Source organism: Stegostoma tigrinum, chromosome 1 (genome assembly GCF_030684315.1).
Source record: "Stegostoma tigrinum isolate sSteTig4 chromosome 1, sSteTig4.hap1, whole genome shotgun sequence".
In the NCBI taxonomy this organism is placed as follows: Eukaryota; Metazoa; Chordata; class Chondrichthyes; order Orectolobiformes; family Stegostomatidae; genus Stegostoma; species Stegostoma tigrinum.
Window position 1 is genome coordinate 158137691 of NC_081354.1, and position 213726 is coordinate 158351416.

At 42.9% G+C, this 213726-nt stretch overlaps 2 protein-coding genes across 5 annotated transcripts in view; both read right to left on the reverse strand.

The window, feature by feature from the left end:
* Positions 1-16618: 16618 nt before the first annotated feature.
* Positions 16619-150542, reverse strand: LOC125457474 (mitogen-activated protein kinase 4-like). Of its 3 annotated transcripts, none has more exons than XM_048541730.2 (6): positions 150270-150542; positions 92910-93816; positions 53112-53256; positions 50357-50518; positions 34764-34965; positions 16619-22682 (listed from the first exon to the last, which is right to left on the reverse strand). In XM_048541730.2, the coding sequence occupies exons 2-6, from the start codon at positions 93453-93455 to the stop codon at positions 22001-22003; spliced, it is 1737 nt and encodes a 578-aa protein (XP_048397687.1). In that variant the 5' UTR covers positions 93456-93816; positions 150270-150542; the 3' UTR covers positions 16619-22000. The 3 variants fall into 3 exon arrangements, with proteins under 3 accessions (XP_048397687.1, XP_059505660.1, XP_048397774.1); XM_059649677.1 differs by having other exon boundaries at positions 149911-150542; XM_048541817.2 differs by having other exon boundaries at positions 149463-150542.
* A 25035-nt stretch (positions 150543-175577) lies between these two features.
* Positions 175578-213726, reverse strand: part of ska1 (spindle and kinetochore associated complex subunit 1) — a 59639-nt gene continuing 21490 nt past the window's right edge. The window contains exons 2-7 of one of the 2 annotated variants that reach the window (XM_059649693.1): positions 204128-204217; positions 200951-201075; positions 198530-198624; positions 189544-189678; positions 180824-180993; positions 175578-179434 (exon numbers count right to left, since the gene is read on the reverse strand). In XM_059649693.1, the coding sequence (XP_059505676.1) occupies positions 179286-179434; positions 180824-180993; positions 189544-189678; positions 198530-198624; positions 200951-201075; positions 204128-204215 (762 nt within the window). In that variant the 5' untranslated portion in view covers positions 204216-204217 and the 3' untranslated portion in view covers positions 175578-179285. The remainder of the gene's footprint in view (positions 179435-180823; positions 180994-189543; positions 189679-198529; positions 198625-200950; positions 201076-204127; positions 204218-213726) is intronic. The other variant, XM_048533954.2, reaches the window with a different exon arrangement.

Consider the following 213726-nt stretch of genomic DNA (forward strand, 5'->3'; position numbering starts at 1 on the left):
GGCTGGGGAGAGGGAACTGGAATAAATAGGGAGAGAGGGGGAGGCGGACCGAAGATGGAGAGTAAAGAAGATAGGTGGGGAGATAGGGAGGAGATAGGTCAGTCCGGGGAAGACGGACAGGTCAAGGAGGCGGGATGAGGTGGTAGGTAGGAAATGGAGGTGCGGCTTGAGATGGAAGGGATGGGTGAGAGGAAGAACAGGTTAGGGAAGCAGAGACAGGCTGGGCTGGTCTTGGGATGCAGTGGGGGGAGGGGACGAGCTGGGCTGGCTTTGGGATGCGGTGGGGAAGGGGAGATTTTGAAGCTGGTGAAGTCCACATTGATACCATATGGCTGCAGGGTTCCCAGCAGAATATGAGTTGCTGTTCCTGCAACCTTCGGGTGGCATCATTGTGGCACTGCAGGATGGACATGTCATCTGAGGAACGGTTGGGGGGAGTTGAAATGGTTCATGACTGGGAGGTGCAGTTGTTCAGTGCTAACTGAGCAGAGGTGTTCTGCAAAGTGGTCCCCAAGCCTCCACTTGGTTTCTCCAACGTAGAGGAGGCCACAACGGTAACAGTGGATACATTATACCACATTAGCAGATGTGCAGGTGAATATGTGCTTGATGTGGAAAGTCTTCTTGGGGCCTGGGATGGGGATAAAGGGAGAGGTGGAGTGGCAGAGGTAGCACTTGCTGCAGTTGCAGGGAAAAGTGCCGAGTGTTGTGGGGCTGGAGGGGAGTATAGAGCAGACAAGAGAGTCCCAGAGGAAGTGGTTCACCTGGACCATCTCTGATACCTTGCTCTCCTTCCTGGATCTCTCTGTATCCATCTCTGGCAAACCAATATCCATTTCAAACCACCGAATCCCACAGCTACCTAGAATACACCTCTTCCCCCCCACCTTCCTGCAAAAATGCCATCCCCTATTGCCAATTCCTTCACCTCCACCGCATTTGCTCCCAGGATGAGGCATTCCACTCCCGTACAGCTCAGATGTCCTCCTTTTTCACGGACCGCAACTTCCCCCTGCCTCAGTGGTCGAGAACGCCCTCGACCGTGCCTCCAGCATTTCCTGCACCTCATCCCTCACACCCCTTCCCTACAAAAACAACCAAAACAGAATCCCCCTCTTCCTCACGTACCACCCCACCAACCTCCGGATCCAACGCATCATCCTCTGACACTTACACCATATGCAATCTGACCCCACCACCAAAGACATTTTTCCCTCCGTACCCTTATCTGCTTTCCGGAGGGACCACTCTCCGTGACTCCCTTGTCCGCTCCACACTCTCCTCCAGCCCCACCACAATCAGCACTTTTCCCTGCAACCGCAGGAAATGCTACACCTCCACCATCACCGCCATCCCAGGTCCCAAGAAGACTTTCTACATCAAGCAGATGTTCACCTGCACATCTGCTAATGTGGTATACTGCATCCGCTGGTGCCCGTCTGGTGCCATTTGTCTTCTGGGCAAAAGTAGAGGCAGAAATCAGGAGGCTGGACTGTGAAGAAATCATCAAACCAGTGCAGTTTGTAGAATGGACAGCACCAGTCGTACCAATTGTGAAGACTGATGGCTCAGTTTGCTTTTGTAAGGATCTTAAGCAAATGATAAACTGTTTCTCGCAGCTGGATAAATACCCAATCCCTCGCAAAGATGACTTGTATGGAGGGTTGTCCTTTTATGAAGCTGACATGAGCCATGCCCACCTGCAATAGCAACTAGATGAGGAGTCCCAGAAGTACGGTACAATTAATGCCCATAAGGGTTTATATTAATATACAAGACTGCCATTTGGTGTATTGTCAGCATGCGCCATTTTCCAGCGGACCATGTGAACATTTTACGAGGGCTACCCCAGGTTACCATTTATTTGGATGACGTACTACTAACAGGGAAGACCAATGAAGAGGATGTAGAGAACTTGAACATAGTGCTTAATCATTTCTCCCAGAAGACATATGTCTTAGAAGGGAAAAAATGTATGTTCCGTGCATCCCAAGAGACCTACTTGTGTTACAATGTCAACAAAACTGGTTACACCCCGTTGGAAGAGACAGTGAGGGCCAGATCCCATGTCGGTACTGTACTGGAGCTTAGGTCATTTCCTGGGGTAGTGAAAATTAATACCTAACCTGGCCTCCATATTGGCACCCTTACACCTGCTATTGAAAAAGGGTCAGCCTTGGAAATGGTTGCATGGCCAAGAAGTAGCCTTTAGGGAATTGAAAAAGCAGCTATCATCATCTAAGGCGTTGGCCCACTACGACCAGAAGCGAGAGGTAGTGCTGATATGCGATGCCTCTCTATACAGTATCAGGGTAGTGTTGGCTCACCAGTGGCCCAATGGAGAGGAACACCCAATAGTGTATGTTTCCCGGTCATCTTTGGTGTGAGGAATTTCTACCAGCACCTTTACAAATAGGAATTATCTTAGTAACAGATCACAAACCCTTGATAGGACGACTGAAGGAAGACAATGCAATGCTGCCCATGGCTTCCAGTGGAATTAAGCGTTGGGCCCTTATTCTCAGCTGTTAGAATATCGTCCAGGAAGCCAAGTAGTGCCTCTCCTGGAAGAGTCCATTTTTTTTTTGACCTTCGTGCACACCCTTCTAATCACCACTGATAATATCCGACTGTGAACACAAAAACATCCTGTCCTAACAAAAGTGAAACAGCTGGTGGTAATGGGTGAGGAAGAAGGGCCATCACAACCAGGATTGAAACCTTTCTGGACCCAGTGAGACCAGATTACCAAAGAGGATGGTAACACTATGGGGAACAAGTGCGATTGTCCCAAGTGAAGGTCACTGCCAGATACTTGCTGAATTTCACCAGGGTCATCCAGAGGTTTCCAAGATGAAGATGCTATGTCTGGTGTCTGGGATTGGATGCCAACTTAGCTGTGGTGGTGGGGCAGTGCCCAGCTAACAAGCATAAATATTGCCACCATTGGCACACCCACATTTGTGGGAGTAGCCAGGTAAACTCTGGACTCAGTTGGTCATGGGCTCAATGTTTCTGGCCATTGTGGACACCCATTCAAAGTGTTTGGACTTGCATAAAGTTTGTTTGGCAAATTCAGGGATGATGATTGAGGAAATGCGAGCATTGTTCGCAGTACTTGATTTCCTGGAAGTATTGGTCACGGACAATGGGACATCATTTACCAGCAGGGAATTCGAATATTTCCTAAAGTCAATGGCATTCGGCACAAAAGGACAGCTCCATACCATCCACTGTTCAATGTTCTAGCGGAAAGAGTGGTCCAAGCATTGGAGGCAGGCTTAAAGAAGAAGCCAGCAGCATCATTTAATGCCAAACTGTCACAGTTCCTGTTCAATCCTTGGACCACGCTGCATGTAACAACAGAGATAGTTCCAGCAAAGTTGGTGATGGGGAGAAGACTTCGCACCAGGTTAAACCTGATATTTCCTGACCGAACGCGAGGGGTGAAACAGCAGCAGAAACTCCAATGCCAGCCACATGCCTCCTCTAAGCGAGGGAGATAACTTAACTTAATTCAGGGGACAAAGTTCGGTGCCAGAACCATGGAAATGGCTTTGTATGGCTACGAGGCGAGGTTGATACGAGGTCACGTCCCATAACTTAGAAAGTTCAGGTAGGTGATGTGAATCATCTGAATGCTGTTAGCTCTCAAACAGGGCAGAATCAAAACATACCTGTCCCCTCAGAACAGCCAGAAGGCCTGTCAAAAACCATAGGTTCTCCCCCTCCATCTCATGTTGAGGAAACATCAGACTCCAAGATGATGCAGCCTCGATACTGTTACTGCCAGAAGAAGAAGAAGAAGCTCTTCTGTGACATTTAGGACGCAAGAGACAGGCTACCCTCTGGTGCACACCGATTGTATCAGAATCTGAGTGCGAGGAACCAGACTAGGGCAAAACGTTGCAGGAAAAGCTACAAGAGAAAGACCAGGCCTACTTACCTGGACTTGGTGATGGTGGGGGGAGGAATGCAGTGATTGGAACCAGCTGGAACCCTGCAGCCCAATGGTATCAATGCGGACTTCACCAGCTTCAAAATCTCCCCTTCCCCCACCGCATCCCAAAACCAGCCCAGCTCTTCCCCTCCACCCACTGCATCCCAAAACCAGTCCAACCTGTCTCTGCCTCCCTAACCTGTTCTTCCTCTCACCCATCCCTTCCTCCCACCCCAAGCCACACGCCCATCTACCTACCAACCTCATCCCACCTCCTTGACCTGTCCGTCTTCCCTGGACTGACCTATCCCCTCCCTACCTCCCCACCTATACTCTGCTCTCCACCTATCTTCTGTTCATCCAGCCTCACATTTCATTATAATGAGATGCTATGTTGGATTTTAGGAAAGAGTAGCACTTGCTTTGACAGGGTTCTGAAATGTTATGGTGCTCAGGACAAGTAGCATGTGTAGCTTGATCCTTATAGGTGCAGTGAAAATCTATCACAAAGATGGTGATCTAAAATAGCAATACATTTATGAATGAGAGCTTGCATTTGCAATGGACTGCCATCAAAAACTTTTGGTTTGACTTATTTATTGTCATGTGTACCCAAGTACAGTGAAAAGCTTTGTTTAGGAGTATTACAGGCAGATCATAGTAAGCAAGGTCATACAGATCATAGGGTGTAGAGAAAACTTAGAGGCATACAGGTTATGTCGTACACGGCATGTGCTAGACAAGATCAATATTGGCAAGATCAGTATTATTTGAAGTTAGAGAGTTCATTCATCAGTCTAATAACAGCTGGGAAGAAGCTGTTCCTGAACCTGCTGGTGCATATGTTCAAGCATCTGCATCTTCTACCAAACAGAAGAGGTTGCAGGAGAGCATTACTGGGATGTGGTAGGTCGTTGGTGATGTTGGCAGACTTGCTGTGGCAATGAGCCATGTAAATGGACTCCACAAGTGGAAGGTTGGCTTCCGTGATGGTCTGGGCTATGCACACAACCTTCTGTAGTTTCTTACAGTCCTGGGCAAAGTTTCCATACCAGACTGTTATGTACACAGACAATATGCTTTCTGTGGTGCATCTGCAAAAGTTGCTGAGGGTCCTTTTATGGATGTGCCAAATTTCTTAAGCTGCCTGAGGACAAAGAGATGTTGTGCCTTCTTGACCGTCACATCTATAAACTTGTCCAGTTTATTTCGGTGGGAGCTGACACTTTCAGATCACCGCTACTTCTGGAGGTTGCAGTCTGCAAATCAAAGGCAACCATAATGTTTGCAACAGTGAACATGGAACATGCTTTAATATTCTAATATTCACTATAATCAGTCTCTGAAATTTAAGGATGAGACATTGCAGTAGAGAATATTCACTATTCTATTATTAAATCATATTTTGTACACATCAAAATCCTCAGTTTCATTTCCAAAAAAAATTAAGTTGCATAAAAATTCTAATGGGTAGTTGGAATACAATGTGGGGAAAATGTGAATTTGTCCGCTTTAGCAGACAGAAGAGGAAAACAGCTTATTATATAAATGAAGCAATATCACAGCTGTAGAAGAATCTCTATATCCTGGTACATGAATCACAAAATCTTAGTATGCTGATACTGCATGAAATTACAATGTTAAGTAGAATGTTCTCATCTGCTGCCAGGGAAATGGCTTATAAATGTTGGGATAGCTTACTACAGGACAACAGTGATTAACACTGTTGCCTCAGTGTCAGGGATCCGGCTTCAATTCCACCTTTAGATGACTATCTGTGTGGAGTTTGTATGTTCTCCCAGTGTCTGTGTGGGTTTCTGCTCCAGTTTCCTCCCACATCTTTAGACTGTGGATGGTAAATGCACAGTTATGAGGATAGAGTAGGAATGTGGATCTGGGTAGGATGTTCTTCAGAGGATCGGTGCAGTTTTGATGGGCTGAATGGCCTCTTTCTGCACTGTAGGGATTCAGAATTGTACTGGGTTTTGATGAGCTCACATCTAGAATAATGTGGAAAGTTTTGATCTCCTTATTTCAGAAAGTATAGATAAGCACTACTTGCCATTCAGAGAATGTTCACTTCCTGGTATGGAAAGGTTGGATAGATGGGCCTGCATTTATTTGAATGTTGAAGAAATGTTTGCTTTTGTGCAAAAAGACTAGAAAGAAGGAACACAGTTTAAAAATACAGGGTCATCTACTTGAGACAGCTGAGGAGAATTTCTTTTCTGACAGAGGATTGAATCAATAGAATTGTCTTTCAAAGACAGCAGTGTACACAGACTCACTTAATATTTTTAATGCAGAGGTAGATTCTTGACCAACAGGGGAGTCAAACTGTAGAAGTTGGCAAGAATGTGGAGTTGAGGCCACAATGATCCCAAAAATGGTAGTGTAGGCTGAGAAGGTCAAATGGCCTACTCCTTTTCCTAATTTGCAGGATTATATGATGCATATCATTATAGGGTACAGGATGAGTAATCTTGGATGCTCTAAAAATGCATATTCCGTTGTGCTTCAAGCTTCTGCGTTTTCATGGATCTTCATTTTGTAAAAGGTGGCTGCACACACAAGGATTTTGACCAGTGTTGTTAGCTACAGTTGGAAATCATTATTATACCTGAACATGTAATTAAATGCAAAAAAAAAAGTGGGAATAGCTGGGAATGGTAGGTTTGGCAAGATTAACTAAGAGGATCACCCCTTTAAGTTTCAAATATAATTATAAAACATACAGAAGCCAAAAAGACGAGAGTCCTAAACAAAACGTGCTATGACTCTGACAATTAGTGTCCCTTTTGCTTTGCTATGTTACATTTCATAATGGCATTCAGGTTGTTCTTTTCAATTGTCTCAAATCTAAAACAGAAATCAATTTTCAACACAATTCACCTTTACTGCAAGATTGTTTTGTATTTGGATACATATATTTTATAGTAATGTTCTGTGTTAATTAACCAACTAAGAAACCGTTCTAGTGTATAATTCTATGTCATCTGAAGAAGTCATATCAGACTTGGAAATTAGCTGTTTCTCTCTCCAGAGAAGTCGCCTGACCTGTTGAGTTCCTCCAGCACTTTATTAATTTTTGGGAGAAACAGTTGACTTTTCATTGGTACAAAAACAAAGTGCACAAAAAGTACGATTATATCGAAAAAATGACCTTTATTCATTTTTGGAGCTATTTACACTTAGAGTCTTGAACATCCCAATAACTCAGGAATAATTTAGGAACATGAATGCTTTTAAAAAATAAACACCAAAACTTTACTTCCATTTCACACATTTTGAATTACATATATGTATTTGATTTATAAAAATGCACATTGAAATTCTGTATTATGCATGAGTTACAGTATTGTGCAAGACATTCGTTTCCGTCACTATTTTTAAATATAAGATTTGTTAGTACAGTGCATTATCAAGATTTAATTCCAAAGCAATTGTACCCCTTTTGTAGGCCTTCATTTGTTACAAAATATAGTTAAAACATGAGGCCACTCTTAGGTAGATCTCCTGAGCTGGCAACCACTTTCTTATCTCGTCAAATTTAATTTTGAAAGGGCCACCATCTTCATGAAAAGAGAAACCGCATCCCCTGTTACTCGCAAAACAGAATTTTGATATGGTGATATCAATTGCTCTGAGATTTGCTTGTTTCAAAAAATGCTGCACAACTTTTCCAGTTATTCTGCCTGCAATAATAATGCCCCTTTAAAGCTAAAGAAGGAGGAAAAATATATTCATCAAGAGGCCTAACATTATTGACAGTAAGGCACAACTACAGTCACCAATTCCTGATTTCCAAATGATTGGATACTTGATGGATTCACAATGTACCTTACAAGTCTGCAGGACATCTGAGATTCCATTATCACCTACCCCAGTTCCAAGGTTGCAGGAAAGCTTGTCACATTGCAATATCATGCTTAATTGCAACTTCTGGAGCCAGCAAAGTTGATCTGCACTCTTCACAGATAAAGAAGAAACATAAGGTATATTGGTTGAAGTTGTCAAAAGAAAACTGTTAGGGCCATTGACCAGTCAATTGGATCAAGCATACAGGAGGTTTGTATTGGAGCCAAAAAATCCATAATGGCTTTTGATATCCCTGGATGCCTTCAACGCAAAACTATATTCAGTAGATTCCACAACTTTTATTCACTATATAACTGCATGATATTACTGTATTAATAATAGGAAAAATTCTTGAACTCTAGAGGAGTTCTTTGAGCTGTGCATTTAGTGCTCACTTTGTTTCATTTGAGTTCACTTATTAAAATTGAATTCCCCAGACGATGATGACAGGTCAAGAAAAATTCCTTATTTCCTAAAAGTTATCTTGTGACAGAAAAGACAGGATAATGATTAAAACGCCTGTTGAATTCCAAAGAAGAATTTCACCGTGTATGTATATTTTGAACTTCTTTCATTTCTTTTACCTCACATTTTCTCTCCCATTTTCTGTCTTCCTCTTCTTTTGAAGTTTCAAAGTGATTCAGTGGTTTAGGGGTACAAATCATAAAAGTTCACATACCATGAGTGAATTTTTAAAAATCTAAAGTATGAAGATAAATGAGAAGTAGATATTGGTCACCATAAGTTTAAAAAATTAATTCTTAATAAGGGTGCTAGACCATACATTAGACTGCAGACTAGCTCGCCAAGCCAATATCTTTGGTTGCAGATGTTTTGTCATCTGCTAGGTAACATTGTCAGTGCACCTCCAGTGAAGTGTTGGTGCTCTGTCCCACTTGTTGTTTATAGGCCTCGGTTTGCTAGGGTGGTTGGCATCACTTCCATTTCTGTTTTTCAGTGGTTTGTATGTTAGGTCCAGTCCACTAATGGAGTTCTGGTTGGAATGGCAGGCCTCCAGGATTTCCCTGGCATGTCTCTGTTTGGCTTGTGCTATTATGGATGTGTTGTCCCAGTTGAATTCATGTCCTTTGTCTGTACGTATTGAGGCCAGTGAGAATTGATTGTGACTCTTGGTGGCTAGTTGGTGTTCATGTATCCTTTATTGTCAGTTTTCTTCCAGTTTGGCCTATATAATGTTTCTCACAGTCCTTGTGTGGTATTTTGTATATTACATTAGTTTTATTGGTTGTGGGTATGGGATCCTTTACGTTCGTCAGTAGCTGTCACAGGGTGGTTGTTGGTTTGTGAGCTACCTTGATACCTAGGGGTCTGAGTAGTCTTGTGCTCATTTCTGATGTGTCCCTGATATATGGTAGGGTGACCAGTGTGTCTGGTTGTGTTGTGTCTTGTTGTAGTCTGTCGTAGAGGTAGTGGTGGATTGTGTTTTTTGTGTATGCATTCCTTCCTTTTAAAAACAAGAACAGGAACACGTATAAGGTGTAGAGCTGGATGAATACAGCAGGCCAAGCAGCATCGGAGGAGCAGGAAAGCTGACATTTCTCGCCGAGACCATGATTTTTCATCCAGCTCATGGCTATCTCAGATTCTCCAGCATCTGCAGTTCCTACTATTTCAGGAACACATATAAGGAGTTTTTAAAGGCAGCAGATAGCCAAAAAGCACAAGCCACTGTTACCTTCGCGACAGACCACAACAAGAAGACACAACACAGCTTGACACACTAGTCACCCTACCGTACATCAAGGACTTTCAGAGGTGACCATAAGACTACACAGACCCCTACGTATCAGGGCAGCCCACAAATCAACAACCACCCTGCGACAGCTGTTGACAAAGATAAAGGATCCCATATCCACAACCAATGAAACTAATGTAATATTCAAAATACCACACAAGTACTGTGAGAAACATTACATAGGCTAAGCTGGAACAAAACTGACAATAAAGACATAAGAACACCAACCAGCCACCAAGAGACACAACCAATTCTCACTGGTCTCAATACACACAGAAGCAAAGAAGGGCATGAGTTCAACTGGGACAACACCTCCATAATAGCACAAGCTAAACAGACATGCCAGGGAATTCCTGGAGGCCTGGCATTCCAACTGGAACTCTATCAAACACTCTGAACTGGAGCCGATATACAAACCACTGATAAACAGAACCGGTACTGATGCCAACCACCCCAGCTGACCAAGGCATATAAATAACAAGTGGGACAGAGTATCAGCACTTCACTGAAGGTGCACTGATGATGTTACCTAGCAGGGTGACAAAACATCTGCAATTAAACGCACCAGCACGGCAAGCAAGTCTACAACCTCATCCACAACCTCAGCTACAAATCTTCTCAAATACTCTAGACCGTACATTTACTTTGAGATATCTCCTCATCAACCTGTTCAGAAATGTTATTACACAACTCTGAAGCAGGTAGGACTTGAATCACAGTCTCCTGACTCAGAGATAGGGACATTACCACTGTGCCACATGAGCCCCTTACGTTGTTTTGATTTTGAGATGGAACTAAATCCCATTAATGGCAGAAATGCAATTGTTACTATGTAAACAATGTTTTATATCAATCGGATTCTAATGACTTCAAACATGAGCTTTTGGAGTGAGGCCATTCAGAGTTTAATTGTCTATCATATTACAAGTCAAGGAGGTCTGGCTTTATTTCCCTAGTTTAGATATTAAATTAGTTAATGGTCCTTACACATTCTTACTCTTTATACAAGAAAGTAGATTCAGCTCTTGGGCGCTAGAGGTTGGGTACGCTATACAGTATGTTCCAAAGGCCCAGCTTTCTCTTTTTTCCAGAGCTTGCTTATGAAAAGTTCTTCCAACGATCAGCAGTAACAAATGTGCATAGAATAAATGTAGCCATAGCAATGTGTAACAGAGCAATATAACACAGGACGTGACATGGTGATACATACCATTCTAATCATAATTTTAAAAATATGTATTAGGTAATAATGCTCAATGAAGAGCTGATGCAGGCACAATGGACTAGATGGCCTCCTGCATTACAGCATGCACTGGATACACAATATGTTCTATGTTAGAATACTTATAGTTACATAAACAGCTCTGTGTTGCTGCTGATGAAAGAATAATGATTGTGACAATTACTGTCATTCTCTCTTTGACCTCTTCATCCCAGACCATGGAAAAACAGGTGGATTATCAACTAATTTGCATATGTGACATGATAGACTTACTAGACATATTTTGAGCTACACAATTTCTTTCCCAGCTTTTAGAAATATATAGAAATAAAGACATTTTCTTACTTACAAAAAATTAGAAACTGATATTTACCATCAAATATAGTTTTGGGGGGGGGAGGGAACATTTTCAAAATTTTGTAACAGTTAGCAAAATTAAGCAAACACATGCCAAGGGAAACCCTCTGGATCTATGCCACTGCAGCATATTTGTTGCAATTTAGTAGTTCAGAGATTATGCAGAGTTCCACATAAATAGGGTGAATTTATCAACTGCCACCCCCTCAACAAAAATCATTTCACGAATGACTCATCCAAACATGCACACTTACAATGTTTAGTAATTACACTGAACAACATTTCTGCTGTTTCAAATTCATTAAGGTAGGCTGGCAAGACATACAATATATCTGAACAGCAACATTGTCATGCCATCTTACTGACCCAAGGCATAGAACATTGCACTGCATAAAACCTGTAAACTACCGTAGACAGATAAATGAACCAGTCTTGACGTTTAGATATTCCAGGAGCATTGTAACCCTAATATCTAATTGTGTAGTCAATAAAAATGTAAATTTGACATAGACTATTTCAGCAATATGTTGTGGTGAGATAGTTTGTGCATCCATTCTTGAATTCACAAAGTAAATTTTCTTCCTTCGACGAGATACTGAATAGAGACCAAACACCCACTTCCTTTGAGAGCAAAGAAGGTAGGGTAAAGCAAAGAGATTCCATGCCATTTGCAGTAGCCAAGTTAAAATAATCTCTGAAAGCAAATGTTTCACCTCTCCTCTTGGTGGTTAATAAAAGGTCGAAGAGCAAATTGTTATTGTCAATAGAATGTGGGCATCGCTGACTAGGCCAGCATTTATTGTCCATCCCTAGCTCACCTTGAGAAGGTGATGATGAGCCACCTTCTTGACCCACTGCAGTACAGGGTGGAGAAGGAGGGGAAGTGTAGATACATCTACAGTTCTATTAGAAAAGGTTACTTTAAATTGGTGGCAAAACCCTGAAAGTTAACCTGATGCAGCACAAGACAGGCTTTTCTGAATGGAGCTTGACTTTGTGAGCAAGAGGTCATGACTGATAAATCTCTTGGTGTCTTTGAGGAGGTAACATGAACTAAGTGGCTGTTATTTGTTTAGGTTTAAAGAAGGCTTTAGATAAAATATACAAGATTGGTCCACATGGTAGGAACGTACTTTATAAAAGAATGCTCTGGTTGAAAACTACCCGAAGCAGGAGCAAACATAAGGTAAATGTACATCATGGAAAATATGTGAAGTCTCAGGATTAATGGTGAGACTGTGGCTGTTTACATTGTACAAACAAGATTTGCAAGTGGGGACCAAAATTTTCAAAGTTGCAGGTAACATAAAATTAGCAGAGACTGAAAAAAGCAAGGAACGGGTTGATCAAATATTGAAGGTCTCGATTTGCCAAAAGGTGGCATAGGGAAATATTGATAGATATGTTGATGAGACTTTGAGTATAGCCTTCAGAACAGGAGAGAAAGCAAATGGATACTGGTTTTAACCAGGGGAATGGAACATAAATCTTAGAAAATGATTCAAAGTTTATGTAGAATGCTGGATGAACCTTACCTGGAGTCTAATTTTAGTCACCAAGAGGAACATATCAGATGGTGGAAAAGATGCAGCAAAGGACTACTGAAATTGTTCATTTAGATAAGATAACCCAAGTACAAGAATGAGGGGGTGATGCTGAATTTGCGCAAGATACTTGTTAGACTTCAGCTAGAGTATTGTGTACAGTTCTGGTACTGCATTATAGGAAGATGTGAATGCATTGAAGGGAGTGCAGAAATGATTTAAAAGAACCATTCCAGGGTGAGATTAGATGGGAGCTGACGGCCTAGTGATATTATCGCTGGACTGTCATCTAGCTACCCTTATAATATTCTTGGGATGTGGGTTTGAATCCTGGCAGATGGTGGAATGTGAATGCAACAAAAATTGAAACAAGAGTCCAATGACTACCATGAACTTGTTGCTGATTGTCAGGAAACACCTATCTGGTTTTTTTCAAAGTCCTTTATGGAAGGAAACTGCCATTCCTATCTGGTTTGGCCTGCATTGACTGCAGAGCCACAGCAATATGGTTGACTCCTAACTGGGCAATTAAGGAAGGGCAATAAATGCTAGCCTAGCCAGCAATTCCCTCATCTCACGCATTAAAAAAAAGACTGAAAAAGATGTCACTGTTCTCCTTGGAGAGAAGAAGTTTAAGTGGAGATCTGATAGAAGATTTAAAAATCATGAACCAGATGAGACAGTAGATAGAGAGAAACTTCCTGTTTGTAAAAGGAACAAAAACAGCATGGCATAGATTTAAAGCAATCTGAAAAGGAAAGAAGAGTTGTAAAAGAAAAACATTTTCATGCAGCGAATTGTTAGGATAAAGAACACACTTTCTGGACGTGTTGCGGAGCCAAGTTCAAGTGAGGTATTATGAGGCCAATGGATGACTATTGGATAAAAATAATCTGCAGTACATGAGGAAAAAGCAGGAGATTGACACTAGGTAATGATGCTCATTTATCAAGGTGGTGCAGGCATGATGGACCAAATGGCCTCCTTTGGCACCATAACACTTCTGTGATCTGAGTTATGCACAGAAGCTAGGATTGTTTACAGGGGAGAAAGAATTCTACCTGTAATCTCCCAGGAGATTTCAAGACAAGATAAATGTCAATATGACTTAATTTTAGATTCTACAACAAGAATGCACAGCCTTAAAGTTAGAGTGAAACTGGAGAGACAGTTAAACTGAACTACACAGAGAGTGGTGAATGTATGAACTGGACTCCATTCATCAGGAAATGCGAGAGCACCATGAAACTCGAAAGAGGACTTGATAAGTACCTCAAAAGAAACTTCATATCGGGCTACGCATGGTATTATGGGATGTACATATTCCCAGAGTCCCAAGAGTTAGCAAATGAGCTGTGCATGATCGAGGGGCTGAATATTATATGCTCCCTCAGGTGAGGTAGCACACAAACTGGGCTAGGTGCCCAGCCTACCACTTCACCATCCATCCTTAAGCTTGAAACCATCATACCAAACCCCAAATCTGCAGCGTGGCTACCATATGTAAACAAACAATTAAGGGTCAAATTGAGTTCATTAAAATCTCAAATAACTGCAATATTACCCTGCCCACACCATAATAATAGTGAATGGTATGAATAGACAGGCAGGAGTAAGCAGTCTCCTTTATTTTAAAGGTAATTTTCAAATGCCTGAAGATTAGGCATACAATCTTCAAGGATGCCCTTTAAGCATCAGGGGCACACCCCTGAAGATTATCCCTGCTTCCTTCTTTCTCATATGGTATGTAAAAACTCAACCCTTCATCATTCCGAAGGTGGCAATACCATTCCCATCTACCATTCCCTCCACTGCAATTCACTTGGATCTGGGTTTCGACTTGCACTCCTAATAGCATCTACTACATAACTGGCACTATTGGGAATAACAGACTGCACTTATTTAGCTCAGCTGTAGTATTTTATGGTATAAATCTCTACTCGGTTATTACTATGACATGCTACGTCACTCATCATGTGAGTTAATTACCAGATTTACTGTATTCAATTTAATAAAATCCAATTTAATGGAATCCAACCTGAACCCATTAAACTCAAAATATCAACAATAAAATTCAGTCGAGCTCCACTTATTTTACTTTTACTAAATGAGCTGTGGCGATTTTGTTTTGGAACACAGGAAATCTAAACCAAAAAACAGCAGACTCGGCATTGTTCTGACCACATTTTACGGTTTAAACCAGACAAGATGTTCATGTCAGACGGCCTAGATTAATGCTTATCTCAATTTAACTTTTTAAATAAGTAAAAGTTTTATCATCCCAGACTCTCCAATAGAGAAAAAAATTTTCACAATCTGTTCTTGTCATGCAGAGGAACAATCTGAACCTAACTGTGGTCAATCTTCAATTGGGAATTTCAACCCATTTGAAACTGAACTCTGAGACATTTAACTGACATTTTTTACACATCTAAAGAGAGAGATGGGGCTTTTATTGTCAGTATTCAATCTAGGCCTTCAACTTGAAGTAACTGCAGTGCTCTTTTGCAGCACTATGTCTAGCACCTGTGCCCTGCATCCTATGCAAGCAATTTAGACTCACAGTTACTGAATAACAATCAGGAATGGCAACCAGGTCTGAGACTAATTTTAGTACTCTATCGGTGCTTGCTTGGAAAAAACTAGGATTAGAAGCTAGCAAGTCCCTGGTCAGAATGGCAGCGTACACTGTGCACTTGATGTTCTTGAACAGTATATTTATGTTCTCCATATTAATTTGCTCCATGGTTTCTTAAGTGAATTGATTGCTTGCTGAAATACAGTTCCTTCAGCTCCAGTCACCCCATGGGGTGTCACTCAAGAGAACACGTAGGAGCCTAGAACATTATTTTTAACAATTTCATATTTTATGTTTACTGATGGCATTCTTCTCATGGTGTCTAATGATTCAAGTAATGTGTTGTTACCCTACAACATACATCTGCTGCTATGGCTAATGTGGTATTATGGATTTATACTGCAGGCAATAATGTTACTTCTCAGTGGTTTGTATTCACCTGCACAGGTATTAAAATTATATTGACCTGCAAGTACTTATAATCAGCAAACACCACAGGCTGGATTCATGATTTCCCACCAGGTGAGTTTTCAGTGAGGGGAGGCCATATAAAATACAAAAGTCAGCAAAGATTCCTGTCCACACTGAGCTGACTCCATTACACAGCAAATGGCTAAAGTGGCAGCCCACACACCATTTTAAAGTAAATAATTAATGATCAATCAAATTTGTTATAGGACGGCAGGATTTTTCAGAAATCAAAGCTGTGATACAAACAAAAAGCTTGGGACGGTGGGAATTTGTGACGTGTAACATTTTGGGCTGCCAATGGCAGGAGTCTGGGAAGCACATTTGAAAGTAGGCCGTTGCATTATGACACCGCCTGGAATAGGGAGAGGCTGAGTTGGCAACTATACAAAAAACGCTTTCTTATCGGCTTGCCACAGTGCCTTAGTAAAATGATTCACTCTTTAAAAGCATATAACAAAGCTTTTAAAGAGTCATTTTACTAAGATACAAAAATGACATAGGTTGATCATCTAATTTAACAAATGCAATAGTTAGTGCACACTGCCAATTGATTGACTTCCGATACTATTTTAAAAACTGACAAATGACTGTACTCCCTTTCATTCACCCATCACTTCATCTTTTTAAAAAAATGACTTTTATTCACCAGTAATTTTAGGCTGTGGCTCTGGAACTTCCAAAATGTGTTCCATACCTACAGCAGGAGAGATTTAAAACTGAGCTCAGTAACCAAAATAAATTGGTAGACAAACAGGAGGCTCTAAGAACACACCAGGCCAGGCAGCATCTGGAAGAAAGGAGCAGTCAACATTTCGGATATTAGCCCTAATACCCACAATGTTGACTGCTTCTTTCCTCCAGATGCTGCCTGGCCTGGTGTGTTCTTCCAGCCTCATGTTTATCTACCTTGGATTCCAGCATCTGCAGTTTTTTTGTCTCTAACCAAAGTAAATTAACTGTTTTGGAGAAAAGAAGTTTGGGGCAATTTAAAAACCAAATCCAGTCTCAATTTTCCTGCAAAATGAGTAATTTCTCTTGTACATTGTAAAAGAGGATTGAAGGTTTTGTCTATAAATGACCCACATTACAAGGTCAGTTGCCTTCTTGAACTACTGCTGTCTACCTGCAATGGGTTGAATCATAATGCCATTTAGAAGCAAATTCCAGGATTTTGACCCAGAAACAGTGAAGATGCAGTGATGTTTCCAAGTCAGGATGGTAAGTGGCTTGGAGATGAAATTGCAGGTTGTGGTTTGCCGATGTATTGGCTGCCCTTGTTCTTCCAGATGAAAGTAGTTGTGGGTTTGGAAGGTGCTGTCTGAGAATGTTTAGTAAATTTCTGTATTGCATCTTGTGGATAGTACATGCTGCTGTTGCTGAACATTGGTGGTGGAGGGAGTGAAAAAGGGTGGACAAACAGGTAAAATAAAATGGGTGGTTGGCACACCACCTTCCCACTCACCCCACAGCTTGTCCCCTGTATTACAGCTGGCAGATAAGATATCAGCGACCCAACCTGATCTTTGATGTTAAAATTAAAGACCACATAAAGGCCTCATTCTGCCTCTATCACCATACCACTGGGTGGTTGATAATGGAAGAAAAGTAGCCAATCTTTCCTCCCCAGGGCAAAAGTGGGGAAGGAAATGGAGGTGGTCCTCTTTGGCAAACTTTTGGGAATACAGGAGCAGGGATGTGTTGTTGCACTTGCACAGAGCCTTGGTGAGACCACACCTGGAGTACTGTGTGCAGTTTTGGTCTCCTTTTCTAAGGAAGGATACTGTTGCTCTCAAGAGCATGCAGCAAAGGCTTACCAGGCTGATTCTGGGGATGGCACGTCTGACATATGAGGAGAGATTGACTTGGGTGGGAATGTTACTAGAGCTCAGACATATGAGGCGGCGGGGGGGAGGGGGAATCTCATTGAGACTTATAAAATTCTAACAGGACTGGACATGGTAGATGCAGGGAAGATATTTCTGATGGTGGGTGTGCCCAGAACTGGGGTCACAGTTTGAGGATTTCGGGGTAGGCTATTTAGAATGGAGATGAGGAGACATTTCTTCATCCAAAGAGTGGTGAGCCTGTGGAATTCATTACCACAGGAAGCAGCTGATATCAAAACACTGAATGTATTCAAGAGGTGACTACACATAGCACTTGGGTGAACGGGATCAAAGGTTATGGGGAGAAAGCAGGATTAGGCTATTGGAGTTGGACGATGAATCATAATCATGAAGAATGGTGGAGCAGGCTCAAAGGGCCACATGGCCTTCTCCTGCTCCTATCTTCTATGTTTCTGTTTCCCCTGCTCCCCATATGGAACTCACCTCTTCTGCCTTCTTCCCATCCCACTCCTAAACCATGCATAGCCACAAACAAAAACAGAAACAGCTGGATAAACTTAGCAGGTCTGGATAAGATCTGTGGACAGAAATCAGTTAGAAATCAGGTCCAGTGACTTCTCTTCAGAACTGATGGTACCTAGGGAAAAGTTGTTAAATATGCAGAAGATAGGGTGGGGGGAGGGGGAGGAGTAAACAAATTGGTCGAGATAGAGCCCAAAGTGAAAGAAAAACAGTTGGACAGAGGTCAGCCTGTGAGAATTAATAGCTGCTAATGAGGACTGTGTGTGTTTAGGTAGTTTAGATTCCCTATAGTGTGGAAACAGGCCCTTTGGCTCAACAAGTCCACACTGCCCCTTGAAACATCCCACCCAGACCCATTCCCCTATAACCCACACACCCCTGAACTCTATGGACAATTTAGCATGGCCAATCCACCTAGTCGGTACATCGTTGGACTATGGGAGGAAACCGGAGCACCCGGAGAAAACCCACGCAGACACGGGGAGAATGTCCAAATTCCATACAGACAGTTGCCCGAGGCTGGAATTGAACCTGGGTCCCTGGCGCTGTGAGGCTGGAGTGCTAAGCACTGAGCCGCTGTGCCACCCCCATGTGGTAGCACGACAAGGGCTGTGTGTTGGAAGTTAGGATAAGAACAATGGGAGAACGTACCCAAGCCCTAAAATTGTTGAACTTGACTTGGAGTCCCAAAGGCTGCAGAGTTTATAGACAAAAAATGAGATGCTGCTCTTCCAGCTTGTGCTGAGGTATGCAGTGCTCCAGCAGCAAGCAGCTGACAGATGTTGACCAGGGAACACAGTCATGTGTTGAAGTGGCGGGCAACTGAAGGCTGACTTTTGCAGACAAAAATCACCCTCTTCTGTCCTGAACCAGAAACTCCAGACTTGTCTTTCAGTCTGTATCCAGGATTTTCTTTTCACAATGTCCCTGTAGTCCCATCAATAACTACAACTGCATCCTGCTGCTGCTGGGACTAGTCAGCTTTCAAAGGGTGGAACTCCCTGTCTTTGAAGGGCACTTTTGTAAGACTGCCCCTGACATATTATTGTATGGCAATCTTTCATAAATTTGTGAACTGCCAATCAACCTTCTATCTAGGGATCAGCAATACATCCACTTGTAAAATTCACCCCAACATAAAATGAATGGTACAATTCTAAAAGGGATTCTGTCCAAGAAAAGTTCCCATTAGTCAGTGAAGGTGGCAGGACAGGGCTAGAACCTGGTTAATGAAGTATAGATCATCCTGGGCTTCAGCGATAGGGGCATAAAGTACCAAAAACAAGGAAGTTATATTAAACCTGTATGAAGCACTGGTTCAGCCTCAACTGGACTGTTTGTTCAGTTCTGAGCCCCGCACTTTAAGAAGAAAGTGAAGATTTCAGACAGTGCAGAAAATATCGACAAGAATTGTTTCAGGGATGAAGAACTTCAGTTACATAGAATGTTTGGAAAAGTTGGGATGGTTTTCCTTGAAGAGGAAATTGACAGGTGATTTAATTGTTATTCAAAATCACGAAGGCTCTGGGGACAGAGTCATACAGCATTTAAACAGACCATTCAGTTCAACTAGTCCAATCTAACCATTTTCCAAGCTAAACCAGGCCCACCTGCCTGCATTTAGCCCATATCCCTCCAATGATTTCCTATTCATGGATGCATGCGAAAGTCTTTTAAACACTGTAACTCTACCTGCTTCCACACGTTCTCTGCCAGCTCATTCCACACATGAACCACTCTGTGTAAATAAAACCTGCCCTTCATGTCCTTTTAAAACTTTCTCAGCCTACTAGTTTTATATGCCCACTAGTTTTGAACTTACCCACCTGAAGCGAAAGACTCTTGTCATTCGCCTTATCTATGGCCCTCATGATTTTATAAACCTCAATAAAGTCAGCCTTCAGCCGCCTCCACTCCAATGAAAAAAAAAGTCCCAATCTTTCCAATCCATTTTTATATCTCAAATTCTCCATTCTCAACAACATCTCGGTAATACTTGTCTGAACCTTCTCCCATTTATTAATATCCATCCTATTGTATAAGTCCTGCCTTTGTTTGTATTGCCAAAATGCACATTTATCCAAATTAAACTCTATCTACCAAACTTCAGCCCATTGACCCAAATGATTAAGATCTCTGTGTAATCTTAGATAACCTTCTTCACTGTCCACTATACCACCAATTTTGGAGTCATCTGCAAACTTAATAACCACGCCTCCTATATTCTCATTGAAAACATTTATATAAATGACGAATGAAAGTGGACCCAGTACCCATCTCTGTGAAACACCGCTGATGAAGGGAAACATTAGAAGAGGAGTTGAAAACCAGAAGTCACAGCTTGAAGGTAATTGGTAAAAAAAACATGGAGACAAGAGGAGAAATGTTCAGACAGCGAGAGTTTAAAATCTGAAATACATCAGAGAGTGTGGTGGAGTAAGGTTCAATTCAGGCATTCAAGAAGGATTGGTTATCTGAAAAGGATAATTTGCAGAACTAAAGGGAAAAGACAGTAGAGCGACAAGAGGCGAGTTGGTCCTGCAGAGGGCCATCAACCCATGTTGTACACGTCCCGAGAATACTTGATAGAGACAGTGTTGAGGGACATTTACTTTCTGTTTAAAAAGTAGAAAGAGCTTTACTCTGTATCTAACTCCGTAATGTCCCTGTCATGGTAGTGTTTGACAGGGGAAGCGCTAGAGAGTTTTAATTTCAGTTTGAAAGAATAAACGGAGATTTACTCTTTTTAACCAGTGAGATACTATCCTGGGAGTATCCAATGGGGACAGCATGGAGGGAGATTTACTTTACATCTTACCTGTTGTTTACCTGTCCTGAGTGTTTTTGATAGGGACAGTGTTGATGGAGCTTTACTTTTAGTTTTGAAGAATAGGGGGATATTTACTCTATTTTTAAGTCATGTTGTACCTGTCCTGGAAGTGGTTGATGGGGGCAGGTGGGAGGGAGATTTAACTTCAGTTTACAAGAGTAAACATGAGAGGCCAACTGTTCTGTGGGCTGATTTTGTTTGAATCCAATACTTCAATGGTCAAGGGATGCATCAGGCAGGCTGTTCACTCCTGCTGAGATCCTCAAGTAACCATTCACCCCAATGCTAAAATTCCCAAACAGGAGGAGCCTACAGCAACCCAGAAACTTTTACTGTACTGCAGGGGTCTGGCCTGACAGCAGAGGGCCTCCTGTGAAATTCTGTTATGCCTACTTGAAGCATCTCCGATATCCATTCAACACTCCTCTCCAATCCATAACCATCCCACCATGCGCACCCCCGCCCTAGTTCTCCATAGGTCTGCTACCCAGGTCTTGCTGATACCCCACAAACTCACTTTGAAATCCTGCTCCATAACTTCATTTTGTTCAGGGTTTGCTGCAAGACTACAGACCTGCTGGCCAATCAGATTAGTTTTCATCATTTAAGCAGGACTTCCGAATTAGATGTGAGCAAATTTTCTATCCATCAATTAATGCTGTTTTCCAGCATTAAATTGCTGTGAGCTTTTGGTGGGAGAGATCCCTGATAACTTTTTGGTTAGGATCAGTGAAAACAATAAAATCCAAGTCTGCGTCACTTCCGGAGTCATTGATCTTTGAGGCAAGTCAGTTAAAACTTGTTACATGTCGTGGCAGGTCAATTGTCTGAGAATATAAAAAAAAGTAAGCTTTCAATTGGTGATTGAAATACAATTATAATCTTCAAAAGGTTACCAGGCCATCAGTGTTTTCTGTAGCCACCGTCCAAACTGATGAAGCACTAATTCTAGGCTGTAAACCTCCCCTGAGGCTTAACTTTTCAGTTGAGCAAACCCTAAATGTGTTACATTGCTGAAACACCATCTTTACAAAATAAAGCTCCTACTCAGCTGTTTATAACAAATGCCTATTTTCTACCACCTCTCCTTTTCATTGACTTCTGCCTGAACAATTTCATTGGTGTGTTCTGGCATGCAGGTGCCATTCAAATCATTCAATTTACTATCAGCTATTTCCTCTTGTTTTCCACAAAGCTTTAAGGCTCTAGATATGAAGACATCAAAGTCAAACTGGGAGCTCCCTCCATTTGATATTTCTGAAGATGCCAAGGTGCGAGGGGATGATGGCTGACTCCTTTCCTGAATGTTTGGCAGTGAGCTGGAGCAATCAATTTTGAAAGGGCTCCCATTCTTACAGTCTGAGACCTTCAAAAGGAGGTCAGATTTCCCTTCGTCCAGTGAGACGGCCACACACGAGGCAGTCGCAGTTCTTTTCCTATGAGATAAATCCAGAATGAGCTTAGGCTCAGAGTAATGATGTGGTTTGTTGTCCCTCCACAGTAGTCTATCCAGATAGGAGGGTGATCCAATTTTATAGTCGCAAGATCGTCCATAGTCAACATCACACATCCGATCCATGGAGGAGTGGGACTGCTCCAGGAGTCGCTCAGAGCTGCTCTGCGAATATTTCCGAGGGTCAACTTGCACATCCTCTGCAATGGCTTTTGATGTAGCACGAGGATCGCGCTGGGCTTCATCCATGTCACTGTATTTATCTCGGAGCAGCTCAAAGTCAGAAGAGAAGCTGTCATGATATCTGCAACAAAATTATTGGTTGTAAAATTGTCAAAGAAAAACAGCAGGTAGTAACATCTAGCTTCTGGTTCAGATCGTGTTTTAAATCAGCAAATCAATGTCAAGAGCAAATGCACTTATGTTATAGCTTTTGTTTCATTTTTGGTACATTCTACATTGCACATTTAGATGTGCCCAGTTGATGGGAGATTCACAGGGGATGGTTTCTAAACTTCCATTAAAGCTGCTCTAAGACTAGGAGTAATTGCACAGTAGCAGCCCAAGCATCAACCCCATTCTTATTGTTTTGTAATTCCATCAGGACGTGTAATACCCATCCTTTACATCAAAGTTAAATTCAGTTCTGTTAACAATACAGCACAAACTTTGGCATTGTGCATCGATGAGTCTTCCACTATTGTGATTAAATTGCCAGTCTTGTACAAGGAGAGATTGAGAGAATTTATTTAATTGTGGAGGGTATGACAGCCTGAGCCTATTTCTGTTCTCATCTATTGTCCAACATGCACACTTGACAGGGATCAATGCACTTCAATCAGGAGCAAATCTTGATCTTCCTCCAAATCCCAAGGGCATGAATACCAGCTGTATCTTGCTGCTATCTGCTAAGCTCAGCTAAATTGATATGGATTGTGCAATATGCTCGAGGACTTCCTGTCAAAATAGCTCAGGTGCATAAAGGCAGTGCATTTATTTAATAGTTAATACCCGTTCACTCAATCATTTTTTTTGTTTCCCTGAAGTTTAAATTGTGCAATTGCTTGAATTAAAAGCAAACAGGTCATAGGTTTTATTTTTTTTTTAGGTGATTTCAGTTTAAATTTACTGTTTATTGGCAATGAGTAAGAAAACAAACAGCAAAATCTTCTAGAAGCTAGGGTTGGGATTGAAAAAGAAAAGTGGCTAAAGTTGGTGACTAATTATTTGACAAACTGATGGGACTGATGGGACATGTTATTAGGACCTGATGGCCTGCATCCAAGGATTTGCAAGATGTGCAGAGATAAGGGAGGCATTGGTCAAAATATTTCAGAACTCATTAGATTCTGGGAGGTTCCAGCAGATTGGAAAATCATTAATATGACACACATGTTCAAGGAAAGAAAGACAGAAAGCAGGAAACTATAGACTGATTAGCTTAACATACATCATTGGGAATGTGCTGGAGTCCATTAAGGAAGAAAAAGCAGTATGTTTAGGAAAGCTTAATGCAATCAAATATATTCAACATTTATGAAAGCGAAATCATGTTCGACAAATTTGTTAAAGTTCTTTGAGGGTATAAAAAGCAGGAGATAAAGGGGAACCACAAGATGTAGTCTATTTGGATTTCTGGAAATATTTTGATACAGTGTCACATAAAAGGGTATTGAGCTCTTATTTTTGGGAATTATGTATTAGCATGAATTAAAAATTAGTCAACACACAAAAGTCAGCCAAGATTAATGTGCTTTTTGATGGTAGAAGGATGTACTAGTGAAGCGCCACAAGGATCAGTCCTGGGGCCTCAATTATTTACTATCTGTATTGACTTGGAAGAGGGAATAGAGTATGTTGAATCCAAATTTGGTGATGGTACAGGAGTACGTGGGAGAGCATGTTTTGATCAGGACAGAAGGAATCTGCAAAGGGATAGATAGGTGGAGTGAGTAGGCAAAAGTTTAGCACTTGGAGAAATTGTCAAAAATGAGGAGTCATGCCTTTTGATACGAATGATTCAAAAGGCAGATTATTACGTAATTAGAAACTCCACAAATTATAGCATAGCAAGATTTGGGTGTTCTTATACATGAAAAAAAATGTTGGTTTGATCTGCAGCAAGCAATTAAGGTGGCAAATGGAATTTTGCCCTTTTTGCTTGGAGGGGGTCGGAATTTAAAGAAGGATAATCCTCCTGTTACAACTATACAGGGGTTGGTAAGATGCATCTAGGGTAGTGTATACAGCTATGACTCCTGTATTTAAAGACACAGTACACTAGTCGTGGAGGCTGTTCAAAAGTCCTTCACTAAGTTGACCCCCAAGATGAAATGGTTACTTTCTCAAGACTGGCTAAATAGATTAGACCTTTATTCAGCACAGTAAAGAAGATTGAAAGGTGATCTTATTGAAACATACAAGATTCTCAGGGGTCTTGAGTGCATATATGTTGGGAAGGTATTTTCATGGTGGGGGGGGGATCTTGAATTAGGGGATATAGTTACAGAATAAGGGGACCACATTTAAAACTGAGAGGATTTTCTTCTCCCAGAGGGTAGTGAATATCTGGAATTCTCTATGCAGAGAGATGTGGAGGCTAGATCTCTGAAGTATTTAAACAGCAAGTGGATAGATTTTATCAAGAATTTGAGGTCGATGAGGAGCTGAATTCTGGTGCAAATGTGTGGCAAGGTTTTCAGCTGAAGACAATGTATGACACAATGGTACAACTTTGGAAAGTAGTAAAGATGTATTTCAAAATTAATATCAAAATATCATATTAAAATATAAAAACAGTCTTTACAAAAATATCAATAGAACAAATAAATGACCTAATTTGGTGTAAAAATTATTCGTGGAATGATTAAAAACATTCTGTTCTTTAAAACTGTGACCTGATGCCAGCATGTGAACTTCTCAGGAAAATGTGCACTGTTGCTGATCTCCATTTCAACTCTGCTTAGAAGTTTACAACTGGTCATATTGCTCTCATTATTTTTTTCATATACAAGCAGTGAGTCTGCGAACAGGGCTTTGCAATCCCTCGTATCAAGTTGTATTTAAATTATCCTGAAAAGAAGCCAGTTATGTTGAGGTTTTGGAGGATTTTTCACTGCGAGGGCTAGCGAGTTCTCACTTTATCTTACTGAACTTTGCATTAATTATCTACCATGTCCCTAATGCGTCTCTCACGTCTGATTCCAGGCCCACCTCACTGTACAGAATCTTCAGGAGAACTTGTCACTCACTGGATATCATAGAAATCACTGGCATCCCTTGTGCTGCTCCATCTTTAAAAGCTTGTTGTGCATGTGGACAAGAATTGTCAGCCCAGAGATGCACTACATGGTCCCTGACATTAGTCCTTGACATGGCACACAGGGGAAAATTGGCATCCCATTTTTCAGGCAGGGTCCTGGAAGTCCTGCTGGATGGGGTGGTGCAGAGATGGAACGTCTACTTCCCACGGGACCAGCTGTGGAGGACACGACACCAGATCATTCCAGCCTAGTCTAAGGTTACCACACAGGTTAGAGCAGTCTCAGCTGTCTGGAGGAATGCCCAGCACAGGAAAAGGCAAATGACCTTCTCCTCTTTTCCCAGTATAAGTGCCACCATCTTCTCTCAAGTACCTTACTCTCTCTCTGCTACTGTATTCACATCCCGTCAAGGCTCATTTTCTACCATTCTCACTATTGCCTGTAAGACCGTCCCTCACTCACTCTTGCCCGCCCCAATCTCCGATGTCTATTACTCACACACTCGATACACTAAATACACCAACAGTAATAGCTGTGCCATCCACTTCCATCACCCATAATATCTGCCTGTCTCTTATTCCAGAGGAAAAAAATCACTTCTAAAGAGGTCAGAACAACTCAAGATAATTGATGGGCTGCCTGACAATCAGCTCCTCACCTCTTATTGGGATGGGACCCCGACTCGGACCATCCAGTTCAGGCTCTGGACTCGTATCAGAGGCTGCCTGTGCAAGGAACCCTTGCAGGAAAGCTAGCACCCTTGACCTGACTTCGGCATGATGACAAACAAGACAAGCTTCCTTCCTTTCTGTGATCATAAATGACAAAACAAAAGTAACATGTATGCACCAACCAACCAAAACTTCCAGTTACAATCCATTTTAATTCCCCCTCCAACTTCCCCAGCGACACATCCATCCTTGGCCTCTTCCACTGTTGGAGTGAGGCCAAACGTAAATTGGAGGAACAACACGTGATATTTTGCTTTGGGAGCTTACAACACAATGGCCTCAATATTGACTTCACCAGCTTCAAAATCCCTCCACCTCCAGCCTTATCCCAGGTCTAGCCCTTCCCCTCTTCCTCACCTCCTTAACCTGATCTAACCTGTCCATTTTCCTACTCACCTATCCACTCCATCCTTCCCACTGATCAATTACACTACCCTCCTACCTGCATCCACCTATCATCATCCCACCCGCCATTCACCCAGCCCCACCCCTTTCCCTCCATTCACTTATGAGCTCCCCTCTGCTTCTTCAGTCTTGACAAAGGGTTTTGGCCCAAAATGTTTACTTTCCTGCCCCTCAGATGCTGTCTGACCTGCTGTGCTTTTCCAGCTTCACAGCTATTGACACACAGTAATAATGAGCATAGAATTATAGTTGAGGGTACAAAGTGCATAAAAAAAAAGGCAAAGATGAAGTCAGCATCCAGGAAAGCTCAGAGTTAGTGAGCATTATGACACCAAGCAAACAGCTCAGAGATACAGAGATAACAAGGTGTGGAGCTGGATGAACAGCCAAGCAGCATCTTAGGAGCAGGAAAGCTGACATTTCAGGCCTGGGCCCTTCCTCAGAAATGGGGGAGGGGAGGTGCGTTCTGAAATAAATAGGGAGAGAGGGGGAGGCAGATCAAAGATGGATAGAGACGATAGGTGGAGAAGAGACTGACAAGTTAAAGAGGCTGGGATGGAGCCAGTACAGGTGAGTGTAGGTGGGGAGGTAGGGAGGACAGACAGGTCAAGGGGGTGGGATGAGGTTACGAGTTAAAAAAATGGGGGTGCGGCTTGAGGTGGGAGGAGGGAATAGGTGAGAGGAAGAACATGTTAGGGAGGCTGGAACGAGCTGGGCTGGTTTTGGGATGCAGTGGGGGGGTGGAGGGTGGGGCAGGGAGATTTTGAAGCTTGTGAAATCCACATTGATACCATTGGGCTGCAGGGTTCCCAAGCAGAATATGAGGTGCCGTTCCTGAAACCTTCTGGTGGCATCATTGTGGCACTGCAGGAGGCCCATGATGGATATGTCGTCTAAAGAATGGGAGGGGGGAGTTGAAATGGTTCGTGACTGGGAGGTGCAGTTGTTTGTGAACTGAGCGTAGGTGGTCTGCAAAGCGGTCCCTAAGCCTCTGATTGGTTTCCCCGATGTAGAGGAGGCCACAACAGGTACAATGGATACAGTATACCGCGTTCGCAGATGTGCAGGTGAACCTCTGCTTAATATGGAAAGTCTTCTTGGTGCCTGGGATGGGAGTGAGGGAGGAGGTGTGGGGGCAAGTGTAGCACGTCCTGCGGTTGCAGGGGACAGTGCCGGGTGTGGTGGGGTTGGAGGGGAGTGTGGAGTGGACAAGGGTGTCACGGAGAGAGTGGTCCCTCCGGAAAGCAGACAAGGGAGGGGATGGAAAAATGTCTTTAGTGGTGGGGTCGGATTGCAGACAGAAGTGTTGGAGGGTGATGCGTTGGATCCGGAGCTTGGTGGGGTGTTATGTGAGGATGAGGGGGATTCTCTTTTGCTTGTTATTGCGGGGACAGGGTGTGAGGGAATGCGGGAGACACGATTGAGGGCGTTCTCGACCACTGCAGGGTTGGGGGGGGGGGTGCGGATGTTGCAGTCCTTGAAAAACAAGTGCATCTGAGATGTCCAGGAGTGGTATGCCTCATCCTGGGAGCAGATGTGGCAGAGGCCAAGGAATTGGGAATAGGGGATGGCATTTTTGCAGAAAGGTGGGTGGGAGGAGGTGTATTCTAGGTAGCTATGGGAGTCAGTGGGCTTGAAATGGATATCGGTTTCTAGGTGGTTGCCTGAGATGGAGACAGAGAGGTCCAGGAATGTCAGGAAGGTGTTAGAGATGGTCCAGGTGAACTTAAGTTTGGGGTGATGGTGAAGATGTTGGTGAAGTGGATGAACTGTTCGAGCTCCTCGTGGGAGCACGAGGCGGCGCCGATACAGTCATCAATGTAATGGAGGAAGAGATGGGGTTTAGGGCCAGTGTAGGTGCGGAAGAGGGATTGTTCCACATAATCTACAAAGAGGTAGGCACAGCTTGGGCCCACATGGGTGCCCATGGCCACCCCCTTTATCTGTAGAAAGTGGGAGGAATTGCAAGAGAAGTTGAGGGTGAGGACAGATTCGGCTAAGTGGATGAGGGTGTCAGTGAAGGGGGACTGGTCGGGACTGCGGGACAGGAAGAAGCGGAGGGCCTTTAGGCCATCTGCATGGGGAATACAGGTATAGGGACTGGACGTCCATAGTAACAATGAGGTGTTGGGGTCCATGGAATTGGAAGTTCTGGAGGAGGTGGAGGGCGTGGGTAGTGTCACAAATGTAGGCAGGGAGTTCCTGGACCAAGGGGGAGAAAATGGAGTCCAGATTGTTGGAGATGAGTTCGGTGGGGCAGGAGCAGGCAGAGACAATGGTCAACGAGGGCAGGCAGGTTTGTGGATTTTGGGAAGGAGATAGAAGCGGATGGTGTGAGGTTGGGGAACAATGAGGTTGGGGAAAGTTCACCTGGACGATCTCTAACACCTCTCTCACTTTCCTGTACCTCTCGGTCTCCATCTCAGGCAACCACCTAGAAACCAATATCCATTTCAACCCCACCGACTCCCACAGCTATCTAGAATACACCTCCTCCCACCCACCTTCTTGTAAAAATGCCATCCCCTATTCCCAATTCCTTCTCCTCTGCCACGTCTGATCCCAGGAGGAGGCATTCCACTCCCGTACAACTCAGATATCCTCGTTTTTCAAGGACAGCTTCCCCCGTGCAGTGATCGAGAACACCCTCAGCCATGTCTCCTGCGTTTCCTGCAACTCATCCCTCACACCCCGTCCCCGCAATAACAAGCAAAAGAGAATCCCCCACATCCTCATATACAACCCCACCCAAGCTCCGGATCCAACACATCATCCTCCGAAATTTCTGCCATCTACAATCTGACCCCAACAACAAAGACATTTTTCCCTCCCCACCGTTGTCTGCTTTCCGGAGGGACCACTGTCTCAGTGACTCGCTTGTCCGCTCCACACTCCCCTCCAGCCCCACCACACCCGGGCACTTTTCCCTGCAACCGCAGGAAGTGCTACACTTGCCCCCACATCTCCTCCCTCACCCCCATCCCAGGCCCCAAGAAAACTTTCCACATCAAGCAAGGTTCACTTGCACATCTGCTAATGTGGTATACTGCATCCGCTGTTCCCGTTGTGGCCTCCTCTACCATCGGGGAAACCAAGCGGAGGCTTGGGGACTGCTTTGCAGAACACCAGCGCGCGGTTCACAATAAACAGCTGCACCTCCCAGTCGCGAACCATTTCAACTCCCCCTCCCATTCCTTGGACGACATGCAATGCCACAATGATGCCATCCAAAGGTTGCAGGAACAGTATCTCATATTCCGCTTGGGAACCCTGCAGCCCAATGGTATCAATGTGGATTTCACCAGCTTCAAAATATCCTCTCCTCCAACCACATCCCAAAACCAGCCCAGCTTGTCCCCACCTCCCTAACCTGTTCTTCCTCTCACCTATCCCCTCCTCCCACCTCAAGCCGCACCCGCATTTTCTACCGCGTAACCTCATCCTGCCCCCTTGACCTGTCCGTCCTCCCCGGACTGACCTATCCCCTCCCTACCTCCCCACCTACACTCACCTCTACTGGATCCATCCCTGCCTCTTTGACTTGTCTTTCTCCTGTCCTCCTATTTTCTCCTCTATCCATCTTCGATCTGCCTCTCCCTCCTCTCCCTATTTATTTCAGAAGCCTCTTCCCCTCCCCCATTTCTGAGGAAGGGTCCAGGCCCGAAACGTCAGCTTTTCTGCTCCGAAGATGCTGCTTGGCTTGCTGTGTTCATCCAGCTCTACACTTTGTTATCTCGGATTCCCCAGCATCTGCAATACCTATTAGCTTCGAGATACAACCCAGTCCAGTCCATAAACTGAGTGTGTCCTGGAGTGCACAGTGTCCTTGCTGCAGCTTTGCAAAGACATGTTGTTAGTATAGCCTGATGTGCAGAAGCATCCGGTAAGCAGATATGACATGGAGGTACTTTGATGCTGGCACATACTGGATGCCACTGTCCCTGGATTGCCCACAGAAATTGGGCTGAGATGTTGTTTTGTGTCTAATGTGGAGGTCATTCAGAGTAAGGTTTGAGCGGAATCTACCAAGTGCACACTTTAGTTTCCATGTCAGGCTTCCTCAATGTCTTGTTTGTTTGGTGAGTTTAGTAACCTAGCATGCAGATCATTAAGTAGGTGAGTCAGATGTCACTAAGGTATTTAACAAACATCAAGTCCCCTTCATTGACAACACATCGTTGCCCAGTGAGAAACGTACATCTTTCAACGTGTGAAAAGCATAAAAGATATGATCAGGGTAAACCCGAAGGCTTTCTATAGGTATTTAAGGAATAAAAGAATGACAAAATTAAGAGTAGGGCCAATCAAGGATAGTAGTGGGAAGTTGTGTGTGGAGTCAAAGGAGATAGGGGAAGCACTAAATGAATATTTTTCGACAGTATTCACTCTAGAAAACGACAATGTTGTCGAGGAGAATACTGAGATACAGGCTACTAGATGAGGTGGGATTGAGGTTCACAAGGAAGAGCTATTAGAAATCATACAGAGTGTGAAGATAGATAAGTCCCCTGGGCCGGATGGGATTTATCCTAGGATCCTCTGGGAAGTCAGCGAGGAGATTGCCGAGCCTTTGGCATTGATCTTTAACTCGTCATTGTCTACGGAATAGTGTCAGATGACTGGAGGATTGCAAATGTGGTTCCACTGTTCAAGAAGGAGAGTAGAGACAACCCTGGTAATCATCGACCAGTGAGCCTTGCTTCAGTTGTTGGTAAAGTGTTGGAAAAGGTTATAAGGGATAGGATTTGTAATAATCTAGAAAAGAATAAATTGATTAGGGATAGTCAGCACAGTTTTGTGAAGGGAAGGTCATGCCTCACAAACCTTATTGAGTTCTTTGAGAAGGTGACCAAACAGGTAGATGAGAGTAAACCAGTTGATGTGGTGTGTATGGATTTCAGCAAGGTGTTCGAAAAAATTCCCCACAGTAGGCTATTGTACAAAATGCGGAGGAATGGGATTGTGGGAGATATAGCAGTTTGGATCGGAAATTGGCTTGCTGAAAGTAGACAGAGGGTGGTAGTTGATGGGAAATGTTCATCCTGGAGACCAGTAACCAGTGGTGTACCGCAAGGGTTGGTGTTGGGTCCACTGCTGTTTGTCATTTTTATAAATGACCTGGATGAGGGCGTAGAAGGATGGGTTAGTAAATATGCAGACGACATTAAGTTCGGTGGAGTTGTGGATAGTGACGAAGGATGCTGTAGGTTGCAGAGAGACATAGATAAGCTGCAGAGCTGGGCTGAGAGGTGGCAAATGGAGTTTAATGCCGACAAGTGTGAGGTGATGCACTTTAGTAGGAGTAACCAGAATGCAAAGTACTGGTCTAACGATAAGATTCTTGGTAGTAGAGATGAGCAGAGAGATGTTGGTGTCCATGTACACAGATCCTTGAAAGTTGCCACCCAGGTTGACAGGGCTGTTAATAAAAGCTAAAACACTGTATGCCTTCTTAATAGAGGGATCGAATTCCGGAACCAAGAGGTTATGCTGCAGCTACACAAAACTCTGGTGCGGCTGTACTTGGAGTATTGCGTACAGTTGTGGTCACCACATTATAAGAAGGTTGTGGAAGGTTTGGAAAGGGTGCAGAGGAGATTTACTAGGATGTTGCCTGGTATGGAGGGAAGGTCTTACGAGGAAAAGCTGAGGGACTTGAGGCTGTTTTCATTAGCGAGAAGAAGGTTGAGAGGTGACTTAATTGAAACATACAAAATAATCAGAGGGTTAGATAGGGTGGATAGGGAGAGCCTTTTTCCTAGGATGGTGATGGCGAGCACGAGGCGGCATAGCTTTAAATTGAGGGGTGAAAGATATAGGACAGATGTCAGAGGTAGTTTCTTTACTCAGAGAGCAGTAAGGGAATGGAATGCTTTGCCTGCAACGGTAGTAGATTCACCAACTTTAAGTACATTTAAGTCATCATTGGACAAGCATATGGACGTACATGGAATAGTGTAGGTTAGATGGGCTTCAGATCAGTGTGACAGGTCAGCACAACATCGAGGGCTGAAGGGCCTGTACTGTGCTGTAATATTCTATGTTCTATGTTCTAAGATGATGCACGATTCTTCTGATGTAGGGAGTGGCCTTGCTGGACTTCTCATCCAATCCTGCTGCAGTATATTTTGCCACAGCTCATATTGGTCAGACCGTAGTAAAATTCCATCAACGTATCTTATGAGAGGAGATTTTGCAATATTGTCCCTTCAAGTCCTACTTTGATCAACAATCCTTATTTCAAAGCTTATATTAACTTTCACTGTCAGCTGGACACAAATAACATTACTACAACTGGGGTTGCTGCCTTAGATTTCTGCATTTTGTCTTCTATTTCTTTATGTTGGTTTCCCCAAACCTTCAACCATGGCAGGGAATCTGTTTCAATTTCAATAAGAATTTCTCCTGTCCTGAATACAGAACACGGAATGACAGAGAAAAGACAGCAGGCCCATCAAGCCTGCCCCATAATTATGACAGTCAGAGCATTAACGTTCAACACTTCCTTTCTCCCATCCCTTCTGCCCTCACTCTCTCACCCCTTCTGCCCCTCCCCATAGCTGACTTTAGTTGTGGTCCAGGTCTACAGGTACACCTAGCTGTCCACATCCTTGCTCATGCACTCATTTATTTAGCAGTTGTTTGTGTCTGTGAAGGACATGGCAGCTGGACCTGATTTCACTCCATCTATTTGGGATTTTCCACAGGAATTATCCAAGTTAGAAGTTCAAAGACAAACTGATAAATTTATAGCTTTCTTCGCGTAAAAGAGGAGAACGCTGGAGCTAAGACAGTGTGGAGCTGGAAGAACAGCAGGCTAGTCAGCATCAGAGGAGCAAGAAAGTTGACTTTTTGGAATCGGGACCCCTCTTTAGAAATAGGGAAGGGAGCTCTGAAATAAACAGAGAGAAGAAGGATGGGGCTGGGGAAAGTAGGTGCGACGGTGATAGGGGAGTGCTGGCAGGCAGTGATGGGGATTGGTCAGTGAGGTGGGAGGAGTGGATAGGCAGGAGAGAAGACGGCCAGGTTGTGTCAGGTCAAGGAGGCAGGGATAAGAGGGAAAGTTGGTCATGGGATAAAGCCAGGGGTGGGGAGATTTTGCAACTGGTAAAGTCCACTGAGACCATTGGGTTGCAGGCTCCCAAGGCAGAAAATGAGGTGAGACAAAGCAGAAACTTGGAGATGGCTTTGTAAAGCACCTGTGCTCTGTTCACAATAAACAACAACAACTTGGACGTACATGGAATAGTGTAGGTTAGATGGGCTTCAGATCGGTATGACAGGTTGGCACAACATCGAGGGCCAAAGGGCCTGTACTGTGCTGTAATGTTCTATGTAACGTCCAGTCATGAACCATTTCAACTTCCCCTCCCACTCCCTGGGCGACATGTCCATCCTGGGCCTCCTCCAGTGTCACAATGACACCATCTGGAAACTGGAAGTGCAGCACCTTATATTCTACCTTGGGAGCCTTCAGGCCAATGGTCTCAATGTGAACTTTGCCAGCTCCACACTGTGTTATCTCTGACTCCAGCATTGACAGTTCTTACTATCTCCCAAGAATATTGGAGCTACCAAGTTGCAGCACAGATGTTGTGGGGGACAAGATTGGAGGGAAGCATTTAATCTGACAGATTTTATGATTTGTAAAATTAGGCATTATACTCAAATGTAGCCCAAAATGTATTTTGGATAACTTTGTTCAGTACCACTATTGATTATGGTCAGCAGAAGAGAAATAAATGGGGGATTTCCCATCCTCTGGATTCCCTTCTTACAAGGGCAGATTATCACCAGTTACCAAATCCTACAGGGCTCAGGATTGTTTGCGCAGAGAGTTTCAGATTCAAATGCAACATATAATTGAGTTAAAGTATGTTCTGATGTGAAGAGTGGTAAATTCCATGAAAGAATTGTTTCTAAAGTATCAGATTAATTTCTTAGTACATCTTGCAGAACATAATTTATACTAATCAACATTAGTACCTCTCCCAGTTTGACATCTGGTTCTGACTTGCTTCCATCAACAGTATGTCATCTATCTCATCTTCAATCCTGAAAGGATGCTGGGAAATTGGTTCATCTTGAGGGCAGGAATAAGGGCTCATAAAGAGATGTGCGAGGCCTTCCTCAGCGGTTAATCGATCCATAGAGTTAAATGTTAAGATCTTTTCCAGGAAATCAATGGCTGTAGCAAGCAGATAATATTGGTTACTTTTACAAGCAAACATTATTGGCTGTCTCAACACAATTTCTCTCACTTAGCTTCTATACTGTTAAGTGAAAAGCAGGACCTAACTTCAAGTCATGTTTACTCAGTATTTGAGTGTACATTGGTTAAATAAAAGTGCTCCAGTTATGTTCTTTCTGCTCAGTAGGGAATGTTCTGTGGTGGATTTTCTATATAGAACATAGAACACTGCAGCATAGTAGAGACGCTTCGGCCCTCGATGTTGCACTGACCTGCGAAACTAAACTGAAGCCCATCTTACCTACACTATTCCATTATCATCCATATGTTTATCCAATGACCATTTAAATACCCTTAAACTCGGCAAGTCTACTACTGTTGCAGGCAGGGCATTCCACACCCTTACAATTCTCTGAGTAAAGACCCTACCTCTGACATCTGTCCTATATCTGTCACCCCTCAATTTAAAGCTATGTCCCCTCGTGGTAGCCATCTCCATCCAAGGAAAATGGCTCTTACTGCCCATCCTATCTAACCCTCTGATCATCTTGTATGTCTCTATTAGGTCACCTCTTACCCTTCTTCTCTCTAACAAAAACAGCCTCAAGTCCCTCAGTCTTTCCTCACAAGACCTTCCCTCCATGCCAGGCAACATTCTGGTAAATCTCCTCTGCACCCTTTCCAATGCTTCCACATCCTTCCTATAATGCGGCGACCAGAACTGTACGCAATACGATTATGCAAAATATGATTTTTTTAAATCTGTGTGGACCTCTGCATTGCGCATATACTTATTGGAAAAATAATGAATAAAGGGAATTGTACACTTCCAGAAACAGTTTGCCTTCATAACACAGTTCTCATGTTTTTAGGATTCCCAATGAATTACATCTGAAGGATATCCAATGTTGGTATGCATGAAAGATTTTGCATTCCACAGGTACCAACAGCAATGAAATATTGATCAGGTAATCGGTAAAATCCCGTGTCTGCGTGGATTTCCTCCAGTGCTCCGGTTTCTTCCCACAGTCCAAAGATGTGCAGGGTAGGTGGATTGGCCATGCTAAATTGCCCATAGTGTTCAGGGGTGTGTGGGTTATACTGGGATGGGTCTGGGTGGGATGCCTCAAGGGGTGGTGTGGACTTGTTGGGATGTTTCCACACTGTAGGGAATCTAATCTAAATCTGTTTTAACTCAGGCCAGGATATCAGGAATCCCTAATTCTCAGTCTAAGTGGATCACTTAACCAAATAAGAGGAAGGGGCTCAGTTCAGTGTGTCTAACCGGTAGTGCAGTACCGCCGCATTGAAGCATCACCCACTGAAACAGTGAAGAATGACTTAAACAAATATGGTCAGAGGTGAGAATGGTTGCTAACGATTTGCCAATTTACATTCTACTCGCAAAATGACCCTGAACTACCTGTTGCCTGCCACTTCAATGCACCACCCTGCCCCCTGGCCAACATCTGTCTCTGGCTTGCTACAGTGTTCCAGTGAAGCGGAACACCAGCTGGAGGAACAGCACCTCATTTTCCGCTTGAGGACCCTGCAACCGTCCAGTCTCAATACTGTGTTCAATAATTTTAGGGCCTAAACTCTCCCCTGTCCTAGACCCCACCCCACACACCAGGCTTTGTTACCACACAGCCCGCCACTACACACCCCCTGTTGTTAGTCACTAACAGCCCCCATTAACAACTATTCACCCTCCCAGCCTGATCGTTAGCAACTCCTTTGTCTGTCCAACTGTCTTTCTCTCTCTTTGGGCTCTATCCTATTGTTTACTCCCTAACCCACCCACCTCCCTATTTTCTGCATGGAAACTGACGTTTCCCAGCCACTATCAATTCTGAGGAAGGGTCACCAGACCTGAAACATTAACTCTGTTTTCTCCTCCACAGATGCTGCCAGACCTACTGAGCTTTTCCAGCAACTTTGTTTTTGTTCCTGATTTACAGCATCCGCAGTTCTTTTGGTTCTTATTTAATGTATTTACAATGTTCGGCACCATTCATGACTCTTCAGATACTGAAGCACTCCACATTCATATGCAGCTGGACAATTCTCAACAAGTGGTACGTAACAATTCTGTTGAATGCAAATGACCTTATCCATCAAGAGAGAAACTAACAATGTTCCCTTAACATTGAATTATATTGCCATTGCAAAACAGTCCCATTATCAACTTCCTCGGAATTATCTACAGCTGGTCAAAGGCAAGGAATTCTGAAGTGAGTAATTCAGTTCCTAACTCCTCAAAACCTGTCCACCATCTACAAGGTACAAATTGGGAGTGTGATGGCACAATCCCCACTCATCTGGATGGATGCAGCTCCAACAATTTTCAAAAAAACTTCACATCATTCAGGACAAAGTAACTCATTTGACTGGTACTACCTTTAATATTTACTCCCTCTTCCACAGTGGCAACTCTATAGTAACACAAAAGTCCTTTGATAGCATCTTTCAAACCCATGGCCTCTACCATATAGAAAAAAAGGGCAGTGTATACTGCAAGTTCCTCCCAAGTTGCACAGCATCCTGATAAGGAACTATATCACAATTTCTACACTGTTGTAGAGTCAAAAAACCTGGAACTACCTCCATAGTGGCACTGTAGGTGTATCTACATAGCATGGACTGCAGTACGTCAAGAACACAGCTTATCTCAAGCATCTGAAGGGCTATAATGGATGGACAATCTGAGATTTCCATCAGAACTGATAGTAGCTAGGAAAATGTCAGTGGGGATAGAGCCCAAAGAGAGCGAAGAGCAGTCAGACAGAAAAGGAATAAATAACAACCTGGTTAGGAGGTGGATAGCCTAATAGTGACAAATAGTGACTAACTACCTATTGTTAGCCACTAACAGTCCCCATAAACCGCTATTCAACCTCCTAGCTGGATCATTGACTCCTTTTCTGTCCAACTGCTCTTAGATCTTTTTGGAGTCTATCCACAACTATCATTTACTCCCTACCCCTAACCCCACCCAATCTTTTGCATATCAATGGACATTTTCCCAACTACCATCATTTCTGAGGAAGGAGACCTGAAACATTAGTTCTGATTCCGCTTCACAGATGCTGCCAGACCTGCTGAGCTTTTCCAGCAATTTCTATTTTTGTTTGATTTACAGCATCCACAGCTCTTTTGGTTTTTATCAAATCTTCCGAGATTAAGCCAGTCTGTCATAGCTTGGTGACACATTTGAGCTGGTGATTAGTTTTCAATGTCTTACTCATACCATCACCATTTCCACCCTGGTGACATCATTGTAATGTCAGTTCCAGCTCATCTTCTGCTGATACCCTCATCCATGTCAATGTTAAATTTTGATTTGATTATTCCAATGCACTCCTGGGTGGCCTTGTGCATTCTACCTTCCATAAATTTGAAATCATCCAATACTCTGTTGGCTATATCCTAACACCGCACACAAATCTCATTTCCCTATCAATCCTGTGCTTGCTGACCTACATTGGCCCCTGGTAAGCAAAGATTTGATTTAAAAATTCTCAAATGCTTTTGAATCACTCCATAGCCTTGCCCCTCCTTATCCACACAATCTCCTCTAAGCCCACAACCCTGTGAGATATCAGTACTCCTCTTACTCTGGCTTCTTGTTCATTATCAATTATAATTGGTCCACATCACAACTCCAATTGCCTGGGCCAAGCTCTGGAACACTTTCCCTACATCTATCTGCCTGTACCTCAGTTTTCAAGGAAGAAAGTATCTCTTGCACCAAATGTTTCATCATGTTATTCAATATTCCCTTAAGTCACTTTGGGAGATTTCATCATGTTAAATCCACTATAAGTTATTGGCATAGAATCATAGAACGTTGGACCACAGCATACGTTAATCAGGCTATCAATCTGGCACAGGTCACTTGATCTAATACCATTGTTTATCGCTTACCACATACCTCTGAAACTTCCTTGCTCGAGTACTTCACAACTCTTTGGAGCAGTAGACATTATACATACCTCCTGTGTAAAGAAAGATTTTCTAATGTCCCCTATCTGTCCTTCCTTCACTTAAAGTTTGTGCCTCCAGATGTAATCTTAACAATTTATAGAAATTATGTTCTGCAGTATCATTTATTTTAAAATGATACTTCTTCATCTTGAAAACCACTATAAAATCACATTCTTCTCAGGTGCAATTTATAAAGAGACTAACTTTAGCATCCTTCTTAATAACTAATCTTTCAGTCTATAGTGCACCATTTGCTTTTAATGTTCTTCTGATAAATAATTGATGTTAAAGACTGAAACCAATAGATTTTTGGGTATTAAAGGAATCAGGGCAAGAATATGGATGTCATATCAAGAGTCCTAGCAAAACTTGAATCACCAGAAATGAGGGGAAATTTTTTCCCCCGGAGCCATTCTAGCACAAAGGAAGATGACTATGCTTGATGGACGTCTGTCATCTTAGCTCCAGGACATCTCTGCCAGAGTTCCTCAGGGTAATGTCTTATACCTGACCATCTTCAGCTGCTTCATCAATGACCTTTCCTTCATCATCAGGTCCGAAGTGGGATGTTCACTGATGACTGCACAATGTTTAGCACCGTTGACAACAACTCCTCTGGTGGTGAAGCTGTCCAAGTCTAACCACAATGAGATCTAGACAACATCCAGGCTTGGGTTGGCAAGTGAAAAGTAACATTCATGATACAGAAGTGCCACGTAATGACCATCTCCAACAAGAAATAATCTAACCTTGGTCCTTACGATTTAATGATAGGATTTGACAGTTTAGCAATGCACTGAGGGTTACTACTGATGAGAAATTGAACTCAACTACCCATATAAATACAGTGTCTACAAGAGCTGGGCAGAGCATGGAAATCCTGTGGCGAGCACCTCACCTCCTGACTCTCCAAAGCCTGTCTACCAACTACAAGGCACAAGTCAGGAGTGTGATGGAAAACACTTAATTGCCTGGAAGACTACTCCTCCAACAACACCCAAAAAGCTTGACACCACATCCTGAAACATTCATTCCCTCTATGATCCATGTCCATTGACAGTCACGTGTACCATTGACAAGATGCACTGTAACAACGCAGCAAGACTCTTTAGACTGCACCTTCCAAACTCCTGATCAGCACCCTCCAGAAGGGCAAGGGTAGTACTTACATGGGAACACCACCACCTGCAATCATAGAACATAGAACAATACAGTGCAGAACAGGCCCTTCGGCCCTCGATGTTGCACCGACCTGTGAACTAATCTAAGCCCATCCCCCCACACTATCCCATCATCATCTATATGCTTATCCAAGGACTGTTTAAATGCCCCTATCCAAGACACTTGATTTCCTGGCTTTGAATAATACTGCTATTTCTTCAGTATCACTTGTTCAAATTCCCGGAACCATCTCCCTAACTACACTGTAGATCTACCTACATCAAATAGATTGGAGGATTCAGCTACACTGCAGTGCTTTGTAGGCAGGCTCCAGGAGGGGGTCAGAAAGTGAGTCATGCATTGCAGTATTCCCAGCCTCTTACCTGCTCTTGTAGCCACAGTATTTCCATGGGGGATCAAGTTGAGTTGTTGGCCAATGGTAACCCCAGGATGTTGATAGTGGGGAATCCAGTGATGGTAATGCCATTGAACATCAAGGGGTGGTTTTTAAGTTTGTCTCTTATTGGAGATGGTCATTGCTTAGTATCTAAGAAGTCATGAATGGCGCTGAACATCGTGCAATCTTAACTCACATTGTTACAAGTTGAAAAATCACCAGGTCCAGGTGGATTGTATCCCAGCCTGCTAAAGGAAGCCAGGTAGGAAATAACAGATGCATTAAGAATCATTTCTAATCCTCACTGGATATTTGGGAGGTACCAAATAACTGGAAGTATGTGAACATTGTACCACAGTACTCTAAAAAGAGTGCAAAGGATAGTCTAATTAATTACAGGACAGTCAGTCTGACCTTGGTAGTGGACAGATTATAGGAATCAAATCTGAGAAACGGGATACATTGTAATTTAGAAAGGTAGGGATTAATCAGGAATAGGCAGTTTCTTTTGGGAATATCAAGCCTTACTAACTAACTAAGAGGTTTTGAGGAAGTAACAAGGGAGACTGTTGAGGGCACTGATGTGAATGTTGCCTATGTGGGCTTTAGTAAGGCATTTGATGTAAGTAAGGCATTTAACAATAAGTTCCACAAGATGAGTGTCGTGATTAAAATGAGGGCCAGGTGGATCTCATCTGAAATCTCCTGGGATACTTGAGAATGTGTTGAATTGGATCCAAAATTAGTTCAGCAACAGGAAATGAAGGATAATGGATGACTGATGTTTGTGCAAATGGAAAGTGGTTTCCAGTGATGTTCCACAGGCTCAGTGTCACAGCCTTACTTTTTGAGCTATACATCAATAATTTGGGAGATATGATAGGAAATTTGCAGATGACATAAAAATTAGCCGTGTAGTTGATAAAGTCATTTCCAAAAGAATATCAATGGTACAGTTGAATGGGCAGAAAAATGTTACATGAAATTTAAACTGTACTGGCATGAGTTTATGCATTTGGGAAGGCAAACCAAGCTAGGGAATACCCAATAAATGAGAGGATATTGAGAAACGTTGGGCACGTTAGAGGCCTTGGAGTGCACGCCCACAGTTCTGTGAAAGTGTGAGGACAGATAGATAAGGTGGTGAAGAAAACACAAAAGGATGCCTTTTGTTTTTACCAGCTGAGGTATAGAACACAGAACTAGTGTTATAATATAGGAATAATATAAAACTCTGGATCAGCCACAGTTTTATTTACAGTTCTGATCACCATATAACTAGAAAGACATAATTGCTTTGGAGACAGTACGGAGGTGATCTACAAGAATGTTGTCAGGGCTTGAAAACAGCAGCAGTGAGGGAAGTTTGGATAATTTCGGATTGTTTTCTTTAGAATGGGAAAGCTCAGGAGTGACTTCATTGAGATGTACAAAGTTTGGGGGACCTCAACAGGGTACACAGGAAAGATCTGATTCTCAATGAAGAGATCAATTACTGTGGGTATGGGGGAACCTGAGGAATAAGCTTTTCACCCAGAGGCTGGTAGATGTATGGACTCATTGCCTGGTTTGGTTGTATAGGCAGGAACCCTCCACTCTTTTAAAAGGTACCTGGATCTGCACCTAAAGTGCTCTAATATACATGACTACAGATCAGGTTTGGAAAGTGGGTTTAAAATGAGTGGTACATTTCTTTTTTCATCTTCTTTTGGTCACGGCAGACACAATGGGTTGGATGGCCTCTTTCAGTGCAGAAACAAACCCTTGATTGGATAGCACATCTTGGAGGCAGAATCTCCCCTGAGATGGCAGTGATTGTCCTGCCCTCTTTAAACTAACAACCTGTTAAACTGCTGCAGAACATCATGGCCTGACAGAGACAGCATCTACCCTGTTGTTTCACCTGAAGTGACAGTTCCAGGGTTTCTGCATAAATTTCTGGTCATTATTAATGCAAATGGTACATCATTAAGACCTCCAGTTGCCAGCATAAAATGATAGATTTATATCAACCAATGGTGATACTCGTTAAGACAGCAAACTTCCTGAAGTTAGTCTTGGTGTCTCACTTCCATATTAACACTACTAATAAATGCAGGGCTAAAACATTCAGACCGACTAGATTTTACTGAAAGCAGTAGGAAGTGATATACAACCTACCATGCTGACAAGTTACTGCTACTGGTCTTACTACTGCTAGGTAAACGAAGTGTGTTCAGGAGGATTTTGTTGATTAGTATGTTTCCAGTTCCACGAGTAAGGAGCATTCACTGATCTGCTTCTATGGAACAAGGTGGCCCTATATCTGTCCCTCAGTCCATGTCAAAAGAGATGAAGTGGTAATTTATCTCACTGTGGTTTATAAGATCTTGCTGGACACTTACTAACTTACTGTATGCTACCTGATGAGGAAAGGTTAGAGAAATGCTTGCTAATACAGAGCTTCGACTTCTAGTCTCCTTTGAACAATATTAAAGATTGGGTAGGCTGTACCAGAATCCGTTGGTGTTGAGAAAAATCAGAGGTGACCTTATCGAAGCATACAAGATCCTGAGGGGACTTGACAGATGCTGAAAGAATGTTTCTTCTTGTCGGCAAGACTTGAACTAGAGGACAGTTTAAAAGTAAGGGTTCTCCCTATTAAGACAGAGATACGAAGGAACTATTTTCTCTCGAAGCATTGTAAAGTTGTGGAACTCTTTCCCCTGAAAGCAGGGGAGGCAGAACCGTTCAATTTGTTTTTAAGACAGACATTTTCTTGACCAACTAGGGATTCAATGGTTAATTGGGGGGGGATGTAAAATTCAGGGCACAACCAAATCAGCCATGATCTCATGGAAAATGAATATAAGCTCGAGAGGCCACAGCTCCCAATTTGTATATTCGTATGTACTTTTATATAACTTATAAGTGAATAAACTATAATGACCTAACAGTGTGGTATACACCTTCTTTCAGAATAAATGGAAATATTTAGGAGAAAACAATGGGCATCAAATATAACAAGGTGTAGAGAGCATAGAACGTAGAACACTACAGCGCAGTACAGGCCCTTCAGCCCTCGATGTTGCACCGACCTGTGAAACCAAACTAAAGCTCATATAAGCTACACTATTCCATTATTATCCATATGTTTATCCAATGACCATTTAAATGCCCTTAAACGTGGCGTGTCTACTACTGTTATAGGCAGGGAATTCCATGCCCTTTCTACTCTCTGAGTAAAGAGCCTACCTCTGACATCTGTCCTGTATCTATCACCCCTCAATTTAAAGCTTTGTCTCCTCATGCTAGCCATCTCCATCCGGGGGAAAAGGCTCTCACTGTCCACCCTATCTAATCCTCCGATCATCTTGTATGTCTCTATTAGGTCACCTCTTAACCTTCTTCTCTAACAAAAACAGCCTCAAGTACCCTCAGCCTTTCCTCACAAGACTTTCCCTCCACACCAGGCAACATCCTGGTAAGTCTCCTCTGCACCCTTTCCAATGCTTCCACATCCTTCCTACAAATGCAGCGACCAGAACTGTACGCAATACTCCAAGTGCGGCTGCACCAGAGTTTTGTACAGCTGCAACATGACCTCATGGGTCCGAAACTCAATCCCTCTACCAATAAAACCTAACACACCGTACGCCTTCTTAACAACCCTATCAACCTGGGTGGCAACTTTCAGTGACCTATGTACATGGACACCGAGATCTCTCTGTTCATCCACACTACCAAGAATCTTAGCATTAGCCCAGTACTCTGTATTCTTGTTACTCCTTCCAAAGTGAATCACCTCACATTTTTCTGCATTAAACTCCATTTGCCATCTCTCAGCCCAGCTTTGCAGTTTATTTATGTCCCTCTATAACCCGTAACATTCTTCCGCACTATCAACAATTCCACCGAATTTAGTGTCATCTGCAAATTTACTAACCCATTCTTCCTCATCCAGGTCATTTATAAAAATGGCAAACAGTATTGGCCCCAAAACAGATCCGTGCGATACACCACTAGTAACTGCACTCCAGGATGAACATTTCCTGTCAACCACAACCCTCTGTCTTCTTCCAACTAGCCAATTTTTGATCCAAACTGTTAAAATCACCCTCAATCCCATGCCTCCGTATTTTCTGCAATAGCCTACCATGGGGAACCTTATCAAATGCTTTACTGAAATCCATATACACCATATCAACCACTTTACCCTCATCCACCTGTTTAGTCACCTTCTCAAAGAACTCAATAAGGTTTGAGAGGCACGACCTACCCTTCACAAAACAAAACAGTGTTGACTATGAGCTGGATGAACACTGCAGGCCAGGCAGCATCAGAGCAGCAGGAGAGCTGACATTTCGGGTCTGGACCCTTCTTCACACAACATCTTAACTGGAAATACATTCCTGTTTTTTCATCAATACTGGGTCAAAATTGTGGTACTCTGTATAGGCAGTACTTTGGTAGTATCCTTTCTACCTGTATCAGAGCAGTAGACTAAGGTTGTTCATCATTCCTTGTTCATTTTTGAAGAAGGGTACAGACCTGAAACGTCAGGTTTCCTGCTCCTCTGATGCTGCCTGGCCTGCCATGCTCCTCAGCTCCACACCTTGTTATCTCAGACTCCAGCATTGGCAGTTCCGACTATCCCTGAGCATCTAGTAAAGTTCCTTGTGTATATTATAATTAGTCTCCTGTCTAGGTCACACAACATCTTGATTGGAAATACATTCCTGCTTTTTCATCAATGCTGGGTTAAAACTGTGGTACTCTGTTTTGATAGCACTTTGATAGTATCTTCTCCACCTCGATCAGAACAGTAGATGAAGGGTCGTTCATCATTCCTTGTTCATCAAGGAAATTTTAAAAATGGACAATAAATGCTGGTCTTCCCTGAGAAACCTATATCTACAGATGAATACATTTTTCATAAAAAAGTTGTCTGTTAGTCCTGTTACACAATATCACGCACACAGCAATCATGAGACTACACATTTCTTAAGGATCTTTGTCTGCTTTTAAAAATGGCCATCTTACCAACAAGTGTTGAAGAAAATGCCCAAGTGTAACAATACTTACTGATTCCATTTAATGGAAGACGCTACCTGTTTCCTTGCTTTCATCATCCATCAAAAGTGAACGCCTCATGTATACAAAGTTAACAGTAACAAGATAAACCTGATATGAATCATCAATGTGAAACTAAGGATAAGTAGCCCCATTATATGATGGACAGGAATTTTTCGCTGCTCGTTAACCATTTTGAAATTGAAAACAGTCAGAGGAAAATATTTTTTCATTATAATTGCTCCATCTTTAGTACCCTTTCATTTATTTCCCTTCTTGGTGCCCTGACTCCACCCTCTGGAGTTTTATTTTTATTCATTCACAGAGTGAGGGCATCGCTGATCAGGCAGCATTTATTGCCCATTCCTAATTGCCCAGCATTGATGAAAAAGCAGGAATGTATTTCCAATCATACGTTAAACCTCCCATTCCGGGGATCATCCGTGTGAATGGCTACTATGTCCTTCCTGAGGTGTGGGGCCCAAAATTGATGCACAGGGCAGTCTGGGTGTTCAGGTCTGTTGTACCCTGAAGGTGGCAATGCAGGTGGATAGAGTGGTCAAGAAGGCATACAGCATGCTTTCATTCCTCAGACGGGGTATTGAGTACAAGAGTTGGCAGGTCATGTTACAGTTGTATAAGACTTTGGTTCGACCAAATTTGGAATGCTGTGTACCGTCCTGGTGGCCACATTACCAAAAGGATGTGAATGCTTTGGAGACGGTGCAGAGGAGGTGCACCAGGATGTTGCCTGGTATGGAGGGCGATAGCTATGAAGAGAGGGTGAGTAGATTAGGATTATTAGAAAGACGGAGATTGCGGGGGGACCTGATTGAGGTCTACAAAATCATGAGAGGTTTGGACAGGGTGGATAGCAAGAAGCATTTTCCCAGAGTGGGGGACTCCATTACTAGGGGTCACGATTTCAAGGTGTGAGGGGAAAAGTTTGAGAGATTAGATTAGATTAGATTCCCTACTATGTGGAAACAGGCCCTTTGGCCCAACAAGTCCACACCGCCCCTTGGAGCATCCCACCCAGACCCATCCCCCTATAACCCACACATCCCTGAACACTACAGGCAATTTAGCATGGCCAATCCACCTAGCCTGCACATCTCTGGACTGTGGGAGGAAACCCATGCAGACACAGGGAGAATGTGCAAACTCCACACAGACAGTTACCCGAGGCTGAAATCGAACCCGGGTCCCTGTGCTGTAATTTTCTTTGTTCTTTGATCTTTACAAATAGTCAAGAGCTCTGCTTCTGCCATATTTTCAGGAACAAAGTTTTAAACATTCTTGAAAAGAAAGAAAATCTCTGTTTAAAAGTGACTCCCAATTCTAGGATGTCCTACTAAAAAGAAACATCTTCACAACTCCCCTGTCAAGGCAACACAGCATCTGATATTTTTCAGTCGTCACCTCTTACTCTTCCAAATTCCTTCAGATACAAGCCCAACCTAGTCAGCCTTTCCTCATTAGACAAACCTTCTCATTCCGGGTAATATTTTGTAAACCTTCTCTGAACTGTCTCTAGCATTTACATCCTTCCTGAAATAAGGTGAGTAATGCAGTACACAGTACTTAGATGTAGTCTCACCAATGCTCACTATATAACTGAAGTATCATCTCCCTATTTTTATCCTTACAATAAATGATAATACTCTATTAGCTCTAATTGCTTGCTGGACCTGCACACACTAACCTTCATGCAGGAGGACATCCAAATCCCTTTGCATCTCAGGGCTCTGCAATCTCTCACCACTTAGACGAAATGCTTCTTTTCTATTTTTCCTGTCAAAATGGGCAATTCCACATTTTATTCCCAATTCGCATCTCTGCCCATTCACTTCACAACCTCCTTACATCCTCACCTAAATATCTTTGTGGAGTCAGCAAGTTTTGCAACCAAGCCTTCTGACCTTTAATATTAATCATGTGCATAAACTGAAAAAAGGTGAAGTCTCAGCTTTGATCCTCGAAGCACACCCATTTATGCCTACTCTTGACTTCCTGTTAGTCAGGAAAGCTTCTATCCATGCCAATATTCTACCCCTACATCCTGATCTTTTACTTTCTACAATAACCTTTGATGTGGCTCTTCATAAAATGCCTTCTGGAAATCTAACTACTGTACATCTTTCAGCTCGCCTTTACCCACAGCAAGTGTCACCTCTTCAAAGAAATCCAATAGATTGCCAAACTTAAAAAGTTTCCCTTTGCAAAACTATGTTAACTCTGCCCGGTTACCTTGAACTTATCCAAATGCCCTGCTTTAACATCTTTAATAACAGCTTCTAACATTTTCTCTATGACAGAGGTTAAGCTAACTACTTGCAGTTAACAAGGTGTAGGACTGGATGAACACAGCAGGCGAAGCAGCATCAGAGGAGCAACAAAGCTGATGTTTAAAGTCTGGAGCCTTCTTCGTCCTCTAATGCTGCCAGGCCTGCTGTGTTCATCCAGCTCTACACCTTGTTATTTCAGACTCCAGCATCAGCAGTTCCTAGTATCACTGGCTTGTAGTTTCTTGCTTTTTGTCTTGTTCACTTTTTGAAGAGAGGAATTATTCACTATCTACCAATCTAATAGGACAGACCACAAAATAAGGCAGTTTTGTGAAACTGAAACAAACACATTAACAACCTCCCAACCAGGACAATTTGAGACACGAGCTTGAAGTCCATCGGAGTCCTGGCAGTTGCCAGCTGCAGCTCAAACAATTTACTCAGTATCACTGCCCTGCTGAATGAGTTTCCAGAGTTTCTCTCTCCCTTCCATTTCCCAATTTATTGCTGCTTCTGGGGTGTTACTTGCTTTCTCTGTCGAGAAGACCACAGAGAAGTATCTTTTGTATTCAACCATCATTGTATTATTTTTCAATATTCATTCTCCAGTCTCACTTTCTGTACACCAAAACTCTTGCTTAACTCTTTTGTTCTTTAAAGATTTATAGAAACTCTTACTAAGCTGTGTTAACATTTTGCTGCTTGCTCTCATATTAAAACCTTTCCCTCATTAATTTTTTGGTCTTTTTTGATATTTTGTTTATTCCATCTAATCTTTTGGATTGCCACATGTTATTTCACAGTCATAAGCTTTTTCTTTTCGTATGATATAGTTTAACATTCCAAGTTAAGCATAGGGCATGGGTCCCTTGGAACTTTTCTTAATAGCAGTCAGATGGCAGCACTATTAATCATTTAATGTGGCCCCAGGCACGCAAGGTGATCTCAGCAGTGGATAAAGTCCATGGTCAGAAAATGCAGACATGATGGGCTGTACGGCCTTTCTGTGCTGTTAAAAGCTGTAAAATGTATAAGAAATAATGGGAACTGCAGATGCTGGAGAATCCAAGATAACAAAATGTGAAGCTGGATGAACACAGCAGGCCAAGCAGCATCTCAGGAGCACAAAAGCTGACGTTTCGGGCCTAGACCCTACATCAGAGAGGGGGATGGGGAGAGGGTTCTGGAATAAATAGGGAGAGAGGGGGAGGCGGACCGAAGATGGAGAGAAAAGAAGACAGGTGGAGAGGAGAGTATAGGTGGGGAGGTAGGGAGAGGATAGATCAGTCCAGGGAAGATGGACAGGTCAAGGGGGTGGGATGAGGTTAGTAGGTAGGAAATGGAGGTGCAGCATGAGGTGGGCGGAAGGGATAGGAGAGAGGAAGAACAGGTTAGGGAGGCGGGGACAGGATGGGCTGGTTTTGGGATGCAGTGGGGGAAGGGGAGATTTTGAAGCAAGTGAAGTCCACATGGGAACCCTGCAGCCCAATGGTATCAAAGTGGAATATGAGTGCTGTTCCTGCAACCTTCGGGTGGCATCATTGTGGCACTGCAGGAGGCCTATGATGGACATGTCGTCTGAGGAATGGGAGGGGGAGTTAAAATGGTTCGTGACTGGGAGGTGCAGTTGTTTATTGCGAACCAAATTTATTGCTTTGCAGAACACCTCCACTTGGTTTGCAATAAACAACTGCACCTCCCAGTCATGAACCATTTTAACTCCCCCTCCCATTCCTCAGACGACATGTCCATCATAGGCCTCCTGCAGTGCCACAATGATGCCACCCAAAGGTTGCAGGAACAGCGACTGATATTCCACTTGGGAACCCTGCAGCCCAATGGTATCAATGTGGACTTCACAAGCTTCAAAATCTCCCCTTCCTCCACTGCATCCCAAAACCAGCGCAGCTCGTCCCCTCCCCCCACTGCATCCCAAAATCAGCCCAGCCTGTCCCCGCCTCCCTAACCTGTTCTTCCTCTCACCTATCCCCTTCTCCCACCTCAAGCCGCACCTCCATTTCCTACCTACTAACCTCATCCTGCCCCCTTGACCTGTCCGTCTTCCCTGGACTGACCGATCCCCTCCCCACGTATACTGTCCTCTCTACCTATCTTCTTTTCTGTCCATCTTCGGTCCGCCTCCCCCTCTCTCCCTATTTATTCCAGAACCCTCTCCCCATCCCCTTCTCTGATGAAGGGTCTTGGCCCGAAACGTCAGCTTTTGTGCTCCTGAGATGCTGCTTGGCCTGCTGTGTTCATCCAGCTTCACACTTTGTTATATTACAATGTATAAGCTTGCAGAGAATCCATTGTTCTTTTGCAGTTCTTCTCATTATGTAAATAGGAAAGATTCCAAAGCAGCAAGAAATCCCACTGCAGAATTGTTTTATGTACAAAGGAGGGAAAAGTGCACATTACTGTTTCCCCTTGTGAAAAGGCACTTGTCTTCTGAAGACATATCACAGATATCAAATATCGCACTCCTTTTCGAATGATGATTTACCTTCTGCATTTCCTTCAGGAAGTAGTGTGCTCAGTGGTTTAGTTACCTCCCATTTTGGGTTGATGTATGCTGGCATAACCCGGAGCAGCTCCTGCTTGTCCTCCTCTCGGAGAACAGGAATTGTTTTCAGAATCAGCTGCATTTGTTCCAGCTCATGAGCACCTGGCAAGAAAAAAAAAGATGGAGAGACGACATCACACCATTTTAAAATTAATTCACGTATTCTTTGTCACAGTACAAGTGTCGTTCAAAATTTAAAACCTACATAACCGGATCCATTAACTGTTAGGATATGTTAGAGTATATATTAGGGAAATATTGGACTGCGGCCTGGAATCCTCAAATGTGAGTTTCACCTTGACAATGAGGGGTAGAGAAAAGAGGCCATGTTGGTTTACCTCAGGTTTTCTGGCAATGCAGCCAGGCACCCCTACTTGTTTTGACCTACATGTAGCTCTCCTCCCACAACATGAATTTAACTGCTCATGTCGTCTGAAGTGATCTAGAAAGTCAGTCAGTCAGTTATAAACAATAACTGCAGAACTGAAGCAAAACACAAAGAGCTGACAGACCCATTAACAATGCCAAAGGCATCACAGCAACATAAGATTTAGACATCCCAAGCTCAGTTGTCCCATATGGTCCTATTTTTCTAGCAAACGGTCACCAAACTGGAACTCTGATGAAGGGTGTAGGCCCGAAACGTCAGCTTTTGTGCTCCTGAGATGCTGCTTGGCCTGCTGTGTTCATCCAGCTCCACACTTTGTTATCTTGAATTCTCCAGCATCTGCAGTTCCCATTATCTCTCACCAAACTGGAACAGCCTTAGTGCACACAATTATACACTAAGAATAACATTTATCAACCAATCTTCTGGGTTATTTTATCATAAACCCTGGTGTGTCCAGCAGAATAGCTGAGAATGACGTTGGGAATCCTTGCAGACCCTATGGAATCTCATGGCTCCAAGTGTAAGAAGGTCAGGAAATTCTTCTGCTGATTGAGGGCTAGTTGGTAGCAATCAACTGGCAAATTAGTCATATCGTCATTTTGAGCACCTTTTCGTCAAACAACTGCAAACACAGAATACACAGAAGAGGTGGGAATCTTCAACATTCACCATTTGCTGAATAAGCAGAGTCTCAAAGCTCATAGCACCAGGCTGGACTGAGCCAGTGTCAGCTGAGGAAGGAACCAACACAAGGCCATTCTTCCTGGTTTCAATCTGAGCAATATATTTCTGACAGTCTCAGTGGTCCACAATAACATCTGTGGTTGGGATAACTACCCTGTACTTGTGAAGTGTTATTTTTAAGGCAATAGTGCATCATTACCATCATGTTAAATGATATGTATAAGCAGATCCAGCAGTCCAAAGGTGGGCATTCATGAGACATTATGGAACATCAATAGTAGAAGTGTATGCCAGTTTGTGGCCTAACAGATCTTCTCTCCTATCACCAAGGCAAAAAATTAATTATATCTGAGATAATGGGAACGCAGATGCTGGAGAATCAGAAATAACAAAGCAGGCCAATTCCATGCTGCTAAGAAGCTGCTTAGCCTGTTGTGTTCATCCAGCTTCACACTTTGTTATCTCTAAAAGAATAATTACTTTCTATTAACCCTTTTCATATGTATCATAGTTGCACTTGCATATTTCATAATTGAGTCTCAAGGTAATTTTGCTTAATGGTTATAGGAGTGAGGATCTGTCAAGCCATGAGCTGGAATACAGTTCTGCTGCTGTTCATGTTCCATAATGCCTCATAGATGCCCATCTTTGGGCTGTTAGATCTGCTTATACATATCATTTAACATGATGGTAATAATGCACTATATAAATGGAGAGTTTTCTCACCTTAAAAATAAGGCTTCATAAATGCAGGGTAGTTATCCCATCCACAGATGCTGTTGTGGACCACTGAGACTGTGAGAAATATCTTGCTAAGATTGAGACCAGGCAGAATGGCCTTGTGTTGGTTTCTTTGTCAGCTGACAATGGATCAGCCCAGCCTGGTGCTATTGAGATGTTAATGGGTTATGCTCCTTCTCTCCTCATACAGCAGTATGTGAACACTGTCTCAACTTCCTGCTCGAATAGGATTGTGTGTGAAACATCTGTAGGGCTGTGAAACATTTGTAAAAACAAATGGCATTAAGCTCTGTAATCTTTATGGCTCTAGCCGCACTGCTTCCTACCCCTGTTCCTGCTGAGATGGCCAGGTCAGTGACCTTTGATCAAGCCAGGCAGTTGTCACCACTCGAAATCGCATCTTGTCATCATACACTTTGTGGTGACGATCAAAGCTGTATCCTGTTCTCACATGTAGTCGTTGTTTTCTGTGTCTGCCAATTCCAAGGGTATAAAAGCGGGGATTGTCCCCTGTTCAGAGAGAATCGCACACGATACTCAGCACTCTGTGCCAGGTTGTGTACAGCGATCCTCCGCAGCTTGTACTTGCTTAATAATAAAGGAATGTGTTTTTGTAACCAGGTCAGTGTCATGCTCTTGCATCAAGTCCATGAAGGTCTGTGAAAAACGAACTTAACACTATGAAGTTCAGGACTCTGCTTATTCAGCAAAGAGGTGGGCTTACCAATTTCGGTGCATTTTGAAGATTTCCATCTTCTGTGTATTCATTTCGTCTTTTTTTCACTTTATTTTAATTGTTGCTAATGAAATAGTAATTCTATCCAGCATTGCAAGACAACATTTTGTAAATGGTAAATACATGAATAGGAACTTTCTTACCAGCAAACAACATCTTTCCAGTCAGCATTTCTGTAAATATACAGCCTGCAGCCCACATGTCAATAGCTTTGGTGTAGTTGTTCGGAGACAGAAGGAGGCGAGGAGATCGATACCATTTGGTTACTAAACCTTCAGAAAGATGACCCTGGACAATGAGAAGTGTGAAAACACAATATTGACCAACACAAACAATTTCCACATTGGTTTGGCTTTAAAGAAAAAGTTCTGTGAAACAATTTTGTTGCTTAAGGTACTAAGGGTATCATTATCACAAACCTATAGCATGAAATTGGCAAATATTCAGATCTTTCTTCAAAGTGAGGGCCAGGCATAACGCACAGGATGCCTTGACCATCATCCTCTAAAAAAGGATCTTCTGCCGATCAGGGAGCTGAGTGGTTACCCACCATAGTTTTTGGCGAATTGCTTTCTGCGACAGTGATTTCCTGTCCTGCCTGAAACTGTCTGACACTGAGTAGCAATGCCACCTTTTCAGATGCTGAGGCTGCTGTTTGCATTATACTGTTGAAGCCCTCGAGCAGTAGGCAAGGTGGTGACTTTTCAGAGGCAGGGTGGTTGCAGAACATGAAGGCATGTTGAAGATGTTTGGTAGCAAGGTGACTCTCAGGTGCTCTAATGTGGCTCCAGTGCATCAAGCAATTACTGCTTTTCGGCTTTCGACATCCGTGCTCAATTGTATGGCACTACAATTTATGTACAGGCCTCATTTCAGCCCTATCACTAACATCTTCCTCCTTATTAACTCCGAGAACTTCCCCCTGAGTTATTGACTCAGACATTTACAGGACAGAAGGAGGCCATTCCCCTATCATTTCTATGCTGGCCAACAAAGCTCTGACTAAACTAATCCCATTTTACAGCTTTTGGTCCATCGTTCTGAAGGTAATGACAATACAAGTGTATATCCAAATTTGGTTCAAAATATTTCAAGAGTTTCTGTCTCAACCAGTCTTTCAGGCTCCCACTACCCTTTTGATGATAATGTTTCTTCTCCACTTTAGCTTTCTACCTCTTACCTTAAATCTATGGTCCCTGGTTATTGATCGCTCCATTAACGGAAAAAGAACCTTCCTATCCAGTCTACCTATGCCTCTCAATCTTACACACCTCTAACAGGGCTCCCTCTTAAGTTTTGCTACTCCAAAGAAAATAACCCTAGCTTATCCAATCTTTCCTCATAGCTCAGACACTCCACTACAGGCAACATTCTGATAAATCTCATGTGCATCCTCTCGAGTAGCATAATGTGGTGACCAGGGTTGCCCTCAGTACTCCAGTTGTGACATGATCATAGTTTTATGCAGTTCCTACATAACCACCTTGCTCTTGTATCCTATGCATCAACTAATAAAGGCAAGCCCATATGCCCGTTTGATCACCTGGTTATTTTCCCTGCTTCTTTCAGGGACCAGTCCATATGCACACCAAGGTCCCAGTATTTCTAGTGTCGTACCATTGATAGTGTAATCCCTTGTTAGAATTACATCATACTTTCCAAGTTGAATTCTATTTGCTACTGGCCTGTTTGTCTGCCCAGTCCATTGATATCCTCCTGCTAACTCCCTCATCATTTACCAGATCTGTTTGAGGCTAGGGTCTTGTGGCACAGGGGTACTGTCCCTGACTCTAGTATCAGAAGGTGCAGGCTCAAGTCCCATCTAGGCTGGATATGCATCATAGCTGTGAACACTGATCCAAAGCCCAGATGTTCATTCCCCTTCTACTTCTGCCTGCTTGAAAAGATTACCCTTCCTCATTCCTAACAACTCCTCTAGCTTTGTTTAACTTGGTCACTGTTACAGTTACAAACTCACAAGCTGCTTTCCCTCTAAGTTGTGCAGCCACTCTGAGGATTCGATTCTATGCACCAAAACATTCGAGGGTGTGCTACTTGCATGCAACAGTCTTGTCTGTACTATGTAATTATTGAGCTGCAACAGATGGATGACTGCAGTTAATTCCCCATTGTAAAGGTCACATAATTAAGAAAAAAAATTCTATGGGATAGGGGCATCGCTGGCTGGGCAAGCATTTTTTGGCCATTCCTACATGTCCCTCCACAGGTAGTGGTAAGCTGCCTTCTTGAACCACTGCAGCCCATTTGGTGTAAATAGACCAACAATGCCATTACAGAGAAAGTTCCTGAATTTGACTCAGTGATAGCGAAGAAAACACGATATATTTCCAAGTCAGAATGGTGAGTGGCTTGTAGAGGAACCTGCAGGTGGTGGTGTTCCCATATATCTGCTGCCCTTGTCCTTCTGGTGGTAGTGGTCAGGAGTTTGGAAAGTGCTGTCTAAACAGTCGTGGAGAATTTCTGCAGTGCATCTTGTAGATAATACACTGCTGCTACCGCATGTTGGAAGAAGTGGATGTTTGTGGATGTGGAACCAAACAAGCGGCTGCTTCATTAAGGATGGTGTCAAGCTTCTTGAGTGTTCTTGGACCTCCACCCGTCCAGGCAAAAGGACAGTATTCTATCACAATCCTGTTTTGTGTCTTGTAGATGGTAAGAGGCTTTTCTGGGGACTCAGGAGATGAGTTACTTGCTGCAGGATTCCTAACTCTGACCTGCTGTGGTAGCCACTGTATTTATATAGCTAGTCCAATTCATTTTCTGGTCAATGATAACCCACTGGATGTTATCTGGGGCACACAGTAACAGTAACATAATTGAATATGAAGAAACGAGGATTAGACTATCCCTTATAATAAAGTGTGAAGCTGGATGAACACAGCAGGCCAAGCAGCATCTCAGGAGCACAAAAGCTGACGTTTCGGGCCTAGACCCTTCATCAGATGAAGGGTCTAGGCCCAAAACGTCAGCTTTTGTGCTCCTGAGATGCTGCTTGGCCTGCTGTGTTCATCCAGCTTCACACTTTATTATCTTGGATTCTCCAGCATCTGCAGTTCCCATTATCTCTTAGACTGTCCCTTGTTCGAGATGGTCATTACCTGGGACCTTGTGTAGGGTAAAAGTTATTTTCCACTTGTCAGCCCAGACCAACATATTGTCCAGGTCTTGCTAGAATTAGGTATGGACTGCTTCGGTATCTGAAAAGTCACAAGTGGTGCTGAACAGTGTTTTTCTTACTGGCTGTATGGCCTCCAAAATCTAATTGTGCTGTAACAATTTTGTGATCCTGCTGTATATCTACCACTTGATAAAATAACATTGCTGGTTCCTGACCAAAAACCTTCCTTCTATTATATAGTTATTTTCATAAAGTATTACATATATTTTATGTTCCCAGCTGCTTCTCATGGTGCCCTCCTATTTCTTGCAGAAATTGTGATTTGTGTAGCACTTATTGGCTGATGTGTCAAATCCCCAGTGATGAGCTGTCGCACAGATACTCACTCATCATGCTTTCAGAGGCTGAGTTAACTGGATCAGGCTGGCCACAATGCACAATCAACATGAAAGCATTTCATGAAAATCCACCTCTGTAACCCTCCAGAAACCTCAATCCCCTTTAGTAATACCGAAATCATGCAATGCAACATTAACAGCCTCATTTTTATCTTCTCAATTAAATTTATACAATTAAGGAGGCTTTCAGTGAAGCCAACAGAAATTATTATGGAAGACAGCCCCAGTCCCTTTCCAGCTCCAGCTCCACATTTATTGACTCTAGCTTCCAGCATCTGTAGTTCTTACCTTCCCACGCCCCAGTTTCAGAAAATAAAACTCAAAAACCTATTTTCTCTTTTTGAAAGGTCAGCTAGGCCAGGCCAGGCCAGGCCCTAGGTCTCATTTGAACATAGAACATAGAACATTACAGCACAGTACAGGCCCTTCGGCCCTCGATGTTGTGCCGACCTGTTATACCGCTCTCAAGCCCATCTAACCTACACTATTCCATGTACGTCCATATGCTTGTCCAATGACGACTTAAATGTACCTAAAGTTGGCGAATCTACTACCATTGCAGGCAAAGCGTTCCATTCCCTTACTACTCTCTCAGTAAAGAAACTACCTCTGATATCTGTCCTATATCTTTCGCCCCTCAATTTAAAGCTATGCCCCCTCGTGCTCGCCGTCACCATCCTAGGAAAAAGGCTCTCCCTATCCACCCTATCTAACCCTCTGATTATTTTATATGTTTCAATTAAGTCACCTCTCAACCTTCTTCTCTCTCATGAAAACAGCCTCAAATCCCTCAGCCTTTCCTCGTAAGACCTTCCCTCCATACCAGGCAACATCCTAGTAAATCTCCTCTGCACCCTTTCCAAAGCTTCCACATCCTTCTTATAATGCGGTGACCAGAACAATACACAATACTCCAAGTGCGGCCGCACCAGAGTTTTGTACAGCTTCACCATAACCTCTTGGTTCCAGAACTCGATCCCTCTATTAATAAAAGCTAAAACACTGTATGCCTTCTTAACAGCCCTGTCAACCTGGGTGGCAACTTTCAAGGATCTGTGTACATGGACACCGAGATCGCTCTGCTCATCTATACTGCTAAGAATCTTACCATTAGCCCAGTACTTTGCCTTCCGGTTACTCCTACCAAAGTGCATCACTTCACACTTGTCTGCATTAAACTCCATTTGCCACCTCTCAGCCCAACTCTGCTGCTTATCTATGTCTCTCTGCACCAGGATTAGGAAGATGCATGCCAACAGCCTTGCTGAATCGAGATTCAGTGTAGGTTTTGACATTGAATAAAGGCTGTAGTGGCCAGTAACATACTTTAAATCTGTTGCTTGCTGTCAGATCAGCTGTTGGAAAATTGGAACCCCATGGATCACTACTGCAACCAAATGTAAATGATTTTCTGAATCTACCCTATCAAAACATATTCAGCCAGGTGTTGAGAAACAGGATATGTTGCTGAGTCTTTCATCCCTACAAACTTTTATTTAGAGGTACCAATGCACTTCCAAGTTATTAAAATCCTTTTTCACATAGTGTATATTAGAAACAATTTATAATCAAATAGTTTGGATATGTAACTACATATGACTTGAACCCAGACCTTCTGGCCAAGAGGTAAAGTCATTACCCACTGCATGTCAAGACCCTCTGCTCCTATATATGCACAATATACTTTCCAACAGAATTGGTGAGTCTCCCATTAATATCCATCACCTTACTCAACATTTAATTGATGTATAATTTCTAACCCCACTGCTTATAATGGTATGATTTCCAGAAAATCTTGTGTGAACTGAAGTCAAACTTGCTCTATTGTCAACCTACTTGATAAGAGTCATATATTAGCACACCATTGAATTTGGCTGTGGAGCACCTCACGTCAATACATTGTGTCAAGGCTAACACCTCACTCATGTGACTTGTATTCCTGCCTACCTTGCCCTCTGATATAATATCACGATATCAAGAAGGAACAGTAGATACACAGCCCAGTTCAAACTTAAAATAGTTGAGTTTGCACAGCAGGCAAAGTAATGGTACAGTAGCTAGAGAATTCAAGTTATACAAAAAGAATGTTAGTGATGGGAGAAAGCACTCCTCACAGCTTAGGTAGGATCCTAAGAATAAATACGTAAACAGAAGGAAGTGGCCGTAGCTGGAGGATGAAGTTACACAGTGCACCAATGAGAATCACTATGATTTTCAGTTTCCTAAGGATCTATCTGAATCTTCTTTCTGAAACAAGCAAGAAAATTACACATTGCAATTTCAATTCTGGCCTGCACAGTGTACGAGGTTTACAGATACTTGATGGAGAAAGACATTCACCAAGGATGGCATCATATAATCATCCATCTGCATGGATTGCAGAAGCCAGGGGTGAAACCAGAACAAGACTGTCACGAATTCATTCAAGAAGTGTGTGGGATATCAATGCACTTGATGGCAGAGAGTATGGTTATTTGGGGAATCAGGATGCTGTGACTGCCGATGAAAGTAACAGGATAATCCACACAATGATAACATTCAATAAGATTGTGACATATTATTTAGCTTTGAAGATGAGGACAAAGGTGATTTTAAAGGATTTTAACATGTGTTCACTGCAGTCTATGCTAAACTGTATTGTGGGAAAAAAAAGTGAAAATATCTGGCTAAATCTATACGGTATTTGATGGATTTGATAAGTTTAATGTTCAGAAATTAATGTCTATCACCATGGATGTTATTATTTACTACTAAGTAGAAAATGAATGTTAAAAATACCTTTGGCTGTGTTGCACCACATTGACAGGAACAGTTATAACTTGGCAACTCTACGACAGCAGTACAACTGGAATGGACAGATTTCAGCATTCCCCCTGTAAATATCGACCACCTAACTTTCAACTAAAAAATTTCATCCTAGAAATTCGACTTTTACATGAATATACACAATGATTCTCATTTCAATACTTTGTTGCTAATTTTGTGAGCAGCTTCAACATTCAAAAGAAATACTTCCAGGTCCTTAATAGGGCTCAAATTTCCTGAGCAATTTAGCAGCAAACATTCACAGTCTGCAAGCACTCTTATAACTAATAGATGTGGAAACAGAATCTTTGAATATTTTTAAGGCACAGGCAGATAGATTCTTGATAAATAAGAGGTGCACTGTTCTTGGGGGTAGGCAGGAATGTGAAGTAATCAAATCTACCAAGATCTGATTAAATGGTGGAACAGGCTCAAGGGGTCAAATCCTGCTTCTAATTTGTACGTTCATATCTTTATAAAAGATGTTTCATGAAAGGTCAACTTCTCCACTTGTAAGATAACTGTAGTTTTTTTTTATTAATTATTGGAAGTTGATGGCAAAGAATTGGAAACATAATAAATATCATTTGTTATGGATTGAAAAGATATAATAAGGATGATTCCCACTTTACCCACCTCTAAATTGACTGAAGGCAAACGAGTGTTAAAAGAAAAGGCATTTTAACACCATCAGTGCTGGAATGTTTGAACAGAAGACTGTTTTCCTGAAATATTACAGGTACCTCCAATTGCTTTTTTGTTCACTAAGGAAGGAAATGAAGTTTAGCAAGATGAGTTCACAGTGGCTTATTGTGTGCAGTAGCCAACTTCTTTTATTCCACTCCAGTCGAGGTACAATTGAAGCACTGTAGTGAAATCTGGTTAAGTTCCTCAAGCATAAAATTCAAATGTATTGTGATTGCTGCTACCCAAGAGCTCCTTTATTTTGAGATAAATCACTATTCCTACGTCATTACACAGTAGCAGGTCTAGTTTGGGAGCAATTTAACTGCAGACGCTGGGACTTGCATTGAAAACAACAAATGCTAGAAATTGCAGTGAATCAGGCAGCATCCACAGAGAGACAGCAAGCTAACGTTTCAAGTCTGGAATACTGATGAACAGTCATCTGGACTCAACCTATTAGTTCGTTCTTTCTCCACGAATGCTGCCTGACCCACTGTGATTTCCAGCACTTGATGTTTACACCAGGTCTAGCATAGCCTGCGATAAGACAATGTGGAGCTGGAGGAACACAGCAGGCCAGGCAGCATCGGAGCAGCAGGAAAGCTGACATTTTGAATTGGGACCCTTCTTCAGCAATGGGTCCCAACCCAAAATGTCACCTTTCCTGTTCTTCTGATGCTGCCTGACCTACGGCGTCTCTCCAAGCTCCACACTGTTGTATCTGACTACAGCATCAGCAGTTCTTACTACCTCCTAGTATAGCCTGCTTTCTCAGTGACTGAAGAATACAGTGTTTCAAGAAATCATCCCAAAAACATTCTATATAATCTCCTCATTGAGGCTACGTTTGCCCATCCAAATTGTCCAGTTGGTATGTAGATTGAAACTCCCCATGATTGCTGACATACCTCTATAAAAAGTTCCTATTAGTACTTCCTTGACACCTGAACTTACTATACTGCTACTGTCCAGAGGCCTGTATACCTCTCCCACAAATGACTTTTTGCCTTTACCATTTCTTAACCCTACTAAAACCGCTTCTGCATCTTGTATGTAGAACTTGGTTCATCCCTTTCTATGATACTAATGCTGCAATTAATTACAGCAGCACATTTTCCGAGCTGCCTGTCCTTCCTAAATGTCATTTACCCCTATCTCTGTGATCCAGCTGCCATGTCTCTGTAACGGCATTCAGATACTTCTTTTCTAACTTCAATTTGCACTAATCAGTTTACAGAGGGGGAAGGTGGTGGCCTAGTGGTTTGGACTGTTACTCCAGAGACCTAGGCAGTGTTCTGGGGACCTGGGTTTGAACCCTGCCATGGCAGATGGTGGAATTTGAATTCAATAAAAATCTGGAATTGAGATAAGCATGAATCCATTGCCAACCATCAGAAAAAAAAACACCATCTGATTCACAAACGTCCTTTAAGGAAGGAAACTGCCATTCTTACTTGGTCTGACCTACATGTGACTCTAGACCCACTACAAAAATGGTTGAGTCTTAACTGCCTTCAGGGCACTGAGGGATGGGCAATAAATGTTGGCAAGCCAGTGACACCCACATCCCGTGACTGAATTACACAAAAATCTGTTGTGAATGCTACATGCATTCAGATACAAGCTTTATGTCGTCCATTTATTGGTTTTGTAATCTCTAGCATTATCAGTTAATGGCTCTTCACTTTGTACTTTCCCATAGAAATGCCTTTCTCTATTTTCATGACTAACTCTTTGATATGCTACATCTTCTCAAATTTGACCTCTTGCCTCTGCTCTCAGTGTAAACCCTTTATACTACACTAATTATACACTTCACTGGAATACTGTCCCAGCACAGTTGAGTTGTAAACCATCCCAAAGGTTCAGTGATAATAAAATGTGAGGCTGGATGAACACAGCAGGCCAAGCAGCATCTCAGGAGCACAAAAGCTCAGTTTCCACTTTCCCCATCACTGGTACCAGTGCCCCTTTCTTCCACATCAGTCAAAACAGAAAGACATAACAAACATATATAAAGATAATGACTTGGATTGCAAAACATTCCTACAAACCTCTCCCTTCAGCATTCTCATTTCTTAAGTGTTTGCAATTGCCGATGAGATCTGAGATCAGGTCACTGCACTTGAACTATACTGGAGCCAAATAGCTCCTACCTGCTCAAACCAGTTTTCTCTAACAGCACAGCCTTAACTGTGTCACAACTTTTGTGAAATGCAATAAAAATCAGTTACTGATAAAGTCAGATCTCCCTTGTCATACTCAGAATAAGAATCAAAAGCACTATTAGTGTTTTAAAAGCAGTACTGAAAAGCCAAAGTGATAATAGTAATTGTGTTGAAGAAACAAGAAATTAATAATACCTATCCCTCCCAAGGCTAAATGTAATGTAGAAAATTATATCTTTGAAACTCAGCAATGTTCTCATGAGAGACAGGTCTTGGCAAAGCGAACAACAACATGACAGCTGGTCCACACTGCATCATTTTCTGTTATATTTTTCATCCACTGTTGGCTTTTATACAGCTTATCAATGTCAGCTCAAATACTATCATCATCATACATGCCCTGTCTCATTTTCTTCTCTTCCCTCACTTACCTGACAAAATCTCCTTTAAACAAAGTTAATTGGATCCCTGCTGCATATTGTGATTTGAACTGTTTAAAAACGATTGCCAATCTTCTCAATCACCTAATGACCTTGAGATCAGAGCACACATTTGCAGTGGGCAAGTGCACTGGAAGGGTCGATAGCTAACTGAACTGGCTTTGGCAAGAATAGCTTATTAACATAATTATAGTGCCTACATGTTTACCAAATGAGCAGAGCTACACAACAGCAGATGGGGAGAAAGAATGCACTTGGCCGAAAAGAGTTGTTGCTCTTTTTTTTAATGATTTTGTTCTATGCTGAGTCATTGTACCTGAATTATTCAGTCAGTGGAATGCATTGTTGCTCAGAGACCAGGGAAAACAGTGAGACAAGATTCTCACTAGTGAGTGGCGAGAGGCATTTATTAACATCCTCATTATTACACCCTGTGTCATTTCATTTCTATATAGTTTCCCATTCTCCCACCCTCTGAATAGAAACCAGACAGCGACAATTCCCCACATGAAGGTCAGAGCAGATACCAGGTGACTCCAGCTCACTGCTTACTTCTCTGGCCCTCCATTTTGGATACCAGGCACCAACATCTCAGGATATACGCTATGGGCAGCTGCTCCACATACCTCTCATCCAACAGGGCCTAACAGTCCCCAATTTCCCTCGGTCTGACATGTCTGAGGCAATTCATAGGAGCCAAGCACTTGACCAAGTGCACAGCTGGGTTTCAAAAATGCTGCCAGTGCCTGGAATCCTGCAAGATCCTGGCAGTGGGCAGTAGTTCTGTCTGTGATGAGTGGGAGAATATGGTGAGCAGAGTTCCCGAGGGGTGTGGTGTGTAAATAATGGGATGAGTTTGGAAGATAGTGCGAGTAAACCCACCAAGGCCTGTGGAGAGAAACCTTGCATGAAACTTGCCAAAATTGACACTTGATTTCCGGTAAAATTCAGCTTATTTATACAGCTTTAAGTGCTGAGATAGACCTGTACCAGCCTTGCGGGCCAGCATGAGAATTCTGACTGATATTGGCTGTTTATTCTTCTCAGGTCAGCAATGTGGAAAGCATTGGTCCTCGAAGCTCAAAGCTTAAAAGAAAGAAGGAACATTAAATGAGGCTGAGAGAACCTGTAAATGTTGTGTACTTGGAATTTCAAAAAGCATTTGATAAGGTGCCACAGCAAAGTTTGCCATTCATGACGTAAGGGTAAAAATTATCATGGATAAAGGATTGGTTGGCTAACAGGAAGCAGAATGTACAGGTAACTGGGTCATTTCTAGGTTGGCAAGTTGTAATTAGTGGATCATCGTGGGATCAGGGGACTTAACCACTTGTAATCTTTATTTAGATGGAAGAATTGAGTGTATGTCAGCTAAATTTGGGGACGGCACAAAGATGGGCTAGAAAGTAGTGAGGCGGACAAAAAAATGTTTACAAAGATAAGTGAAGTGAAAGGGAAGAAGAATTGGTAATTTGGAAAATTGTGAACTGCAATTTAAATGGAGAAAGACTACAAAACTCAGTAGTACAGAGGGATCTGGGGTCCTGGTATATTAATCACAAGAATTTAGGCTGCAGGTGTAATTAAGAAAAAAGTGGAATGTTGTTTATTGCAAGGGGAGTAGAGACATTTTGCATACTATTTGTACAGGATATTGGAGAGACCACATCCACAGTAATGTGTACAGTTTTAGTTGTTTTACTTAAGAAAGGATGTGACAGTATCGGATGCAGTTCAGAGAACGTTGAGTTGACGGTTTCCTGGGATGAGAGATGTTATCCTATGACAAAAACATTGGACTTATTATGCCTGTAACTGTTGGAAAAATGAGAGGTGATCTCAGCTAAACAAGTAAGATCCTGAATGGGCATTGACAAGATGGATGTGAGAGGAAGTTTCCCCTTGTGGGAAAGACTAGAATTAGAGATCACAGGTTACAAATAAAGGATTTCCCATTTAGGAGTGGAGATAAGGAGATTTTTTTTCTCATAAGGTTGTTAGAAAATTAATTTTCTTCTCCAGAAAGCAGCTGAAACAGGGTCATTGAATATTTTTCTGGCTGAGTTAGATTGCTAATTGATGGGAGAATCAAAGGATGGGTTAGACAGGAAAGTAGAGTTGAAGACATAATTTCTTTTATTTATTCATTCCTGGGATAAGGGCATTATTAGTACAGTCAACATTTATTGCCCATCCCTAACTGCCCAGAGGTCAAACACTTTGCTGTGGGTCTGGAGTCACATGTAGGCCAGAACATGTAAGGATGGTAGTTTTCTTCCCTAAAGGACATTAGTGAACCAGATGGGTTTTCCTGACAATTGACAATGGATTTGTGGATTAGACTTTTAATTCCTATTTACTTCCTTATTGAATTCAAATTCTATCATCTGCTATTGTCATCCTTAGACACTAAATTACAGATTTTTTTATTGAATTCATATTCCACCATCTACCATGGCAGGATTTGAACCCGGGTCCCCATTATCTGGGTCTCTGGATTAACAGCCCAGCAATAATATCATTAGGCCATCACTTTCCCCTTATATATTTTCACATTGGTCTCATTGCTTTTCTTTATTGAACATACCAAAGTCCATTCTGGTCTTCAGAGCAGATTGAAAGATTCCTGCCTTATTGCCATACTGCAACAAGGAAATGTTCCTTGTACAATCCTATTGCATGGAGTGCAAACCTTAAAATTCAGGAAAGATGGAAGAGAGGATGCAATCCTCCAATTACCAATCCTCATTTCAAGGGGTATATTTGGAAGCGTTCCTTGAAATCTTCCCGAGCACACCATACAGAAGTTTCAATGGGATTTCTCTAGCTCATAGTAGTGTAGAGTTTATGGAAAACTTTACAGACAAAGGTACTGATTAAGCTAAAAAAAATCCCCAGTAACTTCATTAGGAGCAGAAGAAAACAATGACAGTCTCTCCTTTAGATATTCCCAGGCCTCTTTTCCAAACTCAGAATGCAGTGTGCTGCTCTGATTTTCAGAACTGCAGCTAGGGTTATATAGTTAAGATGATGGTGCAGTGGTAATGTCACTGGATTAGTGATCCAGAGCTCAAGGAAACATAGGTTTCTGTCATGTTATGGCAGATGGCAATATTTGAATTCAATAAAATCCAGAATTTTAAAAAACACAATCTAATTTTTTATCTGCATTCACAAAAAGTGAATGCAACTGGTTAGGTCAGCATTTATTGCCCATCCCTATTTGCCCAGAGGGCTGTTAAGAATCAACCACATTGTTATGGGTCTGGAATCACATGTAGATTACTATCTCAATGGAGTCAAGTTAGGTAAAGGGGAAGCACAACGAGATCTAGGTATTCTTGTACATCAGTCAATGAAAGCAAACATGCAGGTACAGCAGGTAGTGAAGAAAGCTAATGGCATGCTGGCCTTCATCACAAGAGGAATTGAGTATAGGAGCAAAGAGGTCCTTCCGCAGCTGTACAGGGCCCTGGTAAGACCGCACCTGGAGTACTGTGTGCAGTTTTGGCCTCCCAATTTGAGGAAGGACATTCTTGCTATTGAGGGAGTGCAGCGTAGGTTCACAAGGTCAATTCCCGGAATGGCGGGACTATCATATGTTGAAAGATTGGAGCGACTGGGCTTGTATACTCTTGAGTTTAGAAGGATGAGAGGGGATCTGATTGAGACGTATAAGATTATTAAGGGATTGGACACTGTGGAGGCAGGAAGCATGTTTCCGCTGATGGGTGAGTCCAGGACCAGAGGACACAGTTTAAAAATAAGGGGTAGGCCATTTAGAACAGAGTTGAGGAAAAACTTCTTCACCCAGAGAGTGGGGGACATATGGAATGCTCTGCCCCAGAAGGCAGTGGAGGCCAACTCTCTGGATGCTTTCAAGAAAGAGATAGACAGAGCTCTTAAAGATAGTGGAATCAAGGCTTATGGGGATAAGGCAGGAACAGGATATTGATTGTGGATGATCAGCCATGATCATAATGAATGGTGGTGCTGGCTCGAAGGGCCGAAAGGCCTACTCCAGCACCTATTGTCTATTGTAGGCCAGGTAAATTGGCAGTTTCCTTCCCTAAAGGACATTAGTGTAACAGATGGGTTTTTACAATAGCCATTAAGCATTATATGATTGCCATTAGATAAGATTTTTATTCCAGATTTTATTGGATCCAAAATTCACCATCTATTATGGTGGCATTCAAACCCACAACCCCAGAGTATTGCCTGGACGCTGGATTGCTGGTTTAGTGACATTATCACCACTCCACAGCCATCTCCTTAATGGAGACACTTGTAAAAAGAAAGAAAATTTTGACTTCCCTACCAATGCCGCAGAATTTGAAAAACACATTAAAATGCACTGACCTGGCTATAAAGTCACATTCACTTGAGATTATGGACTTTGCCGCTTGCTTTATCAAACTAGTGTAGGCTGATAAATGTTGGACTTGACCTTCAGTCTCTTCCTTCAGTAGTTGCGGCTATTTTCATTTTAGCAATAAGGCACACACCCAAGCATATTATTGCCAGGCAGGTATTGCATCAATCCTACACTTCTAAAATAAAAACACAATTTGCACAAAGTGGAAACTTTCTAACACTCGCATGGGTACAACAGTGCTGCAGAAAACTTCTACATCAATGTGCAGTAGTAGGATGAGTTTAAAGATAAAGCTTTAAGTTTCCCACAACACTGATTCTACAATCCCTACTACTCCATCACTGTGGGAAATAAATTGTGAAGGAACATTTTCTTTGCCTTCTTTGGGAGAAGCCCATTACCAAATGTCTGGTTAGAGAGATAGGTGCAAATCACCAGGTGGAGTGAACTTCAGAGTGAAGGCCCTTATTCTTTAGATATGGAATAATAGGTATACCTCCAGCCCTCAGAGTCATGGGACTGGCTTGAACAAAGGTTGCTGTTACAAAATTATATCTGCTATAAATACCTCCCCATTGTCATTGACATTGTCACTCCCGTAAATGGAAAGTGTATCTGATTTTTATAGGCATTGACTCATACTGCTGTCTATCTACTCAATGCAATATGAAGTGGGAATATGATAATACCGTGCCCTTGTGATTATATTACCATGCCCTTGTAATTACACTTTGATTTTACACAAACGCTTTGATAGAATGGGTCCTGACTGGAATCAATAAGACGCTTTATTTCATGATGAACATATAGAATGCTTTCATGACCATCCTGTTTAATTGAAATTGTACAACAAATTTGCATGATAAAAAATAAAGAGCATGCCACTTTTTTTATTCATTCATGGGATGACAGCGAGGCTGGCTAGGCCAGTATTTATTGCCCATCCCTAACTGCCAGAGGGCAGTTATGAGTCAACCGCATTGCTGTGGGTCTGCAGTCACATGTAGATCAGATCAGGTAAGGACAGCAGTTTCCTTTTCTAAAGGGCATTAGTGAACCAGGTGGGTTTTTCCCTGACAATCAATTCATGGTCATCATTAGACTCTTAATTCCAGAACCCAGGTCGGAGTCTCTGCATTAACAGCCTAGCGACAATATTACTTGACGTTCATCTCCCCTAACATACTATACAGCAAATGGATATTTAGCATCATATTTGATAAATTATTTGGACAATCTCTAGCACAATTAATTATAACTTGATACCTCCAACACTTTTTTTGAGATATTGGAGACTCAGAATTCAGTCACGACAAGCTCAGACAGAAGTTGCTGGAAAAGCTCAGCAGGTCTGGCAACCTCTGTGAAGAGAAAATCAGAGTTAACGTTTTGGGTCAGGTGACCCTTCCTCAGAACAGTAAGGGTCACTGGACCTGAAACGTTAACTCTGGTTTTCTCTTCACAGATGCTGCCAGACCTGCTGAGCTTTACCAACAACTTCTGTTTTTGTTCCTGATTTACAGCATCTGCATTTCTTCTGGTTTATATGACAAACTCAGGCATTACAGTCTTTATATCCATGTGTAAATACCTTGCAACTTCTCAGCAAAACTATACAACCCTTCCCTTATCTGTAACAATAAAACCGTTCAGGCTTACTGTCAACCTTACTGCAGAATCACAGTCTCATGTTTGTAACAGTACAGGTTGCTGCAAGTCCTGTTTGTATTACAACTGACCCCTATCCAACTAAAGTTGTCCTTCACTATACAGACAGAGGACATCAATCACAAATTGATGTATCTCAGGGCACAGATGTGGCACAGCTGACACTTCATTTCACGTACGTGTGCATATTCCTACATCTGTGGGCATGACTACTAAGCTATACAGCTTAGCGGTCCTTAGCTCCATCCCTAACACTTTTTCCCAATGCCCAGTGTAGCTCAGTGTATTATCATCATTCAATGTGGCACCATCACATAATGAAAAGCTTTTGAATGCTTCAAAGCATTTTACTCATCAACATCAAAAGTGAACAAGAACCAAACAAACAGAAACTGCATTTGGCTTTTAGAACAGAAATGGATTGCTTGCCTTTCAAGCATCAATGAATTTACAGTCAATAAATAATCACTACATCCAGCTCTCACCTATTGGAACCGGATGACAATTAGGTCATACATAGAAATAAAACTAGGAACTGCAGTAGGTCCTTTGACCCCTCAAGCTTATTCCACAATTCATTCTGATATCCAAATCAATAAATAGTGTGTTCCCATGTTTCCCCCGTATCCTTGATGCCTTGACCTTCAAGTACTATATCTAACTCCTTCTCGAAATCATACAATGTTTTGGCTCGAAGGCTTTCCGTAGTATTGAATTCCACAGGTTCACCACTCACTCTTAGCGAGGAAATTTCTCCTCATCTCAGTTCTAAATGGCCCACTCTGTATCTTAAGACTGTGACCCTGGTTCTGGACATCCCTGCCATTGTGAACATCCTTCCTGCATCTACCCTGTCTAGTCTTGTTAAGTCCTGTCTGTCATGTAGTGCTCAACACTGCACTAATTTACCAGGTTGAAGGTGATGTCCCTCCTGTTTAATATCCTCATCTTCCTTGTCAGAAGACGACTCGTGTCTCCCAGCTTGTCAGCCTCTCCCTCAATAAAAATTGAAAGAAGTGTGGATGCTGTAAATCAGGAACAAAAACAGGAGTTTCTGGAAAAGCTCAGCAGTCTGGCAGCATCTGTGAAGAAAAAATCAGAGTTAAAGTTTTGGGTCCAGTGACCCTTCCTCAGAGCTGATGGTAGCTGGAAAAACATTGGTTCATATGCAGAAAATAGGGAGAGGAATGGAGTGGAGGCTAAATGATAGGATAAAGGATAGAGTGCACAGAGAAGAGAAGAGCAGTTGGATAGAGAAAGGAATTGATAATGATCTGGCTGGGAGGTTAAACAGTTGTTAATGGGGACTGTTAGTGACTAACAATAGGTAGAACTAACATAATGGAAGGCTATGTGATAACAAGACCAGGTGTGTGGGGTAGGGAGAGAGTTTAAACCCTAAAATTATTGAATTTGATATCGAGTCTGGAGGGCTGCAGGGTCCCCAAGCAGAAAATGAGGTGTTGTTCTTCCAGCTTGCACTGAGCCTTGCTGGAACACTGCAGGAAGCCAGAGACAAAAATGTTGGCCAGGGAGCAGGGTGGTGCATTAAAGTGGCAGGAAACAGGTAGCTCAGGGTCTTTTTGGCAAGCAAGGCGTAGGTATTCTGTGAAGCGTTCACTCAGTCTATGCTTCGTTTCCCCAATGCAGAGGAGCCCACATTGTGAGAAGTGGATACAGTAGATTGGATTCTGAAAAGTGCACATGAAGTGTTGCTTCACCTGGAAGGTATGTTTGGCCCCTTGGGTACTGGGGAGGGAGGAGATAAATGTGCAGATGTTACACCTTCGCTAGTTACAGGGGAAGGTGCCATAGGGCTGTGGGGGTTGTTGGGGGTAAAGGAAGAATGGAGCAGGGTGTCCCGGAGGGAACAGTCCCTGCAGAAGATGGACAAAGGAGGGGAGGGGAATATGTGTCTGGTGGTGGCATCTCGCTGGAGGTGGTGGAAATGGCTTTTGATGATCTTCTGGATGTGGATGCTGGTGGGATGGTAGATAATGACAAGGGGAACCCTATCACTGTTGCGGGAGGGAAGAGATGTTATGAGGGCGGAAGTGCAGGAGATGGGTCAGATCCGGTTGAGGGCTCTGTCAACAACGGAGCTGGGGAATCCTCAGTTGAAGAACAAGACAGACATTTCAGAGGCTCCCTTGTCAAAGTCGGCCTCATCCGAACATATGCGATGGAATTGACAGAATGGGTTGGAGTCTTTACAGGAAGTAAGGTGTGAGGATGTGTAATCCAGGTAGCTGTGGGAGTCAGTGGGTTTGTAATGGACATTAGTGGCCAGTCTATCCCGAGAAATGGAAACAGAGATGTCGAGGAAGGGAAGAGAGGAGTCAGAGATAGACCAGGTAAAAATAAGGGCAGAGTGGAAATTCGAAGCGAAGTTGATCAACTTTTCCAATTCCGGATGAGACAGGGAAGTAGCACCAATGATATCATCAATATATCGGAGAAAGTGGAGGCTGGAAAAGGCCTTTATCTCATCTTCTGTTTGCCTTCTCCAGTTGTTTAGAATATAACATGCTAGGATTATGTGGCACGCTTTGTCCAGAATGTCACTACAAGACCCATCCCAACTGATCATCTTCAGGAGGCCAACTGTTTGCTCCACCACGGTCCTGGGTGAAGAATGGGCTGCATTACCTTCACAATTAGCTTTAGTCAAGGTTTTCTGTCTTTCTCTCTCTTCTTTTGTTTTTTATTCTTCTAATTTACTTCACTTACCTCTTGGTGAGAAGCTCGGTCAAGGGGGGGGGAGGGGGCCCAGCACTTGGCTTTGGAGGTGAATTTTGGCTCCCAGAGCCTTCTGCATCAGCAAGGCGGTCCTGCTGCTGACTGTTGGCTGATGCTGCGGATTCACGGAGGCAGCGGCGGACACAGGTTTGGGCCCAGTATCAGACCCAGCAGCACCTCGACGGCTGAACTGGCGAGGTAGGCCCAAACGACCTGTGGTGGCGGCAGAGTCGAGTTTGAGCTGGTGCGGTACACAATGCTGTCACTGCCATCTACACCAGTGAGGTCCAGTGAGGACTGATTGATGGTGACTGTGTCAGTGGAGGTGGGATGGCACTGAAGAACGGCAACTGTTATTCCTGTGGTGGTGGTGGCACAGCGAAGGGGACGCGCGCCTGGCCATCAGGCCTGTGGGGCCATGACGGAGCGCTTAACAAGAAGGACTGTAAAGTTGGACACTTTTGTTATTTCTTCATTTCTCTGCCTTTATGTTCTATGTTTTGGTTTACTTTTCTGTGCTTTAAGATGGCACTGCGGAGTGGTGGCACCATTCAACTCTTACTGTATTTTTCAACAAGATACACGTTACAATAAATAAATAATTTTGGGGCTGTGTAACACAATCATCAGCCATGGCCACAGTCCATGTTGCTCAGTAGCCACACTTGTAAGATATCCAAACCTTAAACTGAGAAGTAACATGAGAGTTCATGTTAGGATATAGGCATCGAGGTCGCTCACAGGATACTTGATCCAGATTTTAAAATTGTGGTACTGATGATGAAAGATCACTTGCAGATTGATGAACTTTTTATTGGTGAACTCAGCTGCATAAGGATATGGTAGCTCAACACACCGGCAGTCACTGGCCCCCGCACACGGTGGCAGCTGGTTATGTTGCAAAATCTATCGTCCTTCCTGCAACACTGATCTTGTCATGGGGAAACGAGATGAAGCAGAGTGCTCCACCACCATTCAGATCACTAAGAGCTCTAATACATTTGTTGATCAGGAATTGAGAGATCCCACACGGGTCCCCAGTGGCCTCCTTGGAAAGGGCCAGTAGAATAAAATGTCAGTGCAGCTGTCACCTGGATGACCACTGGGACAGGACAGTCACTTGCTCCTTCACGTCACAGGTCCCACTCTAGCAGGTGGCATAGGGCAGTCACAGTGTCCAAGGTCACTCTCAGTCTACACTGATACTGCCCCTCACAAACCTAGAAGAAAAGGCATCAAGGACATTAGACCTCGTATGTGTCCTGCACATCCTGAGGGGACCTTACGCTGTGACCTCTTCATGTGAAGTCTGCTCGATACCAACCTGCTGTTGGTCCTGGACGTGCTGGCATATCTGTTGCTTCTCCCTAACTCTGCGCCTTCAGTGCATCACAACAACAATCACCCCTAGCTGTGACTGGTTCCCTTAGTCGCACTTGCAATAAACCTGGGTGGCAAACACAGGAACTACACGCATCCACGGCAACGTGAGCAGTCAGCATTCACATCACTCACAAATGATGACGTAGCATAGCCTTCCATTCGTGGGACAGGGAGCACTCTGACAGGACGGGCTACGGAATGCCTTGACGTGCCTTGTTCTGAAGAAGAAATAGGGATAACCCTGAAAATTACAGGCCAGTTAGTCTTACATCAGTAGTGGGCAAATTATTGGAAAGGGCTCGAAGAGATAGGATTTATGATCAGTTGGATCGGCACAGTTTGATTCGTGATAGCATGTATTTGAGAGGGGTAGATCACGCCTCACAAACCTTATTGAATTCTTTGAAGAGGTGACCAAACGCGTGAATGAAGGCAGAGCAGTGGATGTGGTATGCATGGATTTAAGTAAGGTTTTTGCTAAGGCTCCCTGTGGTAGGCTCATGCAGAAAGTAAGGACACATGGGATGGGGGAAATGTGGCAGATTGGATTCAGAATTGGCTGACGCTTAGAAGACAAAGGGTGGTAGTGGACAGAAAATATTCAACATGGTGCTCAGTAACGAGTGGTGTATCACAAGGATCTGTCCTGGGTCCTCTTCTATTGGTGATTTTTGTAAATGATTTGGATGTAGGAGTGGAAGGGTGGATTAGTAAATTGGCAGATGATATGAAGGTGAGTCGCATTGTGGACAGTGCAGAGGGCTGTTCTAGATTACAAAAGGACATTGACAGGATGTAGAGCTGGGCTGAGAAGTGGCAGTTGGAGTTTAACCCAAAAATGTGAGATGATTCATTTTGGAAGAACAAATTTGAAAGCAGAATACAGGGTTAATGGAAAGATTCTTGGCAGTGTGGCGGAGCAGAGGGATCTTACGGTTCATGTCCACAGTTCCCTGAAAGCTTCCACCCAGGTGGATAGAGTTGTTAAGAAGGCATCTGGTGTGTTAACTTTCATTAATAGTGGGATTGAGTTCAAGTGCCGTGAAGTTATGCTCCAGCTATACAATAGCCTGGTTCAGCCACATCTGGAGTATTGTGTCCAGTTCTGGTTGCCTCATTACAAGAAAGATGTGGAAGCACTGGAAAAGGTGCAGAGGAGATTTACCAGGATGTTGCCTGGAATGGAGGGGAGGTGTTATGAAGAAAGGTTGAGAGAGCTAGGGCTTTTCTCTTTGGAACAATGAAGGACGAGAGGTGACTTGATAGAGGTGTACAAAATGATCAGAAGTATAGATAGATTAGACAGCCAGAGACCTTTTCCTAGGGTGGAGGTAGCTGTTACGAGGTGGCATAGTTTTAAAGTGAGTGGAGATAGATACAGGGGAGACGTCAGAGGTAAGTTCTCTACTCAGTGGTTGGGGCGTGGAATGCATTGCCAGAGAGGGTAGTGGAGTTGGCCTCATTAGGGGCATTTACGCATCTATTAGATCGGCACATGGATGATAGTATAAGGTAGGGGTGGGGGTTAGATAGATCTTAGGGTTAGGGTAAAAGTTCGGCACAATATCGTGGCCCAAAGGGCCTGTCCTGTGCTGTACTGTTCTATGTTCTCTGCTCTATAGTACTTTAACATTGGACCTTATTGTGATTAATGCAGCACCAGCCATGTCACATAGCAACAGTGGAATATTGTATGTGCTGCATGAGTCTTGGACTTTGTCCTACAAACATCACATCACCCAAGAAAGCCATCACTGCCTGTTAGAGGAAAATAGAATAAGAATAGTTGGTGGTTGTTTTGGACTGGTGCAGATTAGATGGGCCTGAGGGTCTTTTTCTGTGCTACAGACTTCTATCACTCTGTCAGCATGTCACAGAATACTTACAGTTAATGGTGAGAGAGAATCAGTTTCTTGCCCCATGTACACCATGAAATCTTAAATTGTCTCTGTGCTTCATAGAAGTCCTACAGTGTGGAAACAGGCCCTTCAGCCCAACAAGTCCACAGAGCATTTCACCAGACCCATCCCAGAACACTACAGGCGAATTAGCATGGCCAATCCACCTAGCCTGCACATCTTTGGACTGTGGGAGGAAACTAGAGCACCTGGAGGAAACCCACACACACACAGGAAGAATGTGCAAACTCCACACAGACTGTTGCCCGAGGGTAGAATCGAACCTGGGTACCTGGTGCTGTGTGGCAGCAGTGCTAACTACTGAGCCACCGTGCTGCTTGTACAGTAGCTGATTTGAACCTATTCATGATGGCCTTTACTGTCCATGAAAAATGTCTTAGTTGATTAAAAGAAACAGTCTTGTTAAAATGGAATACTGCAAGAAGATAACGGTTTGACAACAGGCTAATCACCAATCATTCGCCAGATAGGCATGAGCTCATCTCCTGAATGTTTAAATTGAGAATAAAGCTCCCTTTATAAAATAAAAATACAATACTAGAAATGCTGGAGATTTGAATTAAAAACAGGAAGTGTTAGAGAAACTCAGAAGATCTGTGGAGAGGGAAACAGTGTTAAAATCTCAAATCTGGTGTGGCTTTGTCAGAACTGTAAGGGGTTGGAAAAGTAGGGTTTTTTTAATGCTGTTGACAAATGAGGTGGAGAAGCAAATAGAAGTGCCCCCAAGCAAAAGGCAAAGGGAGTGCTACTGACAGTAGAGGAGAGATTCGGATAAAGAGTATGTGTTCTTGTTCATTACTGAAAAGGGGTCAGCTCTGCTGACATCAAACACATAGAAAACAAGACATACTTGTGGGCTGGGGCAGGGACAGTGTTAGCTCATCAAAATGAAGGATACCTATCAAGGTCAGAAGGTATTGAACACAATACTGAGCATGATGACAGTGAAATGCCTGAGCTGAAAATAAGGTGCCATTCATCCAGCTGCATTGGGCTTCAAACAGGAGACGAAGGGCAGAAATGTTAACATGAGAGCAAGATGATTTATTGAAATAGCAAAAAAACTGGAAGGTTGGTATCACTGTTGCAGATCAAGCAGGGATGTTCTGTAAAGCATTTGGTTGTGCCAAAATGGATGAGACGCAATTGAAAGGAGCACAAGTAAAAACTGCTTCACCTGAATGGTGTGTGTGGGGTCTCAGACAAAGAAGGAAGAAAATGTGAACAGGCAACTGTTGGGTACTTCTGTGATTTCATGTAAAGGCACCACGGGAGAATTAAGAGGTGTTGGAGTAACAGAGGAGTGGACCAAATCGTTGTGGAGGGAATGGTCCCTTTGGGATGCTGACAAGGACAGAGGACGGCGTGTCCGGTGTGACCTTTTTTAAGGCGGCTATTGCTTGTGCATCTTCACACCCTTCGCGTGCAAAATGGTATGAGACTCAGAAACTGACGAAAGATCTCATGGACTTTGACGTGAATACTGCATTGCCCGGGATTCATTGGAGGCAGCTTCAGCCCAGCAGCCAGTGGCCTGGATTCCTTTGTGCAGCTTATGTGATGTCTTCATTTCCCAGGACTGGCAACGAGAGGGGTCCTTGGAGCAACTTTAGGATTCTGCAGAGTCTTGCAGCCTGAGATTCCAGCAGCCTGGTGCAGAAACCCTGTTTTAGTGGTGGCTTCCAGGCCGGTATTCCATTGGTCCTGTGTGGTGGTGTAGCAGCAGCACTGTCTTTTCTGAACCCAGCAGCTGTTTTTCTCATCAATGCCTTCCGTTACTAATGCAAGGGTCATGGTATGGCAACTTAAACACTTTTCACTGTGCTTTTATTCGTAAAAAGTACTAGTGACAATAAATGACAATTCTATTCTATTCCTCCCAGTATACACCAGCGAATAAGGTGGTTAGTCCCAGCCTTTCCAACGAGGAGGGAATCACCTATGTCTATTAGATACAAGTATCGGGTTGGATACCAAAGCAGAATTCAAGGCTTGAACCCTCGTCACAATTCTGTGACACTGTCTGAAAATGAGTTCGTATCCTACATCTTACGTCTGTGGTCAGCATGGTTTTGGAAAGAATTCTGAGGGATAGGATTTATGACTATTTGGAAAAGCATAGCGTGATTAAAAGGAGTCAGCATGGCTTTGTGAGGGGCAGGTCATGCCTTACAAATCCTATTTGAGTTCTTTGAGGAGGTCACGAGACAGGTTGACGAGGGTCGAGCAGTAGATGTGGTGTACATGGACTTCAGCAAGGCATTTGATAAGGTTCCCCACGGCAGGGTCATTCATAAAGTCAGGAGGTATGGGATACAGGGTGATTTGGGTGTCTGGATTCAGAATTGGTTGGCTGACAGGAGGCAGAGAGTGGGTGTAGATGGTAACTATTCTGCCTGGAGGTCAGTGCTGAGTGGTGTCCTACAGGGCTCTGTTCTTGGGCCTCTGCTCTTTGTAGTTTTTATAAATGACTTGGATGAGGAGGTTGAGGGGTGGGTTAGTATGTTTGCTGATGACACAAAGGTTGGAGGTGCCGTTGATAGTATCGAGGGCTATTGCAAGCTTCAGCAAGACATTGACAGTATGCAGAGCTGGGCTGAGAAATGGCAGATGGAGTTTAACCTGGATAAATGCGAAGTGATGCATTTTGGAAGGTCAAACTTAAATGCTGAATATAGGATTAAAGGCAGGATTCTCGGCAGTGTGGAGGAACAGCGAGATCTTGGGGTTCAAGTGCATAGCTCCCGCAAAGTTGCCATCCAAGTGGATAAGGTTGTCAAGAAAGCATACGGTGTTTTGGCTTTCATTAACAGGGGGATCGGGTTTAAGAGCCGCGAGGTTTTGCTGCAGCTCTACAAAACCCTGGTGAGACCACACTTGGAATATTGTGTCCAGTTCTGGTCGCCCCATTATAGGAAAGATGTGGAGGCTTTGGACAGGGTGCAAAGGAGGTTTACCAGGATGCTGCCTGGACTGGAGGGCTTGTCTTATGAGGAGAGGTTGACTGAGCTCAGACTTTTCTCTCTGGAAAGAAGGAGAAAGAGAGGTGACCTGATCAAGGTGTACAAGGTAATGAGAAGCATGGATAGAGTCGATAGCCAGAGACTTTTCCTCAGGGCAGGACTGGCTGCCACGAGGGGTCATAGTTTTAAGGTGTTAGGAGGAAGGTATAGAGGAGATGTCAGAGAGAGGTTCTTCACCCAGAGAATTGTGAGCGCATGGAATAGTTTGCCAGTGGTAGTCGTGGAAGCAGAGTCATTAGTGACATTTAAGTGACTGCTGGACATGCACATGGACAGCAGTGAATTGAGGGGAATGTAGGTTAGGTTATTTTATTTTTGGATTAGCATTATTCCACGGCACAACATCGTGGGCCAAAGGGCCTGTACTGACCTGTACTTTTCTATGTTCTATGTTCTACACCTTCAGCCAACAGATGAAAGTGCAGCTCTTAAGTCGTAAAAGGTTGTGACTTCAACAATACAAAATTGAACAATTAACAAGCATTCACCTAATGAAATACAAACAGAACAGTCAGCTTTACACTTCACTCTGGTCGTCTGTAAACTACTTCAAGTTGAACATCAACATGTGGTGACCATGTAAAGCTCCTCCTTGGTAATGATGTTGCATTTCAGGAATAATCTACTGAAAATATTGCTGAGTGAAGACCACCACAGGGCCATGACACAGGTAGACATTTTAATGGGGAGAAAAATCTTCCACTGTATTCTAAATATGCCCCATTAAAGACAGACAACATTGTTACTTCCCTTAAGATCTCCTTTTCTCTAACTTACACAGTAGGCTCACAAGCAGCCTCCATTTTGGAGCATTCCCCAAAGAATCAAAATGTGAAACGTGGAGGCATTGCTGATAGCTCCCTCTGTAACTCAGAAGCCATAGTGATATCTAATGTTGGTTGCGTTAGTTAATTAGTTAAAAACTCTATGTGACATCATTTCTTGGTGATATTTGTTTGGTACAGTTGATCATATGAATAACTCTTAGCTGGTGAATAGGCAGAAACTCATTTAAATATTTGCAACCCATGAAGCTTCTCGGTCAGCACGTTTCATTCCATTCACTGAGTAATTAATAAGTGGACATGTCCATACAATGTACTTTTAGCAAGTAATATGATGCACTGTATTGATTCAATCTGTCTTTGTCTGTTTCACATCCTTGTATAGGTGCTGCACTGAATGATTTATAAAGCTTACTGCAGGACACAGTGTGAGTTCTTATTATATCTAATGCCTAGATGAAAAATTATTATGCCATGGCACATTGAATAGTCTCTTAAAAGTTCAATCATGTTTTATTGGAATACTCATTTATTTGTCCCTTTAATGGAGGTTATCATTACTGTCTTACAAGACGCTTCACGTATGTACATGAGGAATGCAAAGATTTAATTGTTATTACTTTCTTTGCTATAACGTGAACATAAAGAAATGTGGAATGACTAGAAACCAACAAGTCAGGGAAGATGGTTCTGAAAGGTTAACATTTTTAGAAGAATAGGAACATGGATTGCTCTTTGTGTGTGTGTGTTTGTGTGTGTGTGTGTGTGTGTGTGTGTGTCTGTGTCTGTGTCTGTGTGTGTGTATATCTATGTGTGTGTGTGTGTGTGTGTGTGTGTGTGTGTGTGTGTGTGTGTGTGTGTATACATGCACGTGTGTGTACAATTCACAGGTGTGTGATAATGTGACAGGGCAGATTTCATCCTTAAAAAGAGACTGTACGGAACTAATCTCACTGAAAGAAAAACTGAATAAGTGTTGCAAAGCGCTTAGGCAAGTGGTTTTCTAAGTTATTGCACAAGTTGACAATGATTCCAGTGATCCATCAGGTTAACACCCCAGACTGTGTCCATTCCGTCTCATAATAAACTCCATCTAACCCAGAATAAAGTGGGCCACAACTTCACAGTAAACTATCGCTAAGGTGATGGTATTCAGAATAAATCGATTTTTATCTCATCTTCCCTTTACCCTTGACCTGTGGTGGAAATACAAACATTATCCTGAGTTTTTGAGAAAATTTCTGAGAAAAAGGTAGTAATTTTTTAAAACTGAAAATGCACAGCGTATGATTCAGCATCTGAAACCTGGATGTTTTTATCTTTTAGATTCTGATGGAAGAAGAATGAAACAGTTGTAAAGCACCCGTTTCACATTTCTCAGCAAGTTTATCCAGGCTTGGGCCGACAAGTAACATTTGTGCCACACAAATGCCAGGTAATGACCACGTCCGATAACAGACAATTAAACGACTGCCCTTTGATATTCAGTGGCATTACCATCACTGAATCCACAGGCTTTTACGGTCAGTTGCAAAATGGCAATATTTGCCACCGCCATCAAATAAATCTCCACACAAACCTATAATGTGACCTTCTGGTGGCAAGAACCTTGTTTCCTTTGAGGGTGGATTCTCTCTTGACCCGGGGTTGGAGGGAGGTTCAGCCATGCACATTAGAGTGGGTGATTAAAGCAGACAGTTGTGGTGTGACCTACAGTGACTGCATCACAAAAAGTCTATGAAGTAAGCAGCAGGAGGAAGGAGGTATTGGAAAAAAATCACATATTTAAAATGGCATTAGAAAATTACACCTTTGGTCAACGTAGTTGGCTTGATTAAAAGCGTAAACATTTTTAAAAGCGCAATAATTTGTTCACATAAAGCATTTTAAAAATGATATTTCATGTTTGATAGTTAATTCTAAAAAAGTATTAGTTTCAGTTTTTTTTAAAAAACTTAAACATATTTTCAGCAGTGAACAAAGAAATCCATTTCAAAGTTTAAATCTCCTGGGCCTCCTCAACATATTCTTGAATTGAAAAAAGGCCCTTTATGTCTGGTATAAAATTGTAGATTAAAATAAAATTAGATAAATAGATAAAATTCTACATAAAATTCTATAGTATAATTAAATTGGAATGAATAGGCAACTATTTCAAATTCACAAAGATTTCATACTTGCTGTGTAAAGTACTGAACCCTTCTGGGTAATATTTGTTGGTGCACCACAACGTTTGGATTGGCGCTCTACAGTAACACATTTTAAATGTTGCTCCACCATTCTGTAGCACTACTTCATACTGCAGAATCCTGGCTAACATCTGCCTCTCAGCTCCTCGTTTTAATTGAGATTGGCCCTTATTCACTCTTTTCCTTTTTAAATGCTGACTTTTCCTACTTGCCCTCATGTATGTTAAGTTTTATGTTTTATTTCTCACAGGCAACGTAAAAATGACTTCTTCATTAACTGACTTGTTAATACAGTCAAACAGAAGCAAAATGGTAACCAATTTAAGCAGCAAATTTCAACTATAAATTCAGTTGTAGAATTCTGTATCCTTTCTGCTCAGACTAACAAAGATGTTTTCAAAATGCATCTGGAAGATGAAATTTAAGCAAAGAAGTGGAGATGTGTTCCCAAAATAAAGACTGGGTCATTTACTACAAAAAAAGATTTGCCAAGTTACAGAAAGTCAAATGTGATATTTCTTGTGAGCATAATATGCTTTATTCCAATTTCCTAATAACTCACCTGAATAATATTTATACTGTACCATACAAATGCAAGCAGTTTCAATTTTATACAAATCTGAAATCTGTGATCTATATTCAATGCAAAATTCCTCAAACACAAACTTAGAAAAAACAGGATGTAAAGTTTTGTTATAGGGATCTAGTGTGACTTCACGTTCACATCATAAAAGGCTTGTAATCAGTTTAGGAGAATATTTTGGAACATTGTAAATCACTGCCCTCAACATTATCTTACATTTATAACACATCCTACATAAAATATTCAGCTCAATCAGTTGATGCCAGCATTTATACTCCACTCAAAATCAATCATTGTAACCATTTACTAACACTTCTTCCTCAATTGTTTGGTACTTTCCCCTTATATGTATCTATATTGCTTACTTCAACCATTCCCTGCGGTAGTGAGTTTCACATTCTTTTCCTTACTCTTTCATGGAATATTATGACCATTACCCATTGCCCTTGAATTGAGTAGCTTGTTGGGGCTATTTCAGAGGGCAGTGAAGAGTCAATTAGATTGCTATGAGTCTGGAGTCACATTGGAGGCCAGACCAGGTAAGGATGGCAGATTTCCTTCCCTAAAGGACATTAGTGAACCAGGTGGGTTTTTATAAACAATCAGTGATATTGTTACAGTAATATTTCTTGAGATTAGCTTAATTGAATTTAAATTCCACCAGCTGCTGAGGGGATTTGAACTTGTCACTCCAGAGCATTTAGCCGAAGTCCCTGGATTACTAGTTCAGAGACACTACAATTATACCACTATCTCCCCCTAAGCTTCTTCTGGAATTTCTTCATAACTGTCTTATTACTGACAGCCTTAAGTAATGCTTTTTCCTACAAGGAGAATTCTCTCTATATCTGGAGAGAGGCAAATGTAATTCCTCTCTTCAAGAAAGGAAATAGGGAAATCCCCGGCAATGACAGACCTCTAAGTCTCATGTCTGTCGTCTGCAAGGCGTTAGAAACGATTCTGAGGGATAGGATTTATGACCATCTGGAAGAGCATGGCTTGATTAAATGCAGTCAACACGGCTTTGTGAAGGGCAGGTCATGCCTCACAAACCTTATCGAGTTCTTTGAGGATGTGACTAGAAAAGTTGATGAGGGTCGAGCTGTGGATGTGGTCTATATGGACTTCAGCAAGGCATTTGATAAGGTTTCCCATGGTAGGCTCATTCAGAAGGTCAGGAGGAATGGGATACAGGGGAACTTAGCTGTCTGGATACAGAATTGGCTGGCCAACAGAAGACAGCGAGTGATAGTAGAAGGAAAATATTCTGCCTGGAAGTCAGTGGTGAGTGGTGTTCCACAGGGCTCTGTCCTTGGGCCTCTACTGTTTGTAATTTTTATTAATGACTTGGATGAGGGGATTGAAGGATGGGTCAGCAAGTTTGCAGACGACACGAAGGTTGGAGGTGTCGTTGACAGTATAGAGGGCTGTTGCAGGCTGCAGCGGGACATTGACAGGATGCAGAGATGGGCTGAGAGGTGGCAGATGGAGTTCAACCTGGATAAATGCGAGGTGATGCATTTTGGAAGGTCGAATTTGAAAGCTGAGTACAGGATTAAGGATAGGATTCTTGGCAGGGGGATTGAGTTTAAGAGTCGTGAGATCTTGTTGCAGCTCTATAAAACTTTGGTTAGACCACACTTGGAATACTGCGTCCAGTTCTGGTCGCCCTATTATAGGAAAGATATGGATGCTTTGGAGAGGGTTCAGAGGAGGTTTACCAGGATGCTGCCTGGACTGGAGGGCTTATCTTATGAAGAGAGGTTGACTGAGCTCGGACATTTTTCATTGGAGAAAAGGAGGAGGAGAGGGGACCTAATTGAGGTATACAAGATAATGAGAGGCATAGATAGAGTTGATGGCCACAGACTATTTCCCAGGGCAGAAATGGCTAACACGAGGGGTCATAGTTTTAAGCTGGTTGGAGGAAAGTATAGAGGGGATGTCAGAGGCGGGCTCTTTACACAGAGAGTTGTGAGAGCATGGAATGCGTTGCCAGCAGCAGTTGTGGAAGCAAGGTCATTGGGGACATTTAAGAGACTGCTGGACATGCATATGGTCACAGAGATTTGAGGGTGCATACATGAGGATCAATGGTCGGCACAACATCGTGGGCTGAAGGGCCTGTTCTGTGCTGTACTGTTCTATGTTCTATGTTCTATCTACTCTATCAAAACCTTTAGTCATTTGAAGTCTTTGCTGAGTCATTGCAACCTTGTTTTTCTGAGATAGGAAAAAGACACTCAGCCTTTCTAATATGTATACCATTACACTTCTGGTAGCAGCTCTGCAATTCTTCTCTGAACCCTTTCCAGTGCCTCCATATCCATTTCACACAGTACTTAATAAGTATGGTCCAACCAAGTCATGATATAGATCATTTCTATACTTCTGAATTTTATCTCTCTAGAACTAATGTCTACTGTGCAGCTTGATTTTCTTATTGCCTTGACAACCTGGATCGTAATTTTTAATAACTGGTAAATTTGTACCCTGAAATCCCTTTCGTGTCTCTAGCCCATCAAGACTTGCATCTTCCTGGTAATAACAGACCTCAATTCCAACCATAACATATGATTTCATATTCATGTTGAATCAAATTTCCCAATTATTTGACCTTTTATATAGGCAACATAATAAAATTTCTCAAAGCACTTCTGATTGAAATATGACAGACAAAGTGGCAGACTATTCAGAAAGGTGGCTGAAAGTAATTTGAAAATACTCTGCAACAGTCTTAAAATACAGCATGGGTATTGGTGATACAATGAGGTTTAGGGATGGAGTCCGAGAAAGTTGGTCAAAGCTCTTCAATCCGTGAAGTAACGGCAGGACTACTGAACAGGCGCCTGGTGTTGGAGAATTATACAGTATCCCCTAGGGGTGTGCAGCTGCATGTGAAAGATTGAGGCAAAATTACAGAGTGATTCATGAACATGGAAAAGGTCATTAAGAATGATTTACCCTCCCTGGTGAAAACAGGAAATCAGTTGATGAGTTGGCCCTGGAGAGATGATTGTCCCCTTCTCGCCACCTCACCCATTAAGGTCACTTAATGGCCTCAACTCACCAGTGGCTCAATTACCTGCCTTCCCAGCAGATAGGAGAGGTAGGTAGTTTGCCAAATCAAGTGAACGTGTGGGTTCAAAGTGGCAGGGGTTCCAAATGTCTCAATCTGGGTGTAATCGGAGGTAAAGGTGAGGGGCAAGGAGGGGGCCTCTGAAAGACACCCTTCCGTCCTTGCCTCCAACCCCACCCCCTGACACTTACCTCACCATAACTGCATCATGTGATAAGAAGTACCCATGAGGTGCTGAAGCTGCCAGCCGCTGATTGGTAGACAGCATCTGGTCACCTGGGACACCAGTGCCAAAGTCTATGATAGGTCAAGAAACTCAAACACGCTTGGCAAGTCAGCTCGTAAAGATGCCCCCGATGCATGATAAGTGTAGTTTTCTTGGGGTGGGGGGGTGATGTGTCAATCACCACCTAACACAATTGGCTCATGCTTTAAATTCAGGAAAGATTTACAATGATTTTGTCAGGGTTGGAGGGTTTGAGTTACAGGGAGAGGCTAAATAGGCTGAGGCTATTCCCCCTGGAGTGTCGGATGCTGAGGGATGACCTTATAAAGGTTTATAAAATCATGAGGAGCATGGATAGGGTGAATCGAAAAGGACTTTTCCCTAGGGTGGAGGGCATAGGTTTAAGGTGACCAAGGAAAGATGGAAAAGGGACCCAAGGGGCAACCTCTTCATACAGAGGATGGTGCATGAATGGAATGAGCTGCCAGAGGAACAAAGAACGAAGAAACCTACAGCACAGGAACAGGCCCTTCGGCCCTCCAAGCCTGCGCTGATCAAGATCCTCTGTCTAACCTGTCATCTATTTTCTAACGGTCTGTGTCCATTTGCTCCCTGCCCATCCATGTACCTGTCCAAATATATCTTAAAAGACGCTAACGTGTCTGCGTCTACCACCTCCGCTGGCAACGTGTTCCAGGCACCCACCACCCTCTGTGTAAAGAACTTTCCACACATATCTCCCTTAAACTTTCCTCCTCTCACTTTGAACTCATGACCCCTAGTAATTGAGTCCCCCACTCTGGGAAATAGCTTTTTGCTATCCACCCTGTCTATACCCCTCATGATTTTGTAGACCTCAATCAGGTCCCCCCTCAATCTCCGTCTTTCTAATGAAAATAATCCTAATCTACTCAACCTCTCTTCATAGCTAGCGCCCTCCATACCAGGCAACATCCTGGTGAACCTCCTCTGCACCCTCTCCAAAGCATCCACATCCTTTTGGTAATGTGGCGACCAGAACTGCACACAGTACTCCAAATGTGGCCGAAACAAAGTCCTATACAACTGCAACATGACCTGCCAACTCTTGTACTCAATACCCCGCCCAATAAAGGAAAACATGCCATATGCCTTCTTGACCACCCTATTGACCTGCGTTGTCACCTTCAGGGAACAATGGACCTGAACACCCAGATCTCTCTGTTCATCAATTTTCCCGAGGACTTTTCCATTTACTGTATAGTTTGCCCTTGAATTTGATCTTCCAAAATGCATCACCTTGCATTTGCCCAGATTGAACTCCATCTGCCATTTATCTGCCCAACTCTTCAGTCTATCTATATTCTGCTGTAATTTCTGACAGTCCCCTTCACTATCAGCTACTCCACCAATCTTAGTGTCATCAGCAAACTTGCTGATCAGACCACCTGTACCTTCCTCCAGATCATTTACATATATCACAAACAACAGTGGTCCCAGCACAGATCCCTGTGGAACACCACTGGTTACAGGTCTCCAATTTGAGAAACTCCCTTCTACTACTACCCTCTGTTTCCTGTTGCCCAGCCAGTTTTTTATCCATCTAGCTAGCACACCCTGGACCCCATGTGACTTCACTTTCTCCATCAGCCTGCCATGGGGAACCTTATCAAACGCCTTACTGAAGTCCATGTATATGACATCTACAGCCTTTGCCTCATCAATCAACTTTGTCACGTCCTCAAAGAATTCTATTAAGTTGGTAAGACATGACCTTCCCTGCACAAAACCATGTTGCCTATCACTGATAAGCCTATTTTCTTCCAAATGGGAATAGATCCTATCCCTCAGTATCTTCTCCAGTAGCTTCCCTACCACTGATGTCAGGCTCACCGGTCGATAATTACCTGGATTATCCTTGCTGCCCTTGTTAAACAAGGGGACAACATTAGCAAGTCTCCAGTCCTCCGGGACCTCACCCGTGTCTAAGGACACTGCAAAGATATCTGTTAGGGCCCCGGCTATTTCCTCTCTCGCTTCCCTCAGTAACCTGGGATAGATCCCATCCAGACCTGGGGACTTGTCGACCTTAATGTCTTTTCGGATACCCAACACTTCCTCCTTCCTTCTGTCAACTTGACCTAGAGTAAGCAAACATCTATCCCTAACCTCAACATCTGTCATGCCCCTCTCCTTGGTGAATACCGATGCAAAGTACTCGTTAAGAATGTCGCCCATTTTCTCTAACTCAGCGCATAACTTTCCTTCTTTGTCCTTAAGTGGGAAGTGGTGGAGGCTGGTACAATTACAATATTTAAAAGGCATCTGGATGGGTATATGAATAGGAATTGTTTTCAGGCATATAGGCCAGGCTGGCAAATGGGACTGGATTAATTTAGGATAGTTGGTGGGCCTGGACAAATTGAATTAAAAGGACTGTTTCTGTGCTGTACGGCTCTTTGAGTCCAAAAAGAAAGGAAAAATCACACCAATTTACTTGTCCAGCTAAGGAAACAGGGAGCTAGTGGAGGTCAGTGGGGGCAATATTTACTGTGAATTACTGTGTGGCAGCCACTATTCTACACATGCTGGAGTTTGTACTAGGAGGAGGTCAGAGGACAGTGAAGAGAATGTTTTACAAGGCTTGAGGTAAGAAAAGCAGGAAAGCCTCTCTCTGTTGAAGTGATGAATTTGGGATGAAGATGGGTATTGTTACTGAAGTGAAAGTATGCTGCAGGGACTGTTGACAGATCGGATATGGATTGTGGGACTCAGAGTTAATGAGAACATTGACATTTGCATGCCAGGAGGGTCAGTCTGTGGGCAAGAGCCATAATGGAAATTTCAATCATCTATTTTTGGCAGGAGCTGAATAAAATGGCTTCAGTTTCCCAATATTCAATTGAAAGAATTAATTGAGATTAGATAGGCAAACTGATAGCATAGATGTGGTTGTGCAACTCAGGCTGGCAGTGAAGGTTAAGAACAGAGTCTTAGAGTACATATAGTTGACCGTGGCGTGGGCCAAGTAATTATAATTGGGAATATGAAGACCCCCACAGAGCTACATAGAAGCTGAAGCAGATCAAAGATAATGATGATGGATACAGCAACTGATCATGGAAAACAGGTCAATGACTGACAGCATACTATGATTGCAGTCACAGAGGATTTAATTTATGACTTTGACTAAGGTGGTGTTGGCAGGGCAGAAACCAGACTTTTTGAGAAACATTGGGATCACAAAGCAGTATGGCAAGAGTAGACTCACATATCTTGGGGGCGGACGCCAGGTTAGATTCAGCATTGATAGCTGGAAAGTGTGCAGCAACTGAAGGTAACCATTTTTTGAAGGATGATGAGCAAAGTAGAATGTGACGTCAATGATAACACATTTCCAATGAAGGATATCTGAAAAACTGGAGCTGTTTATGCACTTTCATACTTTGGAGCAAGGATATGGTTCAATATTCGGAAACCTAATGTAGCCACATGCAGGTATTTAGTTTTTTTCTCTTGTTAAACATCAAATCTAAACAGTATTTGGACACTAATAAGCAAAACTTTAAGTGTATGAGCCTGCTCTGATTTGTGTAGCCAAAGGAATAAGTGAAGCAAACAGTATAAGTCAAATTTGAAAGTACAATGTTAAATTCCTTGGGATTTTTGTTACCTTAAAGGCACTATATAATTGTAAGTTGTTGTATCACTCAAAACAGGTAATGGTCTCAAACAGTAACTACATGTGTAAGTGTGGCCTCAGGTTCAAAAAATGTTTATTGCTATTGGAAATAACTCATAAAAAGAACATGCTGTTGCTTTATATTAGTAAGGTAAGGTTAGTTGAAGTGCTAGGAGATCAGAATCTAGTTATTTCAAACTTACACGTGAAATGAATTTAGTCACCAGTAAAACTGGGATATGTCCCAATGAGTTGACCTGCAACTGACCTACACTTTCAACCAAAACAACAAAAAGGACAAAAGAGAGTTACGGCACAGGAAACAGGCTCTTCGGCCTTCCACGCCTGTGCTGATCATCACGACGCAAGTAAACTAAATAAACAAACCTCCTGCCCTTACTCGGCCCGTATCCCTCTATTTCCTCCCTGTTCATGTAATCATCCAGATGCCTCTTAAATGTCGCTAATGTGCCCACTTCCACCACCTCATCTGGCAGTGCAACCCAGCCTCCTTCCACTCTCTGCATGAAAAACTTTCCTCGTATATCTCCCTCGAACTTTTCCCTCTCAACTTGAAACCTGTGTCCACTTGTAATTGAAACTTCAACCCTGGGAGAAAGCCTCTGACTATCCGCCCTATCTATGTCCCTCATAATTTTGTCACTCGCTATCAAGTCTCCTCTCAACTGCCATCTTTCCAGTGAAAACAATCCTAGTCTTTTTAACCTTTCCTCATAATCAATCCCCTGGAGACCAAGCAACTTCCTGGTGAACCTTCTCTGTACTCTCTTCAAAGTTTCCATATCCTTTTGGTAATTTGGCGACCAAAACTGCATACAATTCTTGAAACGCAGCCTAATGTGGTTTTTATAAAGCTGCAACATGTTTTGCCAACTCTTGTAATCCATGCCCCGGCCCATGAAGGCAAGCATGCCATGTGCCTTCTTAATTACTTTGGCCACCTGTGTTGCCACTTGTAGGGAACTGTGGGCCTGCTCTCCCAGATCCGTCTGTATGTTAATGTTCCTAAGGGTTCTGCCATTAACAGTATAATTCACACCTGAATTTGATCCTCCAAAATGCATCACCTCATATTTGTCTGAATTAAACTCCATCTGCCATTTCTGTGCCCAAATCACCAATCTATCTATATCTCCCTGACCCTAACTGCTAAAGGCTTTTCATGGCCCCTTTCAGCCTTCCTAATCCTGTTCTTTCTTAATTTCTCTACTCTCCTCAAAGGCTTTGTCAGTTTGTAGCTGCCTAGACATACAGTATGCTTTCCTTTTTCCTTTTGACTAAGCTTACAATTTCCCTTGTCTTCCGTGGTTCCGAGATCCCGCCATTCCTATCCTTCAGTATTCCTTGCACGTCCTGCACTTTAATCAACTAGTCTTTAAGAGCCTCCCACATGCCAGATGTAGATTTGCCCTCAGATAACTGCTCCCAATCCACATTCCCCAGATCCTGTCTAATGTGGATGTAATCAGCCTTTGCCCAATTAAGCACACTCACCCGAGGGCCACTCTTGTCCTTATCCATGGCTACTTGAAATCTTATGGAGCTATGGTCCCTAAGCCCAAAATGTTCTACAGAAACAGTGACCACCTGTCCTGGCTCATTCCCTAGTACCAAGTCTAGTATGGCCTCCTCTCTGGTTGGATTGTCACCAGACTGTCTCAAAAGCCTTCCTGGATACGTCTAAAAAATTGCTGGCTCTAAGGGAGTCCCAGTCAATAAGAGGAAAGTTGAATTGACCCACCACACCGACCCTGCTTTTTTTTTACACCTTTCCAGTATCTGACTACATACCTGCTCCTCTGTCTCCTATAAGTCTATAGAAAACTCCCACCGTTGTGGTTTCACCCTTCCTATTCCTGAGCTCCACCCATATTGTCTCGCTACAAGATCCCTCTGATGTGTCCTCCCTCAACACAGCTGTGATATCATCCCTAATCGACAATGCAATCCCCTCCCCCATCCCTTTTGTTTCCCTTTCTGTCCCGTCTAAGTCAGCGATATCCTGGAATGTTAAGCTGCCATTCCTGTCCCTCCTTTAACCATGTTTCCATAATGGCAGTACCATCATAATTCCATGCTGTAATCTATGCTCTTAGTCCATCTGTCTGACCTTCAATATTTCTTGCTTTGAAATAAATGCACTCCAGATATTTAGTCCCTCTGAGCCCTGCGACTTCCCTCTGCCTACTGTTACTCTGCGCTATGCATATCTCAGTCTCTCCTTTGTCCCTGCACCAATGGGCCTGTTGTTCCAGTTCCCGCCTCCCTGCCACTCTAATTTAAACCCTCTCGAAGAGCTCGAGCAAATCTCCTGTTCAGGATATTGGTGTGCCTCCAGTTCAGGTGCAACCCATCCTTCTTGTACAGGTCTCACCATGCCCAGATGACATCCCAATGAGCTACATACCTAAAGCCCTCCTTCCTACACCACCTCTGTGGCCACACGTTCAACTGTACTCTCTCTCGATTCCTGGCCTCACTAGCCCATGGCACAGGTAATAATCCTGAGATTACTAGCCTGGTAGTCCTGCTTCTTAGCTCCCTACTTAACTCCCTCAATTGTTTTCGTACAATCTCTTCCTGCTTCCTACCTATGTCATTTGTGCCAATGTGGACAATGACTTCTGCCTGTTTTGCCTCCCATTTCAGGGTGTCCTGTACCCATTCCGAGACATCCAGGACCCTGGCACCAGGGAGGCAACACACCATCCTAGAGTCTCCTTCACAGCCGCAGAAACACCTGTCTGTGCCCCTGACTATCGAGCCACCAACTACTATCTCTCGCCTGAACTTTGCCCCACCCTGCTCTACAGCAGAACCAGCTGTGGTGCCACAGGTCTGGCTGCTGCTTGTACTATCTCCTGTGAGGCTATCCCCACCCCTAACAGTATCCAAAATTCTCTTTGAGAGGGGAATATCCACAGCAGATTCCTGCCTGTCTCTCCTGACAGTCACCCATCTGTCTGTCTGGACCTGTGGTTTAACCATCTCCCTAAAGCTAGTGACTATCACTCCCTCTGTCCCCTGTATGCAGTGCGGTGTGTCCAGCTGCTTCTCTAACCAAACCACACGGTCTGTGAGGAGCTGCAGCTGGTCACACTTCCTGCAGATGCAGTTTTCAGGGACATGCTCCCTGCTTTCCCACATCTGACAGGAGGAGCATACTTCCACCCTAACTGCCATCTCCGCCCTTGTACACTTAAAAAAAAACAAGAGTCTTACCTTGCCTGTCCTCTTTGCAGTTTTTTGGTTCGAGGAGATGGCAGGGAGGAACACTACACTAATGTAGTGTTTTGGGTTTGGCCACTCCTTGACACCAGTTCCTGTGTGATATTCAGGCCAGTCATGGTGGCTGCAGCACCGTCTCCCAGAATTTTATTCTTCATCATAAAAGATCATCCCTATTCCCAATGTTCCTAGCCTGTCTCTTGAAATTGCTAATTAGTCAGGCTATCGCCTCCTTTCTGGAACCTCATCTCAGTTTCAATCATTGTTCAAACCCGAGTTTAAATATTCCCATGGTAGACATCTGTCTAACTTCATTAAATCACCCACAGAAATAATGAGTTTGGCAGGTCTCCTTCCCAATAGAAATCGTGGTCCTGCCGATACAATGACAACAGCTTCAGTGTCACTTTAATCAATATTTATTATTATCTTTAACTGTGGACTATTTGTCCAAACCTCTAGGTTCTGTTCCAGGGAAATAGCATGAGAATAGTATACCATCTCATTTAAGAACTTTGGAAAACCCTGACTGGTGGAGAGAATGGAGGGGGTTGGGGGTGGAAGCAATAAGCAAGATCTGCCATCCCCAGTGTTTTCAACATCCACTGGGGTATGCCCGGGAATGTTAGTGGGCAATCCCAGAATTGACAACCAGTATATTTGCTGTAATTCCAAGCAGAGACCAGAACTGCTAACTGGTGCCATGAGACCCATGCTGTGGTTTTAAGGAGCATTTGTAACACTGTTTCCCGACAGGGAGCAAGTACAATTTCCTAAACCTTAAGTCAGGTCAGGATCTACAGGTTCCTCATAAGGAGCAGTAAGGAAGCGCAGCAATTATTTGACATTTCTTTTGAGGTCTTCAATTACCTGTGCTGATTATTAAATTGACCCAATGCCTAAGATTTAAGACATGGCCAACATCCTCTTTTGGCTATGGATGTGTACTTTAGTCCTCTGCACATCTGGTGGGGGAACAGGAGACCACGAAGTTCAGGCCCAGTATACTACCAGAGTGTTTGGTTATGGCCAATATCATATGGTGCTCTCACAATAAACAATACTGGCTCCTTAGCTTCCTCATTTGAATGAGTCCCTTAATGTAAACAAACCCAGCTTGCAGATCTATAATTCAGTCTTAAACTACAGGAGTATTCTGCATTTAAAGCCACACAAGATGCTAGTCCCAAGCATTTTGTTATAAGCAGTCTGTAAAAAAGCAGTGTTCAGCACACGTTCAGGGACTTACTGCTGCCCAGTCCTTCTGAGTGTAAAATCAAGACATTTGTACAAAAATGTTTCTTTTTATGCTCTCTGTAGGCAGGTTGTTGTTTCCTGTCCCAGTTACTGAATTTGGCAGCCTACAATGCTGGATAATCCAGTACTGAGTGAAGCCAATGAGCTTTAACGTAACTTACTTACTTTGTGTGAATAATGTGGGTCCACAATTCTTGCCAATCCAAAGTCACCAATTTTCAACACAAGATCTTCGGTGTTGATAAAGATATTGGCTGGCTTTAGATCTCTGTGCAGTATGTTAGCTGAGTGAATATATTTGAGTCCGCGAAGTAGCTGGTACATAAAAAGCTTAGCGTGTTCCTCTGAGAGGGGACCCTGCTCCAAAAGGCGAGCAAGGTCTGTGTCCATGTGTTCTTGGACTATGTACACCACACTCAACCTCCAGATATCGCGAGGTATATCACTTCCTTTGGGGCCGAGGACCTCAAAAACCTTCACGATGTTGTCATGATCCAATCGACGGACAATTTTGATCTCCCGTAGGGCGTGCTTGATACTTCGCGAGTCACTAATAATGATCTTCTTCACTGCAACCTTACGGTAGCTTTGGCTGTCTATTGCTGCAAAAACCAATCCGTTGGCGCCATATCCCAAAGGTTTCAACTCAATATAACGGGCACCTAGATCAAACCCATGGACATGGGTGATGCAGTCAAACTTTTCTGCCATTGCCCTAATCAATTAAATTCTCAGGGCACTGGCTGCTGTGTTTCTTTTACTCATCCAGGGGCCTTGAGGAGTACTCAAATCTTTTTTTTTTCAAAGCTTGATAATATGAAAAGATAGAGCTCCCAGTGTTTTGCTGAAGAGGTCTATTCTTCAGGTGGCATGCCTTATAGACACATTTCACAGATATTCTGTGTCTGCTTGGATTTCCATGAAGCTTTGCAGCAACACAGGCAGAAATGCAATTGTCTTGTTCAACAGTAGTTCTCCTGCTGTTCTTCACAGCTCATTGAGATTTTTATTGCCATTCAATTCTGCCAATATTACGTAAACAGTTTGGCCTTGTTCCACACCAAGACTCCTCCTGAAAGAAAAGAAAGATTTACATATATAGGAAATCTCCAGAAGCTAAACAATAAAGATTACGTGAACAATTCTCTAACAACACCGAGAAATAAAAGACTCAAATGCTAAGATCAATTCCTTAAAGAAATAATAACGAGTCAAGTAAAATCTCATGGGACTGAACTAAAAATAGAGGATCTATGTTTTCAAAATTTATTCAAGGTTTCATTAATGACTGTTGACAAATGCATTGCCTATTATACAAAGAACAACAAAGAAACCTACAGCACAGGAATAGGCCCTTTGGCCCTCCTAGCCTGCGCTGATCAAGATCCTCTGTCTAACCTGTCATCTATTTTCTAACGGTCTGTGTCCATTTGCTCCCTGCCCATCCATGTACCTGTCCAAATATATCTGAAAAGACGCTAACGTGTCTGCGTCTATCACCTCCGCTGGCAACGCGTTCCAGGCACCCACCACCCTCTGTGTAAAGAACTTTCCACGCATGTCTCCCTTAAACTTTCCTCCTCTCACTTTGAACTCATGACCCCTAGTATTTGAATCCCCCACTCTGGGAAAAAGCTTTTTGCTATCCATCGTCTATACCCCTCATGATTTTGTAGACCTCAATCAGCTCCCCACTCAATCTCCGTCTTTCTAATGAAAATAATCCTAATCTACTCAACCTCTCTTCATAGTTAGCACCCTCCATACCAGGCAACATCCTGGTGAACCTCCTCTGCACCCTCTCCAAAACATCCACATCCTTTTGGTAATGTGGCGGCCAGAACTGTACACAGTACTCCAAATGTGGCCGAACCAAAGTCCTATACAACTGCAACATGACCTGCCAACTCTTGTACTCAATACCCCGCCCAATGAAGGAAAGCATGCCATATGCCTTCTTGACCACCCTATTGACCTGCGTTGTCACCTTTGGGGAACAATGTACCTGAACACCCAGATCTCTCTGTTCATCAATTTTCCCTAGGACTTTTCCATTTACTGTATAGTTTGCCCTTGAATTTGATCTTCCAAAATGCATCACCTCGCATTTGCCCGGATTGAACTCCATCTGCCATTTATCTGCCCAACTCTCTGAATCACACAAGTCAGGAAGATCCAAGACTGGGTCAAAGTCTACGTTGAGATAGTTGATCACAACAAGGACAATGCAGGCACCTTATAAAGGACTGTTAAAACAGATTCATTCACAGGATGTGAGCACCACTGGCCATGCCCAGTTGTCTTTGAGGGCGTTGGCATGAGCAGCCTTTTTGAATCGCCACATTCTGTATTTTTGGACTGGTTATGCAGGTTAACACAGCTTATGGCTATCCATTGAGAAGTTCAAGTGTGAAATAATGCATTTTGGTAGGAAGAGCTTGGACAGGTAATACAAAACAAGCTGCATAAATCTAAAAGGGGTGGAGGAGCAGAGGGACCTCGGTGAACAAGTGCAAATATCACTGAAGGTGGCAGGACAGGTGGAAACAGCAATTAGTAAGGAAATAAATCCTGGGCTTTATTAATAGGAATTTGAAGTGCAACAGTAACTTGTGTAAGATACCTGTTAGACCTCAACTGGTGTACAGTTTGCGCACAACTCTATGGGAAGGATATGAATGCATTGGAGAGAGGGCAAGATTAATGCCAGGGATGAGAAACTTCAGTGTAAGGATAGATTGGAGAGGTTGGAGTTATTCTGTTTGGAAAGAAGGCTGAGGGGAGACCGGATAGAAATATTCCTATTCATGGGGGAGTGGGATAGAGCAGACAGGGAGAAATTGATCCCAATCAAAAATGGATTGAGAATATGATGTCACAGATTTAAGGCGATTTGTAAAATAAGCAAGGGTGATGTGAGACTAACCAATGAGTGTTTCCGGTCTGAAATGCACAGTTTCAAACTGTGATGAAGGTAGGTTCAATCAAGGCATTCAATTATTTCAATGGAAATGATATGCAAGTGTATGGGGAAAAAGGAGAATGGCGCAAGTTTATGGTGCTCATTTGTTGAGCCAATGCAGACATGATGGGCCAAATGGCCTCCTTTTGCACTGTAACACTTCTGCAATTCAGTAACCAACATATGCAAGCTCCCTTTCAAGCCATACTTCCTGAGTTGGTGATGTATCATCTTTCACTACCACTGGGTCAAACACCTGGGGACTATCTCCCTAACAGCACCATGGGTGTACCTACACCAAACAAGCTGCAGTGTTTCAACAAGGGGCTCTTTCAGCACATTCTCAAGGGCGATCAGAGATGTGCACAAAGTGGCACTCATATCTCATGACAAAAATAAAAGAAAGACAGACAGTGCCCACAGAACTAAATCCCAGCATAGATCAGCGCTTTCAAGAAAGGGTAAGAATGGAATTCTAGTTTGTTCAGGAGTTCAAAGGATTAGGACTTGTTTTTGTGTGATACTGTAAACGAAATGAAGTACATTTCAGGAGAGTTACAAATTGGACAGCCAGCACATTATTACCCACCTTACACTACAAAATAAAGTCAAAATCTATCCCAAAATGTATATTCAAATTCCTCAGCTGAACCAGTAGTTGCTCTAGAAGCAGGTTATAATATTGCCACCAGGGAGGTTCCCTTGCTTTCCTGGTTTAACCACATGTTCTGTATAGGTTAGTATCAATGTAAATGTTATCCGTTACAATTTATTTTTTCCAGTTTCCTCTCCTATTTTTCACTTGTTCATTGAATGTAGATGTCACCGGCTGGGCAAGTACTTATTGCCCATCCTTAATTGCCCTTGAGCATTAAGTTACATTGCTGTGGGTCTGGAGTCAGGTAGGCCAGACCAGGTAAGGAGAGCACCTTCCTTCCCTAAGGGACATTAATTAAGCAGGTGAGTTTTTACCATTAAGCTAGCTTTTATTTCTGGTTTTTGCTGAATACAAATTTCACCTGCCTACCATGTGGGATTCAAACCTATTCAAAGCTATGAGCCTGGGGTTCTAGACTACTGGTCCAGTGACACCACCACTATGCCCTCAGCTTTCGCTATTTTAAACATGCTTCCTCATGTTAGATTGTTTCCTATTCACTAAGCAACCTTCCTCATCTCACCCAAGTGATTGTTCTTCCTCTGTGGTGTGATGATACTGTGCTTTTAGGAGATGTGTTCTGTCCTGTTTCTCTTGCTGAGGGGTTGTGTCACAACAATTTCAAGGTGTCTCTACCTGGCAGTTTGTAAATAGCTTTGGATTTCCTCCTGTGTGTTTTTTCACAATAAAAGAATCATGTGTGAATGGGGTCAGGCTCACACAGATCCAGAGGACTTTGGTTTTGCTTGCCATTAGACTAGCTTTTAATTTTAGTTTTATTAACTGAATTCAAATTTCACTGTCATGATAGGATTCAAATCCATGTCTCCAGAGCATGAGCTTGGTGCAAAAGTAGTCACTGCTGGAGTACATGTGCTGATAAAAGGTACACAATATAATTTGTTTGCCAAAAATGTAATAGATTTTTTTTATTCCTTTGTGGGATGTGGGCATTGCTGCCTGGACCAGCAGTTATTGCCCGTCCCTGGTTGCCCTTGAGAAGGGGTTGGTGAGCTGCCTTCTTGAGTCGCCACTGTCGACCTGCTGTGCGCTGACCCACAATGCCATTAGGGAGGGAATTCCAGGATTTTGACCCAGCAACAATGCAGGAACAGTGACATATTTCCAAGTCAGGATGATGAGTGGCTTGGAAGGGAACCTGCATGCTCCCAAGAACTTGCTGCCCTTGTCCTTCTAGACGGAACTGGTCGTGGGTTTGGAAGGTGTTGCCTGAGGATCTTTAGTGAATTTCTGCAGTGCATCTTTAGATAGTACACACTGCTGCTACTGAGCGTCGGTGGTGGAGGGAGTGGATGCTTGTGGGTGTACTGCCTATCAAGAGGGCTGCTTCTTCCTGGATGCTGTCAAATTTCTTGAGTGTTGTTGGAGCTGTACCCATTCAGGCAAGTGAGGAGTATTCCATCACAGACCCAACGTATGCCTTGTAAATGATGGACAAGCTTTGAGGAGTCAGGAGGTGATTACTCACTGCAGTATTTGTAGCCTCTGACCTGCTCTTGCAGTCACTGTGTTTATGTGGTGAGTCCACTTGAGTTTCTAGTTAATGGATAACCCCCAGGATGTTGACAATGGGGATTTAATGATTGTAAAACTATTGAATGTCAAGGCACAGTTAGATTGGTTCTTACTGGAGATGATCATAACTTGGCTTTTGTGTGGCGCAAATATTACTTGCCACTTCTTAGCTCAAGCCTGAATATTGTCCAGATTCTGTTGCATTTCAACATGGACTGTTTCAGTACATGACAAATTGCAAATGATGCTGAACATTGTGCAATCTTGGGCAAACATCCCCACTTTTGACCTTATGATGGAGGGAAGGTCATTGACGAAACAGCTAAAGGTGGTTGGCCTGAGGGCACTACCCTGAGAAACCCCTATAGAGATGTCCTGGAGCTGAGATGCTCGATTTCCAACAACCACGGCCATCTTCCTCTGTGTCAGCTATGACTAACCAGCACAGAGTTCAATGATTCCATTTTCACTAGGGCTCCTTGATGCCACACTTGGTCGAATGCAGCCTTGATGTCAACGGCTGTCACTCCCACCTCACCTCTGGAATTCATCTCTTTTGTCCATGTTTGAACCAATGCTGTAATGGGGTCAAGAGCTAAGTGGCCCAGGCGGACCCCAAACTGGGCATTACTGAGAAGGTTATTGCTGAGCAGTTTCTGCTTGATAGCACGGTTAATGACACCTTCCATCATTTTACTGATGATTGAGAGTTGACTGACGGGCTGGTGTCTGGCTGGGTTGGAATTGGCCTGCTTTTGTCATGTACAGGACATACCTGGGCAATTTCCCACATTTTTGGGTTCCAGTGTTATAACTGTACTGGGACAGCTTGCTAAGGGAAAGGCATGTTCTGCAGCACAAGTCTTCATGCATTATTGCCTGAATGTTGTCTGGGCCCATAGGTTTTGCAGTATCCAGTGTCTACATCCATTTTTTGGCATCACACAAAGTGAATTGACGGGAAGCGATGGCATAGTGGTAATATCACCAGACTGTTAATCCAGAAGCCTGGGTAATGTTCTGGGGACCTGGGTTCAATTCCCAGCATGGCAGAGGGTAGAATCTGAATTCAATGAATATCTGGAATTAAGAATCTAATGATGACCATGAATCCATTGCTGGGTGTTCAGAAAAGCCATCTGGTTCACTAATGCCCTTTAGGGAAGGAAACTACAATCCTTGACAACAAAGCGTGAAGCTGGATGAACACAGCAGGCCAAGCGGCATCTTAGGAGCACAAAAGCTGACATTTTGGGCCTAGATTCTGATGAAGGGTCTCGGCCCGAAACGTCAGCTTTTGTGCTCCTAAGATGCTGCTTGGCCTGCTGTGTTCATCCAGCCCCACACTTTGTTATCTCGGATTCTCCAGCATCTGCAGGTCCCATTATCTCTCTCCAAACTACAATCCTTACCTGGTGTGGCCTACATGTGACTCCAGACTCACAACAATATGGTTGACTCTTAACTGCCCTCTGGGTGATTAGGGAAAGGCAATAAATGCTGATGCCCTCATCCTGCAAATGAATAAAGGGAAAAAAAAATTGAATTGGCTGAAGATTGGTTTCTTGGAACCATTGGAGGAAGCTGACATGGTTTATCCATTCGGCACCTCTGGCTGAAGATTACTGAGAATGCTTCAGCCTTTTCCTTTGCACTGATGTCCTGGGCTCTTCCATCATAAAGGATGTGGATGTTTGTGGTTATTTGTTGAAGTCAAGTTTCAAAGTTTCAAACCCAGGAAATTACTGTATAGTAACAAGCCATCATAACTGAAAGATTTTACATCCAAATCTCATCAGTTGGTAATTCCAGTTTAAATATGAGAGGCAGCCAATTGAAGAGGTGGCACTGCCTAAACTCAGCACAGCTCAGGTGATGGTCTACTGGTGTTATCGCTAGTTTGTTAATCTAGAGACCCAGGTAATGTTCTGGGACCCTGGGTTCTAATCCTGCCATGGCAGATGGTGGAATTTGAATTCAATTAATATCCGCAATTCAGAGTCCAATGATAACCAGAAATCAATTATTGGGTAAAAAGCTCATCTCCTCTCCATGTGACTCTAGACACACAGCAATGTGGCTGACTCTTAACTGACCCTGAGGCAATTAGAGATTGGCAACAAATGCTGGCAATAGCCAGTAATGCCCACATCCTATGAATGAATCTTTAAAAAGCTGTTAAAACCAGTAAATACTGGTATTACTTATTGAACATTAGGAAGTATTGTGTGCTGGTTCTGCTAAATGCCTTTTAATGAAAGTACTATCTGAAGTAACCCTTAACAATGTCACAAATGACATTCTGCATGACTGTAACCAGAGTACAACACTTCAGATCCTTCTCGATCCGTCTGCAGCCCTTACTCAGTTGCCCTCATCACTGACCTCTAATGTCTCTTCTCCATTTTCGAGAAGAGTGAGACTGCTCTTACTTGATCCTATTTTTAACAATCTGGTCTTAGCCACAGAATCTCTTGTAATGTTTTTTCTTTCAACTCTCGCAATGTTAATTCTGGATCCTTCCCCTGTTATACTTACGGCTATATCCTTGGCTCCTCCTTATTTCACACCAAAAATGTCACTTGAAAACACAATATCAGGTTCCAAATGTACCTTTATGATATCTAGTGTTGAAACCCATCAGCTCTCACGATTCTGCAAGTGCATGTCTGCCATCCAAAACAAGATGAACGAAAGTCACCTCCAACTTCAGTCCATAAGTATATTCCATTGTAATTACAGTTCATACTTGCAATGTGCAATGGTTCTATCTGTGTCAGGACGAAGGGAAGGCATGTTAGTGCTTGGGTTGGAGGTTCCTTATTAGGAAGACTAAGGGGTGAATGGACTGAAGTACATAAGATCCTAAGTGGTGCTAACAGGGTGGATGTGGACAGATCTGTTTTGTGGGAGAATTTAGAATGAGAAGTCACTGTCAAAAATAAGGAGTCACCCACTTATTACAGAAGTGAACAGACATTTTTTCTCACATTGGATGGGAGTCATTAGAACTCTCTTCCTTCAAAATTAACTGACTTGTCTAATTAGAAGAGGCTCTGGTATTGAATAAAAAGTGGTTTGTTGCATATTAGCAACCAGTTACAGGTTACTTTGGTATGATGAACATTGTTACCGAGATATTGAGGAGCACCCTGATGATTTTATTTGATTTATTGTTGTCACATGTACCTAAATACAGTGAAAAGCTTTGTTTTGTGAACAGTGCAGGCAGATCGCAGCAAACAAGGATATACAGATCATAAAATGCTTAGACAGAGTGAGGCATCAGGTTACAACTGCACAGGAGGTGCACAAAGCAGATCAGTATTAGCAAGATAAGCATTATTTGAAGTTAGAGAGGTCCATTCATCAGTTTAATCCATCACTGTTCTTGAGCCTGTTGCTGCGCGTGTCCACACTTCTATATCTTCAGTTGACAGAAGAGGTTGGAAGAGAGTCGTACCAGGGTGGGATGGGTCTTTGATGATATTGGCAGCCTTCCCGGGGCAATGAGAAGTGTAAATGCAAGGGAAGATGGTCTGGGCTGTGCACACAACTTTCTCTCGTTTCTTACGGTCCTGGGCAGAGCAGTTGCCGTACTAGGCTGTTATGCATCCTGACAGTATGCTTCCTCCTGTGTATCTGTAAATGCTGGTGAGGGTCATTATGGACATGCCAAACTTCCTGAGCTGCCTGAGGAAGAAGAGGCATTGTTGTGCCTTCTTGCATGGGAGGTCCAGGGCAGATTGTCAGTTATCATCACTCCTGGGAACTTGACGCTCTCGACCCTTTCCACCTCAGCTCCATTGGTATGGATAGGGACATGGCCTTCTTTTTCCTTCCTGAAGTCAACGTTTGTTTTGCCGACATTGAGAGAGAGGTTGTCAACATTGTTCCAACATTGCACTTTATCTCCTTCCTGGATTCTGACTTATCGTTTTAGTGAGATATTGAGGAGAACCCTGATGTTGCTGAGACATTGAGGTGAACCCTGATGTACAGTCTCACTCCTCTGAGGTCCTAAGCTCTACTGCCCACAAGCCCAAATGACATTGTCATATTAGGTGGTTATTTAGGCCCTCCATAGAATTAAACCTTTCAGACCTGTACACAACATCTCTTCAAAGAGGTTTCTCTCCTGATGACTATTACATATTTGGTTGTATAATTACATTTTCAATGAATGGATATCCCCTACATCTCTGATTTCTACATTCAGGTAACCTCAGGGTTTCACATTCTCTCTACAGACTTGGAAGGCTGATAATTTGCTGTTTTCCATGTGACACATTGCTTGTGAGGTTATTTCCAAAGGCAGTTAAGAGTTAACCTCGATGGCCAGGAGTCACACATAGAACAGACTCCTTTTTCTGAATGATACTATAAGTCAGCTGCGATTTTACAACAGTCAGGCAAGCTTTTAGTCCCATGTTTTACTAAATTCAAATTTCATGTTGCCATGGTGGAATTTGAACCTATACCCCAAAGGAATTAGCCTGGGCTTCTAGAGTACTGATCCAGTGATATTGCCACTATGCCACCACCTCTCCTAGTACTACTCACTGTCATCAGGCAGGGTCACCCCTATGTGAACAAATGAGCAGCAGAGCAGCAGTTTGACCTTAAATCCATGAAAAGTACACCTGATTTTACTCCTTTGCTCATAAATTTCAGGGTCAAACGTGAAATTAATCTGGAAGTTCCAACGTGGCTCATGTATTTAAATGATGCCAAAGCATTTGCCTCTCCAACATGTGGAAGACACGTTTAGACATTGGTGTACTCAACTTCTTATATGGCTAATGAAAACAGAAATTGCTGAAGAAGCTGAGTGGGTCTGGCAGCATCTATGGAGAAAACGTAGAATTGATGTTTTGAGTCTAGGGACCCTTCTTCAGAGATAGCTGCGAGGATTACTCCTAACAGCCATGCTGTTTGATGCTGTAAGAGAGAAGATAAAGAGGATGATGTTGCAATCTGTTACCAAACAGATGTGGCTGCACCACAGGAGCATATGGAATCTCAGGCATGCGGATCACATCAAATCCAGCAATGACAAAAGGAAAAGCAAGAGGCGATGACAGGCCGAGTCAAAGGCACAATGAATCTGAAACAAAAATAGAAATTGCTGGAAAAGCTCAGCAGGCCTGGCAGCATCTGTGGAAGGAAATCAGAGTTAACCTTACAGGTCCAGTGACCTTTCCTCAGAACTCAGTTCTGAGTTTTCTAGAAATTTCTGTTTTTATTCCAGATTTCCAGCGTCTACAGTTCTTTTGTTTTTTTTTGTGTGAAGAGTCTTCTGAGCTAAATATAAATCAGGGAAAGACGAACGTGGCAGCTTGAAATGGCGATGGAAATGTCAAAATCGGAATCACAGAAACGTTACAATGGAGCAGGCCATTTGGTCTATCGTGCCTGCACTGGTTCTATGACCTGGTGCCATTCTCCTGCCTTTTCCCCTTATTCCTGTGCACTATTTCTATCCAAATATTCATCCAACTCCCACTGGAATTCCTTGATTGAAGCAGCCTCAATCACATTTCCAGGCAAGTCATTCCATATCCTAACTAACTCAATGAATGAGGATAACAAAGTGAGGAGCTGGATGAACTCTCTGATGAAGGGTCTAGGCCCGAAACGTCAGCTTTTGTGCCCCTGAGATGCTGCTTGGCCTGCTGTGTTCATCCAGCTCCACACTTTGTTATCTTGGATTCTCCAGCATCTGCAGTTCCCATGTTCAATGAATGAGGAAGTTTTTTCTCACATCACCCTTACTTCATTTGCACATCACTTTAAAACAATGCTCTCTCATTCTTTGATACAAGCAGGAACAGCTTCTCTGTAAAGTCTGTGTCCAGCCTGCTCATGATTTTGCAAATCTTTACTAAATTTCCTTTCAGCTTTCTTCTCTTCAAGAAGAACAGTCCCAACTTCTTCAGTCTATCCTCATAACTGAAGTTTCTCATTCCGAAACCATTCTTGTAAATCTCTTCTGTACGCTCTCTAATGCATACTCATCTTTTGTATAATGTGGTGGCCACAACTGTATACAAGACTCCAGGTGAAGTCTAACAAGTGTCTTATACAAGTTCGACATCACCTCCTTGCTCTTGGACTCTATGCCTCGCTCAATAAAGCCAAGCACACTCTCTACTTCCCTCCCCTGTCCTGTCACCTTAATGATCAGTGCACATATACACCCAGGCCTCTCTGCTCCTACACCATCTTTAGAATTATGGGAGGGGGCGATGGCTTTTATTGCTGGATTATTAATCCAGAGACCCAGATAATGTTCCACAGACTCAGGTTCAAATCCTACCAGGGTACATGTTGGAATCTGAATCCAAAGAATATCTGGAATGAAGAATCTAACAATGACTGTGAATCAATTATCAGTAAAATCCCATCTGGTTCACTAATAGTCTTCAGGGAAGGAATCTGCCATCCTTACTTAGTCTGGCCTACATGTGACTGCAGACTCACAGCTGTGTGTTTGGCTCTTAACTGCCCCCAGGGCAATTAAGGATGAGCAATAAACGCTGCCTGGCCAGCAACACCCTTATCCTGTGAATGAATGAATAAAGGGAAAAAAAAATTGTACCTTGATTTCATATTGCCACAACTGGCCTTGTGTCTGCATCTACCACCTCAGTTTTCTCCATATTTAATATCATCTGCCACCTATCCACCCACTCCACATACCTGCAAATGGCCTTTTGCAGTTCTATACTTTCCTCCTCACAGTATACAATGCTTCCAAGTTTTGTATCACTTTCAGACTTTCAAACTGTCGCCTTCACTCCAAGCTCTCAACCATTTATCATATTATTTCTAAGGAAAAGCCACAGTTGACTCAAAGATATTAACTCTGTTTCACTCTCCAAAGATACTACCAACCTGCTCAATATATTCAGTATTTTCTGGTTTAATTACATGGAATTAAAAATGAAAAGCATTGCTGGGTAAATACGTTGTTTTGAGAGGGTTCTTATATTCTAACATTGTATTTAAATAGACATTGAAGATATCTGGTCAAATCTGAATGTCAGCTTTATGATTCTTTTACAAGCCACACCAGGCAAACATTTTTCCAGTTCAAAATCTCCCCTTCCCCTACTGCATCCCTAAACCAGCCCAGTTCGTCCCCTCCCCCCACTGCACCACACAACCAGCCCAGCTCTTCCCCCCAACCCACTGCATCCCAAAACCAGTCCAACCTGTCTCTGCCTCCCTAACCGGTTCTTCCTCTCACCCATCCCTTCCTCCCACCCCAAGCCGCACCCCCATCTACCTACTAACCTCATCCCACCTCCTTGACCTGTCCGTCTTCCCTGGACTGACCTATCCCCTCCCCACCTATACTCTCTCCACCTATCTTCTTTACTCTCCATCTTCGTTCCGCCTCCCCCTCTCTCCCTATTTATTCCAGTTCCCTCTCCCCATCCCCCTCTCTGATGAAGGGTCTGGGCCCGAAACGTCAGCTTTTGTGCTCCTGAGATGCTGCTTGGCCTGCTGTGTTCATCCAGCCTCACATTTTATTATCTTGGAATTCTCCAGCATCTGCAGTTCCCATTATCTCTGAAACATTTTTCCAATTTGCTCGTAACACACGGCTCTGTTGGCAGCGTTTGGACATTAATCCTAACCACCCAGTCAGTATGACTATCCTCTTGACTATGCCCATCACGACTCCTTATGAGGGTGTAAACCTGAAACGTCAGCTCTCCTCCTCCTCTGATGCTGCCTCACCAGCTGTGTTCCTCCAGCTCCACAGTGTATTGACTCTGACTCCAGCATCTGCAGTTCCTGCTATCTCCTGGTAGGACTATGCTGACTTTACTTGATATACAATTGAAAGATTGATACAGGATAGAATACACATGTTATAAATGAAAACCAACTCAATCCTGGGAATCTACTGGTCTCCTGCCTTACCTTAATGATAGGTTTACATAATCACAAAGCTAATAGATAGTCCCTTGTTACTTCTAAAAGATTTTTGATTAGAGTGCTTGCAAAATTTTGGGAAGATTCATCTAACTGTAGAATGCTAATTCTAATTGAGTTATTTCCACCACATAAGAAATTAATGCTGGGTCCTGAACTCCTGTGGAAAGTCATTTCAATAACTGCAAAGCGTTCTGAACAGCAAAATTCTAGATATGCGCAGGTTCCAGATTACATTATAGCAGTAATTGTTTAAGCACAGATGCTATTTTCTCTTTATGACTCTGATAATGAAGGTTGTTAAAGGCACAGCATCTGCTTTATATGGTTGACACATTGCTTCATCTGATGCTGGCTGTGTCTGTACTATCTCAGAAAAGATCTTGTGGCGAACACGACCACAGTTAACAATTGTTTGCACTATCTGATGGCACACTCTGCTCCCTGAGCAACCATCAAATAAATATAGTCAATTCCTGCAGCTGAACATGCTGCTTTCTTCCAAGTTAGCTACAACATCAGAAATGGTTGCAACAGGACAGAGCGAAGACAATCCTCTGGGCAACGTAACACTGATAAAGCATATTTATTGGAAGTTGGAAATACTTCAAAGATGCGTCACAAAATATTATCTGAAGCCGAGGGGGATATACATAATAAGGACGATAATTGTTATGGGCTGGAACTTTAACAAATTCAACAACAAATTTCAAAAGACATTTGGATAGCTCTCAAAGTAATAGAATATTATAAGAAGCTTTTATAAATATATGGCAAATAATGTGGATAAATGTGATACTATCCACTTTGGTAGCAAAAACAGGAAGGTAGGTTATTTTCTGAGTGGCAGCAGATTGTGAAAAGGATATGTGCAATGAGACCTGGGTGTCCTTCTACACCAGTCCCTGAAAGGAAATATACAGGTGAAGCTGGGACTGAAGAAGGCAACGGATATGCTGGCCTTCATAGTGAGAGGATTTGAGTACAGTAACAGGGGTGCCTCGCTGCAAACGTACAGGATCTTAGTGAGACCCGACCTGGAGTACAATTTCCAGAGTGTTCTTTTATCTGAGTGAGGATATTCTTGCTATGGAGAGAGTGCAATGAAGATTTATCAGTTTGATTCCTGAGATGGCATAACTGATACATTAACAGCGTCCAGCGACTATAGTCACTGGAGTTTAGAAGGACAAGTGGGATCTCAAGGAAACCTATGAAATTCTAAATAGTTTAGACATGATAAGGATGCTCCTGAAGACCTAACCATCAAATATCACGGTCACAATCAGGGATACAGGGTAGGCCATTTAGGAATAAGATAAGGAGAAAGTAGGCTGTTCACCACCACCTTCTTAAGGGCAAGTAGGGATGGGCAATAAATGTTAGTCAAATGTTTCATCCCAAAAATGAATTTAAAATATTTCTTCATCCAGACAGTGATAAGCTTGAGGAATTCTCTGGCACAGGAAGCAGTTGAGGCCAGAATATGGCATGCTTTCAAGGAGCTAGATACATTTCTTGACACTAAAGGAAACAAAGGGTATGGGGAGAAAGTGGGAACAGGGTACTGAGTTGGATGATCATAGGCATTGTCATATCGAATGGCAGAGCAGGCTTGAAGGAAGAATGGCCTATTTCTGTTCCTATTCATTATGTTTCTTAGCGATGGGAATCGGGGATTATCCTCTGCCTGTTGGGGTCATACATAGCACAAAGGATGACGACTATGATCACCGAAGACCAATCATCTCAGCAAACTGTGCAAATTTCTCATAGTAGTGCTCTAGATTGAACCACTCACAGTTCATCTACAGCATTCCATTCATTGCAATCTCAGAAGTAGGAACGTTTGCTGATAATGGCACAGGTAACTTGGTAACTTCTATGATACTCAGTCTGTGCTGAAAGCCCTGGTCTGATAAGTGGCAAGTAACATTTGTGTCACACAAGTGGTAGGCAGTGGCCATATCCAACAAGAGACAATGTAACTGTTTTCCCTTGACACCCAATAGGATTTCCATCATTGGATCCACCAATATCCATATCTTAAGGCTTATTATTGACCAGAAACTAAACTCGACCAACTGAAAAAAAGTACTGTGGCCTCAAGAAAAGGCCAGAGGCTGGGAATTCAATCATTTCCTGACTCCTCAAAACCCATAATAAGGCACAAGCCAAGAAGGTGAGGAATATTCTCTGTTTGCCTGGATGAGTGCAGCTCCAACAACAATCAAGACGTTTGACATGACTGAATGCTGAGAGGCCTACTCCATTGGCACCTCATCCACCATCCAAGCGTTCATGCCCTGCACAGAGGCAGCAGCATATATCAGCCACAAGATGCACTGCAGTCACCGATACTCCTTTGAAAGCACCTTCCAATGGTGTGAGCTCTGCCACCCAGAAGAGCAAGGGCAGCATAGACACTAGAGAACCATCACTGGCACATTTCCTTCCAAGTCACAGAGGGCCCCAATTTGAAATTACATTACCGTTCCTTTACTTGTTACATCGTTAGGGGAGACAATGGCTTAGCAATATTATCGCTGGACTGTTAATCCAGAGATCCAGATAATGTTTTGGGGACCTGGGTTTGAATCCTGCCATGGCTAATGGTGGAATTTGAATTCAATAAAAATCTGGAATTAAGAATCTAATGATGATCTTGAATCCATTGTCAATTGTTGGAAAAACCCACCTGGTTCACTAATGTCCATTAGGGAAGGAAACTGTCATCCTTACCAGATCTGACCTACATGAGGCTCCAGACCCACAGCAATGTGGTTGACTCTTAACTGCCCTCTGGGCAATTAGGGATGGGCAATAAATGCTGCCTCGCCAGCGATGTCCTCATCCTGTGAATGATTAAAGAAACTCTCACTGGACAAAAATCCCCTGTACATGTGCTGACGTGTAATATATCAGTTTGAGAAGCTGGCTCATCAGTTCCTGGTGACACCAACTTAGGGTCAGTCATACATTGCTAATAAAGGACGCCCAAATATCGAGTATGAAAACAAAAGGCAGAATTAGAAATTCTGAATTAGAATTAGAACATTCTTGAAAAAGGACATTTGTAAGGTGATTGGGATAAAGCAAAGCAATGAGGTTAAGTTGATAGTTCTTTCAAAATGGACAAAGTAAGCTGAAGGCTCTTTTCCATGCTTTAAACATTGTTATTACCAACTGCTTTAGGATATGCAGGTAAAAATTAATCCCAACACATTTCATCTACTTTGACTGGTAGATTTTCTCAACAAACAGACAGTTGGGACTCTGGAGATGCATGTTTTCTCTCTGGGACTAATTTGAACAGTTTTCTTGAAAATGCTTTTTTCAGGATTACTGAGTCGTTCTGTTAGGCTTTAGATGTCTGAGATTTAAAATCGATCTTCTTCCTCACCCCAGATAACAAAGTGTGAAGCTGGATGAACACAGCAGGCCAAGCAGCATATTATGCTCCTAAGATGCTGCTTGGCCTGCTGTGTTCATCCAGCTTCACACTTTGTTATCTTGGATTCTCCAGCATCTGCAGTTCCCATTATCTCTGATCACATTGTGAGCTAGCTTATCATTTTAGGCTTAGGTCCATACCTCTTTGTATCAGTCAATGACAGCCAAAATGTGGCGCACAACACAAAACACAACCATTTCAGTATGTGTTAACATCTGAATGATTTGTTTTGTTATAACAATCTGTTCACAAAGCTCACATTGAAATCAAACAACTTTGTTAATGCTTCTTGTTGTGTATTGCTACAACCATTGTGGCTGACTCCAGTACTGGCTCAATGCTTCCAGTCTTCATTCATTTTGACAGTAAACAATGAATCCAATGTCTTTGTTATGCTTAGACTACAGCTGGGGCTCTGTACAATTAAAAACATGCTCTAGCTTGGCAAGCGAATGTTATAAACACAGCACGGTCATTACCAGTATTTTAATATATTTAACACTGTGTGCGACATATTTAGGTTCACATTGGCACCTGGGGATTGGTGGCGAGATCATCAGCATCTGCAATTTGTTACGTGGGAAATATATTAAACTGCTTCAAAATTTCCTTTTCGTCTGTGCTAAAGGTGTCGAATACAGCAAAGATTACATTCAACATCTGACAACATCCCACTATGCTGTTCCAGTGCAGCTCTCCAGTAGTACGGCTATAACACTTAACATCCAGGCAACAATGTGGACATTTGGCTAGGTATGATTTGCCTATAAAATAATCAAAACTATCTCATCCAATTTATGAGCAACCATGGCACAGTGGTACTGGACGAATCAGCAGTAATGTAAGGAATTAATGTAAATCAGATGGCGTATGTCATCAGCAGGAGCAATGCAAGAACACAGGATTACTGGACAATTGGGAGATAGCTCTATCCTGTATCATTACTGTACATAACTGTACACAGTTAGTTGGTGATGACAGTAATCACTCGCTAATGAGTATGATTGTCCATCTAGGAAATTCTGCGTCACTGGTCACCGTTCTGTGGGCCCTTATGTGGCTGATGAGTTCAATCCTGGAGCCACATCACCAATCGCATGTTTGTCAGATGTTTCCAGAAGGTGGAATTGGTCCTTGTCCTCGAAATCACTGGCATTCCTTTCTCAGGTTCTTTTTCCACATGTCCTCTTGATGATGGATGTTCTCAAAGAATTGTGTCCCTTCGTATAGGCGGTTCCTCCAAGTCGTTTTTTTCTGAATGAGGATGTCCCATGTGTTGACATTTCTTGAGGAAGCCTTCAAGGACTCTTTGAAATGATTCCTGTGTCCTCCACTCACTACAGTGCCTCATTGAACTGGGTGATGAAGATTTGCTTTGGCAGCTGGAACTCAGGCATGCTAAGCACATGGTCAGCCCAGCAGAGTTGGTTTCGGTTGATTGTGGGGTCAATGTTATCTCAGTTAGCTGCTTCAATGACACTGATGCTAGTTCATCTGTTTTCACAGCTGAAGCGGAGAATCTGTCTCAAACAGCATTATAGTATTTCCCAAGGGTCTTGAGGTGGTGTCTATATAGGTTTTGGAGCCACGTGCAAGTGTCACAAAAATGACTGTCTTATACATAAAATTCTTGGTATCAGTGCAGATGTAAAAGTCATCGACAGCTCTCATCCTTAGGCATCTAAAGGTGGTGCTTGCAGATTAGATGCAATGCTGAATCTCTGCATCGACATCAGACTTACATTAGAGGTAGTTTCCCAAGTACAGGAAATTTGGAAGGATTTCTTTATTGATCTTAATGAAGGAATGGGCTCAAACCTGACCTTGTGGGGTTGGTTAGTTCAGCTAGCTGCATGGCTGATTTGCAAAGTGACGCCATCAGTGTGCGTTCAATTCCCACACTAGCTAGGGCTGGTGAGAAGTGACTGCCCATGGTTCTGGGAAAAGTCAATGCATATAGGCTTGTTTGCTCAGGAACTAAGTTTGCAGAATGACTTTAGTAGTACCTGGAAAGCAATAAGGTCCGGCACAGCAGTCTCATCCCAGGGTGGAGGTCTCGTCTTGGCGGGCAGTCTCTTCCTGATGTGTTGGACTTCTTCTGCATCGGCCTCTGGGTATTCCAGCATTTGACATTTTAATTGGCTTTTCCTGAATTGAAACTGATCTGAGATTAACTTTTCCATAATTTTTACACTTTCTTTTATCTAAGACTTATGTCATTAATACAGCTATTGTGGTATGGGAACATTCGACATTTTTTTGGTAAAAATACAGGTAACAATAAATTGTTGTTCTCTTTTATTCTATTCTAAATACTTAGTTTTGATAGTCGTAGTTAAATAACTCCACGGAGGTCAGGATCCTGTCACCAAGTTACCCTTTAATAACACATGGAGAGTCCTTGACAGTTATCCAACACCCTCACAGCCAGCTCTCTGAGTGAGCAGTACCTCTGACACTCTTCTTCATATCGGTCAATCAGGGCTCCCTGATTGGACCAGGTTAACAGCCCCAATCAGTGAACTCCTATTCTTTGAGATCCAACTGGCTGAACTCATTACAATAATTACAGTAGACCATGAGAAATGGAGAATGGGAGTGAGAGAACGAGTTTGGTAATGTTGACAAGTGGGCAAGGTTGTGGAATCAGCTTCTGGGTTGCTGTTTGTAGCTGATACAAATCAGAACAGCAGGAGAGCTTGGACCCATGGAATGCTCCTCCTGCAATATGTTTTTCAAGTTCAGGATGGCGGCGGAGTAGAGCTTCTTTGCTGGAGCTCATCTGCTCTGACTGCCTTTTTCTTTTTCTTCCCCTTCTCTTTTCTTTTTGTTCTGAGCTTGGACAGCATCAGCGATGGCCAGAGCCTAGCACATGGACCTCAAACGGGTCCAGTGCAGAGGATAGTGAGCCCCTACTAACTTTTCCTGAGCAAGCACAGGACCTGGAATCTGCCGCTGCTGTATCAGCAAAGGCAACATCGACTAGGTAGACCCAGCGGCAAAAGATGGCACCTGAGCTTCAGTGACTTCATTGCTGTTGGGTCCGGTGCTGGCGGCAGCGAAGCGATGGTGCAATGGAATCCCGGTGACAAGCGACAAAGTGGGCCCAGCGCCGACAGACATGACTTTAACATTCAGTAAGGCATTTGATAAGGTTCCCCATGGAAGGCTCATTCAGAAGGTCAGGAGGAATGGGATACAGGGGAACTTAGCTGCTTGGATACAGAATTGGCTGGCCAACAGAAGACAGCGAGTGGTAGTAGAAGGAAAATATTCTGCCTGGAAGTCAGTGGTGAGTGGGGTTCCACAGGGCTCTGTCCTTGGGCCTCTACTGTTTGTAATTTTTATTAATGACTTGGACGAGGGAATTGAAGGATGGGTCAGCAAGTTTGCAGACGACACAAAGGTCGGAGGTGTCGTTGACAGTGTAGAGGGCTGTTGTAGGCTGCAGCGGGACATTGACAGGATGCAGAGATGGGCTGAGAGGTGGCAGATGGAGTTCAACCTGGATAAATGCGAGGTGATGCATTTTGGAAGGTTGAATTTGAAAGCTGAGTACAGGATTAAGGATAGGATTCTTGGCAGCGTGGAGGAACAGAGGGATCTTGGTGTGCAGATACATAGATCCCTTAAAATGGCCACCCAAGTGGACAGGGTTGTTAAGAAAGCATATGGTGTTTTGGCTTTCATTAACAGGGGGATTGAGTTTAAGAGTCGTGAGATCTTGTTGCAGCTCTATAAAACTTTGGTTAGACCGCACTTGGAATACTGCGTCCAGTTCTGGGCGCCCTATTATAGGACCTCCGGATACAACGCATTATCCTCCGACACTTCCGCCATTTACAATCCGACCCCACCACCCAAGACATTTTTCCATCCCCACCCCTGTCTGCTTTCCGGAGAGACCACTCTCTCCGTGACTCCCTTGTTCGCTCCACACTGCCCTCCAACCCCACCACACCCGGCACCTTCCCCTGCAACCGCAGGAAATGCTACACTTGTCCCCACACCTCCTCCCTCACCCCCATCCCAGGCCCCAAGATGACATTCCACATTAAGCAGAGGTTCACCTGCACATCTGCCAATGTGGTATACTGCATCCACTGTACCCGGTGCGGCTTTCTCTACATTGGGGAAACCAAGCGGAGGCTTGGGGACCGCTTTGCAGAACACCTCCGCTCAGTTCGCAACAAACAACTGCACCTCCCAGTCGCAAACCATTTCCACTCCCCCTCCCATTCTCTTGATGACATGTCCATCATGGGCCTCCTGCACTGCCACAATGATGCCACCCGAAGGTTGCAGGAACAGCAACTCATATTCCGCCTGGGAACCCTGCAGCCATATGGTATCAATGTGGACTTCACCAGTTTCAAAATCTCCCCTTCCCCCACTGCATCCCTAAACCAGCCCAGTTCATCCCCTCCCCCCACTGCACCACACAACCAGCCCAGCTCTTCCCCCCCACCCACTGCATCCCAAAACCAGTCCAACCTGTCTCTGCCTCCCTAACCGGTTCTTCCTCTCACCCATCCCTTCCTCCCACCCCCAGCCGCACCCCCAGCTACCTACTAACCTCATCCCACCTCCTTGACCTGTCCGTCTTCCCTGGACTGACCTATCCCCTCCCTACCTCCCCACCTACACCCTCTCCACCTATCTTCTTTGCTCTCCATCTTCGGTCCGCCTCCCCCTCTCTCCCTATTTATTCCAGTTCCCTCCCCCCATCCCCCTCTCTGATGAAGGGTCTAGGCCCGAAACGTCAGCTTTTGTGCTCCTGAGATGCTGCTTGGCCTGCTGTGTTCATCCAGCCTCACATTTTATTACATAGGAAAGATGTGGATGCTTTGGAGAGGGTTCAGAGGAGGTTTACCAGGATGCTGCCTGGACTGGAGGGCTTATCTTATGAAGAGAGGTTGACTGAGCTCGGTCTCTTTTCATTGGAGAAAAGGAGGAGGAGAGGGGACCTAATTGAGGTATACAAGATAATGAGAGGCATAGATAGAGTCGATAGCCAGAGACTATTTCCCAGGGCAGAAATGGCTAGCACGAGGGGTCATAGTTTTAAGCTGGTTGGTGGAAAGTATAGAGGGGATGTCAGAGGCAGGTTCTTTACGCAGAGAGTTGTGAGAGCATGGAATGCGTTGCCAGCAGCAGTTGTGGAAGCAAGGTCATTGGGGTCATTTAAGAGACTGCTGGACATGCATATGGTCACAGAAATTTGAGGGTGCATCCATGAGGATCAATGGTCGGCACAACATTGTGGGCTGAAGGGCCTGTTCTGTGCTGTACTGTTCTATGTTCTATGTTCTAACATTGGTTGATCAGGCACAGAAGATAGCGAGGCAGTGGTGGAGGAGAATCAGCCCAGCGGTAAAGATGGTACCTGAGGATCGGCGACTTCAATGTTCCTTGGGTCTGGTGTAGACGGTCGTGAAACAGTTGCGGAAGGATGGCAGCATGGACTTCGTTGGAAATGATGAGCTGGTTCAGAACTGACACTCTCTCTTCAACCTGTATCTCTCTTTTTCCTTATTCTTAAATTATTCAAAACGGCACTATTTCACGGAGACAAATGAAAGCTCTTCGCTGTATTTTACTGTATTCTTACTGTGAAGTACACATGACAATAAAATCAACATCAACAATCAAATATGTGGGAAATCAGGGACACTTCCAGTATCCGTGGAGATGCTGTAGGTTCAGCTGCAGCTCCTGATTTGCTGCATGGAGCCGTGGATGGACTCACAATGGAGCATCCATGAGGCTGAGAATGTTGTAGATCACACGTCTAGCGACGTGGTAATACCCGTAAGGGCTACACAGACAGGGAAGAGTTGAGTGGCCATGAGGAAGATGATTAAAAGTGAGCAGGCAATCCAGCAGTCCACTGAGGCCATTCCCTCTCAAACAAATACACTATTTCGGATACTGTTGGAGGGGATGGCCTTCAGGGGGAAGCAGCAGCCAGATCAGTGGTACCACGATTGGCACTGTTGTACAGCAGGAAGTGTCAAAATGTAGACAAGCATCAGTGTTAGGGGAATCTACAGTCGGGGCATGAAACCATCATGAATTGTCATAGGAACACGAGTGGGCCAATCAGCCCACTGAGCCTACTCGATCGTTTAATACAATTGTTGTCATAAAAATCAATCTGGGTCACTAATATCCTTTAGGAAAGCAAATCAGCCATCCTTCTCCAGTCTGGCCTGCACATGATTTCAGACCCACAGCACAGTGATTTTTGAAAACAAACCATTCATGGGATGTGGCCATCACTGGTGAGGCCAACATTTATAGCCCATCTCTAATCGCCCTTTAGAGGGTGGTGGTGAGCTGCTTTCTTGAGCTGCTGCAATCCATGTGCTGCATGTTGGCCCGCTATGTTGTTGGGGTAGGAATTCCATGGCTTTCAACCGGCAACACTGATGGAATGACGAGTGGCTGAGAGGGGAGCATGTGGATGGTGGTGCTCCCATGTATCTGGCACCCTTGGCCTTCTGTAATGGTAATGGGTTTGGAAGGTGCTATCTAAGGGACATTGGTGAATTACTGCAGTGCTTTTTGTAAATAATGGACACTGCTATTACTGAGTATATGTGGGTGGAGGGAGTGGATGCTTGTGGATGTGGTGCCAATTAGGCGGGATGCATTATCACGGATGGTGTCAAACTCCTTGAGTGTCAGTGGAGCCACGCTCATCCAGGCAAGAGGACAGTATTCCATCACACTCCTGACTTGTAGATGATGGATAGGATCTGGGGAGTCAGGAGGTGAGTTACTTGCTGCAAGATTCCTAGCCTCTGATGTCCTCTTGTGGCCACTATATTTATATGGCAAGTCCAGTTCAGCTTCTGGTAATGGTAGCCCCGGGACATTGATAGTGGTAACACCAATGAATGTGGAGGGAAAATGGTTAGATTCTTGTTGATGATGGTCATTTTCTGCCATTTTAGTGTGGTGTATTTACTTTCCACTTGTGAGCTCAAGCCTAGATATTGTCCAGATCTTGTTGCATTTGAACACACACTGCTTCAGTATCTGAGAAGATGCGAATAGTGCCGAACATTGTGCAACCATCAGCGAACATCCCCACTTCTGACCTTATGATGGAGGGAAGGTCAATGCTGAAACAGCTGAGGATGTTTGGGCTGAGGACACTACCCTGAGGAACTCCTGCGGTGTTGTCCTAGAACTGAGATGGCTGACCTCCAACAAACACAACCATGGTCACACGTGCCAGATGTGACACCAGCCCCTCAGTACCATTGCCTCCAGTTTTGCAAGGGGTCCTCAATGCCACACTTGGTCAAATGCAGTCGTGATACTCCCATCTCTGGAATTCAGTTCTTTGTCCAGGCTTGAATTAAGGCTGTAATGAGGTCAGGAGCTGAATGGACTGGTGGAACCCAAACTAAGGATCAGTGAGCAGGTCATTGCTGAACAAACACTGGTGATTGATGACACCCTGCACGAACAGACGACTCTTAACTGCCCTCTCAAATGGTTAGGTAAGCTACTCAGTTCATAGAATCATAGAACCCCTACAGTGTAGAAACTGGCCATTTGGCCCAACAAGTCCACACCGAACCTCAGAGCATCCCACCCTGACCCATCCCCCTGTAACCCATCTAATCTACACCTCCCTGAACACTATGGGCAATTTAGCATGGCCAATCCACCTAACCTGCACGTCTTTCGACTGTGGGAAGAACTGGAGCACCCACATGGGGAGAATGTGCAAACTCTTCACAATGAGTTGCCCAAGGCTGGAATCGAACCCAGGTCCCTGGTGCTTTGAGGCAGCAGTGCTTGCAATTGTGCCGCCCCTGTTGAAAGGCAATTAGGGATGGACAGTAGGTGCTGTTTTCCTGTGATGTCCACAACCTACAAAAGTGATGGAAGTTGTCATCAACAGTGCTACCAAGTGGCAACAACCAGCTTACTGATGATTAGTTTGGGCTTCCTAGAGTTACTCAGCTCCACAGTGTTCACTGAATTCTTTGGCAGAAAGCTAGATCTTTCTCCAACAGGAGAACAAGAAGATGAAGGGTCTAGGCCTGAAACGTCAGCTTTTGTGCTCCTGAGATGCTGCTGGGCCTGCTGTGTTCATCCAGCCTCACATTTTATTATCTTGGATTCTCCAGCATCTGCAGTTCCCATTATCACGAGAATAAGAATAGTTTGTTATTGGCTCGAATGTTTCCCAAGAAGGAAGAAGGGTTGTCTTCCAATGTAAACAAAGTCCCTTCCTATCTCTCATGCACCCTATGTACTCCACCTGCACTCACAATACCCCTTATCTTTGCTCTGTTGGGTGATGGCCTAATGGTCTCATTGCTCGACAATTAATCCAGAGACCCAGGTATTGCTCTGGGAACCCAGGTCTGAATACTGCCATGGCAGATGTTGGCATCTGCATTCAATGAAAAGAAAAACTTGGAATTAAGAGTCGAATGATGACCATGAACCCACTGTCAGGAAAAAAAACCCATCTAGTTCACTCATGCAGTTAAATGGAAGGAAACTGCTGTCCTTGCCTGTTCTGGCCAACGTCAGCAATGTGGCTGACTCTTAACATTCCGTTAGGGTAGCCTAGCCAGCAATGCCCACATCCTGTCAATGAGGTAAATAAAAAAAATTGAAGCTCCGATCTGATCTGTGACATTTTCTTTTTTGAGGTCTGTTTCTGGACTCATTCCTATGAATGCCCATGGGTTTTCCATGCAACTTCTAGCACTCTATGCTGTGAGAGAAATGAAAACATGTCCCACCTTGTTACAAAGGAAACTCTTTGGCTTCTGATTTTCAGCTCCACCCTCAGTACATTTTCTTCTGAATTGAGGAGGAGACCTTACAGAATTTCCAGATATCCACTGCTTACTTTTATACTTGCCTTCTTTTCACTGACCCAAATGTATGAGGCTAGAAGAAAAAAGGTTTAGTTTCATGGTCCTCAACATGGGTTCTTATTAGGGAAAGTAGTTTTTAAATATTTCAAATAACCTCATTAAGAGTTGTATATATAATTTCAGCTTCCTAAGCTCCTACCTACTTGGCAAGATTTATGCTCCCAATTTAAAAATAATTTGCCCCAGCTGTTTTCTTAAATTCCAGAACCTCTCTATGTCTCAGGCTCTAATTCATATGCAGCCAAATTAATTTATTTTTACAGCACCATAATCCCTAGAAGACTCCTCTGCCATTGAAGGATATATTTCTTGTGCTTACCTGTCAACTTACATGACTTGAACAATGTCTTGTTCAATTTGATCCATTTCATTTGTCTAGCCAGCTTCTCCAATGACATGAGAAATTATTCCACAACCAGTTTCTTAAATTTTGGTAGGACTTGTGCAAACTTAAAAATCTCCTTCCTGGACTTCAAATTATGACTAATATCCTTCCCACCATGGCCTGCCTCAGTAGCTGACATCTAATGTTTCAACTGCATCCTTTTTGAGTTTACTTTCATATTCCCAGTCTATCTGCAAATCTATCTCCAGATTTTCCATTCCCTTCTCATGCTCAAGCTGGTTTGATTGTAACAAAATATCACCTGATTCTGATGTGAACTACCTGCAGCAGGGAGTCTCTCTTAGGATTCCTCTAAACCATGAGCCATGCTCAATTATCTTCCTAGTTCCACTAGACAATGTTACCTTCAGTTTACCTGCCAAGTCAATCAACCTGGTCTTTGAAAGTTCCTTTCAGACAGCCAGGGTCAACAGTGCCACCTGGAGGAAATCCTTTGCCATTTCTAATGCCATGTCCTAAATGCAGTACAGAACCTGGTGCTATCCTTCACCTGTATTAATGAATAATATCACATTCAAATCCTAGATGCCTCTATTTTAAACTGAACCTGGATGTGTCCCTCAACTTTGTTATGACTCAGTGGGGTACCATGCTAGAAATAAAGCATGGCTACTCCTGGCAAGTTCACAAAAGTTAAAGATTTTTAAAAATGTGCACAATTCTCCAAGTTATCTGTGTTATAGATTAGGTTGACAGGAAGCATGAACTGGTTTTCTGGACTTAACAAGCATTACTATTAATTATAAATAAATATATTCTAACCGCAGATAAATGGTTAGGAACGGTTAACTTAGAATTCTACTAATTAAAACTCTAATTCCCTTATAAATTCTCCCCCTACACAGACATATAGACAGACATGTTCAGGAAAAAGAAATTGGTGGAATGGGTGGAGGCAAACTCTGGGAAGGCAGTTTGCTGAGATGATTCCTATGCTGATCGGAATGCCGCTTCCCAATCTTCCTTCTCCAGATGCTTGTCACATGTTTGCAGGAGGCACAGGGTGATTAGTTCCTGCTTCTAAAGGTTTGACTCACCAAGTCACAGCTTACAATCGGAAAGGGAAAATAAACTGGCTATCATCAGCCTTGACATGCCTTTTAATACTGATTAAAACAAGCTCATTCTCTTTTAGAAGTCAGATGGCTTCTGCTAAAGCATTCACATGCACGTGCTGCCAAAGACCTATCAACTACTTGTTTCCAGCAAAGCTCCATTCGTATACACCTCGTGGCTCCAGCTCACCTGCAAGCTAGGCTTCCACTGCCGCTTGCTCAAGCAGATGTGTAAGCAGCATTTACAATGAGTTTCAGGTTACTTGCTTTAAAATGTGTCGCAATCCTTCAATAATCCTTGTTTTTTCTAAAATAAAATTCCTATTTTAATCAACAATCAAAATTAAAAAGGCATGATCATTCCTCTCAAGTTGACAGCAGCAGTGCTCCTGAGGCTATGCACCCACTCTGCAGAATCCCACCCGAAGCAAGATGATTGAGAAACCTAATCATTGTCAGAATGCAAACGTGGCACCACACATACACAGCTGCTAAAAAGATCACCAGATTTCTTGATTCTGTATTTAGAGGCAGAAGTAAATGTAATGCAGTGATATTGCACTTGTGTACGATGTTAGATAAAGGACAAAAAAGTAGCTATTAAAAATACAGAAGAGATTCATCTGGAATAAAGGTAAAAATGAAGAACAAATGAGAGACACAAAGCATACAATTTGTACACAATAAAATCCTCAAACAACTTTGTGATGATAGAATACATGTTTAATTATGATGGATGAAGGATAAACATTTGCCCAAATTCTGGGCAGAACTCCCTTTCCTTCTTTGAAATTCACTGTCACTGGGTCAAAATCCTGGAATTCCATTCCTAATGACATTGTGGGTCTACCTACAAAATGTGGGCTGGTACAGTTCAAGAAGGCAACTTACCATCACCTTCTCAAGGGCAATAAATGCTGGCCCAGCCAGTGATATCCATATCCTAAGTGTAAAATAGGAAATGGTGCATGGAATCTTTCATGTCCTTGGTTTAATATTTCATCCAAAGACGTAAAAAGAACCAATTAGGAAATACGAACCTCGGTAGGTCATACACCACTTTGAGCTTGCTCCACTGTTGAATAAGATTGTGGCTGAGCCACAACCACAACTCCACTTTCCCTTTCATAAAACCATATTATTTCTGACTCATCATATGATCATTTTCCAAGTGGCCTCTTCCCACTTCTTTAATAATAGATTTCAGCATTTTCCTAATGGCTGATTCGAAGCTAAATGCCTGCTGCCCAATTTTTTTCTCTCCTTCCTTTCTGGAATAACCATGTTAGATTTGTTATCATCCAATGTACTGGAACTGTCCTAAATCTAAGGGATTTTGCAAGATGTTGTGGTTGTCGGAGGTCAGTCATCTCAGCTCCAGGTCATCTCTGCAGGAGTTCCTCAGGGTACTGCCCTCAGCCCAACCATCTTTATCTGCTTCATCAATGATCTTCCCTCCATCATAAGACCATAAGACATAGGAGTAGAAGTAAGGCCATTTGGCCCATCAAGTCCACTCCGCCATTTAAATCATGGCTGATGGGCATTTCAACTCCACTTCCCTGCACTCTCCCCGTAGCCCTTGATTCCTTTTGAGATCAAGAATTTGTCGATCTCTGCCTTGAAGGCATCCAACGTCCCGGCCTCCACTGCACTCTGCGGCAATGAATTCCACAAGCCCACCACTCTCTGGCTGAAGAAATGTCGTCTCATTTCAGTTTTAAATTTACCCCCTCTAATTTTAAGGCTGTGCCCACAGGTCCTAGTCTCCCTGCCTAACGGAAACAACTTCCTAGTATCCACCCCTTCTAAACCATACATTATCTTGTAAGTTTCTATTAGATCTCCCCTCAACCTTCTAAACTCTAATGAGTACAATCCCAGGATCCTTAGCCGTTCATCATACGTTAAACCTACCATTCCAGGGATCATCCGTGTGAATCTCCGCTGGACACGCTCCAGGGCTAGTATGTCCTTCCTGAGGTGTGGGGCCCAAAATTGGACACAGTATTCTAAATGGGGCCTAACTAGAGCCTTATAAAGCCTCAGAAGCTCATCGCTGCTTTTGTATTCCAACCCTCTTGAGATAAACAACATCATTACATTCGCTTTCTTAATCACGGACTCTACCTGCAAGTTAACCGTCAGAGAATCCTGGACCAACACTCCCAGATCCCTTTGCACTTCTGATTTGCAAATTTTCTCACCGTTTAGAAAATAGTCCATGCCTGTATTCTTTTTTCCAAAGTGCAAGACCTCACATTTATTCACATTGAATTTCATCAGCCATTTCCTGGACCACTCTCCTAAACTGTCTAAATCTTTCTGCAGCTTCCCCACCTCCTCAGTACTACCTGCCTGTCCACCTATCTTTGTATCATCGGCAAACTTCACCAGAATGCCTCCAGTCCCTTCATCCAGATCATTAATATATAAGGTGAACAGCTGTGGCCCCAACACTGAACCCTGTGGGACACTACTCGTCATCGGTTGCCATTCCGAAAAAGTGCCTTTTATCCCAACTCTGCCTTCTGTCAGACAGCCAATCCTCAATCCAAGCCAGTAGCTCACCTCGAACACCATGGGCCCTCACCTTGGTCAGCAGCCTCCCGTGAGGCACTGTATCAAAGGCCTTTTGGAAGTCTAGATAGATAACATCAACTTGGTTTCCCTGGTCTAACATACTTGTTACCTCTTCAAAGAATTCTAACAGGTTTGTCAGGCACGACCTCCCCTTACTAAAACGATTCTGACTTGTTCTAATCTGACCCTGCACTTCCAGGAATTTAGAAATCTCATCCTTGACAATGGATTCTAGAATTTTACCAACTATCGAGGTTAGGCTAATTGGCCTATAATTTTCCATCTTTTGCTTTGATCCTTTCTTAAACAAGGGAGTTACAACAGCAATTTTCCAATCATCTGGGACTTTCCCTGACTCCAGTGACTTTTGAAAGATCACGACCAAAGCCTCCGCTATTTCCCCAGCCACCTCCTGCAGAACTCTAGGATATAGCCCATCAGGGCCAGAAGATTTATCAATTTTTAGACCTTTTAGCTTTTCTAGCACTTTCTCTTTTGTAATGCCTACCGTACTCAACTCTGTCTCCGGCTCTCCCTAATTGTTGGCATACTACTCATGTCTTCCACTGTGAAGACTGACGCAAAGTACTTATTAAGTTCTTCAGCTATTTCCTTATCTCCCATCACTAGCCTTCCGGCATCAATTTGGAGCGGCCCAATATCTACTTTTGCCCCTCATTTGTTTCTTATGTATTGAAAGAAGCTTTTACTATCATTTCTAATATTACTAGCTAGCCTACCTTCATATTTGATCTTCTCCTTCCTTATTGCTCTCTTTGTTATCCTCTGTTTGTTTTTGTAGCCTTCCCAATCTTCTGATTTCCCAGTGCTCCTGGCCACTTTATAGGCTGTCTCTTTTTCTTTGATGTATTTCCTGACTTCCTTTGTCAGCCACGGCTGTCTAATCCCACCCCAGATAATCTTTCTTTTCTTTGGGATGAACCTCTGTACTGTGCCCTCAAACACACCCAGAAACTCCTGCCATTGTTGCTTTACTGTCTTCCCCGCTAGGCTCTGCTTCCAGTCGATTTTCGTCAATTCCTCTCTCATGCCCCTGTAATTACCTTTATTTAACTGTAACACCATTACATCCGATTTTGCCTTCTCTCTTTCAAACTGCAGACTGAACTCTACCATATTATGATCGCTGCCTCCTAAGTGTTCCCTTACCTTTAAGGTCTTATAAAGTCTGGCTCATTACATAGCACTAAGTCCAGAATAGCCTGCTCCCTTGTGGGCTCCATCACAAGCTGTTCCAAAAAGCCATCCTGCAAACGTTCTATGAATTCTCTTTCTTTGGATCCACTAGCAACATTATTCACCCAATCCACCTGCATATTGAAGTCCCCCATGATCACCGTGACCTTGCCTTTCTGACATGCCCTATCTATTTCCCGGTGCATCTTGCACCCCTGGTCCTGATCACTGTTAGGAGGTCGGTACATAACTCCCATTATAGTTTTTTGCCTTTGTGGTTCCTCAATTCCGCCCACACAGACTCCACATCTTCTGACCCTACGTCATTTAGTGCCGTAGATTTAATTCCATTCTTAACTAACAAGGCAACCCCACCCCCTCTGCCCACCTCCCTGTCTTTTCGATATGTTGTGAATCCTTGGATGTCTAACTGCCAGTCCTGAGCTCCCTGCAACCATGTCTCTGTGATGCCCACCACATCATAATCATTCAAGAGGATCTGTAGTGGTAATTCACAATACTTTGTTGCGAATACTACGAGCATTTAGATAAAGTGTCTTAATGCTAGCTTTCTTATCATTATTAGAGAGGCTGGAAATCCCAAGATTTCTTAAGCTATCCTTCCCTTTTGCTGTATTCCTAGTCTGCCTCGAGCTTAAATCCACCTGTACACATGCTATCCTGTTACTTATCTTTCCATTTAACTCCATACTCCCTGTCTCTTTCACTTTCCCTTCCCCCCAACTCACTAATTTAAAGTCCTACTGACCACCTTATTTATCCTTTTCGCTCGAACACTGGTCACAAGCAGGCATGTTCACCAATAACTGCACAACAATATACAAGCTTGAGTGGACAAGGAGCAAGTAACATTCATACCACACAAATACCAGGCAATGACCATCCTCGACTCATCACTTCATGACTTTCAATGGTTTTGCCATTGCTGAATCCCCACTATCGACATCCTGGGGGTAATCACTGACCAGAAATTCAACTGGACTAGCCATTTAAATACTGCATCACCAACAGCAGGTCAGAGGGTAAGAATCCAGGATAGGTCAAGGAGGCGCGATGAGGTGGTAGGTAGGAAATGGAGGTGCGGCTTGAGGTGGGAGGAAGGGATGGTGAGAGGAAGAACAGGTTAGGGAAGCGGAGACAGGCTGGGCTGGTTTTGGGATGCAGTGGGGGGAGGGGACAAGCTGGGCTGGTTTTGTGATGCATTGGGGGGAGGGGAAGAACTGGGCTGGTTTTGGGATGCAGTGGGGGAAGTGGAGATTTTGAAGCTTATGAAGTTCACATTGATACCATTGGGCTTCAGGGTTCCCAAGTGGAATATGAGTTGCTGTTCTTGCAACCTTCGGGTGGCATCACTGTGGCACTGCAGGAGGCCCATGATGGACATGTCGTCTGAGGAATGGGAGGGGGAGTTGAAATGGTTCGCGACTGGGAGGTGCAGTTGTTTGTTGCGAACCGAGCGGAGGTGTTCTGCAAAGCGGTTCCCAAGTCTCCGCTTGGTTTCCCCAATGTAGAGGAAGCCACACTGGGTGCAGTGGATACAATATACCACATTGGCAGATGTGCAGGTGAACATCTGCTTAATATGGAAGGTCATCTTGGGTCCTGGGATGGGGGTGAGGGAGGAGGTGTGGGGGCAAGTGTAGCACTTCCTGCGGTTGCAGGGGAAGGTGCCGGGTGTGGTGGGGTTGGAGGGGAGTGTCGAGCGGACAAGGGAGTCACGGAGAGAGTGGTCTCTCCGGAAGGCAGACAAGGGTGGGGATGGAAAAATGTCTTGGGTGGTAGAGGTGATAGAGGAGTTTGCGTTTGCTGAGGCCTTACAAGAGATTTTTGTATCCTCTTTTGCCACAGGTGAAGTCCCAGAAGACTGGAGAATAGCCAATGTTGTTCCTTTGTTCATGAAGGGCATCAAGGTTAAATCAGGAATGTATAGGCTGGTGAGATTTATATCACTGGTAGAGAAATTGTTGAAGAACATTCTTAGGGACAGCATTGTTTTTTTTAGCATTTACACATGACACTTAGGCATCATTGGCTGACCACCATCCCTAGTTGCCCTTGAGAAGGTGGTGATGAGCTGCCTTTGTGAACCACTGCAGTCCACCTGCTGTAGGTTGCCCCACAATACCATTAGGGATGGAATTCCATGATTTTGATCCAGAGACTGTGAAAGGATGGTGATATATTTCCAAGTTAGGATGGTGAGTGATTAGGAGGGGACCCTGCAGGTGGTGGTGTTCCGGTGTTTTGAGATGGAAGTGGTCATGGTTTTGGAAGGTGCAGTTTAAGGAGACTTGGTGAATTTTGTAGATAGTACGCAGTCTGCAATGGAGTATCAGTCGCGAAAGGCTTGGTTGCTTGTGGATGTAGTACCAACCAAGCAGGCTGCATTACCCTGATGGGTATCCAGCTTCTTGAGTGTTGTTGGAGCTTCAACTATCATGGCAAATGGATTTAGTTGCACCCCTGATTTGTACCTTGAAGATGGTGGACAGGGTTTGGGGAGTGAATTACTCACTCCTGGATTCTATCTTCCCTGGACTGACCTATCCCCTCCCTACCTCCTCACCTATACTATCCTCTCTACCTATCTTCTTTTCTCTCCATCTTTGGTCTGCCTCTCCCCCCCCCCCACTCCCTATTTATTCCAGTTCCCTCTCCCCATCCCCCTCTCTGATGAAGGGTCTAGGCCCGAAACGCAGCTTTTGTGCTTCTGAGATGCTGCTTGGCCTGCTGTGTTCATCCAGCTCCACACTTTGTTATCCTCTATCACCTCCTTCAATGTCCTGAGATAGATCCCGACAGCCCCTCAGGACTTACCTACCTTACTGTTTTTCAAGACACGCAACACCTCCTACTTCTTAATATCAACATGCTTTAGAGTATCAACAACAAAACCCTCTCTAAACTTATCACCATGCATGTTTTTCTCCTTAGTGAATACCAATGCATAGTACTCATTATGAATCCCACCCATTTCCTCTGGCTCCACACATGAATTTCTTCCTTGTCAGTGAGTAGACCTATCTTTTCATAAATATCTTCTTGGTTGTAATGTACATACAAAATAACCCGAAAGTCTCCTTAATCCTATTTGCCAAGGACATTTAATGGACCCTTCCTGCCCTCCTAACTTAATTTTTAAAATCCTTTTCTGCTTCCATTACATTCATCACGGGCCTTGTTTGATTTCATTTCCTAAAGCTAACATATGCTTCCTTTCTCTTTTTAATTAAACTTACATTATCTCTTATCATCCAGGCTTCCTGAACCTTGCCACCCATATCTTTCACCCTCACAGGAACTTGCTGGAGCTGAACTCTTGTCAACTGTCCTTTGAAGGACTCCGATATCTCAAATGTGGATTAACTTTCATACAGCGGCTCCCAAACCAATTTGTCTTCCTCCAGTTTAACACTTCCACTCCTTTTTTAACGACTATTTTAGAACCTACAGAATTATGATCACTGTTCTCTAAATGTTCCCTCACTTAAACCCCAATCATCTGGCCAGGCTCATTCCCCAGTACAAGGCCTAAATTCTAAAATGCAATTTCTCCACCCTGTTTATATACATCTCTTTCACGCATGAAACATCTAAATCCTGGAACTGTGAGCAGCGAGCCCTGCCCTCCTGCCAGGCCTGCCCTTCTGCCAGTTCACCCTTTCTCTCAGCCAATTTTCTATAATGGGTTCTATACCGCAGTTCCATTTACTTGCAATAACTCCATACAGGCCAGTATCCCATCACCAAGTCACCCTTTATTTACACATGGAAATTCCTTGACACTGATCCAACTCCCTTACAGCCAGCTCTCAGAGTGAACAGGGTGACAGATGCTCCTGTTTATATCTGTCAGCCAGGGCTCCCTGATTGGAAGAGATTAACAGTTCCAGTCAGGGTACTCATATTCTATGAAGTCCACCTCGCTAACCTTGTTACAATCACTTCAGTACTAATCCAGGCTCTAAGTTCATCTGCCTTATCTGTTATACTCATTGCATCAAAATAAATACACTTCAAACTACAAGTTCCACTGTGCTTCTTAATTTGGCGCTGCCTGATCTAACTACCAGATTCACTTGATTTAGCCCTTCTCTTCTTGTCAAGCATGGCACTTGCCGACATACTCGTCTGGTTCCCATGCCCCTACCACACTATTTAAACCCTCCCAAGTGGCACTAGCAAACCTCCCTGCCAGGATATTGGTGCCCCTCCAGTTCAGCTACAACCCATTCTTCTTGTATAGGGATAACAAAGTGTGGAGCTGGATGAACACAGCAGGCCAAGAAGCATCTTAGGAGCACAAAAGCTGACGTTTCGGGTCTAGACCCTTCATCAGAAAAGGGTCTCTCCTGCCCAAGAAAAGATCCCAAAGATCCTTATACGGAATCCCTCCCTCCTACACCAGCTCTTTAGCCATGCATTCCACTGAATTATCTTCCTATTTCGGGTGACAGTATCTGTTCATTTGTTTGTCAATTCCATTCGTTTCTCCAGTTTTTTTTCTTAACCAGTTTTAATTATTTTAAGATCTTCATGAGATCCCTAGTTTCCCACTATTTGTCATCGGATTTTTTGCCTTCTACTGTGAAGGTGGGCGCAAAATATCGGTTTATCATTTCTGCCACTTCATTATTCCCCATTAAAGTTTCTCCTGTCTCAGTCTCTTAGAGACCCATGTTTATTTTCACTACTGTCTCTTACTGTTTATGTACTTGGGTAGATTGTTTTAATGCATCTCGTCAGTATGCTCATATTTTATTTTCCCTTTCTTTATCAATTTTTGCTTCACCTTCACTTGTGTAAAAACTCTCCCATTGCTCACACTTACTTCTTCTTCATGACAATATTGTATTCTTTTTTCTTTTAACCTGACATTAGCCTCCATATTTTTGTTAGCTATAGATGAATCTGTTTTCCTGCAGAGGTTTTAATTCTCAATGAATATTTGTTCGTGAGAATCATGTAACATCTCTGTAAATAATTTGCTATTGTTCATCTACCATTGTAGAGCTTAGCCTTATTTTACAAAATAACCTTAACTTAACCAGCTCACACTTATGTAATTTGCTTTATTTAAATTCAGTGATCTATTTTCCAATTTAAGTACATCACTCACAGCAGGGAGACTTCCAATGGCAGGGTTATTTTCACCAGAGCTGAGTAAATTGACGCAACTGTTCGTCACCTTGAAGATTTCCCATAGGGTAACTAGTGATTGTGTTTTCATTGGTTAATGAGGCAGTTACAAGTGAACAACAGTATTTGATAACAACTCGCTCAGAACTTTCACTTGACTAGTACTTTCCACCTCCAGCAGACATCTCAAAGCGTTTCAACAATGTGTAGGGACTGCTGCAATACAGAAAATGCAGCGTCAGTTTTCACACAGGAAACTCCTATAAACAGCAATGTGATAGTAATCAGCAAATCTGTTTTATTTCATCATTTTAGAATTATGAATAAATCCCAACAAGGACAGAGGGATAAATCTCCTGCTTTTCTGCTAAGCAGAGCCATAGAAACTTTTACATCCATTCAAGGAGACAGATGGAGCTTCGCTTTCACATCTCATCTGAAAGAACATGAATATGCAGTGCAACTGTGTATCACAAGCTATTGTTGAAACTGTGTCCATAAACCTGTTTTAAAAGGGATATTTAGGGGAACACCGAATGGTATACAAAGTGAGCAACTGAACTGGATTACAGTAGGTGTAGAGCATGCCTGAAAGTTTGCTGAACCAAATGGCCTTTTTCTGCATGTCTACAATGCAAAGCTTTTATTCAAATGGTACTGCCCCAGGAGATCACTGCATGATGCCTACAGGGGGATGAAGCATGTGGATTGAGTTTGTAGCTTATCTTTGATGCCACTAACAATGACAGATAGGTCGCATGAGCCAGTTGCAGGTAGCTTTACTTCAGTCACACATTTATGCATGTCAGTCATTTACCTACTTACAGTGTAGCTGTACACGATCACCCCCTGGCAGTTAAGACTGACAATAAAAGTAGTTTTGTGGGAAGTGGGAGGTAGCACTGTCTGCATTTAGTAACCCTCCTGTTCTGTTTTCTCCTTCCAAAGAGATGTAAGAGGATACTCACAGAAAAATCTATTGTCCAAATATTATGGATGTACCAAATGAATTCATTGTCTGAGCATATGACACAAAGTTTCTTGCCAACTCAGTGAAAAGAAATGTTTCAAAAAAAACTTTAAACTTTGTTGAATTAAAGCACTGATTGTGGTAAATCAGATAATATTCTGTTCTAATAATAATAGCAGCCTTATAATAAAAGGTATTACTCTGCTATTTAAATAGATCTCACATTGGATACCCTTTCCTTTAAGCCAAAAAGTCTAATTGCTCTAAGTAAATTCAGTTTAAGTTCAGCAGAGTTTAATACTATTTGCAATATGCAATAACTGACCTCTGAAGCTGGATTCTGGGATCCTGCTCTGCTGCTTGCCCAGTTGATTTTCAATGTTTAAGAGGCCTTGAGACAGTTACATGAACAAACAGACAGTAGAAGGATACAGACCATATGCAGGCAGACGGAACTGGTTTAGAATGGCATCATGCTCTCAGACACAGTGGGCCAAAGGTCCTGTCCCTGTGCTGTACTATTCTATATTCTATGTAACAGTACATCCCTGTTCTTATATTCTAGTCCTCTCAAACCCTCTTGAAATGAATGCTAACATTGCATTGGCTTTCCTAACTGCCAATGTAACCTGCATGTTAAACTTAAGAGAATCCTGAACACAAGCTCCTTTCGGCTTCTGAAGCCTATCCCCATTTAGAAGATAGTCTACATCTCTATCCTTCCTACCAAAGGACATAACCTCATATTTTTCCACATTGTATTCTATCTGCTATTTCTTTGCCCACTGTCTTAGCCTGTCCAAGTCCTTCTGCAGCCTACCTGCCTCTTCACACTACGTGTCCCTCTACCCATCTTTATGTCATCTGCAAACTTAACAACAATGCTCTCAGTTTCTTCATCCAGATTATTAGTGTATAAAGTGAAAAGTTATGACCCCAATGCAGACCCCTGCGAAAATCCAATAATCACCAGCTGCCAGCCTGAAGAAGAGCACTTTATCCCACTCTCTGCCTTCTGCCAATCAGCCAACCCCCTACCCATGCCAGTACCTCACCCCTAAAACCAGGGCTTCTGCTCTTATTAAGATAACAAAATGTGGAGCTGGATGAATACAGCAGGCCAAGCAGCATCTTAGGAGCACAAAACCAGCCCAGCTCGTCCCCGCCTCCCTAACCTGTTCTTCCTCTAACCTATCCCCTCCTCCCACCCAAAGCCCCACCCCCATTTCCTACCTACTAACCTTATCCCGCTCCCTTGACCTGTCCATCCTCCCTGGACTGACCTATCCCCTCCCTACCTCTCCACCTACACTCACTTCTACTGGCTCCATCCCCGCCCCTTTGACTTGTCTGCCTCCTCTCCACCTATCTTCTCCTCTATCCATCTTCGATCTGCCTGCCCTTCTCTCCCTATTTATTTCAGAACCCTCTCCCTCTCCCCCTTTTCTGATGAAGGGTCTGGGCCCGAAACGTCAGCTTTTGTACTCCTAAGATGCTACTTGGCCTGCTGTGTTCATCCAGCTCCACACTTTGTTATCTCGGGTTCTCCAGCATCTGCAGTTCCCATTATCTTCAGGTCTTATTTATTAGCCTATTGTGTGGCACCTTATCAAAAGCCTTCTGGAAGTCCAAATATATCACATCCATTGGCTTCCTTTGTCTAACTTACTCATTACCTCCTCAAAGAATTCTAACAGATTTGCCAGGCATGGCCTCCCTTGACCAAGCTGTGAAGATTCAGGCCGATTTTACCGTGCACTTCCAAGTACTCTGCAATTTCATCCTTAATAATGGACACGAAAATCTTACCAATGACCGAGGCCAGGCTCATGGGTCTTTCATCTCCCTGTTTCTGTCTCTATCCCTCTTAAACAGGGATGTTACGTTAGCCATTTTCCAGTCCTCTAGGACCCTCAGTGAGACCAGTATTCTTGAAAGAACACAAGCTCAGATTGTTTTGTAAGCTAAGTGGATTTAAGTACAACACCCTGAGTCCTGCACTGATTGTCCCTTCTCATATTTGTCCCCTTATCTACTGTACCTGAAGTTAGATTCCTGACCCTTTTCACACTCTCTATCCCATTACTTAATCTAGACACATTAATAACCCCTCCTGAGCTCTTCATTTCTTGAACATTTTTCATCAATTTCCATGCAACTGAATCTACCCTTGCAAAGTCTAGTTTAAAACCCTATCCACAGGCATGGTTATGCAAATTGCTACAACTCTGGTCCCAGCATGATTCAAGGGGAGCCCGTCCTATTGGAACAGCTTCCCCTTTTCCTGATACTGTTGCCAATGTTCCATGAATTCAAACCCATTTCTCCCACACTAATCTTTGAGTCATGTGTTTACCTCTTTAACCTTGTTGCCCCATGCCAATTTGCTTATGGCTCAGGTAGTAATCTGGATATAATATCTTTTTGGTTCTGCTTTTTAATTTTAGCCCCAAGATGCTCATATTCCCTCAGCAGAACCTCTTTCCTCTTTCTACCTATATCGTTGGTACTTACACGAACTGCGACAACTGGATCTTCCCCCCCCCCACTCCAATTGCCTCTGCAGCTCAGATATCTTGAATGAAAACAGAAATAGCTGGAAAAACTCAGCAAGTCTGGCAGCATCTGTGGAGAGGAATCAGAGTTAATGTTTCAGGCCTAGTGACCCTTCTTCAGCTATCCTGAACCCAGGCACAGGACAGGAAACACAGCCTTAGGGACTCTTGATCATGGTCATGGAGATCATCATCTATTCCTCTGACTGTAATATAGTGCTATGGTCAAATTGCTCAACCTTCCTACAGCCCCACTCTCATCCACACAGGGAGCAGGAACCTCAAACAAGCTCATGAGCTAAGGCTCCTTCAGCACTACCTCCTGGATCCCTCTACTTGCCTCACTCGTAGTCACACCCTCATTAATAAATCTTCTCCCCATAATCCTACACTCACTCTAATTCTGCAATTCTAACATTGCACAAGCCTCCCAACAAGGCTCAAGGTCTATCATTCTCACTATTGCATGCAGCATCCTCACTCAACGGCTCTCACATATACCAACTCGCCCGAAATTATTTCCTGCCTTCTATGCTGCCTACTCATTCCCTGGGAATACCTCACCACTTCTTCTGCACCTGCACTGGCACTTACATTGCACTCAATTCCTCCTTTTGCCAGGGGTGTAGTAATTTTAAAACAAACACTGCTCCCAGAGTGTATTTCTCCTCTCATGAAAGCTATAATCAGCTCCCTTCACAGTTTTTATCCACTCTGTGTCCGAGCATAGAACATAGAATAATACAGCGCAGAACAGGCCCTTCGGCCCTCGATGTTGCGCCAACCTGTGAACTAATCTAAGCCCCTCCCCCTACACTATCCCATCATTATCCATATGCTTATCCAAGGACTGTTTAAATGCCCCTAATGTGGCTGAGTTAACTACATTGGCAGGCAGAGCGTTCCCACCCTTACCACTCTCTGAGTAAAGAACGTGCCTCTGACATCTGTCTTAAATCTATCACCCCTCAATTTGTAGATATGCCCCCTCGTACAAGGTGAAGTCATCATCCTCGGAAAAAGACTCTCACTCTCCACCCTATCTAATCCTCTGATCATCTTGTATGTCTCTATTAAATCCCCTCTTAGCCTCTTTCTCTCCAATGAAAACAAACCCAAGTCCCTCAGCCTTTCTTCATAGGGCCTGTGCTCCAGACCAGGTAACATCCTGGTAAATCTCCTCTGCACTTTTTCCAATGCTTCCACATCATTCCTGTAATGGGGCGACCAGAACTGCACGCAATATTCCAAATGAGGCCGCACTAGCATTTTGTACAATTGCATCATGACATCACAGCTCTGGAACTCAATCCCTCTACCAATAAAACCTAAAACACTGTAAGCCTTCTTAACAGCACTATCAACCTGGGTGGCAACTTTCAGGGATCTATGTACATGGACACCAAGATCCCTCTGCAAGAATCTTTCCATTGACTTGGTATTCTGCCTTCCTATTATTCCTCCCAAAGTGAATCACCTCACATTTATCCGTATTAAACTCCATTTGCCACCTTTTGGCCCGATTCTGCAGTTTATCCAAGTCTCCCGGCAACCTGCAACATGCTTCCACACCATCCACCATTCCACCGACTTTAGTGTCATCTGCAAACTTACTAACCCATCCACCTATGCTTGTGTCCAAGTCATTTATAAAAATGACAAACAGCAGTGGTCCCAAAACAGATCCCTGAGGCACACCACTAGTAACCGGACTCCAGGCTGAATATTTTCCATCAACTGCCACTCATTGCCTTCTTACAGAAAGCCACTTTCTAAGCCAAACTGCTAAATCTCCCTCAATCCCGTGCCTCTGTATTTTCTCCAATAGCCTACCATGTGGAACCTTATCAAAGGCATAATGGCTCTGAATCCCTTGAAGTCTCCAACTTGCCCCAGCACAGCATGGGCTGAACACCCCCCCACCAACCCCAAATAACTCCTTTCATGTTTATTCCCTAAATACTCACAAATGACCTGGCCAACCTCCTGTCCTGAAATCAGACCATGTTCTTGACAGAGTGAGGTTGCATTCCCTATCTGACCACAGTCACCCTTCAATCAACTAAAATCCGCATCCCTTAGACTTTCAGACATGGATACATGGTTGAAGCACAGATAGAGTGCTGCCACACAAGCTGCTGACACATGCTGTAGGCTTGACACTGATGTAACATTTTATCATTCAGAAACATGAGAGGCCTCTTTACTGTGCAGTCAAGCTGACAAGCATGACAAGCTTCATTTAGACGAGGAAACTGCCATCCTTACCTGGTCTGGCCTACACGTGACTTCAGACCCACAGCAATGTGATAGAATTGACTGCTCTCTGGGCAATTAGGAATTAATAAAATTGTGACTTGTATATACAATGTTGCCTTATTAGAGCTGTGAGAGGGAAGTTCAGACAAATTGGCACTGCCTGTTTGCGTGTTCAGGATAATTTTGCCCAAAGACAATCTCTTGATTCGCTTTTCAATTGGCACCAGATGTTGACGTTTCGGGAGAGCTCACACAGTGACATGCCACTTGACTGGGCTGTGGGCAGGTAGGCTACAGCCTTGTTGAAGAAACAACAGAAACATCTCACTTCCAGGATGCATAAAAAAGCCCTAAAAACTGGCTACTCTCGCCCACCTTTCGTCTGTGAGCTGTAAATTCCTTGTTGGGAGGAACAGAGGCTATGAAAGGGTGAATTCTCAAACAGTGAATGAAATACTGAGAATCAGTGTACTCATAAACTCATGACATCGGCAAAGAGTCAGAAGGAGTTAAAGTATTCCTGCCTGGTGCCATGTAGATGTTTTCTCTAGTGTTTTGTTCCAGCTCCTATATTTCCTTGGAACTGAGAACAACAGAGTTAATGTTTTGAGTTTAATAGTATTAGAACATAGAACATAGAACAGTACAGCACAGAACAGGCCCTTCAGCCCACAATGTTGTGCCGACCATTGATCCTCATATGCACCCTCAAATTTCTGTGACCATATACATGTCCAGCAGTCTCTTAAATGACTGCTGGCAACGCATTCCATGCTCTCACAACTCTCTGCGTAAAGAACCTGCCTCTGACATCCCCTCTATACTTTCCACCAACAAGCTTAAAACTATGACCCCTCGTGCTAGCCATTTCTGCCCTGGGAAATAGTCTCTGGCTATCAACTCTATCTATGCCTCTCATTATCTTGTATACCTCAATTAGGTCCCCTCTCCTCCTCCTTTTCTCCAATGAAAAGAGACCGAGCTCAGTCAACCTCTCTTCATAAGATAAGCCCTCCAGTATTGAAGAGTTCCAAAAAAGAAATGTTTCTCTTTTCACAGATGCTGCTAGACCTGCTGAATTTGTCTAGCACTTAATTTTTGGAGAGTCAGCTGGTAAGTTGTTCACTGCAGGGTTCCTAGTCTCTAACCAATACTTATCGATGCAGTATTTATATGTCTAGACCATTTAGTTTCTAGTTAATGTTAACACCCAGGATACTGATAGTACAAAATTCAACAACAGTAATACAAATTAATGCAAGGGGTGGTGATTAAATTCTCTCTTCTTGGAGATGGTCATTACCTGGCCTGTGGTGTTTATGTTACTTGCCATTTGTGCGCTCAAGACTAGATGTCATTCAAGTTCTGCTGCATTTGAACATGGAGGGTTTCAGTATCTAAAAAAATCATGAATGGTGGTAAATTCCCAAAGTGCAAGCAAACTTCAGCCTCTTTGCATTGGTACAACTGACATCCCAAATCTTGATCTCTGAATTCTCCCTGGAAACAGCAGAAGTCTTATTTATTTCAGATCTCGAAAACATGGGTTTTTATGGCTGTTGCATGTCTAAACAATAGATACAACCTTTCACTTTTGATGGCTCTTATTTGTTCTTATTTGTCTATCTGCTCTATGTGTCCAGCTACCTTCAATTAATTCAGTTTTCACTTTCAAGAGGAACTTTTCCTGCCTTTTAAAATCCATTTGTCCTGATTTATCCCATCTTTCTTTTTATTTCTAACGTTGTGCTCTTTTTAATGGGATTTTGCCTTTCAACTTGGCTTCTTAGTAACTAAATGAATTTCCTTAGGGTAGTTAACATTAATTCATACATTAAACGACAGGAGAATTGAGAAGGTTACATTGCTCATCAATTCTCCAGTTCTGAAACCACTCTGGGTTTTATTGCTTTAGAGGCATTCAGCCAAGGGCAACATAGACAGTGCCTTTCCCATGATGCCTAGCGGGGAGATAGCTCGACACTTGCTGCCATTTTCTGAGGTCACTCTTGCTCTTGTACAGGTTCACAATTTTGTTTCATATATTTCCTGATGCATAGACTCTCCCTGCAGAGGAGACAAGCAAAGCTGCAGGAATGCCTGTCTCAGTGCTTGATGAATTCGGATGGTATAGATTCATCTCCTGGAATTTTGCCAGTGGCAAACAGTTCAATAGCTTTGCTAAACTCCTCCACTGCAGGTTCACTATCCAGGTCTACCATCACAGACAAACCTTCTATGGTATCTGGACTTTCCTCAATAAATGAGTTCTCCTGAGAGCACAACTCAATTCCAGCCATTTCTTCAACTGCTTGTGGCAGTCGGCAATGATTTGTCCTGCCTCTGTTCTCAATGGAGCAGTTTTCTTCGCTGATGAACCTGCTGCTTTTTTAAGTCCTTAACATTCCCTGTATTGAAAGACATCTGGGTATTCTGGTAAAGTTGTGATCAGTATTTGTTGGTGCACAGCCCAGCAGTCTGTTTGGCTTTACTTTGAGATCTTAGAGCAGTTAGAATCTTCTCATTTGGACCTCTCTTGTAATCAATGAGAGCAGATCACTTGTCTTCAAAGCCAGGATTTATCACAGAGATGTTCACCTGAAACCAAGTCAACCCTTTTCCACTTTTGTTTCGCAGAAGCTGAAGTACTTGCCATTAAATTTCTGCAAAGCCTTTCCACTTCAAAGGAAAAACCTTCAGGAAGTTGCATCCCAATCCAGAGGCATGCCAAGGAATGATTTGTAGCACAGTCAATTCTATGTTCAGCCATGTTGGAAATGTGGTTCAAAGGTCAAATCTGGTTAATGATCAGATTGAAGGATGGCAATATCCTGATACTGGAAATATTATGAACACCTTGAGGTATTTTGTTCTGAATGGAATTGTTAGTTATTACAATGCTCATGGTAGAGGCAAAGTTTAAGTAGTCTCTGAGATAACAAGGTGTAGAGCTGGATGAACACAGCAGGCCAAGCAGCATCATAGGAGCAGGAAAGCTGACGTTTCAGGCCTAGACCCTTCTTCAGAAAGAATCACTGGACCTGAAACGTTAACTCTGATTGTTCTTCACTCTGATTGTTGCTGCTAGACCTGCTGAGCTTTTCCAGCAACTTTTGTTTTGTTTTTTTTCTCCTCACCTACCCTTGTCAAGTCCCCTAAGCAGCCTGTTTGTTTCAAAAAGGCCTCCTGTCATTCTTCAAAATTCCAACAAGGACCAGCCCAACCTACGCAACATCTCCTCATAAGACACTATCAAACCTGCTGACAAAGGTAGGGCAGTGGTAGTATTGAGGACAGCCTCTATATCGTAGAGGCCAAACGTTAACTCTCCAACACTACATCCTAACTCCCCCTTTATCAATGCCCCACCAAGGGCCATCGAGCCACCGTCTCCCACACTGTCCATGATTTCATCGCTTCTGGTAACCTCTCCTTCACCGCCTCCAGCCCTATGGTCTCCCAGCCCCATACTGCCCTGTTCTATCTGCTCCCCAAGATCCACAAGCCCAGCCACCCCGGCCAACCTGTTGTTTCTGCATTCTCCTGCCTCACCGAATTCATCTCTTCTTACCTCGACTCCATTCTCTTCCTCTTGGTCCAGGCACACCCCACCTCCAGCCTGGACACAAACCACACCCTCCACCTCTCTGGTAACCTCAAGTTCCCTGGACCCCAGTGCTTCATCTTTACTCTGGACGTTCAATCCCTGTACGTGTCCGTACCCTACAAAGACGGCCTACAGGCCCTCAGTTTCTTCCTTTCCAACAGACCCATCCAGTCTCTCCAACCAGTGCCCTCTTCCACCTCACCGAAATAGTCCTCATCCTCAATAACTTTTCCTTCAATGCTTCCCATTTATGCTAAATCCAGGGGTTACCACAGGCAATTGCATGGACCCCAGCTATGCCTGGTTGTTTGATGGTTGTGTCAAACAGTCCCTCTTCAGCATTGTACACCGGTACCGTTCCCCAACTCTTCCAACATTACATCAATGACTGCATCAGTGCTGCATCTTGCACCCAAGCTGAACTGAGGCAGTTCACTGACTTCACTAACAACTTCCATCCCGCCATCCAATCCACTTGGTTTTTCTCAGACAATTCCCTCCCCTTTCTTGACCTCTCCGATTCCATTTCTGGTGTAGGTTACATACCGATATTTACTATCAGGCCCCAGACTCCCATAGCTACCTAGACTACACCTCCTCCAACCCTGTATCCTGCAAAGACTCCATCCTGTTTTTCCAATTCCTCCATCTCTGTCACATCTGCTTTGAAGAGGAGACGTCCAAGCATCCCTGATGTCCACCTTTTTCAAACAACGCACTTTCCCCCCTTTGTCATCCAGACACACCTCCACTGCAACTCCTCCATTCCCTGCTCCACAGATCTAAACCACTCCCCCTCAAAACGTAATAAAGATAGGGTCCCTCTTGTCCTCACATTGCAGCCCACCATCCTCTGCATCCAACGTACCATTCTCAAACACTTCCGCCAAATCCAATTAGACCCCACCATCCGGAATATCTCCCACTCCCCACCCCTCTCTGCCTTCCACAAGGATCATTCCCTTTGCCACTCCTGAATTCATGCCACACTCCCCACCAACCACTCCAGCCCACCGGGTACATTCCCCTGTAACCATAAAAGACCTGCCCACACATCACCTCCCTCGCTTCCATCCAGGGCCATAAACACTCCTTCCAAATGAGGCAGAGCTTCGCCTGCATCTCCTCCACCCTTGTCTACTGCATCCAATGCTCCTGATGTGGTCTTCTCTACGTCAGTGAGACCAAACATAAACTAGGTGACTGTTTCACCAAGCATCTCTGCCTGGCCCGCAACGGCCAACCTAACCTCCTGGTCACTGCCCAACTCCCCCTCCGACACGTCTGTCCTCAGCCTCTTCCAGTGTTGCACTGACTCGGAATGCAAATTTAAAGAACAACATCTTATCTTCCACCTGGGCACCCTACAGCCTGGAGGGCTCAATATTGAGTTCTGCAATCTCGAATAACCTTCCCACCCACCTCTTGGCTCCTCTTCCAGCCCCCTTCTCCCTTCCATTCCACCTTCTGACCCTCCCTTCCAGCTACCAACCAGATTCATCAACCAACCAGATCGCACCTATCACCAGTGTCCACCTATCACCACCATCCCACCTCCACCACTCCCCGTCTTTATCTGCAGCTTCCCCTACCCCTACATCTAGTCCTGAGGAAGAGTAATAACCGAAACGTTGACTGCTACGTTTTTCCAGATGCTGCCTGGCCTGCTGGGTTCTTCCAGCCTCCTGTTTGTCTACCTTCATACCTGCTATTCGTGACCTTTCTCTGGACTGCCTCGAATGCCAGTATGTCTTTCCTTACGAAAAAGGGCCAAAGCTGTTCTCAGTATTTCAGCTGTGGCCTTGTGTAGTTACTTTTATGCTCATTTTCTTTTGAAATAAATGGCATTCTGTTTGTGTTCCTATTACCCACTGAATTTAGATGCTAACTTTTTGTCACAAATGGACAAGGACTCTCAAATCCTGTTGTTCTGTAACTTTCTGCAGTATTTCTGCATTTAGATAATATTTAACTGCTCTATATTGACTGTCAAAGTACATAACCTCACATTTCCCACATTATATTCCACCTGTCAAGTTTTTACTCACTCACGTACCCTGCCTATATTCTTCTCTTTGCATCATCCTCACCACCTGTCTTCCCACCTGCTTGCATATCATCCACCAACTTGGTAATGGGTTATGGGGGTATGAGTCTGAGTGGGATGCTTCAAGGGGTGGTGTGGACTTGTTAGACTGAAGGGCTTGTTTCCGCACTGTAAGGAATCTAATCTAAACACAGTCTTCCCACCTGTTTTCATATCATCCACCAACTTGGTAACAGCACATTCCCTTTCCTCATATTTATTGTAAACTGTTGTGGCCCCAGTATTGTTCCTGGTTGCCATCCTGACAGATTCCCTCATATCCCAATTCTCCGTGCTGTTGTGGCCAAGCTGAGTAAGACAATGTTGTGCAACAGCAGCGTCCCAAAGATATTAAAAATATTATGCGTGATCTCAGTGAATTTTTCTATTGTGGTGAGACCTGGATAAGATACACTAGACAAAGGAAACGGTTTAACAGTTTCCACCTTCACTGTTTCAAATGTATCCTTAGCATTTCTTTGCAGGTTAAAGTCACCAATTCTGGTATCCTGCAGCATGCTAATTTCAACACATGTATTCATGACATATTCATTGGGTGGATAATGGCTGTTTACCTAAAAACATTCTGCAGAGTGCACTGGCACTGAGTCAAGACCTGCTAGATACCAATACTTCCATTACAGGGGCACCTTTTCAGCAAGATGCTATTGTAAGTGTGTTGAGATTAGATTCCTTACAGTGTGCAAACAAGCCCTTCAGTCTAACAAGTCCACACCATCCCTTGAAGCATCCCACCCAGACCCATTCCCCCCATAACCCACACACCCCTGAACACAACGGACAATTTAGCATGGCCGATCCACCTAGCCTGCACATCTTTGGACTGTGGGAGGAAATCGGAGCACCGGAGAAAACCCACGCAGACACGGGGAGAATGTGCAAACTCCGCACAGACAGTCGCCCGAGGCTGGAATCGAGCCCAGGTTCCTGGCGCTGTGAGGCTGCAGTGCTAACCACTGAGCCACCATGCCGCCCCTAATATATATTATTATCATTTAGGAATATAGGCTTTTAAAAAAGACCCCGATGCATTTTGGTTTCAATTCTATTAAGGAAATTATTTTTTAAGAACTTAAAAACCTAAAAAAATTATTTGCAAGAAATCATGAGAACTTGAAAGTTTCGCGCAACACTTGGGTAATAATTGATGAAATAGTTATACCATTGTGTTCGAGGCATGCTGAAAAACAAATGGTCAGAGATGCTGGTAGATTGGTTTGAGTTCAGTTCTGAACAATTAGGTTTCAATTTCATTCTTTCATATTGCTACAGTTCAGAAGAAGAGTTCCATTTCAGCAGAAGGGCAGGTTAGTTTGTGAAGTCTCCAAGTTTGACAGTCTATAAAGAAGTCCACAAGTTATGTGATAGAAATTAGATTCATGCCACTAACTAAAACAAAATGTTGGAACTGTCTCAGTATTCCAAGAGGAATACTGGAACAACTCAATTTAATTAAAAGTTTAAGAGGAGTGGTATTTCTTTGGGTTTGAGTATCTGAAAAGGCTATTGCTGGGGAAAGGGTGGATTCAATGGAATGAATTATTCCCATTTTATGGAAAAATGCTTTTTGAGTAAGATTTATGACAGGTATTTGCCATGGCCCGTTTTGACATTTCTCACACAATCATACAGCCATAGAGTTATATGGCAGGGAGACAGACCGTTCAGTCTAACCAATCCATGCCAACCTTAATCCCAAATTAAACGAGTCCCACCTACCCGCACTTGGCCCATATCCCTCCAAACATTTCTTACTCATGTACTTATCTAAATATCATTCCAACGTTGTCAATGTACCTGCATCAACCACTTCCTCTAGAAGTTCATTCCACAGACGAGCTGCTCTCTGTAAAAAAATTACCCTTTTCTTCCTTCCACTCTTCAGCTAATTAATTAAACAACTGGTCCCTCTAGCACCAGTCGCATGAAATCATGTAGCAGGAGAGTTGGATGTGCTCACTTTGTAAGATTCTCATCATCACTGGCATCATATTTAAATTCAAGCTCTGCAGCACTTCAGACACTGTCACAAAGTGTGAGCAGCAGGCAGTCTGACTGTCCTGCCACATAATTTACTGAGACTGCCTTCACACTTGTGTGTATCCCCAACAATATGGCCCATAAAGGCAAGTTAGTTCCTTGTTCACCAACAGGGGCCTGCAGGACTTAGAGGACAGCATGATGAAAAACACGGCATTGCCTTTTCCTGTTGACTGGCAAAGAGGCTAAAGGATAGTGGCCCAGGTCAATGCAGCGATCAGAGCAAAGCTCAATGCACAGCAATACACGTAAAATATTAACGGTCTTCTATGCTCCTCAAGGGTAAATTCTACTATCCTTCCTCTGCTATATCATACTCGCAGGAACAACACTCACTTTAAGTGTGCTACTGCACACTCACCTCACAACTCCTGGACTCTTGCTACTACATGCTTCATGCTCACTCAATGGTTCTCATCCATCGCATCCTCCCAAACTACTAACTCTGCAGCTCTCTGTACTCCCTATTCACTCACTTCTCTTCTTCAAGCATCAATACTAATGCTCTCCGACCCACTTCCATCAGTCCGAAACCCTTCCCTGGTCTCACTGCAAGAACAGCTGGTCTAGCTGATCTGCTCCTTTACTGTTCAAAATGTACCAAACCATGAAAAGTTTCTTGCCTCTCCTTGGGCGCTCAAAAGTAATGCAAGCCACGCCCTCCAACAAGGTAAGGGAGTGTAAAAAAGTTAACTAAGAATTATACAGTGCTTTCTGAGTAGATGTATGAGATAGATGGGTGTCCTTGCAAGCAAAGTACATGACAGAAGAATGCAAGGCATAAGTATTAATAAGCTCCAAAGTGAAGACGGGAAGGGCTGGAGAGGTGTGTGACTTAGTGTAAAAGCAGTTGAGATGATGTGGTAACGCTAGTCATTTGGGATGGGCGGATGAAGAGTGGAAACAAGAGTGTCGATGATGGATGCAAAAGCATGGTAGCAAAGACAGAATTGTCCAAAGGCCCAGAGAGGCAAGCATCGGCCTCCTGCTGCTAGACCTCCTGAGTTTTTCCAATAATATCTTATTTTGTATGCATATATATGTGGCTTTTTTTTCATTTTTGTGGCATAAACTTGTGTCCTTGTATGAAAAGAACATTGACAGCCTGGTATGAATATGTTCGGTGATTCACCACTGTTGTAACCAAATGTAAACCTAATACACTATTCATAGAACATTGAACATAGAACATTACAGCACAGTACAGGCCCTTCAGCCCTCGATGTTGTGCCAACCTGTCATACCAATCTGAAGCCCATCTAACCCACACTATTCCATGTACGTCCATATGCTTGTCCAATGATGACTTAAATGTACTTAAAGTTGGCGAATCTACTACCATTGCAGGCAAAGCGTTCCATTCCCTTACTACTCTCTCAGTAAAGAAACTACCTTTGACATCTGTCCTATATCCTTCACCCCTCAATTTAAAGCTATGACTCCTCGTGCTCGCCGTCACCATCCTAGAAAAAAGGCTCTCCCTATCCACCCTATCTAACCCTCTGATTATTTTATATGTCTCAATTAAGTCACCTCTCAACCTTCTTCTCTCTCATGAAAACAGCCTCAAGTCCCTCAGCCTTTCCTCGTAAGACCTTCCCTCCATACCAGGCAACATTCTAGTAAATCTCCTCTGCACCCTTTCCAAAGCTTCCACATCCTTCTTATAATGCGGTGACCAGAACTGTACGCAATACTCCAAGTGCGGCCGCACCAGAGTTTTGTACAGCTGCAGCATAACCTCTTGGTTCTGGAACTCAATCCCTCTATTAATAAAAGCTAAAACACTGTATGCCTTCTTAACAGCCCTGTCAACCTGGGTGGCAACTTGCAAGGATCTGTGTACATGGACACCGAGATCTCTCTGCTCATCTACACTACTAAGAATCTTACCATTAGCCCAGTACTTTGCATTCCGGTTACTCCTACCAAAGTGCATCACCTCACACTTTTCCACATTAAACTCCATTTGCCACTTCTCAGCCCAGCTTTGCAGTTTATCTATGTCTCTCTGCAACCTACAGCATCCTTCATCACTATCCACAACTGCACCGACCTTAGTGTCGTCTGCAAATTTACTAACCTATCCTTCTACCCCCTCATCCAGGTCATTTATAAAAATGACAAACAGCAGTGGACCCAACACCGACCCTTGTGGTACACCACTAGTAACTGTTCTCCAGGATGAACATTTCCCATCAACCACCACCCTCTGTCTTCTTTCAGAAAGCCAATTTCTGATCCAAACTGCTATATCTCCCACAATCCCATTCCTCCGCATTTTGTACAATAGCCTACTGTGGGGAACCTTATCGAATGCCTTGCTAAAATCCATGTATACCACATCAACTGGTTTACTCTCATCTACCTGTTTGGTCACCTTCTCAAAGAACTCAATGAGGTTTGTGAGGCACGACCTACTCTTCACAAAACTGTGCTGACTATCCCTAATCAATTTATTCTTTTCTAGATTATTACAAATCCTATCTCTTATAACCTTTTCCAACAGTTTACCAACAAGTGAAGTAAGGCTCACTGGTCTATAATTAGCAGAGTTGTCTCTACTCCCCTTCTTGAACAGGGGAACCACATTTGCTATCCTCCAGTCATCTGGCACTATTCCTATAGACAATGACGAGTTAAAGATCAATGCCAAAGGCTCGGCAATCTCCTCCCTGGCTTCTCAGAGGATCCTAGGATAAATCCCATCCGGCCCAGGGGACTTATCTATCTTCACACTCTGTAGGATTTCTAATACCTCTTCCTTGTGAATCTCAATCCCACCTCGTCTCGTAGCCTGTATCTCAGTATTCTCCTCGACAACATTGTCGTTTTCTAGAGTGAATACTGTCGAAAAATATTCACTTAGTGCTTCCCCTATCTCCTCTGACTCCACACACAACTTCCCACGACTATCCTTGATTGGGCCTAATCTTACTTTCGTCATTCTTTTATTCCTTAAATACCTATAGAAAACCTTTGGGTTTACCCTGGTCCTATCCGCCAACAACTTCTCATGTCTCCTCCTGGCTCTTCTAAGCTCTCTCTTTAGGTCTTTCCTGGCTACCTTGTAATCCTCAAGCACCCTAACTGAGCCTTCACATCTCTTCCTAACATAAGCCTTCTTCTTCCTCTTGACCAGAGATTCCACTTCCTTCGTAAACCATGGCTCCCGCACTCTACAGCTTTCTCCCTGCCTGACAGGTACATACTTTTCTAGGGCACACAGGAGCTTTTCCTTGAATAAGCTCCACATTTCTAATGTGCCCATCCCCTGCAGTTTCCTTCCCCTGCAGTTTCCTTCCCCATCCTATGCTCCCTAAATCTTGCCTAATCTCATCGTAATTGCCTTTCCCCCAGCTATAACTCTTGCCCAGTGGTATACACCTATCCCTTTCCATCAGTAAAGTAAACATAACAGAACTGTGATTGCTATCACCAAAGTGCTCACCTGGCCAGGCTCATTACCCAGTACCAAATCTAATGTGGCTTCACCCCTTGTTGGCCTGTCTACATACTGTGTCAGGAAGCCCTCCTGCACACACTGGACAAAAACTGACCCATCTATAGTACTCGAACTATAGTGCTCCCAGTCAATATTTGGAAAGTTGAAGTCCCCCATGACAACTACCCTGTCTCTCTCACTCCTATCAAGAATCATCTTTGCTATCCTTTCTTCTACATATCTGGAACTATTCGGAGGCCTATAGAAAACTCCCAACAGGGTGGCCTCTCCTTTCCTGTTTCTAACCTTAGCCCATACTACCTCAGTTGATGAGTCCCCAAATATCCTTTCTGCAACTGTAATACTGTCCTTGACCAACAATGCCACACCTCCGCCCCTTTTACCATCTTCTCTGTTCTTATTGAAACATCTAAATCCCGGAACCTGAAACAACCATTCCTGTCCCTGCTCTATCCATGTCTCCGAAATGTCCACAGCATCGAAGTCCCACGTACTAACCCATGCTGCAAGTTCACCCACCTTATTCCGCATGCTCCTGGTGTTGAAGTAGACATACTTCAAACCAACTTCTTGCCAGGTTTCATTCTGGCATCTGATTTGCCCAGTATTACAGTTAGCTGGGATCATAACAATATGAAAATGGGGGGATAAACACGACTGGGAGACAGACATTGTTGGCAATGACCTCTGCATGCTGACTGCCTGAATGGGGATTGGAAGTTGTGAGGCGAAACAGAAAAGCACAATTGGATGAGAACTGAACCAAGAGAAAACATAGGTTAGCAATCCTGCACCTTCTCAGCCCATGTATTCATCTGCTAAATGTGGCAAAGACTGCCACACCGGCATAAGGCTCCTAAGCTACAGGAGGTAATGCTTAACACAGAGGGAACTATCAAGTTACGAAGCATCATTCCATGAAACTGAAGACTGACAAAGAAAGAAATTACATTTTGAGGTGCTGATCTCGGTGCATTTCGTGAATGTGGAAAGGAGAGGTAGGGTCGATTCCCATAAATAGGGAAAATAAATCAGAAAGCAAGACAATCCTGAGGTAAACTTAACTGTATTACAACATTCCATTCAAACACCAGACTACCAGACACCTATCTATAATGAATATTTCTAGCCCCTGTTGGAGTACTGAATAATGCTTTAAGTGAAGGACTACAAAATTTGTCATTGATCAAAACAATCAGCAGAACAGAAGAATAACACTGCCACCATCCTCATCGAATCCAGTTTTAAAAATAATCTGACAAGTCTTTGGGTTGTAATTCACAAATCCCATATTACTGCTGATCCTAAATCAGATAATCAGCAATTTTCTTTGTTCCACATCACGTGACATGCCTTTTATTTTCAACGCCATGTCAGGAAAAGGATCACCCCACACTGGTATGGCATTCAATTACAATGACAGTGTGTCTCAGTGAATTTGAGGATGTAATTCAATCATTGTGTTGTGATGGTAAACACACTATTCAAGGCTCACTTATGGATTTTAACTCTTATGAATAGTTCAACTCATTTACTTTGTTGAAAAACACTGATCATCAGTCACTTTCTGGTAAATAACAGTTTATCATGAGATAAACTCAAAATAATTGGGTCACAGTCATTAAACCTTTTATATTTTGTGTTCATCATACTTAGGTTCATTCATGGAAGTTGAACGCTTCCTGTTTCAGACATCCACTGTCTGAATCAATTAAGATTCAGTTCAGCTGCTACACAGTTAGCTGTAGACTAAAGCTCCCTATGTGAAGCCTTGATAATATGTTTTAGCCCTAATCAATTGAGCACTCCCGCCACAGCAGGGTGATATTTTTCCATGTCCTAACCAGCAATTGTGAAATTCACAATTTAATTTCAATTAACGACAAATGAGAAGTTCTGAATTGTGGATTTGAACTCAAATTCCTCAGGCAAACCACAAAATGCCACTGCATCAACCTGCAGTCAATGATTATTTCTCAAGGTGAGGAGCTCATTTAGCCTCAACTTCAAGAACTTTCCGACCCCTCCAACAAAATATCAAAATACTGTTCTCAACAGGTCCACAACAAATTACACGAACAATTCAATCTAGAGTTCAGATGTGTGACTTTAAGATGGGGTAACCATCACTGAATCCCCCACTATCAACATCCGGGGGGGTTACCATTGACCAGAAACTCAGCTGAGGTCACCATACAACTACAGTGGCTACAACAGCAAGTCAGAAACTAGAAATACTGTAGCGCGTAACTCAGCTCCTGACTCCACAAAGCCTGTCCACCATCTACAGGGCACAAATCAGGAATGTGATCAACACTCCCCACTTGCCTGGATTAGTGCAGTTTCACTCAATGAGCTCAATACAATCCAGGACAAAGCGGCCCACTTGATTGGCACCATATGCACAAGCATCCACTCCCTCCACCACCGAAGCTCAGTAGCAGCAGTGTGTGCTATCTACAAGATGCACTGCAGAACTTCACCAAATATTCTTCGACAGCATCTTCCAAACTCACAACCACTTCTATCTAGAAGGACAAGGGCAGCAGATACATGGCAAAACCACCACCTGCAAGTTTCCTTCCAAGCCACTCACCACCAATCCTCGTTTGGAAATATACTGCCGTTTCTCACAGTCACTAGGTTACAATTCTGGAATTCCTTCCCTAACAGTATTATGGGTCTACAGCAGTTCAGGAAGGCAGCTCACCATCACCTTCTCCTGGGCACTTGGGGGCAGTCAACAAATTCTGACCCAGCTAGTAACACCCATCTATACCAGAGAACAACGAGAAGATAAAGATATTTGTCAATGATGTGGCAAATGCAGCTAAATTAAGTTGATTTCAGTTACCTATGTTACATAGTAAGACTGGTACTCTATCACATGTTGGCTAATTTTTATACAAAGAATAACAGGAACATGAGAACAATTACAAAGCAAAAACTAATGAGAAGTCATGGTATTCTTAAAAGCCACTTTAGTTAACAGGAAGTAACTTTCAGAATACAGTACTATAACACCTGCTTTGCAAGGCTAGAAAAGGTAAGTGCAAAAACTGGTGCTCCCTGTACATCAAATCATCTCGATCTTCCAACCATACCTGTTCGTGCTCAACGCACAGTGATAAAGAAACTAACTTTATTTGTTAAAAACCGAAAGAACTGCGGATGCTGTATACCAGGAACAAAAGTTGCTGGAAAAGCTCAACAGGTCTGGCAGCATCTGTGAAGAAAAAAATCAGCGTTAACGTTTCGGGTCCAGTGGCCCTCTGAACTTTATTTGTTCTTCGCTTCACCAAAAGAAAGCAAGACGCAGCGGGTCATTGGAAAGATATGGAGTTAATGTTTCAGATCGATGAGTTTTCATCAGATCGATGAGCTTTCATCAGACCCATTCGAGGTTCATTCTTATGGTTTTTGATTCGGTAGTCACTGTGTTAAGGCTATTTCTCTCTCCGCAGAGGCTGTCAGTCCTGCTTTTCAACATCCAGCGCCACTCTCTACTGTATATCTCACTGACAAGAACCTGCATTGAATTACACTGAGTACGCAGCACAGAAACACGTCATTTTGCCAAACCAGTCTATATCAGTATTTATGCTCCACTCGATCCACTTTACATCATTCCTCGTCCAACCCCAGCAGCAGAGCGGTCTTATTCGCTTCTCCGTCATGCGCATAATTCTTGAAAGTGTCCACAAATGCAAATTTCACATTCTCTAGGAAAGGAAGTTTCTTCTCAATTTCCTATTTGATGTCTCACTGTTGTGGGTATGATGAGCTAGTCAGCATCCCAGCGTCAGGGAATCACCTAACGTTCAGTGAACGTAACTATTACCTTTCAGGGCAAGCTCTCTCCACCTCAGTTATGTCCTAATGTCCTTCAGTAAATTCCTTCATTAAGCACCTGCTTCCAGCTCCACTGTCTCCAACCTTCAGTCTCCTCCCCCTTAAAAAACAGGCAATCTTCCCGTACAGAAGAATATATTGTGTTGTCATGCTCCATTGTTCTAGATCTATTTGTTCACACATACAAAGTTAGTTCATAACGTACCATCCTGTACGTTACACGGAGATGGCTAGGTGTTGCAGGTTAACAGCAGTTTGAGATCAGCACCAGAGTAGATGACCAATTATGAAATGGCAGTAACCATGTCCCCTCAGCTATAACCGTACCTGCGAAACTTGCCAGCAAATGCAGCCGATTTGTTGACGAAATGTACTAACTGCCCAGGCAAAAGACCCACATACAAACGCATACACAAAGACTGCGGAACTTACGGCACCTGCATCGATCTATCTTCCAGTTTGCGTGATACACTCAAAAGCCGAGCAATTCCGTACAGACACAGGTACCAACCGGAACATGTTCAGTAATTAAGCGAAGACAAAGACTTAAGTGTGGAGCAAAGACACGTTCCACTCCATCCCTCCCATTAAGCAGGAGCGATCCTGTCGTTTCCTTTCCTGCTTCTAATGCATCTGTATTTTTTTAGCAAAATTGCATTACACAGCATATTCTGCAACCAACACACAGCGTCGCTCCTTGTCAACTGAAAAGGCTCCGGGAACATGTCTTTGAAGAAAGAACACGGCGAGATGTTGGTAATTCATTCTCCAGCGTGTAACAGGAAATGAAACTTACCATTAAAACAACGCCGTCGCTGTGGCGGCGCTGGATCTGCTGTGGATTTGGCATTTGCCAGGGCAGGAGGCGGCTCGCTGCCGAGCTAGAGACCGAGACTGGGTTTGTTTCCGAGCGGGGATCTGCCCGGTCTCAGTCCCCTTTCTCTGCAGGGGAGAAAAATGAAGCCGGCCCGAAACAGCGCCACGGCACGACGTCACCAGGCGCTGTCAATCACACTGCAGCTACCTGGTGGTTCACCCAGGAGCGAGCAGGCTGCATTTGTCGCCGGCATTTCTTGCTCCTGAGAAAAAGAAGACAGGAACCACCTGATGTGCAAAGGTCTATAGCATGACATCCATCGACAGGCAGGAGCAGACATAGCTGCAAATAAACGTAAAGTACTGCAGATGCTGGAGACCTGAAATAAAAGCAGAAAGCGCTGGAAAATCTCAGCAGGTCTGCAACCAACTATGGAGAGTTACTTTCTCTGCTGATGCACAATATATGTTTTGCCGCACTGAGCCACGGGGGGAAATGCAACAAAAATTGAGCGGTAAAGCAAAACCCAGTTCACCCACTCCATACCTCCCTCGCATTCTTGTTAAGGCTCGTAGCCAATTCTATATTTTAAAAGTTTGTCCTCTCTGCTTCAATAATTTTGACACAAAATTTTACACTCAAACCACCCTCTGCACATTCTCCCTCTAAAGTATGCTATAATTCTTTCCCTAATTGTTTCAAATTTGTGCCCCCTCCTTATCAAGTATTTGAGGCAGATGGACCTAGAGAGGTACCAGCTGAAGTACCTGGTAAGAACTCTTCCAGCGCCATATTTCATATGGTTCTGATCAACAACTGCTGGCAATGGATAATTGCAGGCTTGTGGCAAGGTGCTAAATGGACCCTATGCAGTTCAGTGTGGGGAAGTAAACTAACAAAAGAAGTCTCTTGTCACGGTTCAATGAGGTTATTCAATCAGTAGGCGAAACCGTCCAGACCAGAAAAAACATATTTTTAAAAAGTGATCCATCTGGCCATATCTTTCCACAGGTTGTCCTAGAAGATCACAACAATTTCCTTCCTACAAGGGCTCAGAATTCATCCTAGATCTGCCTTCAATTAATTCACCTAAGCATGGACACTAGTAATGCATTTTCCACAAAGTGTAATGAGAAAAAATCAGAAAATCACATCAGTGAATAAATGAAAAAAACTGAGAGATATTACTTGTTTTTAATGTCGAGATAATAATGCTATAATGGTATTTATTCTGACTTTTATCCCGCCGAAACATCTGTCACTTTTACCTGTTACCCCAGATTCACTCGTTGGCTCCTGCAAATGGATTTAGGTCTGGAATGTCTCTTTTTCTATCCAGTTATCTAGTAAGGAAATGGCGTGACCAAAGAACCATCAGGGAGAACATTTCCTCCACCCAAACATGGCTGAAGTATACTTTAATTTTTGTTCTTTCATGGTCTCATCATATTTGAATGTGAGGAACAGATGTATCATTGCTTACATTCTCCTACGGAGGGCTGACTCAATAAGTATGGTATGGAAACTGAGGTTTCAGACTTTGAATAACTGGTTATCTATAAAAAGGACATGAACAAACAGTTTTCACAATATGAACATCAATTCCCTAGACTTCTCAGTGTATGAAAACAACAAAGATGTAACTTACTTTCTTTTTAGGCATGGATCCTATGACAGAAGACCATTTACTACAGCTTGATTCTTTGAAGCTAACCTTACTCAGACTTAAAAAATATTGACTGTCTTTTTCCAATAACTGTCAAATCCATAATCCATATACTTCAGCCTGAAAGACACTGCACATGCCTTGAGATAATGAGTCCAGTTTTGCCATACAATTAAGCTGACCATGTTAGAAGCATCCAGATTTGAACCTATCCTTAGAAGAATGCATAGACAATATACTTGTCATAATTTAATTAAACCAGAATACCTGTTTGTTAAGATTGAATGAAAATAATCTCTACTGATGACCTAAAATGCTTGTCAGTGAATGTGCTCATTCCAGTTAATTCCCACTTGGGGGTTTCTCATTGTTCACAGCTTCATAACTTGCACAAGCAAACGACATCAGTGCCAACACGACTAAGACCTTCGCTTTGAAAAGCCTTAATTTATACAAAATTAACCCATTACCCACTAGTTCTGGCTGTAGTCAAATATTAAAAAGTAAAAACAGCAGGTTATTGGGGCGGAGGGTGGGGTCGTTATGACACAGTGGTAGTGTCCTCGCCTCTGAGTCAGGAGGCCTAGGTCCAAGTCCCACCTGCTCCAGTGATATGTAATGACATCCTGGAAAATGTTTTTAAAATATTTTAAATTAAAAACAGAGGAAAAGTCCATTTAGCTACAATGTCAAAATACTACTTTCAGAAAGAGATTTCGGAAAAACATAGGCAGTTTACACCACTTTGCTGGGTTTTCTGGTAAAGTAATGACACATGATTAAAGATGCCCTTTGGAAATTCAAGCCCCTAATTTACATTGCAAAGCAATAAGGCCATTTTGGAACATCTGGCCTAGTTCAAGAGTTCATGTAGTTCAGTATGTATATCTGTAATGCCTGAAAAAGAGACATAGACTGACATTTTCTTCTTACATATGATTAGCATGCAGTTGAAATGAATATTTGGTGGCTAGTATTTATGTGATTTTGAGGTTATAAAACTATAGTCTTCCTTCATTTGAACTTCAGTGGAATGGAAAGTTGTGAGGTGTATAATAGGTAATCAACTTCCGACTTCTGATGAAGTCTAATTTTACCTTGCATGTGTCTCCGCTAGTTTTTTTGACATGATAAATTGGTGAAGAAGGGTCTTGTGGTATAGTGATAGTGTCCTTACTCCTGAGCCAGGAGGCTTGGGTTCCTATACCTTCTTTTAATTCATTCATGGGATGAGAGCATTGCTGGTAGATTTTGTCCAGAAGGCAGTCAGGAGCCAGCCACTAGGCATGGATCTGTGGTCACAGGTAAAGACAGCAGTAACTTCACTCAACAGCACTAGTGAAGCAGATGGGGTTATCTGGCAATCAACAACAGTTCCATTGTCATCATTAGACTCTTAATTTCAGATTTGTATTGATTCAAATTCCACCATCTGCCAGGCCAGATTTGAAACCATGTCCTCAGACAATTACCTGGGTCTCAGGATTCATAGTCTAGCAATAATAACAGGAGGCCATTTCCTCTACGCATAGACAAGGTCTGATCAAATTTGGGCCACAAGCACTTTTAAAAAATCATTACGTTTTTGATTATCAGGGAAGACCACTATTGAAAAGCACTATTGAAATGTGGAGATTGTTGAAGGAATGCATACTGCATATGCTCGATATGTTTGTCCCTAGCAAGGAGGGAAGATGCGGTCGAGTGAGGGAGCCTTGGTTCTCAAGGGAGGTCGAACATCTGGTTAAGAGGAAGAAGGATGCTTATGTAAGGTTGAGGAAACAAGGAACAGAAAATGCTGTAGAGGGATACAAGTTATCCAGGATGGAGTTGGAGAAGGGCCTTAGGAGACCTATAAGGGGGAATGAGAAAACCTTGGCAGACAGGATCAAAGAAAACTCCAATACTTTTTACATGTGCATGAGGAGTAAGAGAATGACCAGAGAAAGGGTAGGGCTGACCAAGGATTGTAAAGGGAATTTGTGCACAAAGCCAAAAGTGATAGGAGAGGTCCTTAATGAATAGTTCTCATCGGCATTCACAACTGAGAGGGACCTAGTTGTAGAGGAGGACAGTGTGAAACAGGCTGGTAGGCTAGAGGAGGTCACTGTTAATAAGGAAGATGTACTAGGAATTTTGAGGAACTTGAAGATAGATAAGTCCCCTGGGCCTGATGGAACTTATCCAAGGATTCTACGGGAAGGGACAGAAGAAATTGCAGGGCCTTTAGCGATGATCTTTTCGTCCTCACTGTCCATGGGTATAGTGCTGGAAGACTGGAGAGAGGCAAACATCATTCCTTTGTCCAAAAAAGGGAATAAGGATAACCCTGGAAATTACAGGCCCGTAACTCTTATATCAGTGGTGGGAAAATTATTGGAAACGGCTCTGAGAGATAGGATTTATGATCACTTTAAAGGCACAGTTTGATTCGTGATAGTCAGCAAGGATTTGAGAGGGGTAGATCATGTCTCACAAACCTCGTTGAATTCTTTGAAGAGGTGACCAAACATGTGGATGAAAGTAGAGCAGTAAATGTGGTATACATGGATTTAAGTAAGGCTTTTGATAAAGCTCCCCATTTTAGGCTCATGCAGAAGGTAAGGAGCCATGGGATCGGGGGAAATGTGGTAGATTGGATTCAGAATTGGCTGACCCTTAGAAGACAAAGGGTGGTAGTGGACGGAAAATATTCAACATGATGCTCAGTTACGAGTGGCGTACCTCAAGGATCTGTACTGGGTCCTCTTCTATTTGTGATTTTTGTAAATTATTTGCATGAAGGAGTGGAAGAGTGGATTAGTAAGTTCACGGGCAGTACGGAGGTGGGTCAGGTTGTGAACAGTGCAGAGGGCAGTTCTAGGTTTCAAAGGGACATTGATAGGATGCAGAGCTGGGCTGAGAAGTGGCAGAAGGGGTTTAACCCTGGAAAGTGTGAAGTGATTCATTTTGGATGGAAAAAATTGAAAGCAGAATACAGGGCCAATGGAAAGATTCTTGGCAGTGTGGAGGAGCAGAGGGATCTTGGGGTTCATGTCCACAGTTCCCTGAAAGCTGTCACCCAGGTGGATAGAGTTGTTAAGAAGGCATACGGTGTGTTAGCTTTCATTATTAGAGGGATTGAGTTCAAGAGCCATGATGTTATGCTCCAGCTATACAAAAGCCTGGTTCAGCCACATCTGGAGTGTTGTGTCCAGTTCTGGTCGCCTCATTACAGGAAAGATGTGGAAGCATTGGAAAAGGTGCAGAGGAGATTTACCAGCATGTTGCCTGGAATGGAGGGAAGGTCTTACAAGGAAAGGTTGAGAGCACTAGGGATTTTCTCTATAGAACGATGAAGGATGAGAGATGACTTGACAGAGGTGTACAAAATGATCAGACGTATAGATAGAGTAGACAGTCAGAGACTTTTCCCTAAGGTGAAGGAAGCTTTTATGAGGGGGCATAGTTTTAAAGTGAGTGAAGGTAGATATAGGGGAGATATCAGAGGTAGATTCTTTACTCAGGGAATGGTAGGGACGTGGAATGCCTTGCCGGAACAGTTAGTGGAGTCAGCCTCATTTGGGACATTTAAGCGGCTATTAGATAGGCATATGGATGATAGTATAAGGTAGGGGTGGAGGTTAGATAGACCATAAGATTAGGGTAAACGCTTGGTACAACATCATGGGCCAAAGGGTCTGTACTGTGCTGAGCTGTTCTGTGTTCTATGATTCTGCTGCATGACACCAAGCAGCCCCATAGTAAAGCACAAGTTCGGTTCTGTCCCACTGCCAAAATTGTATATCTTTGGTGACATATTCAAATACCTTTTCAAGGACAGCTGGTTAGGCTACATGCAGACTTGGTTATCCTAAAATCAGTAGGTCCAGCATTGCCCAGCTGCTTCTTATCCTTGACAGAAGCTGTAGTCCTAATACATGTGCCTGCTCTGCTCCCATATCCTTACATTCTACTTTTTATCAACTATCTGCCTAGTTTTTTGATTTGACTTGATTTATTATTGTCAGATGTACTCAGATATAGTGAAAAGTATTGCTTTGTGTGTTATCCAGACAAATCATACCTTACATAAATGCTAGCTAGATGGATAAAAAAACTGGCTGGGCAACAGGAGACAGAGGATAGTATAGAAGGGAGTTTCTCAAATTGGAGACCTGTGACCAGTGGTGTTCCACGGGGATCTGTGCTGGAACCACTGTTGTTTGTGATATATGTAAATGATCTGGAGGAAGGTGTAAGTGGTCTGATCAGCAAGTTTGCTGATGACACTAAGATTGGTGGAGTAGCTGATAGTGAAGGGGACTGTCAGAGATTACAGCAGAATATAGATAGACTGGAGAGTTGGGCAGATAAATGGCAGATGGAGTTCAATCCGGGCAAATGCGAGGTGATGCATTTTGGAAGATCAAATTCAAGGGCGAACTATACAGTAAATAGAAAAGTCCTAGGGAAAATTGATGAACAGAGAGATCTGGGTGTTCAGGTCCATTGTTCGCTGAAGATGACAACGCAGGTCAATGAAGTGGTCAAAAAGGCATATGGCTTGCTTTCCTTCATTGGGCAGGGTATTGAGTACAAGAGTTGACAGGGCATGTTGTAGTTGTATAGGACTTTGTTTCGGCCACATTTGGAGTATTGTGTGCAGTTCTGGTCGCCATATTACCAAAAGGATGTGGATGCTTTGGAGAGGGTGCAGAGGAGGTTCACCAGGATGTTGCCTGGTATGGAGGGTGCTAACTATGAAGAGAGGTTGAGTAGCTTAGGATTATTTTCATTAGAAGGATCGAGATTGAGGGGGGGACCTGATTGAGGTCTACAAAATCCTGAGGGGTATAGACAGGGTGGATAGCAAAAAGCTTTTTCCCAGAGCGGGGAACTCAATTACTAGGGGTCATGAGTTCAAAGTGAGAGGAGTAAAGTTTAAGGGAGATATGCGTGGAAAGTTCTTTACACAGAGGGTGGTGGGTGCCTGGAACGCGTTGCCAGCAGAGGTGGTAGACACAGACACGTTAGCGTCATTTAAGATATATTTGGACAGGTACATGGATGGACAGGGAGCAAATGGACACAGACCGTTAGAAAATAGATGACAGGTTAGACAGAGGATCTTGATCAGCACAGACTTGGAGGGCCGAAGGGCCTGTTCCTGTGCTGTAGGTTTCTATGTTTCAATGGTTTCTATGTATCAGGGTAATAGAACAGATTGCAGAACATAGTGTTACAGCTAGAGAGAAGGATGCAGAGAAAGATCAACTTTAACATATGAGATGTTTGTCCATAAGTCTGACAACAGCGGGGGAAAAGCTGTTCTTATATCTGTTGGTACATGTTTTCAAACTTTTGTATGTTCTGCTCAATGGAAGACGGTGGAAGAGAGTATAGCTGGGGTGGGAAGGGTCTTTGATTTTGTCGGCTGCTTTCCCGAGGCAGTGGAAAGTGTAGACAGAGTCAATGGGAGAAAGGCTGGTTTTTGTGGTAGACTGGGCTGTGTTTACAACTTTTTATAATTTCTCACAGTCTTATGGATAGGATGCTTTCTATGGTGCATTAATAGAAATTGGTCAGAGTCATTGTGAACATGCTGAATGCCCTTAACCTTCTGAGGAAGTAGAGGCATCGGTGTTCTTTCTTTACTGTAGCATTGACGTGAATGACCAGGATAGGTTGTTGGTGATATTTACTCCAAGGAAATTGAAGCTCTTGACCATATCCACTTCAGTAACATTGGTACAGGCATAATAAATAAGTATAGATTTAGTCTTCACGTCAATCATTGCTTCTTTCTTCCATGTTCACCATGCTACACTGTGCAACAATACCTCCTGATTCAAAGTCAGCAGTCATAGCATTTTCCTACGGTTGGAATTGAAGTAGCAATTATCACTGCAAGATTCTTGAGACAAGATTTTAAGAAAACCACAGCTTGCATTGTTGACTTGGATAAGCTATACTTACAGCAGTGTGCAATGCACTGAGCTTTAGTCAATATAAAAGCAATATTGATGGTAATATACACAAATTCCATGTGGTGCATTATTAAAGAGGTAAGCAAAATGTTAACAATGCTTGCTGTCTTGCTGAAAATGAAATCAAATCTTAATAAACCAAAAAGTCCTGTTAGTTATTTCTAATTTCTCTGTGTATAGTTGTTGTAGGTGATGTTTGTAACTGGTTCTTCTAGGATCTCCTTTGAATAAATATGCGGCAGTCAATTCTTATTGCATTACTCACTATGGGCCATCCTTCCCCAGTTGGCTGCAGAAGCATTAACGTAAGTAGTAAGAAGTCATTTATTGCTTACCAATGAAGATAACAGATTATATTAGTTTAAATAAAATCAAAAATTGCTGGAGAGACTCAACAGGTCTGGCAGCATCTGTGGAGATAGAAACAGAATTAATGTTTTGAGTTCAATGAACTTTGCTTTCTGTTATTAAAGAATCAACCCTCATTTTTCTAGGTTCACAGATGAGAGCAGTGTGCATGCTGTTGGCTCACTATCACCTACTAAAAGACACTTAGAGATGGGAAATGACACTTTTCTTGCCACAACGCACATTCTGAGGAATAAATAAAAGAAACAAGAAGACAGTCACAAGCAAAGTATGTCAGGCTGCTAACACCAGCAGAAATCCAAATATCATACCTTTAAACTCTGGGAAATTTAAAAGAGCAAATTAAATTTAAGTGCCTCATAATTTGTCATGCCAGATGAGTTATATATTTACCAAGAAGAATTTACGTATTACATTTTGTTGTTTCCTTTCTTAATTTGTTCATGGGCTGTGGCAACATGGTCCAACAGTTAGAGTCCAAGGGTAGGCAGTGAACGGTCATTGTCATGTGTGTGGAGTCTCATGTAGGACAGACCGGGTAAGGATGACTGATTTCCTTTCCTAAAGGGAAATGGTAAACTAGATAGGTTTTTACAACAACCAACAGTGGGGTGGTTAGTCTAATCTTTTCATTCCAGATCTTTATTGATTTCAAGTTACACTATTTGCAATGCTAGGATTTGCACCTTTGCCCCATAATATTAGAGGTGCTGGATTACTAGACCGGTGATATTATTATTCTATCATCACCTCCCCTAAAGGGATTAATAGGAGAGTTAATGCCTGAATAGTTTTGTTGCTGGACTAATAATACAAAGGCCCAAGAAACATTTTGGAGACGCAAGTTTAAATGTCAAGTTGGATTTGAATTTAATAAAATTCTGAAAGTTGAAGTCTAATGATGACTGTTGTCAATTGTAAAAACCCATTGGCTTCACTAATATCTTTTAGGAAGGAAACTGATTTTCTCACTTGATCCAACCTACATGTGACTCCAGACCCATAGCAATGTGTTTGACTCCTATTAGGGATTGGTAATAAGTGCTGGCCAGTTAATAGTGCCCACATCCCATGAGTGGATAAAGAAAAATGTTGTCAAGGGAAGTCCTGCTTAAATTAACCCTGATGTGTTCTGATTTGGGTATTTTCCTACCAGGTTACAAGCATCTGCTATTTCTGCATGTTTTGCTTTTGAAATCGTGGTTCCCCATTATCTATGGTCAGCCAATTTACTCCTCACAAGAACTAGCAATGAAGTCTAGACATTGGCCCTGATAGGACACAAATTCTGAATTCCTATTCACTGGATAATCAAGTCATTGAGTCATATAGCACAGAAGAGGCCCTTCAGCCCATCCATACATCTCCGGCCTATCTACACTAATCCCACATTTCAGCACTTGGCCCTGGTCTTGGATGTTTTGAGATTTCAAGTGCTCATCTACATATTTCTTAAAAATTGTGAAGATTCCTGCCTCCCAGGCTATCAATCTATCTAAATAATGTAGCCAATAATATAACATACAAACATAGGAGCAAGGAGCAAGTGTAGGCCACTCAATGAATCAAGCCTGCTCTGCAATTCAGTAAGCTGAATGACTGATCTGATTCTAACCTCAACCCTACATTCCTGCATATCCCTTATAATCTTCCATCCCGTTAGTAATCAAGAATCTAAACAATTCTGCCTGAAATGTGTTTAAAGATTCTGCAGGAACGGAATTCCAAATAAAAACATACAATTTAAGAGAGTTATTTTTCCATCATCTCTGTCTTAAATGGGTAATTCCTCATTTTCAAACTATAACCCCTAGTTCTCGGCTGTCTCATAAGAGGAAACATTCTTTCCACAGCCACCAGGTCAAGTCCTCTCAGGGTCTTATATGTTTCAATTAAGTCACTTCCGACTCTTCTGAACGCCAGAGGGCTCAGGCCTAGCCTGTCTAGCATTTCCTCATTAGGCAATCGCTTATTGTAGGTATTAGCTTAGCAAACCTTCTTGACCTGCTTCCAACATATTAACATACTTACACACGGTGGCCAGTATCATACACTGTACTCCATGCACAGTCTCACCAATGCCTTCAAACTTCCCTCCTCTTGCATTCAATTCCCTTTGCAATAAAACATAACATTCCATTGGCTTCAAAGCCAGAGATTGCTGGAAAACTCATCAGGTCTGGCAGCATTTGTGGAAAGAAAGCAGAGTTAACATTTCGGTTCCAGTGACCCTCCCTCCCTTTTTGGATTAAGGAGCTCCATTGGCTAACTTGCATCAAGAGGAACCTTCTCCCAATCAAATGTGTTAGAAAATTAAAACTAATGCATTACCTATCCCACCAACTATTCTATTAGCTTTCCTATTACTTACTGTATCTTCATACTACTCATATATAACTCATGCACTGGGACATTGAGATATCTCTGCAGCTCAGTGCTCTGCAATTTCTCACCATTTAGAAAATATATTTCTTTCCCACATTATACTCTATTTGCCAGATCCTTGCCCACTCAGATAATGTATCTATATCCATTTGTAGGCTCATGTTCGCCTCACAAATCACTTTCCTACCTATCCTTGTGTAATCAGAAAATTTAGCTAACATACGTTCCGTACCATCATCAAAATCATTTACATACATTGTAAAGAGTTGAGGGCCCAGCACTGACTGTGTCAGTCTCAAAAACAACCATTTATTCAAATTCTCTGCTTCCTTATCCAGTCAATTGTCTATCTATCCAAACTTGTTACCTCCAATATTATGAGCTTTTAATTTGTATAATCTTTGATGTGTCACCATATCAAATGTCTTTAGAAAATCTTAGTACAATACAACCATCAGTTTCCCCTTTATCTACAGCAAAAGTTACTATTTAATTGGGGAGGCGATGGCCTAATGGTATTATTACTGGACTGTTAATCCAGTGACCCAAGTATTGTTCTATGACCTGGGTTCGAGTTACACCATGGGAGATGGTGGAAATTGAATTCAATAAATATCTGGAATTAAAGGTCTAACAATGACCATTGTCAGGAAACTGCCATCCTTACCTGGCATGTCCTACATGTGACTCCAGACCCACAGCAATATGGTTTACTCTTAACTGCCCTCTGGGCAATTAGGGATGGGCAATAAGTGCTGCTTGATCAGTGACACCCTCAACCTGTGAATGAATAAAGAAGAAAAGGACTCCAATAAATTGGTGAAACATGATTTCCCTTTGATAAAACCATGTTGGCTCTGTTGGATTACCTTGAATTTATCCAGATTCCCTGTTATAACATCTTTAATAACAGCTTCTAACATTTTCCCAATGACAGATATTAAGTTAACTGGCCTTTAGTTTCCTGCATTCTGTCTACCTCCCATTTTTGCCTGAAGAAATTATTTAGCCACTTTACATTGTAAGGAAACCTAATCTGAATTAAAAAGATTAGAAAATTAAAACCAATACATTTTCTGTCCCACTAACTATCTTTTAAGACCCTAGGATGAAAGCCATCAGGGCCTGGATACTATTTCTCCCCCATCCCCTCTCTGATGAAGGGTCTAGGCCCGAAACGTCAGCTTTTGTGCTCCTGAGATGCTGTTTGGCCTGCTGTGTTCATCCAGCTTCACACTTTATTACCTTGGATTCTCCAGCATCTGCAGTTACCACTATCTCTGATCACAGTAGTAATTCAGTAACTCAGTTTGAAAAGGTGAGTGTGGACTCGATAGTGAAAGTCAAAAAGTGTTACGTGAGCTCAGGTGGTAGAAACTGGCAAGAATTTGTAACTTGGGACGCATTGTCCACTGCCAGGGAATACAGCGTATAATGTGAAAAACATATCAGCACATTAAGCTACCTTGAAGTTTCCAATACAACATAAATGTCTACTGTGTTCACTACTAATCCCACCTGCCTATTATGAATTTCCAAGAGTAGTCAATGTTATAACTGGCAGGCATTATGTGCAGTCATTTCCTGTTTCTGAGGGATATGGTACTCTATTCAATGTACCTTCTGCTTTCGAGTCCAATATTCAAGAAATTCAGTTAATAATGCTGCTTCAGTCATAAATAATTTCCTTTTATTCCCTTTTCCTTCTTCAACGCACTAAACAGCCAAAACCCATCAGCCATCCAGAAACAATTCAGTGAAAAAATAGATTTTGATCTGTTTGATTAAATGGTCTGTGCAACAAATTTTTTTTTAAAGTAATTTGTTGAAATCCTGGCACAAATGAAATTCTGAACTAAGCAATAAATCTGCTGGCGAGTTATGTATGCATATAAATCATTTTTGCATTGTGAACGGTAAAAGAAGATTAGTCTAAGGGACATACTGGAGATATAGCTGCACAAGTAAATAACTTCGACAACAGCATGACGAAATCCCCGCGAGGATTCGACAGATGATGGAAAGCCATGATATTGTTAATTTTGCAAAGATTTTGGCCACATTTTGACCTACTAGGCCCAGGCTAGCAATGCCCTGATTTAAAAAATCTATCATCCTTGTTTTCAAAAACCTCTGTGGCTTTACATCACCTTACCTCCGTAACCTCCTCCAGCCTCACAACTTCATGGCGTTTCGGTGCTTCTCTAATTCCAGCCATTGGGGGATCCATGATTTTAATCATTCTACCTTTGGTGACTAAACCTCCTGTTGAGTGGGGCCCAAGCTCCAAAATAGCCCCCTCACCTCTCTTTCCTCCTTTAAAATACTTCCTAAAATCTACCTCTTTGACCAAGTTTACGATCAGCTGAACCCATTTTGCCTTCGATATCAAAGTGTGGAGCTGGAGAAACACAGCAGGCCAGGCAACATCAGAGGAGTAGGAAAGTTGATGTTTCGGGTCGGGACCCTTCTTAGGTTTTTCTGATGCAGGGTCTTGGCCTGAAACTTCAACTTTCCTGCACTTCTGATGCTGCCTGGCCTGCTGTGTTCCTCCAGCTCCACACTGTGTTATCTTTGACTCCAGCATGAGCAGTTTTTATTATCCCATATTTTACCTTATGTGGCCAATGTTAAATTTTGGTTTAGAATGCTCCTGTGAAGAGCCTTGAGATGTTTTATTACGGTAAAAACATTTTATAAATAAAAGCTGGCATTGCAGTTTTAATGTAAACTTCCAACCAAACTAAAATCCTGGGCTGAATTTTATGGCAATACATCAGGTGAGCCATTATCTTGCAAGAAAACAAAATATGGTACATGAAGAAGTACGGATGCTGGAAATTTGAAACAAATGCAGTAATTGCTAGAGAAATCCAGCAGTTCTGGCAGCATCTGTGGAGAAAGAAACAGAGTTAACAGCTCACGTCCAGTGATCCTGAGCCCTGCCGAGTCTTCACCGTCCCCCCAGATCTCCCCCTTACTGATGACGAATGATCAGTCCTTAATAAAGGGCTCACCTTTGACCCCTCCACCCACACATCAACGAATACTGGTCACGCTTGGACATTGAGCCGCCTCCATCTCCACACTTACTTCTTTAACCGTGAACCTAATCCTCCCTCTACTGACCCCTTATCCCACCTCCAATGCAAGCCCTCCTACTGGACACCACCCCAAAGCCTCCTACCCTCCCTCAACCCCTTCATCTCCAACTGCCGTCGTGACATCAATAGTCTCAATCTCTCCCCCGAAGAACGTGCAGCTCTCTGCTCCCTCCGCTCCAATTCCAACCTCACCATAAAACCCACGGACAAGGGAGGCACAGTTGTAGCATGGCGCACTGACCTCTACATTACTGAGGCCAAATGCCAGCTCTCCGACACCTCCTCCTACCGCCCCCGGATCATGACCCCACCCCCCAAGCAACAAAACATCATCTCCCAAACCATCCACAACCTCATCACCTCAGGTGACCTCCCACCCACTGCCTCAAACCTCATTGTTCCCCAAACCTGCACCTCTCTCACCTTCCTGGACCTCTCTGTCTCCATTTCAGGCAACCACCTAGAAACCGATATCCATTTCAAGCCCACCGATTCCCACAGCTTCCTAGAATACACCTCCTCCCACCCTCCTTCCTGCAAAAATGCCATCCCCTATTCCCAATTCCTTTTCCTCCGCCACATCTGCTCCCAGGATGAGGCATTCCAGTCCCGCACATCTCAGACGTCCTTGTTCCTCAAGGACTGCAACATCCACCCCCACCGCCCCGCAGTGGTCAAGAATGCCCTCGACCGTGTCTCCCGCATTTCCCGCAACTCATCCCTCACACCCCATCCCCGCAATAACAACCAAAAAAGAAACCCCCTCGTCCTCACATACCACCCCACCAACAGCCGGATCCAACACATCATCCTCCGACACGTCTGCCATCTGCAATCCGACCCCACCATCGCAGACAATTTTCCCTCCCCACCCCTTGTCTGCTTTCCAGAGGGGCCACTCTCTCTGTGATTCCTTGTCCGCTCCACACTCGCCTCCAGTCCCATTACACCTGGCACTTTTCCCTGCAACCGCAGGAAGTTAACGTGCTAATGTGGTATGCTGCATCTGCTGTTCCCGTTGTGGTCTCCTCTACATCGGGGAAACCAAACGGAGCCTTGGGGACTGCTTTGCAGAATACCTACGCTCGGTTCGCAATAAACAACTGCACCTCCCAGGCACAAACCATTTCAACTCCCCCTCCCATTCCTCAGCAACATGCCCATCCTGAGCCTCCTGTAGTGCCACAATGATGCCACACACAGGTTGCAGGAACAGCAACTCATATTTCGCTTGGGAACCCTGCAGCCCAATGGTATCAATGTGGATTTCACAAGCTTCAAAATCTCCCCTCCCCCACTGCATCCCAAAACCAGCTCAGCTCAGCCCTGCCTCCCTAATCTGTTCTTCCTCACACCTGTCCCCTCCTCCCACCTTAAGCCTCGCCATGATTTCCATCCTACTCACCTCATCCCGCTCTCTTGACCTGTCCGTCCTCCCCGGACTGACCTATCCCCTCCCTACATCCCCACTTATACTCTCCTCTCCACCTATCTCCTCCTCTGTCCATCTTCAGTCTACATCCCCCATCTCCCTATTTATTTCAGAACCCCCTTCCCCTCCCCCATTTCTGATGAAGGGTGTAGGCCCAAAACATCAGCCTTCTTGCTCCTCTGATGCTGCTTGGCCTGCTGTGTTCATCCGGCTCCACACCTTATTATCTCAGATTCTCCAGCATCTGCAGTTTCTATTATTTCTGATCCTTCTTTACGAGTCTGATTTCTGACAAAAGGTCGATGTTTTTCTTTTTTTTTGTTTTAGATTTTCAACATATGCAGTTCTTTGTTTTATTTTACAGGAAGAAACATAGTTCTGTTTAGAAGGCATGAATCTGGCCAAGGAGATGAAAGTGAGTGTGAGGAAAAATGTGGCCTTGTCTTGAACACAATATAAGAAGATGTAGGGTTTGAATGACTTAAACAGGTCTGGAGACTGAGCACTATTCCTGGCTTACCTACATCATCTATGTACAATCCCCCCCTCCCTCACTCTGATTTACCAAGTGTATTTCATCACATCACTTTGCACACCTACCCAAGTTTTGCAGTACCCATCTTTCACTTTCCATGGACCTCCCTACCTTCCCATTTGTCAATTTACATCTGACTGAAACTGTAATCTTTAGGAAATCCATTCCAAAGTTCAGTCATTTACAGATGTTCTTTCAACCTGTGTAGAAGAGACCACAAGATGCAAGGGAGAAATTAGGGACTGGAGTTGGCCTGCCACAAACAGTGCAGTGAACTAATTTAAAGGATGCTGTGGGAATACACAGTGTATCCGCCTCCCCCTCAGTCAGATGTCTAGCAACAGAATTTAAATGTATTTTGGCGTTATTTCATTCATTCCTCATTGAACTGCATGCCTGAGTATATTGTTACCAATATTGTTAACTTGGCAGGTCTAATCAATATAGCTTTCTTTTATCTTCCATGTACAAGAGCCTGCAAAGGTGGATGACAAATCTCCAGGAAACCTCATTCCTCTCTTGTGTGACTGTCACAGGACTTACAGTGGATCATGTTTCATTATCATTTGGAGTTTTGCATGCTGATTCACAACTTAATTGGTCACCACTTCTTATCCTCTTTAGCATGATGTAGTCAAAGTTCAGGATTTCAGGGGCCATTCCATCCTGACTATATACCCATGTGTTTAGTCTGTTTCACTGGTGGGAGGAGGAATACTCAGGGATGGTGATGGTGGCACCTAGTGTAAGGTATTGTTCAAGGCAAATGAATATGTTTGTCTCATCCATGGCATTGCTGCCCACTTTTGGCAGTTTTTCACCAATTTTCATGTTTTTGATTTTCACAGTCTGATTAATAAGTTTGGAGACAATTTAAAAATTTTGCAGTTGTGGAGAGTGAGGAAGTTTGTTAAAGAATACAGCACGATTATATCAGTTGGAAAGTTGGGCAGAGAAATGGCAGATCAAGTTTAATCCAGACAAGTGTGGGGTGATTTTTTTTGGGAGGTCAAAGGCAAGAGGAAAGTATACAGTAAATGGCAGGACCCTTAAGAGTATTGATAAAGGGATCTTGCAAGTCCATAGGTCCCTGAAAGAGGCTACACAAGTAGATACAGCGACAAAGAAGCCATACAACATGTTTGCTTTCATCAGTTGGGGTGCTAACTACAAAAGTTGGCAATTTGTCTTGCAGCTGTAGTTTTAGTGAAGTTGCACTTAAAATATTTGTGTGTAGTTCTAGTCACCACACTATAGGAAAGAAATGGAAACTTTTGGGAAGGCACAAAAAAAGGTTCAGCAAAATGGTGCCTGGATTGGAGTGTGTTAATTATAAGGAGAGGTTGGACAAACTTGGATAGTTTTTGTTCGAGCATTAGAAGCTGAGGGGCAATCTGCTTTAAGTATATGAAATTGTCGATAGAGTAGATAGTCAGAATCTTTTTCCCAGAATGGAAAGGATAAATAGCAACGGGCATAGGTTTAAGGTGGGAGGAGGTAAAGTTTAAAGGAGGTGTGTGAGGCAGGTGTTTTACACAGATGTCGTGTGGTAGGTGCCTGGAACACGCTGCCAGGGAAAGTGGTAGAAGCAGATACAGCAGCAATGATTAGGAGTCATTTAGACAGATATATGGACAGGTGGGGAATAGAGGAATATGAACAATATGTCGGCGGCTGGGATTAGTTTATAGTATCATGGTTGACACAGAGGTAGTGGGCCAAAGGCCCTGTTCCTGTGCTGTACTGTTTGATGTTCAGATGAGGATGTTTATTTGACTTTTCTCTATTGACTTGATATAATTGATTGACTAGCTAGCAAATTTCCACAGTGCAGTTAAATGTCATCCTCCGTGCTGGAACTGCATGTTGATCAGACCAGTATTTTCTTCACTTAAAGCAGATTAGTCAACTAATCAGATTTTAACAGCACTTGGAAGCTTCATTAACATAATTGTTGATACAAATCTTGCATTTCTGATTCGTTTAGTTTAAGTTCTTGTTCCCACTAACCCGGACCTCTGGATTAGTAGTCCAGTAACATTACTGCTAGTATACTGTTTCCATCCTCCAAATTCCCAAACCTCTGAAGTAAAAGCATGAGACTACAAGGCCTGACGGATAGTAGGTGTTTTCTTTCAAGGAAGAGGGAGGAATAGGGAACCATTTACATTCTCAGCTAGCACAATGTTTGCTGAGGAAGTGACCTGGTAAATGGTACGCAAGAACAGGTGGTGAGCCCTTGGGATAGGTCTTGAAAGGGGCTTAAAAACTAGAAAGTCTTGAAAGGCTGAACAAATGGGAAACAGGTAGCTTTAACACTTCCATACATTTTATTTCAGGTCTTCATTTTATTTTAGTGCACAGGCATAAACGGAATCCAACTTTAAAGGATGCTCTGTAATGTGGTAGAATACTGCACAAATGCGGCTGAGGGATAAGATTTATTGAAAGGACTTTGTGGTGCACGGTACAGATTGAATTTTTTTGTTGCATTGTAAATGCAAAATTCTAATATTGACCAAGATTAAGTGCATCAATTATCATAACTGCCCACTCTGCCAGGAAGGAAAAGGGAACAATGGAATTGAATGGTAAGAGCTATGTAAGCTTAACAAGTGGAATAGTAAGATTATGTGTTCTTGTTTAAACAGCCTGGAAAATATAACTGATGACATTATTTCTGTAATAAAAGATACCCAGGTGTACAGCTGGATAAACACAGCAGGCCAAGCAGCATCAGAGGAGCGGGAAGGCTGACGGTTCGGGCCTAGACCCTTAAAGATTCTCCAGCATCTGCAGTTCCTACTATCTCTGAAACATTATTTCTCTACTTCATTTTTTACCTTGCTTCGGAAGAAAATGCCAATGTGTTCATTTTATGTAATAATTTTACAAGAAAAGGTTATGGCTTTCATGCATTTTATTTTGTGACTTGAAACCAACGCAATTGAGAAGAATGCTGAAAAACATGTATTATATATTAAAACATCCCAAGATGCTTCCTGGGAGAAATAAAGAACAAACTATAACACTGAGCCATATATAATCTTATATCAAACCAGAAAGCAAAAGCTTGGACAAGCATGCAGGTTTTAAGAAGTGTCTTAACTGAGAAACTAAGGTGGAGAGGTCGAGAGATGACAGGAGAGTATTCCAGAGCTTGGGTCCAAGGCCACCAGAAACATGGCCACTGATGTCGAAGCAATTAAAATCAGAGATGCTGAAAACGCCAGAATTAAATGAATGCAGATATTTTTGACAGATGGAACTTGGAGCAGATTATAGAGATAGGGAAGAATGAGGCCATGTAGAAATTTGGAAACAAGTATGGAAAGTTTGAAATCAAGACATTGCTCCACTGGTCACAAAGACCTGTAACACGTTTTGAATGACCTCACTTTTATGGAATTCTACTGAATAGCATCGAAGACATAAAAGAAGAAAATTTTGCAAGGTGTGCACAATTGCAACCTCAGGACATCTCAAAGCACTTTCCAGCAAAATTTTGAAGTGTAATCAATCCTACAACGTAGGAAGCTCAGCAAGATCCCAAAATCTTGTTTGAAATAGTGTGTGCTTTTTAAAAAAATTACTAACATGTGGACCATTTCAACCTTCCTTAAATTCTGAGGTGTCATATATGACTCATTGAATCATACAGCACTGAAACAGACTCTTCAGTTCAACTAGTCCATGCTGGCAATGTTTCCAAACGAAACTAGTCCCACATCCCTCCAAACCTTTCAAAAGGTAAATTGGTAGATGGTGTGTACCTGGACTTCCAAGAGGCTTTTGACAAGGTTTCACTCAAGAGATTAGTTAGGAGAATTAAAGCTCTCGGCATCAGAGGTAATGTATTGACATGGATAGAGAACAGGTTGGCAGACAGGAAGCAGAGAATTGGAATAAATTGGCCCTTTTCAGTGGCAGGCAGTGAAGAGTGGGATGCTGCAGGTTTAGTGCTAGGACCCCAACTGCTCACAATATACGTTAACGTTTTGGACAAAGGAATTGAATGCCATATCTCCATATTTGCAGATGACACTAAGCTGGGTGGCAGTGTGTGCTGTGAAAAGGATGCTAAGAGACTGCAGGCTGATTTGGACAGGCTGGTTGACTGGGCAAATACTTGACAAATGCAACATAATGTGGATAAACATGAGGTTATTCACTCTGGTCACAAAAACAGGAATGGCAGATTATTATCTGAATGGTGGCAGAATAGGAGAACATGAGGTGCAATGAGAAGTGGGTGTCATGGTGAACAGTCGCTGAAGGTTGGCATGCAGGTGCAGCAGGCAGTGGGGAAGGCTAATGGCATGCTGGCCTACGTAGCGACATGACTTGAGTATCAGTAGGGCTGGCTTGCTGCAGTTATACAGGGCCTCGGTAAGGCCACACTTTGAGGACTGTGTGCTGTTTTTGTTTCCTAGTTTGAGGAAGGATATCCTGGCTATTGAGGGAGTCCAGCGAAGGTTTACCAGACTGATTCCCAGGATGGTAGGGCTGACATATAGGGAAAGGTTGGATTGACTAGGCTTGTATTCACTGGAATTTAGAAGAATGAGGGGATCTCATAGAAACATATAAAATCCTGATGAGACTGATATGCTTGATGCAGGAAGAATATTCCTGAAGTTGGGAAAGTCCAGAACTAAGGGCTACAGTCTAAGAATAAGGGGTAAGCCATTCACGACAGAGAGGAAGAATAATTTCTTCATTCAGATAGTTGTGAACCTGTAGAATTCTCTTGCCACAGGAAGCCTTTGGGGCCAGTTAATTAGATATATTCAAAAGTGAATTGGACCTAGCCCTTGTGACTAAAGGAATCAGGGGGTATGGAGAGAAAGTGGGAATGGGATACCGAGATTGCTTTACCAGCCATGATCATAGAGAACATAGAACATAGAACAGTACAGCACAGAACAGGCCCTTCAGCCCACAATGTTGTGCCGACCATTGATCCTCATGTATGCACCCTCAAATTTCTGTGACCATATACATGTCCAGCAGTCTCTTAAATGACCCCAATGACCTTGCTTCCACAACTGCTGCTGGCAACGCATTCCATGCTCTCACAACTCTCTGCGTAAAGAACCTGCCTCTGACATCCCCTCTATACTTTCCACCAACCAGCTTAAAACTATGACCCCTCGTGCTAGCCATTTCTGCCCTGGCAAATAGTCTCTGGCTATCAACTCTATCTATGCCTCTCATTATCTTGTATACCTCAATTAGGTCCCCTCTCCTCCTCCTTTTCTCCAATGAAAAGAGACCAAGCTCAGTCAACCTCTCTTCATAAGATAAGCCCTCCAGTCCAGGCAGCATCCTGGTAAACCTCCTCTGAACCCTCTCCAAAGCATCCACATCTTTCCTATAATAGGGCGCCCAGAACTGGACGCAGTATTCCAAGTGCGGTCTAACCAAAGTTTTATAGAGCTGCAACAAGATCTCACGACTCTTAAACTCAATCCCCCTGTTAATGAAAGCCAAAACACCACATGCTTTCTTAACAACCCTGTCCACTTGGGTGGCCATTTTAAGGGATCTATGTATCTGCACACCAAGATCCCTCTGTTCCTCCACGCTGCCAAGAATCCTATCCTTAATCCTGTACTCAGCTTTCAAATTCGACCTTCCAAAATGCATCACCTCGCATTTATCCAGGTTGAACTCCATCTGCCACCTCTCAGCCCATCTCTGCATCCTGTCAATGTCCCGCTGCAGCCTACAAAAGCCCTCTACACTGTCAATGACACCTCTGACCTTTGTGTCGTCTGCAAACTTGCTGACCCATCCTTCAATCCCCTCATCCAAGTCATTAATAAAAATTACAAACAGTAGAGGCCCAAGGACAGAGCCCTGTGGAACTCCACTCACCACTGACTTCCAGGCAGAATATTTTCCTTCTACTACCACTCGCTGTCTTCTGTTGGCCAGCCAATTCTGTATCCAAGCAGCTAAGTTCCCCTGTATCCCATTCCTCCTGACCTTCTAAATGAGCCTACCATGGGGAACCTTATCAAATGCCTTACTGAAGTCCATATACACCACATCCACAGCTCGACCCTCATCAACTTTTCTAGTCACATCCTCAAAAAACTCGATAAGGTTTGTAAGGCATGACCTACCCCTCATATTGAATGGTAGTGCAGGCTTGAAGGGCTGAATGGCCTACTGCACTTTTTTCTATGTTTCTGACTCATGTATCAATCCAATTGTCTCTCGAATGTTGTAACTGTACCAGCACACACCACTTTCTCTGGCACTTCATTTCACACTAACCACTCTATGTAAAAATGTTGCTCATTATGTCCTTTTTAAATCTTTTGCATCTGAATTGAAAAGTATGTTCCCTACGGAAAGGCCCCTTGCTATTCACCTTTTCTATGCCCCTCATGATTTTATAAACCTCAGGAAGGTCACCCTCTCCATCTTCTACTATCCAGTGAAATTAAGTTCCAGCCTTTTCAGTCTCTCCTTATAACTCAAACCCTCAATTCCTGGCAACATTTTGGTAAGTTTCTTCCCACTGGAGAGCAACCAGAACCGTACACAGTATTCCAGGAGAGGCCTCACCAATGTGCCGTATGACCGCAACATGACATCCCAACTCCTGTACTCAAAGGTCTGAGCAATGAAGGCAAGCATGCTAAATGTTTCCAAACTATCCTGCCTACATGCGATACAAATTGCAAAGAATTATGTACCTGAACACCTAGGTCTCTGTACTACAACATTACCCAGGAATCTACAATTAATTGTATGAGTCCTGCCCTTGTTTGTTTTTCTAAAATGCAATGTCTTGCATTTATCCAAATTAAACTTCATCTGCAACTCCTCAGCCTGTTGACCCAGTTGATCAAGATCTCTTTGTAATCTTTGATAACCTCCTTCACTGTCCAGCATACCAGTAATTTTGATGTCATTTGCAACTTACTAACCATGCCTCCTAACTGCTCATTCAAATCACTTGTATAAATGACAAACAAAATTAGATCCAGTACCAATCCCTGTGGAACACTGCTGGTCACAGGCCTCCAATCCAAAAAACAACACCCCACCACAACCTTTTGTCTCCTATTGTCAAGCCAATTTTGTATCCATTTAGCAAGCCTTCCCTAAATTTCAGACAACCTAACCTTATTAAATAGTCTGTCACACAGAACCTTGTCAAATGCTTTACTAAACTTTGTATAAACATCTACTGCACTACCCTCATCAATATTTTTGGCCCATTCCTCAAAAAGAAGGGATTAGTAATAATAGGGAATTTAACCTTCTAACATAGAACGGGAAAGCCATAGTGTTAAAGGCTGGATGGAGAGAAGTTTCTTATGTGTGTTCAGGAAGAATTTCTCATGTAGTATGTTGATGGCCCTACTAGAGAAGAGGCAAAATCTGACCTCCTCTTGGGAATTAAGGCAGGGCAAGTGACAGAAGTATTTGTGGGGAAACACTCTGGGACCAATGAGCATAATTCCATTAGTTTTAAAATAGCTGTGGAAAAGGATAGGCTTGGTCCACGAGTTAAAGTCCTAAATTGGGGCAAGGCCAATTTTGATGGTCTTAGACAGGAACTTTCAAAAGTCGATTGGGGGAGGCTGTTTGCAGGCAAAGGGACATCTGCAAAGTGGGAGGCTTTCAAAGGTGAATTAATGAGGATTCAGGGTCAGCATATTCCTTTAAGGGTGAAGGATAAGGCTGGCGAGAGTAGCAAAACCCTAAATAACTAGAGATATTGAGACCCTGGTCAAAAAAAAGGAGGCATGTGACATGTATAGGCAACCAGGATCAAGTGAATTCCTTTTTCTCTATTCACAGAACAAGGGCATCGTTGGCTAGGCAGCATTTATTGCACATCCCTATTTGTCCAGCGGGCAGTTAAGAGTCAACCGCATTGTTGTGGATCTGGAGTCACATGTAGGCCAGACCAGGTAAGAATGGCAGTTTGCTTCCCTAAAGGACATTAGTGAACCAGATGGGTTTTTCCTGACAATTGACAATTGATTCATGGTCGTCATTAGATTCTTAATTCCAGATACTTATTGAATTAAAATTCAATATTGCCATGGCAGGATTCGAACCTTAGTCCTCAGAACATTATCTGGGTCTCTGGATTAACAGTCCAGCGATAATACCACCAGGCCATCACCTCCCCTGCGGGTGAGGAATCGGGGGCTGAGGAGTACATAGGGTGTCTGTGTACACTTGAGAGAGAAATCAAGGGCTAAAAGGGCGCCCAAATGGCATTAGCAGATGAGACAAAAGAGAATCCAAAGGGATTCTACAAGTACATGAAGGGCAAAAGAATAATGAGGGAGAGAATAAGGCCTCTTAAAAGATCAACAAGGCTATCTATGTGTGAAGCCACAAAAGATGGGTAAGATCCTAAATGAATATTTCGTCAGTATTTACCATTGAGAAAGGCATGGATGTGAGAGATCTTGGGGAAATTAATAGTGACATCTTGATGAGAGTCCACAACACAGAAGAGGAAGTGCTGGAAGTCTTAAAATGCATTAAGGTAGATAAATTCCCAGGACCTTATGGGAGGCTAGGGAAGAAATTTTGGGCTTCGACTGAGATATTTGTATCATCAACAGCCATGGGTGAAATGCCTGAAGATTGGAGGGTTGCGAATGTTGTGTCATTATTTAAGAAAGGCTGCAGGGAAACGCATGGGAACTGCAGACATGTGAACCCAACGTCTGTGGTGGGTAAGTTTGTTAGAGGGAACTCAGAGACAGGATCTACAGGCCTTTGGAGACAAAGACTCATTTGGGATAGTCAGTATAGCTTTGTGCATGGGAAATCATGTCTCAAGTTTGATTGAGTTTTGTGAAGGGGTGACCAAGGAAGTAGATGACAGCAGTGCGGGAGACATGTCTACATGGGCTTTAGCAAGGCTTTTGGCAAGGTAAGGTTAAATCTCTCAGAATCCAGGGAGGCCTAGCCAATTGGATTCAAAATTGGTTTGGTGGTGGGAGACAGAGAGTGATTGGTCGGTTCTTTTTCAGACTAGAGACCTGTGACCAGCAGTCTGCCACAGGGATTGGTGCTGGGTTTAATGTTATTTGTCATTTATATAAATGATTTGGATGAGAATTTATGAGGCATGGTTAGTAATTCTGTGGATGACACCAAGGCAGTGAAGGTTATCTGGGAATGTAGCAAGACTTTGATCAACTAGACCATCGGTTAATTTAAATAAACACAAAGTGTTGCATTTTTGTGGGTCAAACTAGGCAGGACTTACACAGTCAATGTTACGGCCCTAGATATAGAACAAAGAAGCGTGTAGTGGTACAGCTTCATAGCTCCTTTAAAGTGGAGCCACAGGTCGACAGTGTGGTGAAGAAAGTTTTCAGCATGTTTGCCTTCATTGGTCAGAGCACCGAGTACAAGAGTTCGGACACCTTGTTGCAGCTGTACAAGATGTCGGTGAGGCCACATTTGGCGTATTGCCACACCAACACTCTGTCACCACCCTCTGTCTTCTGAGATGAAGCCAATTTTGTATCTAATCCTTTCTGTAGAAAGGATATTATTAAACTAGAAAGAATGCAGAAAAGATCTACTAGGATGCTACCTGGACTGGAAGGTTTGAGTTTTAAGGTGAGGTTGGATAGGCCAAGACCCTTTTTCCCTGGAGTATAGGAGACTGAAGGGAGACCTTATAGAGGTCTATAAAATAGGAGGCAAATACTCACTTCAGAGTGGTGTCTTCATATGACATACCCCAGGGTGCAGTGGATGCTGGGGCATTGAGTAAATTTAAAGATGATTTAGAGATTTTTAATTAGTAATGGCCTGCAAGGGTATTGAGGTCAGGCAGGAAAAATGGAGTTAAGGCTGAGTCTATTGAATTGCAGAACAAGCTGAAGTGGCTGAATAGCTTCCCTCTGTCCCTAGGCTTTTTTAAAATCCCTTAACCTCAAATAGCAATTCACTTTCACGAGCTCTGCCTTCAATCTCTCAACTGCCTTTTTATAAAACTTAAAATTAGAGTCAGTTCTGCTCCCCCCAACCTCCAAACTGTATGTACAAGTCAATTACATTAAGCTGGCTGCCTGGAGCACATTCATGAAGAGCTTATTAATTTGTTCCATCTCATTAGTCAATACTGGGTCTAGTATCGCCTACTTTCTCGTTAGTGTGCAGGATAGTTTATTTCAAGAAATTATCCTAGAAACATTCTATGAATTCCTCAACGAAGCTTTCTTTTGCCCATCTGATTTTCCCAATCTTTATGTAGATTAAAATCTTCTGTGATTATCACCATAGTCTAATAACGTCACATAACTTGTTAATACTGTGTGATGTAGGAACAGAAATGGGCCATTCAATCCATCCTCAAAACATTCTAATAAATTTGCCAGGCAAATGGAAGGGCACTTCTTCTTGATTCTATTATGCATTTTTTAAAATGCTCTACTTTTGCATCCCGTATAATAGTCTAATGTTTTCCTAATAACAGATATTCAGCTAACACCATGCCAGATTTTTTTGTCTTATTCCCTTTTTGAACAGGCACATTACTTGGTAGTTTTTCCAGTCCTCTAGGACTTTTCCAGATTCTAAGGATTCTTGGACTTCTATTGTGCTAAAATTCTTAATCAGAGGAATCCCTTCAAATTTTGTAGCTTATTGCCCTTCCTACATATCGCATACTGTTTAATATTCAAGGCCCAATCTACGCTATTCTGCAACTATGTCTCTGTAATGGGTCCAAATCATACCATTTACCTCAGGTTTCATCATTAGTTCATAAATTTTGTTTGACTGCAATGTGCATTGGCATATAGTTATGCCTAGGAGCCCTGAGGGAAGGATTGAAAACACAAGGTAATAATGTTAAATAATGCACACTGCAAATTTAATGTTTTTTTCTTCATTAAACTTCACAGATCTCAGATTATGACATAATTGAAATAATACATGGAAAATATTTTGGAAACGCTAGCTGCACTAGTTATCTAGCAAAAGCCAAAACTTGGCACACAAACATTTAACTGACATCTACAAAGTGTATTAATCAGGACCTCAACACTATTATATCATGGTCCATCACTATAGTGCACTGGCACAACACCATTTTGTCAAGTTTTTATAAAACTAGTTGATCTCAATGCATAAGTATATAGGTTGGCGACGTAACAGCAATGACAAAACAATGACATATGAAAAGCAGTTAGAGTGATTTATAAAGTATATTCATAGAATCATAGAAACCTTACAGTATGGAAACATGCCATTCAACCCATCCAGTCTACACTGACCCTCTGAAGACCATCCCACCCAGACCCACCTCCCTACTTTATCTCTTGAACCCCACATATGCCATGGCTAATCCACCTAGCCTGCGCATCCCCAGATGCTATGGGCAATTTAGCTTAGCCAGTCTACTTAACCTGCATATCTCTTGACTGTGGGAGGAAACTGGAGCAACCAGACAAAATCCACAGACAGGGAGTATCTGCAAACTTGACAGTCACCTGAAAGCAGAATCGAATCCAGGCCCCCGGTGTTGTGAGGCAACAGTGCTAACTACTGAGCCACTGTGCCGCCATCAATGGATTATCAACTAAATTCTAACAGCTAGTTTGGGTTAGAAGCCTAACTAGAGTAATAATTGTACATAGGAAAATTTCTCTCAAATAAAGAGCATCATTAAAAATTTGAAGGGTCCCCACCCGAAACATCTTTGATCAGCCGAACTCTTTTGCCTTACGTAACACGGTATGGGCCTGGAGGAAGACAGCAGGCCAGGCAGCATCAGAGGAGTAGGAAAGTTGACATTTCAGGTCAGGACCATTCTAAAGTTTTTCTGAAGAAGGGTCCCAACCCAAAAAGTCAACTTCCTTACTCTTCTGATGCTGCCTGGCCTGTTGTATTCCTACAGCTCCACAGCGTTATCTATCAAAATTTTAAAGTTTAATTTCCACTAGCGGTCAATTCCAAAATTATATAATTTTTTAACAAGTTAAAAGACATTATACTCACACTGTTGCATGATTAAAATAGTGCATTAATGTACTTTGTGTTATTGCAGATAGAAGCATTGGATTACTTGAACACTGTGCATAAAAGCCAATTGACATGGAGGATTCAATAGTAGTAACAAAGTTTTAAGTCCATTATTGATATAAAACCAAAAAAATCAGTGGGTCTGTTACAGGCATGAAAATCTCTCTCAACAACTGACCCACCATTGTCCTTAAGTAATCCAGTGCATCCAAGGGCAGCTAAATAGGAAAATCTTCCCATTAACAGCAGCCATTTGTTATACATCACTATCCCGTACTGAAGAAAGGGCTCCAGCTGGGACAGCACTGTTGCTTTATATCAGCTTCATTTTGTTACACTTACCTGAACCTCGTGTTTTTGCACAGCCCTGAGCATTTTTATCAGCTGTGAGCTAATCTCCATTCATGTCCAAACTCGGCTTTTAGTTACCCACCTAAACTTTAGTTTGTGGCCTTGCATCCATCAAACGATTTTGTTTTCTTTTTCCCCATCTAGTCTAAAGGCCTTGTGAAATGCACTTTGTGATTTTTATATGTTGAAAAGTATTCAAACAAAAGTTGCATTGTCCTGTACCAGGGTTTTTAAAAGTTGCAATGCTTGCTGAAAGGTTGGCAGTAAGTCATTTTCAAAGATTAACTAGTCAAAATATATTACGAATACAGAATCAGTAGATTGGATAATATCAGAGCCAGGAAGGCAGTGAAAGTTTTTTGACCTTGTTAAAATAATAAGTACATTACTGAACACAAGCTTTAAACAGCACAGTAGACTTAAAGACTTTTTAGATACACATTTGAAAAATCACATCAGATACTACTGATTATGCTGAAATATTTCAAATAACATTAAAGAGCAGAGATCCACAAAAAGGATACAAAAATGATCTTTGGTTAATTCAACAGAATTCCACCATTGAGCAGTCTGCTAGACTGGGGTCAAAATAGAGGATCAAACATCTAACTTTCAGATGAATTCATATTCAAAAGGTAGTCACTTTAAACAGTGATATGTATTTAAATTCCTGCACTGTAATATCAGGAGACATTTCATTCACACTTCAGTTGGACATATTCTTGCATCCTCTCTCATGGTCACCCAGCCCAAGAGCAAGTTTAAGATCTACTTCATTTGCCGATTGTATGAAGTGACGCACAGCACTTCAAATGAGCAGAATTAAATGCAACACCATTCAAAACAAATGGTGCTGAGATAACAGGATTTCAACATAGCTTCTCAACTTTCATTCAGTATGAATCTGTATGCAAAGTATGGTGTGTGAAATTGGGATACCTAAGTGATGGTAAAGCAGAAAAATATACTTTAAACATGTTTTGATAGGTTAGTGGAAAGAAACAAGTTATCAGATGAAGACCATATTACAATAATAGGAGAGGGAGTAAATAATAAGTCAAATATAATTCCCTGTTGTAAAGTAACTTGCCCACAGTTCTTTTGAACATTAGGATTTATGTGGCTTAAGAATACTGAAGTAATTTACAATCTCCTTAAAGTAACACATAGCGCACAAGATTATTCCCACGGACTTCCCGCAAACGGTGGCAATGTCGCAGAATATTTAAGATTACGTGAAATTTCTTGTCAACCTTAAGGCGGGTGAAATCCTTAATGTCAGCTTCCACGAAGAAATATTGACCTGCAGAAGATAAACAGGAAGAAATGATACATTTTCAAATAATCCCTCCGGTTTCAGGGAGAGTGCAGAAAACTATAACGAACCCAGATAAACAGAAATCAAAAGGAGCTGCATCAAAAGCAAGCATTTGAAAACATAGTCTAAAAAAATGACCTTTCTCCAGAACAACATAGAAATTATATTGCCTTCCTTGTGTTTGCACAGCGAGTTTAAAAGATTAGCCCAGAAAATCCTCTTTGAATGCCTCCCACTGCACTGACACAATTGTATCTGCAAGAAGCCGCTCCCAGTTCACTTGGACCAAACTATCTTCTTAGTATAATTAATCTTTCTTTAGTTTAAAAACTTTTATTCTTGGCCTGTCTTCATGTTATTCCAAACTAGCCTCCACCTCGTGTAGCAGATAGAGTTGCTGGTTCCCACAATATTCAAGTTACAGCACTATAAGAAATGGTAGAAAAATATTCTGGGTGCTGAAAATCTGAAATAGAAAAAAGTTTTAGAGAAATAATCCAGCTGGTCTGGCAGCATCTGTGGAAAGAAGAACAGTTTTCATTCTGATATGACTTGCCTTCAGAATGCTCAGTTTACCTAAATGCTGCCACACTTGCTGTGCTGCTTTTTCAGTACTTTATGACTTTATACGTAAAAAGGTGGAGGTTGTTTATTTCATCTTCAGCTCAGTGTTCTGTTTTCATTAACTAAAAGAAACTTGTGCAATGCCTTTATTTTAAATACAATGATCAGAACAGAAAAAAACAGTTCTGAACAGAAGTCATATCAGACTCAAGATTTTGTTTCTCTTTCTACAGATGTTGCCACACTTGCTGTGTTGTTTCACTAATGTACTTTAGGGAAGGAAATCTGCCACCTTACTTGATCTAGCCTATATGTGGCTCCAGATCCTTAGCAATCTGGTTGACTCTCAACTGCCCTCTAAAATGGCCTACCAAGCCACTCGGTTTAAGGGCAGTTGGATATGGGCAATAAAATCTTGTCTTGTCAGTGAAGTTCATATCTTTCAAATGAATAAAAATAAATAAACAAGCCCAAGCGTGATGAACAGTCCATGGGTACACTGTACTTTCTCTCTACTTGCCAAATAAAATTACTTCAATACCCCCAACTACTGTTCATCATGAGAAATCATCATACTCGAGTAGGGACACAGACACAGTGTTAGTTGACATTTCAGTTCGCACACTCATGTTAAGATGGAACTGGTTTATATTTGGATTTGCTGAAGTGAATATCTCCAGAAATTATGCTAAACTGAGACTGATGCTCATTTACATTATCTCTTAATTGAACAGATAATTCTCTTCCTCATTTATAAAACATGATGTAAAGTGAAAGGTTTAAGGAAGGGCATGTTATTCTTATTGGTACCTTTCGTTTCCTTGGTTTCTTGTTCTTTAAAAGCATGGTATTGGTTACGAGTAGTGTTCGACATGGATTTCATTGGCTGGTTTAGGATTTTGTACTTGGCTTTCACTGTGGCATTGATCTCCTTAACCACAGCATTGATCTGATCATAGGTCATTCGGCCTTTCATGTACCTAGAATGACAATAAAAGGTTGCTGTCAAATAAGAACTGAAGTGATAAAATACATGCATGTTCCAAAATGATTAAATGATGAATGAAATAGGAATTTCCAAGGTTACGAGATGTGTAAGATAACAAGACATTCTTTAGGAATTGCAAGAACAAAAGCAGAAACATACAAAATCACGCTACTCTGCACAATGTTCCAATGAGAACCAAATTTTTCTCCTGCATTTTTCCAAGATCCAAAGGAGGAAAAAAAAAATCAGTAGATTGATCTTAGCGTCTAATCAATGCTGCTCAGAATGTGCCAAGAATGATAAGCTTTCATTAAAAGATCTCAAAACATTAAAATATAGCCTTCCAATGCTATTATAAAGTAAAATAATAAATTTTAACTCTTGATCAGAGTTCAGGACCAACATGTTCCTGCCAGGATGAAAGGCAAGGATAGCAAGATTCAGGAACCCAGGATGACAAGAGATATTGCAAATTTAATCAAAGGAAAAAGGAGGCTAATGTAAAGTTTAGGAAACTGAAATCAGTGAAGTCGTTCGAGGAGTATAAAGAAAGCAGAACAAAACAATGAATTAGGAGGGTGAAAATGGGGAGTGAAATGTCCTTGGCAAGTAGGATAAATGAGATTCCCAAGGCCAGAGGAACTGCACGAGATCCTTAATGAGGACTTCACAGTGGCATCACCAAGGAGACAGACATGGATGAACGTAAAATTCGGCAAGGCTATGTTGATATTGAAGAGGTGGTGATGTTGGGTGTCTTTAAAAACATTAAAGTACGTACCCAGGGCTTGACGGGATCTATCCCTGGAGACTGAAGGCAAGGGAGGAGAATGCTGGGATGTTGGAAGAGACCTATATAGAATTGTAGAATTTTACAGTAGAGAAAGAGGCTTTTTGACTCAATGTCTCTGTACTAGCTCCTGGAAGATCTACCCAGTTGGTCCCACTCTCCAGCCTTATCTCCACAGTCCTCTAACTTCATCACTGTCAAATATATATCCAGCTCTCTTTTGAAACCTACTGTGGAATCCAGCTCCATGACTCCTCAAGCACTGCTTCCAAATTCTAACAACTCTGAGCAAAGAAGTTTCTCATCTCACTCCTAGCTCTCTCACTGATAACACTGAAATTGTGACTCCCCAGGTACTGACATACCGAAACAGAACATCCTTTACCCCGTCAAAATTGTTCATAATTTTAACCATATCAATAAGGTTACTGTGATAACGGGAACTGCAGATGCTGGAGAATCCAAGATAATGAAATGTGAGGCTGGATGAACACAGCAGGCCCAGCAGCATCTCAGTGCTCCTGAGATGCTGCTGGGCCTGCTGTGTTCATCCAGCCTCACATTTCAATAAGGTTACTTCTTATTCTTCTTGGAGCAAAGGTAAATGCAATCCCCCTAGTTGTTACCAATAGGTTAGGTCACAGACGACTGGAGAATAGCTGAATGTTGTCCTTTGTTTAGGGACAATAGGGATATTCCAGGAAATTATAGGGCAGCGAGCCTTAAGAATCTTCTTATTACAGAAGAAGATTGAGGGATAGGATCTACTTGCATTTGGCAAACATGAACTTATTAGGAATTATCAGCACAGCTTTTAGCGGCGGCGGGGTGTCTAGTTGCACAAATTTGATTGAGTTTTTTTGAGGAAGCAACAAAAACGACTGATGAGGGTGATGCAGTGGATGTTGTCTACATGGACTTTACATCGAAGAGGCATTTGCACTGACACCTGAACGGGCAGGGAAGAGAGGGGTACAGGTCATGTGCACGTAAATGGGATTAGCTTAGAATGACATAATAGAAGAATGGGTTCTAGGGGAAGCATTCTGCACGGGGCAAGGTCCTTCATGGTAGGCCAGCCCAGCCCAGAAGATTAAGTCACTTGAGATTTGGATGAAAATGTAGTGGCCTGATTAGTAAATTTTCAGACAATTCAAAAAATGATAGAGGTGGATAACAAGGAAGGTTTTCAAGGGATACAGCAGGATATTGATCAGTTGGAAAGTTGGGTGGAGAAATGGCAGATAGTGATTAATCTGGACAAGTGTGAGGTGATGCATTTTGAGAAGTCAAATGTAAAAAGCAAATATACAGTAAATGACAGGAGCGAAGGGATACGAAGGGATCTTTGGGTAAAAGTCCATAGCTTCCTGAAAGAAGCAGCACAAGTGGATAAGATGGGTAAAGAAGCAGTACATCATGCTTATCTTCATGATGTAAGTGGCATTGAGCGTTGACAAGTCATGTTGCAGCTGCATAAAACTAGTTAGGTCACATTTGGAATAGCATACAATTTGGTTGCCAGAGCATAGGAAGAATCTGGAGGCTTTGGAGTGGGTATAAGAGAGGTTTACCAGAGTGTTGCCTGGACTGCATTGTATTAGTTATAAAGGAGAGGATGGTCAAACTTGTACTGTTTTCGCTACAACGTCAAAGGCTGAAGGACAACCCGATAGATGTATACATGATTATGAGGTGGATAGTTGGTTGGGTCTCTTTTCCGACATGGATATGAGATGTAGATTTAAGGTGATGAGGGTGGGGAAAGAATGTTTAAAAGGAAATGTGCACAGCAAGTTAAAAAGTTTTATTTTATGCAGAGGGTGGTGCCTGGAATGTACTGCCGGGGAAGGTGGCTAAAGCAGAGACGATAGCAACATTTAAGAGGCATTTCGATTGACACATGAACAGGCAATGAAGAGATTGATATGTATCATGTGCAGGCAGGTCGGATTATTTCAGAGTGGCATCATAGAAGGATGGGGCCCTGGGGAAGCCTTTCTGCATATTGATTCTATATTAGTGCTTGTAGAACAATCCTCCAAGTTCCATTTCTCCCACTCTTATACACAATGTCAACAATCACTAAATAAAGCTAAGATAATAAAGTGTGAAGCTGGATGAACACAGCAGGCCAAGCAGCATCTCAGGAGCACAAAACCTGACGTTTCAGGCCCAGACCCTTCATCAGAGAGGGGGATGGGGTGAGGGTTCTGGAATAAATAAATAGGGAGAGAGGGGGAGGCGGACCGAAGATGGAGAGAAAAGAAGATAGGTGGAGAGGAGAGTACAGGTGGGGAGGTGGGGAGGGGATAGGTCAGTCCAGGGAAGACGGACAGGTCAAGGAGGTGGGATGAGGTTAGTAGGTAGGAAATGGAGGTGCGGCTTGGGGTGGGAGGAAGGGATGAGTGAGAGGAAGAACAGGTCAGGGAGGCAGACACAGGCTGGGCTGGTTTTGGGATGCAGTGGGGAAAATCCCAAAACCAGCCCAATTCATCCCCTCCCCCCACTGCATCACACAACCAGCCCAGCTCTTCCCCTCCACTCACTGCATCCCAAAACCAGTCCAACCTGTCTCTGCCTCCCTAACCAGTTCTTCCTCCCACCCCAAGCCGCACCTCCATCTCCTACCTACTAACCTCTTCCCACCTCCTTGACCTGTCCGTCTTCCCTGGACTGACCTATCCCCCCCACCACCTCCCCACCTATACTCTCCTCTCCACCTATCTTCTTTTCTCTCCATCTTCGGTCCACCTCCCCCTCTCTCCCTATTTCTTCCAGAACCCTCACCCCATCCCCCTCTCTGAAGAAGGGTCTAGGCCCGAAACGTCAGCTTTTGTGCTCCTGAGATGCTGCTGGGCCTGGTGTGTTCATCCAGCCTCACATTTTATTATCTTGGATTCTCCAGCATCTGCAGTTCCCATTATCACTGATACACTAAATAAAGCCAAGTTAAATGTTGAGTCCAACTTGATTTCTCTTTGCTAAAGCTTGTGCCGTAGGTTAGCCAAGCCAGAGAAATTGATTGGCAGATAGACTCTGATTGCTAGAGGCATTGCCATGAGAATACACCCATTATTGATGATTGGCAGTGAACAAGAAGGCTGGATGACTCTGAGTATCCAAGACATTGCCTTGAAATATGAATGAATAGCTGTCACCTATTTCATGTAGTTAGTATATCAACTACAGGGGAGTCCCTGAATGCAATTTCATACAGTTTGCACTCCAACACGTGAACATTCCCCCATACTTAGGAATAGCTATTTAATATTCACATGCATTGTGCTCTGAACTGCATGCAAATCGACGCAGTACATTTGGACTTGCCACACTAGTTATCACGGAAACTAAAAGCTCAGGGTTAGGGGATAATATTATTGGCACAGATAGATTGGCTAGCTAACAGGAAGCAGAAAGTAGACCTCTATCAGGGCGCCCCTCAGCCTCCAACTTTTCAGTTAAAACAGAGTTTAACCAACCTCTTCTCATAACTAAAACTCTCCATACCAAGCAACATCCTGGTAAGCCTTCTCTGCACCATCTCCAAAGCATTCAATTCCTTCAGGTATTGTGGTGGCCAAAACTGCATGCAATATTTGAAATGCAGCCTAAAGTTTTGTACAGTTGTCACATAACTTGCCAACTTTTATATTTGATGCCCCTCCAATGAAGGCAAGTGTACTGTATGCCTTCTTGACCACCTTATCCACCTGGGTTGTTACTTTCAGGGACTTGCATTTGTTATCAGAACGCAGTTCAATCAGTATCCCTGCTTATCATGGTGTAACAGTCGTTTCTTATATGCTAGTACAAAAGACCATCTGGCAAAACATCATTCATTTTGTCGGAAAAAGGTTTAAAAAGGACCTGAGGGGTAACTCTTTCATGCAAGGGGTGGTACATGTACAGAATGAGCTGCCAGAAGAAGTGGTGGAGGCAGGCACAATTACCACATTTAAAAGACATCTGGATGGGTATATGGGTAGAAACGGTTAAAAGGGATATGAGCTACATGCTGACAAATGGAACTCGGTCAGATCGGGATATCTGGCTGGTACAGACAAGTTGGACTGAACAGTCATCCAGCATGGAAACAGACTATGTCCATCTGTGATGGTATATAGTGATAAGCTTCATTCTTAAACTGACACATTGTCAAACACAGAAATAATCCAGGACTAAATGTGATGCAGCAGCCTCTAGTGATTCATGAAATTATTTTGATTTTTGATGTTGCAATGCACTTGTCACAGGAACCTGTTATGTAAGTTGAGGAGACAATTCAGAGGATAGGAAGCTTGTTATAAATTTTATTTCAAGCAAATTTGAGTTCAAAAATAATGAAGTCTTACAACACTTGCACATAGTTTGGTGCCTGATGAAGTTATATTAAGCTTATGTAGGAGCCTGCTTGGACCATACCCAAGAGCAATGTGTTTAGGTCCAGTTGTCTCCAACTATAAACAGACAGAAATAGGAGGGAAAGTCAAGAAAAAAAAACAAAGGCTGGAAAGTACATAGCTATCAGAAAAGAGCGAAAAATTTGGGACAATTTCTTTAGATGAATTAAAACTTGGAAAAAGCCTCAGATCTTTAAAATTCTCAGAGTTGAACAGGGTCGATGTGGTGAGAATTTTTTTTCCACTGATGGTTAGGTTTCACACATTTAATATGGTTGCAAATAATCCAGTAGGTTAACAAAGATGACACTTCTTTACTCAGTGATTAGAATTGGGAACTCAGTAACATGGAAAATGGAAATCTACACAGCTTTGGTTAGTGATATTCGTTGGAAAAACAGTAAGTGACCAGTTAAGATATTGGAAAACTTTAAACAGATCACGCATAGAATTTAAAACATATTTATAGATAATTACAATTTATTTTCTCAAAGAAAGACAAACATCAGTAACAAGTATATTCCTGCTTGCCAATTTTCACTTATTTCTGTCTTCTGAGATCTAGATGTGAGGAGGCTCAGGAGAGCAATAGTGAGAGGGCGAAGCATCTGACAGAGGTGAGATGTGCTGCAAGTGGCAAGGTTTGGAAGGAAAGGGATAATTGGGAGTTGAGGGGGTTTAACAGTAAAGAAAGGCTCTGGGCTTAAGTATTTTTAATATTATCAGTGTTAGAAATGCAGGTCTCTTTTCAGATCAAACAGAAGAACTTCAAAGATGCGGTTAAAATAGTATCAGAGATAATGGGAACTGCAGATGCTGGAGAATTCCAAGATCATAAAATGTGAGGCTGGATGAACACAGCAGGCCAAGCAGCATCTCAGGAGCACAAAAGCTGACGTTTCGGGCCTAGACCCTTCATCAGAGAGGGGGATGGGAGGAGGGAACTGGAATAAATAGGGAGAGAGGGGGAGGCGGACCGAAGATGGAGAGTAAAGAAGATAGGTGGAGAGAGTGTAGGTGGGGAGGTAGGGAGGGGATAGGTCAGTCCAGGGAAGACGGACAGGTCAAGGAGGTGGGATGAGGTTAGTAGGTAGCTGGGGGTGCGGCTTGGGGTGGAGGGAAGGGATGGGTGAGAGGAAGAACCGGTTAGGGAGGCAGAGACAGGTTGGACTGGTTTTGGGATGCAGTGGGTGGGGGGGAAGAGCTGGGCTGATTGTGTGGTGCAGTGGGGGGAGGGGACGAACTGGGCTGGTTTAGGGATGCAGTGGGGGAAGGGGAGATTTTGAAACTGGTGAAGTCCACATTGATACCATATGGCTGCAGGGTTCCCAGGCGGAATATGAGTTGCTGTTCCTGTAACCTTCGGGTGGCATCATTGTGGCAGTGCAGGAGGCCCATGATGGACATGTCATCTAGAGAATGGGAGGGGGGAGTGGAAATGGTTTGCGACTGGGAGGTGCAGTTGTTTGTTGCGAACTGAGCGGAGGTGTTCTGCAAAGTGGTCCCCAAGCCTCCGCTTGGTTTCCCCAATGTAGAGGGAGCCGCACCGGGTACAGTGGATGCAGTATACCACACCCTCCTACCCCACCACACCCGGCACCTTCCCCTGCAACCGCAGGAAATGCTACACTTGCCCCCACACCTCCTCCCTCACCCCCATCCCAGGCCCCAAGATGACATTCCACATTAAGCAGAGGTTCACCTGCACATCTGCCAATGTGGTATACTGCATCCACTGTACCCGGTGCAGCTTCCTCTACATTGGGGAAACCAAGCGGAGGCTTGGGGACCGCTTTGCAGAACACCTCCGCTCAGTTCGCAACAAACAACTGCACCTCCCAGTCGCAAACCATTTCCACTCCCCCTCCCATTCTCTAGATGACATGTCCATCATGGGCCTCCTGCACTGCCACAATGATGCCACCCGAAGGTTGCAGGAACAGCAACTCATATTCCGCCTGGGAACCCTGCAGCCATATGGTATCAACGTGGACTTCACCAGTTTCAAAATCTCCCCTTCCCCCACTGCATCCCTAAACCAGCCCAGTTCGTCCCCTCCCCCCACTGCACCACACAACCAGCCCAGCTCTTCCCCCCCACCCACTGCATCCCAAAACCAGTCCAACCTGTCTCTGCCTCCCTAACCGGTTCTTCCTCTCACCCATCCCTTCCTCCCACCCCAAGCCGCACCCCCAGCTACCTACTAACCTCATCCCACCTCCTTGACCTGTCCGTCTTCCCTGGACTGACCTATCCCCTCCCTACCTTCCCACCTACACTCTCTCCACCTATCTTCTTTACTCTCCATCTTCAGTCCGCCTCCCCCTCTCTCCCTATTTATTCCAGTTCCCTCTCCCCATCCCCCTCTCTGATGAAGGGTCTAGGCCCGAAACGTCAGCTTTTGTGCTTCTGAGATGCTGCTTGGCCTGCTGTGTTCATCCAGCCTCACATTTTATTATCAAAGATGCGGTCTTTGGATTTAACAGCTGGGCTCTTGTTGTACAATGGTAGTGTCCCTCCCTCCAGAAAAGAAGGCCTAGGTACAAAGGTCCCAACTCCTCCAGGGAGGAGTCACAGTCTGTCTGAACAGGTTGTTTACAAATAGCCAAAACAGTAATTCAAACCAGGCCTTTTCAAACAAAAGCAAGAAAAGCTGGGTCAGTGTGGCTCAGTGGGATAGTATTCTTGCCCTTATCATGAATCTTAAGTGCTTACTTCAGCAGCACATACATTAAAATTGGAACAGTGAAGACAATACACAGACATTTTCAAATTCATGAAGCATAATGAATACTTTCCCAGCAGACAGTTGGCCTTTGGACAGGGAAAAAAATCCAGAATGGTGGAAATTGTTGTTTGCTTAATCTATAAATTTACAATAAAACCCTTGACAACCTTTGAAAGTCTTTTGCTGTCTAACTCAATGTATAGAAACCAGTTTACTAAACACGAGAGATAAAGGAAAGACAAAGTTATGCTAAAAATGGTCAAAGTAAAATGGATGGAATGGAAGCACCCTCATCAAGTATAAACACCAAGGTAAAGCAGACCAGTCGGGTCTAAAGGCTTTTCTGTACTACACATTTTAACTAACTTTCAGTTTAAAGTAAAGTAATCTTAAACAAATCTTCTACAAATTTATTTCAAACAAAAACAAATTGCTGGAGCAGCAAGAATTGTTCTGGAGGTGGGGGGTTACTGGATTTGAAATGTTAACTCTGCTTTCTCGCCATGGATGTTTCCAGACCTGCTGACTTTCTCCAGCAATTTCTGCTTTTGTTTCAGATTTCCAATATCTAGTTTTGTTTTCTTTCAATTTATTTCAGGATGAAACTGTTATGAAACTTACCCAGGTACCTGATTGAATTCATCCATTAACAGATATTCCATTTCACGAATAAAATGTTTGTTCTTGACAGAATTCTTTTCCGGTTCAGAACTAGCAGTAACCTTTTGGACTTTTACATCTTTTGCATCTACTGTGCTGAAAAATATACAAGATAATTCTGTGTTAAGTTATAAATCACACCAGAATAAAACACTGGTGTTAAGGTTTATATAAAAGAAACAAATTTGCAAGGACTTCTCTCAGACAAAATTTACAAATAATTGGGGTCTTGAAGTGCTTTAAGTAAATTAGGATGTGCAAAGCATTAGATCATAAAAAGATTAAATTACTAAATACAATAATAAATTATTTAGCTGAATTGCATGAACAAGTGCCTCTATTAGTTAGTTTCCTAATGCAGGCGCAAAGAGACAGAAATGACTCTAGCCAAAATTAGGATCTGTGACAAAGAGTTTTGACATCATTCTCAGATTCAAGGTCCCATCCTTTTATAGGTGAATGAGGTAAGCTGCAGAATCCAGTTCATTGCAGGTGTAAAAGATAGGGGAAGGTAAATCTTTATAACCATTTCTTGAGCACCAAATATTTACAGACATAAACAAAAACACAAGTTGCTGGAAAAGCTCAGCAGGTCGGGCAGCAGTTGTGAACAGAAATCACAGTTAATGTTTCGGGTCCAGTGACCCTTCCTCAGAACACAACTTACAAATGTTATTTATTTTTCCTGACATTTTCCTTTGGGTATTTTTCATGCAACCTTTCTTCATTCAATGCAAAAGGTACGTGAATGTTCTTCTCAGCTGCATGCACATACATTCCTCTGCAAGTATTGCATTCACAAAATATGTGTAATTTGACAGGTCTTAATAGAGTAGCATGCTTAATAGAATGGTGATACCACTTTGATGATTAAGTAACTTAGGACATTGTGGGTTGATAGAGGCTGTTCTATTGGCTTTCTTTACAACTCAACATTACACTTATTCTTCCCCAGAAGGTAATTACAATGTCATCTAAAAGCTCGAAAGATGGAAAAATAACTTTCAGAAAACACAGTAGAATGAATCCAATGTAAATGCAACATCCATGGCTTATAAAAAAGATTCTATTTATAAAATCTTGAGGGAAATGCAAAACTCTTCACAGCCCACAAAAGAGTTCTAAAATGTACACAGTCAGTTTTGCTGTAACACCTGCTTTGGTAACACGAATTGGCTATAATGCAACTGGCTAATAGGGGAATGCTATTTCTAAAACTCGAACTTGTGTTGGCTATAATGCAATTGCATAGGTGTGCGGAGGAGTATGCGTCGATATCACATGATCGTTTTGCAGGCTTTGTCCTGAATATGCACAATGTTAGTGCCAAAAGAGTCTCTGTGCTGGCATCATGTGATTATTTCACAGACTTTGTCATGAAGAGCTTTCTGCGAGAGTTACAGTACTTAGTAATTTTTGTTTTTTTTTGCAAATTCTAGGGTGGTACCCACAAAACTGGGAGGACAGAGTGACCAAAATGTTAGCAAGCAGCATCCTGGTGATAAAATTGAGGGTGGTGAGTGTAAAAGAAAGGCTATAGCACTGGAAGAGAAGCTAGATGTTATAAAGCACTTTAAGCGTAATGAGAGAACATGTGGTATGGTTTGCCTAACAGGAATAAAGGAGTTTATTTAACACACCATTACAGGCAATGCAAAAAAGATGAAAGCAAGCTGTACGGCTGGAACAAGCCCGAGTGTTAGCAAACCTGAGAGATTATGGACAAAGAAACTTGAGTAGAACGGCTTTTAAGTACGTGGATAGAAGATCAAATGACGAAACGACCTGGAACCAACTTTCTCAACATACAAGAGAAAGCCTTATCAATTAATGAAGATCTAACAAAAAAAAACAGGCTGTAACTCCTGCAGATGTGCCTGCTTTTAGTGCTAGCGGGGACTGGTTTGCTGGTTTTAAGGACTGCTATGCTTTTCATAACGCAAGATTATAAAGCAAAGCTGCCAGTGCAGATGACGAGCATGTGATCGCATTTCCTCCCAGAGTTTCAAAAAAAAATTGGGGAAGAAAGCTACAACTTAGACCAAAAATTTTCAGTCTGGATGAGACAGGTTTATACTCGAAGCAAATGACATCAAGAACCTACATTTCTATGAGCAAAGCATATTCTCCAAACTTTGAGGCAGCAAAGGATCGTATGACGTTGCTGTGCTTCTGAGTGTCAGTGCCAGTGGAAACTTAAAGCTTAAGCCTGTGGTGGTGTACCACTCTGCCAACCCATGAGCCTTACAAAGCAAAAGCAGCTTTTAAAGTTTATTATTTAATGAACACGTTTAAGAGGCTGAATGCAGTCACTGAGGAAGGTGGAGATGAAGAAGATGAAGTCCAGGAAGCAGCACCATGAGAGCTTTCCATTTCTTATAGAAATCTCAGAATCCTACAGTGTGGAAGCAGGCCATTCAGCCCATCAAGTCCACACTGCCCCTCTGAAAAGCATCCCAACCACACGTCTACCCCATCCCACTAACTCTGCATTTTCCCATGGCAACTCCACCAAGCAACACATCCCCTGGACATTATGGGCAATTCAGCATGGCCAAAACACCCAACGTGCATGTCTTTGGACTGTGGGAGGAAACTGGAGCACCTGGAGGAAACCCACACAGACACAAAGAGAACATCTGTGTGGAGTTTGCACAGTCAACTCAGGCTGGAATCAAACCCAGGTCCCTGGTGCGGTGAGATAGCAGTGCTAACCACTGAGCCAATGTGCCGCCTTCTGCTTTGTCTTCTGTCCTGAGGGAAAGTGAGAAGCAGTTGCAGCTCTCAGAGTGAACAACTACAAAGCAGAATGCAGCAGGGTAGCAGCTCATGGAACAGGATCTTATTTGGCCCCCTGAACAGCTCTTCATGAAAGAAGAAAAAGAGCGAAGTAGTAAAAACCAGTTGTCTTTAAGACAACCCTCAAGAAACAATCAGAAGATAACGAACCACAGCCATCCACTTCCAGATTAATTACTTTTTGCCCTAACCCTGCAGCCACAACTGCGCCCGAAGGTGGTGGTGACGACGACAACCCTCAGCCCCCGCATTAACAACACAGCAACCTTAAAATCTTCTCCCCCATCCAATCATTGACATTTTTTGCAATATAAAGGTGTTAAATGTACTTTTAGTTAATTGTTTGATATGAATTAAACATTTATTCAAACTATGCGATCCTTTGTGCTAAGCTTTTGAGTGATTTTTGAGCAACTGAGTGATTTTTTTTTGGGTAGTCTGCCCCTAGCCCCACTTTTCTCCACAGGCCCTGTTACTTACGTAGCATTTCTGTAATGCGATGTTGTGCAGGAGCGCAACTGTTGTGTTATAGCAGAATCAAATGTAGTTGTAGCCGATTGACAGCAAAATCACACGAATAGCAATGAAAAAATAATCGTTGATCAATATTGAGGGAAGAATTCATGCTATTTTGCAGAGTAGAATTCAACAGCTTTTCCTCAAATAATGACACAAGGATCTTTAAGTTCGCCTCAGACAGCAGACAGAGCCTCCATTTAAAAGCTCATCCAAAGGGCTGGATTTCTAACAAGGCAATACTGAAGTGTCAGGCTGGAATGTGACATTAGGGGTGGGTTTTGAATCCCCATCCTTTCTGACTCAAAGGCAAGAGCACTACATTAGAGCAACCATTACACTAAATGGTGTCACTTGCCAAGATATTTATTTCCCATCTTTCAGCAGCTCAAACATGTGGCTGTCATTTCTCCTCAGGCCTCTGCAATTCTGTGATAGTTCAATAAAGGAATTTAAGGATATTGCTTGGTGACAGAGGAACATACATGCAGTAAGGATGTGGTCTATTGAAAGTGGACATACAGACAGACATCGGTGTTCCCACAATGTTGTTGCACCTATTCTTTTTAAACATAGAACATTACAGCACAGTACAGGCCCTTCAGCTCTCAATGTTGTGCCGACCTGTCATACCGATCTCAAGCCCATCTAACCCACACTATTCCATGTACGTCCATATGCTTATCCAATGACGACTTAAATGTACCTAAAGTTGGCGAATCCACTACCGTTGCAGGCAAAGCGTTCCATTCCCTTACTACTCTCTCAGTAAAGAAACTACCTTTGACATCTGTCCTATATCTTTCACCCCTCAATTTAAAGCTATGCCCCCTCATGCTCGCCGTCACCATCCTAGGAAAAAGGCTCTCCCTATCCACCTTATCTAACCCTCTGATTATTTTATATGTTTCAATTAAGTCACCTCTCAACCTTCTCTCTAATGAAAACAGCCTCAAGTCCCTCAGCCTTTCCTTGTAAGACCTTCCCTCCAAACCAGGCAACATCCTAGTAAATCTCCTCTGCACCCTTTCCAAAGCTTCCACATCCTTCTTATAATGCGGTGACCAGAACTGGATGCAATACTCCAAGTGCGGCCGCACCAGAGTTTTGTACAGCTGCAGCATAACCTCTTGGTTCCGGAACTCAATCCCTCTATTAATAAAAGCTAAAACACTGTATGCCTTCTTAACAGCCCTGTCAACCTATTAATAGAGACTATGTGTGGGGTGAGGATGCTGTTTAAGGTAAGCTTGGTGAGTTGCATTGCATCCAACAGTTCATAGTAAACATAGCCACATGTATTCTTAATGGAAACAGGTCAACAACTGGGCATCAAAGCAAACTACTGTTTGTAATCTGATTGGTGCTGTGACCTCTTCACGTATGCCATTCCAGTCATGGCTTTGAGAGATCAGAAGAAGGTGCTCTCACAATATTCATCCTTTGACCTAGTCTTGAAAATATGATGTTGATATTGCTGTTGTAGTTAGACTTTGGTCAATGATCTTCTAAAGTATGAATGCTAGAAAGCAGAGTTCATGTTATGATTGAAGATCAAAGGAAAGGACTGGGCTTCCCTTTGCTTATATCATCGTTACCTGCTACTTATCAGTGAAAGACTAAATATTATTTCAATCTTGCTGTAAGGGCTGACATCGACTTCCATCATTTAGGAACACAAGAATAGAAGTAGATCATTCAATACGATCATAGCTGATAAAACATTTCAATACTTTTTACCCCCACCATCACAACCTTATATGCCACAGTAAGCAGAAATCTATGAAATCAATCAATCCTTACCTTAAACACACCCAAAAACAGAGCTTCCACAGCTCTCTGGGGTTGAGAATTCAAAGCACTTCACAGCCATCTGAGTAAACAAAATTTCTCTTAATTGCAGACCCAATTGGTATCCCTCTTATTTTAAATTGTGATCCCTAATTCCAGGTTCCTCAACAAGAAAAATCTTCCTTGAATTTGCCATGTCTCACCCTTTAAGCATTTGTAGGTTTCAGTGGAATCACCTCATATTCTTCAAAATTCTAGAAAATACAGACCTTGTTTGTCTAATCTCTTTTCGAAAGGTAAGTCCCACCATCTCAGGTACAAGTCGGGTGAGTTGTACTTCTCTGTAGCAATAATATTGCAAGAAGTAAGACTTCACTACTCCTGTACTCAAATCTTCTTGCAATAAAGGCTACATTCCATTAGCCTTCCTAATAGCTTGTTGCACCCATATGTCAACCTTCAGTGACTTATTATCAATGACAGCCAAAACTCTTCACACATCTATACTTTACAATCTTTCACTACTTGAGAAATACACTATTTCTTCTCCCAAAGTGCTTTATAGACTCAGAGTTTCCAGCATGAAAACAGACCCAAGTCACTCATGCCAACCAGAAATCGTAAATTAATCTAGTCCCATTTGCCAGCATTTAGCCCATATTCCCCTAAACCAATCCTATTCACATACCAATCCAGATGCCTTTTAAATGTAATAATAGTACCAGCCTCCAACAATTCCTCTGGCAGCTTAATCCAGACACACAATACGAGATATAAAATAGCCTGATGTCAAATTTGTCTAATACTCTAATTAGCCTGCTGCTCTGGAAAACCATGCCTGACACTCACCAGAAACAACTCCTCCACATCTTTAGTGCTCCATTGGTTTACCCAGTCTGAGTCTTTCATGATAATGGTGTTGTTCATGCTACATGCTTTCTCACCTCCTGGTTAATACCACGTCCTCCACTAACACTACTGTTTAGTGGTCTACAAATAACTCCAGCCAATGTCAGCCACCCCTTGGGTATTTTTTATTTCTACACAGATTCCAGGCGTTTGCAAATAAATTGGATGGTCGACATGGTTTTCAGCACCCATCACAATGTTACAATATGAACTGTCTAGCCTCAGAGCTCCTATTACCTTGGCAGCCAAAACCATCACTGACATTTGGCCTGGGGCACAATTAAACATTTTACAACTTTGTTGAAATCAGTCTACAATCTCACACAATAAAAACTGGGCCCATGATTCCCCCCCACCCCCCAGAGAGCAGGCACCAATAAATGATGCTACAAATATCATTTACAGGTCCTCAAGAGCCACTGTTTCACTAATTTGTCCCACTAACCTCTAGATGGCCTTTAAAGGAAATAAACTTGCAGGATTATGGATAGTCAGAGTCTTTTTCCCGGGGTAAAACTGTCAATTACTAGGGGACATAGATTTAAGGTAAAGGGAGAAAGTTTAAAGGCAATGTGAGCGGCAAGTTATTTTACACACAAGATGACAACTGCCAGGAATGCACTGCCAGAGGAGGTCGTAAAGAAGGTACTTTAGCACCGTTTAAGAGGCATCTCAACAGACACATGAATAGGCAGAGAATAGATGGATATGTAGCTCATAGATACAAAAATTTTTTCGTTTAGAAAGATTTGATGTGTTGTCGCAGGCTTTGTTGGCCAAATTACCTGTTCTTCTGCTGTTCTGTTCTTTATTCTATTAATTTGTGACCACAAATATTTTTATAATGTTATCTACATGGACTTTAACAAGGTCTTCAACAAGATTAGTCAGGTTAGATCATATGGGATCCAGGGAGAGCTGGCCAGTTGAATGCAAAATTGGCTTGACAATAGGAGACAGGGTCATAGAAGAAGTTTATTGTTCAGACTGGAGGCCTGTGACTAGAAATGTGCCACAAGGATCGGTGCTGACCCCACTGTTGTTTGTCATTTATATAAATGATTTAGATGAGCATATGGGAGACATGGTTTATAAGTTTGCAAATGACACTAAAATTGGTGGCAGAGTTGACAGTGGAGAAGGTTATTTCAGACAATGTTTGGATCTTGATCAGCTGGGCCAGAGGTCAAAAATGACAGATGGCGTTTAATGCAGAAAAATGCAAGGTGTTGCAACTGGGGGAGACAAACCACAGCAGGACTTACATAGTTAATAGTACGGCCCTGTGAAGTGTTGTTGAACAGAGACACCCAAGGGTGCAGGTAAATAGTTCCTTGAAAGTGGTGTCACAGATAGACAGGGTGATGAAGAAAGCATTGGCATGCTTGCCCTCATCAGTCAGATCCTGGATAAATGCGAGGTGATGCATTTTGGAAGGTCGACTTTGAAAGCTGAGTACAGGATTAAGGATAGGATTCTTGGCAGTGTGGAGGACCAGAGGGATCTTGGTGTGCAGATACATAGATCCCTTAAAATGGCCACCCAAGTGGACAGGGTTGTTAAAAAAGCATATGGTGTTTTGGCTTTCATTAACAGGGGGATTGAGTTTAAGAGACATGAGATCTTGTTGCAGCTCTATAAAACTTTGGTTAGACCGCACTTGGAATACTGCATCCAGTTCTGGTCGCCCTATTATAGGAAAGATGTGGATGCTTTGGAGAGGGTTCAGAGGAGGTTTACCAGGATGCTGCCTGGACTGGAGGGCTTACTTTATGAAGAGAGGTTGAGTGAGCTCGGACTTTTTTCATTGGAGAAAAGGAGGAGGAGAGGGGACCTAATTGAGGTATACAAGATAATGAGAGGCATAGATAGAGTTGATAGCCAGAGACTATTTCCCAGGGCAGAAAAGGCTAACATGAGGGGTCATAGTTTTAAGCTGGTTGGAGGAACGTATAGAGGGGATGTCAGAGGCAGGTTCTTTACACAGAGAGTTGTGAGAGCATGGAATGCGTTGCCAGCAGCAGTTGTAGAAGCAAGGTCATTGGAGACATTTAAGAGACTGCTGGACATGCATATGGTCACAGAAATTTGAGGGTGCATACATGAGGATCAATGGTCGGCACAACATCATGGGCTGAAGGGCCTGTTCTGTGCTGTACTGTTCTATGTTCTATGTTCTATTAAGGGGACTGGAGAATTGGGCTGAATGAATCATCAGACAGCCACCATTGATTCTTGGGCCAAATAAGGCTTTATAAAACCCCTTGTTACTTTGCATCATCATCCATTCATTTAAGTCAAGTCCCTTTTGTCCCCCCACCCCATGCTACTACCTCTCCTCGCTTTGAACTTGCTTGTGGACTCCCAATACCTCTAATTTCATCCAGTTCAGACAAAAAACTAATTTGACCTGAAATGCTAGTTTTATTCCTTTTTAAACAGATATTCTGTAACCTGAATATTTCCAGCATTGCGTTGATACGCAAGCTTCCAATAGGGATTCAAAACGTTACAAGGTTGTAAGAACAAATGGACACCAAAGTTATCTTCAACATTTTTAAAAAATGCTCAACTGTCTCCACGGTAGTGTGTCAAAAGTGACTCAAGATCATGTGCAGTTTTCAGCTGCAGCAGGACTACAGAACTGAATTATAACCAGAAAATGCAGATGTAATTCAATAACCAATTTGGAAGTTGTATATTTATTTCAGTACTTATATATTTCATATTTAGAATGGAAATGTGTAACAATTTTTTTTTCATGAATAGGAATGTCAATGGCAAGTTGCTCACGCCAAATTGCTTTCAAGAATCTGGTTAACTGTGTGTCTTTAACTATTGTCTAATCCAGCATGGGTACACAACTCTTAGAAGCCATAATACAAAAAGCGGAAAAAAAAAACATTCTTTGGTTGACGTCAGCTTCACCTACCTAGCTTCAACAGCTTTCTTGGGTAGATGAGCTGGGATATTTTCTAGCAAATGATGTGCTATTTCAGCATTTCTTTGGACTGCATTTTTCATTTCCTATACAAACAAATAGACAGAAATCAAACCTAAAAACTTAAACAATTGCCAAAATTATACCTATTTCTGGCTATTAAGTATATCCAAACTTTCAAAAGCAATGCAATAATGAAAAATTTAACAAACAAATTCAAACAAAATTCAGAACAACTGATCAGGTGAAAAACAAACAATATCGTGCTGGTGAGATTTCAACAAACTAATCTGGCAAATCAAAATTTCGTTCATTGTTACGTAACAGACATTTTACTTAAACAGAAATAGCATTAGCAGCTGTTTGATAATTCTTTGAGATGAACGCAAGCTCTTTCAAATTTGACACAGATTAAGATCTCAATTAAGTGTGATCCAGCTAATGTTCCAACAGCACACAGAAGCATCTACTATTTTTACCAACAGATGACACTAATACAAATCCCTTTGCAATGGAAAAGGAATTTCCCCAATCACTTAGTACATCTATCATACCTTTTGGTCTATTCCTGACTTGTGCGGAGTTGGCAGTTAATTACTGTCATATGGAGCTCAGGGCAAAAAGACTTTTTTTAAATTCCAGAGGAATTGCAAGCAAAAAGATAAAAAAGGTACAAAAAAAAAGTTTCTTGTTAGCCAATTATCCCCTCAGAAAAGAGCAATAAGGCAAAACAGGAATGGCTTTGTTGATATTTTCTGAAACAAAACACTCACTGCTAACACCAAAACAAAACTAAGGGAGAAAATTTGGCAAGACTGTTGAATATGATCACGTGGAAGGTTGAGAAGAGCCCATCGGAATGGAGGAATAGCACAAATGTGTAGAGGCTTAGACTATTTCCTTTGTTGCATCAAGTAGCTATTATTGGCATTCAACTCTTAGGCTGGAAAGAGGGGAAAAGAGAGGTCAAGGGGAAAAAAACCATTTAAAATGCTCCTTCTCAATGTGTTCCTGAAAAGTTTGCATTCAGAAGCCATGTTAAAAATACCTATCTTGGAGAGAATGTTGCCTTATACCTTCTTTTGTGCTCATTGCGTGCTGTGCCCAGTATATTACATTACACTATTGGGGAAAAAAAAGTGATACTTGAACCAATACAATAGAACATGAAGCTGTCAGAAATCTTCTTCACTAGGCAGGAAAGATTTAAAAGGAATGAGTGGTTTTGGCAACAGTGGCTGGTGAACAGTCTGTAACCAGTCATGACGCACTTCAAGCCAGGCAATCAGCCTCTGAAGGGTTTGCAACGAGACCTGGTAAAAGAAGCCAGCATGGGTTTGAGCAGCTGTCCTGAATAAGTGCACTGTGGGCTTGGCTAGTTTCTAGTTGCTTCCCACTATGAACACTCACATCAAATTCGACTGCATGAGCAAACCGAACCACGGGTGTCTGCTGGGCTAATGCTCTGGTGATGGTGTTCTGACTGAACAAACTGAAGACCAGCAAGATACTAAAGCTCAGCTGTAGTGTCATCAGATACAGTGTAATGGCTATGTGGCTCAGCTACTAGGGGCCAGGATATCAGTCAGTCTTCCTGCTTGCCACCTCTGCTTCTTATTCCATCCTACAATCCAACATTTTTGTCATTCTCCAATTCTGGCCTCACGTGCATCCCTAATTTTAATTATTTTCCTATTAGTGGCTATGTTTTCACATGCCTTGGTCCCGAGCTCTGGAATTACCGCCCTAAGCCTAACTCCATTAGTCTTAGTACAGACTTAAACAGCTTAGGACCAATTTTGATTCTAACACTCCTGCCAATTACTTTGGGAGTTTACGGCCTTGAGGTTTTTACTTAACTTATTTATTTAATTTCAAGTTTCTGCTGAAAGAGCACACTTACAATGCACAAATTTTTACTTGAAAAAAAAATTGAATTACTAAATTGTGAGGGGTTCATAATTTACATCACTTTATTCATTGTTTCCATCCACAAAGCCAATCTTTTTGGAAAAAGTTTGAATTTGGGTTTGAAGCATGCACAGCAGGGATATGTTTTATTGTTCAGCACATCTAAATGTTGCCATAAAATTAATTTACTTGGAAGACACAAGGGTTAGATGCCACTACCACATTTATCTCTTTTTACCTGTGCATTCTCAAGATGTGTTCCAACTATGCCTGGACTTCCCTAAGGCAAAATATGCAGTGTTAAGCTGCAAATCCATATTCTCACAACACATTGTCATTTTTAAATGAAATTCATTCATAATTGTTTGAAATGCTTAGTTTTATGAGATAAAAATATTCAATTAAAGCTCACTTAACTCATAAGAAACAGTAAATATCTAAAGATATTCTTAATTTGCAATAGAATCTAATCCCTTTTTAAATGAAATAAAATGGATTTACCTGGAGAGATCTCAGTTCAGTTTTTTGCTGTTGTATCTGCATTTGAAAAATGTCCAATACATCCCGAATGCTAGACAATTCCAGGCCAATCTTCTGCAGAACACTTGTAAGTGAAGGGTCATTACCTAATGACAGAAACATTTCAAAGTTGCGTTAAAACAAGCTTGAGAAGGAAATGAGTGTGAGCAATAAATGAAATAGCAAGAGAAAAATTGAAAAATCAAACGAAAACATCTCATTTACTCAAGACAGTGGCAAAAAACACTAAAAGTGCCATTCCAAACTAATCCCATCGCTTATGCGCAGTTTGTAAACATCTCACTGTGTTGCAGTAAATAACAAACACAGGAATCAAAAAAGCCAAAAATTCAGAAACTCTGTCAGTGATAATGGGAACTGCAGATGCTGGAGAATCCAAAGGTAATAAGATGTGAGGCTGGATGAACACAGCAGGCCCAGCAGCATCTCAGGAGCACAAAAGCTGACGTTTCAGGCTTAGACCCTTTGATGAAGGGTCTAGGCCCGAAACGTCAGCTTTTGTGCTCCTGAGATACTGCTGGGCCTGCTGTGTTCATCCAGCCTCACATTTTATTATCCAAAATTCAGAAACTGTCAGGTATTTGACAAAATCCCTGATACAGAAGTATTGCAAATGTTAGAGTTCAGGGATGCATGAGAGTGATATAATGCCAAAACCTTTCTGTTGTGTTCATTTCTCTATAGTGTATTGACAGAATATAAACATAGACCAGCATGTCATTTCTTAAAATTCATGCAGGTGATGTAGGCCTCACTGGCTAGGCCAACATTTTATTACCCATCCCTTAACTGCCCACAGAACAGCCAAGAGTCATCCACATTGCAGTAGTTCCAGAATCACATGTAGGCTAGACGAGGCAAAGATGACAGTTTCTTCCCCTAAAGAGCATTAAATCAATCAGCGTAAGAGCTTGCAATGTTGACAGCAGCATTCCAAATTGTCAGAAGCTGCTGGTTTAGTAGAGTCTGTTAGCTTTTGGTGCTAAAGATGGTCAAGGCCTAATCCTTTGGGGGATTCAACGGAGAGGATTTTTCAAAAAATCACCTACTCATCATATTGTAATGCAGCACACAAACACGCCATTTGGCCCACCATGTCTGTGCCAACCACAATGCTGTTCTAAAGGAATCCCATGTATCTGTTCACGGTCCGTATCCTTCTTTTTCACTTTTGTTGCAACTTTCAAAAAAGTTATGAACTTTCACGCCAAGAGCCTCTGTATGTCAATGCTTCTGAGGGTCTTGCCATTTACTGTATGCTTTCCTCTTACATGTGACTTCCCAAAATGCATCACTTCATATGTCTGGATTGAATTCAAAGTCATACAGCATGGAAACAGAACCTTTGGTCCAACTAGTCCACGCCAACCCATGTTCCCAAACTAATCCCACTTGCCTGCATTTGGCCCATATTCCAACAAGCCTTTCCTGCTCATGTATTATCCAAGTGTCTTTTAAATATTGTAAATGTACCTGCATCCACCACTTCTCTAGCAGTTCATTCTACACATTAACCACTGTGTAAAAATGTTACCCCATATGTCCTTTTTCTTCTCTCACCTTAAAAATATGCCCCTTATTTTTGTACTCCCCCACCCTAGGGAAATGACCCTTGCTATTTACCTTACCTTGGCCTCTCGTGACTTTATAAACCTCAATATGGTCACCTCAACCTCCTACACTCCAGTGAAGAGTCCCAGCCTATTTTTATAACTCAAAGCCTCTGTTCCAGGCAAAATCCTGGCAGATCTTTTCTCAACCCTCTCCAATTTAATTACATTCTTCCTGTAGCAGGACAACCAGCAATGCATTGAGTTCTCCAGAAGAGGCCTCACCAACATCGTGTACAACCTCAACCTGACAGACTTAAGAATAAAGGAGCTGGGATAAGTAATGAAGGCAAGCATGCTAAACACCTTCTCAACCACCCTGTAATGCAAATTTCAAAGAACTACGTACCTGAACCCCTTGTTCTCTCTTCTACAACACTACCCAGGGCCCTATCACGAAGTGTATAAGTTCTGCTCTTGTTTGTTTCAGCAAGATTTTCAACTGGTCACAGGCCTCCAGTAAAAAAAAAATCTGCTATGGCCAAGCCAATTTTGTATCCAACTTATCAACTCACCATAGATCCCATGCGATTTAATCTTCTGGACTAGCTTAACATGAGGGACTCTTCAAACACTTTAGAGAAGCCTACGTAGGCAACATCCACTACCCTATCTTCAATTACTGAGATGGAGATGGCTCAACCACCTCTGTGTGCAAACTCACCCCTCCCCATGTCTTGATCAGGGCAATTGGAGAATCTCCTCAATCCTTCAGGCAGGTTACCATTCTCTCCCATAAAAAGAGGTATGGAGTAAAAAAAAAAGCTGAAAACTAACATTTGCAGAGATTTGGTTAAGTCACTCGTGTTACTTCCAGTCTGATCACCACACTTCCAGGAAACAAAAGCCCCCATGTGGTCACAGAAAAATGACCAGACTATTTCTGGGCTGAGGGCACTAACTACAAGACCAGGTTGGAGAAGCCTAGGTTCTTTGGACAAAGGAAATTTAAGAGAAAATTGAAAGAGGTGTTCTAGATAATGACACATTTAGACAGAGGGAACAAGGAAATAACCAATCCATTTATTGCAAAGATTAGGGGACTTGGTTTTGGGTAAAAGATGCAGGGACAATGCAACAAAATAACGTGTTTAAAAAGGCGAATGGCAGTGATCTGAAATTTGCTGCCCGTAAGAGCGCAGAAGTACAGACAATCAATGATTTTAAAAAAAGGAAACTGAATGGGCATTTCAGGACAATTAGCTTGTAGGGAGAAGAGGACTGATTGGAATGGGGATGATTGTTACAGAGAACCAACACAAACTTGATGGGCCAAATTGCTTCCTTCAATGTCATAAAAAATTCAATGCGTCTATTGATTACCAATGTTTGAGGTCTTATTTCAAAATGTCTTCAGTGACTTTTTCACGACATATAATCATATGGATGCATGCATAACACTAGTACTTTCCCAAAACAGTCCAGGTTTGAAGAAATTGTCGAACTTGTATTTTTTTTTAAGTTTCATTTATTAAAGTTTTGTCAATTTCAAAAAAGAATCGACAACTGAAAGTCATATCCAACATACACATGTTTTTGAGCTGCATAGACCTTTTGATAGAAGTTATCTTGTTGTTCAGTTGAGTTGATACATCTTGCAGGTCCACAGATGTCATTTCTACAAAATCAAGATGAAATTCAATGTTATCTCACCAAACATGAAGACAGAACTTGGACATTTAGTGAGTGAGACTTAAAAGATTAATTGCTTTCTAAAATATATAGTCTAGTTTGCAAAAGATTTCATTTTAGTTTCAAGAATGCATGCCAAATTTCTTTTAAGCATAGCCAGTGACAAACAAGCAACCAGTTTATGAGGCAAGTACAGTTGGGTAGCTAAAACAGGAACGAAAACAAAGTTGCTGGAAAAGCTCAGCAGGTCTGGCAGCATCTGTGGAGAAGAAAACAGAGTTAACGTTTCGGGTCCAGCAACCCTTCCTCAGAACAGTTGGGTAGCTAGCTAGGTTGAACTGGCCCCTCTAGCTACTAGTGGGGAATCACCTCCGTAAAAGTCAGCTAGTATATCACCTTGCTCTTGCTCATTTTGTGTGCTGAGAAAGTGAGGAGAAAGCTGTTCTTATTTTTTAACTGAATGGATTGACAGAGCGGGAGAGAGAGGGAGAATGATGCGATCAGAGAGACAGACAATGAGCTGGTGCATTTTAGACCATGTTCTCCTCAATAAACAAGGACAGCAGTTGAAACAAGTGCTGGGGAGACTGAATGCAGTACTATTTACATCTTTGCTGGTTAAACAACTTGAGATAATTACAGATTGTTATTTATCATTATTTCTAAACAATTAATTAAAACACAAAAGATGTTTTGGACTAGCTTAACATGAGGGACTCTTCAAACACTTTAGAGAAGCCTACGTAGGCAACATCCACTACCCTATCTTCAATTACTGAGATGGAGATGGCTCAACCACCTCTGTGTGCAAACTCACCCCTCCCCATGTCTTGATCAGGGCAATTGGAGGATAGCAGGTGATATGCTGCAACCAAAGCACATGGGAGCTGATGGACACTACTGAAGCCACAGCAACCATACCCGAAGTACTTGCAGCTTGAGAAACTTGGCACGGAGGCCAAGCTATGAGATCATGCATCAGGGAGGGGGAAATCTATGTGGACATTTTGTTCTAGAGGGTTGTAACATACCTTCTGATCTGGTCCATGGTCAGGTACAGGAGAGTTAACTAGAAGTAAAACAGGTAGGAGGACCAAGAAGGTAGAACATAGCTGTGTCATTCAACAAGATCAAAGCTGATCTGGTTGTGATCTTAACTTCATTTTCTTCTCTGTCCCCCGTAGCCCTCAACTCCCAAATGTAGAAGTGGAAGAGACTCAGCATGTGGAATTGCCCAACAAGTTAAAACTATTTGCAGCTTGTATGAACGAGAGCAGGGATTGCAATGTGGATGAGCAAACTGACCATGGCATCATGGTACTGGAAGCTATTCACGTTGCAGGGTGAGGCAGTAAATCGGAATTCCGTGATTGCACTGTATAATAAATCATGGAGATAGGCAGCTCTCTGGAAGAACAAGTGTCCTGAAGGCTATAGGTGCCAGGGTTCAGGGGATCTACTCTGGACTGGTGGGGAACTCGCAGTAAGAAGATGGCAATTAAATTGCCATGATATATGCGGATGCCAAAAGCAAATATAGGAAACAAGATCATAGTACACAGTAACAATTTGGGTAATGTTAATCAGACTGCCCAAGTATGAACAGGCAAGTGACACAACAGAGATGGCCCTATGTCCAAATGCATGCAGCATTCAGAAAAAAAGAAAATTGATGAATTGTTGGGACAGGTGGAACTAGATATGTATGACCTGATAGCCATCACAGAGGCATGGTTGCAAGGTTTCCATTTCTGGTTGCAGCAGCAGCGCGAGCGGGAGCTTGGAGCAGGAGCCTGTCGGGAAGCCAGTGAGTCACTGTTTTTGAATCTTTAAAAAGCTTAGCTCGTGAATAGGCGGAGGGACGCTGAGCAGGAGCTGACACGGTACTGGTGAGTGAGAGGGGTAATATATTTGTGAGGTTGCGTTCCCTGAAACACTACCCGGGTAGTGTCTCCCACCCATCCTCCTCCTCCTCTAACCAAAAAAAAAAGGTTCTGTGTGCCTGATTGGCAAGGTAACAAGTTTATTTTTAATTCTTTATTTTTTAAGCCTTGGGAATTTAGAATAATGGGAACAGAGGTCAGGGCAGTTGAATGTTCCTCCTGCAGAATGTGGGAGGTAAGGGTCACCACTAGTGTCCCTGCTGACTACATCTGCAGGAAGTGCACCCAACTCCAGCTCCTCAAAAACCGCGTTAGGGAACGGGAGCTGGAGCTGGATGAACTTCGGATCATTTGGGAGGCAGAGGGGGTTATTGAGAGGAGTTACAGGCAGGTAGTCACTCCTCAGGTACAAGAAAAAGGCAGATGGGTTACGGTCAGGGGACGGAAAGGGAACCGGCAGGCAGTACAGGGATCCCCTGTGGCCATTCCCCTCAACAGTAAGTATACCGTTTTGGATACTGTTGGGGGGGGGATGGCTTACCAGGGGAAAGCAGTGGGGCACAGCTCTCTGGCACAGAGTCTGTCCCTGCTGCTCAGAAGGGAAGGGGGAAGAGGAGCAGAGCATCAGTCATTGGGGACTCCATAGTTGGGGGACAGACAGGAGGTTCTGTGGGGACGAGAGAGACTAACGGTTGGTGTGTTGCCTCCCAGGTGCCAGGGTGCACGATGTCTCTGATCGTGTTTTTGGGATCCTTAACGGGGAGGGGGAGCAGCCTCAAGTTGTAGTCCACATTGGCACCAACGACACAGGTAGGAAGAGAGAGTTGGGGATTTAAGGCAGAAATTCAGGGAGCTAGGTTGGAAGCTGAGAGCTAGGACGAACAGAGTTGTCGTCTCTGGTTTGTTGCCCGTGCCACGTGCTAGTGAGGCGAGGAATAGGGAGAGAGAGGAGTTGAACACGTGGCTACAGGGATGGTGCAGGAGGGAGGGTTTTGGATTCTTGGATAATTGGGACTCTTTCTGGGGTAGGTGGGACCTCTACAAGCAAGATGGTCTTCACCTGAACCAGAAGGGTACCGATATCCTAGGGGGGGGAAATTTGCTAAGGCTGTTCGGGTGGGTTTAAACTAATTCAGCAGGGGGATGGGCACCAAAATTGTAGTTCGACTATATATATGTGAGGAATAAGAGAATGGTCAAAGAAAGAGTAGGGCCGATCAGGGACAGCATAGGGAACTTGTGTGTGGAGCCTGAGGAGGTAGGGGAAGCCCTAAATGAGTTTTTTGCTTCTGTCTTTACGAAAGAAACCAACTTTGTAGTGAATGAAACCTTTGAAGAGCAGGTGTGCATGCTGGAATGGATAGAGATAGACGAAGCTGATGTGCTGAAAATTTTGTCAAACATTAAGATTGACAAGTCGCCAGGCCCGGATCAGATTTGTCCTCGGCTGCTTTGGGAAGCGAGAAATGCAATTGCTTCGCCACTTGCGAAGATCTTTGCATCCTCGCTCTCCACTGGAGTCGTACCTGAGGACTGGAGAGAGGCAAATGTAATTCCTCTCTTCAAGAAAGGAAATAGGGAAATCCCCGGCAATTATAGACCAGTAAGTCTCACGTCTGTCGTCTGCAAGGTGTTAGAAAGGATTCTGAGGGATAAGATTTATGACCATCTGGAAGAGCATGGCTTGATCAAATACAGTCAACACGGCTTTGTGAGGGGTAGGTCATGCCTTACGAACCTTCGAGTTTTTTGAGGATGTGACTAGAAAAGTTGATGAGGGTCGAGCTGTGGATGTGGTGTATATGGACTTCAGTAAGGCATTTGATAAGGTTCCCCATGGTAGGCTCATTCAGAAGGTCAGGAGGAATGGGATACAGGGGAACTTAGCTGTCTGGATACAGAATTGGCTGGCCAACAGAAGACAGCGAGTGGTAGTAGAAGGAAAATATTCTGCCTGGAAGTCAGTGGTGAGTGGAGTTCCACAGGGCTCTGTCCTTGGGCCTCTACTGTTTGTAATTTTTATTAATGACTTGGACGAGGGAATTGAAGGATGGGTCAGAAAGTTTGCAGACGACGCAAAGGTCGGAGGTGTCGTTGACAGTGTAGAGGGCTGTTGTAGGCTGCAGCGGGACATTGACAGGATGCAGAGATGGGCTGAGAGGTGGCAGATGGAGGTCAACCTGGATAAATGCGAGGTGATGCATTTTGGAAGGTCGAATTTGAAAGCTGAGTACAGGATTAAGGAAAGGATTCTTGGCAGCGTGGAGGAACAGAGGGATCTTGGTGTGCAGATACATAGATCCCTTAAAATGGCCACCCAAGTGGACAGGGTTGTTAAGAAAGCATATGGTGTTTTGGCTTTCATTAACAGGGGGATTGAGTTTAAGAGTCGTGAGATCTTGTTGCAGCTCTATAAAACTTTGGTTAGACCGCACTTGGAATACTGCGTCCAGTTCTGGGCGCCCTATTATAGGAAAGATGTGGATGCTTTGGAGAGGGTTCAGAGGAGGTTTACCAGGATGCTGCCTGGACTGGAGGGCTTATCTTATGAAGAGAGGTTGACTGAGCTCGGTCTCTTTTCATTGGAGAAAAGGAGGAGGAGAGGGGACCTAATTGAGGTATACAAGATAATGAGAGGCATAGATAGAGTTGATAGCCAGAGACTATTTGCCAGGGCAGAAATGGCTAGCACGAGGGGTCATAGTTTTAAGCTGGTTGGTGGAAAGTATCGAGGGGATGTCAGAGGCAGGTTCTTTACGCAGAGAGTTGTGAGAGCATGGAATGCGTTGCCAGCAGCAGTTGTGGAAGCAAGGTCATTGGGGTCATTTAAGAGACTGCTGGACATGTTTTTGGTCACAGAAATTCGAGGGTGCATACATGAGGATCAATGGTCGGCACAACATTGTGGGCTGAAGGGCCTGTTCTGTGCTGTACTGTTCTATGTTCTATGTTCTAGAAAAGGTTGAGTAGGGTGGTCCGAAATAAAGTTTCAGGGAAGCAAGATGGCACCGGCAAGCAAGAAGTTGGATTGAAGTGTGTCTACTTCAATGGCAGGAGCGTCTGGAAGAAGGTGGGTGAACTTGCAGCATGGGTTAGTACCTGGGACTTCGATGTTGTGGACATTTCGGAGACATGGATAGAGCAGGTACAGGAATGGTTGTTGCAGGTTCTGGGATTTAGATGTTTCAATAAGAACAGAGAAGATGGTAAAAGAGGGGGGGGTGTGGCGTTGTTGGTCAAGGACAGTATTACAGTTGCAGAAAGGATGTTTGGGGACTCGTCAACTGAGGTTAGAAACTGGAAAGGAGAGGTCACCCTGTTGGGAGTTTTCTATAGGCCTCCGAATAGTTCCAGAGATGTAGAGGAAAGGATAGCAAAGATGATTCTCGATAGGAGTGAGAGAGACAGGGTAATTGTCATGGGGGACTTCAACTTTCCAGATATTGACTGGGAACACTATAGTTCGAGTACTATAGACAGGTCAGGTTTTGCCCAGAGTGTGCAGGAGGGCTTCCTGACACAGTGTGTAGATAGGCCAACAAAGGGTGAAGCCACATTAGACTTGGTACTGGGTAACGAGCCCAGCCAGGTGTTAGATTTGGAAGTAGGTGAGCACTTTGGTGATAGCGATCACAATTCTGTTATGTTTACTTTAGTGATGGAAAGGGCTAGGTGTATACCACTGGGCAAGAGTTATAGCTGGGGGAAAGGCAATTACAATGAGATTAGGCAAGATTTAGGGAGCATAGAATGGGGAAGGAAACTGCAAGGGATGGCCACATTAGAAATGTGGAGCTTATTCAAGGAAAAGCTCCTGTGTGTCCTAGATAAATATGTACGTATCAGGCAAGGAGGAAGCTGTAGAGTGCGAGAGCCGTGGTTTACGAAGGAGGTGGAATCTCTGGTCAAGAGGATGAAGGCAGCTTATGTTAGGATGAGATGCGAAGGCTCAGTTAGGGCACTTGAGGGCTACGAGGTAGCCTGGAAAGACCTAAAGAGAGAGCTCAGAATATCGAGGAGGAGACATGAGAAGTTGTTGGCGGATAGGATCAGGGTAAACCCTAAGACTTTCTATAGGTATTTAAGGAATAAAAGAATGACGAAAATAAGATTAGGCCCAATCAAGGATAGTAGTGGTAAGTTGCATGTGGAGTCAGATGAGATAGGGGAAGCGCTAAATGAATATTTTTCAACAGTATTCACTCTAGAAAATGATAATGTTGTTGAGGAGAACACTGAGATACAGGCTACGAGACTAGGTGGGATTGAGGTTCACATGGAAGAGGTATTAGAAATCCTTCAGAAGGTGAAGATAGATCAGTCCCCTGGGCCAGATGGGATTTATCCTCGGATCCTCTGGGAAGCCAGGGAGGAGATTGCCGAGCCTTTGGCATTGATCTTTAACTCGTCATTGTCTACAGGAATAGTGCCAGACGATTGGAGGATTGCAAATGTGGTTCCCCTGTTCAAGAAGTGCTTGATTGTTGTGGTATCTTGCGTGCTCCGCTTATTTCTTCCGCTGTCCTACAGTGAAACTACTGTTGCAGCACTTCTCCTAGTGACCTTTTATCTGCCTTATTTCTTAGCTCAACCAGAAATGACTTTAGATTTTGCACGTTTGAACTAAGAACATCTCTTGAACCTGCAATAATGACATCTCGGTTTAAGAGTTAGCCAATCACCTTTTCTGGTCTGTGATAATGGGAACTGCAGATGCTGGAGAATCCAAGATAATGAAATGTGAGGCTGGATGAAGGGTCTACGCCCGAAACGTCAGTTTTTGTGCTCCTGAGATGCTGCTGGGCCTGCTGTGTTCATCCAGCCTCACATTTCATTACCTTTTCTGGTCTCGTGTCTTTTGAACATCTGAAATGCTTTTCGATATGTAGGTCCCAGCCCTGGTTACATAGAACATACAACATTACAGCACAGTACCGGTCGGATATGAACCTGTTTCACTTTTTGTAGATGCTGCCTGACCTGCTGAGTTTCTCCAGCACTTTGTTTTTACTTATAAATTTTGCAAGATGCATATTGCTGTCAACTGGACTAAATTTAGACTGCATTTAACAAGCAAAAGAACATAAGTTTTAGACAGGAGATCCATTGCCATTATGTGAAATAGGTAGGTAAATGCCAGTGGCAAGAACTATAGTTACCTAAACATATTGCTGGTAGGCCACCACAATACATATTCATTACTTCCAATTATACTTTCACATTTTTCAGTACGTGTTTAAGAACAATTTTCTAACATCACAAATCTATTATCTTGGCTGAAATAAATGCCAAAACAAGTTACATCACTTTTTACTTTAAAGTCTCCAAAAATCATTCCAATCACCAGTGAATCACAATTTGTCTCAATAGCCTGATTGTCTTCTTAATCTACAGTTTTAGTAATTACAGTATCATTGTCCCACACAATGGAACATTTGATTCTCAACATTTAAAAACTTTGTGTGCTAATTTTGGGTTCAGACTAATTTCACATAGCCATTAAGTTCCAGGCATGTCACAGCTGAAAGTGTGATCAGAGATAATGGGAACTGCAGATGCTGGAGAATCCAAGGTAACAAAGTGTGAAGCTGGATGAACACTGCAGGCCAAGCAGCATCTCAGGAGCACAAAAGCTAACGTATCGGGCCTAGGCCCAGAGAGGGGTATGGGGAGAGGGTTCTGAAACAGATAGGGAGAGAGGGGGAGGCGGACCGAAGATGGAGAGAAAAGAAGATAGGTGGAGAGAAGAGTATAGGTGGGGAGGGGGGGGCGGGGGTGGAAGGGGATAGGTCAGTCCAGGGAGGATGGACAGGTCAAGGAGGTGGGATGAGGTTAGCAGGTAGGAAGTGGAAGTGGGGCTTGAGGTGGGAGGAGGGGATAGGTGAGACGAAGAACAGGTTAGGGAGGCGGGGACGAGCTGGGCTGGTTTTGGGATGCAGTGGGGGGGGAGGGGAGATTTTGAAGCTTGTGAAGTCCACATTGATACCATTGGGCTGCAGTGTTCCCAAGCGGAATAGGAGTTGCTATTCCTGCAACCTTCGGGTGGCATCATTGTGGCACTGCAGGAGGCCCATGATGGACATGTCGTCTGAGGAATGGGAGGGGGAGTTAAAATGGGTCGCGACTGGAGGAGCAGTTGTTTACTGTGAACCGAGCAGAGGTGTTCTGCAAAGCGGTCCCCAAGCCTCCGCCTGGTTTCCCCGATGTAGAGGACGCCACACTGGGTACATTGGCAGATGTGCAGGTGAACCTCTGCTTAATATGGAAAGTCATCTTGGGGCCTGGGATGGGGGTGAGGGAGGTGGTGTGGGGGCAAGTGTAGCACTTCCTGCGGTTGCAGGGGAAGGTGCCGGGTGTGATGGGGTTGGAGGGGAGTGTGGAGCGGACAAGGGAGTCATGGAGAGAGTGGTCTCTCCAGAAGACAGGCAAGGGTGGGGGTGGAAAAAGGTCTTGGGTGGTGGGGTCGGATTGTCGGATCCTCTGACACTTCCGCCATCGACAATCCAATGGGATGGGGAGAAATTTCAATGTAAAACCTCCTTGTTAACGAGACCACCGTGGATTGTGAAGGCAGATTATACTTGCCTAATTAAGTTGATTTTTTTGATTAAGTCACAGAGAACTGATTAAGGCAATTCAGCAGATTGTCTCGATGGATTTTAACAAAGTGCCAGATAAGACCAAACAAAAGGCTGGTTCAAAAAATTAAGGTTTAATTGAACAGGAGGGATAGCGTGCAATCGGATTTTTAAAAAGCATAATCATAGACAACGGCACTTTCTGGTCTAGAACAGTTGTATGAACCAAGGAATGGGTAAAGACCAGGCTTGGGGAAATCAGCAGCTGCTTATTGAGGCCATTAGAAGCTGACAATATGATGGTTGTGATAGTCCATGTGAAGAGGAGGCCTGGTGCGTGGGGAATGGGGGTAAGGAGATGGACAAGGTGCTCAGGCTGTTAAATTATTTAAGTGGATATGCAGTCCTGAAGGGTGCAAAGTCCCCAAACAGAAAATGAGCTGTTCTTTCAGCTCATGCTGAACTTTGCTGGAGCACTGCAAAAATCCAAGACAGTCATGTTGGCAGAGAACACGGTGGTGTGGTGAAGTGGCTGGCATCAGGAAGTTCAGGGTCATTTTTATGGAAGGAACATAGGTGCTCTGCACAGCAGTTGCCCAGTCTGCATTTCATCTCTCCAATATACAGCAGCCAACATGTTGAGCAGCAAATGCAGTAGACTAGATGGAGTCGAGTGCAGCTAAATCACTGCTTCATCTGACAGGTGTGCCTGGGGCCTTAGATAGTGGTGGGAGGAAATAAATGGACAGGTGTTATACCTTCTGCGATTGCATGGGAAGGTGCCACAGGATGTGTGTAGAACTGAGAGTGGAGGAGTGGTCCAGGAGGGAAATGGTCCCTGCATCAACTAGGGGAAGCAATGGTGTAGTTGGTATTATTGCTGTAATGTTAATCCAGAGACCCAGATAACGTTCTGGGGACTCAGGTTTGAATCCCGCCACAGCAGATTGTGGAACTTGAATTCAATAAATATCTGGAATTTTAAGAATCTAATGATGACCAAGAATCCATTGTCAATTGTTGCAAAAATTCAT

What these genes read in the sequence shown, in the direction of transcription:
- LOC125457474 (XM_048541730.2), bottom strand. Translation starts at nt 93,455, where the DNA reads ATGGCAGAAAAGTTTGACTGCATCACCCATGTCCATGGGTTTGATCTA. An exon ending in ACCCACATTATTCACACAAA is followed by an intron (nt 53,257 to 92,909) that starts GTAAGTAAGTTA and finishes CTCATTGTCCAG; the next exon opens with GGTCATCTTTCTGAAGGTTT. An exon ending in TGGAAAGATGTTGTTTGCTG is followed by an intron (nt 50,519 to 53,111) that starts GTAAGAAAGTTC and finishes TTTTCTTGCCAG; the next exon opens with GTGCTCATGAGCTGGAACAA.